Source organism: Schistocerca piceifrons, chromosome 11 (genome assembly GCF_021461385.2).
Source record: "Schistocerca piceifrons isolate TAMUIC-IGC-003096 chromosome 11, iqSchPice1.1, whole genome shotgun sequence".
In the NCBI taxonomy this organism is placed as follows: Eukaryota; Metazoa; Arthropoda; class Insecta; order Orthoptera; family Acrididae; genus Schistocerca; species Schistocerca piceifrons.
In genome coordinates, this window is record NC_060148.1 from 16,687,611 (window position 1) to 16,975,968 (window position 288,358).

Consider the following 288,358-nt stretch of genomic DNA (forward strand, 5'->3'; position numbering starts at 1 on the left):
ATTATTATATAATAAGTATGAGGCAGTCTTGAATCAAAACAGAGTAGTTTAGGTTCGACTGCCAGCATAGTTCTAAAAGCTAATTTTAATGTTATTGTATATTTTTTGTTTTGTTTCTTAGTTAAATAGTTCACTCTATAATTGCAATAGAATTTTTAGTTTGGTATAAGAGCAGCAGGCAAAAGCCAGCTGTTTCAAGTATTCTCAAATATAGGTGCTACAAGTTTTATCATTGTACTGGAACTTGTACATAACTGTGAATAGAGAAACATATGAGAGATAAATATGTATATTTTTGTTTCATGATTTCGAACTATATGTGAAATGTATTTTATTAATTAAATATTTTGGCTACAAAAGTGATTTTTCATATTCCCTTGGAAAGGTAACGAATCATATGTGTGCTATAATAAGTGTACTGAATTCTTATCCATATCCCATAAGTGAAAATGTGTTACTTGGACACCACAAGAAGGAGAACTTAAGGAATTCAAAACTTCTTTGACAGTCATCTTAGCTCTCCTAGGTCCTGCTGGGATGTATTGCATTATCAGTATTTGAAAAGCATGTTTCAAGTGCCAGTAGTCACACTGTTCAGCTGATAGCCCAGCATTTTTTTCCTTACAATTGTAATCATGCACTGTAACATGTCTTATAGTAGAGATTTACAGCTTCAGTAGCAAGCAGATAGAAAGGACATGCCATTCTGTATTGGAAATTTTCGCATTTAAGTACAAGTTGCAGTTTTGGCAGCTGCACAGGGATTAAACTACACACGTTAGCCACTGTTCCTGGTCTAAATGCCCTAATGTCATTGTCGAGATAGTCGCCAATGTGACTGGTTGCTGAGATGACTAATAACCAGTTCTGGTCCATGAAACCAAAGCAGAAGAGTGAATTATCTCCTTTAGGTCATAGACGGAGTGAAGTTCTCTTGACACACCTATAGAACACATGGTTTTCTTCTTCAACGTGAAAATCCAGCAGTTTGTTATTAGCACATGTACCATATGAGAGATTTATTGGATTAGCCTGTTGATCATATTATGCAGTACAGAGTATGAGGTGGTTAATAGCATATCTAATGTTTTAAGTGAAAAATTAACTTGCTTGTATGTAGGCCCAAATATTACAAATTACATAGACTGAAGGTCATGTTTTCACTTGCTAAACAGAAACAGTGGATCTTCTGGATGCAAGTATATTTAATATACTTTGTGTTTTACAGCATACAGTGATTTGTTAAACAGTTTGTTTTGAAATAATAAAGACATTTCTGGCACGAACTTATATTACCTGCAATTCAGTGGAAGTTCCTTTTTATGTAATGTTGTGATTATGCATTTCGCATTTTTTCTTACATTACTACAATTTCAGATTACATTTTGAAGTACATATTACTATGTCCACAACATACTGTACATGGATTGTAATGGTAACACCTTCAGTATATTAAACAAAACGCTTACATGACTATCTCAGTCCACTCCCTGTGATAGGTCTTGCTCTCTTTTGGATTCTGAAAGTCTGTAAAGTTGTTGGGAAATTTCCCCAGAATACGAGGCGATATTTAAGATGCGGATTAAAATATGTGCAGCAAGTACTCATTAGTGACTGCTCATTAATGCATCACATTAGGACACTTAAGAGATAACCAGATACCTAGCAATTTTGTTGTCTCTTTACTTACAAATGGTTACTGTTGATGGTGACATTAGGATAAAGGAAAATGTTATTTCAAGAGTTATGAAAATTTATTGACACTTGTTCCCCCTGTTGTTAACTATGAGGCAAGTTATGGCTGACCATTTACTGAGGTGACTTGAAACAGAGTTTATTGCACGTTGGATATCTTACTTATCTGTTGCTTCTACTAATAATGTGCTCTTAGGACACAGCTGTTTTACGTGAGACAGGGTGTGATTGCAGGTTGTTGACACAAACTGGAAAAAGATGACATCCCACTGCTTTCAAAAGAGTTCTTATACTCTAGACCAGGGGTTCCCAACAAAATATTCTCAAGGACCCCTTCATCGAGCACGATTGGTACCTTGTCATATCACAGTATCAAGTACCTAAAAAACCCATATTAAGTCTTTTTATAAGTCTTCTATTTTTGGTACTTAGAAAAAACATTGACATATTCATTATTGAAAAAATATTGAACTTAAAACTTTTTCAAGTTGGCCATCATTGTTATTGTTAAATTTTTAATTATTGCTCAAAATCTTTGGCTTCAAATCTGGGTGTTTAGTATAACAAACTCCTTTAAAAAATAAAAATTGAGTGTGAACTGAAAGTGACAGGAAAAAATAAAAACTGAGTGTATTCGTCTATTAAGTGTACTAGAGATTGCTTTGAGTAGACATGTGTGAAAAATAAGAAAACACTAATTTCATGCAAGGTATTATTTATTTGAAAAAAAAAAAAATACAGTTACAACCAGAGTACTCTATCAGTATACAGTTAGTTTTAATTTTCAGTTCTTAATGAGATGAGTTCAATCTGACCTTTGAGTCCATTATTTCTGAAATATTAGTTTCCAAACTTGAAACTTTCACTCTGAAATCCGAACACATGTCGAGCCGATTCCTATATTTGTTTTTCATGAAACACATGGAAGAATATGCTTGCTCACATCGATATGTGTTTGCCAATGGAAGGATCTTTTTCATTGCCTTATATCCAAGCTTCTTGTAGTCCTTGCATGCTGATGCCCAGAAGTCTGTAATGTTTATCATTGTACCACAGCTGGACAGATCCACAAGTTGATCTTGCCCCTCTTCAGTGAGGCCTTGGATTTTGTCTATTTCTTCACAGCTGAAGGGATTTCGAATCCATCTGTCGTCAGGGTCAGGTTCAGGGAAATACTCTCTAAAAGTGGTGGCCAGGCTGCATAGATGCTCGGCTACATTGATCTTAGGCTGGCTGGTGTGGCCGAGCGGTTCTAGGCGCTTCAGTCTGGAACTGCGTGACCGCTACGGTCGCAGGTTTGAATGCTGCCTCGGGAATGGATGTGTGTGATGTCCTTAGGTTAATTAGGTTTAAGTAGTTCTAAGTTCTAGGGGACTGATGACCTCAGAAGTCAAGTCCCATAGTGTTCGGAGCCATTTGAACATTGATCTTGATCTGGTCAGGCAAACTCTCCTCTGATGACTCCAAGAATTGTTTTAAAGTAGGAAAGTTAGTCAGTGATTCGTTTTCTATCCCTGATGCCCATATGTGGCACTTTTTGACCATTAAATTAATCTTATCCTCAACTTTGAACATGTCCACATTTTTTCCTTGTAAACTCGAGTTTAACACATTCAAGTGTTCAAACACATCAGCTAAGTACGCAACTGAGCAAAGTCAAGAGAAGTTAGTGGAGAAAATCCGCGTTCTTTGTGTCAAGAAGAAAGACGCGAACATCGTCTCTAAGTTCAAAAAATCTTGACAAGATCCTACCTTGAGAAAGCCATATTACTTCCGTGTGAATAAGAAGTTACTCATGCTCACTGCCAATCTCTTTACACAACAGAGAAAATAATCTGGATTGTAGATGTCGAGTTTTAATGTAGTTGATGATTTGAACTACTTCGTTGAGTATCTTTTGCAAAAGTTCAGGCAATCTTTTGGCTACTAAGGCTTCACGATGGACACAATTGACTTTGTTCCATCCGTCGACAAGCCTACACACTTTTTCCACGTGACATCGTGTTCATTGAGATAATTATTTAATGCAGTAGAAATATCGTCTGCTGTTGTATGCAGTAGTTCGCATGAAAAAAGAGAATCTTCGAACACTTGGTCCACCCATAAGAATCGTGCGAAAACCAACATTATAGCTTTTTTTGATATGTCTGTGCTTTCATCCAATTGTAGAGCATACATGTCACTCATGCAAAGTCTAGCCAGCAATGTTTCTTCGATGTGGACTGCCATATCACTAATTCGTCTTTGAACAGTATTATCTGAGAGCGGGACAGTTATTATTACCTTAGCAGCTGCATCACCTAACATTCTCTTGCAAAGTATTATTGCTGATGGCAGTACAGGCCTATTACAAATGATTGAAGCGATTTCATAAATTCACTGTAGCTCCATTCATTGACACATGGTGACGACACACTACAGATACGTAGAAAAACTCATAAAGTTTTATTCGGCTGAAGCCGCACTTCAGGTTTCTGCCGCAAGAGCACTCGAGAGCGCAGTGAGACAAAATGGCGACAGGAGCCGAGAAAGCGTATGTCGTGCTTGAAATGCACTCACATCAGTCAGTCATAATAGTGCAACGACACTTCAGGACGAAGTTTAACAAAGATCCACCAACCGCCAACTCCATTCGGCGATGGTATGCGCAGTTTAAAGCTTCTGGATGCCTCTGTAAGGGGAAATCAACGGGTCGGCCTCCAGTGAGCGAAGAAACGGTTGAACGCGTGCGGGCAAGTTTCACGCGTAGCCCGCGGAAGTCGACGAATAAAGCAAGCAGGGAGCTAAACGTACCACAGCCGACGGTTTGGAAAATCTTACGGAAAAGGCTAAAGCAGAAACCTTACCGTTTACAATTGCTACAAGCCCTGACACCCGATGACAAAGTCAAACGCTTTGAATTTTCGGCGCGGTTGCAACAGCTCACGGAAGAGGATGCGTTCAGTGCGAAACTTGTTTTCAGTGATGAAGCAACATTTTTTCTTAATGGTGAAGTGAACAGACACAATGTGCGAATCTGGGCGGTAGAGAATCCTCACGCATTCGTGCAGCAAATTCGCAATTCACCAAAAGTTAACGTGTTTTGTGCAATCTCACGGTTTAAAGTTTACGGCCCTTTTTTCTTCTGCGAAAAAAACGTTACAGGACACGTGTATCTGGACATGCTGGAAAATTGGCTCATGCCACAACTGGAGACCGACAGCGCCGACTTCATCTTTCAACAGGATGCTGCTCCAGCGCACTTCCATCATGATGTTCGGCATTTCTTAAACAGGAGATTGGAAAACCGATGGATCGGTCGTGGTGGAGATTACGATCAGCAATTCATGTCATGGCCTCCACGCTCTCCCGACGTAACCCCATGCGATTTATTTCTGTGTGGTTATGTGAAAGATTCAGTGTTTAAACCTCCTCTACCAAGAAACGTGCCACAACTGCGAGCTCGCATCAACGATGCTTTCGAACTCATTGATGGGGACATGCTGCGCCGAGTGTGGGAGGAACTTGATTATCGGCTTGATGTCTGCCGAATCACTAAAGGGGCACATATCGAACATTTGTGAATGCCTAAAAAAACTTTTTGAGTTTTTGTATGTGTGTGCAAAGCATTGTGAAAATATCTCAAATAATAAAGTTATTGTAGAGCTGTGAAATCGCTTCAATCATTTGTAATAACCCTGTACATTGCTGGCCTGGTCACGTGTTCTCGGGACGTCGTGTGTTTGTCCGTATAGCGCCCTGTATATTTCGAATATCACTACATCCATAGTACAGACGGATTCTTTTCGTACGTGTCGTGGATTATTCATATATGTTGCGCAGACATTTTAACAGTATCCATTTGATACCGGGAATTTACACACACGTCGCTGTTAGTAGTAGTTTATCCTGTAGTGAAGTAGAAGTGGATAGTTCCTGTGAATTATTATGGGAGGAGGTTACACTCAACAACCGAGCTAGGTTAATAATTGGCTCCTTTTACCGACCCCCCGACTCAGCAGCATTAGTGGCAGAACAACTGAGAGAAAATTTGGAATACATTTCACATAAATTTTCTCAGCATGTTGTAGTCTTAGGTGGAGATTTCAATTTACCAGATATAGACTGGGACACTCAGATGTTTAGGACGGGTGGTAGGGACAGAGCATCGAGTGACATTATACTGAGTGCACTGTCCGAAAATTACCTCGAGCAATTAAACAGAGAACCGACTCGTGGAGATAACATCTCGCACCTACTGATAACAAACAGACCCGAACTTTTCGACTCTGTCAGTGCAGAACAGGGAATCAGTGATCATAAGGCCGTTGCAGCATCCCTGAATATGGAAGTTAATAGGAATATAAAAAAAGGGAGGAAGGTTTATCTGTTTAGCAAGAGTAATAGAAGGCAGATTTCAGACTACCTAACAGATCAAAACGAAAATTTCTGTTCCGACACTGACAATGTTTAGTGTTTATGGAAAAAGTTAGAGGCAATCGTAAAATGCGTTTTAGACAGGTACGTGCCTAGTAAAACTGTGAGGGACGGGAAAAACCCACCGTGGTACAACAACAAAGTTAGGAAACTACTGCGAAAGCAAAGAGAGCTTCACTCCAAGTTTGAACGCAGCCAAAACCTCTCAGACACACAGAAGCTAAACGATGTCAAAGTTAGCGTAAGGAGGGCTATGAGTGAAGCGTTCAGTGAATTCGAAAGTAAAATTCTACGTACCAACTTGACAGAAAATCCTAGGAAGTTCTGGTCTTACGTTAAATCAGTAAGTGGCTCGAAACAGCATATCCAGACACTCCGGGATGATGATGGCATTGAAACAGAGGATGACACGCGTAAAGCTGAAATACTAAACACCTTTTTCCAAAGCTGTTTCACAGAGGAAGACCGCACTGCAGTTCCTTCTCTAAATCCTCGCACAAACGAAAGAATGGCTGACATCGAAGTAAGTGTCCAAGGAATAGAAAAGCAACTGGAATCACTCAACAGACGAAAGTCCACTGGACCTGACGGGATACCAATTCGATTCTACACAGAGTACGCGAAAGAACTTGCCCCCCTTCTAACAGCCGTGTACCGCAAGTCTCTAGAGGAACGGAGGGTTCCAAATGATTGGAAAAGAACACAGGTAGTCCCAGTCTTCAAGAAGGGTCGTCGAGCAGATGCGCAAAACTATAGACCTATATCTCTGACGTCGATCTGTTGTAGAATTTTAGAACATGTTTTTTGCTCGAGTATAATGTCGTTTTTGGAAACTCAGAATCTACTATGTAGGAATCAACATGGATTCCGGAAACAGCGATCGTGTGAGACCCAACTCGTTTTATTTGTTCATGAGACCCAGAAAATATTAGATACAGGCTCCCAGGTAGATGCTATTTTTCTTGACTTCCGGAAGGCGTTCGATACAGTTCCGCACTGTCGCCTGATAAACAAAGTAAGAGCCTACGGAATATCAGACCAGCTGTGTGGCTGGATTGAAGAGTTTTTAGCAAACAGAACACAGCATGTTGTTATCAACGGAGAGACGTCTACAGACGTTAAAGTAACCTCTGGCGGGCCACAGGGGAGTGTTATGGGACCATTGCTTTTCACAATGTATATAAATGACCTAGTAGATAGTGTCGGAAGTTCAACGCGGCTTTTCGCGGATGAAGCTGTTGCATACAGAGAAGTTGCAGCATTAGAAAATTGTAGCGAAATGTAGGAAAATCTGCAGCGGATAGACACTTGGTGCAGGGAGTGGCAACTGACCCTTAATTTAGACAAATGTAATGTATTGCGAATACATAGAAAGAAGGATCCTTTATTGTATGATTATATGATGGCGGAACAAACACAAAGGAGGTGGCTTACAAAACACTCGTTCGACCTATACTTGAGTATTGCTCATCAGTGTGGGATCCGTACCAGATCGGGTTGACGGAGGAGATAGAGAAGATCCAAAGAAGAGCGGCGCGTTTCGTCACAGGGTTATTTGGTAACCGTGATAGCGTTACGGAGATGTTTAACAAACTCAAGTGGCAGACTCTGCAAGAGAGGCGCTCTGCATCGCGGTGTAGCTTGCTCGCCAGGTTTCGAGAGGGTGCGTTTCTGGATAATGTATCGAATATAATGTTTCCCCCTACTTATACCTTCCGAGGAGATCACGAATGTAAAATTAGAGAGATTAGAGCCCGCTCGGAGGCTTTCAGACAGCCGTTCTTCCCGCGAACCATACGCGACTGGAACAGGAAAGGGAGGTAATGACAGTGGCACGTAAAGTGCCCTCCGCCACACACCGTAGGGTGGCTTGCGGAGTATAAATGTAGATGTAGATGTAGAAGGGCCAAAGAAACTGGTATAGGCATGTGTATTCAAATACAGGGATATGTAACCAGGCAGAATACGGCGCTGTGATCAGCAAGTGACAAGTGTCTGGCGCAGTTGTTAGATCGGTCACTGCTGCTACAATGGCAGATTATCGAGATTTAAGTGAGTCATCCGAAGACCAGTATCAGTTGCAAAGCGATTTAGAAAAGATTGCTGTATGGTGTGGCAGGTGGAAGTTGACTCCAAATAACGAAAAGTGTGAGGCGATCCACACGAGTTCCAAAAGAAATCCGTTGGAATTCTATTACTCGATAAATAGTACAATTCTCAAGGCTGTCAATTCAACTAAGTAGCTGGGTGTTAAAATTACGAACAACTTCAGTTGGAAAGACCACATAGATAATATTGCGGGGAAGGCGAGCCAAAGGTTGCGTTTCATTGGCAGGACACTTGGAAGATGCAACTAGTCCACTAAAGAGACAGCTTACACTACACTCGTTCGTCCTCTGTTAGAATATTGCTGCGCGGTGTGGGATCCTTAGCAGGTGGGATTGACGGAGGACATCGAAAGGGTGCAAAAAAGGGCAGCTCGTTTTGTATTATCACGTAATAGGGGAGAGAGTGTGGCAGATATGATACCCGAGTCGGGATGGAAGTCATTAAAGCAAAGACGTTTTTCGTCGCGGCGAGATCTATTTACGAAATTTCAGTCACCAATTTTCTCTTTGGAATGCGAAAATATTTTGTTGAGCCCAACCTACATAGGTAGGAATCATCATCAAAATAAAATAAGAGAAATCAGAGCTCGAACAGAAAGGTCTAGGTGTTCGTTTTTCCCGCTCGCTGTTCGGGCGTGGAATGGTAGAGAGATAGTATGATTGTGGTTTGACGAACCCTCTGCCAAGCACTTAAATGTCAATTGCAGAGTAGTCATGTAGATGTAGATGTAGATGTAGATGGTGTTACAGTCGGCGCACGAGCGATGGAACGCAGCATCTCTGAAGCAGCAATGAAGTGGGCATCTTCCGGTAGTATCATTTCACTAGTGTACCATGAATATCAGGAATCCGGTAAAAGGTCAGATATCCGACATCGCTGCGACAGAAAAAAGATCCTGCAAGAACGGGACCAACGACGACTAGGAGAATCGTTCAGCCTGAGAGGTGTGCAACCCTTCCGCAAACTGCTGCAGATCTGAATGCTGGGCCCTCACCAAGTGTCAGCGTGCGAACCATTCAACGAAACATCATCGATACGGGCTTTCGGAGGCGAACGCCCACTCGTGTACCCTTCAAGAGTGCACGAGACAAAGCTTTATGCCTCGCCTGGGTCCGTCAACACCGACTTTGCACTGTTGACGACTGGAAACTTGTTGCCTGGTCGGACGAGTCTCTGTTCTAATTGTATCCAGCAGATGGACGTGTACGGGTATGGAGACAGCCTCATCAATGCATGGGCCTGACATGTCAGCAGGGGACTGCTCAAGCTGATGGAGGCTCTGTAGTGGTGTGGGACGTGTGCAGTTGGAGTGGTATGGGGCCCCTGATACGTTTAGATACGATTTGGGACAGGTGACAAGTACGTAAGCATCCTGCCTGATCACCCGCATCCATTCGCGTCCATTGTCCATTCCAATGGAGTTGGGCAACTCCAGCATGACAATGCGACGCCGCAGCATTGCTGCAGAGTGGCTCAAAGAACACTCTTCCGAGTTAAAACACTTACGCTGGCCACCGCAATAAACATTATTGAGAGTATCTGGGATGGCTTGCAACATGCTATTCAGAAGGGATCTCCACCCTATTGTACTCTTACGGATTTTTGGACAACCGTGCAGAATTCGTGGTGTCAGTTCCCTCCAGCATTGCTTCAGACATTAGTCGAGTCCACGCCACGTCGCGTTGCGGCACTTCTGCCTGCTTGCGGGGGCCCTACACGATATTAGGCAGGTATAACAGTCTCTTTGGCTCTTCAGTGTAATACGCTAGTCAGAACGGGCAGCCTTGAGTAGTGAAGATCATCCTTTTTCACTAAGAGAAAGGATGATCTTCACTACTCAAGGTTAAATCTAACTTTCGCTCAGAAGGGGGTAAGTTATGCTGCCACAAAAGTCTTTGGTCAGTTACCTAATACGAGGTGCATTCAAGTTCTAAGGCCTCCGAGTTTTTTTTTCTAATGAAGTACTCACCCAGAATCGATAAAACTGGCTTTACTTCTCAACGTAATCGCCCTGCAGACGTACACATTTTTCACAATGCTGACGCCATGATCCCATGGCAGCGGCGAAGGCTTCTTTAGGAGTCTGTTTTGACCACTGGAAAATCGCTGAGGCAATAGCAGCACGGCTGGTGAATGTGCGGCCACGGAGAGTGTCTTTCATTGTTGGAAAAAGCCAAAAGTCACTAGGAGCCAGGTGAGGTGAGTAGGGAGCACGAGGAATCACTTCAAAGTTGTTATCACGAACAAACTGTTGCGTAACGTTAGCTCGATGTGCGGGTGCGTTGTCTCGGTGAAACAGCACACACGCAGCCCTTCCCGGACGTTTTTGTTGCAGTGCAGGAAGGAATTTGTTCTTCAAAACATTTTCGTAGGATGCACCTGTTACCGTAGTGCCCTTGGGAACGCAATGGGTAAGGATTACGCCCTCGCTGTCGCAGAATATGGACACCATCATTTTTTCAGCACTGGCGGTCACCCAAAATTTTTTTGGTGGCGGTGAATCTGTGTGCTTCCATCGAGCTGACTGGCAGTTTGTTTCTGGATTGAAAAATGGCATCCACGTCTCATCCATTGTCACAACCGACGAAAAGAAAGTCCCATTCGTGCTGTCGTTGCGCGTCAACATTGCTCGGCAACGTGCCACACGGGCAGCCGTGTGGTCGTCTGTCAGCATTCGTGGCACCCGCCTGGATGACACTTTTCGCATTTTCAGGTCGTCGTGCAGGATTGTGTGCACAGAACCCACAGAAATGCCAACTCTGGAGGCGATCTGTTCAACAGTCATTCGGCGATCCCCCAAAACAATTCTCTTCACTTTCTCGATCGTGACGTCAGACCGGCTTGTGCGAGCCCGAGGTTGTTTCGGTTTGTTGTCACACGATGTTCTACCTTCGTTAAAGTGTCGCACCCACGAACGCACTTTCGACACATCCGTAACTCCATCACCACGTGTCTCCTTCAACTGTCGATGAATTTCAATTGGTTTCACACCACACAAATTCAGAAAACGAATGATTGCACGCCTTTCAAATAAGGAAAACGTCGCCATTTTAAGTATTTAAAACAGTTCTCATTCTCGCCGCTGGCGGTAAAATTCCATCTGCCGTACGGTGCTGCCATCTCTGGGACGCATTGACAATGAACGCGGCCTCATTTTAAAACAGTGCGCATGTTTCTATCTCTTTCCAGTCCGGAGAAAAAAAATCGGAGACCTTAGAACTTGAATGCACCTCGTAGCATCAAAAGTCTCACAGACAGACATATAGCATTTAAAAGGAAATGAAAAGAATTACTTAATGGCAACTCCTTCTACTCATTAGATGAATTTTTGGATATAGTAAGTGGGTAATTTCCCCAACCCCCACAAAAAAAAATTAAAAATTAATAATATTAAGTGTCATGTAATATTTTGTGTAATGTAATGTGTTGTACAGACAGCTTTTATTAACCTGGCACGTTCCACATCATTACGAAGTGTCGTATTCATGATCTATGGAACAAGTACTAATCTAATCTAACCCACAGAGTGTTTATTCAGGCTAGCCGCTTGTCAGCGCTGCACTAACAAAGTTGCAGGAAACGAGTGGAAGTTTCGCGACCCTTTTCTGTCTCGGACGCTGGTCGACTGTCTCGTGGGCAGTCGGCGGTGTAGCATGGCGGTGTAGGATTTCGTCCATTAGCTGGCGACCACTTCCACGGACGCAGATTCCGAGAACCGCGGCACGGTGGTTAATTGACCAGCTGCAGCGAGTACTTGCAAGCACTTGTGTCACTAGATTTCCCTTCTCCTGTTGCTCTCGACAACTACTTGTTGGCAGCTGGGACTGCTACACGACTTGCACAGCTGTTGTGATGCGTAGCGTCTGAGACCTTTCCGTGCTGTACGTGTCTCCTACAGCGTGTCCCAGCTATCTTTTCCACCCAAAATATCTCTGGAACAGTAACAGCTATTGGAAAACGACTTTCACCGGTATCAATGTAGGGCTGGGGCCCATGAATGTACATATTTAGAAACATTCTAAAACGAAAGCATATGTCTTTTTTAACACAAACTTATGTTTTTTTAAATGGCCCTCCTATATTTTTTCTTCAACAATCCATAGCATGACAAAGCACATACACAATGGCGTTGATTGCATCCCAATATTCCCATTACATCCCGAGATATTGAGACGCGAAGTTGACGCTTGAAACACCCGACATGTGCTGCTAGCGCACGTCCTGAGGCTCAGGCGTGAACCCCATGCTGCCCGTAATCGCAGCAGACCGTATTATTCGTCTCGGACCTCTTGATAAGTATGGAAGTGTGATTACGCATGTCAATCACATCGCGATTACGGGCAGCATGGGGTTCACGCCTAAGCCTCAGGACGTGCGCTAGCAGCGCATGTCGGGTGTTTCAAGCGTCAACTTCGCGTCTCAACATCTCGGGATGTAACGGGAATATTGCGATGCAATCAACACCATTGTGTATGTGCTTTGTCATGCTATGGATTGCTGTAGAAAAAATATAGGAGGGCCATTTAAAAAAACATAAGTTTGTGTTAAAAAAACACATATGCTTTCGTTTTAGAATGTTTCCAAATATGTACATTCATGGGCCCCAGCCCTACATCGATACCGGTGAAAGTCGTTTTCCAATAGCTGTTATTGTTCCAGAGATATTTTGGGTGGACAAGATAGCTGGGATACCCTGTATAATGCTATAGTCTGCGCACGATTGCTGCAGCATTTAGGGATGATCAGGAAATTATGCAGCTATTACAAGTCACAAGTGACTGGGAAGTCATAGTTTCCGCAATAGCGCGTTATCAGTATCTGGCTGTGATCCAGTCACATCAAGACTGGCATCTTTTTCAGGGCGTCGATACTACCATGAAAGTCACGCGTTAGGTCGCAACTAAAGTAGCATTTAGCGTTCAAAGTCGCGCACCTTCTGTTGACCCAAGTTCATAACTATTTCTAATAAAAATGAATAGCGCGTGAGGCGTATCGCCGTATAACGATCCTGCCTTGGACGCGGTGGACGCGGTCCCAAGTTCATAACTATTTCTAATAAAAATGAATAGCGCGTGAGGCGTATCGCCGTATAACGATCCTGCCTTGGACGCGGTTAAGTGGGAGATGTTTCTCAGAGCTGGAGAGTGACAGATGGTGACGCGAGACTTGACCTGCACGTAGTTTATGTATCAGCCGATAGAGGGCAATATTGGATAGGGGGACTGTGATTTTAGTTTCGATTCTGCCCACTAGAGTGCACTAAAGTAATAGAATGTTTTTCATAAAGTGTTCTAGCATTTTCATAGAGTGTTATTATGTCTTTTTGTGCAGGTAATATGTTATAAATGTGTTTTAGCAGTATGAATGATGCGTGAGTCTGGTTTGAGGTTAATATGAAGATAATTGTTTAACGAGTTATGTAGTAGGATTTAGTGTGGGAACATTTCGAAGAAGTATGGATATGGACAAAGGGGATTTTTGTAGAATACATTTGCAAAGTAAGTTTATGGCAAACGGAAAGTTAATTCAGGTATAAATAACAACAGTAAATAACTTTATGCATAAGCAAAACTTCAGCATATTAGATAATTACGTCGGTAAAAAGTGCAGTCGTTAGGTTTACTATTTTGCGACTGGTTGTTGATGAAAAGCACGGACTGACGCGGGAGAATGTTGTTTTGCTATTGGCTGTTGAGTAAACTGACCAATGGTAAAGCCACATTCTTCGCGCGCCTTTCTCTGCTGGTAGAGAAGACTGAGAGTATTCTAGGTTAGAGATGGGTCGAACTCGTTCATTCCCGTGAACTACTTCATTCATTTCACTCTTTGCCGTGAAGCGTTCAAATGAAGTAGTTCATTCATTTAGTACGGAAGCCTGGCGAAGTTGCCCAGTTCGCCGCTCAGCCGCGGCTGCGCTCGCTTCGCCTCGCTCGTACAATAAAGCTTCGTAATACTTCATAAGTTTACCAACAGATGGCCGAACTATGCAGTAACGTGCACACAAAGTTTTACACACTTACAGCGTCTGAGTTAACTTAAACAGAGCATGGTCGAAGCCCGAAGGGGACAAAGAAAAGATAAACAGAGAAGCCTGTCACATATAAAGAAGTTATTACGTTTAATGAAGCTCGACATTTTCTCACGAAGCGCCCAAAGAAGTCTTTATCTGCCAAGTGAAACCTTATTTGTTGTATTCATGGACTGAAAACTACAAAATGGAATGAGTATGTTTACCACTGTCACAAAGTCTATATACCTACGTCAAGTAATTATTCAGAAGTTTTCCTGTATATTTTATTTTTGTTGAAAGTAATAATCCTCAAAATTCAAAATGTAAACTGTCACCTGTAGTCATTGGTACTATTTCAGGTAAAATCCCTCTTTATTTTATTCGGAAAGCAGTTTTTGTGTTTATTCACGCTTATACAATGGCTATCAACTCGCGATCGCGTAAAAGTAGTGACATTTGGGGTTTCTTCGCCGATTTAGGTGATGGGAAAGCAAAGTGCAACTGTTGTTCTAAGAGAAATGCCGCGCGATTCGTCGACAGGCAGTAGAGGGAGGACTGAAGTGAAAGGAGAATGAGTGACGTAGCACCGATGTAGTGGGAGAGGGAGAGGGGAAGAGAATTGAGTGAACTAGAAAAAAGTGTGGAGTGTGCCATCTGTGAAGAGTTTGAAGTACCAGTTCATTGAAATTGAGTGGTTCGTTCACACTTCACTGGAGTGAAGCGTTCATTTGAACGACTCATTCACGAGCTCCCCATCACTATTCTAGATAAGCGTCGAAGCCTAGCCAGGAAACAGTTCGGACGTGTGTAGTAGTAGTTACGTTGGAAATGATAAGTTGCCCGATCTAGCAGTGTTTCATACATCAAAAGTGTGGTAAAGTGACGGCATAATTATTCCGGTGGGCGTGTAGAAATTTCGGAATTTTTAAGTGAATTTTGTGACGAGAAAAGAGATATATTCCCCGTGGCGTATTGAGCAGGTCGGTGGCTAAAAACTGTGATTGCATTTCATACCGACAGACTTAATATTTGGCGAGCATTCACAATAAAAAACAAGCAGTATTTTTGTAGCTATTACGTTTACGCGAAATGCAACACCATAAACTTGCTATCGTGAGTGAAAGGGATTGTGAGTGACTGTGTTAAGACTGGCACGGGCTTGGCTGTGATACTTGTTCAGCTAAGTGTCAGAATATATTAACTGAGGACAAAATTTTCAACCTTTCATTTCGTGTGAAAACTTGCTCCCGAAACGTAGATTAGTGACTTTCATTGCAGCCTGGTTCACGTCGAAGTACAGTAGGTTTCGCTCGGCTTCCCTACTGATGATATGCTGAGACAATGTTCACAGGTAGGTGCTGGTCCGTCGTAAGAAGGGACGGAAGGAACCGCGCCGCCGCAAGCGTGGGGCATTGATGGCTGGGAGACTCCATCCGTCGAGGTTCGGCAGCCAAGTGCAAGTTTCATTTCAGTCGACGCCACATTGGGCGACATTCGAGGCGGTCATGAGGATGAAATGATGATGAGGACATCACAACAACCAGCCAGCGAGCGGAGAAACTGCCGAAGCTGGCCGGGAATCGAACCCTGGTCCACTTTATGGGAGACAAGCACGTTACTACACAGCTAAGCAGGCCGACTAATCCATAGAACCTTGAATCTAACTTTATCGGTGTACTAGGTTGGCCCACAAAGTTCTGTACTTGTGTGTGTGTGTGTGTGTGTGTGTGTGTGTGTGTGTGTGTGTGTGTGTGTGCGTGCGTGTGTAAAGGTACAGGTTTACACAAAGATACGATGGTCGTTCAGTTACTAATGTAACACTTTGTCACGTTTCCTACTCTTAAGGGGAGCCGGACGTGCCTATGCTGCCCATGTTGAAAACACTAAGTTTCAGGAACATTTATGAATAAACTACCAAATAGAAAAATTTGATTTTTTTTTTTTTTTGCATATAGAGTGGTTTACTATTGCAGTTATGACAGAGGAATTTTGGAGTATCTTTTCTAGTTTCCTTTCAATTATTTTTTTTATTAATGACCCAAATTTTTTTACAAATAATTGCTTTATAATTAAACTGAAATGAAACTACTGAACATATTGCCAAATGGCTGTGTTACAATGTAAGTTTGACCACTAGGACTGCTGTATAAAAATTTCATCTCTCTAGCTTGAATGGATTTTGAGAAAATGTTCCTTACATTCGAAAAATTCTAATTTACAGGAAATGGCTATCAAAGTTTCTCAATACATTCCTGCACTATAGGGTGGATTATCAGGGTCTTCTTCTTCATCCTCCAAAAGCTTCCTCTTCTGTCTTCTTTTCTGGCCTGTTGTTCCATCATACTTCATATGCCTTTCTCTTCTTTCTGCTCCTCTTATCCTTTCTCTGTCAATATTTCTTAGTGCTTGTACAGTGTTCACCCCAGCTGTAAATCCTAATGCCTTCACAACTTCACACTTCGCACTGTTCCCTTGGTTGTAGGTTGCTATTTCATCATAAATGCCAAAGTGCAGTGTTTTTATGCCTAGAAGCACCCTTTTAGGAATCACTTTCCAAATCAAATTGTTTACGCTCTCATTAGGATTCTGCGTCTTCCCATGTAGACATTTGTGTAACAATTCTGGCTGTGCTAAGTCATGAAAAATTGATTTTATTGTTCCCTCCTGATTCTTGTACATACTGCATATTACCCGCTTTACACAAGAAGTATAATACTACCAACAACAGGCGCAACACTGAACTAATTCGAAACGGTAAACAGCAAAGAGACGATGTTCCGCGCGCTTATTCATTGTAGTATCGCAACTTGGTATTAGTGTTAATTTTCTTTTCCCTACGTTCTTCCTCATCTTACATACACGGTTATTAAGACGTGGCATCATAACCAGAACAAAAGTGTACGACAATATTAAATGGAGAAAGATGTTCGAAATTCTGAGGAAAATAGGAGCAAGCTGTAAGGAAACACGGGTAATATTTGTCACAGAAAACAAGGTAGCCAACCCTTGCACACTCGCTGTATGCGTATAACATAAGGCGCTGTATGCGTAACAGGCCGAGAAAATCCCAAGCAGTTCGCCAGGAAGTCACGAGAGGGTGTTAGATGCATTCAGCGGCCGCCCATTTCCTCTGCAGGCGTGGGGGAAAATGGTAATAACGCCACTTCTAGGGCGAGTAGAACAATAATTCAAAGTTTACATCAAAGAGGAATGTTACAATTAATTTTCGGTAGCCAAAAAAAAAATTCGTAATTTTTTGGATTTGACCACGTCCGGCACCCCTTAAAGGGGAATCAAAAATGTAAATTAGCTTTCCAAATTAATAAAAAAAGGAGGAAAGTGCCATAAAATGGCGGTCGCGCGCGTACTGTCGCCCACAATACAGACGGCGCCTCGGGATGAAACTGCAACACTCCGTGCCGAGTTCGGCTTCAAGCGGCTAGTATAATTTAAAAAATAAAACATGGGCCACCATCAATAATTAGAACGAAGCGGAGACTGTGTCCGACTGTTGTAGGTCGCACAACGACGTCACTGTTAGTGGACGGCTGGCCGAATCATTCTTTCCGTCACTCGCGTGAAAACTGCGGCAGGATGCAAATGAAATGATCGGCGCACCGATCTCAGGGACGTGCAGCGATATACGCGGATTGAAATTAATGACTGAACACGAGAAGCGTTCGGCTATATACGTCTACTAACAATGGATCGTCGGCGCCTCTTTTCCAGCCGTGATCGTCTCAAGAACATAAATCATAAAATGTTGTTGTTGTGGTCTTCACTCCTGAGACTGGTTTGATGCACCTCTCCATGCTACTCTATCCTGTGCAAGCTTCTTCATCTCCCAGTACCTACTGCAACCTACATCCTTCTGAATCTGCTTAGTGTATTCATCTCTTGGTCTCCCTCTGCGATTTTTACCCTCCACGCTGCCCTCCAATGCTAAATTTGTGATCCCTCGATGCCTCAGAACATGTCCTACCAATCATTCCCTTCTTCTAGTCAAGTTGGGCCACAAACTCCTCTTCTCCCCAATTCCATTCAATACCTCCTCACTAGTTATGTCATCTAACCATCTAATCTTCAGCATTCTTCTGTTCTCTTCTGGTCCAAACTATTTATCATCCATGTTTCACTTCCATACATTGCTACACTCCATACAAATACTTTCAGAACGACTTCCTGACACTTAAATCAATACTGGATGTTAACAAATTTCTCTTCTACAGAAACACTTTCCTTGCCGTTGCCAGTCTACATTTTACATCCTCTCCACTTCGACCATCATCAGTCATTTTGCTCGCCAAATAGCAAAACTCCTTTACTACTTTAAGTGTCTCATTTCCTAATCTAATTCCCTCAGCATCACCCGACTTAATTAGACTACATTCCATTATCCTCGTTTTGCTTTTGTTGATGTTCATCTTATATCCTCCTTTCAAGACACTGTCCATTCCGTTCAACTGCTCTTCCAGGTCCTTTGCTGTCTCTGACAGAATTACAATGTCATCGGCGAACCTCAAAGTTTTTATTTCTTCTCCATGGATTTTAATACCTACTCCGAGCTTTTCTTTTGTTTCCTTTACTGCTTGTTCAATATACAGATCGAATAGCATCGGGGAGAGGCTACAACCCTGTCTCACTCCCTTCCCAACCACTGCTTCCCTTTCATGTCCCTCGACTCTTATAACTGCCATCTGCTTTCTGTACAAATTGTAAATAGCCTTTCTCTCCCTGTATTTTACCCCTGCCACCTTTAGAATTTGAAAGATAGTATTCTAGTCAACATTGTCAAAAGCTTTCTCTAAGTCTAAAATGCTTGAAATGTAGGTTTGCCTTTCCTTAATCTTTCTTCTAAGATAAGTCGTAGGGTCAGTATTGCCTCACGTGTTCCAACATTTCTACGGAATCCAAACCAATCTTCCCCGAGGTCGGATTCTATCAGTTTTTCCATTCGTCTGTAAAGAATTCGCGTTAGTATTTTGCAGCTGTGACTTATTAAACTGATAGTTCGGTAATTTTCACATCTGTCAACACCTGCTTACTTTGGGATTGGAATTATTATATTCTTCATGAAGTCTGAGGGTATTTCCCCTGTCTCATACATCTTGCTCACCAGATGGGAGAGTTTTGTCAGGACTGGCTCTCCCCAGGCTGTCAGCAGTTCTAATGGAATGTTGTCTACTCCCGGGGGCTTGTTTCGACTTAGGTCTTTCAGTGCTCTGCCAAACTCTTCACGCAGTATCGTATCTCCCATTTCAGGTTCATCTACCTCCTCTTCCATTTCCATAATGTTGTCCTCAAGAACGTCGCCCCTGTATAGAACCTCTATATACTCCTTCCACCTTTCTGCTTTCCCTTCTTTGCTTAGAACTGGGTTTCCATCTGAGCTCTTGATATTCATACAAGTGGTTCTCTTTTCTCCAAAGGCCTCTTTAATTTTCCTGTAGGCAGTATCTGTCTTACTCCTCGTGAGATAAGCCTCTACATTCTTACATTATAATTAACAACAATAATAAATACAAAGTGAAATGGAGGGTGGAAATTTAGAAATGAAAATCGTTGTAAAGTTAACTTTGACTATATTATAAGCACTTAAGGTTGAACCATGGACCTTGGTGGGGAGGCTTGCGTGCCTCAGCGACACAGATGGCCGTACCGTAGGTGCAACCACAACGGAGGGGTATCTGTTGAGAGGCCAGACAAACGTGTGGTTCCTGAAGAGGGGCAGCAGCCTTTTCAGTATTTGCAGGGGCAACAGTCTGGATGATTGACTGATCTGGCCTTGTAACATTAACCAAAACGGCCTTGCTGTGCTGGTACTGCGAACGGCTGAAAGCAAGGGGAAACTACAGCCGTAATTTCTCCCGAGGACATGCAGCTTTACAGAAGAATGCTGAAGATAAGGTGGGTAGATCACGTAACTAATGAGGAGGTATTGAATAGGATTGGGGAGAAGAGAAGTTTGTGGCACAACTTGACTAGAAAAAGGGATCGGTTGGTAGGACATGTTTTGAGGCATCAAGGGATCACCAATTTAGCATTGGAGGGCAGCATGGAGGGTAAAAATCGTAGATGGAGACCACGAGATGAATACACTAAGCAGATTCAGAAGGATGTAGGTTGCAGTAGGTACTGGGAGATGAAGAAGCTTGCACAGGATAGAGTAGCATGGAGAGCTGCATCAAACCAGTCTCAGGACTGAACACCACAACAACAACAAGGTACATTTTAACATAGATTGATACAGGGAGTCACGCCAATGCGTCCGTACCTAATCAGAGCGGAAACAGAACAGAACAAAAACCAGCGGACGCAAGATAAAAGAATTAGACACAAAAATGGCTAACGAAATTAAACAGAGGTTGTACGCCAACAGAAACAACGATAAGTACACACAGATGAAACTATAAGACAGAATGTAATACGGAATCTCTGACTCCGTAAATGTCGGAAATAATTTTAAAAGCAAAATAAATACTGCTCATTAAAAAGTTGTACTACAACTTCTTTTCTCGGTCAATTTTTGTCGAAAAAAAAAGAAATGCAGAATTTGTCGTGGGATATAGCGGAATATCCAAGCTTCAGCCGCTACAGTTTCTCGGAGTTCTGGTAGGTGGCAGCACTGCACATAGCTTCAAAATGGCGTCTGTAGTGTAGGTGCGTTCCAAGCAGACTGCTGTCATTGAGTTTATTTAGGCGGAAAATGGGAGCATCATAAACATTCACAGGCCCTTGCAGAATGTCTAGGGAGACCCGGAAGTGAACAAAAGCAGGGTGAGTCGTTGGGCGAAGCGCCTCTCAGATCGCGCAAACCTCTCCGATCTCCCTCGTGCTGGTCGGACGCACACGGCGATGGCTCGTAGAATGCTGGTACATGCGGACAGTCTCATTGTAGGTGCTCGGCGAACCACGCCCAAACACCTCGCTACACAACTGGACGTCTCGGTTGGTCGTACTGACGCACTCGCCCACCAGCTAGGGCACTCAAAGGTGTGTCCCCGCTCAGTTCCTCGCAGTGTACTAGAAGTCCGTAAAGAACGATGAAGAATCACCTGCACGGAATTGCTCATGCCTTACGAGGCTGACCGTCCCAATTTTTTGTCGGAGATCGTCACAGGCCATCGCCTATCTGTCCATCACTCGCTTGTAAAAGTTTATGGTGTACACATTCCTATACTTTTAATCTTTAAGTGTAAATTAACATGCCATTTATATGTTCAGAGCTCCTCAGAGAATTGCGTAATGCTTGTGTTCTTGTATCGATATACAACCGTGAGATGTCGCTCATCTTTCGCTGATGTTGAGTGGGCTATCTGTTTACTATCTGACGACGGCCTAGGGAACGGAAAGCCCGTTCATACCCAACTAAATTACTGGCCATTAAAATTGCTACACCAAGAAGAAATGCAGACGGTAAACGGGTATTCATTGGACGAATGTATTATACTAGAACTGACATGTGATTACATTTTCACGCAATTTGGGTGCATAGATCCTGAGGAATCAGTACCCAGAACATCCACCTCTGCCCGTAATAATGGCCTCGATACGCCTGGGCATTGAGTCAGAGTTCGGATGGCGTGTACACGTACAGCTGCCCGTGCATCTTCAACACGATACCACAGTTCATCAAGAGTAGTGACTGGCGTGTTGTGACGAGACAGTTGCTTGGCCACCATTGACCAGACGTTTTCAATTGGCGAGAGATACGGAGAATGTGCTGGCCAGGGCAGCAGTCGAACATTTTCTGTATCCAGAAAGGCCCGTACAGGACCTGCAACATGCGGTCGTGCATTATCCTCTTGAAATTCGCCGGGATCGAATGAAGGGTAGAGCCACGGGTCGTAACAATTCTGAAATGTTAATTCCTCTGTTCAAATTGCCGTCAGTGCGAACAAGAGGTGACCGAGACGCGTAACCAATGGCACCACATACCATCACGCCGGGTGATACGCCAGTATGGTAATGACGAATACACGCTTCCAACGTGCGTTCACCGCGATGTCGCCAAACACGGATGCCACCATTGTGGTGCTGTAAACAGAACCTCAATTCATCCGAAAAAATGACGTTTTGCCATTTGTGCACCCAGGTTCGTCGTCGAATACACCATCGCAGGCGCTCCTGTCTGTGATGCAGCGTCGAGGGCAACCGCAGCCACGGTCTCCAAGCTGATAGTCCGTGCTGCTGCAAACGTCGTCGAACTGTTCGTGCAGATGGCTGTTGTCTTGCAAACGTCCCCATCTGTCGACTCAGGGATCGAGACGTGGCTGCACGATCCGTTACAGCCATGCGGATAAGATGCCTGTCATCTCGACTGCTAGTGACACGAGGCCGTTGGGATCCAGCACGGCATTCCGTATTACCCTCCTGAACCCACCGATTCCATATTCTGCCAACACTCGTTGGATCTCGACCAACGCTAGTTAGCAATGTCGCGATACGATAAACCGCAATCGCGATAGGCTACAACCCGACCTTTATCAAACTCGGAAACGTGATGGTCCGTATTTCTCCTCGTTACACGAGGCATTACAACAACGTTTCACCAGGCAACGCCGGTCAACTGCTGTTTGTGTATGAGAAATCGGTTGGAAACTTTGCTCATGTCAGCACGTTGTAGTTGTCGCCACCGGCGCCAACCTTGTGTGAATGCTCTGAAAAGCTAATCATTTGCAAATCACAGCATCTTCTTCCTGTCGGTTAAATTTCGCGTCTGGTGCACGTCATCTTCGTGTGTAGCCATTTTAATGGCCAGTAGTGTATTAAATAAATACGGTCCAAGACAAAAGAAAAGACAGACCATGAAGGAATTATCTGAATGAGACGAAAACCGCTGGATGTAATACAAGAGGGTAAGTCAATAATTATCCGCAATGTAGTTATATTTTTGTTTATTTTGACAGTACTGTCGTTTTACATTGATGATGCATGCTTTGTTTATTCGTTGTTGTATCTTTGCAATTTTCAAGCTGCTAGGTTAGTTTCGTTATCGCTTCCGTGCTGTTAATCATGGCTGCTCCGCTGTCTATTTGCACCAAAGATCAGCAACGTCCAGTGATCCGTTTTTTTGTGGTCGGAGGGCGTATCAGGGGCCGAAATTCATCGAAGACTTGCGGTACAGTACGGGAACAGTGTTTTGCCACAATGGAGTGTCTACGAATGGATTGAAAAATTCCGAAATGGTCGCACAAGCGTTACGCACGATGAAGGAGCCGGAAGGCCGTTTACCGCCACAAATGAAAAAACCATTGAGCGTTCACGTGAAATTATTCTCCTAGATAGACGATTAACTATGGCGAAGTGGCACATCATCTGCCAATTAGTCACGGTTCTGCCTAGTTTAAAGTAATCTGGTGTGTTGCAGATTCCCACCAGTGTAGTATTCAGAGGTCCTTGTGAGCGGTCGTGACTACGGCCGTTGTTGAAAGGGGGCGGAAAACAAAATTGTTATTCTGCCTCTGAATTATTGTAACCTGATATTTCGAAGGTGCTTTCTGACTGTAATTTTAAACCTGTTTTTGAAAAGGCTATTAGGAATAAAATTCACATTTGTTAACGGAAATTTTTATTTTCCATCAGTTACTTCCTGGCAACTACTTCCACGCTCAGCTAGTGTGATTAAATGTGTTAATGTTCTTGGTGAATCGCTAGTAAATAAAGTAAATTCTTTAAGAAAAGATTTTGAAAGTACTAAAATTCACGGTTCAGCGCCAAATTTGAATTTTGCTTACGTTTTATCTTTGTGTGTGTGTGTGTGTGTGTGTGTGTGTGTGTGTGTGTGTCTGCATGGACTCATCATTTTACACACTGAAGAAACACCAAGTAAAAGACAGCACAAACAGCTAAGAAGCGTACACCTCCCTTCGCAGTGTTCGTCCAGAAGCTTTTAGGGACGGACCTCCATTCACGGACAGCAGCAGTTCCTCTCTCGCTGGAGACCGATCCTCACTGACTCTCTGTATTTACTTTTGTCTGTGGTCGACTTGTTAGTCAGTCACTTGTGCAGCCCTCAGGCATTCTTATTCGAAGCACATTTGCTAGCAGTTCAGTTTTTCAAAGAATAAAAAATACTAAACTCCGCCCAAACAGGCCTAGGGCGCCCCGACGGGACCGACCGACCGCCGTGTCATCCTCCAACCACAGGCGTTACTGGATGCGGATTTGGAGGGGCATGTGGTCAGCACACCGCTCTCTCGGCCGTATGTCAGTTTCCGAGACCGGAGCCGCTACTTGTCAGTCAAGTAGCTCCTCAGTTTGTCTCACAAAGGCTGAGAACACCCCGCTTGCCAACAGCGCTCGGCAGACTGGGCGGTCACCCATCCAAGTGTTAACCCAGCTCGACAGCGCTTAACTTCGGTGATCTGGCGGGAACCAGTGTTAACGCTGCGGCAAGGCTGTAGGCTTTTCAGAGATGTCTGTTAGCTGTGAATCTGGGAGAAGTACTTCATTATGGAGATCAGAACTCGTTTACAACACTTTCTGTCTATTTACATACATTACTGGCCATTAGAATTACTACAGCAAGAAGAAATGCAGATGATACACGGGTGTCCCCCCATGAACCATGGACCTCCTCCCCCCCCCCCCCCCCCCCCCCCATGAACCATGGACCTTGCCGTTGGTGGGGAGGCTTGCGTGCCTCAGCGATACAGATAGCCGTACTGTAGGTGCAACCACAACGGAGGGGTATCTGTTGAGAGGCCAGACAAACGCATGGTTCCTGAAGAGGGGCAGCAGCCTTTTCAGTAGTTGCAGTGGCAACAGTCTGGATGATTGACTGATCTGGCCTTGTAACAATAACCAAAACGGCCTTGCTGTTCTGGTACTGCGAACGGCTGACAGCAGGGGGAAACTACAGCCGTCATTTTTCCCGAGGGCATGCAGCTTTACTGTATGATTAAATGATGATGGCGTCCTCTTGGGTAAAATATTCTGGAGGTAAAATAGTCCCCCATTCGGATCTCCGGGCGGGGACTACTCAAGAGGACGTCATTATCAGGAGAAAGAAAACTGGCGTTCTAAGGGTCGGTGCGTGGAATGTCAGATCCCTTAATTGGGCAGGTAGGTTAGAAAATTTAAAAAGGGAAATGGATAGGTTAAAGTTAGATATAGTGGGAATTAGTGAAGTTCGGTGACAGGAGGAACAAGACATTTCGTCAGGTGAATACAGGGTTATAAATACAAAATCAAATAGGGGTAACGCAGGAGTAGGTTTAATAATGAATAAAAAAATAGGAGTACGGGTAAGCTACTACAAACAGCATAGTGAACGCATTATTGACGCCAAGATAGGCACGAAGCCCACGCCTACTACAGTAGTACAAGTATATATGCCAACTAGCTCCGCAGATGACGAAGGAACTGATGAAATGTATGACGAGCTAAAAGAAATTATTCAGGTAATGAAGGGAGACGAAAATTTAATAGTCATTGGTGACCGGAATTCGGGAGTAGGAAAAGGGAGAGAAGGAAACATAGTAGGTGAATATGGACTGGGGCTAAGAAATGAAAGAGGAAGCCGCCTGGTAGAATTTTGCGCAGAGCATAACTTCAAATCATAGCTAACACTTGGTTCAAGAATCATGAAAGAAGGTTGTATACATGGAAGAACCCTGGAGATACTAAAAGGTGTCAGATAGATTATATAATGGTAAGACAGAGATTTAGGAACCAGGTTTTCAATTCTAAGACATTTCCAGGGGCAGATGTGGATTCTGACCACAATCTATTGATTATGAGCTGTAGATTAAAACTGAAGAAACTGCAAAAAGGTGGGAAAGTAAGGTGATGGGACCTGGATAAACTGACTAAACCAGAGATTGTACCGAGTTTCAGGGAGAGCATAAGGGAACAATTGACAGGAATGGGGGAAAGAAATACAGTAGAAGACGAATGGGTAGCTTTGAGGGACGCAATAGTGAAGGCAGCAGAGGATCAAGTAGGTAAAAAGATGAGGGCTAGTAGAAACCCTTGGGTAACAGAAGAAAATTAAATGTAATTGATGAAAAGAGAATATACAAAAATGCAGTAAATGAAGCAGGCAAAAAGGAATACAAACGTCTCAAAAATGAGATCGACAGGAAGTGCAAAATGGTTAAGCAGGGATGGCTAGAGGACAAATGTAAGGATGTATAGGCTTATCTCACTAGGGGTAAGGTACATACTGCCTACAGGAAAATTAAAGAGACCTTTGGAGAAAGAGGAACCACTTGCATGAATATCAAGAGCTTTGATGAAAACCCAGTTCTAAGCACAAAGGGAAAGCTGATAGGTGGAAGGAGTATATAGAGGATCTATACAAGGGCGATGTACTTGAGGACAATATTATGGAAAAGGAAGAGGATATAGATGAAGATGAAATGGGAGATATGATACTGCGTGAAGAGTTTGACAAAGCACTGAAAGACCTGAGCCGAAACAAGGCCCCCGGAGTAGACAACATTCCATTAGAACTACTGACAGCCTTGGGAGAGCCAGTCCTGACAAAACTCTACCATCTGGTGAGCAAGATGTATGAGACAGGCGAAATACCCTCAGACTTCAAGAAGAATATAATAATTCCAATCCCAAAGAAAGCAGGTGTTGACAGATGTGAAAATTACCGAGGTCACAGCTGCGAAATACTAACGCGAATTCTTTACAGACGAATGGAAAAACTGTTAGAAGCCGACCTCGGGGAAGATCAGTTTGGAGTCCGTAGAAATGTTGGAACACGTGAGGCAATACTGACCCTACGACTTATCTTAGAAGAAAGAGTAAGGAAAGGCAAACCTACGTTTCTAGCATTTGTAGACTTAGAGAAAGCTTTTGACAATGTTGATTGGAATACTCTCTTTCAAATTCTAAAGGTGGCAGGGGTAAAATACAGGGAGCGAAAGACTTTTTACAATTTGTACAGAAAGCAGATGGCAGTCGTATGAGTCGAGGGGTATGAAAGGGAAGCAGTGGTTGGGAAGGGAGTGAGACAGGGTTGTAGCCTCTCCCCGTTGTTATTCAATCTGTATATTGAGCAAGCAATAAAGAAGACAAAGGAAAAGTTCGGAGTAGGTGTTAAAATCCATGGAGAAGAAATAAAAACTTTGAGGTTCGCCGATGACATTGTAATTCTGTCAGAGACAGCAAAGGACTTGGAAGAGCAGCTGAACGGAATGGACAGTGTCTTGAAAGGAGGGTATAAGATGAACATCAACAAAAGCAAAACGAGGATAATGGAATGTAGTCGAATTAAGTCGGGTGATTCAGAGGGAATTAGATTAGGAAATGAGACAAGTAAAGTAGTAAAGGAGTTTTGCTATTTGGGGAGCAAAATAACTGATGATGGTCGAAGTAGAGAGGATATAAAATGTAGACTGGCAGTGGCAAGGAAAGCGTTTCTGAAGAAGAAAAATTTGTTAACATCGAGTATAGATTTAAATGTCAGGAAGTCGTTTCTGAAAGTATTTGTATGGAGTGTAGCCATGTATGGAAGAAAACGTGGACGATAAGTAGTTTAGACAAAAAGAGAATAGAAGCTTTCGAAATGTGTTGTTACAGAAGATTGCTGAAGATTAGATGGGTAGATCACATAACTAATGAGGAGGTATTGAATAGAATTGGGGAGAAGAGGAGTTTGTGGCACAACTGGACTAGAAGAAGGGATCGGTTGGTAGGACATGTTCTGAGACATCGAGGGATCACCAATTTAGTATTGGAGGGCAGCGTGGTGGGTAAAAATTGTAGAGGGAGACCAAGAGATGAATAGACTAAGCAGATTCAGAAGGATGTAGGCTGCAGTAGGTACTGGGAGATGAAGATGTTTCATTTCATGTAGTTTATGTTCGCTGCTGCCCTGGCCAGCACATTCTCCAGATCTCTCACCAATTGAAAAGGTCTGGTCTATGGTGGCCGAGCAACTGGCTCGTCACAATACGCCAGTCACTGCCCTTGATGAACTGTGGTATCGTGTTGAAGCTGCATGGGCAGCTGTACCTGTTCAGGCCATCCAAGTTTTGCTTGACTCAATGCCCAGGCGTATCGAGGCCGTTATTACGGCCAGAGGTGGTTGTTCTGGCTACTGATTTCGCAGGATCTATGCACCCAAATTGCGTGAAAATGCGGTCGCAAATCAGTTCTAGTATAATATATTTGTCCAATGAATACCCGTTTGTCATCTGCATTTCTTCTTGGTGTAGCAATTTTAATGGCCAGTAGTGTAACTAAAACTCAGCGGCGAAGTACGTTATAATCGTTGCATGATATGAAGTTTGACTTAGAACAGCCACAAAAATAAATTACTCCTCCACTCGGAAGAAAATAAGTGTGTGAAATAACGAAAACTGTTCACTGAAAATTAATCTGCTTGCTAGCACGACACCGGACAATCCCGACAACACACACTGTTTGCTGAAGTACGCAAGATGGGGTCTGCCCTGGAATAAAAGCGAGTCACCTCTAACTGGGCATCCTGTTCTTCTGTGTCTGAAGTAATTACGCTCTCGAAAGGAAATACGAATGAGTTGATGCAGCAGCTAAAGGTAAACGATCTACTATAAATTTGTCTGTCAAAGAGAACCTGCGAACTTTAGTGTGCCATAAGGTTCAATGCATACGCGACAAAAATATTCTACATTTTAGTATAGATTGTGGAGGTGGGTTTTTAGTGGAAAGAAAATCGTTCTTGTGAAATGGAACTCTGACTATTGACAAAAAGAGTGCACAAACACAAGAATTATAAAATTCCCTGGTCACAAAATTTACAGTCATTTCAAGCAGCATCCTTATTAGCGACGTAATGAAAAATAAAGAAATGAAATTAACAGTTATCATGAAACTTATACACTGAACCGCCAACGAAACCGGAATAGGCATGCGTATGCAAACACAGAGTTATGTAAACAGGCAGAAGACGGCGCTGCGGTCGGCAACGCCTGTATAAGAGAAGTAAGTGTCTGGCGCAGTTGTTAGATGAGTTACTTCTCCTTCAATGGCTCGTTGTCAAGATTTAAGTGAGTTTGAACGTGGTGTTACCAGTAGGCGCACGCACGATGGGACAAAGTATCTCCGAGGTAGCGATGAACTGGGGATTTATCCCGTACCATCGTTTCACGAGGGTACCGTGAACATCAGGAATGCGGTAAAAAATCAAATCTCCGACATCGCTGGGGCCGGAAAAGGATAAAGCTAGAACGGAGCCAATGACAACTGAAGAGAATCATTCAACGCGACTGAAGTGCAACACTTGCACGAATTGTTGCAGATTTGAATGCTGGGCCATCAACAAGTGTCAGCATGCGAACCACTCAACGAAACATCACCGATATGGGATTTCCGAGCCGAAGGGCCACTCGTGTACCCTTGATGACTGCACGACACAAAACTTTACACCTGACCTGGGCCCGTCAACACCGACATTGGACTGTTGATGACTGGAAACGTGTTGCCTGGTCGGAGGAGTCTCGTTTCAAATTGTGTCGAGCGGATGGACGTGTATGGGTATGGAGACAACGTCATGGATGCACGGACCCTGTATGGGAGCAGGTTGAAGATGGTGGAGGCTGTGTAATGGTGTGGGGTGTGTGCTGTTGGAGTGATATGGGACCCCTGATACATCTAGATACCACTCTGACAGGTGACACGTACGTGAGCACTCATAAGGACCGGCGCATGTGCCAAAGCTAGCATCGGCAACTACGGCTGGAATGGGCGAGTGACAATGGGCACTGGAGGTTGGCGCAGTGGCAGAGTGCTGCAGGGTCTGACGAACCCCGATACCTTCTTCATCGTCCCGATGGGACGGCGCGATTCCGTTGTCTTCCAGGGGAACAACTCCCCGACACCTGTACTGCGACACGGAGACAAGATATCGGGGGCTCCATTATGCTCTGCGGACCATTCATGTGGGCAACCATGGGTCCAGTGCAGCTCGTGAAAGGGACCAGGACAGCCAAGGAGTATCCTACTCTAGTTGCAGACCACATATGCCCCTTCATGACGATCATGTTTTCCAACAGCAGTGACATTTTTCAACAAGATAATGCACTTTGTCACAAGGCCAGGAGTGAGATAGGGTGGCCAGTTACAAGTGATACGTTGCCCCCCCCCCCCAACTCCTACAGATCTAAAACAGATCGAACGCATCTTAGATGTGATTGGATGTGACGTCAGAGCTCATCGCCATCCCCCCCTCCTCCCCCCCTTCCTGGTACTTTTTGCGAATTAAGTAATTTTGTGTGTGCAGATGTGGTATGAACTCCCTCCAGCGACCTAGCGAGATCTAATTGCTCCCGTGTCACCCTGCTTCGTCGCTGTCCCAAGGAGGACATACTGGCTGTTAGGTAGGTGGTCTTAATGTTCTGGCTAGTCAGTGTGTAATACCTTGCGACATGTTATGTAAATGCGAGTGGTGCATCGTTCCTTCCTAGACGCGTTGGTTAGGCCACATTGGTTAACCACACCAACAAATCGATCGTGGTGTGGTCATGACAATGTCCAAACGCGACAGTTCTGCCGTTTGCTGTTCTGTCTCGTCTTCAGACGATTCACTTCCCCTGCACTGACTCTGTGCAACAGTCTGTCACACACACACACACACACACACACACACACACACGCCGCTTCACTGCTTTGATGCATGTGAATTGAGGAGCTTCACGTGAAGTCCTGGTAGCAGCCCCACACCGTCTACACTTGGTATTTTGTCCGTGGCCAATACTACACGGCCATGGTCAATACGATGGTGAATTTTGGTGAATCTTTTTCAAGGAAAACGAAAACGTTGTAACTTGGAATGTGAATGAAAAGCAAAGGAAAGTGTCTGGGAAAAAAAAATCCGAGTACATCTGTGGTGTCTTTATTGCCCGTCTGCAATGTACAAAGGGAGACAAGTGTGCGGCAAAGGCGACAACAGCGCAGCACCGCCAGGTGACGTCACAGTAGGGCCGGCAGCGCTCTACGAAAGTCGCAGGCGGCGCAGGAGTCGGCGGCGTTTCTGCGCAGCGCGACGCGGCGTCTTCAGGAGCGGCTAGCGCGAGAAGTCGCCGCACTTGAAGCACTTGCACTCGGCGGGCTCGCGAAGCCGGATGTCCATGGTGGCCATGCCCTCGGCGGTGAGGCGTGCGCCGTCCGGGTCGTAGCAGTGCGACAGCGTCACGGTGCGCTCGCGCAGGAAGGACTCGCGGCAGCAGTAGCACTCCTGCCGAAACACACACGCTGTGCTCAGTAACTGGGTTCGGAGGACAGATACTTTTTGAACGTACTGTACTCAAAGCACAATTTCAGCAGATGTACAATGTCAGATCATCACTTTGGGAAAGCACTGTACTTAGAGAGGAAATTTTTTGAACATACTTTACTCAAAGCACAATTTCAGCACATGTACAAGAAAAGAAATTTTTTGAACATACTGTATTCAAAGCACAATTTCAGCACATGTACAATGTCAGATCATCACTTTGGGAACGCACTGTACTTAGAAAAGAAATTTTTTGAACATACTGTACTCAAAGCACAATTTCAGCAGATGTACAATGTCAGATCATCACTTTGGGAACGCACTGTACTTAGAAAAGAAATTTTTTGAACATACTGTACCAAAAGCACAATTTCAGCACATGTACAATGTCAGATCATCACTATGGGAACGCACTGTACTTAGAAAAGAAATTTTTTGAGCATACTGTACTCAAAGCACAATTTCAGCACATGTACAATGTCAGATCATCACTTTGGGAACGCACTGTACTTATAAAAGAAATTTTTTGGACATACTGTACTGTACTGTAGGTTGTAGTAGGTACTGGAAGATGAAGAAGCTTGCACAGGATAGAGTAGCATGGAGAGCTGCATCAAACCAGTCTCTGGACTGAAGACCACAACAACAACAACTGTACTCAAAACAGTGTACTCAGAAAAGAAATTTTTTGAATGTACTATACTCATTTCAACTGATACACAATGTCAGATCATACCCTTTGGAATGCACTGTACTCAAACAAGAAATTTTTTGAACCTACTGTACTCAATACATGTTTTTAACTGATATGCAATGTCAGTGGGAATGCACTGTAGTCAGAAAAAAGTTTGAGCTTACTGTACTCAAAATACACCTCCAACTCACATACAACGTCTGATCCTACCTTTGGGAACTCACTCTACTCAAAGAAAATTTTTTGAAACTACTGTAGTCAAAACACAATTTCAACTGATAAACAACGTCAGATCACAGCTTTGCGAACGTACTGTACTCAGAAAAGAATTTTTTTTGAACATACTTTACTGAGAAAGTACTTTCAGATGATATTCGATATCAGACCATTCCTGGGAACTTAAGTTCAGTTAATTCAAATTGTCAGATCACAATTTTTTCAACATGCTGTACTCAGATACCAATTACTCATTATATCAAGTGTCAGATCACACCTTTGGGAACACACTGTTCTCGAAGCCTAAGTTCTCTTAATGCAACCACTCAGAAAAGAAAGTTTTTGAATATGCTATAATCAGTACCAATTTCAGATGATTTTCGGTGTCATATCGTACCTTTGGGAACACACTATGCTCAGAACTAAAGTTCTCTTAATGCACACTCTCAGAAGAGAAATGTTATGAACATATTGTACTCATATAAGTATTTCAGATGACACCTCTAAGAACACATTGAACTGACGGTATTATGAAAGAAACAGTCTCCTAAGGGGACCTTTGTTGCTCTCCTATCATCTCCAAAGTTGCAGGACTTGAACATCAGCACCCAGGCATCGATCTCCTACGTCAGTACGATGAGATTCTCAAAACAACACGAAAAAATCGGCTTCGCGCATAAAAAAAAACCAAGTGCAATATTTGTAGTTTGTTAACAAGATCGTCGGCAACTCTGCGTGTAGCAGATTCTGTCTGCAATAATAAAATTGCTGTCAATCATAAATTCTATATTTATTAACAAATTCGAATGGTAATTAACATACACTGAATCACAATTAAATTAAAATTCTGTGCAGGCATTCCAAAAGCCTTTCTGTCGAATAAAGAAATGTATGTGCGTCAATAGCACAGTTCAGACATAATCCATTTTGAGTAATATCATGCTGGAAAAGATAATGAAAACACGTAACGAAGACGCGGAAGAAGAAGGAGTGCAAGGAACTGTCTAGGTTGAAAGAAGCAAGATTAGAATGTTGACCTCCAAACTTTCGGTGATGATTCGGCATTGTCAGCAAACGATAAACAAGAATCTCCAATAATGCTCGAAAAAACTACTCTAGATAGCAGAGGAAAGAGGACTAAAGAGGGCTCATGATCTGTGAAGAAACAGAAAACACGAAATACAAACCGGATGAAGAAACTCAACTGAATGCAAGGTTTGGAGAAATCAAGAAAACAGATATGTAAATCTAAGTATCTTGGTGAATGGATCCAACTGAATGGACTTGATGGAGAAACAAACAAAGGACGAAATGGTTCAAATGGCTCTGAGCACTATGGGATTTAACATCTTAGGTCATCAGTCCCCTAGACTTAGAACTACTTAAACCTAACTAACCTAGGGACATCACACACTTCCATGCCCGAGGAAGGGTTCGAACCTGCGATCATTGCAGCAGCGTGGTTCCGGACTGAAGCGCCTAGAACCGCTCGGCCTCAGCGGCCGGTCGAAGGACGAGCATAGATCTTAGTACAGAATAGGTAATGTCCTACAATGCAAAGTTTAGGCACTATACGACAGGTGTTAGCACTTTGAGTGCGTTAGAAAGAAAGCCATGCTCATAATACCGCTGACACAGAGGAGTGTTACGCCAGCACTTCCAGTTTCTGACAATGATAATATACAGAACAATAGAAAAGAAAATTGAGGATGTGTTAGATTACGATCAGTTTCGCTTTAGGAACGGTAATGACACCAGAGAGGCAATTCTGAATTTGCCGTTGGTAATGAAAGCAAGACTAAAGAAAAATCAAGACAAGGCCTGGAAAAAAAATGGCTCTGAGCACTATGGGACTTAACTTCTGAGGTCATCAGTCCCCTAGAACTTAGAACTACTTAAACCTAACAAACCTAAGGACATCATACACATCCATGCCCAAGGCAGGATTCGAACCTGCGACCGTAGCGGTCTCGCAGCACCAGACTGTAGCGTCTAGAACCGCTCGGCCACCCTGGCCGGCAAGACCTGGAAAAAGCGTTACATTGTCAGATGGCGCAAGATAATCGAAATCCTTAGAAAAATACGTGTAAGATATAGGAAAAGACGAGTAATACAGAGGGGTCCAAAAAATGCATCCACTGTTTAAAAGTCCATAACTTGCATACTAATTAACGAAGTTGTCTCACTTTTGCTGAAAGTGTAGCTTAAAGTCCAACTTAAAGATATCACTGTAGGTGTTCTAAATGGTCCCCATTAACATCCACACACAAACGATGCTGCCGAACTGCAACACGAACTACCGACTGCAACGTGTTCAGTTGGATATTTGCACACGAGTGTACGATGGATTCTCGAAGTTCATCCAATGTGCGTGGCTTTTGTCGTCGATAAACGACGTACTTTAGTGTTCCCCACGGGTAAAAGTCCAGAGGAGTTAGGTCTGGGGAACGTGGTGGATGCTCCACAGCACCTCTACGGCCTATCCATCTTCCTCATAGATTTTCATCGAGATACGCCCCAACACGATTTTGGTAGTGGGCTGGGGCACCATCTTGTTGAAAGTAAACTCTTCCGTCTCCATACAGGTCTCGGATGGCAGGTAAAATGGATGTCTGAAGCTTCTGAAGGTACACCTCACCGTTAACTGTGCCGTCAAAGAAGGATGGCCCAATCGAGCCCCGGTAAGACAACCCACACCACACATTTACTCCTGGCAAATTCACGGCTTTGTCTACACGGACGTTCGGATTTTCGGCAGCCCAGTAGATGCAATTGTGGCGATTTACTGTACCACTGAGTTTGAGCTGTGCCTCATCGCTGTGCCTCATCAGACCACACAATCATCTCTGCAAACTCTTCATCGTTGCGCACCATGTTAGCAAACCACTCGCAGTGCTACTTCGCTGTCTTCAAAATTCGCCGAACACTTGAGCGACTCACTCCAGTTTCACGGGCACACTGTCTCACAGACTTCTGTAGTGAGCGAGTGAATTGTTGTAACACACGACGGGAGTTAGCTGGACTTGTTACTGTTACAGGTCGTCCAGATCGTTGTTTGTGTACATCTTTGACACAGCCTTCGGCTTCAAATTTGTCTCGAATGCGACGAATCGTTAAACGCGTCGGTGGCTCTGTTTGATACTCATTTCGCCATTGCCGCTGAACCTCATTAATGTTTTCGTACTTAAAATATCACTTCAAAACTGATTTCCTTTAATCGAATGTAAGCCTTGCGCCAGCCATCTTTACTCGAGTAACTAGGTGTAACTAAGAACAAAACACTGACTATCTGGCGACTGTCATCTGACAAAACAAAACAACGCAATACAACGCTTGTGTGGCGATTGCCGGAACTACAAACTATTACACAACCAAAGATGAGACAACTCCGTCAATTAGTTTGCCAGTTGTGGACTTTTAAACAGTTGATACATTTTTTTGGACCCCTCTGTATACATGTACAACAACCAAGAGGGAACAAATAAGAGTGGGACACCAAGAATAAAGTGTTCGCATTAAACAGGGTGTAACACAGGGATGTAGTCTTTCGCTCCTACTGTTGAATCTGTACGTCGGAGAAGCAATGACGGAAATAAAAGAAAGGTTCAAGAGTGAGATTAAAATTGAAGGTGGAAGGATGTGAGTTTTAAGATTCCATGACGAAATTGCGATCGTCGGGGAAGGTGAAGAGGAATTCTAGGATCTGCTGAATAGAATGAACAGTCTAATGAGTACGGACTATGGATTGAGAATAAATCGAAGAAAGACGAAAGGAATCAGAAGCAGCAGAAATGAGAATAGCGAAAAAACGTAACACCAGAATTGGTAAAAATGTCGTGTGACTAGGGCCTCCCGTCGGGTAGACCATTCGCCAGGTGCAAGTCTTTACATTTGACGCCACTTCGGCGACTTGCGCGTCGATGGGGATGAAATGACGATGATTAGGACAACACAACACTCAGTCCCGGAGCGGAAAAAAACCTCCGACCCAGGCAGGAATCGAACCTGTGCCCTTAGCATTGACATTCTGTCGCGCCGACCACTCACCTACCGGGGGCGGACATCAGAATTGGTGATATGAAGTAGATGAAGTTAGGGAATTATCCTGCCTAGGCCGCAAAACAACCCATGATGGACGTAGCAAGCAGGACATAAAAAGCAGACTAGCACTGGGAAAAAGGGCATTCCTGGTCAAGAGAAATCTGGCAGCATCAAAAATGAGTCTTAATTTGAGGAAGAAATTTTTGAGAATGTAAAGCAAAACGAGGATAATGGAATGTGGTCGAATTAAGTCGGGTGATGCTGAGGGAATTAGATTAGGAAATGAGACACTTAAAGTAGTAAAGGAGTTTTGCTATTTGGGGAGCAAAATTACTGATGATGGTCGAAGTAGAGAAGATATAAAATGTAGACTGGCAATGGCAAGGAAAGCGTTTCTGAAGAAGAGGAATTTGTTAACATCGAATATATATTTAAATGTCAGGAAGTCGTTTCTGAAAGTATTTGTATGGAGTGTAGCCATGTATGGAAGTGAAACATGGACGATACATAGCTTGGACAAGAAGAGAATAGAAGCTTTCGAAATGTGGTGCTACAGAAGAATGCTGAAGATTAGATGGGTAGATCACGTAACTAATGAGGAGGTATTGAATAGAATTGGGAGGAGAGGAGTTTGTGGCATAACTTGACTAGAAGAAGGGATCGGTTCGTAGGACATGTTCTGAGGCATCAAAGGATCACAAATTTACCATTGGAGGGCAGCGTGGAGGGTAAAAATCGTAGAGGGAGACCAAGAGATGAATACACTAAGCAGATTCAGAAGGATGCAGGTTGCAGTAGGTACTGGGAGATGAAGAAGCTTGCACAGGATAGAGTAGGATGGAGAGCTGCATCAAACCAGTTTCAGGACTGAAGACCACAACAACAACAACAACAACGTTGAAAGCACAACATTGTATGGTAGCGATACATGGACTGTGGGGAAACAGGAATAGAAGAGAACGGAACCATTTGAGATGTGGTGCTACAGACGAATGTTGAAAATTAGGTGGGCTGATAAGGTAAATAATGAGGAAGTTTTCCGTAGAATCGCTGAGGAAAGAAAAATATTGAAAACACTGACAAGAAGAAGGGACAGGATGATACATGTGTTAAGACATTGCGGAATGAGTTCCATGATGTTAGAGGAAGCTGCAGAGGGTAAAAACTGTAGAGGGATGCAGAGACTGGAATACATCCAACAAATAATTGAGGACGTAGGTTGCAAGTGGTGCTCTGAGATGAAGAGGTCGGCACTGGAGAGGAATTCGTGGTGGTCCACATCAAACCAGTCAGAAGACTGATGACGCAAAACAAATAAACAAATAAAAATATTAAAATGTAAATGACTTGACAGCGAAGGATCAGTCACTGTGTTGATAACCCTTTCGTTGTAAGCAGCGGAACGTGAAAATCATGTGAAGGTTGGTAGGACGCCCTTAGCCTTGTAAGTAGGCTGTTTAGGTTTTTATGTTGGTAACGCCGTGTAGCGCTCTATATGAAAATCAATGGCTGTGCTGTGTGAACTCTGTGGTTGGTTTGCATTGTTGTAATTTGCTATTGTAATGTTGGGCAGTTGGATGTGAACAGCGCGTAGCGTTGCGCAGTTGGAGGTGAGCCGCCAGCAGTGGTGGATGCGGGGAGAGAGATGGCGGAGTTTTGAGAGCGGATGATCTGGACGTGTGTCCGGCAGAGACAGTAAATTTGTAAGACTGGATGTCATAAACTGTTATATATAGCCGGCCAGTGTGGCCACGTGGTTCTAGGCGCTTCAGTCTGGAACCGCGCGACCGCTACGGTCGCAGGTTCGAATCCTGCCTCGAGCATGGATGTGTGTGATGTCCTTAGGTTAGTTCGGTTTAAGTAGTTCTAAGTTCTAGGGGACTGATGACCAGAGCAGGTAAGTCCCATAGTGCTCAGAGCCATTTGAACCATTTTTTGTTATATATGCCATGACTTTTGGACACAATTAAGGTAAATGCATTGTTTGTTCTCTATCAAAATCTTTCATTTGCTAACTATGCCCATCAGTAGTTAGTGACTTCAGTAGTTTGAATCTTTTATTTAGCTGGCAGTACTGGCGCTCACTGTATTGCAGTAGTTTGAGTAACGAAGATTTTTGAGAGGTGAGTGATTCGTGAAAGGTATAGGTTATTGTTAGTCAGGGCCATTCTTTTGTAGGGATTATCGAAAGTCAGATTGCGTTGCGCTAAAAATATTGTGTGTCAGTTTAGTGATGTTCAGAATAAGTAAAGAGAGTAATGTCTGAGTACGTTCAGTTTTGCTCAGCTGTTTGAAAAGCAAATAATGTAAGAGGTTTATCAGCACAGTCATTCATAAATTTTTCTAAGGGGACGTTTCAGGCTGTATGAAACGTGCCTTAGTATTACTCTGCGGAAGCCACGCCCCCAAACATGTGATATACGAAGCTAATCGGCAATTCTAGGTAGAAACTTACGACTACCTGCTACCTGCTGGAAACACATTATTTGATATTAACGGTTCGTAAAACTTTGACTGTTATTATTGAAATCCTTGTGGGAAATATTCGAAATGTATACTAATCGCTTAAATCCTATAAATCGTTTTGGGTGTTTTCACCTTCGAGCCTTTAACAAGCTGCACCTGGTGCCGGCCGGTGAGGCCGAGCGGTTCTAGGCGCCTCAGTCTCAAACCGCACGACCTCTACGGTCGCAGGTTCGAATCCTGCCTCGGGCGTGGATGTTTGTGATGTCCTTAGGTTAGTTAGGTTTAAGTAGTTCTAAGTTCTAGGGGACTGATGACCTCAGATGTTAAGTCCCATAGTGCTCGGAGCCATTTTTGAGCACCTGGTTACTGGTATCTTTGGGTATGATCATGGAGAATAAATATATACCGGGTGATCAAAAAGTCAGTATAAATTTGAAAACTGAAAAAATCACGGAATAATGTAGATAGAGAGGTACAAATTCACACACATGCGTCGAATGACATGGGGCTTTATTACAACCAAAAAAATACAAAAGCTCAAAAAATGTACTACAGATGGCGCTTCATCTGATCAGAATAGCAATAATTGGCATAACGAAGTAAGACAAGGCAAAGATGATGTTCTTTACAGGAAATGCTCAATATGTCCACCATCATCCCTCAACAATAGCTGTAGTCTAGGAATAATGTTGTGAACAGCACTGTAAAGCACGTCCGGAGTTATGGTGAGGCATTGGCGTCGGATGTTGTCTTTCAGCATCCCTAGAGATGTCGGTCGATCACGATACACTTGCGACTTCAGGTAACCCCAGAGCCAGTAATCGCACAGACTGAGGTCTGGGGACCTGGGAGGCCAAGCATGACGAAAGTGGCGGCTGAGCACACGATCATCACCAAACGACGCGCGCAAGAGATCTGTCGGACATTTTGTGAACTTTGTTTTTTTTTGGTTCTAATAAAAACGCATGTCATTCCAAGCACGTGTGTCAATTTTTACCTCTCTATCTACATTATTCCGTGGTTATTCGGTTTTCAAATTTATACTGACTTTTTGATCACCCGGTACATAGAGTAAGCTACAGAGTGGAAATATCTCTGGAGTGAGCACTGCATTCTGCGCATGTTGTCAACATTTATCTGGAATTGTCACGTGATATCGGGACGACGCTCTTTGTTTGAGGCCTATCCACATTGGATGTCACATCACGTCACGTCAAAATATCCTACAATGCCTTTCGTATGGCGGCATTGTTACAGTTCGTCAACCGACTGTCGCGTCACGTTACGTCACGTTAAAGTTTCTCTGGAAGAAAGTTTTGACGTTATCATCGTCTGCCAACGCCGTAAGTTAACCTATTTTCACCAAGGTCGCTCGCTTTACAGTGGTTGATTTTGTGCTTTCCTGTCTTCATAATCTTTATTTTATTGTTATTCTCTGTTTTAGTGGCTAATTGCAAATGTTCCGTCGCGACTTGAATATTGTTTCCATTGAGTGTTCTTAAGCAAGCGGGGTCAGACATCTGAAAGCGAAAAATTATTTAGATTTTACAATAACAGTGACGCCCACAATGTATATAAACAACATAAGTTGAGGAAGCAATCTACATTATATAACATCTTAAGTGAAAATGGCAGCTTTTATGACGTAGAAAACATACAGTTGGTTGTTGTTGTTGTGGTCTTCAGTCCTGAGACTGGTTTGATGCAGATCTCCATGCTACTCTATCCTGTGCAAGCTTCTTCATCTCCCAGTACCTACTGCAGCCTACGTCCTTCTGAATCTGCTTAGTGTATTCATCTCTTGGTCTCCCTCTACGATTTTTACCCTCCACGCTGCCCTCCAATACTAAACTGGTGATCCCTCGATGTCTCAGAACATGTCCTACCAACCGATCCCTTCTTCTAGTCAAGTTGTGCCACAACCTCATCTCGGTTATGTAAGGAAAAAATAGATGAGGTAAACTGCCTCAATTTATTTCTTTATAGCTATTTTTGACGTGTTTGTATCTAGTATTTCGCGCAGCAAATAAGTGTCGTTGTTCTGAAATGTCGTTTAATTTCTCAGTACTTTGCCAAACAAAACTGATCAACAACTTACGTTAGTAAGTTTGCTTTGGCGATTAATAACATTTACGACTCTAAGTTGCTCAGTTCCGACCCCATGCTATGACATTTTGAATCACAGATGGTAGCTCATAATCTCACTTTCATCTTTCAGTACTGGACTAAGAGAACTGAAGTGACATGACGTGACAGACAGTGCGAAACACACACTGACATGGTGATGTTCGTCAACGCTACGAGCCCATTCTATACCAGATATCAAATGAAAATTGTTATGGTGTACACGAAACACATATACGAAAGGCATAGCACCTACGAAGGAAATCTGCCTATACTAGCGATAGAACGATGTTCAGAATGTATAGGGTGCATTTCGGGCCAACCTACGTCATCACAATATCGCGTGAGCACAGTGGCAATATATGTTGAAACATAAAATCAGTTCTGCTCAAATGAATGCTCTGTGCAGTGAACATTCTGACGTGCAGAACGAGAAATCTGTTAGCAGCTAAAATTACGTGATTTTGGGATTAGCCTGTATATCACTTTGCGTACTTTGAGTGTTATTACTTCGCTGCTACAGATAGATCACCTTCAGATGTACTTTGAAACTTTAAATAAGCGTTTTACAGACATTTTTAGCAGTTAGATATCAGGAAATGAAGCAGAAGTAAAGATATGAATAACAATAGTACTCTGCTTTGTCGTTACGGTGTCATAGCTCGGATTCCATTTTATTTACGTTTTTTTCCGTAATGTGATAAGAAGCGACGGCCAACAATATTTCTTTACGTTTTCTGTTGAACTTTTGACATAGTCTAATCTCTGTCCTAATTAATTACATTATAACAACACTGAAAACGGCACCGAAGCGTCACGAAAAAAGAACGCATTTTGTACTCTGAAATTGTTGCAGTAAATGAGGTAAACGATTTGCACCACCCGCTTCTCCATTATCATTTTCAATATTTCTCTACTTATCCTTCTGCTTCTATAGACAAATGAAACATCTGTATCATTTTTGCGCCATCTCATCAAAAAATTAAACGATACACTATGCACAAAAATAAACAATTATAAGATGAATGTTTGAATTTAGGAGTAATAAAATAAGTCAGAGCGAACAATAGTTTTCTAGTCTTTGTATTGTATTGATTCATGTTGTCGAATCTGTTCTAGTTGGCTAAGTTACAATGACAGTGTACAGAAATCTGTCTCATGCACAAATACTTAAATATATGGAAAGGTTTGAGAACCTGCATAAACTGGAGGAAATCAATCAGACTGTCACGAATAAATTTTATCTGCATATGAACATAGTTCCAATATGTGTATACACTGACTGGCAGTTTAGTCACACGCACTTGCAGATTTATCTAGTACTTGTAAAAACATCGCAGAAATTATGTACACAGTACAAGACTTTGTAATACCGTATTTCGATGTTTTTTAACATATAAAGTGCCTCAAAACAATATGATGTTCGTAATTATACATTTGTTGTACGTACCTATCAAAAGTAAGTGGTCCCCCTTTCACATACTTCTCTCTACATTACAGTGACGACAATACTATACCACAGCTGTTACTAAAACTGAGACGCACAGAAACGTATATAAAACAAGGTGAATACGAGCAATATTCAAGCTTTGCTACTATCGCAAATTGTAGAGAAGCAGGACTGTCCCAGAATAACGTGAGTAGCCTGGTTTGATGTTGAGAACATGCGCGGTATGCTATGCTCAACCCACAGATATGCATGCTCTATGGATATACTACCTGGTGTAAAACACCGATAAGAATGAAAACGTCAACAGAAAACGATATTTAGAAAGAATTTCAGTATTGAGATGAAAGAACTAGATATCGAGAAGTATCGATATATTTTCCGCGTCCCCCCACGTCCTAGAGATCGCTCTCCAGAGCGTTCACTGTGAGACCCGTGTGCTGCAGTGATGAAGGATACATACCTTGAGGAAGCCGGTGGGCGTGGTGACGGAGGGCTGGACTTGCGAGTTGCACGCCCCCTCACACTTGTTGACGCCCACCTCGCTGGTGCAGGTCCTCTGCAGCCGGCCCAGCTCGTCGAACTCCTCTGCGGACAGAAAAGAATGCGCTGGTTCCTCAAGGCTCCATTCTGGGTCCTCTTCAGTTCCTGACATATTCACTATGTGATCAAAAATATCCGGACACCCCCAAAAATCTTATGGTTTTTTTTTATATTAGGTGCGATGTACTGCCACCTACTCTCATGTACTTCATATCAGCGACCTCAGTAGTCATTAGACGTCGTGAGAGAGAACTCTGCAGAACTGACGGACTTCGAATGTGGTCAGGCGATGGAGTGTGACTTGTGTCACGCGTCTGTACGCGAGATTTCCACACTCCTAAACATCCCTGTTTCTGATGTGATAGTGAATTGGAAACGTGAAGGGACACATACAGCACAAAAGCGTACACGCTGACCTCGTCTGTTGACTGACAAAGACCGGTGACAGTTGAAGATGGTCGTAATGTGTAAGAGGCAGACAACTATCCACAACTTCACAGAGGAATTCCAAAAGTGCATCAGCATCCACTGCAAGTACTGTGACAGTTAGGCAGAAGATGAGAAAACTTGGATTCTAAGGTCCAGCGGCTGCTCATAAGCCACACATCACGCCAGTAAATTCCAAACGACGCCTCGCTTGGTGTAAGGACGGTAAACACTGAACAGTGGTAAAACGTTGTGTGGGGTGACGAATCACGGTACGCAATGTGGCGATGCGGCGGCACGGTGTGGGTATGGCGAATGCCCGGTGAACGTCATCTGCCAGCGTGTGTAGTACCAACAGTAAAATTCGGAGGCGGTGGTGTTATTGTGTGGTCATGTTTTTCGTGGAGTGCACCCATTGTTGTTTTACGTGTCACTATCTCAACACAGGTCAACAATGATGCTTTAACCACATTCTTGCTTCCCACTGTTGAAGAGCAGTTCGGGGATGGCGACTGCATCTTTCAACACGATCGAGCACCTGTTCATAATGCACGGCCTGTGGCGCAGTGGTTACACGACAATAACATCCCTGTAATGGACTGGCCTGCACAGAGTCCTGGCCTGAATCCTACAGAACGCCTTTGGGATGTTTTGGAACGCCGACTTCGTGCCAGGCCTCACCGACCGACATCGATACCTCTCCTCAGTGCAGCACTCCGTGAAGAATGGGCTGCCATTCCCACCCGACTGAACATATGCCTGCGCGAGTTGAAGCTGTCATCAAGGCTAAGGGTGGGTCAACACCATATTGAATTCCAGCATTACCGGCGGAGTCATTTTCAGCCAGCTGTCTGGATACTTATGATCACATAGTGTAAATATTGTTCTCGCTATTATATGGTTCTGAGATCCTTGCATGTTTAATAAACTCAGAGGAAAAAATTAGTCACCTCTAGATTATTGGAACTAAACTAATGTCTGCCCGAACAAGAGATGAAGGGCCAACGATACCAACCAGCCGATGTGTCAATCTCGCCCCACAGGCGTCCCTAGTTTGCGAATATAGAGTGGTATGTGGTCAGCACACCGCACACCCGACGATATGTCAGTTTACGAGACCGGAGCCGCTACTTCTCAGTCGAGTAGCTCCTCAGTTTGCCTCACAAGGGCTGAGTGCACCCCGCTTGCCGACAGCGCTCAGCAGACAGGATGGTCACCCATCCTAGTGCTAGCCCAGGCCGACAGTGCTTAACTTCGGTGATATGACGGGAACCGGTGTTACCGCTGTGGTGAGGCCGATGGCAGGTCTAGATTAGTAGCATCATTCAATTCAGTGTAATTCCCGTCCTGGATTGGACAACTGCCTGAATTCGGTTAGGAGGTGAGCCCACAATGTTGTTCAGATACGTCGCATCCAGGTTAACCCATACGCTGAGGATTTGATAGTTGAGTTCCACGAAATTGCGGGGATGCCGAAGTCTGTGTTTTATCCGCCGTTCCAACACGTCCCAGAGATTTTTTATGAGGTTTAAGTCAGGTGATGCTGAAGGCCGGTCCAGATGTAGTACGGTGGGGTTGTGTTGAGAAAACCAGTCGCTTGTTCTACCAGCCCGATGAACTTTTCTGTTTCCAGGTTCAAATGGTTCAAATGGCTCTGAGCACTGTGGGACTCAACTGCTGAGGTTATCAGTCCCCTAGAACTTAGAACTAGTTAAACCTAACTAACCTAACGACATCACAAACATCCATGCCCGAGGCAGGATTCGAACCTGCGACCGCAGCGGTCTTGCGGTTCCCGACTGCAGCGCCTTTAACCGCACGGCCGCTTCGGCCGGCTATGTTTCCAGAATGAGATTTTCACTCTGCAGCGGAGTGTGCGCTGATATGAAACTTCCTGGCAGATTAAAACTGCGTGCCGTACCGAGACTCGAACTCTGGACCTTTGCCTTTCGCGGGCAAGAGCACTTGTCCGCGAAGGGCAAAGGTCCCGCGTTCGAGTCTCGGTCCGGCACACAGTTTTAATGTGCCAGGAAGTTACAACTTTTCTGTTGTCGTTATGTGACTGTGTGAGCAATGGCCGCCAATGAGATGACAGACTCCAAATGTTGATTCTACGCGGTTCCCATCACAATCTTCCCTCGCTAACAGACTATGATGGATCTCCATTCACTATCTGCAGAAATTCCAGTCGGATTTCGCAGTCATTTCGATTCACAAGCCGTGACCCAGGTCTCTGGTCTCCCTCAGTTGGAACCTTTTGCCGACAAGAATTCTAAAGTTGTGTCTCGTGGCCAGCTGCCTGTCACCACATCTCTTTGCCACATTGAACAAATTCAGCAACTTCACACACGCATGCTCATGGACGCAGCCAAACACGTTCGACTCTTTTTGCCACCCTGTCACTTTCTTACATTTACCCATGGTTACATTCAATGTCCGCCTAGAATACAACTTAGAGATTCGTTGCTTAAGCCAACTGCAGAGAGGTCACCTTCTCATGTGCTTCCCCCGAAACACAGACGAAAAAATAATTTCTGCGCGTACGTGTGTGCCATCAACGAAGTGAGTAAAACTAACTTTGTGTTCTGCCTTATGGCAGGTCTTGTCATGGGGGAAGCATCGTCAGAGAGGTCCACCGCATGAGCGTCTAGGGAAGTGATTCCAGTGGTGGTTTCCTGTTGCCTTCCACTGATGATGATGAAATGATAATGAGGACAACACAACACCCAGTCCCTCAGCAGAGAAAGTCTCCGACCCAGCCGGGAATCGAACCCGGGCCCCTTGGCGTGACAGACCGCCGCGCTGACCACACAGCTATTGGGGCGGACGACATACGAAAGGATCTACTACAGTTAAGGAACAACGGTGTTGTCGTTTTGGTCTTCAGTCCTGAGACTGGTTTGATGCAGCTCTCCATGCTACTCTATCCTGTGCAAGCTTCTTCATCTCCCAGTACCTACTGCAACCTGCATCCTTCTGAATCTGCTTTGTGTATTCATCTCTTGGTCTCCCTCTGCGATTTTTACCCTCCACGCTTCCCTCAAATACTAAATTGGTGATCCCTTGATCCCTCAGAACATCTCCTACCAACCGATCCCTTCTTCTTGTCAAGTTGTGCCACAAACTTCTCCCCAATCCTATTCAATACCCCCTCATTAGTTATGTGATCTACGCATCTAATCTTCAGCATTCTTCTGCAGCACCACATTTCAGAATCTTCCATTCTCTTCTTGTCCAAACTATTTATCGTCCATGTTTTCAGCTCAATATATAGCTACACTCCATACAAATACTTTCAGAAAGGACTTCCTGACATTTAAATCTATACTGGATGTTGACAAATTTTTCCTCTTCCGAGACGCTTTCGTTGTCATTATCCACTCCACATTTATATCCTCGCTACTTCGACCATCATCATTTATTTTGATTACCGGATAACAAAACTAACCTACTACTTTACGTGTCTCATTTCCTAATCTAACTCGCTCAGCATCACCTGATTTAATTCGACTACAATCCATTATCCTCTCTTTGCTTTTGTTGATGTTCACCTTATATCCTCCTTTCAAGACACTGCCCATTCCGTTCAACTGCTCTTCCAGGTCCTTTGCGGTGTCTGATAGAATCACAATGCTATTGACAAACGTCGACGTTTTTATTTCTTCTCCGTTGATTTTAATTCCTATTGCAAAATTTTCTTTTGTTTCCTTTACTGCTTGCTCAATATACATATTGAATAACATCGGGGATAGTCTACAACCCTCTCTCACTCCCTTTTCAGACACTGCATCCGTTTCGTATCCCTAGACTCTCATAACTACCATTCGCTTTCTGTACAAATTTTAAATAACCTTTCGCTCCCTGTATTTTGCCCCTGCCGCCTTTAGAATTTTAGCGGTGTACAATTTGGATTCTTCTTGGGTGTTAGAATACTTTGAAGCGTATGAGGGGTATCGACGAATTGACTCAGCTTCTTGTCGAATGGTTTTAGTTTATTCATTTACATTTTCCAGAAGCGTTTCTTTAGAAATCACAATGCTGCATGGTTCTGCTACAACCAAGTAAGTCATTTCTTTGTGATCTGGCAAAATCGTTTATCTCTGCTAAATACAGGTCAAAAACATGGAGACACCGCGACAAATGCATGCTTGAATGTAAATGGAGGCGACAACCAAACTTATGGGTTGCGAAGTTGTACACTGAAGAGCCAAAGAAACTGGTACACCTGCCTAATATCGTTTACGGCCCGCGCCACCACGAAGTGGTATGGACTCGACTAATGTCTGAAGTAACTATGGAGGGAATTGACACTATGAATCCTGCAGCGGTGTCCATAAATCCGTAAGAGTACGAGGCGGTGGAGATCTCTTCTGAACAGCACATTCATTCGACATATGATCAATAATGTCCATATGCGGGGAACTTTTGGGCCAGCGGAAGTGTTTAAACTCAGAAGAGTGTTCCTGGAGCCACATTGTAGGAATTCTGGAGTGGTGGGGTGTCGCATTGTCCTGCTGGAATTGCCCAAGTCCGTCAGAACGTAGAATGGACATGAACGGAAGCAGGTGATCAGACAGGATGCTTACGTATGTGTCACCTGTCACGAGTCGTATCTAGACGTATCAGGGGTCCCCTACCACATCACTCCAACTGCACACGCCCCACACAATTACAGAGCCTCCACCAGCTTGAACAGTCCGCTGCTGACATGCAAGTTCCACAGATTCGTGAGGTTGTCTCCATACCCGTACACGTCCATCCGCTCGCTACAATTTGAAACGAGACTCGTTCGACCAGGCAACACGTTTCCAGTCATCAACAGTCCGATGTCGATGCGCCCAAGCGAGGCGTAAAGCATTGTGTCGTGCAGTCATCAACGGTGCAAGAGAGGGACTTCGGATCCGAAAGTTCATATCGATCATGTTTCGTTGAATGGTTCGTGCGGAGACACTTGTTAATGGCCCAGCATTCAAATCTGCTCCAATTTGCGGAAGGGTTGCAATTCCGTCACGTTCAACGATTCTCTTCAATCGTCGTTGGTCCCGTTCTTGCAGGATCTTTTGCCGGTCGCAGCGATGTAAGAAGAGATTTTATCTTTTACCGCATTCCTGATATTCACGGTTGTTGTTGTGGTCTTCAGTCCAGAGACGGGTTTGATGCAGCTCTCCATGCTAATCTATCCTGTGCAAGCTTCTTCATCTCCCAGTACCTACTGCAACCTACATCCTTCTCAATCTGTTTAGTGTATTCATCTCTTGGTCTCCCTCTGCGATTTTTACCCTCCACGCTGCCCTCCAATACTAAATTGGTGATCCCTTGATGCCTCAGAATATGCCCTACAAACCGATCCCTTCTTCTAGTCAAGTTGTGCTACAAATTTCTCTCCAATTCTATTAAATCTTTTTTATTTACCAGATTACCGGTTTCGGTCTTTAATTACACATCATCAGATCTGTTTCATACAAACAGATCTGATGATGGTCATTAAAGACCGAAACCGGTAATCTGGTAAATAAAAAAGATTGTGACCATAGACGTAAATTAAAGGAAGCTTATTACATATATGGGTCACTGTGTTTTTTCGCGACGGTGTCGCAGCTTGTGGAACCTTTATGGTCTAGTTTGGAGAGACAGGGGAGTAATAGCTATCCATCATCATTACCCAAACTTGCCACTATATTGCAGGGAGAATGGATAAGAATCCTCATGGGAACTGTACTTATTCGTTGCGAGGCTACTGGAAGCTGTTTTTAAGGTCACATTGTATTAGGGGTGATAACTCCCCCCCCCCCCCCCCCCCCCCAGTTCTGTACCTTGCGACTGTGACACAGCGCACCCCTCAGTCCAGAAGACTCCAGTCAGCTCACCTTTGATGATGTGGATCTCCGAGGGGAGCGTCTCGCAGGCCTCTTCGCCGCCCCCGGCGGGTTGGGGGCGGGCCACGGGGGCGAAGGCGGCCGCCAGGATCACCAGCGACAGCGGCACCACCGACGACCACGTAGACGGGGCCTGCATCCTCCTGTAACCGCACCCACCATTACTCGTTACGGCTTCCGCCTGCCGCACCAGCTGCAAAAGCCCAGCATTCGCAAGCATATGCATCATGAAGATACTCAAATATTTTAATATGTTGAAACTTCCTGGCAGATTAAAACTGTGTGCCGGACCGAGACTCGAACTCGGGACCTTCGCCTTCTGAGGGGAAGTGCTCTTACCAACTGAGCTACCCAAGCACGACTCACGCCCCGTCCTCACAGCTTTACTTCTGCCAGTACCTCGTCTCCTACCTTCCAATCTTAACAGAAGCTCTCCTGCGAACCTTTCAGAACCAGCACTCCTGAAAGAAAGCATATTGCGGAGACATGAATAAGCCACAGCCTGGGGGATGTTTCCAGAATGAGATTTTCACTCTGCAGTGGAGAGTGCGCTGATATGAAACTTCCTCGCAGATTAAAACTGTGTACCGGACCGAGACTCGAACTCGGAACCTTTGCCTTTTGAGGGGAAGTGCTCTACCAACTGAGCTACCCAAGCACGACTCACGCCCCCTCCCCACAGCTTTACTTCTGCCAGTACCTCGTCTCCTACCTTCGAAACTTAACAGAAGCTCTCCTGCGAACCTTTCAGAACCAGCACTCCTGAAAGAAGGCATATTGCGGAGACATGAATAAGCCACAGCCTGGGGGATGTTTCCAGAATGAGATTTTCACTCTGCAGCGGAGTGTGCGCCGATATGAAACTTCCTGGGAGATTAAAAATGTGTCCCGGACCGAGACTCGAACTCGGGACCTTTGCCTTTTGAGGGGAAGTGCTCTACCAACTGAGCTACCCAAGCACGACTCACGCCCCGTCCTCACAGCTTTACTTCCGCCAGTACCTCGTCTCCTGCGTTCCAAACTTTGCAGAAGCTCTCCTGCGAACCTTGCAGAACTAGCTAGCACTCCTGAAAGAAAAAATATTGCGGAGACAAGGTTTAGCCACAGCCTGGGGGACCTTATTCTACAAGTAAAACTGAAGGAAAAAGTGCATATAAACATAGGTCCGCAAATGTTTAGTTACGGAGTTACGGCTTATAAAAGATTTTGCCTGAAATTTAGCACTTTCTCTAGTATGAAGCCACGCAAAACTCTGCCAGGTTAAGGTAAAGCACGATTTTCATTTATTTTGTTGCTATTGATCTGGTGAATCTAATGACGTATATCTGCAGTAGTTTTCCAGAACTTCCAGAGAACCAAAGGTTATTATACAAGTAAATTTGTTTACTTTCCATTTAAAATGTACAGACGTTTATGTCATTGTTGGGAACCGTTAGTGACTTGTTCAGCCGTTTCCTAACCTTGAAACGAGTTAGTTTTCTGCATTGTTCAGTGAAAGAACACAATAACAACACTCTATTTAAGTGAAACCACGTAGTAACGATTGTAGTTTGTAAATTATTGATGAAATAGGGATGCCTTTCAAATTTACGACAGAGGAATACGCCAATATGGTGTTTGTTTATGGCAAATGTGATGGTGATGCTACGGCTGCAGTTAACGAATATCGCGTGCGTTATCCAACTCGGAGGATTCCGAATGCACGAACCGTTAGTGGAGTATTTCGAATTTTACGGGAGACAGTTTCTCTACCTAGCGTTCATGCATCAGTACGAGCGCTCGATAGGTAAAGACGATAATGAGGATATTATGGATGCTTTTCAACGTATCTCTCAACGGTTAGGCATTTCACAATCTAAGGTATAGCGTACACTGCATTCTTACCATAAACAAAAGGTGTATCATTTACATCCGGGACATCTTGCCCTTCGCTTTGAGTTGTGCAACTGGTTAAATACTGATCGGCAGTTACACAAATACATTTTATTTACTGGTGAGGCACAGTTTACTCGAGATGGTTTAAACAATTTACATGACGAGCACGTACGGTCTGAAGCAAACCCACATGCGGCAGTGAAACGCAATTTCCAGCACCGACTTAGCATAAATGTGTGGTGTGCTGTAATCAACACACACTTTATTGGACCATTCATTTTCCCAGGACGTCTAACTGGCGAGGCGTACTTACAGTTTCTTCGGGAAGAAATGCCCCGTTTGCTCGAAAATATTCCACTTGCTAGCCGATTGCAATTGTATTTGCAACATTATGGTTCGCCTCCACATTTCAGAACGCCGTTACTACACATTTAAATGAACATTTTCCGCAGAAATGGATTGGTCGTGGTGCTACTCGTCTTGGTCAACTAGGTCGCACGATTTAACACCAATGGGTTTTTGCGTATGGGGATGGACGAAAGACATAGTTTGTGAGGACAACGTAAATACAGGTGAGGCATTACTTGCTCGCATTTTGAGTGCAATAGACGAAATTAAGAACAACCCTCTGAAACTGAAACGTGCAACAAAATCCCTTCATACACGTGGAGCTAAATGCATTGAACTTGGTGGAGACGTTTCTGAACTTTTTTGTGAGTGTATTGTGAAACTGTATGTACGCTGCTGTGGTATTAATAAAAGCAGATTACCTGACACATTCATACAGTTTCACTAATAGTAATTACCATCATTTTTCCAAAATTAAGTTCTCTACAACTTCCGTCGAAAACTTTGTGCCATTGTCTGGAATTTAAAAAAACAAATTGGGCCAAGTTGTTAATAAATTAAAAATTTTACGAAATTACGTCTTTGCTTCTCTGGATGCTCCGGAAAACTACTGCAGATACACGTTTGGGACATGTTTCATTAGATTCACCAGATCAATAACAACAAAATAAATGAAAATCGTGCTTTACTTTAACCTCATACAGTTTTGCGATGGCTTCATATTAGCGAAGTTGCTGAATTTCAGGCAAAATCTTTTATTAGCCGTAACTACGAAACTAAACATTTGCGTAGCTATGTTTATATGAACTTTCTTCTTTAGTTTAGTTGTAGAATAACTTATTAAAATATTTGCATATCTTCGTGAATCACCCTGTGCATGCGGAATATTTGGAGAAACAGGAGTATGTACAAGGCATTTTGTAAGGGATGTCGATTTAACAAATAAACAGAAAAAGGCAGCGTGTTTGAAGAATAATAATCCCATACTGTTGATGTTTTGTCACTGAAGTCCTCTTCAACGCTCTTGTCAATGCAATCGGAAAAATTTGTATACATAGGGGAGAGTTGCTTATATTGTTCTGGAACCTAATTTGAACCACTGCTATAAAATTCTCACCTCATGTTCTATCCGACATTGCTGGAGCCATATTGTAAACTTTGAGCTGCGTGTTGAGAAATGATATCGTTGGTTTTGTTGCATTTTTCAAGCGACCTTTTGTCTTTTGTGTATGTGGTGAAGGGATTTGCTGTTATAACGCCAAGTGCCAGCACAATTTTTTATTTATACATGAAATAAGCTTATTTTTGAGACAGTCAAGTATGGTTGGGATTCGTTTGTAGAAAACTGACAAAGAAGAAGTGGCGACGTTGCCTATAATGTAGGGCTTTAAGTTATCGATATTGTACCGGAATTCAAGAAATTTGCTCGTATAGCGAGATGTGTTTAGCGTTATGAGTTGGACATAATGTTTATAAACGTTCTGGAGAATTTCCTAATGCGTTCTTCATCCAAAGTTATTAATTAAATAATTATTTTGTATTACAGTGTGGCAATATAAAGGTTTTACGGAAAGTGGATCACAGAGTAATTTCATTTAGCTGTAGAAACAAAAGTACAAACTGCGATACGAAAATATTCGCCGCAGTAAAGTGTTTGAAAAATAATGGGATGAAGATATTCTCCCATTTGAAGGTACGATGTTTGGTTTAAACGTGTCGCACGCACGAAAGCCTGCGTTCGACACTGCAGAACGAAACGAATAGTTCCATAATTTCAACGCAACAGAAGCCATGACAGGCAAAAAGTCGGCTGAAGGAGTTCATCCAAGAAATATCGCCGAATCCGAGGGAAATGATGAAAGTTCCAACAAGACTTCAAGGCCTAGACAAGGAGCTTGTGGGCTTAGAAGTAGCACACGCAAAATAAATAAATAAAAATAAAATACAATAAAATAAAATAAAAGAATAAACTAACTAACCGAAGCAACCAAATCAGGCGAAACGTTGAACAACAGCTCCGCCTGTGAGAAAGAAGTGTTTTACAGGCCCTTTGGGGAAACCACCATAGAAAATCATTCGTAAGTCAGAGGAATGGTACTGCGAGTTGCGTGAGGAAGATTGAATGAAGAGACGATCATGTGCATGAAATGAAAAATGTGTATTCAAGCAAAGGGTGCCAGCCGGGGAAAGAAGTGGAAGAGTTGTATCTGAGTGCCGCTTTCTACATCTGCATCTACATTTATACTCCGCAAGCCACCCAACGGTGTGTCGCGGAAGGCACTTTACGTGCCACTGTCATTACCTCCCTTTCCTGTTCCAGTCGCGTATGGTTCGCGGAAAGAACGACTGTCTGAAAGCCTCCGTGCGCTCTCTAATCTCTCTAATTTTACATTCGTGATCTCCTCGGGAGGTATAAGTAGGAGGAAGCAATATATTCGATACCTCATCCAGAAACGTACCCTCTCGAAACCTGGCGAGCAAGCTACACCGCGATGCAGAGCGCCTCTCTTGCAGAGTCTGCCACTTGAGTTTGTTAAACATCTCCGTAACGCTATCACGGTTACCAAATAACCCTGTGACGAAACGCACCGCTCTTCTTTGGATCTCCTCTATCTCCTCCGTCAACCCGATCTGGTACGGATCCCACACTGATGAGCAATACTCAAGTGTAGGTCGAACGAGTGTTTTGTAAGCCACCTCCTTTGTTGATGGACTACATTTTCTAAGGACTCTCCCAATGAATCTCAACCTGGTACCCGCCTTACCAACAATTAATTTTATATGATCATTCCACTTCAAATCGTTCCGCACGCATACTCCCAGATATTTTACAGAAGTAACTGCTACCCGTGTTTGTTCCGCTATCATATAATCAAACAATTAAGGATACTTCTTTCTATGTATTCGCAACACATTACATTTGTCTATGTTAAGGGTCAGTTGCCACTCCCTGCACCAAGTGCCTATCCGCTGCACATCTTCCCGCATTTCGCTACAATTTTCTAATGCTGCAACTTCTCTGTATACTACAGCATCATCCGCGAAAAGCCGCATGGAACTTCCGACACTATCTAGTAGGTCATTTATATATATTGTGAAAAGCAATGGTCCCATAACACTCCCCTGTGGCACGCCAGAGGTTACTTTAACGTCTGTAGACGTCTCTCCATTGATAACAAAATGCTGTGTTCTGTTTGCTAAAAACTCTTCAATTCAGCCACACAGCTGGTCTGATATTCCGTAGGCTCTTACTTTGTTTATCAGGCGACAGTGCGGAACTGTATCGAACGCCTTCCGGAAGTGGAGGAAAATGGCATCTACCTGGGAGCCTGTATCTAATATTTTCTGGGTCTCATGAACAAATAAAGCGAGTTGGGTCTCACACGATCGCTGTTTCCGGAATCCATGTTGATTCCTACATAGTAGATTCTGGGTTTCCAAAAACGACATGATACTCGAGCAAAAAACATGTTCTAAAATTCTACAACGGATCGACGTCAGAGATATAGCCCTATAGTTTTACGCATCTGCTCGACGACCCTTCTTGAAGACTGGGACTACCTGTGCTCTTTTCCAATCATTTGGAACCCTCCGTTCCTCTAGAGACTTGCGGTACACGGCTGTTAGAAGGGGGCAAGTTCTTTCGCGTTCTCTGTGTAGAATCGAATTGGTATCCCGTCAGGTCCAGTGGACTTTCCTCTGTTGAGTGATTCCACTTGCTTTTCTATTCCTTGGACACTTATTTCAATGTCAGCCATTTTTTCGTTCGTGCGAGGATTTAGAGAAGGAACTGCAGTGCGGTCTTCCTCTGTGAAACAGCTTTGGAAAAAGGTGTTTAGTATTTCAGCTTTACGCGTGTCATCCTCTGTTTCAATGCCATCATCATCCCGGAGTGTCTGGATATGCTGTTTCGAGCCACTTACTGATTTAACGTAAGACCAGAACTTCCTAGGATTTTCTGTCTAGTCGATACATAGAATATTACTTTCGAATTCACTGAACGCTTCCCGCATAGCCCTCCTTACGCAAACTTTGACATCGTTTAGCTTCTGTTTGTCTGAGAGGTTTTGGCTGCGTTTAAACTTGGAGTGAAGCTCTCTTTGCTTTCGCAGTAGTTTCCTAACTTTGTTGTTGTACCACGGTGGGTTTTTCCCGTCCCTCACAGTTTTACTCGGCACGTACCTATCTAAAACGCATTTTACGATTGCCTTGAACTTTTGCAACTATGGAACATTTTCTGAAACTTAGACCGGTACATTCCTCTGAGATCAGGGCTATAATTTGTAAAAGTAGCACTATTGATGCATGGACTAATTTGTTCCAGATGGGGATGTTTAGTAAATTAACTGAAGCGTGTTTATTTTTCTCAAATTGCCACTCTTTAAATGAAATGGCAACAACAGCATCGTACAGTTGAGGGTGGCACTGTTTAAATACGTTCGTGACTTACTGTTTACGGTATAAAAAAAATGAAATCTCAGATTGGTACAATTTGGGCAACTTTTCCCCAGTTCTATAAGAGAAAGTCAGTGGCATGATTAGGCAGCAAAATCGTTTAAAAATACTTGCTGGTGTCACCTTTCGCAATAAGAGAAAATCGCAACTTGATGTACAATGTTCACTCGTTCTCACTATACGATGATCAGCCAAACAAAAGCCGCGCGAATTAATGCCATATGGGTAGCCATTCTAGCGACAGTACGGGCCAAAAAAAAGGTATAAACACTGGCATAAAGGTCTTTGATAAAGGCCATTCTGTTATGGCCCAGCGAATTCAGAAAATATCGTTCTTGCGGAACACACAACTAACTCTTCATTCGCACGAAGTAATGAGTGGTATCGATAGGCGATCCCAGATTGATTCCTGGTTTTTAGTTTTCCAGACGGCTTTTTATACTAGTCCTCAGAAGCGACTTTAAATCAGATTGGGTTCCCATGGAGTATCGTTTCTGTTATGCGACTGGATTCGTGTTTTCGCGTCAGAGCGGTCACAGTTCGTAGTAACTGACGCAAAGTGGTCGAGTAAAACAGAAGTAATATCTGGTGTTCCTGATCTACATAAATGATTAAGGAGACACTGGTAGCAGTTACTTCCGTAAAATTTCTGGGAGTATGCGTGCGGAACGATTTGAAGTGGAATGATCATATAAAATTAATTGTTGGTAAGGCGGGTGCCAGGTTGAGATTCATTGGGAGAGTCCTTAGAAAATGTAGTCCATCAACAAAGGAGGTGGCTTACAAAACACTCGTTCGACCTATACTTGAGTATTGCTCATCAGTGTGGGATCAAAATGGCTCTGAGCACTATGGGACTTAACATCTGAGGTCATCAGTCCCCTAGAACTTAGAACTACTTAAACCTAACTAACCTAAGGACATCACACACATCCAAGCCCGAGGCAGGATTCGAACCTGCGACCGTAGCGGTCGTTCGGCTCCAGACTGTAGCGCCTAGAACCGCACGGCCACTCCGGCCGGCTCAGTGTGGGATCGGTACCAGATCGGGTTGACGGAGGAGATAGAGAAGATCCAAAGAAGAGCGGCGCGTTTCGTCACAGGGTTATTTGGTAAGCGTGACAGCGTTACGGAGATGTTTAGCAAACTCGAGTGGCAGACTCTGCAAGAGAGGCGCTCTGCATCGCGGTGTAGCTTGCTGTCCAGGGTTCGAGAGGGTGCGTTTCTGGATGAGGTATCGAATATATCGCTTCCCCCTACTTATACCTCCCGAGGAGATCACGAATGTAAAATTAGAGAGAGATTCGAGAGCATACGGAGGCTTTCCGGCAGTCGTTGTTCCCGCGAACCATACGCGACCTGAACAGGAAAGGGAGGTAACGGCAGTGGCACTTAAAGTGCCCTCCGCCACACACCATTGGGTGGCTTGCAGGGTGTGAATGTAGACGTAGACGTAAAAGGTAGAGAATCAGTGTGAAGGTGGTAGATGAACCCTCTGCCAGGCACTTGGTTGTGAATTGCGCACGTAGATTTAAATGTCTGCCCCGACGGCAATGACGTCTTCCCGCGTGACGTCTTCTTTCCAAGAAATGCGCTTTAATCCAACAATTCTCTGGCCCGTACGAGGTGAAAGTTCGGAAACTTAACATCCCTAAAATATCTGTAGTGGGATTTGCTAGTGATGTGCTGTTTCCCATGGAAATGAAATGTAGCACAGGTCCCGTAATGGCGCCCAGACGATGACTTTAACACTCACTGACATGTTCATTTATTTTATGAAGTCATCAATTTTGACTGCAACAATGACCTTTAAGCCAGACAAAAGGAAACTGAATTACAATATCAATGGTCTCTTTTTTTTCAGGATTGTAGTAAAAGTAATCCACGGCCGATCGCAGTTTGAAAACTGTAAATACTGGCAGTTGTCTGTTCCATCTGTGAGCACTAGCTACAGGAATAATTGAGAAAAAAAACGAACGTTTTGGATTCGGAAACGCTGCATTTACGTACAATATTACCCTGTCAGGAAATGTATTACAGATTTTTTTACGTAGTGCGTACTTGTAGAAGAAATTTTCATTCTTACTTTAATGTAAAATCGTGATGATCAACACAAGCAAAGTGTAGTTGTTACCCGCTTGTATTTAGTACCCCCTGCATCCCAATTTTTCCTTATCACTTGAGCCTGCACCTTTAAACATTTGGCCTTTGTCTCTGGCATGGTGAATACTTACGTTATGCAAATATTTTCTTTTTTTGGACTCCTGTTATAACCTGATGTAGCCAAGAGCCTTTACCAGTGCGTGAATACATTTGTGCATTTATTCTGACGTACGCTGAAAGTAATCTGGCTACTACCTAAACCCATTACATGTGGTGTTTCTGGTTTTTATAACGATTTTCTAACACACGAGAGCGGCACGGTTTCAGCTAATGTAGTGATGTAACAAGTCAGTACGCTTACCTTACAAATATTTTTCTATTATTAATATTTTGTTGTTGTTCTTGTTGTGGTCTTCAGTCCAGAGACTGGTTTGATGCAGCTCTCCATGCTACTCTATCCTGTGCAAGCTTCTTCATCTCCCAGTACCTGCTGCAGCCTACATCCTTCTGAATCTGCTTAGTGTATTCATCTCTTGGTCTCCCTCTACCATTTTTGCCCTCCACGCTGCCCTCCAATGGTAAATTTGTGATCCCTTGATGCCTCAGAACATGTCCTACCAACCCATCCCTTCTTCTAGTCAAGTTGTGCCACAAACTCCTCTTCTCCCCAATTCTGTTCAGTACCTGCTCATTAGTTATGTGATGTACCCATCTAATCTTCAGCATTCTTCTGTAGCACCACATTTCGAAAGCTTCTATTCCCTTCTTGTCCAAACTATTTATCGTCCATGTTTCACTTCCATACTCAGTTGTCTGATTTTTGCAACCTCTTCAATATTTAGAAACGACTTCCTGACGCTTAAATCTATACTCGATGTTAACAAATTTCTCTTCTTCAGAAACGCTTTCCTTGCCATCGCCAGTCTACATTTTGTATCCTCTCTACTTCGACCATTATCAGTTATTTTGCTCTCCAAATAGCAAAACTCCTTTACTACTTTAAGTGTCTCATTTCCTAATCTAATTCCCTCAGCATCACCCGACTTGACTACAATCCATTATCCTCGTTTTGCTTTTGTTGATGTTCATCTTATAACCTCCTTTCAAGACACTGTCCATTCTGTTCAACTGCTTTTCCAAGTCCTTTGCTGTCTCTGACAGAATTACAATGTCATCGGCGAACCTTGAAGTTTTTATTTCTTCTCCATGGATTTTTATACCTACTCCGAATTTTTCTTTTGTTTTCTTTATTGCTTGCTCAGTATACAGATTGAGTAACATCGGGGAGAGGCTACAATCCTGTCTCACTCCCTTCCCAACCACTACTTCCCTTTCATGTCCCTCGACTCTTATAACTGCCATCTGGTTTCTGTACAAATCGTTAATAGCCTTTCGATCCCTGTATTTTACCCCTGCCACCTTCAGAATTTGAAAGAGAGTATTCCACTCAACATTGTCCAAAGCTTTCTCTAAGTCTACAAATGCTAGAAACGTACGTTTGCCTTTTCTTAATCTTTCTTCTAAGATAAGTCGTAAGGTCAGTATTGCCTGACGTGTTCCCACATTTCTACGGAATCCAAACCGATCTTCCCCGAGGTCGGCTTCTACCACTTTTTCCCTTCGTCTGTAAAGAATTCGCGTTAGTATTTTGCAGCCGTGACTTATTAAACAGACAGTTCGGTAATTTTCACGTCTGTCTACATCTGCTTTCTTTGGGATTGAAATTCTTGAAGTCTGAGGGTATTTCACATGTCTCATATATCTTGCTCACCAGATGGTAGAGTTGTCTCTTCCCGGGCCTTGTTTCGACTCAGTTCTTTCGATTCAGGTTACGTATGTAAAAATAATTTGTAACAGTTTATATACATTTTTGGGGCCCACTCCTTCTGAAGAAGATATTTTTATACATACCGAAAACTAGGTCAAGGGTTAAATAAACGTTTGATTTGCAACTGGTTGTCTGATTTTTGCAACCTCTTCAATTTTATGTAGCTGCTGAATCGCACGCATGTTTAAGAGTTTTGGTTCTGAAAAGATACATAATTCGTCTTCCAGTGCGGTATTCAAAACGGTCAGCACCAGCTTCAATATGAGCCCATCACTACTTTCGTCTTTCTTCGATTTACCCTCAATCCTTATTGTGTTCGCATTCATTCCATTCAACACGTCCCGTAATTCTTCTTCGTTTTCACTGAGAGTGGCAATGTCGTCTGCGAATTTGGCCACAGATACCATTTCACCCTGACTTTTAAACACACTGTTGCGCTTTCCTTCTATTTTCGTAGTTGCTTCTTAGATGCATAGACTGAACAGTGGAGGGGGTGAATGATTACATCCCTGTGTTCATCATTTTTAATGTGAGCGCTTTCTTCCTGATCTTTCCTTCCTACTGCTACCTGTTGATTTTTGCACATACTGTATGTCATCCATCATTCCCCGTAGCGCACTCCTGTTTCTCTCGAAATTTCGAAAATCCTACACCATTTTACAACGCTGCACGCCTCTTCCACCTCGACGAATCCTATTAACGTGTCTTCATTTTTGGTAACGCTTGTTTCATTATTATTTTAAAAAAACGCCGATTTGTTCAATATCTCGTTTGACACTAGAGTTAAGAACATCAAACGTGCAAAAAGATTATTGGCGCCCTTCGTACTATCATTTGTCGAAAACCTCGTTCTGATATTTTGAACCGATCTCAGGCTGTATATGTTCGGAGAACGAACTCGGTACAAAATGTTCCTGGCGTTAAAACGACTGTTCCGATTTCTGCCTTGCCTGTATTATGATAAAAGTCATTTATCTGACACGATGTGCTCATTTCGGTGACGTACCATTTTCGAGAGCTAAGAAATGAATACACTAAGCAGATTCTGAAGGATGTAGGTTGCAGTAGGAACTGGGAGATGAAGAAGCTTGCACATGATGGAGTAGCATGGAGAGCTGTGTCAAACCTCTCTCTGGACTGAAGACCACAACAACAACACAGCAGCTCCTCCGTTCGTAATTTTACACGGCCGTTTAGATATACAACAGTTAGTGTAGTAGACTCGAACATGAACAGTATTTCATTCGTCAGTGGTCTAAATAACACTAGCATGCAACACTCTTCTTGTTATAGTCTGCTGTATCAGCGCTTGTATACTTAAGTGGCCGGACATATGAATAAGCTCTTGATAATGGCACACCACCTAAATCAGATGTTTGTTTGAAATAAATGACTGTGATCCGTGATGCAGACGAGGTTGAAAGTGGACGTGTTTTTTTTAAGAAACTTGTGATTGTGGCACATGATACGTAAAACATTTGTAGTCACCACCATTGTAAGTACCCTCCACCAAAAACCTGCAAGTGGAATTCGTACCCAGCCACACTATATGGCCAAGAATGGACCTGAAATACTGTAGCACAACTAGCCAGAACCACCCACCTTGGTTACTTTAAGAAAAACAGCAACTGGCCACTTTTTACATATTTTTATTCGTCCCACTAAGAGTTTCGTGTTTTCGCCCAACTTCAGTTGACGTAATACATATTTCAATCTTCATTTTCCTATCATTAACACATCAACTTCATGCAGTCGATGTATTAATGAGGATATAAATATGTAGTATGCCAAATTAATGATGTGCTAATGAAGACATATGCACGTACTATGCCAAGTGAAAATGTGCGAAAGCCCAAAACATGTATTGGGGTATACAAAAGTAAATAAAAACTGACTGGTTGCTGTATTTCTTAAACTAATTTAATCCACATCAAACTAAAAAGAGGAGATTGGGTTGGTGGTGGGAGAATAGAAAGCATTCAATGTGTAGATGGTACGGTGTTATTGGCAGAGAGCGAAAAAACTACAACTGGAATGCTACAAGAATTGAGTAAGACCTATGAGGAATTCAGGATGAGAATTGGTAAGGAAAAAAAAATTGTGGTGATAAGTGCAAGAAAAGTAAGAACAACTATAAAGTTAGGACAAAAAGATACAGAACAAGTTACTGCTTTCAGAAGTCTGGGAAACATAATTACAGTACACATGAGAATCAATAAGGACATGAAAGCACGGCAATTGGCAAGGAGGCATTCAATAAGAAAAGGGATGAAACTTCCTGGCAGATTAAAACTGTGTGTTGGACCGAGACTCGAACTCGGGACCCTAGCCTTTCACGGCAAAGTGCTCTACCAACTGAGCTACCCAAGCACGACTCACGCCCTGTCCTCAATGCTTTACTTCCGCCAGTACCTCGTCTCCTACCTTCCAAACTTTACAGAAGCTCTTCTGTGAACATTGCAGAACTAGCACTCCTGAAAGAAATGATATTGCGGAGACATGACTTAGCCACATCCTAGGGGATGTTTCCAGAATGGGATTTTCACTCTAAAGCGGAGTGTGCGCTGATATGAAACTTGCTGGCAGATTAAAACTGTGTGCCGGACCGAGACTCGAACTCGGGACCTTAGCCTTTCACGGCAAAGTGCTCTACCAACTGAGCTACCCAAGCACGACTCACGCCCCGTCCTCACAGCTTTAATTCCGCCAGTACCTGGTCTCCTACCTTCCAAACTTTACAGAAGCTCTCCTGCGAACATTGGAGAACTAGCACTCCTGAAAGAAAGGATATTGCGGAGACATGGCTTAGCCACAGTGTAGGGGACGTTTCCAGAATGAGACTTTCACTCTAAAGTGGAGCGTGCGCTGATATGAAACTTCCTGGCACATTGAAACTGTGTGCCGGACTGAGACTCGAACTCGGGGCCTTTGCCTTTCACGGCAAAGTGCTCCACCAACTGAGCTACCCAAACACAACTCACGCCCCGTCATGCCAGGAAGTTTCATATCAGCGCATGCTCTGCTGCAGAGTGAAAATGTCATTCAAGAAGAGGGATCTTCTATGTGGATGCATGGACAGGGAGCTGAAAAAGGGACAGGCAAAGTGCTTCATATTGGGTGTGACACTATAGAGAGCTGAGATGTGGACATTCAGGAAAGAGGAAGAAATAAGAAGATGTGGGTATGCAGAAGGATGGAAAAGATCAAATGGATGAACAAAGTGAAAAGTCTGGAGGAGTTGAGAAAAGTGGGGCAAGACACTGAAATTATAGAGATAATCAGGAAGGGGAAACACAATTGGCTCGGACACTGGATGAGAGGAAATTGTTTATTGATGGATGCTATGGAAGGGATGATGAATGGAAAAAAAGAAGAAGAAGAAGTAGAGGGCGGGAAGATACCAGATAGTGGATAGTATAAGGACAGAAAACAATTACGAGAAAACGATAGGAGAGAACAGGACTGCATGGAGAGCGACATGTGAAGACCTGCCCCAGGGTCAGAACACTTGTGATGATGATGAATGGAGCTCAATAAACTCTGAAATGCATAATCAGTGTTACCTCACCTCAGTTGTTGGGGTTGCTCCGCAGACGAGAGAAGCACAGACCTCGGATCGTTCGCCGAAGCAAGTGATCGAAGAACGCCTCCGCGCAAGTATTTATATTAGGCGCGCCACAGTCCCCCGCTACTCCCCACCACGCGCCTTCGAGGACAGTCACGTGTCCGCGCATGCGCAGCGCAGCAGTGGACAGCGGACACCTGTGGCGTCCTGACCCACTGGAGTGGGGGATGGGAGCCAGGCAGCTGCTCGGGCGCCAAGGGGTGCCGAGAGGCAATCGCTGTTAGCAGAGCGGCACCCCGCGGCGAAGATGTTGCGATCCAGAAACACCCACCCCCGCCGCCTCTTCCTGTACTCTCACACCCCTCTCCGACTCCCCCGCTTCCCAGGCACCAGAGCTCGCTTGTAGCACAAACGGTCTTTAACCTCCCCAGCGGTCTAAAGCTGATACACCCGTTCACGTGATGTTTTATATTTCTTTTTATTTACACGTCAAGTGCAGTAGGACCAGATTCAAGAGCAAACCTCCATGGTCATGGAACGTCTCAGTACGTACAATTACAACATAAAAGTACACAACCTACCGCGGCATTACAGCCCGGATAATTATAATGAACATGACAGTGTCAAAAGCCTTCCAGAAATCCAGAAATATGGGATCGATCTGAGATCCCTTGTCAATAGCACTCAACACTTCATGTGAATAAAGAGCTATTTGTGTTTCACAAGAACAATGTTTCAATGTTATCTAAACCCATGTTGATCGTGTGTCAATAGACGTTTTCTTTCAGGTAATTCATAATGTTCGAACACAATATGTGTTCCAGAATCTTGCTGCATATCGACGTTAACGATATGGGCCTGTAATAAAGTGGGTTACTCCTACTACCTTCCTCGAATATTGATGTGACCTGTGCAACTTTCCAGTCTTTGAGTACGGATCTTTCGTCGAGCGAACGGTTGTACACGATTGTTAAGTATGGAGGTAATGCATTAGCATACTGCGAAAGGAACCTAACTGGTATACAGTCTGGACCAGAAGACTTGCTTTTATTAAGTGATTTAAGTTGTTTCACTACTCCGAGGATATTTACTTCTACGTTACTCATGTTGGCAGCTGTTCTCGATTGGAATTCTGGAATATTTACTTCGTCTTCTTTTGTGAAGGCATTTCGGAAGGCTGTGTTGTAACTCTGCTTTGGCAGCACTGTCTTCGATAGTATCTCCATTGTTATCGCGCAGAGAAGGCACTGATTGTTTCTTGCCGCTAACGTACTTCACATACGACCAGAATCTGGATTTTCTGCCAGGTTTCGAGACAAAGCTTCGTTGTGGAAACTCTTATAGGCATCTCGCATTGAAGTCCGCGCTAAGTTTCGAGCTTTTGTGAAAGATCGCCAGTCTTGGGATTTTGTGTCTGTTTAAATATGCAATGTTTGTTTCGTCTTTTCTGTAACAGTGTTCTGACCCGTTTTGTGTGCCAAGGAGGATCAGCTCCGTCGTTTGTTAATTTATTTGGTATAAATCTCTCAATTGCTGCCAATACTATTTCCTTGAATTTGTGCCACATCTGGTCTACACTTGTATTATTAATTTGGAATGAGTGGAGATTGTCTCTCATGAAGGCGTCAAGTGAATTTTTATCTGCTTTTTTGAATAGGTGTATTTTTCGCTTATTTTTACATTTCAGTTACGCGTTTAGGCTGTGTACTTAACATAACTTTATGCTGACTAGTGGCTGTATGTGAACATTATTGGTACTGCATATGAAATTTCTGTGTCTGATCTATCAGCGTGCATTATTACGTAGACTGTATGCAATCCTCATGAACAAAACGCATCTGAACTATCACATGTGAATTACCTCAACACGTTGATCTCTAATTCAAAACAATTTTACAGCCACTGAACTATGAAACATCAGAAGATGAATGTATGTTAGCTTCAATGTCTAGAGTGTTCTCCTTGTGGTCATTTCTCGAGATGCATGTTAGAGAAAGTAATCTGTTGGACGACTCTTCCCGAAAAGTGCTCTCTCGAAATTTTGGTAGTAAAGTTCCCTGTGACTTATAACGCCCATCTTGAAACGTCTGCCAATGGACATTGTTGAGCATCTCTGTAACGCTCTTGCGTTTCCGTGAGGAAACATGCAGCTCTTCTTTGGAGCTTCTCTACGTCTTCTGTCGGTCCCGCATGATGACGACCCCAGGTATATGACCAATACTCAAGAATCAGTGGAACAAGCGCCTCGGTAGCTACACTTCTTAACATTCTCCCAATAAATCTCAGTCCGGCATCTGATTTTCCTACTAAACACATCAAAAAAAGTTTCTCATCACTCCGGTTCCCAGAACTCCTGAAGATTCAAACGGTTCAAATGGTTCTGAGCACTATGGGACTTAACATCTTAGGTCATGAGTCCCCTAGAACTTAGAACTACTTAAACCTAACTAACCTATGGACATCACACACATCCATGCCCGAGGTAGGATTCGAACCTGCAACCGTAGCAGTCGCACGGTTCCGGACTGAGTGCCTAGAACTGCGAGACCACCGCGGCCGGCACTCCTGAAGACAGACGTTGATTGTGGATATTGTATCACAGACAAAGTCCCTTTGAATGTTCAGAGATGTCACTAAACCCGCCAAAAGATGTAAACAACCAAGCATGAGCAGTGCCTATTAGACAGAGGGGGTCCGACAGCCGATCAATTCCAGTCATTCCACCAGGAAGCAGGTACACGGCTATAGTTGTCCGTAGTTCAGCCGTGCCTAGACGGTCATTGCTGCGGTTCGATCTCGTCCGCATTGTTACTTTGTGCCAGGAAGGGCTCTCAACAATGGAAGGCGTCTCGGAGTGAACCAAAGGGATGTTGTTCGGACATGGAGGAGATACAGACAGACAGGAACTGCCATCGTGGACGAGTATCTTGAAACAAAAGACATCAGGCGGATGGAGTGGCCTGCCTCTTCTCCAGACCTAAACCCCATCTGGGATGCTCTCGGTCGACGCATCGCTGCATGTCTGCGAACCGCTACGACACTTCGGGAGCTCCGACAGGCACTGGTGCAAGAATGGGAGGCTGTACCCCAGCAGCTGCTCGACCACCTGATCCAGAGTATGCCAACCCGTTGTGCGACCTGTGAACGTGTGCATGGCGATCATATCCCATATTGGTGTCGGGGTACATGCGCAGGAAACAGTGGCGTTTTGTAGCACATGTGTTTCGGGATGGTTTTCTCAACTTATCACCAATACCGTGGACTTACAGATCTGTGTCGTGTGTGTTCCCTACGTGCCTATGCTATTAGCGCCAGTTTCGTGTAGTGCCACGTTGTGTGGCACCACATTCTGCAATTATCCTTAATTTATGAGCATGAGTGTAGTTAGAACCAGTTTAAAATTGCAGTCAGGACACAGTTAATTCCTAGCTAGGGGTTGCATTTGAGAATTAACATCAGATTCATTTTATGTAAAGTTGAGTTTTACATTACATTTCCTGCCAGTCTCACTCTTACAGAGCATTGTTACATTGGCGTGTGTGTCACTTGGTGTCCGCAATTTTATTTAGTTAGCTGCTTACGTAGAATGACAGGGCTTTTTGTGAGAAAAAATTCTGATTATTTATTCTGTTAAAATTCCTTTCGTAATTTTGCGTAGTTTCAGGTGCACTTGTTTACATTAACATGTTGGCTTGTGTGGTGTTGCGCCTCTCTAGCGTATTTTCGAAGTTACAAGGTAATGTGCAAATCTTCACTTACACTGTTTGTTTACAAAACATGCTACAAAGACATATAATATCTTTGTAAGATAGATAATATCTTTGTAGCACGTTTTCTATACAAACAGTATAAGTGAAAATTTGTGTGTGTGTGTGTGATGATATTCTGTGTAATGGAGGAGGCACAATACCTTCTATATTGTAATTAGATTAGATTAATACTAGTTCCATGGATCATGAATACGATATTTCGTAATGATGTGGAACGAGTCAAATTTTCCAATACATGACATAATTAAGTTAATTTAACAACATACTTAAGTTAATATAACAACTTTTTATTTTGTTTGTTTTTTTATTTTTATTTATTTATTTTTTTAAATAATTTTTTTCCCCTTAATTTATATCTAAAAATTCCTCTATGGAGTAGAAGGAGTTGTCATTCAGAAATTCTTTTAATTTCTTCTTAAATACTTGTTGGTTATCTGCCAGACCTTTGATACTATTTGGTAAGTGATCAAAGACTTTAGTGGCAGCACAGTTCACCCCTTTCTGTGCCAAAGCTAGATTTAATCTTGAATAGTGAAGATCATCCTTTCTCCTAGTATTGTAGTTATTCACACTGCTATTACTTTTGAATTGGGTTTGGTTGTTAATAACAAGTTTCATAAGAGAGTATATATAATGAGAAGCTACTGTATTATAAATTGTTGACATGTCTCATGTACGTAAACCAAATGGATTGCAAATGTACATCATGAGATGAATAAAACACAATTCACAATACTTATTGAACACCCCTCCTAACAGAATTCACAAAATATGTCCACGAAAAATATGTGAAAGTCATTTGTGGAGAGCCAAGTCACAAAGCCTCATCAGTTTAGGAGCAAGAAAGTTGTTCACAATCATTTCCGCTTTAATGCGCCCACACAAAAGTTTGGAATCAGTTGCAAAATCTCTAGAAACATGGGACGCACGTTTCTTTCTGCGGTTCAGACATGAATAACATAAATGATGCCTGACTGCATGATACACTGAACCAAGATCAGACAAGGTGTTTTCACCATACTCTTCTTTACTGCTGAAGTAAACAAAACAGTTCGACAATTAATTCGAGCGTACAGAATTATTTTCCCTATTCTGATGTTGCTTGTACTGTGCACGTTGTGTAAGGTCAATTTGTCCACTGTGCGAAATACTAAAATGCTTCATACACGAACTACAAAACTCTCGGCTGTCGTCTAGTCCAGGCTTAACCCACGAAAACGTATCCCCGCATCTTACTGACGAAAACAAAATTGCAGCGCCGAAAAATAATTAATCTAGAGTAATGAAATTTCTGGAATACTTTTGTCGAGGTAACGTGTTTCAGTGGTTAATATTGCAAGATCGCAGGTTAACGTAACCACGATATAAGCCACTGCAAATGTGATTGATAACCAATGTTAAAAAATATATCGGCTCAACCACTTGTTTATAGTGTAAAACACTAAGACTGACGCGTTTCGGAAGACAAGCTTCCATCATCAGAATAATAAAAGTAGAAGTGTTGTCTTGCCAGAAGAGCCAACACCGTGTTACTAGAGGAGGCCGAAATGCACGCGGCTTAGCTCACGCAGGCTGGCGTGAGGAGGGGAGAACTATACTGACGTGAGGTCTCAAACATGACAAGGAATTAGAATTCAGAAAGCGGACGTAATTAGTTTGATACTTAACTTTAATCCGTTAATGTTGAACGTCGCTCTTGACGGTACATGATTCACAATATATTGTGTTCATGATAGCCCGCATCTCGTGGTCGTGCGGTAGCGTTCTCGCTTCCCACGCCCGGGTTCCCGGGTTCGATTCCCGGCGGGGTCATGGATTTTCTCTGCCTCGTGATGGCTGGGTGTTGTGTGCTGTCCTTAGGTTAGTTAGGTTTAAGTAGTTCTAAGTTCTAGGGGACTGATGACCATAGATGTTAAGTCCCATAGTGCTCAGACCCATTTGAACCATTTTTGAATGTTCAGAATACATTCGTAGTTACTGAATATGGCGCCTTGCTAGGTCGTAGCAAATGACGTAGCTGAAGGCTATGCTAAACTGTCGTCTCTGCAACTGAGGGCGTGTGTAGGCAGTGAACCAGTGCTAGGGAGTCTCTCTAGACCAGACCTGCCGTGTGGTGGCGCTCGGTCTGAAATCACTGATAGTGGCGACACGCGGGTCCGACGTATACTAACGGACCGGCTACCACCTAGCAAGTGTGGTGTCTGGCGGTGACACCACAAGAAGAACCTCTTAAAACTCGCTAAAATGGAATATACACCAGGCACAATAAAATTGATAATAAAATTAAAACATCGAGGCTACTTTCCTTGTTGCAGCCGTGTCTTCCAAGGTGCATCTCCACGTAGTCGTCAAAATATAAAAAACCCTAAAATGGTGTCGCCTATGGTGTTCAACATCTAACCACGTGGCTCTCTCCCCTCTATCGTCGTAAACCGGCCGTGCGTCTTCGTTGATACCACACAGCACGTAGCCAAACACGACACTGAAACGCGAGTGAGCTCACGCGCAAGTAAACAAGGAAGTCACAGAGTTGTCTATACAAACAGATAACGTATACACGTTCCAAGGACCTCATCAAATGATGGTATCCTGCCAATTGCTAAAAATGTAGTTACAAAAAGAAACCAGTGAAATGTTTGAAAAAGTTATTTGTATCACCAGTTAGCTGTTCATTCAGTGTGTTCTGATTATCCACGCCATACATCGTAATTTCCAGCTGTTCTAGTAGATCCAGCTTTTTGCCTTTGTCCTGTCTATGTAAAATACCGAGATCCTGATATATCTCCAACATGGGGTGTCCCGTTTCCGAAATATGCGTGGCTACAGCTGACTTTTCGAAACTATTAAGCCGGAAAGCATCGCCATGTTCTTTGTAACGTACTTTAAAGGACCTACCAGTTTAGCCTGCATAACTTGCCTTGCACGTGTTACACTGAATTTTATAGACCCCAGCTCTCTCATATTTATCGCTTTTCTGCTGTAAATTATTTCTTAGTTTAAACCGCAGCGTATTATTGGTCTGAAAAGCGGTATCAACTTTAAAAGGTTTGAAAATGTTAACCACTTTTTGCGAAATATCACCGAAGTGTGGTACTGTGACTCTCGTAATATTATTTTCGGTATTCTTCCTTGCATTCGCGCATTGTTTCTGTCGTATTAATTTATTGACAACGTTTTGGTGATATCCGTTAGCTCTGGCTAGTTGTTTCACGATGTTCAGCTCACTCATAGGGCCTCTAAAGGTCTTTTACTTTTTATTATTCTGATGATGGAAGCTTGACTTCCGAAACGCGCCAATCCTAGTGTTTTACACTATAAACAAGTGGTTGAGCCGATATACTTTTTAATATTAAACATTCACAACCACGACCTCTCACCCAGTATGGATAAAATCAAATGACTGATAACCAACGTAACCGCCAGAATGTTGAATGTGTGCATGCAAAGAAGTGCGTACATTGTGTCGTACACTTGCCGGATGTCAGTTTGTGGGGTGGAGTTCCGTGTCTGTTACTCTTGGTGGGTCAATACAGGGACAGTGAATGCTGTTTGTGGATGGCGCTGGAGTTTTTTTTCCCTTTATTGTATTTCGATTACCCCCGGTCAGAGGGAGGGGGGTGGGCTGGCAGCAGCGCAATACGCCGCTCTGCAGCCTACAGATGAAGTTAAAAAACATAATGAGGAGATATGAAAATAAAAAGAGGTGATAAAACGGTGGCTGTTTAAAACTGGTACATGGCGAAAAAGTTGTGAAGAAAACATAAAAAAACAAAGGGGTCAGTGGTGCTGATTAAAACCACTTAGTAAATAAAACTTTGAACATAGTAACACAGTAACAGTCTGGTTTCTCTTCACAACACTTTAAAAAGGGGATGCACAACACTGAACACTCACTGAAAACACTGCACTATAGAGTACGAAGGCACATGAGTACGGGGGGAGGGGAGGGGAGGAACCCGACAGATGAGGGGAAAATAGGGGGAAGGAGAGGAAAAGCAAAAAAAAAAGGGGGGAGCCGATGGAGGGAGAGGGCATGGAAAGAGGGGGGAGCAGGGTGGACGCGAGAAAGGAATGGGGAAGACAGTGAAGGGGAAAGAAAAAGGACGCGAGGGGGAGAGAATGGAGTCAAGGAGTGGGTAGGTGGAGAAGAAAAACAGTAAACAGTATGGAAGGGGGGCGGGGCGCTGGAGTTGTCATTCGATGATGTCCCATATGTGCTCGACTGGAGACAGTTCTTCGTACATCCATAGTTGAAATGGGGGACAGTGGGACGTCAGCTGGTACAAATTTATATTAAAAATGAAGAAATTCCTCCAGCTGTATTTAGTGTGTCGATTTTATTTTGGCAGCTAGTTTCAACGTTGTAACAACGTCATCTTCAGGCCAGTATACTTGTTGACGTCAACAGCATGCAGTATGATACTAGAAGTCAGTGGTCAGGTATGGACGTGCTCCGTGTGGGAGATTGGTAGACAGATCTGGTGATGAAGCGGGCTGAGGCAACACGTCGGCACTCTGTACAACATGCTGGTTTGCAATAGCGGTATGTGGGCGAGCGTTATCCTGTTGGAAAACACCCCTTGAAGTGAAACTTTCTGGCTGATTAAAACTGTGTGCCGGACCGAGACTCGAACTCGAGACCTTTGCCTTTCGCGGGCAAGTGCTCTACCAACTGAGCTACCCAAGCACGACTCACGCCCCGTCCTCACAGCTTTACTTCTGCCAGTACCTCGTCTCCTACCATCCAAACTAAACAGAAGCTCTCCTGCGAACCTTGCAGAACTAGCAGTCCTGAAAGAAAGGATATTGCGGAGACATGGCTTAGCCACAGCCTGGGGGATGTTTCTAGAATGAAATTTCCACTCTACAGCGGAGTGTGCGCTGATATGAAACTTTAATCTGCCAGAAAGTTTGATATCAGCGCACACTCTGCTGTAGAGTGAAAATTTCATTCTACCCCTTGAAGTGCTGTTCATGAATGGCAGCACAACAGGTCCAATCATCAGATTGATGTGAATGATGTGTGACAACGCCACCTGGTCACCTGGCCTGTAAGCAGCTCTGTTGACGTAAGTGACGTCAGCCACCTGTTGACCAAAGCATTCACATTCAGAACCGCCCTCAGCTATAATTTTGGGACGTCAAGACGATACACGATGCTGAACGGAGCCTCCTCTATGGGAATTAAATGTAGGAACCTTGTTCAAAAGTAAATAATCTCGATTATGGCGATAGACTACTCCGTAGCACGATCAGCGTTATAGATTATAGTTTTACGTGCTTGACTGAGCCTAATGAAGTGACTATGAATTATTAGTTGAATTGCAGAATGACTTATAACACGTACGAGGGTCATGCAAAAGTCATGGCAACTATTTTTTGTCTCGAAAGTGGTAACGAATTAAGAAATTCTAAAATGCGCAAATGGAAGGTTAGTTCATATGTAAGCAATATATGTAGGGGGATGAATGACCACACACACTCTGGAATAAAGACATACACACATCAAAAAAGTTTTACGTCATCTCAGTTCCGAGGGTTCCAGAACCTTTACAGAAAATTGCAACAGAGATCAACATAAACACCATTTCAGCCCTTTTTATTGCTCACGAAAACCACACATTGCATGTTGTCCCACCATACAGCGAGACCTTCAGACGTGGTGGTCCAGATTGCTGTACACACCGGTACCTCTAATACCCAGTAGCACGTCCTCTTGCATTGATGCATGCCTGTGTTCATCGTAGCATACTATCCACACGTTCATAACGGCACTGTCGGGCCAGATTGTACCACTCCTCAATGGTGATTTGGCATAGATCCCTCAGAGTAGTTGGTGGGTCACGTCATCCATAAACAGCCCTTTTCAATCTATACCAGGCATGTTTGATAGGGTTTATGTCTGAAGAATGTGCTGGCCACTCGAGTCGAGCGATGTCGTTATCCTGAAGGAAGTCGTTCACAAGATGTGGACAGTGGAGGCGCGAATTGGCGTCCACGAAGACGAGTGCCTCGCCAATATGCTGCCGATGATATGGTTGCACTATCGGTCAGAGGATGGCATTCACATAGTGTACAGCCATTACGGCGCCTTTCGTGACCACCAGCGGCGTACGTCGGCCCCACATAATGCCACCCCAAAACAGCAGGGAACCTCCTCCTTGCTGCACTCGCTGGACAGTGTGTCTAAGGCGTTCAGCCTGACCGGGTTGCCTCCAAACACATCTCTGACGATTGTCTGGTTGAAGGCATATGCGACACACATCGGTGAAGAGAACGTTATGTCAATCCTGAGTGGTCCATTCGGAATGTTGTTGGGTCCATATCTACCGCGCAGGAGTCGTTGTTGCAAAGATGGACCTCGCCGTGAACGTCGGTAGTGAAGTTGCGCATCGTGCAGCTTATTGCGCACAGTTTAAGTCGCAACACGACGCCCTGTGCCTGCACGAGAGCTATTATTCAACATGGTGGCGTTGCTGTCAGGGTTCCTCCGAGCCATAATCCATAGGTAGCGGTCATCCACTGCAGTAGTAGCCCTCGGGCGGCCTGAGCGAGGCATGTCATCGACAGTTCCTGTTTCTCTGTATCTCCTACACGTCCGAACAACATCGCTTTGGTTCACTCCGAGACGCCTGGACACTTCCCATCTTCAGAGTTCTTCCTGGTACAAAGTAACAATGCGGACGCGATCTAGGCGTCGTTGAACTACAGACAACACGAGCCGTGTACCTCCTTCCTGGTGGAATGACTGGAACTGATCGGCTGTCGGACCCCCTCCATCTAGTAGGCATTGCTCAAGCATGTTTGTTTACATCTCTGGACAGTCAAAGGGACTTTGTCTGTGATACAATATCCACAGTCAATCTCTGTGTTCAGGAGTTCTAGGAACTGGGGTGATACAAAACATTGATTGATGTGTGTCGTAGGAGAAAAATGGTGAAGCAAATTTTTTCATTTCAAAGATATTTTACTGTCAGTTACAACAGTACACAACAATATAGACCAGAAACATGGGCCTTTGACATCTTAGAGTACTTTGAAGTAGTCTCTCAATGCATCTATTACACGCTGCCAACTCTGCAGAAGATGCCAATTACCTGTGGCCTCACCATGAGTGAAACATCGGATTTCACATGTCACTGCTGTGCCAATGTGTCGATTTGTTTGAAAGCGTGTTCTACGTAATGGCTGTTTTCAGTTTTGGTATGAGGTCACAATTGCAAGGTGGTAGGTCTGGCTCCAGTACTTCCCATCCACAACAAGCGAGCAGATTTCGTATGCATGGTGCTGTATGGGCTCTCGCATTATCCCGAAGAATTAATGTATCGTGTGGACTTTCAGGACCCCGACTAGCACATGTAAGTGTCATTACAGGAAAGTGTGACAGTATTACAGTGCATTAACTGTTTGTCCATGTGGAATGAACTGACACAAAATCACTCCTCTAATGTCATAGGCTATGATGACCACAACGTTAACAGTAGAGGGATTGCTATGAAATTTCTGCCTACATGGTGAACGTGGATGAAGCCATCCCACAGACTGGCGTTCCAGTTCTGGCTCATAGGCCCTGGCCCAAAATTCATCGCCGGCCGGGGTGGCCGAGTGGTTCTACGGGCTACAGTCTGGAACCGCGCGACCGCTACAGTCGCAGGTCCGAATCCTGCCTTGGGCATGGATGTGTGTGGTGTCCTTAGGTTAGTTAGGTTTAAGTAGTTCTAAGTTCTAGGGGACTGATGACCTTAGACGTTAAGTCCCATAGTGCTCAGATCCATTTGAACCAACCCAAAATTCATCAGTGGCGATGATTCTCACAGAGCATATTGTCTTCCTCCTCCTCGTAACATGCTAGATGCACACGACATGTTTCGTAATGTGCCCATTTCTCCACTACATTTTGTGTATGAGGCGTCCACTTTGCACCAACTTTGCACACATGTAGCTCATCGCGTAAAATCCTGTAGATTGTCGTCTTCTCGACACCAGTATGGCGCTTTAATTTCTGCACCACCGATGTCCTGTCATTCTCCAGGCATCAGCCTATCTGGGTACAAGACGCACAATGAAAGGCGGCCAGATTGGTGCGTGGCTGCCATTGCAACTCTGCCACGCCTCAATCCATCTGCCCACCGAGCAACAGTTCGCTACGGTAGAGCAGCATTTCCTATCGTTTCCGCGGGTTTCTTGTGACACTGTCGCACGTGCATTCCTTCCACAGTGAGCTGCATTGTATACGCAAGAGCGCTGTACAATCTGTATAACATCCGTCCCAAATGGCTGCTCCGCCCGCTTTGTGCTCTCTCTTCACACTTTGTTCTCCTGGAAAGGACTGCCATCTAGTGGCACATCACACTACTGCGGATTCTTGGGAAGCCTCTTGATGCCACGGAAAATGTGTAGTTTCTGATGTTCTAGTGTACTGTTGCAATTGAGAGTAGAATACGTCTCTGAAATCTGGTTTCGCAGGACAGAGCACATCAGATTGTGGAAAGGGGCCAAGGTCAACTACTGTTAGTTATACAAGAACAGCCGGCCGGAGTGGCCGTGCGGTTCTAGGCGCTTCAGTCTGGAACCGCGTGACCGCTACGGTCGCAGGTTCGAATCCTGCCTCGGGCGTGGATGTGTGTGATGTCCTTAGGTTGGTTAGGTTTAAGTAGTTCTAAGTTCTAGGGGACTGATGACCACAGATGTTAAGTCCCATAGTGCTCAGAGCCATTTCAACCATTATATACAAGAACACACACAACTTTGTAACTCAAACCAATGCACAATTTCTCTTTAAAACAACAAATTAATGGTTGAGGGCCCAAGTAACTTCTCCACAATAAGTTTGAATGATTGCTTTTATAACACCAGGATTTAAAATAACGGCTGAAGGCCTCACTTAAGCAAAATTACAATACCTTCTCGGCTAACGGCCAAAATAATATTTCAGATCATTTAAGGAATCCTTTAAAAGCCAAGCATTTAAAAATTCTGGCTAAAGGCCATATTAAGGTAAATTCAAGTTAATTCTTCGGCTGAAGGCCCAATAAAAAATTTTTCTTTACATAATAAAAGAGAGGCTTTAAAGATAAGCTTTTACACGGTACAACAAAAAAATACGAGGGGTGTTCAGAAAGTAAGCTCCGATCGCTTGCGAAATGGAAACGACTATGAAAATCCGATAAAGCTTTGCACAGATGTGTTGGGTAGTGTCTCTAGTGTAACCCCAGTTAGCATCACGTCGCTCTCCTCATTTCTGAGCTCGCAGTGAGTGCGTAAAGATGTCTAGAAAATAGTGTCTGCCGCCAAGTACGAGGGTCTGGTGAGAAATTTCGCCTGAAGCTATGCAGCCAACATTACATAACTGTCGTGCTGTTTCGTCTTCACGACAATTCTCAGCCGCATTCTGCAGGGGCAATGAAGATGCTCCTGCATCGTTTTCAAATGGAAATGTTAGATTACCCACAATACATTCCGCAATTGTCTCCCCCTGAGTTTCATCTCTGGTCACATGAACCGCTGTCTTTGAAGACAACATTTTGACACAGACAACGAGGTGTAGGCCAGCGTGGAGAATTGGCGGAAAGCACTGGCGGCAGCCTTCTATGATGAGGCTATTGAAAAGTTGGTACAACGCTATGACAAAAGTCTAAGTCAGAACGGCGACGACGTAGAGAAGTAGCTGAAAGGTGTAGCTAATTGTTACAAGTAAAACATTTCTGATGTTCACTGTGGTTTCAATTTGGCAATCAATCGGAGCTTACTTTCTGAACAGGCCTCGTATCTTAAGAAAACTTGAAGTATCTTGTCGGCTGAAGGCCCAAACAATTTACTCAAGAATAATTAAAGACAGCCTTAAGATAAACATTCACAGAACACGGTTTTGAAGGCCATTTCAAGAATTCAAAATAATTAAAGGGAAACCTTACAGACAAGGATTTGCATATTAAAGCCACAGATTCTGGAACAAATGCGACTGAAGGCCTAAATACAGAGCAACAAGAATTTTAAATTAAACAAAGCTGAAGGTTTAATCTTAAAGTTGTTATGAATTTCAGCTGAAGGCCATATACGAAATATAAAACAGACAATATTAATACATGGCTGAAGGCCTGGCACAGTACCTGCGATTAAATAAAACGACAATCACAAACAACGAACAATGGTGCTCACAAGGGAACCTCCCCATCGCACCCCCTCAGATTTAGTTATAAGTTGGGACAGTGGATAGGCCTTGAAAAACTGAACACAGATCAATCGAGAAAACAGGAAGAAGTTGTGTGGAACTATGAAAAAAATAAGCAAAATGTACAAACTGAGTAGTCCATGTGCAAGATAGGTAACATCAAGGATAGTGTGAGCTCAGGAGCGCCGTGGTCTCGTGGTTAGCGTGAGCAGCTGCGGAACTAGAGGTCCTTAGTTCAAGTATTGTATCGAGTGAAAAGTTTAATTATTTATTTTCGCAAAGTTGTGATCCGTCCGTTCGTTCATTGACGTCTCTGTTCACTGTAATAAGTTAAGTGTCCGTGTTTTGCGACCGCACCGCAAAACCGTGCGATTAGTAGACGAAAGGACGTGCCTCTCCAATGGGAACCGAAAACATTTGATCGCAAGGCCATAGGTCAACCGATTCCTCCACAGGAAAACACGTCTGATATGTTCTATACGACACTGGTGACGGCATGTGCGTCATATGACAGGAATATGTTGTCGACCCACCTAACTTGTACACTTGGCGAATGGGTAAAAAGATTCTTCTACCTTGCCCGATTTAGGTTTCCTTGTGGATGTGATAATCACTCCCAAAAAAGTGATGAAAACATAAGAGTTTGTCACATAAAATGCAACAAATGAATGCAACAGTTTCACAGTCGCACAGTTTTTCCTGTGCTCTGTGAAAACATATGTTTTTAACGTTTTCAAATTTTTTCGTTTGTAAACCGTCAAAGCCTGCATATGTCCAAGCAAATCTGAACATGTGCTGGAATTTTGGAGAGCGAAGTTGATTATGTGTGAGTGCCTGAACTTTGATAATTGTCTGAAAATAAAAAAATTGAACTTTTCACTCTAGGGAACACTGGAACCAAGGACCTCTCGTTCCGCAGCTGCTCACGCTAACCACGGGACCACAGCGCTCCTGAGCTCACACTATCCTTGATGTTGCCTATCTTGCTCATGGATTACTTAATTTGTATATTTTGCTTATTTTTTCATAGTTCCACACAACTTCTTCCTGTTTCCTCGAGTGATCTGTGTTCAGTTTCTCAAGGCCTGTCCACTGTGCCAGCTAATAACTAAATCTGAGGGGGGGGGGGGGGTGCGATGGGGAGGTTCCCTTGTCAGAAGTGTTCCAAGGGTCAGCCTGGGGAGTTTAGGTGAGACAGACAGCCAAGCTTAACACTAAACAATCGGGTTGCAGCACGACCCACAGATAGCTGATGAACCAACCAACTGCCTGATGAGTTCCCTCCCACCCGACCAGCAGCACGACAACCAAAAGTATCAGCGAAGACGAAGATCCCAGCAGGATTATGTCTTAACAATTGGCATATAAGCACAGTCAAGGCACAATAAACACTCAAAGAGAAAAGGAGAACAACACCAAGCTGTCGAACTACACGCCGTGCCAGACAGCATCAACACGGTGAGGCAAACACACTGCCGCAAAACTGTGCTAACGACCAGGGCAGGTAGCCGGGACGTTTAGCGGCCACAAGGCAGAAGATACCGCTGCTGCACTTCACTAATAAATTATAATCACTTCAAAGGTTAAACACCATACAAGGTGAAGGGTGCAAAATTTTGCCAACTCCAACACACCATCATCTTATTGCTTTCGGGGACAGCCCAGGATGCAACAACCAGCAATTAATGAAGAGATGTTACACAACAGTTGAGCCTTCATGACAGGTTTACTGATTACTCGACTCCAGTACGCAGGCACGGTGGGCGACGAACTCGGCAGTTCTCGCAGCTGATGCACACGACTCCGACCGCGCGTGCACGCCGCCAGCGGCCCTGCTCTGATCAAACGCCACAGAGACTTCCTCGCTGCTCCGCTGCAACCGACCAACTGCCGCACATTTTTTTTTCTTTATTGATTTTCAATTCCCCCCCAAGGGGCCGGCTGGCAGCAGCTTAGTACGCTGCTCTACAGCCTACGGACTTTGTTTCTAAAAACGGAAGAAGAAAAGAAATAAGAAAAACAGGCGATAAAACGGTGACTTAAAGTGTAAAACGGCGGAAAAATGCGGAAAGTTAAAATAGAAAAGAAAAGGGATTGGAAATGTTTATAAAAGACACAGGAATCAGACAAGTAACACAGTACACACACAATTAAAAAAACACGGCGACAGTCTGGTTTCTGTTCGCAAGAGATAAAAACTAACCCAGCGTCAGTATGAGGGCCGTTCACAACACTTCCCAAAAAACACAACACAGAGCACTCACTGTAAAACACTCACTGTAGAACACTCACTGTAGAACACTGCACGAAAGTGGCGGCACAAAGATGACACTCCCGGGCTAAGGCAGATGGGGGGGGGAGCACCTGGAGTAGGGGGAAGAAGAAGGAGGGAGGAAGGAAACAACGAAAAGGGGGGGACCAAGGAGGGAGAGGACTCATAAAGGGGGAGAGGGGCACGGCAGACGCGAGAGGGAATGAGAGGAGGCAGAGGAGGGAAATGCAAATGGACTCGGGGGAGAGAAGGGGGGCAGAGAGAGGGGAGGGGGGAAAAAGGAGGATGGAAGGGGGGCAGAGAGAACCCGGGAAAAGGAAAGAGGAAAGGAGGGGGAGTGAGGATCAGAGTTGATAGGAGGGATAAATGGAGTGAGAGAGGGCATTATCCGGGAGGGGGAGTTGATGGAAGCCACCTTCGGAAAGGAGATGAAGGGTGTAGAGATGGAGGGTAGGGGGGACACTACGGTGAAGATGTGGTAGGGGGCGGGGATGGGAGAGGAGAGGAGCAACCAGGGGGTGAGGGGGTTCAAGACGGCGGGAGGTGTAGAGGATGCGGATATGTTCGCGGAATAGGAGCAGATGGGGGAAAGGAATGAGATCATAGAGGATCTGTGTGGGGGACAGGAGGCGTATACGGAAGGCGAGGCGGAGTGCATGACGCTCAAGGATCTGGAGGGACTTATAGAATTTGGGGGGGGGGGGGGCAGATATCCAGGTAGGACTGGCATAACAGAGGATGGGACAGATTTGTAGGTGTGGAGGATGGTAGAGGGGTGTAACCCCCATGTCCTGCCAGAGAGGGGTTTGAGGAGTCAGAGGCAGTTGTGGGATTTGGGTTGGATGGAGCGGAGATGAGGGATCCAGATGAGGTGACGGTCAATGGTGAGGCCAAGGTAGGTGAGGGTGGGGGTAAGGCAGACAGGATGGGCGCAGACAGTAAGGGAGAAATCCAGGAGCTGGAAGGAGTGAGGGGTACGACCTACGATGATGGCCTGGGAAGAGTTGAGTTTCGGGAACCACTGGCTACACCATGCAGAAAACAGATCAAGGTGATGCTGGAGAAGGCGTTGGGACTGGTGGAGGGTAGGAGTGAGGGCAAGGAATGCGGTGTCATCAGCATATTGCAAGAGATGTACTAGAGGGAGGGGGGGTTGGGGCATATCTGCCGTGTACAGGAGGTAGAGGAGAGGGGAGAGGACAGAGCCCTGGGGCACACCTGCAGAGGGGTAGAAGGTGTGGGAATTGGCATTATGGATGGTAACATAGGAGGGGCAGTGGGAGAGGAAGGAGGCCACCAGACGGATGTAGTTGATAGGAAGGGCGTAGGTTTGGAGTTTAAACAGGAGACCGGGATGCCAGACACGGTCGGATGCCTTTTTGCGGTCAAGGGAGACAAAAATGGCGGAGATACGGGAGTTAAGCTGGAGGGAGAGGAGATGAGTGAGGCAGAGGAGTTGGTCATCAGCAGAGAAGGAAGGTCGAAAGCCACATTGGGTGTTTGGGAGGAGGTGGTTGTGGTGGAGGTGGTGATGGGTGCGCCAGGAAAGGATGGATTCCAAGAGCTTGCTGAACACCGATGTGAGACAGATAGGACGATAGGAAGAGGCATCAGATGGAGGCTTGTTGGGTTTGGAGAACATCAGGATATGGGAGGTTTTCCACAGGTCGGGATAGAAGCCAGTGGCAAGGATGACATTGTAGAGGGTGGCAAGGATTGAAAGGAAGGAGGGAGGGCAGTGTTTGAGGTGGCAGTAGGTAATGCAGTCGTGGCCCAGAGCAGTGTTGCGTTTAGTGTGGAGTGTGAGGCTGATGTCCTGTGTAGTGATGGGAGTGTTAAGTTTTCAGATGGTGGGGTGTGGCCCAAGTACTGGAAGCTAGGAGCGAGGGGAGGAACAGAGGTTTTGTACAGTCCATGACATCAGGGAAGAGGGAATAATCAAAGTGGGGATCATCTGGGATAGAAAAAACATCAGAGAGGTGGGAGGCAAAGTGGTTGGCCTTACTGAGGTTGTCAGGAAAGGAACGGTCATTAAGGAGGAGAGGGTACTGGGGAGTGGGGCGGTTCCCAGTAAGGCGGTGGAAAGCAGACCAATACTTGGAAGAGTTTATGGGGAGCGTGGTATTGAGTTGTGTACATGTCTGGTGCCAGGCACGGCGTTTCTTCGCAGTAAGCAGGTTGCAGATGTGTCTCTGTAATTGCCGGTGGCAGGTAAGTGTATCCTGGTCACAAGTGCGGAGAAAAGAGCGGTAGAGGCGGCGGGACTCTCGAAGGAGGAGGATGGCCTGTGGAGGCAGGGTGGGGCGGTGAGGGTGGATGGCTTTGGTGGGGATATGGGTGGCGACAGCGTCAGACAAGGTCTGGTGCAGGAAGGCAGCAGTGCGAGAGATGTCATCAGGAGATTGGAGGGTAAGGTCGTGGCCGTCAACCTGGGTGTGAATGGAGTCCCGGTAGGCATCCCAGTTGGCACGGGAGTAATCGTGGACAAGTTTAGGAGGGACGTCAGGGCGAGGAGCATTGCGGGGATGGCGACCATTAGAGATAGTGAGGAGAACAGGAGCATGGTCACTGCCAATGAGGTCAAGGACATCTGTGGTGATGCACCCAAGGAGGTTGGGAGAGGCAAGGACCACATCGGGAGTGGTGTTGGATTCGGGTCGGGTGTGCTGAGGCAGGGGAACCAGGTCGCCCTGGAGAGTGGTGAGAAACTGATGCCACCGCTGGAGGTCGGCATGATCACGGCTGTGGATATTGAGGTCGGCGGCAATCATGTAGGTGGAGAAGGTGCGGTCAATGTGGGCCAGGAAATCGTACGGGATGGGGGTGCGAGGGCGGACATAAATGGTGGCACAGGTGATGGTAAGGGTGGGGAAGAAGAGGCTGAGGGTGAGATGCTTGGCAGGATTGTCAAGGAGAGGTTGGAGCCGGACAGGGAGATGCTTGAGATGGCCTATAGCAACTCCACCACGCGTCAGAGGGTATGGGTTATCGGTGCGGTGTAGGGTGTAAGGAGCCGTGGAGACGGAGATACGGGGTTGAAGGAAGGTTTCATTTAGGACGAAGGCATCCACGCGGTGCTGACGGAGGGTGTGGAGGAAAAGGAGTTTGTGGGTGGGCAGGGAGCGAATGTTGTGGTACAGGAGATGGTAGGGTTCGTGTACCATGGTAGGGCAGAGTTAGACAAGGGTGGTGAGGGGGGTGAAGGTGAAGTGGGCCTGGTTGTGGGAGTATGTGGCATAGGTGGTAAGATGGAAGATGGAACGGGCAGCGAGGGCTATTTGGGAAAGAGTGTGCGAGTGCTGGAAGGGGTGGATGTTTTGGAGCACAATGGTGGTGAAACGGATGATGTCCTCAGCAGTAGGGGGAGGGCGGAGCGAGTTGGGATGGATGGGGTCATCAACAGGACGGACAGGGACAGTGAGCTCAGGGGTGACTGGTGGAGGTTTTGCTTTACACTTCGAGGAGTAGGTAGGATGTGGTTCGTAGCAAGTGTTGCAGGAGGGTGGAGAGGTGAGGTTGGGGCAATTCTTGAGGAAGTGTGAAACTTTGCAGTGGGGACAAGTAGGGGGGTTCTTGCAGGCAGAGGTAACGTGGTCATTGTAGGTGAGACAGTGTTGGCAGTGGTAGGATTGGACTGGGGAATGGGAGGGGTCCACCTTATTACGGCGATTGTAGATGAGGGCTCCCTCGGTGAGGAGGCGGTCAATGGAGGAGGAGGATTCGGTGAATATCCGCATGAGAAAAGCCGGCCCGGCATCATTGAAGATGCGACGGGCCGAGAGAATTTCAATGTCGGGCCGGGAGTTGAGTTCCGCCAACACCTCAGCTTCCGTGATCACGGGGCTAAACTTCGTGATCACAGTGGTGAAGGTTGGCGGACGTCGGGGAGGTTGAGGCTGATGGGGAGAGGATGGGGTGTGGTAGGGGGTGAGGGTTGCTTGTTGGCCAAATTGGATACGAGGGATGCGGGAGAGGAGATTGGTGTGGAAGGAAGCATTGGGGGATTTAATGAGGACCGAGTCCTTGCGAGGAATCAGAAGGGAGATGGGGGCATTGGGGTAGTATTTCCGGATGGCGAGGGTGAGGGAGCGGGCATTAAGGAATTGAGGGTCAGGATTGGAGAGGACAAAGGTATGGGTGGCAGGTGTGGTGGGGGCGGGGGTCAGGGCTGCGTCCATGGGGGTGGGTGGGTCATGGGGAGTGGGGGTTTTTTTGGAGGAGACTTCGGGGGAAGGGTCAACATTCGGGCGCTTTGAAGGTTTCGTGGTCACAACCGGGTGTAGAGGGGGCAGGGGGACAGGTTGCAGGGGGAGATGGCGGGGGGCAGGACCACCCTGAGCAGCGGATGATGCAGACGGAGGGGGCATGGGTGTCACAGAGACTGTGGAACGTCGAACCGAAATCCGTGCTGGCTTGGAGCCCGTCGGAGGCGGTGCAGGGAGCGGCGGAAAGTCAGTAGTTGTCGATGGGGCGACAGTGATAGGGGAGGAGGAGTTGGTGGTGGTTACAGCCGAAAGTGGCGCAGGGGTGGGGTGGAGGATGAGCTCCATGTGATGGTGGTTGGAGCAGCGGAGGGAGAGGTGAAAATGATAGTGGTGGTGGGTTGGGACATGGTGGCGGCGCGCGAGATGGGCGGTGGCGGCGGCGGCGGCGGAGGCGAGCACCGGCAGGCAGCGGCGGCGGCGGCGGCTGCGGCGTGGCGGCTGGTGGCGGCGGCGGCGACCAGGCAGCTGCAGGCAGCGAAACGGCGGCGGCGGCGGCGGCGAGGAGGACCGGACGGCGAGCAGTAGTGATGGCGAGCAGACGGCACGGCAAGGAAATGGTGGGGATCTTCCACATCGAAGATGCACCCTGAGAGTAGCCCAGGCAGTGAAAGTCTTCGATGAAGAAGTGAGGGAATCCAACCCTCGAATGCGACTGCCCCACACACACCACGGCACAGAAATATAGCTGCTACACCAAAGAAGTTATGGCAATACTAGTATCGTATATATGGTTCTCGGGCGAGACGTCGGATGTCATAGTGAAAACTCCACAATATTTCATCAGCGCAACTGGCCGACATCTTAAGGTGCGACGAACACACTGCTAAGGCAGCTTTTTTTTTCTTTATTGTGATTTGATTCCCCTGCCCCATATGGACAGGGGAGGGCTGCTAAGGCAGGACCAGAGCCCCCTATTTATGCCAGTCTTAGGCAGGAAGTGCGCATGCGTGGAGGCGCCAAATTCGATGGCCAATAGTGACGATATCGACCGATAGGCGCCTTGACTACCCTCCCGTTGTCAACAGAATATTTATGTTGCTGGCGAATCGTCATCTGTCGTATGACCAATAGCACTCCTCTCTGCTCGAAGCGACTTCAATATGGCCAGTGCTGGATCCCAAGCTGTACTGAGCTCAAAGCCCATGTCTCTGTTTACAAGATTCGTCGAGCTACGTATCTCCACTGCTTCCTTAATAACACTGTCCCAGTACGAACTCGTCGATGCGAGAATTTTGGTATGTTGATAATTCATAGAATGGCCTGTACTGAGACAATGCTCGGCCACTGCAGACTTCTCTGGGTGCCCCAGACGTGTGTAGCATCGGTGTTCAGTACATCTCTCTTCTACAGTGTGACAAGTTTGTCCGATATGCGACATGCTGCAGCTACAAGGAATCTCGTAAACACTGGGTCTTCTTGCGCCAAGGCTGTCCTTAGATGAGCACAAGAGAGCTCCGAGTTTTGCCGGCGGACGAAAGACACATTTGACTTTATGCCTCTTCAATAATCTTCCTATTTTTGAAGAGACACCGCCAATGTACGGCAAGATGACCATTCCCCTTTGGTTTTCGCCTTCTTCCACTTCCTCACGTTGGGTAACCTGGCCATTCTATGAATTATCAACATACCAAGATTCTCGCATCGACGAGTTCGTACAGTGACAGTGTTATTAAGGAAGCAGTGGAGATACATAGCTCGACGAATCTTGTAAACAGAGGCACGGGCTTTGAGCTCAGTACAGCTTGGGATCCAGCACTGGCCATATTGAAGTCGCTTCGAGCAGAGAGGGGTACTATTGGTCATACGACGGATGACGATTCGCCAGCAACATAAATATTCTGTTGACAACGGGAGGATAGTCAAGGCGCCTATTGGTCGATATCGTCGCTGTTGGCCATCGAATTTGGCGTCTCCACACATGCGCACTTCCTGCTTAAGACTGGCATAAATAGGGGGCTCTGGTCCTGTCTTACCACCCCTCCCCTGTCCATATGGGGCAGGGGAATCAAATCACAATAAAGAAAAAAAAACCTGCCTTAGCAGTGTGTTCGTCGCACCTGAAGATGTCGTCCAGTTTCGCTGATGAAATATTGTGGACTTTTCACTATGACATCCGACGTCTCGCCCGAGGACCATATATACAACATGTCTGTCGGGAAAGCCTCAAGCAACACAATACTAGTATCGATAAAAGCTGCTGCTGCTGCCACTGACGGAGGCAAGTGAGCAGCTCGTTCAGACAGTAACTGAGGGAGGAATAAGACGCCACTCGATGGTGACAAAATGCCCAAAAGGAAAAATGGCATTAGCACGAGTCGACCGCAGCTCAGTCTCAAACGACAAAATTTGTTTCGTCTTTTTTCTCGTGCTATATTTTTATTGTGGTGGTAGTGGTGGTGGTAGAGAGAGAGAGAGAGTGTGTGTGTGTGTGTTTTCATCTATCTCCATACCTGAGATGTTTACATATGAGCAAACTCCCACTTGCATATTTCAGTTTCCTTGACTTTTGCAATAACTCACATAATACACCACCTTCATTGCGATGTGGTTCAAGTTTTTTCAACACAAAGTGCTGCTTACCAATGTAATTACCACTCAGACGTTTGGAGTACTTGAATATGAATTTGTCTTTGCATTCGGGTAAAAGTTACAAAGTGGGAAACCTCTTACAATTTTTTGCGGTTTATGTACAATATACAGGGTGTCCCAGCTATCTTGTCCACCCAAAATATCTCTGGAACAATAACAGCTATTGGAAAACGACTTTCACCGGTATCAATGTAGGGCTGTGGTCCATGAATGTACATATTTGGAAACATTCTAAAACGAAAGCATATGTGATTTTTAACACAAACTTATGTTTTTTTTTAAATGGACCTCCTATATTTTTTCTTCAGCAATCCGTAGCATGACAAAGCACATACACAATGGCGTTGATTGCGTCGCAATATTCCCATTACATCCCGAGATATTGAGACGCGAAGTTGACGCTTGAAACACCCGACATGCGCTGCTAGCGCACGTCCTGAGGCTCAGGCGTGAACCCCATGCTGCCCGTAATCGCAGCAGACCGTATTACTCGTTTCGGACCTCTTGATAAGTATGGAGGTGTGATTACACATGTCAATCACATCGCGATTACGGGAAGCATGGGGTTCACGCCTGAGCCTCAGGACGTGCGCTAGCAGCGCATGTCGGGTGTTTCAAGCGTCAACTTCGCGTCTCAATATCTCGGGATGTAATGGGGATATTGCGATGCAATCAACGCCACTGTGTATGTGCGCTTTGTCATGCTACGGACTGCTGAAGAAAAAATATAGGAGGTCCATTTTAAAAAAACATAAGTTTGTGTTAAAAAAACACATATGCTTTCGTTTTAGAATGTTTCCAAATATGTACATTCATGGGCCCCAGCCCTACATTGATACCGGTGAAAGTCGTTTTCCAATAGCTGTTATTGTTCCAGAGATATTTTGGGTGGACAAGATAGCTGGGACACCCTGTGTATACATACTATAGATCAAAATATTCATCGGATTCTTGTTCATTGTCTAATATATTATTTTTCGGACTTTACTTTGACGCATAATTATATGCCATCTTGGCGGGCACTGGAGCAGATGAGACTTTCTTCCAGTGCCAGATTTCTCGTCTGTTCAGATTCTTCGAGCGCCCTTTGCTCTCTCCAGCGTTTGTACCCAGCAGATGAAGGAACGCAGACTACCCACGACGCCCTCCTCCAACTACAACGACTGGTGAAGCGGGTGTCTTTCTGCTGGGTGCCAGGACACGCGGGAATTCTGAGGAATGAAAGGGCTGATCGAGCAGCTAAGGAGGCGTGTTGTGCTATCCCACTGGATGCCCTCACTAAAGACGGGTAGTTCGCGAACGAACGGGTGCAAAGGAACGGTTCACCAAGATGAACGAAAGGACTGAGGAACGAATTCCGAGGAACGATCGGTTAATAGTTCACTTCGGTCGTGGCGGTCTACTTTTAGTTCCCGGGAACGAGGAACGATCGGTTAATAGTTCACTTCGGTCGCGGCGGTCTACTTTTAGTTCCCGGGAACGAGGAACGATCGGTTCATAGTTCACTTCTGTCGCGGCGGTCACTTCGGCGGTTCTCGTTCCAGCCTCGGTCGCGTGCTCGTCTCAGTCTCGGCCTCCCTCGGCCGCACTCGTCGTTCTTCGCATGACCGCCTGTCTCAGTTCCACTGCCGACTGCTCCTAGTTAGTTCAGTGTCCAGTTGTTCATGAACTGCGCTCGCCCATTTTACATGTGTTCCAAACTGTTCTTGCACTTCGTTCTGGCTATTCAGCGTCCACGACCGGTAATCAAAAAGTATTTTATAGTTACATGAATTACATAAAAATTACGTTGTATCTAATAGGTACGTCTTTACAGGTAACAAAAGGGCATATCAGCTCACTTCATTATATCGATGAACAGCAGAAGACATACTTATAACAAAGAAAGTTTTTTTTGTTATTCATGTATTTTCTGGTTTCATCGACTTGATTTAGCAAGTAACTTTCAATAATTTGCTTAATTTTTAGTGTAAGAAAAGTCAAATAAAACGATTTTCGTGTATCTTTCATATACAAAACATTACATTTAGAAAGGCTCTATTTTTAAGTTTGGTTCTTTCCAATTTGAATTACCTGCGAGTTGGAACCTTCGAAAAAAAAAAAAAAAAAGTGGGTTGTGGGTCATTTTGGCTCAGTAGGAAAGGCGGTGCCTCTCCATTTGAAAAGACATAGATTGCCATAAAATCGTATTTGCTTATTATCTCAAAAACATTTGTTCAGGCCGGCCGTGGTGACCAAGCAGTTAAAGGCGCTACAGTCTGGAACTGCGCGGTCGCTACGGTCGCAGGTTCGAATCCTGCCTCGGGCGAGGATGTGTGTGATGTCCTTAGGTTAGTTAGGTTTAAGTACTTCTAAGTTCTAGGGGACTGATGACCTCAGAAGTCCCATAGTGCTCAGAGCCATTTCAACCATTTGTTCAGAAGGAGCTTTCAGACCGAAAACTTTATTACTGCGAACTTAATTATTATTATTATTATTGCTGCATTAACTTTAATAATGCAGCATAAAAACCTAATATTTACTAAGCGTGTGACGCAAGTATGATGAGGAAACCAAATTTTATTTTATGCTTCCTTAAAGTCTACTTCGCCTACGAACTCGGAGACAACGTGAAGTATATATAGGGTGTAAACGATTATTGTTTACAACGTAGCATAGCTATGTAGTGGAAGTCGAAACGAAGAATTTTATACAAGACACTTGTGGTCTACTAAGTTGGGAAACAGCCACCGACAGGTTTACAAGACTACATGTGCTATAGCCCATGCGCGTCGCGTGAGATTTTCATGTTCTCTTCTCCAGCTCTCTACACATCGTCATCGATTGTTTCGCCATTGCTGCTTGCATTAGCTTGTTATTTCTTCACTGCCTAATTATTACGTGTTTGTCTGTTTGTTGTACCTGCTTGTAACGGGCAAAAAATCGTCCGTAATTGGCGAGCAGTCTGTACTCGGGGCCGGTTTTCCGCGCGCCACCCTGTATTATTTCCCTGCGATCAGCCTCAACAACGCTACAGTTGGCTAAACGAGAGGTTCTGCAGAATCACAGAAATTACTTCTAAGTAAGTGTGTGTAAGAATTCTGTAATGAATTAAAACTCTTTACTCCAGGCGGGAGTCAAGTGCCCCCTCTTGGTGCCCTCCATCCTTCAGTCACCTACACTACTGGTTTTCAGTTTTTCATAAGAACCATATACCAAGCACAAATGAACGGCGAACGAGTAAAAATGAACGGTTCCCAAAAAAAGAACGATCAGCAGTGAACTAGTTCCCAAGGATGAACGCGTTTGCCCATCTCTAGCCCTCACCTCGCTGTTGAGGTATGAAGTCCTGTGTCGCTGGGAACATGAGTGGCTAGAAGTGACCGACAACAAGCTCCGTGTGATCAAGCCCACAACTCGGCCGTGGCGTACTTCCTTCCAGCCACACCGACGGGACGAGGTCATCCTTACTCGTCCTCGCATCGGCCACAGCCCTATGACGCATGGGTTTTTACTCCGGCGAGAGGACCCTACCATGTGTGCCGCTTGTGGCGCGCAGATCACGGTGCACCACATTTTATTGGACTGCATTTTATTTGCTGACCAGCGGACTGCAGCGCATTTGCCGGCGGATCTGCGGTCTCTTGTATGCAATGCTCAAACGAATGTGGTTCAGGTTTTGAAGTTCTGAGAATTGTCCCACATTTTTGACAAGATTTTGGGGAGATACAGGGTTACTACAAATGATTGAAGCGATTTCACAGCTCTACAATAACTTTATTACTTGAGATATTTTCACAATGCTTTGCACACACATACAAAAACTCAAAAAGTTTTCTTAGGCATTCACAAATGTTCGATATGTGCCCCTTTAGTGATTCGGCAGACATCAAGCCGATAATCAAGTTCCTCCCACACTCGGCGCAGCATGTCCCCATCAATGAGTTCGAAAGCATCGTTGATGCGAGCTCGCAGTTCTGGCACGTTTCTTGGTAGAGGAGGTTTAAACACTGAATCTTTCACATAACCCCACAGAAAGAAATCGCATGGGGTTAAGTCGGCAGAGCGTGGAGGCCATGACACGAATTGCTGATCACGATCTCCACCACGACCTATCCGTCGGTTTTCCAATCTCCTGTTTAAGAAATGCCGAACATCACGATGGAAGTGCGGTGGAGCACCATCCTGTTGAAAGATGAAGTCGGCGCTGTCGGTCTCCAGTTGTGGCACGAGCCAATTTTCCAGCATGTCCAGATACACGTGTCCTGTAACATTTTTTTCGCAGAAGAAAAAGGGACCGTAAACTTTAAACCGTGAGATTGCACAAAACACGCTAACTTTTGGTGAATTGCGAATTTGCTGCACGAATGCGTGAGGATTCTCTACCGCCCAGATTCGCACATTGTGTCTGTTCACTTCACCATTAAGAAAAAATGTTGCTTCATCACTGAAAACAAGTTTCACACTGAACGCATCCTCTTCCATGAGCTGTTGCAACCGCGCCGAAAATTCAAAGCGTTTGACTTTGTCATCGGGTGTCAGGGCTTGTAGCAATTGTAAACGGTAAGGCTTCTGCTTTAGCCTTTTCCGTAAGATTTTCCAAACCGTCGGCTGTGGTACGTTTAGCTCCCTGCTTGCTTTATTCGTCGACTTCCGCGGGCTACGCGTGAAACTTCCCAGCACGCGTTCAACCGTTTCTTCGCTCACTGCAGGCCGACCCGTTGATTTCCCCTTACAGGAGCATCCAGAAGCTTTAAACTGCGCATACCATCGCCGAATGGAGTTAGCACATGGTGGATCTTTGTTGAACTTCGTCCTGATGTGTCTTTGCACTGTTATGACTGACTGATGTGAGTGCATTTCAAGCACGACATACGCTTTCTCGGCTCCTGTCGCCATTTTGTCTCACTGCGCTCTCGAGAGCTCTGGCGGCAGAAACCTGAAGTGCAGCTTCAGCCGAACAAAACTTTGTGACCATATGTCAATGAATGGAGCTACAGTGAATTTATGAAATCGCTTCAATCATTTGTAATAGCCCTGTATTTTTAATGTGTCAATGGCGTGGCTGCCTCACCCACTTCGTAAGTGGTCAGCCAGGTGGATGAGTGGAATACAAATGGACTGGGGGGGGGGGAGGAAACAGGATGAAAGGGGGGAAGAGGGAGCCCAGGGAAAGGACAGAGGAAAGGAAGGGGGGTGAGGATCAGAGTTGATAGGAGGGATAAATGGAGGGAGAGAGGCCATCATCCGGGAGGGGGAGTTGATGGAAGCCACCTCGGGAAAGGAGATGAAGGGTTTAGAGGTGGAGGGTAGGGGGGATACGACAGTGAAGGTGCGGCAGGGGGCGGGGAGGGGAGAGGAGCAACCAGGGGGTGAGGGGGGTCAAGGCGGCGGAAGGTGTAGAGGATGCGGAGATGTTCGAGGAACAGGAGCAGATGGGTGAAAGGAATGAGTTCATAGAGGATCCGTGTGGGGGATGGGAGGCTAGGCCACTTCCTGGGGCGCTCTGTATAACAGAGGGGAACGTTTTGCATTACACGTTGATTGGGTGAAAGACGTGACGTCAGAAGCCCCCCCCCCCCACTCACTTGTAATTGATGACGTCACACAAACAATAGAAGACTTTACTCGGTATAGTCGTTCCCGTATTTACTCAAAATGTGATGGGATAAACTGTGATTTTCCGATGTCAGTGATTTCTGTGAACGCTACTTTCCAGTATCTGTTATTCTTAACTGTGATTTGTCGCAGTTAAGGAATCCAGCACTCTACCACTACTATTTCTGCAATTTCTGCTACTCCAGCGATTTCTGACTCTCGCGATTTCTGCGACTTACCACCATATGAAAAAGTTACGTATGTCCACACAGAAAATTGCACCTCAACAAACCTGTCATTAGCAAGTATGTTTTACATTTGTTCTTCCGTTTTCTTTAATTTTGTATTACGAGGTGCATTCAAGTTCTAAGGCCTCCGATTTTTTTTCTAATTAAATACTCACCCGAAGTCGATGAAACTGGCGTTACTTCTCGACGTAATCGCCCTGCAGACGTACACATTTTTCACAACGCTGACACCATGATTCCATGGCAGCAGCGAAGGCTTCTTTAGGAGTCTATTTTGACCACTGGAAAATCGCTAAGGCAATACAAGCACGGCTGGTGAATGTGCGGCCATCGAGAGTGTCTTTCATTGTTGGAAAAAGCCAAAAGTCACTAGGAGCCAGGTCAGGTGAGTAGGGAGCACGAGGAATCACTTCAAAGTTGTTATCACGAAGAAACTGTTGCGTAACGTTAGCTCGATGTGCAGGTGCGTTGTCTCGGTGAAACAGCACACGCGCAGCCCTTCCTGGTCGTTTTTGTTGCAGTGCAGGACGGAATTTGTTCTTCAAAACATTTTTGTAGGATGCACCTGTTACCGTAGTGCCCTTTGGAAAGCAATGGGTAAGAATTATGCCCTCGCTGTCCCAGAACATGGACACCATCATTTTTTCAGCACTGGCGGTTACCCGAAATTTTTTTGGTGGCGGTGAATCTGTGTGCTTCCATTGAGCTGACTGGTGCTTTGTTTCTGGATTGAAAAATGCCATCCACGTCTCATCCATTGTGACAACCGACGAAAAGAAAGTCGCATTCGTGCTGTCGTTGGGCGTCAACATTGCTCGGCAACGTGCCACACAGACAGCCGTGTGGTCATCCGTCAGCATTCGTGGCACCCACCTGGATGACACTTTTTGCATTCTCAGATCGTCATGCAGGACTGTGTGCACAAAACCCACAGAAATGCCAACTCTGGAGGCAATCTGTTCGACAGTCATTCGGCGATCCCACAAAACAATTCTCTCCACTTTCTCGATCGTGTCGTCAGACCAGCTTATGCGAGCCCGAGGTTGTTTCGGTTTGTTGTCACACGATGTTCTGCCTTCAATAAACTGTCGCACCCACGAACGCACTTTCGACACATCCATAACTCCGTCACCACATGTCTCCTTCAACTGTCGATGAATTTCAATTGGTTTCACACCACACAAATTCAGAAAACGAATGATTGCATGCTGTTCAAGTAAGGAAAACGTCGCCATTTTAAGTATTTAAAACAGTTCTCATTCTCGCCGCTGGCGGTAAAATTCCATCTGCCGTACGGTGCTGCCATCTGTGGGACATATTGACAATGAACGCGGCCTCATTTTAAAACAATGCGCATGTTTCCATCTCTATCCAGTCTGGAGAAAAAAAATCGGAGGCCTTAGAACTTGAATGCACCTCGTAAAGAAACACTGAGAAAATATTAATAGTGTAATTAATATGTAAGTAGCCAAACAGTACCATAATAGTTCGTGTTTAGAAAATGAATTCTAACATATTATTATCTTCACATGTACCCTTACCACATTTCAGTCACTCAGTAAAGAGATAATTCAAAATATCATTGTGAACAGATCTGGAGAAATTGCCACTGTGTCTTTAGACTCAGGCAAGAGGTTAGTTTCTAAGTGTTTCGATGAACTTAATTACTTAAGTGAGATCGTTGTTGCAGATGTGAAATATACCCCATTGAGTGCCTTTCATTACAGCAAATATTAGCAATGTTCTCTGTCAATTACATTGCTTGTAATTAGTGGCAGCAAAAATGTTTAATAATCCTTGTGATTTTGCAGACACAGTTCCGACTCTGATTACTGGTTGCTGTACATATCTACCCACGTCAAGGCTGTTGAGAGAGGATCGTGAAGAGTCAAGACACCTCTTAGAGGATTTGCAGTTTAAAAGTGCCATAGTTCTGAAATAAGTATGCAGAAAGAGTGATTAAACTGTGTTTTATTGAAGTTGTTATGCGATTTTAAAGGAATGATAAATGTTAAATACAGTGAGTGACTAATGCAAACCTCATTTTCCACGTGTTAAGCCGTCCTATACCCATAAATTTTCCGCCACTTATTTATTGGTAAACACTTATTGGAGAGTGACATGCCGCCTCCACCCCCCCCCCCCCCTTTGCCAACAATCTTGGTGTGACACTGACCTGTAACATAGCCCGAGGTCTAGAATATATACGCATTTTGATGCTGTTGATATGAAAGTGGGAAGTACAGATCTTACAGTTAAATTACGAATAGTTTAAGTGCATTACTTGAAAGTAACACAGGAAAAACTTACTTATGTAGGTGGATGTAGGTGGTTGTAGTGTCGGCAAAAAGTTTTTAATTTCACTTATACGGATGTCTGAGTTCTGCTGTGTTGACATTGCAAAGTCCTGTAGCCATGTGGAGTGTTAACCAAAACTGTCATATTGAAAACAAAATCAAACACATTTTAGGTTACTTGTATCTAAATGATATTTTCAGGAGAAAAAGGTAATGTTGCTTCTTATTAATATAATACTTTTAGTCACAGCTGTGTTTGACCAACCATAACTGGTGCAGAATGTGCATGTCGTCATATAATAAGCACACACAGCACATCGATCTCGTGAGGCACAAGGCCCTCATAACGAAGTACGAACGTCGCTCAACAGATGGTACTAGGAAAAGAATGTTAACTGCGCTCTTTAGTTGCTATTTGTTACTTCTGATTGCGATTTGTCGCAGAAGTCACAGTTGGACTCGATAGCGAATCGCAGAGAAAGCGTAGTACGAACTTTGGCCAACAGATGGCACTGTTAACTGCGCTTTTTTTAGATGTTACTTGCGACATGTCACGGAAATCGCAGTTGAATTCGATAGCGTATCGCAGCGGTGAGCGTAGTACAGACTTTGGCCAACAGATGGCACTGTTAACTTCGCGTTTTAGTTGCTACTTGCTGCTTCTAGGTGGCGTTGCTTGTAGCCACTACTTGTCACTGAAATCGCAGAAAGCAGTATGGAATTCAGCCAACAGATGGCTCAAGGCGTTGAACGTGAACTGCTACTTACGACTGCTGTGACTGAAATCGCAGTTAAATTCTGTAAAGTTGTTATTGTGATATCTGTGACTTCTCAGTCACTGTGATTTCTAACAGATACATGGTTTCCTGCCCACTATTAACTCAAATTAGAAGTTCGCTGCCAGGCCACTCCGGGCGCTACTGTAGTACTGCCGGTTTTTGTTACAGTGTCGTAACGTAAGTCATATACTTTCCGTGTTTTGTGTTTGCCTTCTTGTGCTCTTGCGAAAATCCAAACATTACGTTTTTCAGGTAATACATAAGAGTCTAGAGTTGATAAACATTAAATGAAAGTGTTGGAACTAAGTTAATCCCTCGTTTTATTATTACAGTCGATTTGGTTGTGTGAATCAGTTTGCCGATACTAGACTGTGGCCGATACCTTGTCATCAAGCTGTAGTTACTGTTTTGCAACACTATTGTGCTGGTTTATCTTGTTTACTGCGCACATTTGAACGTGATTTTATTTCGTATGTAATGGACTGTGGTTAAATCAGATTTGCCGCCTTCGGTTGTCGCTCGGTAAGGCTTGCGAATTCCGTATATAATCCTGTCGGGCTACGATTATCACAACAAAATACCTGTGTTATTTTGTAAGGGGAAGTAGATAATTTTTCAACAAGGATGTTAGCGTGTATTTTTTGTAGACAATAACCTGGTTATGATGGCAGAACGATCAATACCTGTGCCCGATTGAAGATAATCAATAACACGTTATAGTCGCCATATTATTTATGGCGTTTGTCGCATATTTCGTATGTCACTGGTCGAAGCCGACGAGTCATATCGAACATTCCTGCCTCTCCCAGTGTTCGTCAATTATGACGATGTCAGGTCGACATGTTATATAGCTTCTTGTGAAATGGTCGCGATTTTTTGCCTGTTCGATTAACTAACTACATGTATCTTCCGTTGCTTCGCGACACAACCGGCACAGACTGTCATTTGTTGTGGAAGTTACCGGAGAATTTGCTCTACGCCGCGAATTGCAGCTAAAGTGGTAAGCAAATGTTACGTACTTTGTGATCGGCGAGAAAATGGGAAAACTGACATTCACTATCGTTATAAAGTTGACTGCCATACACCATATGACAGATTGTTTATAAAGATACGATCCGAATCGAGGCGAGATTGAATTGTATTGCTCCAGATTGCGTGAGCTTTTGCATTGTCTTAGTGAGTAGGCTATTTCAGATTCAAGCACCAGCAGTTATTTCGTCATGTCAGAGACTGATTATATTGGATAAAAGGAAATTCTATAGCATGTACTTATTCTGATGCATTTTCTACGAATTTCAGTGTACTCGAGTGTGTAATGTGTTACTGCAGATTGCAGTGACATGTGCGTTTTATTATAGTTTTAAATAAGACTAGTGGAACAGCTGTCTCGAAAGATGTGATGGGGTGTACTTGGAACAGAAAAAGCAGTTAAGTGCAATTTTCATCGGCACAGAGCATTAAACAACACCAGAACTCAACAGAACATTCATCATAGGTATGGACAGGTGGAAGTAACTTTCCTAAATCAGTTTTCTTAGCGGTAATTAACCAGTATTAACATCTCGATGATAATAAGGAATCCTTTATTTTTCCGTGCAATGTGTATGTGTTTTTCCTAATTTTTCGGTTTTAAGCCTGTCGTACTCCCAGTATTTTAAAGACATCTGAGTGGCTGCAGATGCTTTAAATTGAGTATATAACTATGAATGTGGGCGAGAAAAGAATAAAGCAACAGATCTGTCAAAAATGCATATTTAAGTGGACTGCAAAGAGTCTGTGGGTTTAAAGGATTTAAAGTGCAGCCTGTGTGACGCAGAAATACAAGTTCTGTTGTTACTTATACTGATGAGAATATGATGATAAACCTATGGTATTACATAATGGTATACATTAAGGTATTCTAAAAATAAATAAAAAAGCATTGGTGTAGCATAGAACTGCAAACTCAAGTCTATTTTAACATTTTATTCTTCATGTAGAACATTATTATCAACTCAGTACATGGTTTAATTTGGTAAATTAGCTTTAATAGTTTAAGAAGTTTCTTTGATTGATCGTAATTCTGAATTTATGTGGGAAACACAAGATACGTCACGTGTGATGTTGACAATAGGAAAGTATACCACAAGCCACTGCTATGAAGAAACAACAGCAACCGATACTCTTGTTTCCATTGCATATTATTTTTATTTTCTGTCATTTTGTGATTGTGTGTTCCAATTCTTCATAACATGAAATTTTTAAATTGTCACTGCACTCTTCATTCATCAGCCTGTCTTAGATTTATTTCCTTTGGCATGTTTAATTTGCTGCAATTGGCAGGGGATTCAAAATATTGCCTTTGAGCTGTATCTTGTAATAATAGTGGAAATTGAATATGACTATTTTTAACTGTTAGCCTGCTTTTCAGGGACTTAGGACTGCAATTGTGGAGGAAAAAATAAGTGGATAAAAAAAGAGGAAAAAAGTACTGAAGCACACTCCATGGTAAGTGGCTTCCTTGCATCTCTTACCACTGTTTCATTAGTTTTTGTATGTGTTATGGTGTGCAAATAAACCCAATGTGGATCAATCAAAATGTACAGTATCAGCCGACTGCTTGGACTTGTTACATAATAACGTTGTGTTCAGTGATGTCAAGCTGTGCGACATATTTAAAGTAGATTGTGTTTCAACTTTTTTTTTCCGTATGTATGACTGAGTGAGTGACTGGGTCTTGGAATATCAGCAGTCAGTGTCATCAGGTTTGTTGTACTCTTTTAAGTTGTCAGTTTATAGTGGTATTTGTGAATTATTGGAGGGTCGACAGAAGCGTTCGATCAAACGCGTCGGCTTTGACCCGTGACGTAAGCGTGTTGTCGTGTGTGACGTCATGACGGCACGGAGTTCTGTTTTATCTTATTTTATTTACTTTTCTGACCTGTTCGTTCTATCTCGTGAGATTTTTTTTTAAATTTAAAAACACTTATTACTTATTTTAATTATCTGTTTCCTCGAATTTCTGTTTTAGTTTATTATATTTATCTTTCTGATCTGTTCGTTCTATCCCGTGAGAATTTTTTAAAAAAGACAAAAAACACTAATCAGCTGCTGAAGCATCTTTATCTTCTATGGGTTGCAGGGGTTACGACCCCTGGGGAGGTGGGTGGGTATTCATGCATGACTGTCTTCACTTACACGCTGTAGCTACGCAAGGCACCTAAATTTGTTTATATTTAGTTTGCCCCCACCCAAAACACCCCATTTCCTGCGCTTGTCCCGTTAGTGTCCTTAGGCTTCTTGTGGAAAGTGTGTGTGTGTGTTTTTGTTTCCGCCATATTTGTGACGTCATGGGTCAAAGCAGACGGGTGGGATCGGACGCTTCTGTATTTCCTTATTGGAACATTTCTCTTTAAAATTGGCATGATTGTGGCTACACATTTGTTTTATTTTTAGAAATGGTTACTACTATAAATTTTTTGCTGTTATATGGCAACAGGATGCTCAGCTACAGGATGAGCCACTTGTTTCTTGGCCACAGTTTGTTGGTGGCCTTTTATGCAGACAGACAGCTTGTTGGTTGTCATGCCCATGTAGAAAGCAGCACAGTGGTTGCAGCTTAGCTTGTAGAGCACATGACTGATATCACAGGTAGCCCTGCCGTTGATGGGATAGGTGATGTTTGTGACTGGATTGGAGTAGGTGGTGGTGGTGGTGGTGGTGGTGGTGGTGGTGGTGGTGGTGGTGGTGGTGGTGTATGGGACAGGTCTTGCATCTAGGTCTATTACAGGGTATGAGTCATGAGCTAAGGGGTTGTGAGTATGGGTTGTGTAGGAATGGCCAAGTATATTGTGTAGGTTCGGTGGACAGCAGGATACCACTGTGTGGGAAGGATAATGGGCAGGACTTTTCTCATTTCAGGGCACAATGAGATAGTTGGAACCCTGGTGGAGAATCTAATTCAGTTACTCCAGTCATGGGGGTACTGAGTTACGAGGGGAATGCTCCCCGGTGGCTGGGCAGTGGGACTTTCAGAGGTGGCGGAGACTGGAGAGATAAGGGAAGTGAGATTTGTTTTTGTACAAGGATGGGAGGTTAATTACGGTGTGTGAAGGCTTCAGTGAGACTCGTGGTATGTTTCGAGAGGGACTGCTTGTCACTGCAGATGTGACGAGCACACATGGCTACACTATATGGAAGGGACTTCTTTGTATGGAACAGGAAGCAGCTGTCGAAGATGAGGTATTGCTGGTGGTTAGGAGATTTGATATGGATGGAGATACTGATGTAGCGATCTTTGAGGTGGTCATCCAGGAAGATGGCTTGGTGTTGAGTGGGGCCCACCACTGCCTACTCCAGACATTTCACAAACATCACCAATCCCATAAAGGCAGAGCTACCTGTGAAACAAATCGTGTGATGGCTGCCGACAAACTGTGACCAAAAAACAAGTGGACCACCCTATTGCTGAGCGTGCTGCCACTCAGTCACCACTCCCGTCTTGCCCTGATGCTGCTGCTCATAGTGTGGTTTCAGTTGCCTGAGACTGCAGGTGTGTGTGTGTGTGTGTGTGTGTGTGTGTGTGTGTGTGTGTGTGTGTTTGGCAAATGCCGTACTGTCCAAAAGCTTTATTTGTGACAATTCTTTTGTTATGCCTATCTGCAACTCAGCATCTCCACTATATGATGAGTAGCAACTTTCCTTTTTGTAATATTGTCACTTCTCTCTATTTTTTATGAACTATGTGCGAGAATTGACCAGGCCATATTCAGGGCGTTCATACATAGGCCATAGGTCTCAAAAAATGAGGTATTAGAAAGTGCAAGTAGTATTTTTCATCACACCTACCTTTTATATTTGAGTCTTCTCTTATAACTCACATATATGGGGATCCAATTGCACCTTCATCTTGCGACACGAAATCGCTTGTGTTGCAGTTTTTGTGCTTAATTAACTCAAAGCTATGTAATTTCTGGTATGTTATGTTAAGTGTATATGAAGTAAATTTGTTTAACAATAGGGATTCATACTGATGCTGAACTTGTTGGGAAACACATACCAACCAAGATCACAAATAAAAAAATTCATTCTCAAGAGCGTCCTACCTTATGCGAAAACTTAGAGGTGTGGTTAATGGTAATCATCTCTGTGCAACGTACTTGGGGCTCTTTCAGTGATGTATCATTTAAAAATTACAAAAATTTCCGTGAGACTGGCTGACGGAAAACTCAAATTAAATTTTAATAGTTTGATAATGTGTACAATGTTAATATGTAAGTTTCTATCTGTACCCTTTGATCTGACCACATTACTGGTATTTACATGTGACAAATCCTATTCCATGTAAAATAACTGGTGAATAAATAAAAATCATGAAACTCGAAAATATGATAAAAAATAGTAGCATATGGAGAAGGCTGAAGTGCAGTATCCTAATTAATTTTCCAAATATGTTGTCATTAATCATTCATATAACATTTTGTGCATTGTCATTAAAATACTTTGTCAACCAGAAATTCTCTCTCAGAAAAGAACAGAAACACAGAACTAGTTATTTACCTTTAGAACAAGTTATTTATTTTTGAAGAGTACCATAGTTCATATTATGTACGTGATACATGTAATATGTGGAGACTGTGCCTGCTTAAATGCCCTCCTTACAGCTTGCTCCACATTTACCCATCTGTGAAATTAAAAGAAAAATCCGATGATGGTGTGAATAAATAGGTAATTCTTGAATTTACATGACTCTGTGGAGTTAAGCAGTGTTTTGGTTTGGAACAGTTGAAGTGGACATAATGGAATGGATGATCAATATATGTTTACTCACATTAGCATCCTGGCTTATACTGTAGCAGGAATAAAGGTGGACTCACAGTAACATTGTACTCCCCAATGAGAAATGAGGAAAAGCAGACAAAATATTGATTTTTAAAAAGCTTTATGCTGTATAGATTAAAGTATTATCTTTGAGCAAGTGAAATAGTTTAAGCAAGTGCCTTTGTAGATTAGCTTCCTCCTATATATGAATTCAGGAAGACCGTAATGATACACACACAAAACAACACATGAAAATTTTTGTCACATTCGGAATTCACACCAGAAATTCCTACTTTTGCCTACATTGCCGTAACAACTATGCTATCCAGGCATCCCTCCTGATCAAACAAGTGAATATTACCGTCATGATCTCTTTGATTTTTCTGAATTCTTACAGGGCTTGAAGGTAAGTGGTAAGAAAAAAGTTCCTGAAAGCAGTATGACAGAGTTCTGGGGAAAAGAATCAAAAAAATCACATTTGCAGAGTGGGAGATTTGAATGCTGTAAGTACAAAAGTAGTCATTATATCGTCACTGGTAGCCCAGATCTTGGAGTAATACTGTAGTGATATAAAGATGATGATTCAGACTGCACTAATAGCAACCACGTTTTACTGTTATTCGAATGCCATATTTTTAACAAGCATAAAAGTTAATTAACAAACACTGAATCATAATTTTTTAATAAAAACAAAATTTTAAATTTCTAATCATATGTAAATATGAATATTCCTAGGAAATTAAAATTTGGCATAAACATGTGATGCATCAAATAGAAGATAAAATCATCTCACATGTGTTTATCAAATTTTAATTCTTTATTCTAAGACTAGTGATTAAAAAATATGTAATATTTATTAAAAATTACCATTAAGTATTTATTAATAAACTTTTCCATTTGTTTAATAGATATGGGATTCAAAGAGACATAAAGGTGCTGCTAGTGAGATACAACCAGTGACTTTATAGAAACTGTTGGCAAGGCATTGACATTCAATTCATAAGTCTGTGAAGGAATTCAAAGGGGGGCAGTGTGTAAGGTTCCCTTATCAATTAGTTACCAAGTTTTGCATTAAATGGATTATTTGCACAGTAAATTGTAATCTGCATCTACACAGATACTCGGCAAACCACTGTACGGTGTGTGGCGCACTACTAGTCATTTCCTTTCCTGTTTCACTCGTAAATAGAGCGAGGGAAAACTGACTGTAGATATGCCTCCGTATGGGCCTAATTTCGTGTACCGTATTTACATGGTTCCAGAAAAACACGGGAGAGCTGCCGGATAGCAGTAACGTCTTGCCACGATATTTTGGCGCAGAGTCTTCTGGCAATCTTCAGGTGAATGCCACTGTAGTAGTACTCGCCAGTACTACTACAGTGGCACTCACCTCAAGATGGCCAGAAGACTCTGCGCCGAAATATTGTGGCAGGACGTTACTGATATCTGGCAGTTCTCCTGTGTTTGTATGGAACAATCAGTACACCGGGAAAGCTTTAAACATCCTATTTTCATGGACCTTATGCACAACATATTTGGGTGGCAGTAAAATCATTTGGCAGTCAGCTGCAGCATCACTCCCAGGTATTTAAATGGCTTGACTGTGTCAAGCAGGACACAAGTAATACTGTATCCAAACATTAGAGGTTTGTTCTTCCTACTCATCAGCATTAACTTACATTTTTCCACATTTAGGGCTAGCTGCTGTTCATCACACCAACTAAAAATTTTGTCAGAGTCATGTTGTATCTTTGTGCACTCGCTCAACTTGTGATACCTTACCATACAACACAGCATTATCAGCAAACAACCACAGATTGCTCCCCACCAAATCATTTATGTATATAGAGCAGTCTGACCACACTCTCCTGGGGAACTCTTGACAATAGTCTTGTCTCTGAACACTCGCTGTCAAAGATAACATGCTCGATTCTATTACTTAAGAAGTCTGTGAGCAACTCACATATCTGTGAACTCATTCCAAATGCTTTTACCTTAATTAACAGCCCGCAATGGGGCACCGTGTCAAATGCTTTCTGGAAATCTAGAAATATGGAATCTGCCTATTGCCTTTCATCTGTAGTATGCAGTGTATCATGTGAAAAAAGGGCAAGCAGAGTTTTGCACGAATGATGCTGTCAGAAATCATGCTGATTCATGGACATAAACTTCAGTCTCAAGAAAGTTTATTATATTTGATCTGAGAATATGTTCAAGGATTCTGCAGCAAACCGATGTTCGAGATATTGGCCTCTAATTTTGCGGGTCCATTCTTTTGCCTTTCTTATACATAGGAGTCACCTGCACTTTTTTCCAGTCTCTTGGGACTTTGTGCTGGGGAGAGAGTACTCTCTGTAAAACTTAACTGGGATTCCAGTGTTGTGGAATGAGTCATTTTATGTTCACATCACAAATTTATTTGTAAATATGACTACTTGCTGATCATTTTTACTTTACTGTTTCTTCCATCATTATTATTGCTATTAAATATACAGATGTGTGGTAGCATTTGCTATCTACAATCTTTTACACATCACAATAACAGAAATTCATCTTTGGAATAGGAGTAGTTTTCAAGGAGAAACTAGTGCAGCTTGTTTTCAGATTTTACTTTGCAGTCTGTCAGGCGTTTTATATCACCAGGTGAGTTTCAAACATTTTAGTTGCGGCATTGTGCAGCCCTTCCTGTTTTCCCAGTGTAAATTCTCATCAATTTGGACACCAAAAAAGTTTGAAGTTTCCACTCTATTTTATTTCCTCACTATATGTTACATTTATCATCGGTGTAGTACCCATAGATGTGCAGAACTGAATATGTTGTGCATTTCCAAAACTGAAGTTGATACAATTCCCAGGAAACCAGTTAATGATACATTTAAGAACTTTATTTATCACTTCTTCTGTTGATGTATGTATGTATGGATGGATGGATTGATTCATTACAATGCAGTGTCATCTGCAAAAAGAACTAATTCTGCTTATTGTACAGGGATGATTTGATAAGTGTGGCAAATTTCCATGAAATAATGGAACATTTTTGTTGCATCTTCATGGCTGATAATCTTGATAATTCCTAGAATCTTATAAAGAATTTCAACAAAATACAATGCACAGTTTGTTGTTGACAGTTGTCTTAGTCAGTCTGTTGAGTGTGATTGAAAGTGGAGAAAAGGGAGGTTTGTGCTGTTATTTCACATTTCCATTTGAAGGGGTGAACTGGACAGTTCAAAACAAAATTGAATGATTTTACCATGGATTCTGCATCCTCATTGAAGACCATTTACTGTTGGATTAATGAATTTAAACATGATCAGACGAGCACCATAGAAGAACTGTGCTTTGGTGGTAAGATGATGGCCACTGTTTCTTATGATTCCAAAGGAATAATCTTCACAGTTTCTTTGAAAAATGCAGAACCATAATGGGATGCTACTATTCTTCATTGTTGGATCATCTGTAACTTGCATTGGCTGTAGAAAGACCAAGGTTGGCAAACAAAACAGTGCACTTTCACCAGGATACGCCACCATCTCACACATCAGTGATAACAATGGCATGAATTGGGCTTTACATTAATTCCTCATCCACCCTATTCACCAGATCTTGCTGTGAGTGAGTTCTTCCTGTTCCCTAACCTGAAACTTTGACTTGCTGGTAAGAACTTTTCATCAAAAGAGGAGGTGATGGTTGCAGATTTTGACAGAACGTGTTTTTTCCACTGGGGTGAAAAAGTTGAAGGATCACTGGACCAAATGTATATTCCTCAATGAAGGTGATGTCGACAAGATGGGTAAGTTGGTTATGAAACAAACGTTTGTTTCTTGCCTTTTTACCAGTTGTATCAAACCACCCTCATATATCATGATCATTTACATATATGAAGAACAATAGGAGACCTAAGATTGAGTCTTGGGGAACCCAATATGTGATTTCTCCCCACTCAGAACAATGTTCCTGGACTGCTTATGTTGAATGGTGAAGCACAACTTTCTGCATTATTTTAGTTAGATATAAACCCAAACTGTGATTAGCTGAGGATGTTATTGTTGCTTAGATGAGATATTTTCTATAATACATCACCTCAAAAATTGTGGAAAATGAGGTCTGCAGTGAAACAGGTCAGTAGTTATTGACATCTCTATCACCTTTAATCTGGGTATTGACAATATCATATTTCAGTCGCTTTGGAAAGGGTTTTGAGGTAGTGATGCATTATATATTTCAGACAATGTATGGGAACAAATTTCTCATACTGTGTTGGAAACATCATCAAAGCCAGATGGACTTTTATTTTTGAGAGACTATATTATTTTGTTAACATCAAAAGGAGAATTTGATGATGCATTCATATTCATTCATATATCTTGTACCACATGGCACCCTGCTAGTCATTATTGATGCCACCTCTCTTTACAGTAACAACCCTAATGCCCCTGGTCTTACAGCTATTGAACAAAACCTTTCCCAATGCCCGACAGATTCCAAACTGACAACCTCCTTCCCAGTCACCATGTCAAACTATATCCTCACCCACAATTATTTCTCCTTTGAAAGTATTACCTACAAACAAATCTGCTCTGGGATACTGCTATGGGCACCCACATGGCACCATCTTATGCCAACCTATTCATGGTCTGTCTAGAGGAATCCTTTCTAGACACACAGAACCCTGAACCCATCATCTAGTTCAGATTCATTGATGACATATTTGCTGTCTGGATCGAGGGTAAGGACAACCTATCTGCATTCCTGCAGAACCTTAACAGATTCCCCCCCATTCGCTCCACCTGGTACTACTGAGCCCAACAAGCCACCTTCCTAGATGTTGACCTCCACCTCAAAGATGGCTACATCTGTCCATATCAAACCTACTAACAACAAGCAATACCTCCACTTCGACAGCTGCCATCCATCCCATACCAAGAAGACCCTTCCATACATACCCCTGCGGGTACGGGGGTTAGAATAGACCAGCAGTATTCCTGCCTGTTGTAAGAGGCGACTAAAAGGAGTCTCAAACATTTCAGCCTATATGTGATAGTCCCATCTCGGGTTTAACCTCCATCTTTCCAAGTTCTTCCGCAGAGCGAGCCAATTGGGGAAGGGCACCTTACATGGTGCATTTTGTCCATCGTGCATTGAGACCTCTAGCCAGCTTTATCGTCATCGCATTGCTGTCCCTCTCATTCTCCATTTCTTGGGCGAGGATACGTTCCTGGGAGCAATTTCCACTATGCACTGTGCAGTGTTTCTTTTTGGGGAGGAGATGACCATGGACTTTATTGCACCTAATATCCAGCATGGTAGCCAGTCCTTTGTAGTGGGGCCGCCATGTACCCTGTTGGTTGTAGCCTCCTGACAACACAGGGATCGCTCTACTGATGCCAGCACCGTTAACTCCCCACATATACCAAGGAGTAGATGCCCATCTCCCTGGAGCATCAGGACTCCCAGCAATGGCCATCCTGCCAGGTGGCCCGTGCTCTGCCTGGGTGGTGCCCATGGGGAGAGCCCTTGGTCAGAGTAGGTGGCATCAGGGTGGATGACACGCAATGAAACGTGGCACATCATCTCTTGCTGGTGGCCAGCCACCAGCAGTCTCTAAGCATTCGAGGACTCATTTTAAAGCTAATGTGTATGACCCCAAATCATTCCCCTCCCTGGTCACACTATGGGAGGAACAAAAGGCTATGAATGACTGCAAAATGTATTCGCCCCGGTATCTCATCTGTACCAGAGCTGATGGGGAATCCTTTGTGTCCATGAAGCCTCAGTTCTTTGTAGAGCATTTAGAGGACAAGTTTGGGGAGGTGGGGGGTTTATCCAAAATGTGGTCTGGGTCAGTCTTGATAAAAACACCATCCTCTGCTCAGTCACGAGCCTTGCTCGCTTGTGAGAAGCTGGGGGATGTTTCAGTTACTATCATGCCCCGTAAAAGCTTAAATATGGTCCAGCGCATTATTTTCCACAGGGATCTTCTTTTACAATCCGATGACGAGCTGCGCACCAACTTAGAGCGACGAAGTGTCCATTTCGTCTGGCCTTCTAGCTGGGTCCGAGGGATCATCAAGTTGCCACCAGTGCCTTCATCTTGGCCTTCAAGGGTGACACATTACCTGAGAGGGTCAAGGTGATGGTATACTGCTGTGATGTCAAGCCATATATCCCTCCCCCAATGCGGTGCTTCAAGTGTTGGAACTTCGGCCATGTGTCTTCCCACTGTGCTTCCAGCCTCATATGTCACGATTGTGGTCTTCTATCCCATCCTGATACTCCATGTGCCCCGCCTCCCATCTGTTTCAACTGAGGAGAGCACCATCCCCAATGCTAGGTGGACTGTAAGATTCTACAGAAGGAAAGGAAAATAATGGAATAAAAGACCCTGGACCGAATGACCTACACTGAGGCTAAGTGGAAATTTGAATGGCTTCATCCCATACACATGACATCATCTTATGCTGCCACTGTCACTCCTGCTACAGTCCCATCAGCTGCACCACATACAGTCAGCTCTCAGAGTCGAAGGACCACACCTGCCCCCTTGATGGTGGGGGGCACTTCCCTCCCTGTTGCTCCCCCACCACCTACCTCGGGAGCAGTACCCCCTCAACCACCGGTCCCCATTTCTAAGCTGGAGAATTGGAAGTCTTCTTCAGCTTCTCTCGCTAGGAAGGGATCCCTTGGGTCACTCCCTTCCCAGGTTCCTACCAGCAGCACAGCAGACACCCACCAGTGGCTCAAGAAGTCACAGGTCACTGGTCATCGAGCTTTGCGATCATCTTCAGTCCCAGAGACTGACTCCAAGAAGCCCTCCCAGCAAGGGCAACCAAGGGAACAGCGCGTGAAAGTGAAATTGAAGACCCATAAGACCAAGGAACCTGCGGTGGCACCTACTCCACCGCTACCTACAAGCTCTGCGTCTGAGGATGATGTAGAGATTCTGGCATCCGCTGAGGACCTAGTTATCGCTGGACCCTCAGATGCAATGGATGTCACTTGTGCGGGTACTCAGTGGCAGCAGGTGACCCAGTGGCGTAATCTGCCTCCCGAGTCCCTTCACGCCTTTCTCAGCCGTGGACATTGTCATCCTCCAGTGGAACTGCATCTACCTGAGCTCCAACAACTTCTCAGCCTTCACCCTTTCCTCTGCATTGCTGTTCAGGAAACTTGGTTTCCGGCAATGTGCACCCCCGCCCTCTGTGAAAGGGTATCTGGTGGCGTCTGCATCAACGTCCTTCACTCCCTTCACAGCGAGTCTGTCCCTCTACAAACACCTTTAGAGGCCGTCACTGTTTGGGTGTGGACGCCTCAGGCTGTTACTGTCTGCAGTCTGTATCTTCCACCGGATGGTGATGTCCCACAGCACGTCCTGGCTGCGCTGATAGCCCAATTGCTGCCCCTTTTTCTGTTACTGGGCGACTTCAGCGCCCATAATCCTCTGTGGGGTGGATCAGTGGCAACAGGCTGAGGTGCCACCGTTGAACAAGTATTGGCACAGCTCGGCCTTTACCTTTTAAATGATGGTGCCTTCACACATTTCAGTGTGGCGCATGGCACGTACTCAGCCATCGATCTTCCGATCTGCAGCCCTAGCCTCTTACCGTCTGTCCAATGCAGTGTGCATGACGACTTGTGTGGTGGTGACCACTTTCTGATCTTTCTGTCACTGCCACAGCGTCACTCTTCTGGGCGCCCTTGCAGATGGAATATGAATAAGGCTGACTGGGACTTGTTCTCCTCCATTGCCACTATTGAGCCTCTTTCCAATGAAGCGATTGATGCGGTGGTTCACTCGGTCACCACTGGCATCGTTACTGCCACACAATCTGCCGTTCTCGTTCTTCTGGGTCTCCTTGGCAGAGTACTGTGCCTTGGTGGTCGCCTGAGATCACTGAGGTGATTAAAGATTGCAGGCAGGTGCTCCAGTGTCACAAGTGGCATCCCTCATTAGAAAACCTCATCGCCTTTAAACGCCTCCGTGTGCAAGCCCACCCCATCATTTGCCAATACAAGCAGGAGTGTTGGGAAAGGTATGTCTCCACCATTGGCCTTCATATCTCTCCATCGCAGCTCTGGGCCAAGATTTGGCAACTATGGCTATCGGACCCCTGTCAGAGCCCCTGCGCTCTCACTGAATGTAGCAGTTTGTACTGACTCCGACATAATTGCAGATCATTTTGCTCTCAGTTCCACCTCTGCGAATTACCCACTGGCCATCCGCTCTGTGAAAGAGTGGTTGCAACGTTGGAGCCTTTCAGTTCACATGCGCCATCCTGAATCCTACAATGTTCTGTTCAGTGAGTGGGAATTCCGCAGTGCCCTAGCCACGTGCCCTGATATAGCTCCTGGGCCAGATCACATCCACTGTGAGATGCTCAAACACCTCTCGGTGGACTGCCAGTGAGGCCTCCTAGACCTTTTCAACCGTATCTGGGTCGAGGGTGAGTTCCCATCACAGTGGAGCGAAAGCGTAGTCATCGCCGTTTTGAAACCTGGCAAGAACCCTTTGCAGGTGGACAGCTACCGCCCCATTAACCTCACCAACATTCTTTGCAAGTTGCTCGAACAAATGGTGAGCCGGAGGTTGAGTTGGGTACTCAAGTCGCCACCCTGATGCAGATGATCTGGTCAGCCTGGAGTCAGCCATCCGTACGGCCTTTGCCCGCCGTCAGCACTGTCTTTTTTGACATGTGGAAGGCATATGATACGACATGGTGACATCACATCCTCTCTACGCTCATAGTTGGGGGGTCTTCGGGGTCCGCTGCCGATTTTCATATGAATTTTTCTGTCGCATCATACCTTCTGCATGCAAGTTGTGGCCTCCCATAGTTCCTCCCGAGCTCAGGGGAATGGGATACCGCAGTGATCTGTCTTAAGTGTCTGCCTGTTTTTAATTGCAATTAATGGGCTCGCTACAGCAGTGGGAATGTCTGTCTCAGCTTCCTTGTATGCTGACAGCTTCTGTCTCTACTATATCTCCATTGACATTGCAGCTGATGAATGTCAGCTGCAGGACGCTATCCACAAGGCGCAGTCTTGGGCTGTAGCGCATGGCTTCCAGTTTTCGGCTGCCAAGACCTGTGTTATGCTTTTCTGCTGGCGACGCACTGTCCACCCTGAGCCACAGCTTTATCTTGATGGCGAACCTCTTGCTGTGGTGGAGACACATCGGTTTTTGGGTGTGGTTTTTGATGCGAGATTGACTTGGCTCCCTCATATTCGGCAGCTTAAACAGATGTGTTGGCAGCATCTTAATGCTCTGCGTTGCTTGAGACACACCAGCTGTGGAGCCGACGGGTCTACCCTCTTACGGCTCTACCAGTTGTTAATTCAGTCTCGTCTGGATTATGGGAACCTGGCTTAGGATTCAGCATCCCCTTCTGCGTTGCGAGTGCTGGACCCCATTGTTCACAGCATGATCCGCCTCCCACTGGAACTTTCCGGACCAGCCTTGTGAACAGCATACTTGTGGAGGCAGGTGTCATGCCACTACAGTTATGGTGACGACGTTTACTGGCCGCTTATGCCACACACGTCTCCTGTTCCCTCAGTCAGTTGTTCATCTCCCAGAACATCGGCCCCAGTTGGGTTGTACGATCGCAGTTCGCTGTCAGAGAGCTTATTTCCAGGCTTGGGGTTTTCCCTCTTCCACCTCTTTTCTGGGCTCCTCTGCGTACACCCATGTGGTGTGTGTCCCGCCCATGCCTTCGGCTCAGGCTGTGGCCTTCCGCCGCTGCTTTCTTTCCGTCCTTGCCATGTATCAGGGCTCTGGCGTTGTCTACACTGATGGTTCGGTGGTTGCTGGTCATGTTGGTTATGCTCTCACTCTAGGGGACCATTATGAACAACACTCATTGCCGGCTGGCTGCAGCAGTTTTCACTGCTGAGTTGGTCGCCATCTCTCGTGGCCTAGAGTATATCCGCTCCTGCTCAGGTGAGCCCTTAGTTATCTGTAGCGACTCCCTGAGCAGCTTACGAGATCTCGACCAGTGTTTCCCTCGCTCTCGTCTGGTGATGGCTATCCAGGAGTCCCTCCATACTCTTGCCTGTTGCAGCCGCTCTGTGGTCTTTGTGTGGACCCCTGGTCATGTCGGCATCACGGGCAATGAACGTATTGACATGCTGGCAAAACAGGTTGTCGGTGCACCAGCCTTATCGATTGGACTTTCGGAGAGTGGCCTCACGGCAGTTTTGTGGCAGAATGTACTTCACACCTGGGGTGAAGAATGGTGCACCCTGCCTTCATCAACCAAACTTCGGGACATCAAGGTGGCTACCAGTGCGTGGTGCTCCTCCTTGTGGGTCTCTCGCAAGGAGTCTGTTGTTGTTCTCTGCCGGCTGCGCATTGGGCACACCCGGACGACACACAGCCACTTATTGCACTGTGAGGTCCCACCTCTATGTCGCTGCGGATCTGCTTTGACGGGGGTCCACATTTTGTTGGCCAGTCACCTTTTAGCTGTGTGCAGGCAGACGTTTGCATTGCGTGATACACTCCCTGCCCTTTTAACAGAGTTCACTGCCATGGCAGGCTTAGTTTTGCGTTTTATTCAGGCAGGGGGCTTTTTTCACTTAATCTGAGTGTTTGTCATTTTTTGTGTTGAGCCTGGCTTTTGGCCTACGATTTTAGACTGAATTTTTAGTGTGATTCTCGGTGGTTGGCTTTTCCTTTTTTGTCTCTATGCTCGGCCAACCACTGTCACACACTGTGTGATTTTAATTCATTTTGTCTGATCTCTGTCTGAGTCTTTCTTGTCTTGTGTCATCTCTTGTCTCCATTGTTCGTTTTTATTCTGTGTGGGTGTTGGAAGTTGTGGAAAAAGGGATCGATGACTGTCGCAGTCTGGTCCCTTCAATCCCACAATCCAACCAACCTTCCATACAACCTAGCCGCTCTTGGCCATCACATATGCAGTGACGAAAAGTCCCTCTCAAAATATACTGAGGGTCTTACTGAGGCCATTATAGACCTTAATTAGCCTCCCAGCATTGTACCAAAGCAAATCTCCAGTGCCTTATCTTTCCAGTCACCACACCACCTCCGAAAGTCTCGCCCTCCGGCAACAGAGGAGCATTCCCCTTGTAAATCAGTATGACTCTGGTCTGCAGCAGCTGAACTACATCCTCCACCAAGGTTTCAACTACTCTCGTTGTGCCCTGCAATGAGAAACGTCCTGCCCACTATCCTTTCCACCCCTCCCACAGCGGTACTCTACCATCCACCAAACCTACAAATTACACCCATCAATCCCTACACAACCCCTGCTCACAACCCCGTCCCTCATGACTCATATATCTGTAATAGACCTAGATGCAAGACCTGTCCCATACATCCGCCCACCACCACGTACTCCAGTGTAGTCACAAACATTACCTATCCTATCAAAGGCAGGGCTACATGTGAAACCAGTCACGTGATCTACATGCTAAGCTGCAAACACTGTGCTACATTCTGTGTGGGCATGACAATCAACAAGCTGTCCGTCCGCATAAATGGCCACTGACAAACTGTGGCCAAGAAACAAGTGGACCATCCAGTTGCTGAGCACGCTGCCAATCATGACGTCCTTCATTTCAATGATGGCTTCACAGCCTATGCCATATGGTTTCTTCCCATCAACACTAGCTTTTCTGAATTGCGCAGGTGGGAACTTTCCTACAACACATTCTACGTTCCCATAACCCTACTGCCCTCAACCTTCGTTAGTCATTGTCTTCACCCATCTAGCCCCTTCCCTGTTCCCATTCCGGCATGCCTGGCCCTCTGTTCCACCAATGCACCCAGTCTTTTTACTTCTCTCCTTAACTGTTACCCCCTCTCTCCCCTGGCCACTGTCTAACCTCCAGACTGCATCTAACTGCCCTGCCCTCTGTCCATCCCTGCACACTCCCCAGCAGCACTTCGCCATCCTGCACCCCTACCCCCCCCCCCCCCCCCCCCTGCAGGTTTGGGGGTAAGAATAGGCCCGTGGTATTCCTGCCTGTCATAAGAGATGACTAAAAGGAGTCTCAGACATTTCAGCCCTTATGTGATGGTCCCATCTCGGGATTGACCACAATATTTAAAAATTATTCTGAAGAGCAAGCCAATTAGGGAAGGGCACCTTTTTTGGTGCATTTTGTCCATCATGCATTGAGACCTCTAGCCAGCTTTATCGTCGTCGCATTGCTGTCCCGCTCATTCTCCATCTCTTGAGCGAGGATAAATTCCTGGGTGCAATTTCCACTATCCCCCCAGGGGGTCCACAACTCTTTCGTGGATACGTGCGTGGCGAGCACGGGGCCCCGAGCCATTGCAGCCTTCTTTCTCTCCCGGGCTGCATTTCCTTTCCCTTCCCCTCCTTTCCCCTCCATACCCCTTTCCCCTCGCCCTCTCCTCTCCCTCTATTGGTGTCCTTGCTTATGTTGGCCCCCGCTATCCTCCTGGTTCTGTTGGTTTTACACTCTGGCTTTGTTGCGTAATCATCTCCTCCTTTTGGCATTCCTTGGTCCCCCTCTGGGGTTTGACCTCCATTCCAAAATTTCTCTTCCGTAGTGTGAGCCATTTGGGGAAGAGCACCTTACCTAGTGTCTCCGACGTGTACCCTCCTAGTATATTCCACCTTTTCTTCTACGTCGTTGTCTGATGCTAGGGTGCATAGCCAGCACGGTAGCCAGCCCGTGTGGTGGGGTCGCTATGTACCCTTTTGGTTGAGCCCCCTGAACACACAGGGATCACACTTCTGATACCTGAGCTGTGACCTCCTCATGCATGCCTTGGAGTGGTTGCTCGTCATCATGGAGCATCGGAACTCCCGGCAATGGCCGCCGTGCCAGACGGCCCTTGCTGTGGCTGGGTGGCGCCCGTGAGGAGAGCCCCTGATCGGAGTGGGTGGTATCAGGGCGGACGCTATGCAGATGAAACGCATAAGGGTCCAAACCTCTGGCCGCTCTTCTGCGGCCGTCTCTCTGCGTGGTACTGATTCCTCAAGTGCTGCTTCTCTTGCCCCTTCGGCCTTCCCTTCCGTGGCTACCCCCTGGGAGGAGGGTCAGGCCCGTCGTCTAGGGGCAAAACCTTTCCCCCGTTATCTAGTTTGCACCAGGACTGATGGAGATACTTTCACCGGTGTCAAACCTTTATTCTTTGTGGAACACATTGAAGACAAGTTCGGCGAAGTGGACTCCCTGAGCAAGATGCGGTCGGGTTCATTACTGATAAAAACTGCTTCGGCTGCCCAATCTGCGGCCCTTCGTGCCTGTACCCATCTTGGCACAATTCCCGTGTCCATTACCCCTCACCAGTCTCTAAATATGGTACAAGGTGTGATTTTTCACAGAGACCTCATCCTTCAAACTGATGAGGAACTTCGGGACAATCTCGGACGGCGGGGTGTTCACTTTGTTCGGCGTGTTCAGAAGGGTCCTAAAGATAATCGTATTGATACTGGTGCCTTTATCCTGGCCTTTGAAGGGAATACCCTTCCTGAGAAAGTTAAGATTATGGTCTATCGCTGTGATGTGAAGCCGTACATCCCACCTCCTATGCGGTGTTTTAAGTGCTTGCGTTTTGGCCACATGTCTTCTCGCTGTACCCAGGACCCTCTCTGTGGTGACTGTGGACGTCCACTCCATGAGGGGAGTCCCTGTGTTCCCCCTCCTGTATGTGTAAATTGTCATGGTAGTCATTCTCCACGTTCAGCAGATTGCCCAGTCTATAAGAAAGAAAAAAAAGATACAGGAGTATAAGTCTCTTGATCGTTTAAGCTACACAGAGGCCCGTAAGAAATATGCACGATTGCACCCTGTGTCCATGACATCTAGTTACGCCTTGGTTACATCTTCATCCCTTCCTCCCCCTTCCTTACCCCCGTCCCGGACCCCTCTCCTTCCCCCCTCCCCTGCGGCTCCCACACCTTCTCCTCTGGGCGCCGCTCCCCCTCCCCAGCCGGAGAAGTGTCCCACTCCTTCGGCGTCTGCCGGTCAAGGGCGCCTCTCCCGGGATGCCCCTTCCCGGCACCTTCCAGGTCAAAGGTCTGCTGCAGCGCGGCGACCGCGAGAGCCGCGGTCTATCGGCCCCCAGGTCGCCCGGTCTCTTTCTGTTCCTGATCTTGCTGCAGCTGGCTCCATTATGCCACACAGCCCTCCTCGATCTCAGCCTGAAAAGAAGAAGAAACATAAGTCCCGGGACAAAGAGCCTCTGGTGTCACCGGAGGTCCCTTCCCCGGCTTCACAACCGGATTCTGACCTGTCGTTTATGGATGTCGCCCCCTCCTTGTCGGTGACGGGTGGGGACCCGGCGGTATGACTGGATTTAGCGTGTTCAGCCCTCATTTAAACCATCGTTCTGTGGTTCTCCAATGGAATTGTAATGGCTACTATCGTCACCTTCCGGAATTGAAATCCCTTCTTTCGTCCTACTCAGCAGCTTGTGTGGTTCTCCAGGAATCTCATTTTACTGATGCTCACTCACCGACCCTCCGTGGGTTCCGTGTTTTCTGTCGAAATCGGGTCGGACCCTTGCGGGCTTCTGGTGGCGTTTGTACGTTGGTCCGTACAGACATTGCTAGCACGTGGATTCCTCTCCAAACTACATTGGAAGCAGTTGCTGTTAGGGTCCACTTAGACTCTGCAGTCACAGTATGCAATCTTTATCTCCCTCCTGACAGGACTCTTACACCTGCTGCCTTAACCACCCTTCTTCAGCAACTTCCTCCTCCCTTCCTCCTCCTTGGGGATTTTAATGCTCATCATCCTTTGTGGGGCAGTGCCTTTCCATCTAGACGAGGTCTTCTTATCGACCAATTTATTGCGGACCACGACCTGTGCCTTCTTAATGATGGCTCCCCTACTCATTTCAGTGCTGGTCATGGTACTTTTTCTGCCATTGATCTTTCTCTTTCTTCTCCCTCTCTCCTCCCTTCATTACACTGGTCGCCACACGACGACCTTTGTGATAGTGACCATTTCCCGTTGATTATCACGCTCCCTTCCCGCTCCCCGATGGAGAGGTTACCTCGTTGGTCTTTCCACCGCGCCGATTGGCCTCTATATACTGCACAGGTCGAGTTTTCTCCCTCTTTGTCGGGTTGTATTGATGACGTCCTACGTGACGTGTCTGACGCGATTGTTCGCGCTGCTAACCTTGCTGTCCCGCGCTCATCTGGACAATTTCGTCGTCGGCAAGTCCCGTGGTGGAGTACGGCCATTGCCATTGCCATCCGTGATCGCCGTCGAGCTTTGCAACAGTTTAAGAGGCACCCATCTGTAGCCAGCCTTTCTACCTTTAAGCGCCTTCGCGCTAAAGCCCGTTATTTAATCAAACAGAGCAAGCGGATATGTTGGGAACGATTCGTTTCTTCCCTTGGTTCCACTGTCCCTCTGTCACGGGTATGGGCTACACTTCGCTCTCTCCAAGGTTGCCATCGGCAGTCCACCCTCCCAGGCCTTCACCTCCCAGATGGCATTTGTACGGACCCATTAGTTCTCGCAGAACATCTTGCGACCCATTTTGCAGTGGCATCAGCGTCGGCCTCCTATCCAGCTGCTTTCCTTCATCAAAAACAGCAGGCTGAAGCTGTCACCTTGTGTTTCACCACTTGTGAGTCAGAATCTTACAACGAACCTTTCACTGAATGGGAATTTCTTTCTGCTCTATCTGCTTCTCATGATACAGCTCCTGGCCCAGATTCCATTCATAACCAGCTGCTTCAACATCTCAGTGCTCCACAACGGCACCATCTTCTTCGGGTGTTTAACCGTATCTGGCTCCAGGGTGATTTCCCTTCTCAGTGGAGGGATAGCATTGTGGTTCCTGTCCTTAAGCCTGGTCAGAACCCCCTATCTGTTGACAGCTATCGGCCAATTAGTTTGACCAATGTTGGTTGTAAGTTACTTGAACGGCTGGTAGCCCGTCGGCTCACTTGGGTCCTCGAATCTCGGGATCTATTGTCCCCTTACCAGTGTGGCTTTCGAGAGGGACGATCTCCAATCGATCATTTGCTTCGCTTGGAATCCGCAGTTCGGCAGGCTTTTTCCCAGCGCCGCCATTTGGTTGCAGTGTTTTTTGACCTTCGCAAGGCCTATGACACGGCCTGGCGCCATCACATCTTACTAACCCTTCATCAGTGGGGTCTTCGGGGCCCACTCCCGATTTTTATCCGCCAGTTCCTGATCCATCGGTCATTCAGAGTTCGAGTTGGTACTGCTTTTAGTTCTCCACGGACCCAGGAGACGGGCATCCCACAGGGTTCTGTCTTGAGTGTCCTTCTTTTCCTCATTGCTATCGATGGACTTGTGGCCTCTGTCGGTCCCTTGGTCGCCCCTGCCCTGTATGTGGATGATTTCTGCATTTGGGTTAGTTCCTCCTCGATGCCATCTGCAGAACGGCAGCTCCAGGTGGCTATACGGCGTGCCTCTGCATGGACCCTCTCCCACGGGTTTCAATTCTCTCCTTTAAAATCGCGGGTGGTCCACTTCTGTCGCCGTACTACGGTCCACCCTGATCCAGAGCTCTATCTCGCTGCACAAAGATTGCCTGTGGTTCCACAGTTTCGTTTCCTAGGTCTTCTTTTCTACAACAAGCTCACTTGGCTGCCCCATATCAGACTCCTGAAGGTAGGATGTTTCCGTAAACTCTATGTCCTTCGCTTCCTTGCCCACTCCTCCTGGGGTGCGGACCGTTCCCTCCTCCTCCGTCTTTATCGTGCTCTAGTTCTGTCATGTTTGGACTATGGTTGTCAAGTTTATGGTTCAGCTGCTCCTTCCACGCTGCACGTGCTGGATCCAGTCCACCATCGTGGTATCCGTTTGGCCACCGGTGCCTTCCCTACTAGCCCTGTTGATAGTCTCCTGGTTGAAGCTGGGATCCCCCCCCTTTCTGTTCGGCGGTCCCAGCTTCTGGTGTCTTATGCCCTTACTATCCGTTCTTCTCCCGCTCATCCTTCCTATTCTATCCTATTCCCAGACCATGGACGTCGCCCGCCTGACTCCCGCCCTCGGGCGGGTTTACCGGTTGGGCTGCGCCTTGCGTCTCTTACCCGTGATTTTCGGCTTCCTTCTTTGTCCTGTCTTCCTCGCTCCCTCCCCTCCACCCCTCCTTGGTTAGTTCCTCGGCCTCGAATTCGGATGGATCTCCGCCGCGGTCCGAAAGATTCCATCCCCCCGGTGGTGTTCCGTTCCTTTTTCCGCCAAATTTTATGGGAGTTTCGGGATGCTGTTGTTTTTTACACTGATGGCTCTAAATCTGCTGATCATGTTGGGTATGCCTTCACGTCCTTTGTTGGAACGGAAAATCATCTACTGCCACCCTCATGTGGGGTGTTTACTGCGGAATTGATGGCAATTTCCCGGGCCCTTACCTTTATTAAACAATCCCAACACAACCGCGTTTTGTTATGTACGGACTCGATGAGTGGCCTTCTTGCTATTGACCGGTGTTTTTCGCGCCATCCCTTGGTCTCTGCCATCCATGACCTTCTCGCTGATCTTCACCGTGCTGCTTGTTCCATTGACTTCCTATGGGTCCCGGGCCATGTGGGTATCCCGGGTAATGAGCTCGCTGATCGTTTGGCTGGGGGAGCAGTTACTTACCCCCCGTTTTCTGTAACCCCTCCTGCAGCGGATTTACGGCTTCACATCAAATCCCACTTTGCACAGTCATGGGCCAATTCTTGGGAGGCTACTCCACTGTCTAATAAACTTCGTGCCATTAAGGTGAATACAGGCCCATGGCGTTCTTCCTTTAGCCTCTCCCGCAAGGACTCGACCACACTGTGTCGTCTCCGCATTGGCCATACCAGGCTGACCCATGGTTTCCTTTTGCGTGATGAGCCACCCCCGCTATGTGGTTGTGGAGCCTTCCAGTCAGTGGCCCACATTTTGGTTGAATGCCCCCTTCTTTTGGCTCTGCGTGCTAAGTACAGACTCCCCCACACTTTACCTTTGATGTTGGCTGACGATTCCCGGATGGTCTCTCTGGTTCTAGGTTTCCTCCGGGAGAGTGGTTTTTATTCTCAGTTTTAAAGTTTTTAATCTCCCTCTGGTGTTGGGGCAGGGCGGTGAGTGTTTGGGTGTCTCCCACTGTAGGCAGTGTTCAGAGATTCCCGATTCACCTCCCTGACCGGAATCCTCTTTTCTTTCCCTTTTACTCTGTTTTTACCCCTTCTTTTTAAGGCTTGGTTAGTTTTTCTATTCCCATACGTACTTTCTGCATTATAGCAGTTGTACCTTTTAAGTCACAGGTGGTCTTGCCTATGCTGTTTCAGCATAGTGTTGGGTTCGTTCTCTTGCCAACTTCCCTCATTTGTTTTTACTAATGACAACGTGACTGCCCCTTTTACGTTTCCCCTTTATCCGTTTTATTTTTCTGACTATACTGAGATGTCCCGTTAGCAGAATGGAGTCTATTTGAAACAAGGGACTGATGACCTTGCTGTTTGGTCCCTTTAACCTCAAACAACCAACCAACCAACCAATTTCCACTATGCACTGTGCAGTGTTGCTTTTTGCGGAGGCAACGACCATGGACTTTACCCCCCTGCGGGTTCGGGGGTAAGAATAGGCCCGCGGTATTCCTGCCTGTCGTAAGAGGCGACTAAAAGGAGTCTCAAACGTTTAGGCCTTCTGTGATGGTCCCCTCTTGGGTTTGACCTCCTTTTTTCTTCCAAATTTCCGTCGTCAGTGCGTGCCATTTGGGGAAGGACACCTTACGTGGTGTTTTTGTATTGGTCCATCATGCTCCACCATCTTGCATGTTACCTATTGTCGTGTGGGGGGGACTACGCCCAACATCTTCTGGGTGGTCTCCTTCTCGCCTTGTGCGCACTCTTCTTCTTAGCGCCTACGACAACTGTGGACCCTTTAAACACCTAAAATCCAGCACGGTAGCCAGTCCGTTGTGGTGGGGTCGTCATGTACCCTCTTGGTGGTAGCCCCCTGACCACGCAGGGATCGCACTACAGATGCTTGAGCTGTTTCCTCCCCATGCATGCCAAGGAGTATGTGCCCATCTTGTCTGGGGCACGGGGACTCCGGGCAACGGGATATCGGCCAGGTACCCGTTGCTTTGGCTGGGTGGCGCCCTTGGGGAGAGCCCTCGTTCGGAGTAGGTGGCATCTGGGCGGATGTGGCGCAATGAAGCGCAATAAATCACATCAAGCTGGTGGTCGCACGGCCACCAGCGTCTCTAAGCGAGGTAGAGTCGACTTCGATGCTGCGCAGTATGACCCTCAGACGTTCCCCTCGTTGGCTGCGCCATGGGAGGGACGCCGATCTAGTGCCAAGCGGGAGCCTTACGTACCGCAATACCTTGTCTGCAGCAGGACTGATGGTGACTCCTTTCTTCCGACGAAGCCTATGTTTTTTGTGGAACACCTGGAGGATAAGTTTGGGGAAGTGGCGGGGTTGTCAAAAATGAGGAATGGGTCCATCCTCCTCAAGACGTCCTCCCCAGCCCAGTCACGAGCGTTGCTCTTGTGTGATAAGCTGGGTGACGTCCCTGTTACCGTCACTCCCCACAGTAGCTTAAATATGGTCCAGGGGATTATTTACCATCGTGACCTCTTGTTGCAATCCGATGACGAGCTGAGAGCCGACTTGGAACGACGTGGTGTGCATTTTGTCCGTCGTGTCCATCGAGGACCCAAGACAAACAGGGTGGCCACCGGTGCCTTTATCTTGGCCTTCGAGGGTGATGTCTTGCCCGAGAAGGTCAAGGTAATGGTTTACCGTTGCGACGTGAAGCCATACGTCCCTCCCCCGATGCGGTGCTTCCAGTGCTGGAAGTTTGGGCATATGTCCTCCCGTTGCCCATCCAGCGCTACATGTCGAGATTGCGGACGCCCGTCTCATCCCGATTCTCCATGTGCGCCCCCGCCTGTATGTGTCAACTGTGGGGAGCACCACTCTCCATGCTCGCCGGATTGCCCCGTTCTTCATAAGGAGCGGAAGATCATGGAATTTAAGACCCTGGACCGGCTTACTTATCGAGAGGCTAAACAGAAATATGAAAGGTTGTATCCTGCTTCCCTTCGAACATCTTATGCTGCAGCCACGTTATCGTCGCCCGCACGAGCGACGGTTGTCGCTTCATCTGTGCCGCCTTCAGTGGGCCCTCGGGGCCATGTATCTCTGTCTGCCCCCCTCGTGCCTGGGGGCAAGCCTTCCTCTCTTGCCCCCTTAGCAGTTGGGGGCAAACCCTCTTCTGTCGCTCCCCCCAAGCTTACTTCGGGAGTGACATCTGCTCCACAACCGGGAGGCTCGATTCCTCCCCCTCCTTCTCCGGCGGCGTTGCCTCCGCCGGTTCCTCTCTCACGGAAGGGGTCCCTCGGGGCTCTCCCTTCCTCCGTTTCTTCTCCTTCCCAGCCAGATGTCAGCCAGTGGCTGAAGGTTCCGCCACCTGCTGGTCGTAGGGCTTCTGCGTCGTCGTCAGCCTCTGACGCTCCTTCAGAGAAGCTCTCCCAGCCCTCTCACCCTAAGGGCAGACGCGAGAAGAAGGAACGGAATGTGTCCAAGAAGAAGGACGTTCCGGCGGTTTCAGCACCGCCTGCTGTACATAGTCTTGGCTCCGGGGATGAGGTGGAGATCCTCGCCTCTGCCGCGGATCTCGCCCTCACGGAACCCTTGGGGGCCTCTCCTATGGACTCCGCTGACTCTCCCCCAGTGGCGGCGGTTGGCTCTGAAGCGCTGTCTGCCTCTTAGTCGCATTCACGCCCTCCCAGTCCCTTCCTGCTTCCATTCTCCAATGGAACTGCGGCGGTTATTTCCGCCACCTGCCAGAGCTCCGGATGCTTCTGAGTGATTCCCCTGTTCTCTGCATTGCTCTGCAGGAAACTTGGTTTCCTGCACTGCGGACCCCCGCCCTTCACGGTTATCGGGGATACTATAAGAACCGTGCTGCCTGTCAACGAGCGTCAGGTGGGGTTTGCCTCTTTGTTCACCACTCTGTCTGTAGCTCGCCAGTACCCCTTCAGACGCCTTTAGAGGCAGTTGCTGCCAGGGTTGAGCTCTCGCCGGCTATTACTGTTTGCTCTGTTTACATTCCTCCGGATGGGGAGCTCCCCCGCCATGTCTTGGCTGCGCTGCTGGCTCAACTCCCACCACCATTGCTGCTTCTGGGCGATTTCAACGCCCACAATCCTCTATGGGGTGGGACTGTCTCCGATGATTGCGGTCGGGCCGTGGAGCATGTGTTGGCTCAGCTCGACCTTAGCCTCTTGAACACTGGTGCTTCCACGCATTTCAGTGTGGCCCATGGCTCGTTCTCGGCCATCGATCTCTCTATTTGCAGCCCTGGACTTGTCCCATCCCTCCACTGGAGGGTGCATCCTGACCTGTGTGGCAGTGACCATTTTCCCATCTATTTGTCACTGCCACAGTGTCATTCTTCTGGGCGCTTGCCCCGCTGGGCTCTCCACAGGGCTGACTGGCCAGCTTTTACTTCCGCTGTAACCATTGCGTCTCCCCCACAGGGTGACATTGACGAGGTGGTCCGTGTTTTCACCACGTCCATCATTTCGGCGGCCGAGGCTGCTATCCCCCGTTCCTCTGGCCTACCTCGGCGGAAGGCTGTCCCCTGGTGGTCGCCGGAGATTGCTGAGGCTATTCGCGACCGTAGGCGGGCTCTCCAGCGTCATAGGCGGCACCCGTCTCTGGAGACCCTCATCGCCTTTAAGAGGCTCCGTGCCTTCGCCCGTCGTCTTATTGCACGGCGTAAGCAGGCGTGCTGGGAGAGGTACGTCTCCTCCCTGGGCTCCCGTGTCTCGTTCTCGCACGTGTGGTCCCGGATCCGGCGGATTTATGGCTCCCAGACCCCTATGGGTGTCCCTGGGCTCTCCTTGGACGGCGCTGTCTGCACGGACGCTGCCGCCATTGCTGAACGGCTAGCCGCGCACTTTGCTCAGAGCTCTGCGACTGCATCCTATCCCCCCGCCTTTCGCTCTCTAAAGGAGCGAGCCGAGCGGACGCAGTTCTCATTCCACACGCGTCGTTCTGAAACATACAATGCTCCTTTCAGCGAGAGGGAATTCCTCGCCGCCCTCGCCGATTGCCCTGATACAGCACCAGGCCCAGACTGCATCCACGCGCAGATGCTGCAGCATCTCTCCAGGGACTGCCAGAGACACATTCTCGCGATATTTAATCGCATTTGGAGCGAAGGCGTGTTCCCGTCGCAATGGCGGGAGGGCGTTATTGTCCCCATCTTGAAACCCGGTGCGGACCCATTGGCGGTGGACAGCTATCGTCCCATTACCCTCACCAACGTTTTGTGCAAATTGCTCGAACGTATGGTGGGGCGGCGTTTGTGTTGGGTCCTTGAGTCGCGCGGTCTCCTCGCTCCATCCCAGGGTGGCTTCCGTCGGGGCCGGTCTGCAGTGGACAATTTGGTGCGGCTGGAATCTGCTGTCCGTACGGCTTTTGCCCGACGTCAGCATCTTGTTGCTGTATTTTTCGATCTGCGGAAGGCGTATGACACCACATGGAGGCATCACATCCTCGCCACGTTGCATGGGTGGGGTCTTCGTGGTCGGCTCCCGGCTTTTCTTCAAAGCTTTTTATTGCGCCGCTCTTTCCGGGTGCAAGTCGGTGCCACCTCTAGTTCCTCTTATATACAGGAAAATGGGGTCCCGCAGGGCTCGGTGTTGAGCGTCTCCTTATTTTTAGTGGCCATTAATGGTCTGGCAGCAGCAGTGGGGTCGTCGGTGTCTCCTTCTTTGTATGCCGACGACTTCTGCATCTCATTTAGCTCCACGACAACGGGAGTCGCCGAACGCAGGCTGCAAGTCGCCGTTCGCAAGGCAGCATCATGGGCACTGACTCATGGCTTTCAGTTCTCTGCTGCCAAGACTCGAGTAATGCACTTCTGCAGGCGTCGGACGGTCCACCCTCATCCTGCACTTTACCTCGACGGCCACCTGCTTGATGTGGTGGACACTTGCCGCTTCTTGGGACTCGTGTTTGATGCCCGGCTCACATGGGTTCCTCATGTTACTCAGCTGAAGCAAAAATGCTGGCGGCACCTCAACGCCTTCCGCTGCCTTAGCCACACGTCTTGGGGTGCAGATCGCCGCACGCTGCTGCGGTTGTACAGAGCCCTTGTGCAGTCCCGGCTTGATTATGGGAGCCTGGCCTATGGGTCTGCGTCCCCCTCAGTGTTGAAGTTGTTAGACCCCATACACCACTGTGGGGTTAGGCTTGCCACTGGCGCTTTTCGCACCAGCCCCGTGGATAGTCTACTGGTGGAGGCCGGGGTTCCCCCACTGCGGATTCGCCGCCATCGTCTGCTTGTCGACTATGCTGTCCACGTTCATTGCTCGCCAGATCATCCCAATCGTCGCCTGCTTTTCCCTGCTATGGTCCTCCATCTGCCCGAACGGCGCCCTAGGTCTGGGCTTTCCATAGCTGTCCGTGTCCAGTCCCTGCTGTCAGAACTGGGGTCATTCCCTCTTCTGCCTCCCTTCCGGGTCCATACACCTACGCCTCCCTGGTGTTTGTCCCGGCCGTCCGTCCGTCTGGCCTTGGCACAGGGACCCAAGGACTCGGTTCCGCCTGTGGCCCTCCGTCGCCGTTTTCTTGCTCTCCTCGCCTCATTTTCGGACTGTGAGACTGTCTACACTGATGGTTCCCTGGTTGATGGTCGCACTGCCTACGCCTTTGCTCACTCTGACCATGTTGAGCAACGCTCCTTGCCGGCTGGCTGCAGTATTTTTACTGCAGAGCTGGTGGCCATCTTGCGCGCTCTTGAGCACATGCGTTTCTGCTCAGGTAGGTCCGTTGTCATCTGCAGTGACTCCCTGAGCAGCCTTCAGGCCATCGACCGCTGCTATCCCTCCTCTCCTCTGGTGTCCTCCATTCAGGAGGCTGTTTCCGCCATTGCCCGTTCTGGTGGTTCAGTGGTCCTGGTTTGGACGCCCGGTCATGTTGGCATCCCAGGGAACGAACGTGTAGACAGGCTGGCCAAAGGGGCGATAGACGCCCCAGCTTTGGAGATCGGCCTTACGGCTCGCGACCAGCAGCTGGTGTTGCGCCGTAAGGTACTTGGGATGTGGGCTGCTGAGTGGCGTGGCATGACAGCCCCGAATAAACTGCGGGCTGTCAAGGAGACGACCGATGTGTGGCGTTCCTCCCTGCGGGCTTCTCGCAGGGACTCGGTAGTCCTGTGTCGGCTGCGCATCGGCCATACGTACCTGACGCACGGCCATCTCTTGCGTCAGGAGGATCCCCCCTTGTGTCAGTGTGGGTCCCGGCTGACGGTCGGCCACATTTTGCTGGAGTGTCCTCGACTGCGCACACTCCGGCAATCTTTTAATCTCCCGGGCACTTTGGCTTTGGTTTTATCTGACGATGCCTCCATGGCTGATGACGTTTTCAATTTTATCCGTGGTAGTCCTTTTTATGGTTCGATTTAGGGAGGTCCTGCGCCTTTCCCTTTCTGTGTCTTTTGTCCTCGTGTCTGTTGCTGTTCTGGTAGGCCGTGAGATGGTTGACTCTTTCCCTTTTTTGATCTCGTGGTCAGTCAACCAGTCTCCGGCCCTCTTCCTTTCTTCTGTTTCCTTCTGTCTTGTGTTCCTCTGTCCTGTTCTTGTCTGTAGTGTTCGTTGCTGCATTTGTGTTCTTTTAGCGCCTGGGGGGACGTCTCCTCCCCTTTGGTTTTTATCTGCTCCATAGATTTCCGGCTCGCCTGATTTTGGAATGGGGGACTGATGACCTTCGCTGTTTAGTCCCCCTTAAACATCCAACAACCACCACCACCATGGACTATATTGCACCTAATATTGAGCACGGTAGCCAGTCTGTTGTGGTGGGGCCGCCATGTACCCTGTTGGTTTTAGCCCCCTGACAACACAGGAATTGCTCTGCTGATGCCTGAGCTATTAACTCCCCACGTATGCCAAGGAGTAGATGCCTATCTCCCTGGGGCATCAGGACTCCCAGCAATGGCCATCCTGCCAGGTGGCCCTTGCTGAGGCTGGGTGGCACCCGTGGGGAGGGCCCTTGGTCAGAGTAAGTGGCATCAGGGCGGATGACCCACAGTGAAGTGTGGTACATCATCTCTTGCTGGTGGCCAGCTGCCAGCAGTTTCTAAGCATTCTCGGGCTCAATTCAATGCTCAGAAATACGATCCCAAATCGTTCCTCACCCTGGCCACACCATCGGAGGAGCATAAGGCTCAGGATGACAGTGACACTTATTCGGCCCAGTTCCTAGTTTGTATGAGAGCTGATGGGGAGTCTTTCATGTCAACAAAGCCTCAGTTCTTTGTAGAGCATTTAGAGAACAAGTTTGGGGAGGTGGGGGGCTTCTCAAAAATGCAGTCCAGGTCAGTCTTGATAAAAACAGCATCCTCTGCCCAGTCACAGGCATTACTCACTTGTAAGAAGCTGGGGGATGTTTCTGTTACTATCACACCCCATAAAAGCTTAAATGTGGTCCAGGGCCTTATCTTCCACAGGGACCTTCTTTTACAGTCCAATGACGAGTTGCACGCCAACATAGAGCGACGAGGTGTCCATTTCATCCGGCACTCCCACCGGTGTCCAAGGGGTAATCGGGTTGCCACCAGTGCCTTCATCTTGGCCTTCAAGGGTGACATATCCCAAGGAGGTCAAGGTGATGGTCTACCGCTGTGATGTCAAGCCATATATCCCTCCCCCGATGCAGTGCTTCAAGTGTTGTAAGTTCGGCCATATGTCTTCCAGCTGTGCTTCCAGCCTCATATGTCGCGATTGTGGTCATCCATCCCGTCTCAATACTCCATGTGCCCACTGGAGGTGGACAGCTACCACCCGATCAGTCTCACCAACATTCTTTGCAAGTTGCTCGAATGCATGGTGAGCTGGAGGTTGAGTTGGCTACTTGAGTCTCGGGGCCTTCTGGCTTTGTCTGAGGGCGGGATCTGTAAGGTCCACTCTGCCACCGATAATCTGGTGTGCCTGGAGTCTGCCATCCATACAGCCTTTGCCTGCCATCAGCATCTGGTCGCTGTCTTTTTTGACATGCTGAAGGCATACTATACAACATGGAGACATCACATCCTCTCTACGCTTCATGGTTAGGGTCCACTCCCAATTTTCATACAAAATTTTCTGTTGCTTCATTCCTTCTACGTGCAAGTTGCACCCTCCCATAGTTCCTCCTGAATTCGGGAGAATGGGGTTCCACAAGGATCTGTCTTAAATGTCTGTCTCTTTTTAATTGCAATTAATGGGCTTGCTGCAGCAGTGGGAATGTCTGCCTCAGCTTCCTTGTATGCCGACGACTTCTGCCTACACTATAGCTCCATTGGCATTGCAGCTGCTGAATGTCAGCTGCAGGGCGCTATCCGCAAGGCGCAGTCTTGGGCTGTAGCGCATGGCTTCGTTTTCGGCTGCCAAGACCTGCGTTATGCATTTCTGCCTGCGACGTACTGTTCACTCTGAGCCATGGCTTTATCTTGATGGCGAACCTCTTGCCGTGGCGGAGACACGTTAGTTTTTGATACCCGGTTGACTTGGCTCCCTCATATTCGGCAGCTTAAACAGACATGCTGGTGGCATCTTAATGCTCTTCGTTGCTTGAGTCACACCAGCTGGGGTGCCGATGGTCTACCCTTCTCTACGGCTGTACCAGGCATTAATTCAGTCCCATCTAGATTATGGGAGCCTGGCTTACGTTTCGGCATCCCCTTGCGCATTTTGCTTGCTTAACCCCATCTTTTATAGTGGGTTTGGACTTGCCACTGGAGCTTTCATGACAAGCCCTGTCAACAGCATACTTGTGGAGGCAGGTGTCCCTCCATTGCAGTTCCACCGCCAATGATTACTGGCCGTTTATGCTACACACAGTTGTAACTTGCCCGGGCATCCCAATTATCGTCTCCTGTTCCCTCAGTTGGTCGTCTGTCTTCCAGAACAATTACCTCGGTCAGGGTGTACGATTGCTGTTTGCATCAGAGCTCTTCTCTATGGGCTTGAGGTTTTCCCTCTTCCACCTCTTTTCCAGGCTCCTCTGTGTATACCCCCGTGGTGTGTGCCCCACCCATGCCTTCGGCTCGATTTGGCACGGGGCCCAAAGGTCTCAGTCCCTCCTGGGGCCCTTTGCTGCCGCTTTCTTTCAATCCTTGCTGCACTTCAAGGCTCTGACATTGTCTATCCTGACGGTTCGATGGTTGCCTGTTGTGTTGGTTATGCTCTTACTCTAGGGGATCATTATGAACAACACTCATTGCCAGCTTGCTCACTGCCAAGCTGGTAGCCATCTCTTGCACCCTAGAGTATATCCGCTCCTTCTCAGGTGAGTCCTTCGTTATCTGTAGTATCTCCCTGAGCAGTTTACAAGCTATCGACCAGTATTTCCCTTGCTCTCGTCTGTTGATGGCTATCCAGGAGTCCCTCCATACTCTTGCCCGTTGCGGCTGCTCTGTGGTCTTTGTGTGAAGCTCGGATCATGTCGGCATCCCGGGAAATTAACATGCTGACACGCTGGCCAAACAGGCTGTCGGTGCACCAACCTTGGAGATTGACCTTTCATAGAGTGACCTCAGGTTGGTTTTGCGGCAGTTGGTACTTTGCAGCTGGGGTGAAGAATGGCACACCCTTCCTTCACCCAACAAACTTAGGACCATCAAGGAGGCTACCGGTGCGTGGCGCTCCTCCTTGCGGGTCCCTCGCAAGGACTCTGTTGTCCTGGGTCGGCTGCACATTGGCCACACCTGGATAACACACAGCTATTTATAGTGCTGCGAGGACCCACCTTTGTCGCTGTGGGTCAGCTTTGACCGTGGTCCACATCTTGTTGGACCGCCAGCTTTTAACTCCACTCAGGCAGATGTTTGCGCTGCCTGATATGCTTCCTGCACTTTTATCAGATGACGTTGCGATGACAGATTTAGTTTTGAGTTTTATTCGTGCAGGGGGTTTTTATCACTTGATCTAAGTGTTTGTCCTTATTTTGTGTCGAGTCTGGCTTTTGGCTTACGATTTTAGAGTGGGGTTTTTAGTGCGTTTCTTGGTGGTCGGCTTTTCCTTTTTTTCTTCTATGGTCAGCCAACCACTATCACACTCGATGTGATTTTAATTCCTTTTTTCTGGTCTCTGTCTGTCTTTCTTGTCCTGTGTTGTCTCTTGTCATCTCCATTGTTTGTTTTTATTCTTTGTGTGTGTTTCAAGTTCATGGAAAAAGGGACCAATGGCCCTAGTTGTCTGGTCCCTTTAATCCCACAAACCAACCAACCAACCCTAGTATCCCTCTCCCTCCCTGCCCCCGGCCTCCTCCTTAACCCCACCCAGTCACCACTCCCGTCATACACTGGTGCTGCTGCTCGCAGTGTGGTTTCATTTGCCTGAGGCCGCAGTCATGTGTGTGTGCACGTATGTACATTTTTGACTAATGCCTTGTTGGCTGGAAGATAACTTTGTGACAGTCTTTTTGTTGTGCCTATCTGCATCTCAGCATCTCCACTGTATGGTGAGTAGCAACTATCCTTTTCATAATATTGTTACATTCCATCCTGGGTTTTCCATGATTTGATTCATATGCCTGAATTCTATGAGAGCTACTTTCTCAATGTACTGCTGTGATTTTTCTCTTGAGGTATTTGTACCTATACTTTCTATTGTATTTAATAAATGGTTGGAAAATGTAATTGCTATATTTGACTCATCATTTATAGCCCTTCCATTCAGTTCAATAGTGGTGTTATCCTATTCTTTATCTGCTTGCCCTGCCTCTTGTTCCACAACACTGTATATAGCGTGTCTTTTGTCAGAATTATTGATGTTTGACATTATGTGCATGTCCTTTGGCTTTTAATAATTTTCCTTAGTAACTTTGAGCAGTTTTTGTAACGTGCAACTACTGCACGATCTCTACTTCTTGCCAACAGATAAATTTCTCCTTTTCTTTCATGAGGTACTGTAATCCCCCTAGTGATTCATTGTTTTTTACATGGCTGCTTCATATCTTCTCTGCTTAGCTAAGTTTCAAATAATGATATGAATTTATCATGAAATAGATTAGATTTGGTCTTGGAATTTGGCTCATTATAAAATTCAGTCCAGATTGTCTCTTGTAAACTATTCTTAAAAACATTAGTTCTGGAGTAACTGATTATTATAACTGGTTTCCACTGGACAGTATCCATATTGTAAGGCACTATGTTATTCATCCTAACTATAGCTTACGTCACATAAGGAGACGCTTCTGAGCATAGAGGCAGAGCAGTGGAAGGATGAGAACTGTGCATGCACAGCAGCAGAGAGTGGGAAAACAAAGTCCATGTTGCTGAACTGCATTGCTGCGGACAAGTCAGGCTCATTTGCCTATGGTACATCATAAATTCAAATCTATGAGGGGAATAGTAAATATTAAAACCAGTTTCGATCAGTCATCTTGAGAGAAATATTAATTCATGTCTTGCATCCGTTACTCCACAGATTTACTCTGCGTGACATCGGGAGGCGAGAACAGCTTACACAGCTTTGTGAAGATGTGAAGTACAATTTTTCTCAAAATGACAATTGTCTAACGACAAGATCGTTGAAACTGCTTGCAATAGTTATCATTTATTGCAATTTAAATTTTATTATAAGTAAAAATTTAATACACAACAAAATTAACTTCTAGCACAAACCAAGATCATTATATTTGCTTGACAGTTGCTTCTACTCAATAGAATTTTTAGGGATGTGCATGAAGTGTGTGTGTGTGTGTGTGTGTGTGTTTGACTGTAGTTAAGCATAATCACTGCATGTAAAAAAGAATTAGTGGTAGAAAAGACTAATGAAAAGACTATCGTAAAAATGCTCAGTAAGTTGTCATATTTTTCGCTGTTAACGGACATTATGAGTGTAAATTAACTCATTTGACACCCTCTTCTTAAATTGCTGGAAAGAGAGAGAGAGAGAGAGAGAGAGAGAGAGAGAACACAGAACAAATAAACCATATTCTCTGTTTACTCTGCCAAAAGTACACAAGAATACGACTACAACCCAACTTTATGATCTTTTCACATTTTCTGGGCTAATACATAAAACACCATGAGACTTTTAATAGTAAGCTTCAACAATCAAACTAATATACATTTAATGAGTAGTCTGTACTAAACTTAATTGTTACTATAATCTAAATGACTTATCTTTCCCTAATGGTTAAGGACACGCGTGGTAATCAAAAAATAAAACACTAGTGACAGTTTACCCCCCACCCCACACACACACACACACACACACACACACACACACACACACACACACACACACACACACAGTCAGTCATTTTTGCGATCATGTCTGTCATAAAAGTAATAATTGCAGTGTCATGTTCCTTAGTGAAGTAATTTTGATGGGTGAGATATCATATTAATGCCTTTAGTTTTTCATCTGTTTTACTTCTGTCATGCATTATTGTCAATGAGCATCTGCACATAAGTTCTTTATTCATTGACTGATACTACACGGTGCAAGGAAGTCCTGGGGGTTTTCTTTTTCTTTTTTTTTAAATTTCTCACAAGGTAAAATCATGTATGTAAATTAAATGAACATTTTTTGCTCATGTTGTTCAGCTGTCTGGTAGCATGGATTCATCTTCATTTGAATCTGTATGGCAGAAATATCTTCCCACTTTTCAGAAATTTTGTTTAACAAGGTTCGCAGGAGAACTTGTGTGAAGTTTGGAAGGTCAGAGACCAGGTACTGAAAGAAGTGAAGCTGTGAGGACAGGGCATGGGTCATGTTTGGGTAACTCAGTTGATGGAGCACTTGCCTGCAAAAGGCAAAGGTCCCAAGTTCGAGTCTGCATCTGGCGTACAGTTTTAATCTGTCAGGAAGTCTTATATCAGTGCTCACTCCAATGCAGAGTGAAAATCTTCATTCTGGAAAACGTGATCAATGATCCTACAGTAAATTAGTGTTCAGTGATTCCAGTTTCAATACTTAGTGAACTGATTATGTCGGACATGTCTGTCGCTAGCAGAAGAAATATTCACCTCATCTGTGGTTTCTATGAAGAACTGCACAAGGTAATTTTGGAAAAGTGTGTTAAGTATGGAATGTGATGAGAATTGTTGTCTCTGCTGCAGTATTAAAGGCACAGGTTACAATTTGGGATGAATGAGGTTCAGATCACCCTTTGTTCATTCAGATTTAGGTTTTCAATACTTTTCTGCAAACCTCTTCAGGGGACTGTAGGGATGTTTCCTGATACAAGAGCATGCCCCATTTTCTTCTCAACATGATCTCATCTTCCTTCTTTATTGACCTCATCATCCTTCACATCTTTCTACCTGCCTCCCATTCTAAATACGTGCATAGCCAACTCGGTAACTGTAAGTTTATATCTTCTGTCACTATGGCGTGATTGAGAAATTTGTATGAAATTTTTCCCAGGTTATTTCTAAAGCATTACTGTACTTTAATATATCTGTGTTTGACCGTTGAACTACCATTCCCCCCTGCCCCCCCCCCCCCCCCCATATTTGATGCATAACTTTTTGCAGATTATTTAAAATTCTGATCTTGTGTTTATCTATTTATCCACTAGTTAATTACTTCCTGTTTCATGATGACAAATTAATACCGTCCTTTTGTGTGGACTGTCTTTCTGGTGTGTGTCAGATGTGGAATTTAATTCCATACATATTTATTTGTAGTTTCTTCAACTTGTAACACGAGGTTGTCTGAAGAGTTAAACGCAGGGTTGGGACCAAGAGGAAGGCGGGAAACTGCATCCCCGTTGGTGTGCTGGGAGGTGGACTTGAAATGCAAGGCATAACGGAATTGCGAGAGGAACAGGGCCCATCGTTGAAGCCTCTGAGACGTCTTCGTAGGAAGCCGGGCCTCCGGGGAAAACAGGGAGAGGAGGGGCTTGTGGTCAGTGACGATATGAAAGGCTCGTCCATATAAAAAAGGCATGAGTTTGGAACAGGCGAATACGATAGCCAGAGTACTTCAGCTGGGTGGCAGATAGGGCCTTGGATAGAAAAGCCACCTGATGTTCTGTCCCATCCGGAAGCTTGTGGGAGAGGACAACCCCGACCCCGTAATCAGAGGCGTCCGTGACCAGGAGCAACGTCAGAGATGGATCATACGGCATCAGGCAGCAGAGACGGATCATACGGCATCAGGCAGCAGAGACGGATCATACGGCATCAGGCAGCAGAGACGGATCATACGGCATCAGGCAGCAGAGACGGATCATACGGCATCAGGCAGCAGAGACGGATCATACGGCATCAGGCAGCAGAGACGGATCATATGGCATCAGGCAGGAGGCCGATTGCAACTGGCGTTTGAGGGTGGAAAAGGCCGTCTCACAGGCCGGGGACCAAATGAATGGGACATTTTTGCGGCATAAGTGATATAAGGGGTCGCCATCTGAGCGGCCGATGGAAGAAACTTCTGGTAATACGATATTTTTCCAAGGAAGGACTTCAGCTGATGGATATCCCGTGGGGGAGGAAGGTGGCTTATGGCGTCCACATAGGAAAATGACGGAGAGATGCCTTTATGTGAAATAACATGTCCTAAATAGGAAATAGGAGGTTGAAAGAAGGAACACTTCTCCTTATTGCGTTTTAGCCCAGCCTAGCGGAGGCGAAGAAACAGCTGACACAAGTTGGTAAGATGGTCTGCAGCAGTAGGGCCCATAACGACAATGTCGAGGTAATTAATGCAACCGGGAATGTCCTGCAGAAGTTGTTCCAAGAAGTGTTGGAAAATGGCCGGGGTGCTAGCCAGGCCAAACTTGAGGTGTGTGACTTGGAACAGGCCGGTGAGCGTGTTCAGAATGGTGAGGGCTTGAGAAGCTTCATCCAAAGGAACCTGGAGGTATGCCTCAGTGAGATCAATTTTGGTAAAGTAATGACCACCAGCCAATTTACGCAAGAGATGATCAGGCCGAGGGAGCAGAAAGTCGTCCACCTGGAGTTGGGGGTTGAGGGTCGCCGAAAAGTCCCCACAGAGACAGAGATGCCTGCCTGGCTTCTGGACGATGACGAGAGGTGTGGCCCAGGGGCTGAACTGAACAGGCCGGAGCACCCCTTCCTGTTGCAGACGGTCCAATTCGTTGCGCAGTGTGGCTGCTGGAGAGTGACGGGGACCTGCCTCGCCCGGAAGTATCGAGGGCGGGCTGACGGCCGGAGGTGGAGCGTCGCTGCAAAGCCCTTGGTGCACCCAATGCTGGGGGAGAAGAGATCCTGGAATTCAGTGCAGAGAGAGTTTGGGAAACGGCACCTGTGGAGAAACCAGATGTACATGATCGTCGATTGTGAACCCGAACATTTGGAAAGCATCCAACCCAAACAGGTCGTAACTGTTGACTGCCAGAAAAGAAATCGTATGACTGACAAATTTGTAAGAAACCACTGTCGTGAACTGCCCCAACAAAGCGATTTCCTGTCTGTTGTACATAAGGAAGCGTCGAGGAGCCAGTTGAAGGCTTGGCGCTCCTAAAATGGTGTAGGTAGTGTAATTGAGCAGGGATACCGCAGCCCTTGTATTGACCTGCATTCGAACTGGCTTACCCAATATGGTGACATCAATATACAGTTTTGGGGACACCGAAGTCACAACTTGGTTGATGTCCCTGGACGCCTTGGTGTCGGAGCGACTGGAGATTGGTGCCGTGGCAGAGCGACGACAGATGCAAGGTGCCCGTCCCGACCGCAACGGCGACAGGTCGCCCAGCGGTCAGGACAATCCTCGCGTTCATGCTGGGAGTAGCATCCCGGACAAGATGGAAGGCGCAGGGGTTCCTTGCAGTGGCATTGCTGGCCCGGCGGCGGCTGCTGGTTGTCTTCCTGGAACGACTGTCTTTTTTTTCTTTTCTGTATGCCGAGAAGATGCCGGGGTGTTGCGCTGGGGAGTGCGGCATGAAGGTGCGTATATGGCCGCGACGTCCTCCTGGATGTTGGAAGTCTCTTCTCAGATGGCTGCGACGTCGGCCCACATTTCCAATCTGCGGCCAGCTGCAGTGGAAACTTCAAACTTGAATGCAAGTTCTATGATTTGATCTAGCGACGGGTCCTCCAACTTTAAGGTGTTGTGGCGGTAAGCCGCGTCTGGGGCTGCTTGGATCTGGTGATCCCAGACCATGTCATCTGCGTAAGATTCGCGGGATATGCGGGTGACAAAGTTGCTCTTCCGAGCGAGACCTTGGAGTTCAGCAGCCCATTGTTGGTACGTCTGATTGGGTTTCTTTTGACTCTGGTGAAATTCCACTCTTTCTGCCATGACGTGATATCTGCGGCGATAGTAGGAGGTGAGACACTCACATATGGCGGTGAAGGTAAGACTGTCAGGATCACGTGGCTGGAGTTTTGGCAGGAGCACGTACATACGGGAGACATTCCAAGAAAGAAAATAGGCTCTCTGATCGTTTTCCTGGGATACCTGATGAATCTGGAAATGTTGATGAATCCTCTTTTTGTATGTTTCCCAATCTTCAGCATCTTCATTGAATGCCAGGAATGCTGGCGATGTTCGTGGACGGTGAAGACTTTGAATTTCGGCAATCAGTTGCTGCTGCAGTATTGCGAACTGTTGGAAAAGTTGATTCAATACCTGCTGCACTGATAGATTCTGCTGTTGCAGTTGTGATTGTGCTTATTGTTGTTGTGGTTCCATCTTCTTTGGGTTGTCGAATCCTTACTCGTCACCACTGTTGTATTCTCCAACAGTTTATTGAACGTAACTTCTTCTACAATACAATGGCTGACTGTACATTAGATGTAGACATCCATCGATCTAGCCGGAGATGTGGTTCCTCTCGGTCAGCTGGTACTACGATCGGCGGTGCAGTACAGCGGCTTCAGTTATCTTCTCGGAGACTCTGCTATAGCGGTTGCCATTAGCAGTGGATGAAGACTGGTCTGCCTTCGACCGAACCGGCCTATATAGTGAGCCGGAGCCAATAGAAACCCGGCGTATGAATCCGTGGCCAGATATGTCGTGGCGACCTCTGCAAGGAAAGGTTCCTATTAATCGACTGGAATCTTCGGTGTGTTTACCTGATGTCTTCGCCTGTTTGGTTGTTGGTTTGTTTCCCTCATAGTGTGGCTGTTATGCGGTGCTGCCTGCCATTTAGGGGAACCCGATGGCAGACAGTACAAGGTTCTTGGCTCTTCTGAGATTGTGGCCCCCCAGTGATGAGCAATTCTTTCCTGTTTGCAAGACTGGGCCCTGAAGCTAAAGTTTCCCCAGTCCTAACAGGTGAGAGAGATGTGCCATTTTGAGCATCCTATAAATAACACTCAACACCTCACACCTGTGGCTAAGGCATGTAGGAATAGCCTTGCAGCCAATACCCACACTAGACTTCCACTCAGAGATCCCCTGCTCTACCATCATTAGCTACTTCACTATGGGTGGCTACAAACTAGAAAGATCAAGTCAGGCCAGCACTGACATCAGAGGTAACTGCAGTGGCATATTCGTTGCCACAGAGACCTGATAACTGCAGTAGTTTGAGATCTACATATGTTTCTCTGATTCAGCTTTAATGCGCACCCCCGCTAATGTAGAATCTCAAATCCACAAATCCTGTCGATAAACTTATCAGCTAAACTTTACAAAGAACTATCCACAGGCCATCCACAGAGTAGTATCTAGACTCCTGCAGTATATATATTTTTAGATTACGCATTATGTGTTTGTCTATATTCAACCCTGAAAATAGCGTGTTTATCTCCCAGAATTCCGTTTGATAACACTCTCACACCTAGACTGTTAAAAATTGTTGTTACAGTAAATACTTAATATTTCCTGCCATGGTCAGAATGAAAACATTTTTTCATCATTGGCTTTAGAAATCTTCACTTTCAGTGATCATTTATGACAGGCTTTACCAACACACACTTCGAGGTTAGAATGTGGATGGTCCCTTGTGAAGTTTTACCTGCTTATATTGACTGGTTGTATATTCCTCCTGGTTTGCAGGTGCATGGCTTCATTTTTTGCTTCAAGTTTTTTTAAAAATTTTTAAGTAACTAATGAAAACAATGCAGAAAGTTCGTTTGATACTAAAATGTAAACTTTCACGGCCGGAAATATCATGTCCATTATAATTATCCGGGCTGTTATGCCGTGGTCGGTTGATGAATTCTGTGGTGATTCCCAACGTTTCGTCTCCGACTGCGGGAGACATCTTCAAGGGGGTCCGTAGCTTGATGGAAGGTCCAACACACACACTGGCTCGCTACTGACTGCCGCTAAATTCCATGTCCGCGCGCCCCCGCACGTCAGTGCAATTGGCCACTGTCCATCGCCGTCGATCGACGTTGCCATCACCCAGTAGTGGACGAGTGGTACACATCTTCTTTAACACCGGCATCCATATACCATTTAATTTGACGCCCTCCTCCTTTCGGTTGAAATTATTTGGGTGTTTAGCGATTTCGATTGCCTCCCTGTATAGCCTTTCGTAGTATCCGCTCGTGGCCGATAGTACTTGCGTCTCCTCGAAACGAATATTGTGGTTCCCTAGCTGGAAAGCATGCTCCGCAACAGCTGATCGTTCCGTTTCTCCTCTTCTACAATTTCCCTTGTGCTCTTCCAAACGTTTAGAAACAGTTCTTTTGGTGGTATCCACATAAACATCACCACAGCTGCATGGGATCCTATACACTCCAGATTTTTCCAGTGGTTTGCGAGTGTCCTTGGCAGGCCTAAGGTATTCCTGTATCTTCCTGGTGGGCTTGTAAATTACGGTAATATTCCGCTTCGTCAAGATTCTCCCTATTCTTTTATGAGCAAACGGATGACGTGGCTATGGGAAGCCCCCTAAGTCCCGCAATTGCAAACTTCTTTATGGAGAAATTCGAAGAACAGGCCTTAGGTACTGCCAGCCAGAAACCAAATGTATGGTTCCGATACGTGGATGACACGTTTGTGTTGTGGAGACATGGTAGGGTCGAACTAAGCCGGTTCCACGAACATCTGAACAGTATAAACTCAAGAATTCAGTTTACAATGGAGGAGGAGGTAGACGGCGAACTACATTTCCTCGATGTGCTTGTGTTTAGAAACGAAAATGGTAGTTTGGGCCATTCAGTGTACTGCAAACCCACGCACACGGACCGTTACTTGCACCGGGATTCGAACCACCACCCACACAGAAGTGGGGTGTTATCAAGACGTTAGCGGACAGAGCTAGAAATATTTGTGAACCTGAGTTGCTCTGCGCTGAGATGGAACATCTCCACAATGCACTAACGAAGAACGGATATTTGTCCGCCGAAATAAAACATGCGTTGAGGCAGCCACGGAGAAATCATACTGACGTGCAGGCTACTGCAAAATCTAAGGTTTTCCTGCCGTTTGTTAGAAATGTAACGGAAAGAATAGGGAGGATCTTGACGAAGCGGATTATTACCGTAATTTACAAGCCCACCAGGAAGATACAGGAATACCTTAGGCCTGCCAAGGACACTCGCAAACCACTGGAAAAATCTGGAGTGTATAGGATCCCATGCAGCTGTGGTGATGTTTATGTGGATACCACCAAAAGAACTGTTTCTAAACGTTTGGAAGAGCACAAGGGAAATTGTAGAAGAGGAGAAACGGAACGATCAGCTGTTGTGGAGCATGCTTTCCAGCCAGGGAACCACAATATTCGTTTCGAGGAGACGCAAGTACTAGCGGCAATGAGCGGATACTACGAAAGGCTATACAGGGAGGCAATCGAAATCGCTAAACACCCAAATAAATTCAACCGAAAGGAGGAGGGCGTCAAATTAAACGGTATATGGATGCCGGTGTTAAAGAAGATGTGTACCACTCGTCCACTACTGGGTGATGGCAATGGTGATCGACGGCGACGGACAGCGGCCAATTACACTGACGTTTTCAAAACACGTGACGTCACACGGCGGCGCGGGGGCGCGCGGGCACGGAATTTAGCGGCAGTCAGTAGCGAGCCAGTGTGTGTGTGTGTGTGTGTGTGTGTGTGTTGGACCTTCCATCAAGCTACGGACTCCCTTGAATGTGCTCCCGCAGTCGGAGACGAAATGTTGGGAATGACCACAGAATTCATCAACCGACCACGGCATAACAGCCTGGATAATTATAATGGACAGAAAGTTCGTTTGTTTGAATTCTTCAGAAAAACAGCAAAAGTGTTATATGCATTTTACCTATCCTTCTGCATCAGTGTCATCATCTTTGCACTAGGTAAAAATGATACAACACCACTTGAAAATTTGCACATCTGTGTCTGTCAAAGTATCTGTTGCTACCCCCATGAACACAGTGCCTAGAGTGTCTCTGCAACTGCTGACATAGCTTCTTTAATTCTGGTTGTTTGCAACATAATGTCCATGCTGTATAACTAGCACTTTATTTGTGCCTTATGGCTCAAATTAAATTTCACAGGATTTCAAGTTCCACTGATAGAAAGTTGTGTGAATAATCCAGTGCATCTAAATGAAATTAGGAATTCCTGTTAATTTGCCAGTTCTGTGTGCATGCAACTGAATGAAAATGAAAACAGGCTAGAAGCAATTCTGTTTGAAAGGTGATGAGACTTCCAATAAAGTTCTTTTGTGTTTAGCCATACTTTCTCAAAAAGAAACCAAAAGCAAATACTTGAATTACAGAATGAAAGCTTATATTTTAAATATAAGTAAAATGGCTGCTATGAATACAGACATAGAACTTCAAACAGTCGTATGTTATAACCAAAAATTTTTACGTGACCAATAGTTATTTCATGAAATTTTAGGTAACACAAGTAATATACAAAGGAGTTTTCATGGGAAGCAATCTGTTATATGTAGGTGCAACGTGCAGTCTGTGATTTAGGAAAAGAGTTGAGAGTTGAATAGAATTGTGTTATAAGCTTGAGGCTTGTTGGCCACTCCAAAATCATCATCAGTTTGCTGATGTTGGTCAGGTTGCCGTGCTTCTACATAGTAGCAATATGAAAGTTTCTGAAAGACTGACAAAACACTGTGGATAGATAAAGTACTGGTGGCTGTTGTGATACACTCTGTTGATATTTTTTACTGAGCTGGATTTTCAGCAGTTGCTGGTCTATTTAAGTTGGAGAGGGGCAGGGATGGTAGGGTGAATATGAACCATAAATTTCTTACACTTAGGCCTAGCTCACGTAAACACATAAGGAAGCAATAAAATTTACAATGAAGCCTAAGTGCGTAGTGTGTTGACAAGCTAAAAATTTTTGCTTTCACTCACAGTAGTGCACACACCATGGGTCACCAATACCTTTCGTTTGCTGGAGGCTCTGGAAGTGTATTTCAGGTGAAGAGTACAGAAAATGAATTTGTTACACACACATCAACAAAAGTTTTGCATCACCCCTTTATGTGGCCTGCCTGCAGGTTCGGGGGTAAGAATAGGCGCGCGGGATTCCTGCCTGTCGTAAGAGGTGACTAAAAGGAGTCTCAAACATTTCGGCTTTATGTGATGGTCCCCTCTCGGGTTTGACCTTCATCTTTATAAATTCTTCCGAAGAGCGAGCTAATTGGGGAAGGGTACCTTACATGGTGCACTCTGTCCGTCATGCGTTGAGACCTTTCACCGGCTTTCTCGTCATCGCAATGCTGTCCCGCTCGTTTTCCATCTCTTGGGCGAGGATACGTTCCTGGGTGCGATTACCACGCTGCACTCTGCAGTGTTGCTTTTTGCTGCAATGCCAACCCTGGACTTTCTTTGCACCTAAGACCCAGCACGGTAGCCAGTCGGTTGTGGTGGGGCCACCATGTACCCTGTTGGTTGTAGCCCCCTGACAACACAGGGATCGCTCTACTGATGACTGTGCCGTTTACTCCCCATGTATGCCAAGGAGTAGATGCCTGTCTCACTGGGGCATTAGGACTCCCGGCAATAGCCATCCTGCCAGGTGGCTCTTGCTGTGGCTCGGTGGTGCCGATGGGGAGGGCCCTTGGTCGGAGTAGGTGGCATCAGGGTGGATGACACGCAATGAAGTGTGGCACATCATCTCTTGCTGGTGGCCAGCCACCAGCAGTCTCTAAGCGTTGAGGGCTCATTTTAAAGCTAACGTGTATGACCCCTAATCGTTCCCCTCCGTGGCCACATCATGGGGGGAACGAAAGGCTATGAGTGACAGTGGAAATGTATTCGCCCCGATATCTCGTCTGTACCAGAGCTGATGGGGAATCCTTTATATCTGTGAAGCCTCAGTTCTTTTTTGTAGAGCATTTAGAGGACAAGTTTGGGGAGGTGGAGGGCTTGTCCAAAATGCACTGTGGGTCAGTTTTGATAAAAACGGCATCCTCTGCCCAGTCACGCAGGTTACTTGCTTGTGACAAGTTGGGGGATGTTGACGTTACCATCACACCCCATAAGAGTTTAAATATGGTCTAGGGTATTATTTTTCATAGGGACCTATTTTTGCAGTCTGATGACGAGCTGCATGCCAACTTAGTGTGTCGAGGTGTTCATTTCGTCTGGCGCGTTCATCGGGGTCCGAGGGACAATCAGGTTGCTACCGGTGCCTTCATCTTGGCCTTAGAGGGTGATGCATTACCGGAGAAGGTCAAGGTGCTGGTCTACTGTTGTCACGTCAAGCCCTATATCCCTCCCCCAATGCAGTGCTTTAAATGCTGGAAGTTTGGCCATATGTCTTCCCGCTGTACTTCCAGCCACACATGTCGAGATTGCGGACCCCATCACATCCCAATACTCCTCGTGCCCCACCTCCCATCTGTGTCAACTGTGCCATAAACCTTGCTCGCCAGACTGCAGGATCTTACAGAAAGAGTGCAAAATCATGGAATATAAGACCCTGGACCGATGGACCTATACTGAGGCTAAGAGGAAATATGAATGCTTCCATCCTGTGCGAATGACTTCCGCCTATGCCACTGCAACGACAACTGTGTAGCCCCATCAGTTGCGCGACTTTGTCGGCTCGCCGATCCTTACAACACATGCCCCCTTGCCCGTAGGGGGCACTATACCCCCTGTTGCTCCTACGCCACCTACATCTGGAGCAACCCCCCCCCCCCCCCCCACCACCACCACCACCACATCGGGGACATCTGTCCCCGCTTCTAAGCCGGAGAAGCATCCAACTTCTTTGGATGCTAGCAAGGGGTCCCTTGGGCCCCTCTCTTCCCAGGTTTACACAAGCGGGAAGGCTGACGCCCGACAGTGGCATAAGTGCCCACAAACAGCTGGTCGTAGGGCTTCGCGATCCTCCTCCGTTCCAGAGACTGAATCGGTGAAGCCCTCCCAGCCAGTGAAACCCAAGTAGCAGCATGAAAAATCCAAGAAGAAGAGCTCTAAGCCCAAGGAACTCGCTGTGGCACCCACCCCACCGCAACTTTCCAGCTCTGCGTCTGAGGATGAGGTGGAGATTCTGGTGTACGCTGTGGACCTCGATGTTACCGGTTCCTCAGACGTAATGGATAGCACTTGCACAGGTGCTCAATCGGAGGCAGCAAGTGACCCAGCGGCGTAATCTGCCTCCTCAGTCCCTTCACGCTCTTCTCAGCCATGGACAGTATCATCCTCCAGTGGAACTGCAGCAGTTTCTTCCACCAACTTGCTGAGCTCTGCCAACTTCTCAGCCTTCACCCTTTCTCCTGCATTGTTCTACAAGAGACTTGGTTTCCAGCGATGCGAACGCCCACCCTCCGTGGCTATCGGGGTTATTGTGAGAACTGGGCAGCTTATGAAAGGGTATCTGGTGGCGTCTTCATCTATGTCCTTCACTCTCTTTACAGCGAGTCTGTCCCTCTAAAAACACCTTTAGAGGCTGTTGCTGTTCGGGTGTCGACGTCACAGGCTGTTACTGTCTGCAGTCTGTATCTTCCACCGGATGGTGATGTCCTGGCTGCGCTGATAGCCCAATTGCCGCCACCTTTCCTGTTACTTGGCGACTTCAATGCCCATAACCCTCTGTGGGGTGGATTGGTGGAAACGGGCAGAGTCAGCACCATTGAGCATGTCTTGGCACAGCTCGACCTTTACATTTTAAATGATGGTGCCTTCACACATTTGAGTGTGGTGCATGGCACATACTCAGCCATAGACCTTTCGATCTGCAGCCCTAGCCTCTTACCGTCTGTCCAATGGAGTGTTCATGACCACCTGTGTGGTAGTGGCCACTTTCCAATCTTTCTGTCACTGCCTTGGTGTCACTCTTCTGGGTGCCCTTGCAGGTGGGCTATGAATAAGGCTGACTGGGGCTTGTTCTTCTCCATTGCCGCTATTGAACCTGTTTCTCATGAAGGCACTGATGCGGTTCACTCACTCACCACTGGCATCGTTACTGCCACAGAATCTGCCATTCCCTGTTCTTCTGGTTCCCCTCGGCGGAAGACTGTGCCTTGGTGGTTGCCTGCGATTGGCGAGGCGATTAAAGATTGCCAGTGGGCGCTCCAGTGTCACAAGCAGCATCCATCTTCAGAAAACCTCATAGCCTTTAAACGCCTCCGTGCACAGGCTTGCAAAATCATTCGCCAACACAAGCAGGAGTGCTGGGGATGGTATGTCTTGACCATTGGCCTCCATGTGTCTCCATCGCAGGTCTGGACCAAGATTAGACTCCTCTATGGCTATCGGGCCCCTGTCAGCGTCCCTGCGCTGTCACTGAATGGGGCAATTTGTACTGACTGTGACATAATTGCAAACTACTTAGCAGATATAATTGCCAACCGCTTGGCAGAGGATTTTGCTCTGAGTTCCGCTTCTGCGAATTACCCACTGGCCTTCCGCTCCATTAAATAGTGGATGGAACGTCGGAGCCTTTCTTTTCGCACCCACCATCCTGAAACCTACATTGTTCCATTCAGTGAGTGGGAATTTCACAGTGCCCTAGCCACTTGCCCTGATACAGCTCCTGGGCCAGATCGCATCCACTGTCAGATGCTGAAACACCTTTCAGTGGACTGCCAGCGACACTTCCTTGACCATTACAACTGTATTTGGGTCGAGGGTGAGTTTCCATCGCAATGGCGGGAAAGCATTGTTATCCCCATTTTGAAACCTGGCAATAACGCTTTGGAGGTGGACAGCTACCGCCCCATTAGCCTCACCAACGTTCGTTGCAAGTTGCTTGTGAACGGATGATGAGCCGGCGGTTGAGTTGGGTACTTGAGTCTCGGGGCCTTCTGGCTCCGTCTCAGGGTGGATTCCGTAAAGGCCGCTCTGCCGCCAACAATCTGGTTAGCCTGGAGTCAGCCATCCGTACAGCCTTTGCCCACTGTCAGCACCTGGTCGCTGTCTTTTTTGATATGCGGAAGGCGTACGATACTACATGGCACCATCACATCCTCTCTACACTTTATGATTGGGTCTGCGGGGTCCGCTGCCAATTTTCATATGAAATTTTCTGGCGTATCATACCTTTCGCGTGCAAGTCGCGGCCTCTCATAGTTCCTCCCGAGTTCAGGAGAACGGGGTGCCACAGGGATCTGTTTTAAGTGTCTGCCTGTTTTTAATAGCAATTAACAGGCTCGCTGCGTCATTGAATGCTGACGACTTCTGCCTCTACTATAGCTCCATTGGCATTGCAGCTGCTGAATGAATATCAGCTGCAGGGCGCTATCCGCAAGGCGCAATCTTGGGCTGTAGTGCATGACTTCCAGTTTTCGGCAGCCAAGACCTGCGTTATGCATTTCTGCCGGTGATGCACTGTTCACCCCGAGCCGCGGCTTTATCTTGATGGTGAACTTCTCGCTGTGGTGGAGTCACATAGGTTTTTGGGAGTGGTTTTTGATGCCCGGTTGAGTTGGCTGCCTCATATTCGACAGCTTCAACATATGTGTTGGCAGCATCTAAATGCTCTGCAATGATTGAGCCACACCAGCTGGGGCGCCGACCAATCTACCCTCTTACGTCAGGCGTTAATCCGGTCTCGTCTGTATTATGGGAGCCTGGCTTAAGGTTCAGCATCTCCATGTGCATTGCAGGTGCTGGACCCAATCCTTCACAGCGGGATACGCCTGGTCACTGGTGCTTTCTGGACCAGCCCTGTGAACAGCTTACTTGTGGTGGCCAGTGTCCCTCCACTGCAGTTACAGCGCCACTGTTTACTGGCCGCTTATGCTGCCCATGTTTTTAGCTTGCCCGCGCATCCAAATTATCGTCTTCTGTTCCAGCAATCAGTCGTCCATTTGCCAGAACATCGGCCCCGGTCAGGTTGTACGATCGCGGTCCACGTCAAAGAGCTTCTCTCCGGGCTTGGGGTTTTCCCTGTTCCTCCTCCTTTCTGGGCACCTTTGCGTACACATCCGTGGTGTGTTTCTCGCCCTTGCCTTCGACTGGACTTGGCACAGGGCCCGAAGGACTCAGTCCCTCCGGAGGCCTTCCGCCGCCACTTGTATTCCATCCTAGCCACGTATCAGGCCTCTGGCGTTGTATACACTGACGGTTCAATGGTTGCTGGTCGGGTCAGTTATGCTCTAACTCTAAAGGACTATTACGAACAACGATCCTCGCCGGCTGGCTGCAGATTTTGACTGCTGAGCTGGTCGCCATCTTTCGTGCCCTAGAGTATATCCGCTCCTGCTCAGGTGAGTCTTTCATTATCTGTAGCGACTCCCTGAGCAGTTTACAAGCTATCGGCCAGTGCTTCCCTAGCTCTCGTCTGGTGATGGCTGTCCAGAAGTCCCTGCATGCTCTTACCCATTGCGGCTGATCTGTTGTGTTTATATGGACCCCAGGCCATGTTGGGATACCTGCCAATGAAAATGTTGACTGCCTGGTGAAAGAGGCCACCAGTAAACCATCTCTGGAAATTGGCCTCCCGGCGACTGATTTGCGGGCAATCTTACGCCGCAAAATTTTCGACCTATGGGACACTGAATGGCGCAACCTGCCTATGCCAACAAACTCCGCCCTATCAAGGAGACGACTACTGTGTGGTGGTCATCCATGTGGGTCTCTTGCAAGGAGTCTGTTGTCATCTGCTGGCTGCGCATTGGGCACACTCGGCTGACACACGGCTACTTATTGTACTGTGAGGACCCACCTCTATGTTGCTGCGGCTCCGATTTGTCTGTGGTCCACATTTTGTTGGAGTGTCCCCTTTTAGCTGTGCTCAGGCAGACGTTAGCGCTGCCTGATACGCTCCCTGCCTTTTTAACAGATGACTCTTCCATGGCGGACTTAGTTTTGCGTTTTATTCGGGCAGGGGTTTTTTATCATCTAATCTGAGCGGTTATGTTCTTTTACGTTGATTCTGGCCTTTGGCCTATGGTTTTAGACTGAGTTTTTAATATTTTTCTCAGTGGTTGGCTTTTCCTTTTTTTTTTCTTTATGGTCGGCCATCCACCGTCACACTCTGTGTGATTTTAATTTGTTTTGTCTGTTCTTTGTCTGAGTTTTTCTTGTCCTGTGTCGCCTGTTGTCTCCATTATCCGTTTTTTTTAATCTGTGTGGGTGTTTTTAAGTTTTGGAACAAGGGACCGATGACCGTTGCAGTCTGGTCGCTTTAATCCCACAAACCATCCACCACACAGTTTCACTCTGATGCGGACATTGAGTGACTTCCCTGGTTGATGTGGACTCACATTGGTCGTGATTGCCCATTTTAACACGATTGGTGCTCACTCTACTGTTCCACAGATGTCTCTAAAGTGTACTTACAGTGGCTTTGCTGTCATATCAAGTGATGCAATTAATTTCAGTGTGCTGTTCTAGCTCTAGATAGCACTCATAGTAACAATGTGTGTGTTTATAAACATCATCAGGGATCACGTAATGCTCAGTACAGGAGTAGTCACAATAGCAACACACATGCACAACATACTGGGGTAATGCAAAACTTTTGTTGATGTGTGAACCACATGTGTTGCAAAGATAAAATTGTGAATCTAGATTAAGTAGATGCAACAGAAATCCTCCAATGAGGTATAAGATTAAATAATAATAATAATAATAATAATAATAATAATAATAATAATAATAATAATAATAATGTGATCAGTAGAAGATGGTTGTAATGAGTGGGTAGTTGCTCAAAACGTCTATAGTACATCATATCATTCACTAAGAGCTGAAGTTGTACCAGAAGTGTGATTGCAGCATTAGATCACTTGACACTAAGGAGTGTTGGACAGTAAACCAGTTATATCGTCATACACTGGTGCATATAAAGCAAGCAGTATCTGCTCTTTGCCTTAGAATCAATTTCCTGTGGCCATTCAGTCTGGTGGAAAATTTTTCTTTTGTTTTGGGTTAGTTTAAGTGCCTCTCATACTGTTTTGTTGTATCAGTGCCATTTTTACTATAATATTAGACAATATTGCCTGTATCTGGAAATGGTGCATTACAAAATATAATGTGTTTTGTGCATTTGAATGTTAACTAATGACTCACAAGAGCACTACACAGCTTGTGTCAGTCACCTTTTGGTGGTGCAAAGGCTGCAACCATTTACCATTAACACTTCAGCAGATGACACCCGGAAGTGTTAATTATGTTGGTAGTGATGAAAATACCCAGTTACACTTTACATTTGATAAGTTTATCACAAGTGTGACCAGATCTAATTCTTGGTTTATTATTGTAGAAGTCAGTACAGAATATTGTGTGCCCTCTTACTGTCTGTAAACACATTTATACACAAGAAGCATGGTTCAGTTTAGTAATGTTACTGAAGTTTCTCAGTGATACTCTCAAATATCATGGTTATAATTAACATTCACATGTATGTAACCACTGTTACCAAACAACACTTTACATTTGCAAATTGGAATGATCACACAGATAATGTTGTGGGTAGAGCCAACCATAGATTGTGATTCATTGGCAGAACACTTAAAAGGTGCAACAAGTCTACTAAAGAGACTGCTTACACCACACTTGACCACCCTATTCTGGAGTATTGCTGTGCAGTATAGGATTCACATCAGATGGGACTGACGGATGAAATCAAAAAAGTACAAAGAAGGGAGCTTGTTTTGTATTATCGCGAAGTAGGGGAGATAGTGCCACAGACATACGTGAATTGAAGTGGTTTTCATTAAAACAAAGGCATTTTTCGTTGTGATGGGATCTTCTTATGGAATTTCAATCACCAATTACCTCCTCTGATTGTGTAAACATTCTGTTGGCACCCACCTACATAGGGAGAAATGATCTTCACAATAAAATAAGAGAAATCAGGGCTCTCACAGAAAAATTTAAGTGCTCGTTTTTCCCGTGCGCTGTTAGAGAGTGGAACGGTAGAGAGACAGCTTGAAGGTGGTTCATTGAACCCTCCAGGCACTTAATTGTGAATACCAGAGTAACCATGTAGATGTATTTGGGATGACTATGGTATTCATGGGAAGGAAAACTGTCATAGCATTTTGAGCTGTTTGTGTGTGACTTTTATGTCTTAGAAATGAAATGACATTTAATTATTGCATATATGTTTCTGCACAACTGCCCAGAATAACATGTATCTAGTACCTTTAACTCAGTTTCTGTTTGGTTTCCTTTTGAGCTTTGTCTTTATTTGTGGCATGATTATCAAATTGTATGTGTCACAATCCATTCCCTTAAAGGTTTTAATGTGTTTAATACTGTAATCTTATTTAGATACTCACATTATCTCTCTTGATTTACTATTCATCCATCAGGTGGTGTCCATGGTCCTATGTAAATGATTTTGTGTTGGAATTTTTTGCTGCTTAATGTAAGAACACTAGGCATTGGAAAGTTTGAAAGTGAAATCCGGTTACAAGTACTTCACTCGTGTAGCTGAAATTGCCAATGATTGATGGTAAATTTCGTATCATCCTACTTTGGCATTAAGGTGCCATACTACTTTTACATTACGCTTACATAATGTACAACACATACATTTATTCCAGTTACTGGTAGAACTATTCCTTCATGTTGATATTCATGTCTTCTATGGGTGCAAGTGCATTTAAAAATGTGATGCCCAACCACAGAGTCTGAATATTGAGTTATAGTATTTGGTTATCAGCATGTTTGAATTCAGTTATTGACTGACATTGATTTATGAACATAGAATCCTGTTTCAAACTTATGATACTCCCAAGCAACATTATTGTTCTGTCACCTGTTTAACTGGTGCCCATACCATGCCATCATTTTTCTTGGGGAGCTACCAGTAGTATGTTGTATTTCCGTGATTCATTTCCTTTGAAGAAAAATGCTTCACCATTAGAAATGAAACACCATTATTAACAATTACTTAACATTACATATCAGATAATACACAATAATTTCAAGCATTATTTCATTTTCTACGATTCCCTTTCTTTTATTCATGTTGAACTGCTATACTGTATTCGTGACACACTAGTAGGCAAGTGAACATATTTAATCTCATTAGAGCAAAAAAAATTTTACCAGTATATGTGTTTACCGAAGTGGAACTACAAAAGAGGGAACATTTTCTTTGTTACTGTTGTGCCATATTTTAGCAGTTGTAACACCTATGGTTCTCCTTATTTCTCTGATTGTTTTATGGTATCTTTCACAACCAGCTTACCTTAATTTTTATTAATTTTGTGTGAAAGACAAATTATTCTGTCCAAAATTCATGGATAACAGGTATACAGAGACAAAAATAAAACATTTTAGCTATTAACTTAACTGAAATATCACCAGCTTCCATCTTTCGAACTTTCTTGAACTTTAAAGTATTAACATGCTGAAATTTGGTCACAGTTTAATTTTCAGTATTCTTCTTGATTGAGGATAATAGAAAAAAATACTGTGAGTTAAATTCAGAAACAAGATAACAGGAGTTTGAGGGAGCCAAGAAGTGAAGAATATTTACCCAGCTGGGGAAATACTATCTGCCAAAGAGAGTATTCACTAAAGAGCAGTGAACACCCCATTTACTTTTTGTCATTATTTCTCTGACCTCTGCTTCTAGCCTAATCTGAAGTATAATATGGCATACTGCAATTACTAATGCAGTCAACTGAAAGGATAATACCATCGATCTCAAAATTATTGAAACTCTTACAAGCACCAGAAGCAGATTCTTTTAATTCATTATGGATAATTTCCTTGTGAACTTTGTTTACCTGACTTTCACCTTCAGTCATTGTGACTCAATTTTCTATCGATCATTTTATTACAGCTTTATTCATTTCATCACACTTATCATTTCCTATGTACATACAGTTTGTCTCAACTTTATTTATGCCAATCTTAGTTAGCTTAGTTAGTGGTTCATGGTGTGGGTTCCTGTAGTCATGTCCTAGTTCATGAACCACGGGTAACGTATGAGTGGCCAAGTAAGTGGTCCTGACAGTCGGGATACCAGTTACTTTGGAATAAGGCTGGGCATCTCGGACATATTCTGAGTCATGGTCACCTTTTTGCTCATACGGCAAAGACTACCAAATCCACCGGTTAGTCCCTCAACCATTAGGGATAAAACCCAACGGGACTCGGGGCAAGTAAGGCTAGCAACCTGCTTCCCTGGTACTTTAAATATGATGCTGGCAACAATCAGAGCAAAATGCCTCAGACCTTTGGAGGTGACGAAGTCCCACCTCTAACTGACAAACCAGGTACTCCTAAGATACGACTTGGCAAGCAAATGGTAATGAGATGGGGAGCTATTAATATCAATGGGGGCTACTCTGGGAAGAAGGTAGAGCTGGCAGAGGCTGCAAGTAAGATGGGGCTGGATGTTTTAGCTGTTAGTGACATTTGGGTAAGGGGTGAGAAAGAAGAGGAAGTGGGAGAGTACAAGGTGTACCTGTCAGGAGTCAAAGCAGGAATAGCACAATGGGGTGTAGGGCTTTACATCAGGAAAGAAATGGAACCCAGCGTAGTTGCAATAAGGTATGTAAACGAACGACTGATGTGGATAGATTTGACAGTGACTAGCAAGAAAATTAGGATTGTGTTAGTATATTCGCATTGTGAAGGGACAGATCAAGATAAGATGGATGGCTTTTATGAGGCACTCAGTGATGTAGTTGTTAGAGTAAAGGACAAGGACAGTGTTCTGTTCATGGGCGATTTTAATGCCAGGATTGGAAATCGAACAGAAGGGTATGAAAAGGTTATGGGTAAATTTGGAGAGGATATGGAGACCAACAGGAACAGGAAACAACTCTTGAATTTCTGTGCCAGTATGGGCTTAGTAATCACGAACTCCTTTTTTAAACATAAGAACATTCACCGGTATACTTGGGAGGGCAGGGGAACCAGATCTGTCATTGACTATATAATAACAGATCAGGAATTCAGGAAGGCTGTGAGGGACACACGTGTATTCAGGGGATTCTTTGATGACACTGATCATTATTTAATCTGCAGTGAAATTGGGATTGTGAGGCCGCAAGTGCAGGAGGTCAGGTCCATATGTAGGAGGATAAAAGAGTGGAGAAACTTCAGGATAAGGAAATCAGGCACAAGTACATAACAGCTATCTCAGAAAAGTACCAGTTAGTTGAATGTAGTCAATTACAGTCATTGGAAAAGGAACAGACATGGTACAGGGACACGGTACTAGAAGTGGCTAAAGAATGTCTTGGAACAGTAGTGTGTAAATGTAGGATGAAGCAAACAGCTTGGTGGAATGACACAGTCAAGGCAGCCTGTAAAAGAAAAAAGAAGGCGTATCAAAAATGGCTACATACTAGAACTCAGGTAGACAGAGAAAGTTATGTTGAAGAAAGAAACAAAGCCAAACAGATAATTGCAGCATCCAAGAAGAAATCTTGGGAAGACTTTGGAAACAGGTTGGAGACTATGGGTCAAGCTGCTGGAAAACCATTATGGAGTGTAATTAGCAGTATTCGAAAGGGAGGTAAGAAGGAAATGACAAGTATTTTGGACAGGTCAGGAAAACTGCTGGTGAATCCTGTGGATGCCTTGGGCAGATGGAGGGAATATTTTGAAGAGTTGCTCGATGTAGGTGAAAATACGATCAGTAATGTTTCAGATTTCGAGGTAGAATGGGATAGGAATGATGATGGAAGTAGGATCACATTTGAGGAAATGGAGAAAATGGTCAATAGATTGCAGTGCAATAAAGCAGCTGGGGTGGATGAAATTAAGTCGGAACTCATCAAATACAGTGGAATGTCAGGTCTTAAATGGCTACACAGGATAATTGAAATGGCGTGGGAGTCAGGACAGGTGCCATCAGACTGGACAAAAGCTGTAATCACACCAATCTTTAAACAAGGAAACAGAAAAGATTGTAACAACTACAGAGGTATCTCTTTAATCAGTGTTGTGGGTAAAATCTTCTCAGGTATTGTTGAAAGGAAAGTGCGAATATTAGTTGAGGACCAATTGGATGAAAATCAGTGTGGGTTTAGGCCTCTTAGAGGTTGTCAGGACCAGATCTTTAGCTTACGACAAATAATGGTGAAGTGTTACGAGTGGAACAGGGAATTGTATCTATGCTTTGTAGATCTAGAAAAGGCATATGACCGGGTTCCTAGGAGGAAGTTATTGTCTGTTCTTCGAGATTATGGAATAGGAGGCAAACTTTTGCAAGCAATTAAAAGTCTTTACATGGATCGTCAGGCAGCAGTTAGAGTTGACGGTAAATTGAGTTCATGGTTCAGAGTAGTTTCAGGAGTAAGACAAGGCTGCAACCTGTCTCCACTGTTGTTCATATTATTTATGGATCATATGTTGAAAACAATAGACTGGCTGGGTGAGATTAAGATATGTGAACACAAAATAAGCAGTCTTGCATATGCGGATGACTTAGTTGTGATGGCAGATTCGATTGAAAGTTTGTAAACTAATATTTCAGAGCTAGATCAGAAATGTAAGGACTATGGTATGAAGATTAGCATCTCCAAAACAAAAGTAATGTCAGTGGGAAAGAAATGTAAACGGATTGAGTGCCAAATAGGAGGAAGAAAGTTAGAACAGGTGGACGGTTTCAAGTACTTAGGATGCATATTCTCATGGGATGGTGAAAGAACTGGAAGCGAGGTGTAGTAAAGCTAATGCAGTGAGCGCTCAGCTACGATCTACTCTCTTCTGCAAGAAGGAAGTCAGTCTCAAGACTAAGTTATATGTGCACCGTTCAATCTTTTGACCAACTTTGTTGTATGGAAGCGAAAGTTGGATGGATTCAGGTTACCTTATCAATAAGGTTGAGGTTACGGATATGAAAGTAGCTAGGATGATTGCATGTACTAGTAGATGGGAACAATGGCAGGACGGTGTCCACAATGAGGAAATCAAAGAAAAACTGGGAATGAACTCTATAGATGTAGCAGTCAGGGCGAACAGGCTTAGATGTGGGGTCATGTTACACGCATGGGAGAAGCAAGGTTACCCAAGGGACTCATGGGTTCAGCAGTAGAGGGTAGGAGGAGTCGGGGCAGACCAAGGAGAAGGTACCTGGATTCGATTAAGAACGATTCTGAAGTAATAGGTTTAGCATCAGAAGAGGCACCAATGTTAGCACTGAATAGGGGATCATGGAGAGATTTTATAAGGGGGCTATGCTCCAGACTGAACGCTGAAAGGCATAATCAGTCTTAAATGATGATGATGATGATGATGATGATGATGATGATGATGATGATTAGTTAGCTACACTTACTTTATTGTAATTGTTGAAAGTTTCAAATTCCTCCTCCATTTGGCATTTTGTTACAATTTAACTTTATCAGCCTTCTCATTTACAATCTGTATACAATTTGTATCTACAGGTACCTACTTTATGTCAACATCTTTTTATGCAGATTTCAGATCATCACCATCATCATCAACAACAACTGAACAACTTTGTAGTACTCCCATGGTCTTGGCCTGACAATAATTAGTAATAACTTCCATCTGCTTATTTAAACTATTTAAAATGTCTGTTTCTGTTTTCTTGGATACATTTTTGGTATTGCAAGTCACTATTTTCTATGCTGAATTTCCATAAATGTTTTCTAATTTATTTTTGGCACAATTTTGCTCTGAATGTACTTTGTTGCTAGTTTCACTATGAATTGCATCCCTTTTGCGATCTTTGGCCTGTGAACAAGTTAGACTGTTATTACATTTCTCAAAATTCTGGTTCGTCATCGAACTGGTCATTGACACTGCTAGTTTCAGCCCCAAATCGATTCATTTGGTTTCCTTCAGTCATAACTTCAAATCTTTTCTGTTTCCTCCAGTTGTTTTCTGGAGTATGTTATGATAGTCCCTACTCTGGCGCACCAAGCAAGGTGGCGCAGTGGTTAGTACACTGGACTCACATTCAGGACGATGATGGTTCAAACCCATGTCCTGCCATCCTGATTTAGGTTTTCCATGATTTTCCTAAATCACTTCAGGCAAATGCCAGGATGGTTCCTTTGAAAGGGCTTGGCCGACTTCCTTCCTCGTCTTTCCCTAATGCAATGGGACTGATGACCTCGCAGTTGGGTCCCCTCCCCTGAATCAACCAAACGACCTACTCTGCCAATCTGATTCTTTGTTAATGCCTCTGACATATTCCTTCATCATATTACATACTTTAATGACAAATCATAGTCATAACTAAAAAATTATTCCTGCCTCTACTGCAAAACATTTTGCTCTTATCTCTGTTGTTACTCACTTTGCAAACTTGTTAATTTTGAACGAAAATGAACCCTTTTTACTTACCTTAATTCCAGGTGCTCTTACATATAGCTCAGTCTGTACTGCTAGTGCACACTGGTTTGCGTACATCAGACATGTTTCTCATTGGTTCATCATAATAACCTGGCAAGGTGAGCTGATTTCTGAGTAGTATTTTATTTTTCTGTGAAGTACCTGTTCCACATTGAATGCATTGCCACCACAGTTTTTTACATTCTGGCCTTTCCTTCATTTATATTTTTCATATAGTCTCTCCTTATAAAGTTTGCTACTCAAATTGTTCAGTAGTCATCCTAATGTCCTTACAGTGTTTCTGGATAGCACAGGCATTCCAGTCAAAGATCTGTCCTCAACCTTATCAGGAACACATAAGGTGGTAGTAGAACAGCCTACAAGTAGTTCCCAACAAACAGTTTGTCACCGTCTTGTAAAAACTCAGATTATTATATTTCAAACTAGCACAAATTATATACAGCCATCAGAAGCAAACATTGTGGCACACTAATGAAACACACTCTGTCAGTTTATTTTGGATTCAGTTGGATTAGTTAAAAAGAGGCTGAACATGTATATAGACTAACCGAAAAGATACATTCACTGTGACTCGATCATATAAGTATCTGTCATTGTGTTGACATAAATACAAGGATGTTGGTTTATTTTGCATATTTTAACACCCTGTTGTCTTATTGGTATATAATCTGGGACAGTGCACTTAAAATAAATAATTTTTTTGTTAAGCTTAATCTAGCAGTAGAACATTATGTATGTAACATCACATCGTGCAGAGGCAGTTATAAGGGTCTTGGAATTCTTACAGTCAATGCTCAGTACTTTTTGTTGCTGATAATAAAATTCATTTTCAGCGAACACACTCTCTTTTAGTTGAGTCTTTCTACAAATTATTTGTTCATCTTTCTTTGATAAATGGAAAGCTATGTTAGCTATATAGCATACAGCAGTGTTTGTTGTAAAGTTGTGTACAAATAGTAATATAAGGTAAAATAGACTAAGTATTTAATTATTTTCTTTCAAAAATATCAGAAGAGGGGGTGGGGGGGTGGGGGGGATAGCAAGCAGTGGTTAGCATGCTGGACTTGCATTCGGGATGATGACAGTTCAAACCCACGTCCAGCCATCTTGATTTAGGTTTTCTGTGATTTCCCTAAATTGCTTAAGGCAGATGCCAGGAGGGTTCCTGTGAAAGAGCATGGCTGCTTTCCTTGTCTGTCCTTCCCTAATTTGAGCTTGTGCTCCATCTCTGTTGACTGTATTGTTGTGAGATGTTAAACAGTAATCTCTTCCTCTTCCTCAAAAATACCAGTGTAACCAAGTGAATATCAAGCTACTGATAGGAGTAAACATCAGAACTTGAATACAACTTAGGAGAGAGAACTTTAATCATACACCATTTTAATGTTTCCCCAGTCTGAGTTTAACCATGTTTGTGTTGTATCATTTGCCAGTGTAACCCTACATTTTCTCTGGATCTGCTGCAAGCTGTCTTTGTAATTACATAAAAATATTTCTAAAATGACCATCACTTGAGATAGCAAGGAAGGACAAATGAACAATGAAATTTGCCATCACGTATTCTCGTGTCCCAATGGAAGTGGATTAGTTTGCTTCATGGACTGATGGTTAAAGCTCATCCAATGTGTTCGAGTAGTTCCAGTTGACATTGTTCTTCAATGTGCCTCAAAAACGGTAGCCTCAAGGAGTTGGATTACGTGAATATGGAGACCAATCCATGCCTGTGTGAGTAAATTTGAGATGATGCAGTGCAATGACTCTATTTCTGAAGTGTTCATCAAGAAAGTGAAACAGCTCTTTGGTCCAATGTGCCAGGGCCCATCTTATGTAAACACATGGTGGATGGTCAGTCATCCAATGCTTGTTGTGTGGTGACTAATTTTGCCAGAAGTACGATGTTCCAAAAACAAAATGAACCATTTGCTGCTTACTGATTCTCTGCTAAAAAAATTCCAGTAATGCCTCTGTTGCATACCACAACCCAAACAGTAACTTGGAGAGAATGCCATAGTTTCACTTTCCATAAGTGGTGCCATTTAGAACTCCAAACTCTCCAGTTTTCTATAATTGCAAATCTATTCAGTTGGAAGTGTGATTCCTCTGCGAATCACATGCAGTCAAATGCATGCAGTGGGTAACTTTATATTCTGTATGGAAGTGTGTAGACTGTTTTCCAGGGTTTTAAGAATGCTGGATTCTTTGGATGAATTTCGTCAGATGTTGCTGAATATGCCCAGAAAATATGGCAAAATTTTCAGGAGTAACTACAGTTGACCTTCAGTCAACATTCCTCAATAGTTCACCAGCCATGCTATCTTGTCCATTCGAATTTGGCAAAGAGTTTGTGAATAGGCACTTAACATTAAATCGTGTTTGAAAACGGCACTTCATTACTATAATACAATGTTCTAACCTGTGGTACTTCAGTACCAGAAACATACATTGCTCAACTGAATCCATTATTATTTCTACCCCTTCCTTTGGTATGCTGATATACTCCACATTTCAGTGGTGGAACTGGTTGCCCCAGGCTTTGGAGTACTGTGAAGACAGGATGTATTGAATTACGGTACCATATGTTAGCAGCTTTTATAACAACTGCTTCGAAACTTGTGTAAAAATTCTTACAGCTTTCACAATGAACATGTATTTTGTTGCATTCTTCTATCAGTCTTTGTGTCCATGCTATTTATTTTCTAAATCTGGGAAGCCTTTGTTGGACATAATCTACCTGACTGTACATTAGGAAAACTGGTCATACTATTTGGAATGGCTGGAACAATTTCAACCAAATCTGGAGCACACGTGACTCGTTATTGGGTGCTGGTATGAAGGGCCAAATGCTAAAATATAATGGAAAAGAAATAATGCTGCTGTTTCTTCCATAGATTTCTGGGTTTGTGTTTATTGGTGACAACCCTGAATGCATTTAAACCCTAGAGGTGAGTGTGGTGCTGGGAAGGGGTGGCCATTCATCCATTAAATCATTCATTGTGTTCCATAGATTCCACCAAGAAGGAGAAACAGGGCGTATACGCCCCAGGACAACTGGGAAACCCAGGAATTTTTTAATCCAAGAGAAAATCGAGGAAAAAACCTGGGAATTTTTTAGAATTCCAGGAATTTGTCATTCTTTTAGTTTCCAGTTAAATTTTTGTAATTTTTACTGGTAAGAACTGATACTCAAACCAAGAATTTTACTTCAGCCCACTACTGCAGAATAATGCTGCAGCAATACAACATAAACAAAGGAAATAAAACCAAAATAAACTTAAGTTGCAAATGAAATGGGCCCTTTCCAACGACAAAACAGAGTGCACACACAAGCTTCTGCCAATACCAAAATGTGTCAGAGGCTTTAGGACAAAGACTATGCAATATTCCATTACAAAAAACTGCTGCTGATGACCATGACATCACATTGATTTATGTTATGTTTGTTTGAGCAGTTGACAGTGAGCTTTTGCGCATATACAATTAAATCGCTTATGGGTAGTACCTGCTCCTGCTTACAGCTACTTGAAATACAGCTGTATCAGCAGTCTTAACAATACAACCAGACACTAGCTGGAAAATTTCTTATGGTGGGCCGAAGCTGCCAGATTCACACATCTACAGAGCAGTCTAAGTAGCAGTGGAGAGGGCAGTAGTCTCCACGTGACCTGTCTCTAGGTTTCGTGATTTTGCTGTCTCTTCTCCATTTAAACTCTCACATCAGGTGAAAACAAAATGAATTTTTGTGGCTGAGAGCTAGCAAGTAAAATAAAATACCTCTACATGCATATGAAAAGCTAAAATATGTTATTAGTTTTAGTTTCCTGATTTTATTTTTTGCCAGGTTTTTGGCAGTCAAGCATTAGTTGCCTTGCAGGACACTGAAGATATTTTTCTTGATTTTTTTTTTTTAAAGAAATTTAACTTTTATTAATGTTTTCCACAGAGGCAGTCAATTTATTTCAAACAAAGTGGTTCATTCCACAGTATTGGCTAGTGTGAACTGTTTGCTGAATTACAGGTGCTTGTTTTCATCTTCTGGCATGTATGGTGTTATTCCATAATAAAGAACCAAACATGAGGTAATACAGTACTGGTACTCCAAAAAAATTTGCAGCCTGAAAACCACACTGAAAAGCTTAATATCAGATTGGGATCTACACCTTTGTGAATCTGCACATATGCAGGTGGACTTTCATCCCAATTATGCATATTAGTCTGGTTTACGAAATTCTGATTCTCTTGGAATATCCTCTGATGTTCTGTTTTGTTTACAACGTAATGTTAGATCTCTTAATGCCATATAGGTATGAACATGTGGGCTTCCTACACATTGTAGATGTGCACGTGCAGTTACACCATTTCGTGGTGCTCTCTGACAACTGCGGAAATGAATTCGAACAGGTTGCAGGAAAGTATTGTGAATGTGGTTGAAAAGCGTCACTTTCAAAGTAAAAGTAAGAGTAATTATGTTATGTGTGCGAATGTTTTTTGAATTTCTTAAATCACAGAGCACTTGGTTCTCATTTGATGCTTAACACTCTGAGGGCCAACCACTTAGAAGAATTTTGAGCCCAGACGTTTATTTATTATTTAAAATTTTACTGGCACATTTGTGCAATGTATATTAAAGTGTAACGTGCAGAAAAAGACCAATATTATACGTGAAACCATAGCTTTTCTTGCAGCTACACTTGGAATATTATTTTAAACCATTGCCTTTCATATTTATGTGTTCGCACTACTGAACAATGATGTTAGTTGCTATTGGCGGACTACGTCACATGTCCTATGCTTTGAATACCTGCTATCGTCGGCTGTGAGGTCACATGACATCAGATATGATTGGCTTACTAAAGCACATCGCAATCTTGATTTCAATGCTTTGGAGACTAACATGCTGTGTTTGGGGAGATTCAAATATATACTTTCATAACACGAAAATATGAAGCATACATGCTGCTGCACATAAAAGATATTTCCAAAATGCATGGTTTTTTTTTTTTTTTTTTTTTTTTTTTTTTTTTTTTTTTTTTTTTTTTTTTTTAGAGGAGGGGGTGGATTCATTTTCTGAAGTACCAGGAAGTTCTACGCCAGTGTGTAAAACCATAACCATTCAAAGGGTTGGGGTTGATAAGTTATATGGTTCCAAGAGAAAGTATTATGTCATCTAAAACAGAAAAAGTGTATATTCACCCAGGGAAAAGGATGTTTTTAACCGGGCCATCTGGGAAAGATATGGGATTTTTTTTTTCCTTGTACACATATACACCCTGAGAACATACAGGGATATTGAAGATGTCAAGCTATACATTAACAATGGAGAAGCAACTCATAGATGCTCAGTCAGTACACCATCTCAACAAAAAACTATCACTATATTGCTTATTGCTATTCATTCTTGTTGTGCTATGCTCTTCAGTCCATAGACTGATTTTATGCTGTTGTTCTTGCTAATCTATCCTGTGCAAGCCTCTTAAGCTTTGCATAACCACTGCAACCTAGATCCATCTGAAGCTGCTTACTGTATTTATCACTTGGTCTCCCTCTGCAATTTTTACTCTGTACATTTCCCTCCATTACCAAACTTATAACATCTTGATCAGTTATTCAATCTACTTGTATCATTTTCAAAGTTCTTCTGTAGAACCACACTTCAAAAGCTTCTATTCTGTTCTCTTTTTGTCTGAACTACTCATAATTCATGTTTCACTTTCATACAAGGCTACACTCCCTACAAGCAGTTTGAGTAATAACTTGCTAACACTTAAAAATTTATATTTGATGTTAATATTTCCCCTTTTCAAAAATAAGTTTCTTGCTATAGCCAGTCTATTATGTTGTCTCATTTCCTTCTCGATTACAACTTCTTTTTCATGTCTTTGGACTCATAACTGCATTCTGGTTTCTGTGCATGTTTTAGATTACTTATCGTTCTCCATATCCTATCTCTAATTTTAGAATTTTTAAAGTGCAGATTCCAGTCGATGTTGTCAAATTCTGTCTATAAATTTAAAAAATTCTATAAATTTAGGTTCACTTTGACCTGTCTTTTAAGATAGAGCGTAGGTTCAACGTTGCCACATCTGAGCCCAGACTGAGCTTAACAATGGGTCTGCTTCTATTGGCTTCTACAACCTTCTAGCAGTTTCTTCAGTCTTCTGTAAATAATTCCAGTCTGTACATTGCAACCATGAATTATGAAACTGATAGTTTAGTAATGTTCACACATGTCAGCACCTGTCGTCTATGGAACAGCAAATATTACATTGTTCTTGAGTGCCCTGGATGTTTCACATGTTTCATATATCTTGCAGACTAGAATGGTTCTCTGATGACTGGCTCTCCCAATGATCTCAATAATTTTGAGGGACTACCATCTACTCTAGGGGCCTTGTTGTGACTAGGTTTTCCAGTACTCATCAAATTATTCTTGCAGCATGTTATACATCCCATCTCATCATCTACTTCTTCTTCCCTTCCTATAAATTGCCTTCCATTTCATAATGAATTCACACCTTTGCCATGTGAATTTGAGTACATTAGAAAGAAACCTGCCACTTAAAAAAAATACTGCTGTCTCCTCAGTTTCAATGTGTAGATGCTGTTTATCTGCTATTAATAACTCAATATTTACTTTATTACATTGGTATTAAAAAAAAATAATTACCTACATCTGTGTAAATACTAAGCCCTGTTACAGTACATTAATACTTGCCTTTATAAATAACACACTTGCCATGTTGCTAGCATTTCAACCCCTGAATCCAGTTATATAATTTGAGGAAAGAGTACCTTATGTGGTACATTTGTAATTTCATTTTAACCGGATGGGATTTCCAGTCTATTACTTCATTACTCAGGACCTTGTTGTGTGCTATTGCACCAGACTCCGCTGTGAACTGTAGAAAAATTACATGAAAACTATTTTTGTCTTGTGTTGTGATTGTGTAGATAGCAATTCAGCCAACACAGATTTTTGCAGCAAAAACCATTAGGGAGTAAATGTATGGGAAATGATTATAAGAAACTAAAGATCCTCGAAAATGTTTCTCAAGATGTGCAGTAATTTCCTTTATACAGTATTCTTACTGCTCACTTCTGGCAAAAAAGACTTAATTTACTGTAGGTGGAAGATAATTCCATAGCACAAGAGACAGGCAAAAAATGCAAAATAAGTAAATACAGTATTCCACTAGAGAAGCTTGAATATTGTGGTAGCAGAGATCTTGATGGTAACATGTTTTAGATATGTCTGACTAAAAGGATACAGAAAGTATAATTTAAAAAAATCTACTCACCAAGCAGTGGTAGGTGCGTGCGCGCGCGCGCGCACACACACACACACACACACACACACACACACACACACACACAAGGATTTAACTTTCACAAGCTTTCAGAGCCAGTGGCTCCTTCTTCTGGTGGAAGAACTGGACGGTATGAAAAGGAAAGACTGATTGTATTATATTGATTATATTATTAATAATTGATTATATTATTGTTATGAAAGGATACAGAGTTTCACATTAAGAAATCCATGAATTGTGCACAAGGAAACAGCTTCTTCAGAATAGGGTATAATCACTACAGATGTACCACAAGAATCAATAGTTGCTCCATTTTTGTTCTTGTTATATGTCAATAACATTATTTATTAAAGAAGCAGTAATAATTCTTTTTGGTGTCAGTGCAAGTATAATAAACAAAGCTCCTTCATTGTTTTATATTGATAAGAATGTGAGCTTGAAGTTACATGTTACAGGTCTTTTAAATGTCTTACATTTGCAACTTTTGTAGTAGGGATAATAGCAGGTTTTGGAGATGAAAATTTCAGAAATTTGACCTTTTCCTACTTTCATTTGCTTATCTCATAATGCATAATATTCTGGGGCTACTTGTCACTGATAAAAAAAGTTTTCTTTGCACAGAAGCTTGCTATCCACTCTAGAACATCTTATAGACAGTTCTTTCAACAGTTGGACATGCCAGGAACAGTCTGACAGTAGATTTTGCTCCGTTAAGAATTTTGCTGTGAACACAGTTTGAAAATAACAGTAACTTTTATCAGGATGGTATTGGAATAAGAAATTATTTATAGTACCTCAAAATATTTGCCTGGTTCTGGTAGGAAACAAGCCAAGTAGAATTGAATTACTGATGAAGGTGAGACTCATACACACAAAATAATGATGCAACATTCAACTGTTAATAAATGAGTGTGGAACACACACATATTCTGTCTTGAAAAGAATTTCACTTGTGTTTGGTACAGTGTCAATTCTGTGTAATACCTTTATTATATGAAGGGATTAGGATGAAAGTGGAGCATAAGCCCTTAAAGTCAGTTTTTACAGATAGGACTTTACAGACTTGAATGAATCAACCATGAAATTTTACGTGCTTTCCAGATTTACGTATGTACAGCAGGAGTTTAAATGAGTTACTCTGCCATATTTTATCACTAAATCTTTACAGTTTTTACATTGAAAGATAAGGTTAACAGTGCAGCAGATTTGGTTCAGTTTCTGTCTGAAACCTTCTATGGAAGTATTTGACATAAAATTTATGATTGATTCATGTTGGTTTCATGTTAAAAAGAATGCAGATGTTTTTCTTATTAATGATGCATTTCGCGCTGTTCAGCCAAGTTGGTCAATGCCAGTTTTTTTGCTCGATATTTCAATGACTGACCATCTCTTCTTCACCAGGGGATGCAAGTTGTGCTATTGTGTGTACTAGCTGCCTGGGTCCAACCAGATTGTGAGCTATTGTTGGCTTCACATAGTTATTTACAGCTGGTTGTGAGTTTGACTCATAGCACTCATTATGCCCTTTGGTCATCTTTTGTTTTTTGAGTCTACACTGCTATTCCACAAAACACACACATTCTCTCGGTGTTTTCCATCACATGGCTGTGATGTCTGGCAAGATATTAATAAACTAATGCCAGACCCACACCTTGTTTAAATTGAAACCTCCATCTTTATTTATTAAGTTTTCTTACATCTTTATTTTGTTAGATTCCTTAATTATAGTGTCCAACACACTAGACATTTTTGCCACAGTATTGGATAGAAATAGAAGTAGCCATTCAATGTGTAGTTGAGATCTGTAAATGACATCGCTGTTGTCACTAAATTTGTAGAGTTCCTCAGGGATAACAAGTTGTGTACACATCTGTATTGTCTTGGTTACAACTCATCTGGCGTGAGCAGCTGTGTAGCTCCCCCAAATATTTGTACTGCACATGCCAGTTTGATAGAGCCTGAAAGAGTCGGTGTAAGCTTTACCAGAGGAAACAAAGTTTTTGCATGCCTCATGTGTTGGCAGATAAATGGTAAATGGCAATGATTTCAGGTAATTTCTTGTAGTGCAATCAGTGGCATATAGTATGACAAGGCAAGGCATTTGATAGATTTTAAATATCTATCAGTATGAGTATCTTCCGTTTAATTTTTCACAATTTTATGCAGTAATTAAAAATGTTGTGTTATTTTCATAACAAGTTTTGGTTCAACATTTTTAATTAACATTGATAATAATTGAATAATTTATAAATAAAAATATTTATGCTTTTGAGAATCAAACCAAATTGATATCTGGGCACTCACCTTGAAATCTTGAGAGCAGAGTATTTATGAGGACCATCCACGAGGTCCTCTTGTGAATTACAATTACGAGGGCTATCCACAAAGTACATTATGTTTTGGAATTAAAAATAAATAAAGTATTGGAAATTTTTTAATTATATACAGATTGAAGCCACACTTCAATACTACTTTTCTACATAGTTGCCATTTAAATTAAGGCACTTATCGTAGCGATGGACGAGCTTGGAAATTCCTTCGTCGTAAAATTTGGCCGCCTGCGCCTTCAACCACGTGGTTACCTCTTCTTGAAGCTGTGCATCGTCATCAAAACACTGCATAGCCAACCACTTCTTCATTGTTAGGAATAAGTGGAAGTCGCTCGGTGCCAGGTCGGGACTGTACGCTTAAAAGATTCGAGAACTTCATGAGTGGCATTTGCCGTGTGGGCCCGGGTGTTGTCGTGAATCAGCAAGATCTTTGAGCCCAACTTTCCCCTGTACTTGTTTCGTATTGCTCTTCTGAGGTTGTGCAGAGTTTGGCAATACCTTTGAGAGTTTATTGTAGTGCCTCTTTCCAGGAAATCAAAAAAAAATCGTATTTCTACCAGGTTACTGATTAACCACATGGTTGAAGGCGCAGGCGGCCGAATTTTACGTTGAATGAATTTCCAAGCTCATCCATTGCTATGATAAGTGCCTTAATTTAAATGGCAACAATGTAGAAAAGTAGTATTTAAGTGTGGCTTTCATCTGTATATAATAAAAAAAAATTCCAATGCTTTATTTATTTTTAATTCCAAAACGTAATGTACTTTGTGGATAGCCATCGTATTTCTCATAAGATAAAACTGTATTAATGTAATATGACCAGTGGGGCCCAAAGAGACAAAATTATGTTACGGATTTGAAGATGGACTCTCAAAGCTCTAAACAATCTTGCTTTTCAATTTAAAAACACGATTTTTGGATGAAGACAGATGTATTTTTCCCTGTATGTTTTACAAAAATTGATTGCCAGAGTTTGCCAGTTTTTTGTTGGGTGGCGCCTCTGCATCCACAACTTTTGAACGCATCGAGGTATATCTGCTTTGTACTTTGTCTCAGCCAAACATGCTACAGTCATCTAATTTTTGTGTCTTTTGTCAGGATTCCACAAAGGCAGTGCTGGATGCCATACTGGAAGCAGAAAGTGATTGCTGCCCACCACCTTCGCTGGTGCCGAGGGAAGATGTGGTGAGTGAACTGGTGATATGGTCACACACCGTCCTCCCAAGTTTGTTTATTTTTTTGTGCCTAGCTGTAGTGTGTGTTTGAACATATGTAGCACTTATTAGCATTATGGAAACACCAACAAATTAAGACAAAAATAAGTTTAAGATAATGAGGAGATTCAGCTTACTTGGTATCATTGTTACAATTGATATTGGGCCTCAGGGGTTGCCTCTAGTTCTTTTTGGGCTGTTCATTTACAGCTCTCTTACACACAGACTGTTCTCTGTTATGCAAGGTCAGGAATAGCAATGACAACTACGGTACTATCTAGTTTACACAGTTATGTTAATTTTCACTGACTATGAGGCTAGTTGTAAAGTTTCAACCATCTCCTCAAGCCAGTGTAAATTTCCTGATCATCAAAATATTATTTTCAATGAGTAGGAGGGAGCAGTGACAGTGCAAATGGAAAAGGCACCAGGATGTGTAAAGCTTGTGTTAAATGAGCAATGTCTGTGGTGTGGAAATTAGGGCAGGAGGGGTGAAGTGCTGAGATGAGTGCAATTGATAAATACCTACCTCGAACAAAAAGAAGCAAAGTATGCACAATATATATGCCTTCACTGTTGTGGCTGTGCCCTCTTGTAATGTTTTGTGGTTCCTAGCTTGATGAGGAAAGGATGGTATGATAGGTGGGTGGCCAGTGTCCTCTTACAACAACACAGAAAGCACACATCGTTAAAATACACTTTATTACAGGAATCAATCGAGTACTTAACTTCGATGATGTCCAGTCTGAAGTTCTGTGGTTAACAGCAACCAAATAACATGTACTAATTCTTGAATCTTGTCCGTGTCCTTATCACAACTATATACAATGACTAGCGTTCCCTCACATCTAAGATGCGAGGTGATTAGTATCACTGTGGAAGAAGACTAGACACAGTGTGATGTATTGAGGTGCAATATGAACCAAGTCCCAATGCGACATACTGAGATACAGAGATTGAGACAGCTCAATCGGAGGCTGCAACCTATATGCACACTGCCCAGGGGGCATTATTGGCTTATAGCCTGGGTGCAAGTCTTGATTTCTCTTGTAATAGGTGTGCCTTGTTTAGCACCTGCTCAACAATGTTTCCTAGTACTGACCGGTGTGCTGGCAGATGCGCACGTCAACACATTCCTCCCCACGAAATGCTGCATCATCTTCACGTGTTGGAGATGCGAGTGACAACAGGGGATGGGGAAGGGAGGCAAGAAGCTGGAAGTAGAGGTGTGCAATCCGTGGCTATGGTGCCTCAGACCGCACAGCTACCTCATGTGGCACCAAACAAGTCAAACGAATGCAAGTCAAAAATATTTTCACTGCCTCCTGATTGCAGTACAGTAAATTTCACTATCCTATTGTGAGATTTGTAAATGACAGGCAAACTACACTGTCCAACTACTGGGATTTCGTGTCCATTGTATGCAGCGGGGTGCATGCTAGATTTTGTCAGGTGTGGTGAGCCTAACCATTCGTATGTGGCATGATTAAGAGAAAGTTACAGAAGCACTTGTAGTGTTTCAAATGGTTGAAATGGCATGGCCCACACTAGGGTGAGATGAGGGCACAACCTTACTTGAATTATTTTTAGAACCTGTAGTCATTTTTCAAAAGACTGCAGTCACAGAATGTGCACAAGACATGTTGTTCCTAGTATTGACTAGTGTGCTGGCGAAGGTGTACACCAGCACATTGACAATGTGGTTAAATGTATTATCTTGCACCAATTCTACAACATTATGAAGGGTACAAGGAAATACTAATTTTGCTGGAACTCCACAACTTGTCGTATAGAACTGCACTTAAAAGCTAGCAAACTAACTCTGAAAAAGTCATAGGAAAACAAACTAAATGCTGATGTGGTTTAAAGTGCCTAAAAATGTTTATTCTAATGGCTTTCATTCAAGACGTGTCAACAAGATGAAATATTTTAGAATTATCACAGATTGCAAAGTAGCATGAGGGCACAGTGTGTAAATTTACAAGTATTATGAAGTTTTTGGGCTTGAGTCTACGAAAGGCTTCTTTTTTTCTCTTTTTCTTTTGATGACTGCTGCCAACTGCTGTCAATGCATTGGTTACGAGGTAGGTGACAGAGAGAAAGTACAGTTGATTTTGTAATCGGTGTGTAGTAGATGCACATACATTTTTTATGTTATGATTTACAATTTTTAGAGTGAGTCGTGAAACAAACATCAATGAAGTAAACTATTCTCACACAATGAATGTTGTATGAAGGAGAACTAGCCACAATATCATTTCATATTCAATAAATATGGGAGGAAACATTGCATGCGCATTCTGCAGCTTTGGTTTCTCACATATTAATTTTGCAGCCATTAACCATTGCCTGAATTTACCCATCAACCTTATTTTGGATAATACACACCATTGCACTTAGTTGCCAACAAAAATGAAAAAATATTTATGAGTGGCATGGAATGTCTGACCTGTGGAAGCCCAGTCTGATGCTATACATATCTGACTATCATGCCATTTTTAATGTGGTTACTGTTCTGATGCCATGTAGGTAAATTGAACTTTTCCATTTAATGAGGATGGAACTCCTGCATGAACACCATGAATGGCATTTCTGAGAGATAGCTGGCAGCTTATGAATTGTTACCCAATCAGTCTTCTATTACCCTAGTCTTGGCACATGTTGTGCAAATGTGAGAAAAATTGTTCTCTATATGAAATTTGTTTTTAAACTGTACCTCAGTTAACATATCATTTGCAAATGAGATATTTAAAAAAAGACAAACTGTTTTAGATTTTTATGGACATATGAGGATTAAGTAATGTGGTAACTAGGTGAAATAAATTGATGGCACCCAGAAACATCCCCCCCCCCCCTCCCCCCCATGGGCTCGGGGGTTAGAATAGGCCCGTGGTATTCTGGTATTCCTGCCTGTCATAAGAGGCGACTAAAAGGAGTCTCAAATGTTTTGACTTATACGTGATGGTCCCATCTCGGGTTTGACCTCCATAATTCCAAATTCTTCCGAAGAGAGAGCCAATTGGGGAAGGGTGCCTTAAATGGTGCATTGTGTCTATTGTGCATTGAGACTTTTAGGCAGCTTTCTCGTTGTCACATTTCCATCCTGCTCGTTCTCCATCTCTTCGGCAGGTATACATTCCTGGGTGCGTTTTCCACCACGCACTGTGCAGTGTTGCTTTTTGCGGAGATGACGGCCATGGACTTCCTTGCACCTAATATCAAGCACGGTAACCAGTTGGTTATGGTGTGGCCACCATGTACCCTATTGGTTGTAGCCTCCTGACAACACAGGGATTGCTCTGCTGATGCCTGCGCCGTTAACTCCCCACGTATGTCAAGGAGTAGATGCCCATCTCCCTGGGGCATCGGGACTCCCGGCAATGGCCATCCTGCCAGGTGGCTATTGCTGAGGCTGGGTGGCGCCCGTGGGGAGGGCCCTAGGTCGAAGTGGGTGGCATCAGGGCGGATGACCCGCAGTGAAGTGTGGTACATCATCTCTTGCTGGTGGCTAGCTGCCAGCAGTCTCTAAGCATTCTCGGGCTCAATTCAATGCTCAGAGATACGATCCCAAATCGTTCCCCTCCCTGGCCACACCATGGGAGGAGTGTAAGGCTCAGGATGGCACTGACACTTATTCGCCCCAGTTCCTAGTTTGTACGAGAGCTGATGGGGAGTCTTTCATGTCAACAAAGCCACAGTTCTTCGTAGAGCATTTAGAGGACAAGTTTGGGGAGGTGGAGGGCTTGTCCAAAATGCGCTCTGGGTCAGTATTGATAAAAACGGCATCCTCTGCCCAGTCATGAAGGTTACTTGCTTGTAACAATTTGGGGGATGTTTCAGTTACCATCACACCCCATAAGAGTTTAAGTATGGTCCAGGGTATTATTTTACATAGGGACCTTCTTTTGCAGTCTGATGATGAGCTGCGTGCAAATTTAAAGCGGCAAGGTGTTCATTTCGTCCGGCATGTTCATCGGGGTCTGAAGGATAATCAGATTTCTACTGGTGCCTTCATTTTGGCCTTTGAGGGTGATACATTACCGGAGAAGGTCAAGGTGGTGGTCTACTGCTGTGATGTCAAGCCCTATATCCCTCCGCCATTGCGGTGCTTTTAAGTGCTGGCAGTTCGGCTGTATTTCGAACCTCACATGTCGAGATTGCGGACGCCCATCACATCCCAATACTCCATGTGCCCAGCCTCCCATCTGTGTCAACTGCGGAGAGGCTGCATGATCTTACAGAAAGAGCAGAAAATCATGGAATACAAGACTCTGGACTGACTGACCTATACTTAGGCTAAGAGGAAATATGAATGACTCCATCTAGTGCAAATGAGTTCCTCATATGCCGCCGCTACGACAACCATGATAACCCCATCAGTTCAGCAAATTTCAGTCTGTTCACCGAGCCATACAACTCCACATGGTCCCCTTGCCCATGGGGGGCACTACCCACCCTGTTGCTCCTGCGCCACCTACCTTGGGAGCAACACCTCCCCCCCCACCCGTAGTGGATGTCCGTCCCTGATTCTAAGCAGGAGGAGTGTCCAACTTCTTCGGCTCCTCTCACTAGCAAGGGGTCCCTTGGGTCCCTCCCTTCACAGATTTTTATAAGTGGGAAGGATGACACCTGACAGTGGTATAAGTGCCCACAAGCAGCTGGTCGTAGGGCTTTGCAATCCTCCTCTGTCCCGGAGTCTGAATCGGTGAAGTGCTCCCAGCCAGTGAAACCCAAGGAGCAGGGAGAAAAGTCCAAGAAGAAGACTTCTAAGACGAATTAACTTGCAGTGGCATCCTCCGCACCACAACCTGTCTGTGTCTGAGGGCAAGGTAGAGATTGTAGTGTCTGCTGAGGACCTAGATCTTGCCGGACTCTCAGACACAGTGGATGTCACTTGCACAGGTACTCAATCAGTGGCAGCAGGTGACCCAGCGGCATAATCTGCCTCCCCGGTCCCTTCACGCCTTTCTCTGCCATGGACAGTGTCATCCTCCAGTGGAACTGCAGCGGTTTTTTCCACAGTCTTGCTGAGCTCCGACAGCTTCTCAGCCTTCACCCTTTCCTTTACACTGCTCTTCAAGAAACTTGGTTTCTAGCGATGTGAACCCCCACCCTCTGTGGCTATCAGGGTTATTATAGGAACCAGGCAGCTTATGAGTGGGTATCTGGTGGCTTCTGCATCCACGTACTTCACTCTCTTTACAGTGAGTCTGTCCCTCTACAAACACTGTCACTGTTTAGGTGTGGACGCCTCAGGCTGTTACTGTCTGCAGTCTCTATCTTCCACCGGATGGTGATGTCCTGCAGGTGCTGATAGCCCAGTTGCCGCCACTTTTTCTATTACCGGGCGACTTCAACACCCATTACCCTCTGTGGGGTGGATCAGTGACAACAGACAGAGGCAGCATTGTTGAGCAAGTATTGGCACAGCTCGACCTTTCCCTTTTAAGTAATGGTGCATTCACACATTTCAGTTTGGTGCATGGCACGTACTCAGCCATCCTTTCGATCTGCAGCCCCAGCCTATTACCATCTGTCCCATGGAGTGTGCATGACGACTTGTGTGGTAGTGACCACTTTCCAATCTTTCTGTCACTGCCACACTGTCACTCTTCTTGGCACCCCTGCAGATGGGCTATGAATATGGCTGACTGGGACTTTTCACCTCCATTGCCACTATTGAGCCACTTTCCAATGACGCCATTCATGCAGTGGTTCACTCAGTCACCACCAGCATCATTACTGCTGCAGAATCTGCCATTCCCTGTTCTTCTGGGTCCCCTCGGCTGAGGACTGTGCCTTGGTGGTTGCCTGAGATCGCAGAGGCGATTAAAGATTGCAGGCAGGCATTCCAGCATCACAAGCAGCATCCCTCATTGGAACACCTCATCGCCTTTAAACGGCTCCGTGCACGAGCCCGCCACCTCATTCACCAACACAAGCAGGAGTACTGGCAAAGGTATGTCTCCATCATTGGCCTCCGTACCTTTCCATCACAGGATGGGCAAACATCAGGTGACTCTATGGCTATCGGACCGCCGTCGGTGTCCCTGGGCTTTCCCTGAATGGAGCAGTCTGTACCGACTCTGACACAATTGCAAACCGCATAGCCGAGCATTTTGCTCAGAGTTCTGCTTCTGCGAATTACCCACTGGCCTTCCGCTCCCTGAAAGAGCAGTAGGAATGTCGGAGCCTAGATCACATCCACTGTCAGATGCTCAAACACCTTTTGGTGGACTGCCAGTGATGCCTCCTAGACCTTTGCAACCGTATGTGGGTTGAGGGTGAGCTCCTGTTGCAATGGTGGGAAAGCATTGTAATCCCTGTATTGAAACCTGGTATGAACCCACTGGAGGTGGACAGCTACCGCCCCATTGGCCTCACCAACGTTCTTTGCAAGTTGCTCGAACGCATGGTGAGCCGGAGGTTGAGTTGGCTACTTGAGTCTCGGGGCCTTCTGGCACCGTATGAGGGTGGGTTCCGTAAGGACCAGTCTGCCACCAATAATCTAGTGTACCTGGTGTCTGCCATCCGTACGGCCTTTGCCCACCATCAGCATCTGGTCGCCGTCTTTTTTGACATGCGGAAGACATAAGATACGACATGGTGACATCATATCTTTTCTACGCTCCATGGTTGGGGTCTGCTCCCGAATTTCATACAAAATTTTCTGTCGCTTCATTCCTTCCTTGTGCAACTTGTGGCCTCCCATAGTTCCTCCTGAGTTCAGGAGAATGGGATCTGTATTAAATGTCTGCCTCTTTTTAATGAGATTCATGGGCTCCCTGTGGTGGTGGGAACGCCTGTCTCAGCTTCTTTGTATGAGGACTTCTGCCTATACTTCAGCTCCACTGGCATTGCAGCTGCCAAACGGCACCTGCAGGGTACTATTGCAAGGCGCAGTCTTGGGCTGTAGTGCATGGCTTCCAGTTTTCGGCTGCCAAGACCTGCGGTATGCATTTATGCTGGCAATGCACTGTTCTCCCTGAGCCACAGCGCTTGACGGCGAACCTCTTGCTGTGGTGGAGGCGCATCAGTTTTTGGGAGGTTTTCGATACCCAGTTGACTTGGCTGCCTCATATTTGGTAGCGTAAACAAATGTGCTGGCGGCATCTTAACGCTCTTCGTTGCTTGAGTCACACCAGCTGGGGTACCGATTGGTCTACCTTTCTAAGGCTGTACCAGGTGTTAATTCAGCCCCATCTTCATTATGGGAGCCTGGCTTATGGTGTGGCATCGCCTTCTGCATTGCAGTTGCTGGACCCCATCCTTCACAGCGGGATCTGCCTCACCACTGGAGCTTTCCAGACCAGCCCTGTCAACAGCATACTTGTGGAGGCAGGTGTCCCTCCATTGTGGTTCTGGCACCAATAATTACTGACTGCTTATGACACACATGTTTGTAGCTTGCCCGGGCATCCCAATTATCGTCTCCTGTTCCCTCAGCCAGTCGTCCATCTTCCAGAATGGCGGCCCTGGCCGGGGTGTAAGATCGAAGTTTGCGTCAGAGCTCTTCTCTCTGGGCTTGCGGTTTTCCCTCTTTCATATCTTTTTCAGGGTCCCTCTGTGTATACCCCAGTGGTGTGAGCCCCGCCCATGCCTTTGGCTCGATTTGGCATAGGGCCCGAAGGATTCAGTTCCTCCTGAGGCCCTCCGCTGCTGCTTTCTTTCAATCCTTGCCACGTTTCATGGCTCTGACGTCATCTATACTGACGGTTCAATCATTGCTGGTTGTGTCGGTTATGCTCTTACCCTTGGGCATCATTATGAAGAACACTCATTTCCGGCTGGCTGCAGTGTTTTCACTGCCGAGCTGGTCGCCATCTCTCGCACCCTAGAGTATATTCGCTCCTGCTCAGGTGAGTCCTTCATTATCTGTAGTGACTCCCTGAGCGGTTTACGAGCTATCGACCAGTGTTTCCCTCGCTCTCGTCTGGTTATGGCTATCCAGGAGACCCTCCATATTCTTGCCCATTGCGGCTGCTCGGCGGTCATCGTGTGGACCCTAGGTCATGTCGGCATCCTAGGAAATGAATGTATTGGTGCACTGGCCAAACAGGCTGTCGGTGCACCAGCCTTGGAGATTGGCCTTTCAGAGAGTGACCTCAGGTCAGTTTTGTGGCTGAAGGTACTTCGCACCTGGGTTGAGGAATGGCACACCCTTCCTTCATCCAACAAAGTTCGGGCCATCAAGGAGGCTATCGGTGCATGGTGCTCCTCCTTGCTGGTCCCTTGCAAGGACTCTGTTGTCCTGTGCCAGCTGCACATTGGCCACACCTGAGTAACACACAACTATTTATTGCACTGCGAGGACCCACCTTTATGTCGCTACAGGTCAGCTTTGACAGTGGTCCGCATCTTGTTGGACTGCCTGCTTTTAACTCCACTCAGGCAGATGTTTGCGCTGCCTGATATGCTTCCTGCACTTTTATCAGACGACGTTGCGATGGCAGTTTTAGTTTTGTGTTTTATTCGTGCAGGGGGTTTTTATCGCTTGATCTAAGTGTTTGTCCTTTTTTTGTGTTGAGGCTGGGGATTTTAGTGCATTTCTTGGTTGTTAGCTTTTCCTTTTTTGTTTCTATGGTCGGCCAACCACTGTCACACTCGGTGTAATTTTAATGCGTCTTTCTTGCTCTGTGTCGTCTCTTGTCATCACCATAGTTTGTTCTTATTCTTTGTGGTGTTTAAAATTTGTGGAAAAAGGGATCGATGGCCATATTAGCCTGGTGCCTTCAATCCAACAAACAAACAAACAAACAAACCAACCAGCCAACCAACCCACCCACTCACATATAGCTGACTGATGCTTTATACATAGAAACATGCAACAGAAAACTTTATACTAACTTCTAAGTTCCTGCTCTTCCTCTTGAAGAACGCACATTTGTACACCAACCACACAGCCACCCAAACATGTAATGCCCATGACCATGATGAGACTTGCCCATGGCCAAGGATGTGTGCATTTTGTATCTCTGTGGTTGTGTGTGGATGTGTGTAATTATACTAGAGAATCAGCAAGAGCTCAAAAGCTAGTATAAATAGGTTTCTGTTGTTTTTGTGTGAGCGCCACACATCAGTCAACTGTAAATAAGGGGTTACCTTTATTTTGTGTATTATTCCATCCAGGAGTTTCTATAATTGTGAGTAGCTTATTTAGATGAAATGCATAATTATATTATCTGTCAGTGAATAAATACTGGGAAAGTGATATTGTCAAAGAATATTACCAAACAAAAGTGCCTGACCAAATTTATTGGTTGTGCTATGCAGAGCATTTGTGTGTGGACATGGAGATTGTGAGGGTGCTCTGCTTTTAAGGATATCAGATTGTGCACTGTTACTATCCCTCTCTCCCAACCTCCTGTTCTTGCTATCCTGGACAAGCAACCTGTCTGCTTTGCTGGTCAACAGGTCAGCGCAAACTGGGCAGTTGCACTTTTCCATCTACTTGTACTCTCAATTCACCCCTCTCATTTACATGGCTAAGTATTCTGGACTAACACCTGAAAAATTGATGAAATGTAAGATGCAAGTGTAGATGTTGTGGGCTTTCAAAATAAATGGTGTGGTGATGGTGGCCTTCAACTATGTACCCTCAAACTCAAGAGTTGAAATATTAAAAATTTTGGCTGTTTTCGTTGTCTAGGGGCTGTGATACATAGTTGCTGCATTACAGGCCAAATACTGCTGAGTGTACAGTATGCAATATGAATATACACATGAATTGAATGGTCGAAAATTCCTATCACTCAGCAACTGTGAATGTAATGTAGAAATTTAAAAATGAAAGATTGCAGTTAAATAAAATCTGCCGGTACTATCTTAATGACTTTAAATGGTGAGTACAATAGCAGAAGTACTTTTGAGAATGCAGTCTATTTCTGCAGAACACTTATTGGTGTCGATGGTCCAGCAATTAAATAAAATATAAATTTAATAACAGGGAAACAATAGATTCCTACTGCAAGTAATTAGTTATGAGCGACAACATAGCTCATGAGATATTTACTTCTAAATGCATACTACGTCTTCACTGTAGAAACCTCGGATATCTCACAAGTCCGCACTCTGAAGTATTTCTCTCTCAACCATGCGCAAACCGCTCCACACTCAAAGTCTCTCTCGCAACCATGCATCCCTTGTGCCGGATTGTCCAGCCCTCCCCGTGTCCTCTGCCATACTGTCCAGAACTCTCCTCTCCTCTCTCGTACTATTCTCCCACTTCCATCCAGTCTCCCCATTCACGAGCACTGTGATTGGGTAGAGCGCTCCCACCCTGTCTTCAAGCCAACACACACTGTCATAATGAAACATATTCGAAATACTGGACTTAAATTTAACTAACTTGGAATTAAATAAATATTCCTATGGCTGGACCATAAACAAGCTCTAACACACATTATTAAATACATCAACAAATCAAATAAACATATATCAATGGAATAGAAACAGAAGGTAGGCCAGTAGCCTAATGTCTCTGTGGTTTTTAAAACACAGTAAATATTAACAATTTCTTCATAAATAGTATATCGTGATATAAACAAAGACATAGATGAATAAATATGTTTGTAAGCATGCTGCTACCAGTTTTTCGTGTAACTGTGGAGTACTTATGGCCTGATGCGATCGGTAGTAATCGGCCACTTTGACATCCAATAACTCACGTACTATTCAAGTTACATGACTTAATTCATAACGATTTAGGTTTACACTAATGGCTTTCTAAAGAGACATCGATCGCCAAAATCGGATGAACCATTTAGATTTTGAAAATTCGTTGCTGGGTGTTACTTGTATAATTTACCGTCAGATACTAAACTTTAAACTAATAATGATAGTGAAAGTCTGATTACATCATCGGAATCATCATGCAATTAATGGTAATGTACATGTTTCTTTTTTAGATATCGTGCTTCATCTGGCTACTATTAATTTCTATACAATCTGTGAAATGTCTGCCATTAAGGTTTCACAAAGTCCAAAATCTTTGGCACTTCTGGCATGTCCCCTTTAGTGACACAGTGTTGCCATGGAATTTCCAGCAATGCGATGGCCCTAACTACCCTCATGGTCAGCTAACATTTGGCACCACGTTGTTGCTGCCGTGCCGTGGCCCCCGAGGGGCCCCCGCGTGTCCATGCCGACTCTGAACTTGGAATATTTCCAGGGCGCCACAACTCGCCCATTATGTCACATTGTAATACTTTAGCAGTCTGTTACAAAGTGATTTTTTAACCCTTTGACTGCTGAAAGTGCGTCACCTGCTTGGTATGCTGAAGCGCAGTGGCCTGCGGCGTAATCCGTCTGCCTGCGCTGCCTGCCTGCCTCTCAGAGCCGCCGCCAGGACCGGATCAACCTGTGCTGCACAACCCGCTCTGTGCTGAATATTTCTCGGCTGAATACGACTCGTGCAGAGCCAGCATAGTTGTTGGCGAATTTGAGCTGTAATATCTCTGGCAATAGTTTTTTAAAGAAATAAAATTTGGCCGTCTTGTACAACTTTATGTGTTTTACAAGCCACATTGGGCCAGAAAATTGTAGATAAATTTGCCAAACAAATAGGTGCCTGAAAAAATTTCGGAGTATGGCTTCTTGCATCTCCTGAACTAATGATATGATGAACGTGAAACTTGGCATGTAGTAACCTAATAACACAAAGTTCTTAAATATAAAGTTTCATTTCCATAGCACTTTTCAGCACTTTTCACTTCCCCCCATGAACCATGGACCTTGCCGTTGATGGGGAGGCTTGCGTGCCTCAGCGATACAGATGGCCGTACCGTAGGTGCAACCACAACGGAGGGGTATCTGTTGAGAGGCCAGACAAACATGTGGTTCCTGAAGAGGGGCAGCAGCCTTTTCAGTAGTTGCAGGGGCAACAGTCTGGATGATTGACTGATCTGGCCTTGTAACATTAACCAAAACGGCCTTGCTGTGCTGGTACTGCGAACGGCTGAAAGCAAGGGGAAACTACAGCCGTAATTTTTCCCGAGGACATGCAGCTTTACTGTATGATTAAATGATGATGGCGTCCTCATGGGTAAAATATTCTGGAGGTAAAATAGTCCCCCATTCGGATCTCCGGGCGGGGACTACTCAAGAGGACGTTGTTATCAGGAGAAAGAAAACTGGCATTCTACGGATCGGAGCATGGAATGTCAGATCCCTTAATTGGGCAGGTAGGTTAGAAAATTTAAAAAGGGAAATGGATAGGTTAAAGTTGGATATAGTGGGAATTAGTGAAGTTCGGTGGCAGGAGGAACAAGACTTTTGGTTAGGTGATTACAGGGTTATAAATACAAAATCAAATAGGGGTAATGCAGGAGTAGGTTTAATAACGAATAAAAAATAGGAGTTCGGGTTAGCTACTACAAACAGCATAGTGAACGCGTTACTGTGGCCAAGATAGACAGAAAGCCCATGCCTACTACAGTAGTACAAGTTTATATGCCAACTAGCTCTGCAGATGATGAAGAAATTGATGAAATGTATGATGAGATAAAAGAAATTATTCAGGTAGTGAAGGGAGACGAAAATTTAATAGTTATGGGTGACTGGAATTCGTCAGTAGGAAAAGGGAGAGAAGGAAACATAGGTGAATATGGATTGAGGGGACTACATGAAAGAGGAAGCCGCCTTGTAGAATTTTGCACAGAGCATAACTTAATCATAGCTAACACTTGGTTCAAGAATCATAAAAGAAGGTTGTATACCTGGAAGAATCCTGGAGATACTAAAAGGTATCAGATAGATTATATAATGGTAAGACAGAGATTCAGGAAGCAGGTTTTAAATTGTAAGACATTTCCAGGGGCAGATGTGGATTCTGACCACAATCTATTGGTTATGAACTGCAGATTGAACCTGAAGAAACTGCAAAAAGATAGGAATTTAAGGAGATGAGACCTGGATAAACTGAAAGAACCAGGGGTTGTACAGAGTTTCAGGGAGAGCATAAGGGAACAAGTGACAGGAATGGGGGAAAGAAATACAGTAGAAGAAGAATGGGTAGCTCTGAGGAATGAAGTAGTTAAGGCAGCAGAGGATCAAGTAGGTAAAAAGACGAGGGCTAATAGAAATCCTTGGGTAACAGAAGAAATATTGAATTTAATTGATGAAAGGAGAAAATATAAAAATGCAGTAAATGAAGCAGGCAAAAAGGAATACAAACGTCTCAAAAATGAGATCGACAGGAAGTGCAAAATGGCTAAGCAGGGATGGCTAGAGGACAAATGTAAGGATGTAGAGGCTTATCTCACTAGGGGTAAGATAGATACTGCCTACAGGAAAATTAAAGAGACCTTTGGAGAAAAGAGAACCACTTGTATGAATATCAAGAGCTCAGATGGCAACCCAGTTCTAAGCAAAGAAGGGAAGGCAGAAAGGTGGAAGGAGTATATAGAGGGTTTATACAAGGGCGATGTACTTGAGGACAATATTATGGAAATGGAAGAGGATGTTGATGAAGATGAAATGGGAGATAAGATACTGCGCGAAGAGTTTGACAGAGCACTGAAAGACCTGAGTCGAAACAAGGCCCCGGGAGTAGACAACATTCCATTAGAACTACTGATGGCCTTGGGAGAGCCAGTCCTGACAAAACTCTACCATCTGGTGAGCAAGATGTATGAAACAGGCGAAATACCCTCAGACTTCAAGAAGAATATAATAATTCCAATCCCAAAGAAAGCAGGTGTTGACAGATGTGAGAATTACCGAACTATCAGTTTAATAAGTGACAGCTGCAAAATACTAACGTGAATTCTTTACAGACGAATGGAAAAATTGGTAGAAGCTGACCTCGGGGAAGATCAGTTTGGATTCCGTAGAAATGTTGGAACACGTGAGGCAATACTAACCTTACGACTTATCTTAGAAGCTAGATTAAGAAAAGGCAAACCTACGTTTCTGGCATTTGTAGACTTAGAGAAAGCTTTTGACAATGTTAACTGGAATACTCTCTTTCAAATTCTGAAGGTGGCAGGGGTAAAATACAAGGAGCGATAGGCTATTTACAATTTGTACAGAAACCAGATGGCAGTTATAAGAGTCGAGGGGCATGAAAGGGAAGCAGTGGTTGGGAAAGGAGTGAGACAGGGTTGTAGCCTCTCCCTGATGTTATTCAATCTGTATATTGAGCAAGCAGTAAAGGAGACAAAAGAAAAATTTGGTGTAGGTATTAAAATTCATGGAGAAGAAGTAAAAACTTTGAGGTTCGCCGATGACATTGTAATTCTGTCAGAGACAGCAAAGGACTTGGAAGAGCAGTTGAACGGAATGGACAGTGTCTTGAAAGGAGGATATAAGATGAACATCAACAAAAGCAAAACGAGGATAATGGAATGTAGTCAAATTAAATTGGGTGATGCTGAGGGGATTAGATTAGGAAATGAGACACTTAAAGTAGTAAAGGAGTTTTGCTCTTTAGGGAGTAAAATAACTGATGATGGTCGAAGTAGAGAGGATATAAAATGTAGACTGGCAATGGCAAGGAAATCGTTTCTGAAGAAGAGAAATTTGTTAACATCGAGTATAGATTTAAGTGTCAGGAAGTCGTTTCTGAAAGAACAATGAGTTTAATTTTCAGTATTGGCTAACAACAGTGACAAAGTAGCAAGAAAAATCACACTGAGAAAAGAGAGTTAAGTTTGGCATGTTATTCCTCGTTGAGCAAAGGTGTTGAAATCAGTTGTGGAAAACGTGTGTTGTACAAGTAGATGGAGTGTGATCTACATTTGTACTACCTAGGATAAAAGAATATAAGTTTCCATGTTACGTGTTAATAATGTGTCATACACAGATTAATGTATTTTGGTATACTGGCGCAATGTACTCGGCGTAATTACATTTGCTACAGTACAGATATTGTGCCATCTCAATCACCAAATCCGTTCATTTGCCAGCAGACTGCTACATATGCAGTAGTCAGGCTTTGTTTGAACAATTTTACAGCTGTTGCATCTATTTCTCATCCTTCTTCTCGATCCAGCCTTTGGACTGGTACTTGCGAAGTTAAAAATAGATTTATATTTCTTTTTTCCATTCCTGCCTCTTTTAATAATTCATTCAGAAGCGTCGGTAAATTTCCTTAGATTTAGTTCCCAATGATTAGTAATGCTGCTTTGTATGATAAGTCTCACAGCAGGGTGCAACACATAATGGAACGTTGCAAGTTTTGCATCAGTATCTAGTTTCCCGGCACACTTTCTGTTTCGTGCAAACAACACATCTGCACACTTTTCTGCGAATGTTCACTCACGATAACAGCCGGAAAATGTCTCCCTGTGAATCACAGAGAATTCTCGTCATTGTAGTGCCTTCCTGTACCAGCTTTTCTCCATTCTGTAGCATATTTTTCTACAGTCTCCCTTACGACAGAAAGGTGAAACTCTGCGCGTGCCATTTTTCACCCTGTTACTGACCAGTGGAGAGCATAAGCATTTAGAATGCACAAAATCCAGAATGTGAAAAAAATATTTCTTATACCATTTCACAGTCTTACGCAGTGATCCCACTGAGCTCAGTAATGTGTCACAACGGTCAACTGCACTCATACTCGAATTGTAATGTACAATACATTGTGGTTTCTTTATTTTTCGCCAGTATTTCTTCCAGTCTTGTCTGTTTCGACTATTTGTGTTGTGTTACTTGTGGCCAACATGTACACCTCTTTCTTATCGGACCATGTCAGTGGACCTAAACTCAGTTTCTCCTCATTTTAATTTCTTCTGCAATTTTGGCATGTTGCACCTGTTCTTTTGAACAGTGTCGCATGCGGCTGTTCCATGGTTGTGAAGCCAGAGGAACAGGTCCGGGCCGGAGTTCCAGTTACCAACATATAGAGTATGTCCCTATTCCAAATATTGTCCCATAAGAGTTGCCACTACATCGCCACTTTTTCCCAAAGTGTGGAACCTGATTTCTGTTGTTGTGTCCGTATGAACAATAAAATCTAAAATATACCTACTCTGACAGTCACACAGTACGAATGTATTTATTCCGAATCTACTTCGCTTGGTTGGAATAAATAGCTGAAAAGATAATCATCCTTTGAACAGCAAGAGATTTTCATCTATACAAAGCTTGTGATGTGGGTCGCCTCCAGTACTCGCAGAGTTATCACTGAAGTGTAACATTCTCAGAAGTAGACAAAAACATTCTTGGGACATAATTTTGCTGAAAACTGGTGTGTTCAGAAGTGATCTCTGGACCAATAATCACTTAATTTTAACTTCTTAACTTGCGCCATTAGAAGGCAAACAGCAACAAAACAATACATTTCCTCAAATCCAGTGTCTTTCCGCTGCGACAGTCAAGAATTCACAGATTCTGTAATATTTTCTCTGGTGTTAACATAAAAACGATTTGTTTCATCTGCAATAAATTGCAACAGTTCTTGAAACATAAATATCACAAAAAATGAAAGAATGCTTGGGTCAATATCTAATTGACATTTGTGTCCTGAACTCAAGTCATCGAAGTAATAGTTTAAAGGCTGGAAATCGGTTTCTTTCCAGTCGAATGTGTCACTTAAGCGCTCTCTCTTTCTGAACCGTTTCACTGTCACTTTCTGGTTCCTGGGGTTCAGAGGTACTGCTGACTATAATTCGTGCTCTCTACATCTACATCTACGTTTATACTCCGCAAGCCACCCAACGGTGTGTGGCGGAGGACACTTTACGTGCCACTGTCATTACCTCTTTTTCCTGTTCCAGTTGCGTATGGTTCGCAGGAAGAACGACTGTCTGAAAGCCTCCGAAACCTGGCGAGCAAGCTACACCGTGATTCAGAGTGCCTCTCTTGCAGAGTCTGTCACTTGAGTTTGCTAAACATCTCCATAACGTTATCACAGTTACCAAATAACCCTGTGATGAAACGCGCCGGTCTTCTTTGGATCTTCTCTATCTCCTCCGTCAAGCCGATCTGGTACGGATCCCACACTGTTGAGCAATACTCAAGTATAGGTCGAACGAGTGTTTTGTGAGCCACCTCCTTTGTTGATGGACTAAATTTTCTAAGGACTCTCCCAATGAAACTCAACCTGGTACCCGCCTTACCAACAATTAATTTTATATGATCATTCCACTTCAAATCATTCCGCACGCATACTCCCAGCTATTTTACAGAAGTAACTGCTACCAGTGTTTGTTCCGCTATCATATAATCATACAATAAAGGATCCTTCTTTCTATGTATTCGCAATACATTACATTTGTCTATGTTAAGGGACAGTTGCCACTCCCTGCACCAAGTGCCTATCCGCTGCAGATCTTCCTGCATTTCGCTACAATTTTCTAATGCTGCAACTTCCCTTTATACTACAGCATCATCCGCGAAAAGCCGCGTGGAACTTCCGACACTATCTACTAGGTCATTTATATATGTTGTGAAAAGCAATGGTCCCATAACACTCCCCTGTGGCACGCCAGAGGTTACTTTAACGTCTGTAGACGTCTCTCCATTGATAACAAAATGCTGTGTTCTGTTTGCTAAAAACTCTTCAATTCAGCCACACAGCTGGTCTGATATTCCTTAGGCTCTTACTTTATCAGGCGACAGTGTGGAACTGTATCGAACGCCTTCCTGAAGTCAAGGAAAATAGCATCTACCTGGGAGCCTGTATCTAATATTTTCTGGATCTCATGAACAAATAAAGCGAGTTGGGTCTCACACGATCGCTGTTTCCGGAATCCATGTTGATTCCTACAGAGTAGATTCTGGGTTTCCAAAAACAACATGATACTCGAGCAAAAAACATGTTCTAAAATTCTACAACAGATCGACATCAGAGATATAGGTCTATAGTTTTGCGCATCTGCTCGATGACCCTTCTTGATGTCTGGGACTACCTGTGCTCTTTTCCAATCATTTAGAACCTTCCGTTCCCCTCTGCTGTAAAGGGCCGAAGACTACAGCTTCGAGATTCTGTTGAAGACTTGTCTCTATTAGCAACGTCAAATAATTCATACTCGCTGTCGCTCTTAGTGAGCATATCCAGGATTTCTTTATCTGTTCAACCATGGCGACGTGACATTTCTCACGCAGAAAACAAGAAAACTGACGAAAATACAGGAATCTAAGTCGAATTCTGCAAAGAGCGAACACAACAAGAAAAATATGTACTCTCGAACTACACAGTCAGACCACTGAACAGCTACTAGAAGAGCAGGGCAGGAAGACAGCTCTGCGTGTATACACGTCCGTAGCGTTCAGGTAGCTGTGACTCAGCGCGTCTAAACTCGTCCCTAGCGGTGGCAAGGCCGGTGGCGCGGGACGTGTAAACATGTCCTTAGTGCTGTAGGGAAGACCCAAGGCTGGCTGCATGTATACGCATCAGACGTGCCAGGAGAATGGTGAAGCATGACGAGTTAACACATCCACAGCAGTCAAAGGGTTAATACGGCAGCATGTCACTAGTTGATAAAAACTGAACATGGGGTGATGGTAGTTCTAAGACACGCAGAGATTAAACAATAATTTGTGATTTGATGGTTGACAACCTTTTGAGTGGATACTCATTAGCAGAGGGGCTGTTTTTCCACAGGAATAAATTATGATACAGAATAACCACTAATCTTTAATAAATGGATGTCACATTACCTCCGCAGGACTGCATGGGGCTATAAACAGTACCGTGGGTAAGATTGCTACCAGCTTGAATGTGGGGCATCAGAAACACATTGCTATTAGGACTATATGGAGATCAATGAACTGTGTAGTATTCTGCATACAATGACCGAAATGTCATCCAGTTACTACCCATTGCTTTTGGACCACTCAGTGTGTAATAAGACAGTTAGTAAAAGTTGTTGTCCTCATAAAATAGTGTACTCTTTTTTCTGAGATTTCAGTGCAAAGTAATTTGAGAGCAAAGTAATTGTCTTCCTAATGTCATATTTGTGTTTGAGTTATTGCCATCCGCTGCATGTAAACACCCATGATTAACCTTCATTTAACATCTGCATCTGCATCTACATGCTATGCTAAGTACAAGAAGCATTCTTAAAGATTCAATTATTATCTTGAAAAATGAAGTAATTAATTGTTGGTTTGTTTCTGAGTACATGTCCACAGTCCTGGTACACTCTGAAATCCCTATACCGCAATAAGCAACTACAGGAGCCAAGGAGAACTGAGCAGCTGTATAATGCAATAATTTATTTTTGGCAGCAGCAAAAATGTCAGAGTAATGTCAGGCTGATGTAGACAAATTCCTTATCTGTCTGGATTGGCTGCTCTAGTAGTGTGCTATGGTACTGTAGTGTAGGGATGTACCTTCAAACAAACAAAAAATTCGCTGTATAAGTTTATTTCTTTGAGGTAATGATTAAATGTTTGAGTGCCACATGTATATCTTAATTCCCTTTTTGTATGTGTAGTTGGAGTCGTCTCCACTTTTTGGGTAGTTGTGCATAACCACAAAATCGTACCAGTACTGCAGCCCATTCTCTCTTACCTTATGCAGCACATATGACCCATCTCCTTGAACAAGTATTGTGTTCTGATGTTATGAAATACCTTGAAGAAAATGGTCTATTTACTTATAACCAACGTGGATTTTGACTGTATCATCTCTGTGAGGCACAACTGGTTCTTTATTCACATGAAGTGAAGTGATGATGACCATCGACAGGGCAGCTTAAGTTGATTCCATATTTCTAGATTTCCAGAAGGGTTTTGATACTCTTCCTCCCAAGTGGCTTCTGATCAAATTGGATGCATATGAAGTATTGTGTCAGTTCTGTGATGAATTCTTTATTCTATCAGAAAGGCCAATTCATGATGATTGATAGGAAGCCAACTAGTGAAACGAAAGTGAAATCTAGTGTTCTTCTAGAAAGTGTTATACATCCTCTGTTGCTCCTATAGTACATACAGTTGTTTGCAGGTGGTGGTGGTGGTGGTGGTGGTGGTGGTGGTGGTGGTGGTGGTAGTGGGTAGTGGGAGTAGTGGGTAATGGGTGGTGGCGGTGGCAGTGGCGGTGATTATGTTTGTCCGTTGATCATCAGAAGATCAAATTGAATTGCAAAATTATTTAGACAAGGTATCTGTATGTTGTGAAAATTGGCAGTTGATCTTAAACAATAAAAAAAAAATGATGCTCTTCACATAAGTACTGTAACAATTTAGTTTAATTTCAGTTACATCATAAATCACAAATTTAAAGCTTGTAGGTATACAGGGACAATTACAAGAACCTTAGATAAAAACTGCCACATAGAAAATATTGTGGGCAAGACAAACCAAAGACTGTGCTTTATTGGCAAAGCTTTGAAAAGGTTCAACAGATCTACTAAAGAGATTACATACACTAAGTTTTTCCATCTCCTTTTGGTTAATTATTGTGTGATATGGGATCCTTATCAGATAGGATTGACAGAGAAGGATGGCTGCATAAATGATTTAACTTGCATGCCTACAAATTTCAAATTGTGCAAGCATTGAAGCAAAAAGCTTGCACCTTTGCCACAAATTTGCTGTTTAGATGTTGGGCCAGATCAGGCAAGAACTCAACTATCTAGGGAATGCTGTTTTCACTAATGAAGTGACCTTCCTTACATGTGAGAAGATTAATTGCCGCAGCATTAGCATCAGAGGCCTGGAAACCCCCCAAAGATTTTGGGACATGTCAGAGGCACAGAATAGATGAATGTGTGGTGTGCTCTAGTGGAAGAGAGTGTAGTTCAATCATTTTTCTTAATTGAGCAAACAGTAACAGGAACCATTTATTAGGAAATGCTTGAGAAATTAGCTACTTCTCAGCTTCTTCCCCTACAGCCAGATGTGATGATCTGTTGGGCTAGTGGAGCACTGCACTGAAGTTTGTATGTCCATGTCTTCCAAGACCAAGCATTTCCAGCAAGTGGCCACCACAATCTCTTGACATAACGCCTCTGGTTTTCTTCCTATGCAATTATGAGAAAGGCACTGTGTATGCCTTCATCTGTACATGCCTTTAATTATCTCTACAAAAAAATTGTTATTGCAATAGCCTCCATCACCCCACTCATGCTTTACTGTTTATGGAAGGGGCCCATATGGAAGTGTATTAATTTTTTTTTTACAAAACATTTTGATTTAGTTTATGTGATGTCACAAACTCCAAGTATCTATGTCTCATAATTTTTTTAGAAATTTGCATTGGGAAATATGGGTGGTTTCATGTGAACCCTTGGTTTATATTGGATCTTACATTCTGTTATTACTTCTGCATATACACTACACCTATACTCCACAAGGGATAGTAATTTGTGTACCACTGTCACTTTCCCCTTCTATACATGTGTCTTTTTAATGCCTCAGAAAGCCATAAGTAAATAAATAAATAAATCCTTCTGGTTGCAGGAGTCCATGGAGAGTGAAGTGCAGAATGACATGAAGCCAGTGTTTGCATTGTTGGTTCCTCTTACACCCAGTGAAGAACCAGTAAGTACCAGTATATATGAGAATTCTTACCTGCCCTGCACTTCATATTTTATGTATATATCATACAAAATACACACACACCAAAAATTTGGTGTATCTTTTTAAATGCTGTCGGGCACATCTTCTCTCATGTTAGACCAGATATGGGGTCACTCAGTAACCAAACAGACAAATAACTGTACAACAAAACAAGCTGATTAGATCAATACAGTATTATCTCTACTTTTCTATGTAATGTCCACCAACTTCTACATATTTGTCCCATCTTCCTCTAATGGTTCTTCTTATCCCCTCAGTTAAGAATTCTTTACTGTGATCTCAACGGTAGTTTTGGACTTATTTCTTTACCTCTTCATTGCTTTTGAATTCAATGTCATAGTGGCTTCTCTCATCGCAACAAACAAAAATGTAAAGGAAAAGGTCAGGGATGTAAGGAGGAAAGTTATGAACTCCCAATCCACCCTGCCAGCAGTTTCCAGCCTGTACTGTATGAGGTAGTGCATTGTTAAAATACTGCAGAAATTGCTGCCATATATTCACTGAAATGTCAGAATAATCTGCTGCTGATGCTTTGGAAACACTCAGTACCTACAAGTGATTCTAATTAAACTTTACTACTTGAGTCATTGTAGATAGAAGACTGTTTACCATGTGGATTCCCAACTTTGTAAGAATTATGTTGAGACTGTGCACTGCAAGATTTGCATTCTTTTTGGTGTTAGTGTGGTGGCTTGTTGTTAGACACCGGTACTGGTACGGTGATGTAGGGTTGAAACACAGATGCTGTGTGCACTGCAGTTGCTGACAGTTGACATAGGTCTGGAGAAGCTGAGCAGGGCATTACTCGTAAAGTTGTTTTACCGAAACAACTGTAATACTGTTGCCACTCTTTGCGAGTATTGATGTATAAAGGAATATGAAGATGTCCTCATTCTGTACCAGTACTGAAGATAGGTATAAAATAAATTTATTTTTGGAGGGAGTCTGCCTTCAGAAAAACACAATTATTTCCTTTTTTTCTGTTACCAAGATGTATTTTTCTGAAGTTTCAGTGTCACAAGTGGGGTCTTATTTTCTTTCTGCTAAATAGAAAAAAATGCTGTTTATTACTTGTACACACATAATTTTACTTCTTAAGAAAGTATTTACAAATGTAAAAAACAGACAAATATTCCTTGCAATCACATTCCATAGGTTTCTTGGTTTTGTATGTTTTGCAGTACTCTTGTTTTCCTTTCACAGTTTGTCATCAACAGTGTATAACTTACTGTAGAAAAGTCATTTACTTTGAAATTTTATAACTAGCAATATTGTGGTTAGGCCTAACATTAAGTCTCTGTGGAAGGCTGTGTATTTGTGTTTGCATTTGCAGTGTGTTTCACTTACTTTTTCTGGTTTTCCTTTTTTCACTGTGAAAAACCACTATGTAACTTTGTGTCACTGTTTACAAACTACAAAATTGAGATAGAAAGTGGAACAGCCAAATGTGTATCTTTCGTGTGTGTGTGTGTGTGTGTGTGTGTGTGTGTGTGTGTGTGTGTGTGTGTGTGTGTGTGTGTTTGGCAGTTTTCTTCAATTATTAGTTTTTGTGGAGACCTGTTGCTGTATTTGATAATACTCAAGCCAGTATTGATGTTTTCTGGGCTGTGATTCTTGAACATACCGTGTTCATCAAAATTAGAATGACAGCTGCTACTTTTTAATGCTCTTTTGTGTTCTGTGTATCTGGTATTAAAGTTTCTGCTTGTCTGTCCTGTAAATCGATTTGCAGTCCTGAGGTGTCAGTTGGTAAATATCATGTGTGTTGTGTTTGTGTTAATTGCCATTAGTTTTCTTTGTATTGAGTTATGTCTGTAGGCAATTTTTAGCCTTTCATTTTTGTATGTGTCACCTATTCAGTGGGCTGCTTTGTTGATATGAGACTATGATTTGAATGTTGTTTTGGGCATTAGTTTTTTACGTGTGCTTGTGTGTGTTCTGTGCATTTGTGTTGTTGTGTGTTTATGGTCTGTATGTGTCTGTATGTTGGGGATGAGTTGTTAGTTTTTGTTTGCTATGTGCTCCCTCTTTTTTCGTTTTAATTTTGTGATTCTGTTTGTCTGTAACTGGGCTCACCACTCAGTGGACTCCTAGCCAACATCTTCCTCAATCACACTGAGAAGAAGACACTTGAAACAGTTGTAAGATCCAAACAATGCACAGTAGTGTATTGGTAATGCTATGTAGATGATATCATGTGTCTTCAATATGGGCCGGCCGAAGTGGCCGTGCGGTTAAAGGCGCTGCAGTCTGGAACCGCAAGACCGCTACGGTCGCAGGTTCGAATCCTGCCTCGGGCATGGATGTTTGTGATGTCCTTAGGTTAGTTAGGTTTAACTAGTTCTAAGTTCTAGGGGACTAATGACCTCAGCAGTTGAGTCCCATAGTGCTCAGAGCCATTCGAATCTTCAATATGAAACACTGTCAGATGCAGCAACTCTGCAGTGACGTAAACACAGTTCGCCCAAAAGCAAAATTCACCATAAAAACAGAAAATGACATAAATGTTACATTTGCTTGACCTCGCAGTACACAGTCACAACCAACATAAATTCTCCATATTCAGGAAAGTCATTACCACCAATAGAGCCACACACAGAGACTCAGATCATCCGATGGCAAACAAACTATCTACTTTCCAATACCTGCTTTGCAGACTGAACAAAATTTTTCTCCATGAAGACAACTACAAAAATGAGTCACAGATAATCAAACACATAGCTGTAGAGACTTGATATGACACAAACATTATAGAGAAAGTGAATCACATAATTGAAACAAAAATAAAGAGAGCATCTAGCACACAAAAACAAACAGCTCGTCACCAACGTGCAAACATAGACACACAGAATATGCTCATAAAACGCAAATGCACAGCACACACACACACACACACACACACACACACACACACACACACACACTCTCTCTCTCTCTCTCTCTCTCTCTCTCTCTCTCTGCCCATAACAACACACATATACGAGATACGAGCTGCGACGATAAAGTAATGAGAGTGATGTGAAAAAAAAAGTTTCTTACCATTTTAGCCAAGTTTAGTGTTGTCTCCTTTAAAGTAGTTCCCTTCTGATTGCACACACTTTTTCCAGCACTTCTGCCATTGATTGTAACATTTCTGGAACTCATCTTCTGTAATATCCTCAAGACCCTCATCACAGCTTTTTGGATATCTTGTGTTGTTTGAAAATTGTATCCCGTGACCACCGTTTTGACTCTTGGAAATAGAAAAAGTCGCACAGAGCAATATCTGGCAAATAAGGTGGCTGTGGTAGTACTGAAATTTGTTTTGAGGTTAAAAATTGCTGCACTGACAGAGCAGTATGGGATCGTGCATTATCGTGATGCAGAATCCAATTATCAGCAATGTTGGCATAGATATGAAGAACTCTCTTACGGAGTCTTTCTAAAATTTCTTTGTGGTAATATTGGTTAACTGTTTGTCCAGGAGGCGCCCACTCTTTACGAACAATTCCCTTGGAATCAAAGAAGCACACAAGCATGCATTTCACTTTTGACATTGAGATGCAGGCTTTTTTTTGGTCTGGGTGGTCCCTTTGAGCACCATTGTGAACTTTGGCGTTTTGTCTCTGGATCATACTGAAAAAATGAACTTTCATCAGCAGTGATAACACGGCTCAACAATTCTGGATTGATTTCCATGTGCTCTAACAGATCGGCTGCCACATTTTTCCGTGTTCTCGCTGTTGTGGTGTGTGATTTTTGGGGACAATTTTTGCACAAATCTTTCTCATACCAAGATCTTCAGTTATTACTAGACGAACCATTTCTCAATTGATGTTCAGTTCTTCTGCAATCATTTTCATGGATAATCTTCGATCAGATTCTATGAGTTCACGCACCCTGGCCAAGTTGACCTCTGTTCGTGAGGTTTATGGTCGTCCACTGTGGTCTTCATCTTCAACATTTTTTTCTGCCTTCACTAAACATTTTGTGGCAACGAAAAACTTGAGCTCTTGACATAACCTCCTCTCTAAAAGTCTTCAGGAGCTTACCGTAAGTTGTCGTTGTGTTTTCACCCAATTTAACGAAAAAAGAAATGGCATACTGTTGTGCAATATTATGCGGTTCCTTTTCCATGACAAGAGACACAAACATGTGTTAACTTATTACAGCACAACTCATGACTGATTAGTTCCATCGACGTGCCGCTTGGACTAGAAGCAGCTTATAGACCAAAGTCAAAGATATTGTGCATACACAAGCCTGCAGGATTGCCACATCTTGCAAAGAAAGTCAGTGTCATTACTTGATTGTCACACCTCATAGAACATTCTCACTTACAACAACAAAGCATCCCAAAGAATAGGCAAATTACTCAAAAATCAACAGCTAAAAATTGTCAGGACAGATAACTAGATACAAAGAAAACTAAGGGCAACCAATACAAGCACAGACAAACACAACACATATGGTATTTACCAACCAACATTCTAAGACTGCAAATCAGTTTAAGTAGGACAGACAAGTAGAAACTTTAATACCAGATACACAGAACACAGAAGAGCGTAAAGAGTAACAGCTGTCATTCGAAATTTGGCGAACACTTTATGGACATGAATCACAGCCAAACAAACATCAATACCAACTTGAAAATTGTCAAAAACAGCAACGGCCTTTCACGAACACTAATAATTGAAGAAAACTGCCAAACACAAAAAGTCATAACAAATTATCTCTGCAACAGAACCCTGTTCTCTGCCCTTAAAGAAATATCAGAAAACAATAACCCCTACTCTCCCTCACACAAAACTAGACACACACACACACACACACACACACACACACACACACACACACACACACAAATAAAAAATGACAGATACACCTTCCAGAGAGTAGAAATGTCTGCCCAGATCACATTCGGCTGTTCCACTGCCTATCTTGTTTTTGTAGTTTGTAAACAGTGACAGTGAAAGTTACAGCGGGCAGTTTTTCACACTGAAGATAAAAGGGAAACCGAAAAAGTGAAACATATTGCAAACACCGACACAAAGACATAGTGGTCTACATAGAGTTAGTTAATGTTAGACATAACCATAAGAATCTTGAGTCGTAAAATTTTGAAATCAATAACTTTTCTACATTAAGTTCTATATGGTTGTAGATGAAAAACTGTGAAATTAAAAAAAAATGTAATGCAAAACTAAAAGAGTGAGGAAAACAACAGCATATGCTAACAAATGGTGTATATATGTACAAAACCTTGTTTGACTTTCAAGTTTGTAAATACTTATTTAAAAACTCAAGTTTGTATGCATTCAACAGTAAATAAAAGCTGAAACTCCAGCAAAATGGGTCTGGGTAGTATAAGAAAAGAAGTAATTGTATTCTGCTTAATGTGGACCCCCTCCAGAAACAATTTATTTGTAAGAAAACATGGATGGAAGAACTTCAACCTCAATATAATGATTCAGAAGTTTAAATTAACCGGCAATTCGTGAATTGCGCCAGGGACGGGCTATCGGCCAGTTGCACCATGGTGCATTGTTGAAGTTACCATTGCCATGGCTGAGAAAGCAGTATACAGTGTGTGAGCTTCAGGCAGTGCACAAGCTGTGTCACAACAGCTGACCATTCCATGGTCTATCATTCAAAAAGTTCAAAAAGGTGCTGCGAACAATTGTGAAATAGCAGTCTTATAAATTTCAAAGTGCGTACCAGCTCAGATGGTAGTCACATTGAGCAAAGTTTGTAACTTAGAATCTAAACATGGTATTTAATTAACAGGTATTACCATCTTGTGTGGAAATTGATATTTGCATCTTTCAACGGTTTGTCTGTTATTTCTCTTCTGCATCTTCTGGCAAATGTTGCCACAAAATTAACTCGTTTTTCACGGGGGTCCTCTCCAGTTGCAAAAGTTTTATATAGCCAGTATGTTTACCTTACATAATTTCCTGGTCGTATCAGTTCAAGGTCCTTGTTGGAAAATATCATGCTTTCCAGTTTTCATTCACTTTGTGCGCACTGCCACCTAAAACTTAGGTTCAGCAAACACCTGTGTGTTTACATTCTTGTGTTTAAGACCATGAGCCACCTACACCTTATCTGCACAACTCATCAAAAGACAAGATTTTACTAATTATAATGATATTACAGTTCATATTGTGTTGTGCTTTTTAGTTAACTGTTAAAGTAGTGGTGTGAGACAAATGTGGATGTTTTCATAGGTTAATTAGTAAGAGAGAAACATGTCAGGACTGTGGGCTCATGGTCAAATCGGGTGAATGTAGAGGGGAAGCCAGTCAAGTACCAGTGAGACTCTTCCATGGAATTGTAGATTATGTATTCGAGACAAGAAACTCGTGGAATGTGTGAGGGAAGATTTGTGCCATTCTGTCAGAATTAGAAATGGCATATTTTGAATTAGGTGTGTTCAAGGGAAAAGAGACAGTAGGAGCTAGGAGAAGGTGGAAAAATAATAGGGAAAGGAAGAAAACCTCATATATCACATCTCGTATTTAGGTTAGCAATTAGTTTGACTTGTTACCTGAAGTAGAAGAGTGTCAACCAGTTTTGAGCACAGTAGAGTGCAGTAGACTCACAGGAATAACTTTAAGGCTGTGTTGGTAGAAAAGTCATGTAGAAGGAAAAGAGTCTTTCAGCAAGGTAGTAATCATATGGCAAGTGTAGACAGAATACTACAGGTAAAACTAAGTGTAGAATGCCAGGACACAACCACAAGGAAACCTAGTGCCAAGCTTAGCCAGGTGATAGGCCTTGGACAGAGATTTTGATGTGGAGATTCAGGTACATACAGTAGGAGTAATGGGAAACAGCCTGTTTAACAGCTTGGAACATGGCATTAAAGGTGACTTAGAGGAAATAGGTGAAACAACAACGCACTCTTGTGGCTGTTAATAAGGAGCTCAACTGATTCCTTTTGATTAAAATTAAGTCATATTTGCATTGTGCTTGGTGCTGCAATTGGGAGAAGATGATACAAAAATCCTGGCCTGCATGTGAGTGGAAGGGAAAAGTAAAGTTATATGACAAAATCCCTTACATTACTGGAGTTTTTGGGTTTGGTATGATAGAACTGAAATAAATTAGAACAGAACAGACTGCAGGCTCATAAAAACAGATATTCTGTGCCTCTCTGAATACCGCATAATTGCAAGGGTGGAGAAATTAAATATCAGAGATCAAAGACTGTCTTCATTTTCATGTAGAGTTAGCAGGGGAAAAGGAGGAATTGCAACATATGTAGAAATTGCGCGCAAAGTCAAAAATATTGAAACAAATAGTTTTTGTGTTAATGAGAAACTAGAAGAGTGAGCTTGTGAGTTGTTACTGCAGAATATTTCACTGATAACAGTAATGGTTTACATATCTCCACTTGGAAACTTTCAGCTATTTTTGAGAACTCTAAATGCATTACTGAGCCTGTCAGACAAAAAGAAACAGTAGTTTGTGGAGACATCCATGTAGATTTCTTAAAAAGATATGAACAGAAAAACGAATTAGAATCATTATCTGGCATTTCAACCTAATTTCAGTACTCAGTTTTCTAATTTCTGTAGAGCAAGATAGTAGGCACTGATTGATAACATTGTGTTTGCACCCCGAGACAACCAGGAAATCGGGTAAAAATTTGGAAATCTTTTAGAATTGTGGGAATTTTTCATTGTTTGTTTTCAGTTAAATTTTTGTAACTTTGCACCAGAATAATATTGCAGCAATAAAACATAAACAATAGACTAACACCAAAATAAAACTTTAGTTGCAAAGAAAAAATACCATTTGCAACATCAAAACACAATGCACACACAAGCATCTGCCGACAGTAAAACGTATCAAAGACTATGCAGTACTGCTTTTAATGTCTTTCTTGTGGGCCTTGGTTCAGTGAGTGTGATGTCACACCTGTTTACATTTGTCACAGGTTGTGGGAAAATATTGCGAATGGTGGTTTGAGAAGTGTTACTTTCAAAGTAAATTTTCTTTTATGTAAGATGAATTATGTTATGTTTGAGAATGTGTGATGAATTCCTTAACTTGCAGAGTGCTAGACTCTCATGCAAAAACTTAACACTGATGATGAGCCACTTAGAAAAATTTTGAAGCCAGAAGACCAGCCATTTATGCCATTATTTAAAATTTTACTGCCACATTTGAGCTTTATGTCCTACAGGGTAATACACACTAAAAAGTTCAAGGTTAGTTTTGTATATTTATTTTAGTTCTTTCATCCTATACCACCTCTTTCACTGAAATTAATAGAATTATAAATATTATAAAAAGCAAAAGCTCATGTGGTGCTGAGGGAATTTCAAAAATAATTCTGAAAAGTTGCTTCAACTTGATAAACAGTGTCTTGAGTAATATATGTAAGGCATTACTGACATGGAGAACTCTTCTAGACTAGTTAAAATTTGTAACTGTTAAGATGACAAGAAAGATTTAAAAAATTATCAAAATGATTAATGGAAAATCTCATATAAGATGTGATTTGTTTGTAGGTCTGGCCTTCAAAAGGGAAGTAATTACTTCACTTTTGAAGGCCAGACCTACAAACAAATCAGGGGAACGGCCATGGGAACCAGGATGGCCCCCTCCTATGCCAACCTCTTCATGGGCCACATGGAGGAGGCTTTCCTGAAGACCCAACAGCTGCCTCCCCTGGCCTGGTATAGGTTTATAGATGACATCTTTGTGGTCTGGACTCATGGTGAAGAAACACTCCTTAATTTCCTCCATAACCTCAACTCCTTTTCGAATCTGAATTTCACTTGGTCCTTCTCCAAAACCCAAGCCACCTTCCTGGATGTTGACCTTCATCTTGTTGAAGCTCACATCCACACCTCTGTCCATATCAAACCCACAAACAAACAACAGTACCTTCACTTTGATAGCTGCCATCCTTTCCACATCAAACGCTCCCTTCCCTACAGCCTAGGTATTCGTGGCAAACGTATCTGCTCCAGTGACGAATCCCTCAACAATTACACCAATAACCTGACCAGTGCTCTCCTCTCCCGCAACTATCCTGCAGATCTTGTCCACAAACAGATTTCCCGAGCAATACATTCCTCCCCGTCCAACAACAATGTTCCTACCCCCAGACCACACAGAAGCATCCCCCTTGTCACCCAATATTATCCTGGCCTCGAAAACATCAACAAATTACTCCGCCAGGGATATGACTTTCTCAAGTCAACCCCTGAAATGAGATCATTCCTTGACAAAATTCTCCCCACACCACCCAGAGTTGCCTTTCGTCGCCCCCCCCTAACCTCCGTAACATCCTTGTTAAACCCTACAATATTCCCAGACTACCTTCTCTACCCAGCGGTTCCTACCCCTGTAACTGACCCCGCTGCAAAACCTGCCCCATGCATCCCCCCACTTCCTACTTCTGTATGCATCCTCTTTTGTTTGAAGCTGGCACAGTACCTACAGTAGAATATCTTTGGCTTCCCTCTGACAACCATGCCTCCATCCTTGCTACCCTCCCTGTTTACCTTTCCCTGTTGCTTCATAACCTGGGTTGTGAGTAACTGAATCCACTTTCCCTTCTTCCCTTTTTTCCCCTCTCTCCTCCCTGATGAAGGAACAAAGTTCCGAAAGCTAGGAATGTAAATTTTCAGTTCTGTTTTATGTGTATCTATCGGCTGTACTGAGCTGAGGTAAGTACTGGCCAGCCCCTCTATCTCTTTGTTAGTATTTGTTTTAAAAAATTATCATCCTATTTTCTTACAGCCATCTTTTTTCTTTAGTCTCTCGCATAGAAAAAATTTACGTAGCAAACCCATTTTGGATTCCAGAAGGGTTACTCGACTGAAAATGCTATTTATGCATTCACTCATAGAATTGTACAGCCCTAACTAATAAAACATCAGCAGTTTGTATTTTTGTGATGTTTCCAAGGTGTTTGATTGTGTAGAACATGTCATTCCCGACTGATGACCACAGATGTTAAGTCCCATAGTGCTCAGAGCCATGTCATTCCCTTAGAAAAACTCAACTTTTTTGGATTTGATGGCTTTACATGCAGGCAGTAGGAATCATACTTGAAAAAACAGAATGCAAAATGTTGGGCTGATGGATTGAAATAATGTTGAAAGGATAGAAAATTTTAGTTACTGGAGAGAAATCATAAAGTGGGGCCCACAAGGTTTAGTTTTTGGCCCACTCCTATACCTCGTATAGTGACAGAAAAAAATTGCAACACCAAAAAACAATTGGTGTAGAGTAATGAAATTTCAGCAATACATTTGTCTAGGTAACAAATTGAGTTGTCATGCAAGATCACAATAAGTGCAAGATAGCTGTTGCAAATGTTATATGCTGGTACGTTAATAATCGGTATAACTGCCAGAATGATGAATGAAAGCATGCAAACTTGCATGCATTTTGTTGTACAGGTGCCAAATATCAGTTTGTGGGATGGAGTTCCATTTATTTCTGTTGCAGTTAGTCAATCAATACAGGGACATTTAATGCTGTTTGTGGATGGTGCTGGAGTTGTCGTCCGATGATGTCCACTATGTAATCAACTGGAGAGATGCAAATGTAGGCTTCTGTGGCCATTGTCACAGTCAATAAAATTCTTCTGGGTTTGATGCCGCATTGTCAGCTATAAAATTCCGACATTTTGGCGACTGTTGCAAGGCACCTTCTTCAGCAATTAGCAACACACCCTGAGGAAGGCGCCTTGCAACAGTCACCAAAACATCGGAATTTTATATTTGACAATGCTGCCTCAAACCCAGAAGAATTTTATTGACAATTGGAGAGAGATCTGGTGATCAAGCAGGCCAAGGCAACATGTGGATACTCTGTAGAGCATGGTGGGTTACAACGGTGCTATGTGAGCTAGCACTGTGCTGTTGGAAAACACATCCTGGAATGCTGTTCATGAACGCTGCACAGCAGGTTGAATCACCTGATTGACATACAAATTTGGGGTCAGGGTGCATGGGTAGAGGCACTAGTTTTTCACAAAGTGCGAAATTGCGAAATTTTCATGACATTTTACTCATTTTGCTGAAAATGCGAAACTATGCACTTTTAAGCCAAATTGCGAAATAATTGACGAAACTTTGCAAAATCTCGTCATTTGAACTTAACTGCGGAAATTCGATTGGAGTTATGGTAATACATTCTGGATATCGATTGTACACCATTTCGATATATATAATATATCAAGTATTCCAAAGGCATTCTGCAGTGTTCTGGTGGTGTATTCAGTATTGCGTGTTGGAAATCTTTGTGGATCGCCGGTGCATTGAGTGTGGTATTTTGTGTTTTGTTTTCGTGCTACAGATAATTAATATGGTAGTGACAGTTTTTGACCGAGAAAAGGAATTTTCGACAGAAGGATTTTATGTTTATGACAAAAGTAGGACGATACTAGTGTGCAAATACTGCAATGTGCATATTGAGTGGCAGAGGAAGGACACGTGCCTGAAACACATTAATAACAGTTCTTACCATAAGAAGAACAAGGAGAAGGCGCTAACAACTACTGGTATAAAAAGAGAAGCTACGCTCACGGAAGTCACCGCAGCGACAAAACAAGCGAAAAATGATAAAAAATTATTCATTTTATCGACTACTCGAGCTTTCATTGAGGCTAACATTCCGATGGAAAAAGTTGATCCTCCGAAGCTGAGAGAATGGATGAACAAATCCGTACCAGGTTTGTGTAATAATTAATTTACCGTCTGCTAATCTCAGCAAAGATTAGGTAATCTTGATAGCCAGTAATTTTTGTTGGTCAGAATAGGCCTACATTAAAAATAATTTTTCCTTGAGCACTCTCTTAAGAAAGTCTTATAATTGGGTAATGTGGTAATTTAATTCAATACATGGTAATCTAATAGCAGTTCTATTGACATTTTTAAGGTGCTGGAGACTTACCCTCAGCTGGAAGACTACGGGAAGGTTACATACCTCGAATCATCAAAGAAGAGGAGGAAAGATTAAAAGGAGCCGTGAAAGACGAAAGAGTTTAAATTCTTTGTGATGAACCGACAGACAGAAAAGGGCAGTGTGTGTTCGTGGTTCTGATAAAAGTACTTAGTTGTGGCGATGGTGTAGTTCAGAAATTATTTGTCGGGGGAGTGAAAGTTATTGAAAATGCAAATACTACAGAATGTGCACAAGCAATTACGAGTGTAATACAGAAACTTGAAATTCAGTACATAAATGTAGTTTCTATAACTTCAGATTCAGCACGTTATATGGGCAAGTGTATAAAAGCAGTTAGGGTTTTAGTTTCAGAAGGGTTAGTACACACACAATGCTGGGCTCATAAATTAAATTTGGTTGGCAATGTGTGGGCTGTGGAACTTTGTGATTTGAACCATTGTGTTTTGCAGACAAAACACATCTTCCTTAATACCCAAAAGAGAAAGTATGCATACATTCAGTTCTTAGCTCAGAAATATGTAGGTGTACACACAAAAGCTAAACTTTTCCCTATTCCTGTCATCACCAGCTGGAACTCTTGGTTTGAAAGTGTCGAGTACTTTGGAGAATATCCCTGTGATATAGTAGAATTTGTTGAAACTGTTGAAGATGAGAGTGTAGCTGTCAATTATTTTAAAGCTTTGACTTCTGCTGAAGCAAAAAAAAAAATCAATGCCTAGCAATTCTTCTTGTTGAGCACTGCTCAAAATGTTGCAATTTGCTGCTGATATTAGAGGGCTCCAAGATGCCGTTCATTCATCTTCTGCAGTCTAAGCTTGATGACCTTGCAAAGAGCTTTAAGTTACTAGAGGATGCTTTTTTTTCCGAGACAACCTCGGAAAAACTTCTTAAACTGCCAGAGCATATGCAATTACAGTTAACATCACTCTTCCAGTCTGTATGTAGAGCAAGTCTTACAAAACTGAACCACTTGATGAAGTGTGATACAGGAAAAATTATCATTTCTTCTACAGGTAAATTGTTTGATCTGAGAAACATAATAAAAGGCAATTTCGACAGTGCTGAAATCTCTCAGCTGATAAAGAAAATTCCCATTCTACAAGAACTTCCAACGTCAGAATTTCTTGTACCATACACATTGTTTAGGGGTTTAGTAGCCAGTTCTTGTAGAGAAGGTAAAGATGTTGATGTGATTGGTATTCTTCTTTCCCTGAAAGCAGAGTACGGACTTTTTGTGGAAGCTGCAGTGAAGGCTTTGTAGATCCCAGTCAGTAATGTTGATAGTGAGAGATCATTTTCTAGATATTGCAATATAATGTCTGACAGGAGAACAGCTCTGACTCCCGGTAATATGGAAGTCATGGTATCCTTGTCTTTCTCAGACTGACTTGAGTGTTGTGTACGTACACTAGGACAGGATAAATGTTTTCCAAACTTTCATGATTTGGTATTTGTGTTTTAATAAGATTTATAATTTTTATGCTTTTTCAATTTATGTAAAATAAAAGATTTTTCACTGCAAATGTGCCATAAATGTATTTCCTGTACCTTTTACTGCTGAAAAGTGGAAATAAAATTTGCGAAATTTTTGACAAAATGGAAAAAAACTAGCGAAAAAATACCGAAATAACTTTTTAAAAATGATGAAATCGGGCAAAAATTTTCACCACAAACAGATGCCTCTATGCATGGGTTAACCACGAGAGTGCTCCTGCTGTCATACAAAACTGCATCCCGGATCAAAAGTCCAAATGTAGCCCCAGTAAGGTTGGTTTTGGGCTCGCAACTGGCCTCCCCCTAACAAAAACGTAGACATTACTGGCACCAAGGCTTTCATTAGAAAATATGACAGACCTCCAACCTGCCCTGCAGGGAGCTGTTGCTTGTCACCACTGATGTCATAAATGGCGGTGGTTGGGGTCAGTGGAATGGACACTATGGGACTCTGGCTCGGAGCTTTCCTTGAAGTAGCCAATTTGTAACAGTTCACTTTTTCACTGTGGTGCCAACTGCTGCTCAAATTACTGCTGCAGATGCAGTACGATGTACCAGAGCCATGTACCAAACGCTGTGGCCTTCCCTCTCGGTACTGCCATGTGTGTGTCTGGAGCCCGGTTTTCTTGAGACCATACATTCTTGTGACAACCATCGCAGGAGTCATGTACAGTGGCTACATTTCTCTCAAGACTTTCTGCAGTATCACAGAAGGAACATCCAGCTTCTCATAGCCCTAGTAAACATTTTGTTCAAACTCAATGAGTTGTTGATAATAACATCTTTGTCACCTTAGTGCATTTTTGACTAACATCAGCTCACCATGCCCAGTCTCAGAGATAACTAACACGCAAGCATGCTGTTATAGCATGTATTTGAAGCAGAATTGATTTGCATCCTGCCATTGACACTCTTATGCGATTGGCGCACAGTTTGAATAGACATCATCTTTCAGATGTTGCAATATGCCGACCTACTTTTGTTTCTTGCACAATTCCTTTGTGATGCTGAGACTTTTTTTTTCTGTCAGTGTGTAGGTGAATGACCTTCCACCTAACATTCAACAAGCAGAATTTATACTTTTTGTAGATGATACTAGTGTTAAAACTCCCACAAATGTTGTTTTCCAAAGAATTATTAGAATTATTAAATGGTTCTCAGAAAATGGACACTTTAAAATTTGAAAAAAATCTCTGTATTTAATTCCGTAAAACTAATTATGTTATACCAACAATTGATGTCACTCATGAGTAGTAATCAGTTAATAGGGTCAAATGTTCCAAATTTTTGAGTGTACATATTTATGAAACTTCGAACTGGAAAAAGCATGTTACTGAGCTTCATGAACAATTAAATTCAGCTGCTTTTGCTCTCTAGCTACTTGGAAACAAACGAATTAACATCCTAACATATTTTGCCTATTTTCACACAGTAATGTTTTATGAAATAATCTTCTATGGTGACTCACCCGTTAGAAAGTATTGATTGCACAAAAACAAGCAGTAAGAATAATATGTGGTCACCCACTTCAAGGAACTATGCATTTTAACTGCTCAGTCACAGTACATATAGTTGCCCTGAATGAAATTTGTCATAAAAAATCGATAAGAATTTGAGAGGAACTGAGAGGTCCATACCTACAACACTGGAGGAAAAAAGACTTATTATTCATTATTAAAGGTACCAGTAACTCAGAGGGAGTTTAAAATCCACCGACAAAAATATTTGATCATTCGCACTGTAACATAAAATGCCTGAGAAGATAACAAAGCAAATTTTAATTTTAACTTAAAATCATCTCTCCCTTGCAACTTTTTCTGTATCTAAATCTATTTAAAACTAGTAGCCTGTAAAAAAATTAATGAACTTGTTTTAAGTGTAACTGCATGAGTAGGACAAAAATAATGTGTTAATTAATGTTTACACAAATTGGGTATACATATCCTGTAAACTGAATTGCTCCACATATCAATAAAAGAATTGTTCTAATGATCTTTGCAATATGTAACTAATGAACTTAAATTTAAGTGTTCCTACATTGAATACATTGTTGATACTGAATGTAAAATGAAATAATTCTTCTCCTTCTAGCTAATGTGTATATAACCAACAACTTTTGTTGTAAGAACATTCTTAGTCACATAAAAGCACACTGATAAGCATTGTCTGTTTTTTACTTTTTTTAGATAGACATTAGATGACATTAAAATGTGTGCAATGTGATGTTTTCCCAGCATATTTCTTATTTGTAGACTTCTTGAGTGTCCACCTGGACCAAATTGGAAGTTCTCCATGATGTTTCTGCAGACATTCTATGTTAAAGTGTTTCCAGATGATAGTGCTCTGCTCAGGTTGACGTCTTATATATGTTTACTGTTACCCTGGCACCAGTCATGCATTGCCGTCTGCACAGCCACTTGTGCTGGGGATGGCGACTGCAGGCTGCAAACTGTTGCCCCCAATCTCCATGCCATTTGGTTTATTAGAGCATCTTGGGCCTTAATTACAATGGTACCTTCAGTTATGCAGTCCGAGAAAGAGAAAGATCATCTAAATATGTCCATTATGTTTATAATCTCTTGTAAGGCCAGTTTTTATACTTATACTATGGTCAGCCATGGCTAATTTGGTGCTCTGGAAATTTGGTAGAAGCTAGTTTGTGGAAGCCTTTAGGAACCTTAGCTGAACCTAGTCATGCCAAGGTCTTTAGGAGATGGGTAGGCAGGGAAATTCACACTTGACATTTCATTGGTCCAAGATTCTAACTTTTCTAAAGATATTGCCAATATATGAGACGCATACTTGTTCAACATTTCAAAGGCAGACAGAGTGGCCATCTGCGAGTTACCTGATGACCCAGATTCATTTGTCCTGCCCTCTAACAAAGGGGTACTCCTGCTCTTAAAATGTAGCCAGAAAATATACTAACTTCTTGATGATGCTGCTTACAGGAAAATAGGAGGAGATCTGGCAAGTCACCTCGAGAGAAAAACCGCCGAACTTCTTCATAATACCTTTGATGTGAAAACTGTCAAGAAGTTTGACCATGAGCTTTTTCTCTGCCATGACTGTATGGGTGGCCAAAGGTCCAGAATGAGGGTATCCTGCTGCGGCCTGTAGTCAGCAATATAGAAGCAACAACATACAACTTGGCCAAACAGCTGGCTATTCTATTGAGTCCGCCTTCATTGCATCCATGTTTCCATTCATTTTGCACTTCTACAGAAATTTTGTGTCAAAGATAGTGATGTACTGATGAGGTTTGACACAGTGCCCCTCTTCACGAGGGAACCACTAAAGAAATCTGAAACTGATAAGCAGGAAATTTGACACCAACCTGATGCACCTTTCTGAGTTTGTGCTCGCCTCAACTTACTGTCTGTCTGATGGAAATTATAATGAACATGATGACCCTATGGCCATAGTATGTCCTCTATCACTGGTTGTAGCAAATGTATTCAAGAAAGATCTTGAGGAAAAGGTCCTGGATCAAGTGCAGCTAAAGCCAACCTGTTTCTGCCATTATGTGGATGACATGATCACTGTCTGCCCAACATGGAGAAGACAGCTTAGGTCAATTTCTCCATCATTTCAACTCACACAACACTGTGTGCAGAACAGGATGATGTCCTCCCATTTCTTGATATCATGGTGAAAGAAACTATGTGGAAAATGCCTGATCTGTGCCTTTAGTAGCTCCCACTGCTACCGCCGTGAACCTGTTATAGTATGTTCGAGTGTGATCCATCTGTGACCAACAAAGCTCTCCAAGTGAGCTGAAGTACCTGGCAAAAATTTTCGAAGGGAGTGGTTACAGAAACGAGCAGTTAAGGCATGCATTTAGAAAGGTTGTATGTGGAAAACAGTAGGAAGGAAAAGAAAGTAGTTTACAAATCAATAGAACCCCCTGCCCAGACCTGCAGCTCTTTTATGGGTGCATGTATTGCGAGCACAGGGCCCAAGCTATTGATGTCTATCTTTTCTCCCAGGCTGCATTCCCTTCCCCATACCCACTCTTTCACAGCCTGGCTCCTCCCCCTCATGCCCGCTCCCTCTTTCTCTTTCAATTTTTCCCTTTCTGATGACTTGGTTATACCATTCATTCTGCTATTCCCTTTCACTCTTGTGTCTTGTGTTTCCACTTTCCCTTATTCGACTTTCCTGTTCCTCCTCGAGGTTTGATCTCACTTTCTGAATTGTTTCTGTAATGTGAGCCATTTGGGGAAGAACCTGGTCCTTAGTGTTTCCAGTGGGAGTTCCCCTCCCCCCCCCCCCCCATCCTTCCACCCTTCCTTCCCTGCCATAGCCCTCCTCCATTTCCTAGGTCACAAGCATGTGTAGCCAGCCTGTGGGTGGGGTTTCTATGTACCCATCTGGTTGAGACCCCTGACAACACAAGGATCACACTTCTGGTATCTGAGCTGTCACCACCTCGTGTATGCCTAGAAGTGGCTGCTTATCTTTTTTGTGGCATCGGAGATCCTGGCAATGACTGCTGTGCCAAGTGGCCCTTGCTGTGGCTGGATGGGTCCCATGGGGTGAGCCTCTCATTGGAGTGAGTGGTACAAGGGCAGACACTCTGTACTTGCAATATGCTAAGCTCCATACATCTGGCCACTCTTACATGAGTATCTCTTCAGACAGGAATGGTTCTCTCTCTGCTCCTACTTTTGCTTTCTCAACCATCCTTGGCTACCTCCTCGGGGGAAGACCATGCCCACCTGATAGTAGGAAACCTTTCCCTGTTACTTGGTTTGTTCCAGGACAGATTGAGAGACTAGATAGATAATGGAGAATTTTGCCACTGCCAGATTGCTCTTTACTCTTTTAGAACGTATTGAAAATAAGTTTGTAGAAGTTGACTCGGTAAGATGTGATTTGGTTGTTGATACAAGCAGTTTCATCCTGGCTTGTGAGGGGAATGCCCTGCCGGAAAAAGTCAGAGTTATGGTGCACCATTGCAATGTGCAGCCCTATATCCCGCATTCCATGCACTGTTTATGGTATCTGTTTTGGTCACATGTCTTTGTAGTGTGAGGCAAACTGTATTCATAGAAACTGTGGCCAGACGCCCTCTCCATGTGGCGAGTCCTTGCACCCCACTGCTCAAGTGCGTGAACTGTTCTGGCCCACATTCTCTTGGCTTGCCAGATTGTCTGATCTATAAACAGGGAAGGCAGATTCAGGAATTAAAAACTCTCGACCATATATCCTTCTCGGAAGCACAACAAAAATTTGATCATCTCCAACCAGTATCTTAAATGTCTGCCTTTGCTTCTGTGCATCCTTTCCTGCTTACTTCCATCCTGTACCCCTACCATTTCCTCTTCCCTGGCATTTCCATTCCCTCCTTTCACAGAACTGAGTCTTCTCCTTGGCCAGAATAGAAACCATCATCCCTGACACCCACTGGGGATGGGGCACCCCAGAAGCCCCCAATCCCGGTGTCTCCAGGACAAGATGCTTGCTGCTTTGAATCAGGCAAAGGACTGATGCTCTGTGAACCTCAAAGCCACTTGTTATCTTTCAGATCCTACTATTGCTGTGACTTGATCTCTTCCTGACCATACCTTCTCTCACATTCCAAAGGAGGAGGAGAAATCTCAGGATGAGGCCCCACTGCTCGACATCCTAGGGTCTCTCAATTGGGGTCTGATCTTACATTCATGGGTGTAACTCCATCCGTACTGTGATGGACACTAACATGGCACAATGGCTGATTCTGGGCAGTTTGATATCTGTCCAGCCTCTTGTACTACTCTCCTTCAATGGAATTGTAATGGTTGTTACTGTCATCTTCCTCAAGTGCAGTCTCTCCTTTGTCTCTACTCTGTACCTTGTGTTGTATTACAGGGATCTCACTCACTGAATCTTTGTGGTTTCCCAACTTATGCCAGAACTGGGTTGGTCATTTGTTAACCTCCAATGATATCTGTACAGTGGTCTACATGGACATCTTTAGTTCCTGGGTTAGTTCATCTTCATACTGTGCTAGGATTGGTAGTTCTTCAGATACATTTAGACTCTGCAGTAACAATATTTGATCGTCATAACCCTCTGTGGATCATACTGTAACCATTGACCAGGGGAGGATTGTTGAAGACCTGTTGGCAGGTTTAGATCTCTGGCTCCTCAACAGTGGAGTCCCCACACACTTTAATGTCAACTATGGAGAGCACCAATCCTAATGCTCGCCAGACTCCACGGTCCTAGAAAAGCAGAGGAAAATTTTGGAGTGAAAGATCCTGGACAGGCTGACTTACCAAGAGACTAAAGAGAAATATGACCAGTTGAACCCCATTTGGTTGACATCCTCATATGCTGCAGCTACAATGGCATCACTGGTGACAGCAACCCTCTCATCTGTGCCTCATAAAGTGAGTCCTCAGGGCCGCGTGACTACAGCCCCCCCCCCCCCCCTTGGGTTGTTGGGAGCACAACTTCTTCCATTACTCCCAAAGCACTTACTTCAGGAGCAGTACCCCACAAATGCCAGGTACATCAGTCCCCTGCCCCCCAACTGGAGAAGCAGCAGCCGCCTCTGACTCCTCTTGCATGTAAGGGTTGCCTAGGGTCTCTACTTTCCAAGCTCTGCCCCCATGCAGTAGTGGACACCAACCAGTGACTGAAGGAGCCCAAGCTGTTGGTTGAAAGACTTCATGGTCTTCATCCGTACCTGAAGCTGCTTCAGAGAAGCCCTCCCAGCAGGCCCCTCAGGAGAAGTGAGGGGGCAAACAGATGAAGTAGTAGCCTGACAAGAAACAAGAAACTCCGGTGGCCCCCACTCCTGCACTCCCTACCAGTTTCACATCTGAGGACGAGATGGAGATTTTAGTGTCCCTCGAGGACCTAGATCTTGCTGATGCCTTAACAGTGAAGGTCACAGGTACAAGCACCCAACGGGTGACTGCAGATAACTCTGAGTTGTAAACTGCCTCCTTGGTCCCTTCATGTTTTTCCAGACTACAGAAAATGTCATCTTCCAGTGGAACTGCGGCAGTTTTTCCCCCACTTGGGCAAGGTACAACAACTCTTTAAGTATTACACCAACTTTCTGCGTTGCCTTTCAGGAAACCTCATTTCCAGCAGTGCAGACCATCGCCTTTCATGGCTATCAGAGGTATTACAAAAATCATGACAACTGTAACAGTATGTCAGGTGGAAAATATATGTTTTTACCTCCATCTACAGCGAACCTGTGCCCCTTCAAACCTCTTTGGAAGCCGTGGCTGTCTGCATGAGGACAATGCAGGAAATTACTCTCTGCAACATCAACCTCCCTCCAGATGGTGTACCACAAAATTATTGGCTCCATCCACCTACCCTATTTTTAGATGATTTCAGCTCCAATAACCCTTTTGTGGGGTGGAACCAAGATTACTGACCATGGTAAAGATGTTGAGAATGTACTAACGCAGCTCGACGTTTGCCTCCTAAATTAGGTGCCCCCACTCATTTTAGTGTGGCACATTCTCGGCCATTTATCTTTGTTCCCAGTCCTGGCCTCCTACCATCCATCCACTGGAGAACTTACGATGACTTGTATGATAGTGGCCACTTTTTTTTCTTCCTGTACCTCCCCTGGTGTTGCTGATCTGGATGCTTGCCCATATGGGCTCTCAACAAGGCTGACTGGGACGCTTTTACCTCTGCTACCAGTGCTGGATCTCCATTGCATGGTAACATCAATGTGGTGATCCAGAATGTTACTACGACCATTGTTTCTTCAGCTGAATCGGCACTCCTGTGCTCCTCAGGTTGCCCCAGGAAGAACACAGTGCCTTGGCAGTCATTGGAAATCGCTGCTGCCGTTAGAGATCATAGGCAGGCCCTCCAATGTCATAACCAGCACCCATCAATGGAGCACCTCATTGCCTTCAAATGGCTCCATGCCCAGGTCCATCATTAATTAAAAGATGGAAGGAGGAGTGCTGGGACTGGTACATCTCCACCATTGGAGCATGAACCTCTCCTTGCCAGGTTTGGACTAAGTTCAGATACCTTTACAGATATCAGACCATTGCAGATATACCTGGGATTTCTACACATGGAACTGTATATACCAAACCAGGTGCAATAGCAGAGTTCTACGAAGCATTGTGCTTGAAGCTCTGCATCTGAGAATTACTGTCCCCCCTTTCATACCGAAAACAGCAGATGGAATGACAACACATATCTTTAACTACACGTCACCCTGAGCCATATAATGCTCCATTCAGTGGGAGGGAATTTCTCAGTACCCTTGCACATTGTCCCAACACAATCCTTGGGCCAGACCTCATCCATTACCAAATGAATAAACATCTATCAGCAGATTATCAGCGCCATCTTCTTGCCGTCATCAACTGCACCAATGATGTGTGTTGCCATGGATCGGAGGAAATCCTCTCTGGCTTCTGGCGGCTATCTGATTTGGTGAAGACTGCCAGTCTCGCTAGTGGGATGAAAGCAGAGCTCACCATCTCCAGCATCGTCGACAGCACTGACTGCGGACCTTTGGTACAGAGCCGAGTGGAGGGTCTGAATCAGAGGCTGAGACGGTTCTGCGACCATGTGGGCTGCAGATTCCTCGACTTGCACCATAGGGTGGTGGGGTTTCAGGTTCCGCTGGATAGGTCAGAAGTCCACTACACGCAACAAGCGGCTACACGGGTAGCAGGGGTTGTGTGGCGTGGGCTGGGCGGTTTTTTAGGTTAGATGGCCTTGGGCAAGTGCAGAAAGGGCAACAGCCTCAACGGGTGCGGGGCAAAGTCAGGACATGCGGGGACCAAGCAGCAATCGGTATTGTAATTGTCAACTGTCGAAGCTGCGTTGGTAAAGTACCGGAACTTCAAGCACTGATAGAAAGCACCAAAGCTGAAATCGTTATAGGTACAGAAAGCTAGCTGAAGCCAGAGATAAATTCTGCCGAAATTTTTACAAAGGTACAGAGGGTGTTTAGAAAGGATAGATTGCATGCAACCGGTGGTGGAGTGTTCGTCGCTGTTAGTAGTAGTTTATCTTGTAGTGAAGTAGAAGTGGATAGTTCCTGTGAATTATTATGGTTGGAGGTTACACTCAACAACCGAGCTAGGTTAATAATTGGCTCCTTTTACCGACCTCCCGACTCAGCAGCATTAGTGGCAGAACAACGGAGAGAAAATTTGGAATACATTTCACATAAATTTTCTCAGCATGTTATAGTCTTAGGTGGAGATTTCAATTTACCAGATATAGACTGGGACACACTGATGTTTAGGACGGGTGGTAGGGACAGAGCATCGAGTGACGTTATACTGAGTGCACTATCCGAAAATTACCTCGAGCAATTAAACAGAGAACCGACTCGTGGAGATAACATCTTGGACCTACTGATAACAAACAGATCGAAACTTTTCGACTCTTTGAGTGCAGAACAGGGAATCAGTGACCATAAGGCCGTTGCAGCATCCCTGAATATGGAAGTTAATAGGAACATAAAAAAAGGGTGGAAGGTTTATCTGTTTAGCAAGAGTAATAGAAGGCAGATTTCAGACTACCTAACAGATCAAAACGAAAATTTCTGTTCCGACACTGACAATGTTGAGTGTTTATGGAAAAAGTTCAAGGCAATCGTAAAATGCGTTTTAGACAGGTACGTGCCGAGTAAAACTGTGAGGGACGGGAAAAACCCACCGTGGTACAACAACAAAGTTAGGAAACTACTGCGAAAGCAAAGAGAGCTTCACTTCAAGCTTAAACGCAGCCAAAACCTCTCAGACAAGCTAAACGATGTCAAAGTTTGCGTAAGGAGGGCTATGCGGGAAGCGTTCAGTGAATTCGAAAGTAATATTCTATGTATCGACTTGACAGAAAATCCTAGGAAGTTCTGGTCTTACGTTAAATCAGTAAGTGGCTCGAAACAGCATATCCAGACACTCCGGGATGATGATGGCATTGAAACAGAGGATGACACGTGTAAAGCTGAAATACGAAACACCTTTTTCCAAAGCTGTTTCACAGAGGAAGACCGCACTGCAGTTCCTTCTCTAAATCCTCGCACGAACGAAAAAATGGTTGACATCGAAATAAGTGTCCAAGGAATAGAAAAGCAACTGGAATCACTCAACAGAGGAAAGTCCACTGGACCTGACGGGATACCAATTCGATTCTACACAGAGTACGCGAAAGAACTTGCCCCCCTTCTAACAGCCGTCTGCCGCAAGTCTCTAGAGGAACGGAAGGTTCCAATTGATTGGAAAAGAGCACAGGTAGTCCCAGTCTTCAAGAAGGGTCGTCGAGCAGATGCGCAAAACTATAGACCTATATCTCTGACGTTGATCTGTTGTAGAATTTTAGAACATGTTTTTTGCTCGCGTATCATGTCGTTTTTGGAAACCCAGAATCTACTATGTACGAATCAACATGGATTCCGGGAACAGCGATCGTGTGAGACCCAACTCGCTTTATTTGTTCATGAGACCCAGAAAATATTAGATACAAGCTCCCAGGTAGATGCTATTTTTCTTGACTTCCGGAAGGCGTTCGATACAGTTCCGCACTGTCGCCTGATCAACAAAGTAAGAGCCTACGGAATATCAGACCAGCTGTGTGGCTGGATTGAAGAGTTTTTGGCAAACAGAACACAGCATGTTGTTATCAATGGAGAGGCGTCTACAGACGTTAAAGTAACCTCTGGCGTGCCACAGGGGAGTGTTATGGGACCATTGCTTTTCACAACATATATAAATGACCTAGTAGATAGTGTCGGAAGTTCCATGCGGCTTTTCGCAGATGATGCTGTAGTATAAAGGGAAGTTGCAGCATTAGAAAATTGTAGCGAAATGCAGGAAGATCTGCAGCGGATAGGCACTTGGTGCAGTGAGTGGCAACTGTCCCTTAACATAGACAAATGTAATGTATTGCGAATACATAGAAAGAAGGATCCTTTATTGTATGATTATATGATAGCGGAACAAACACTGGTAGCAGTTACTTCTGTAAAATATCTGGGAGTATGTGTGTGTGGAACGATTTGAAGTGGAATGATCATATAAAATTAATTGTTGGTAAGGCGGGTACCAGGTTGAGATTCATTGGGAGAGTGCTTAGAAAATGTAGTCCATCAACAAAGGAGGTGGATTACAAAACTCTCGTTCGACCTATACTTGAGTATTGCTCATCAGCGTGGGATCTGTACCAGATCGGGTTGACGGAGGAGATAGAGAAGATACAAAGAAAAGCGGCGCGTTTCGTCACAGGGTTATTTGGTAACCGTGATAGCGTTACGGAGATGTTTAATAAACTCAAGTGACAGACTCTGCATGAGAGGCGCTCTGCATCGCGGTGTAGCTTGCTCGCCAGGTTTCGAGAGGGTGCGTTTCTGGATGAGGTATTGAATGTATTGCTTCCCCCTACTTATACCTCCCGAGGAGATCACGAATGTAAAATTAGAGAGATTAGAGCGCGCACGGAGGCTTTCAGACAGTCGTTCTTCCCGCGAACCATACACGACTGGAACAGGAAAGGGAGGTAATGACAGTGGCACATAAAGTGCCCTCCGCCACACACCGTTGGGTGGCTTGCGGAGTATAAATGTAGATGTAGATGTAGATGCATCTGGAGTGATGGCGAATTCCCGTTGCAGTGGTGAGAAAGTATCATCATTCCAGTGCTAAAACTTGGTAAGAACCTGCTAGATATGGACAGCTATCATCCTATTAGCCTCAACAACATTTTGTGCAAGCTGCTCAGATGTATTGTGAGCTGGCGGCTGTGTTGACTCCTTGAGTGTTGGGGCCCTCTTGCTCCATCCCGGGTGGTTTTCACCGAGGTCTGTCCACCATTGACAACTTGGTATACCTGAAATCTGTCATCTGAATGGATTTTCCCGCTGTCATCACCTTATTGCTATCTTTTCTGACTCATCGAAAGCCTCTGACACCACTTGGTGACACCACAGACTCACTACATTATATGAGTGACGTCTCCAGAGCCAGCTCTCGAATTTTACACAGAACTTTTAGGCGCTTTGCACCTTCATATTTTGAGTCAGTGTCTCACACAGTCCCCCCCCCCCCCTCCCCTCCCCCCCATATCCAAGAGAATGGGGTCCAGCAGGGCTGCATACTGAGCGTCCCATTCTTTTTAGTGGCCATTAATGGTCTTGCAGCAGCTGTAGGAACCTTAGTACCACCTTTCTTATATGCTGACAACTTCTGCATTTCCTTTTGCTTGTGTGCTATTGGTGTGGGTGAACGTTGACTGCAGGGAGCCATACAAAACATGCAGTCATGGGCCCTCACCTGTGGCTTTCAGATTTCAGCTGCCAAAACTTGTGTCGTGCACTTCTGTCACTGTTGTACAGTTCAGCTGCACCCACAAATTTATCTTGATGACCATCTCTGTAATGCAGTGGACTCGAATTGCTTTTTCGGACTGTTTTTTGATGCTCGCTTAATTTGGTTTGTCTATCTTTGTCAGCTTAAGCAACAGTGCTGGCAGCACCTTAACATTCTTCAATGTTGCAGCTGTACAAAGCCCTTGTGCAGTCCCATCTTGACTATGGGAGCCTGGTGCATGGTTCAGCATTGCAGATGCTGGACCCTGTACATCATTGGAGTTTGACTTGTGATGGGAGCTTTCCGAACGAGCCCTGTGAACAGCCTACTCAATGGAAACTGGGGTTCCTGCATCGCAGATTAGGCAACAACTGATTACCAGTTATGCTGCACACATTTGCAGCTCGCCTAACATCCAAGTTACCATCTCCTTTTTCCTAATGCAGTGAGTCATCTCCCACAACAGCAGTTCAGATCGGGGATTGCAATTGCAGTCTTTGTCCGTCCGGTCCCTTCTCACTGAACTAGAATCTTTCCCCCTCTCACCTCTCCTCCAGGTCCACCCATGTACATCTCCATGGTGTATACCTCAACCACAGCTTTGTCTGGACTTATGGCAAGTCCCTCTGCTACCTGTTTCTCTCTATTCTTGATGCATCTGAGGATTCAGAGATAGTTTACATGGGTGGCTCGATAGTTGATGATCATGCTAGGTTCACTTATGCTCGTGCAGGATGTACTGAACAGTGCTCTTTGCTGGATGGCTGCAGTGTTTTCACTGCAAAGCTGGTAGCCATCTCTTGCAATTTCGGGCATATCCTTTCCTGCACCAGGTAGTCCTTCCTCATTTTTAGCGCCTCTTTGAGTGCCTTACAAGCTCTCGACCAGTGCTATCTTTGCTGTCATTTGGTAATGGCTATCAGACGGTCTGTCTGTGTCATCAAACGATGTGGACGGCCTGCGGTCCTCATATGGACCCTGAGGCACGTCAGAAACCTGGGAACTGAACTTGCTGACAGGCTACCCAAAGAGGCAACTCGTAAACAGATATGCATTCTGAAATCTGATCTACCATTGGTTTTGGACTTTGGAATGCAGAATGTCTCTCCCTGACTTTACCAAATAAGTTGTGTGGTAAAGGAGATGAAGAATATGCGGAGGTCCTCTGTGAGAGCCTGTCGCAAGTACTCCATTGTCATTTGCTGACTCTGCATCGGCCATACTTGGCTGGCTCACGGTCACCTCCTACATTGTGAGGAGCCACCTCAGTGTCGCTGTGGTTCACACTTGACAGAGGTCCATATCTTGTTAGACTATCGAGATTTAGCTGCCCTGTAGTGGACTTTTAATCTCCCTGACAGGCTCCCTTTGCTTTTAGGGGACAATGCCTCAACGGCTAATATAGTTTCAAGTTTCATCTGTGAAGAGGTTTTTTGTGATTCTATTTAAGGGTGAGCACCTTACCTTCATGTTTCACACCCACACCCTACCTGCATTTTAACCCTTCCTCACTTGCTCTTGTAATGTCTGTTTGATTTAGTGTTCGTCTTTTCACTATCTGTGTTTCTCTTGCAATGTGATTTTAGGCTTGGGATTTTAGTGCGTTGCAGAGTGGCTGGCTCATCCTTTTTGTTGTTGCAATCAGCCAACTAAGGCCATCTGCTATATACGTGTAACACCTTTTACTGCTTTTTTTCTTTTCATTAATGTTTTCAATTTTGGCTGGACACTTTCGTTTTGTACTTCAGTGTGGCTATGCACATAGTTTCACATATTTTGTTCCTTTCCCAGATTTCAAGCAATATGATTCCTTTGGAGTATTATTTTAGTCTGAGACCTATGACTAAGAAAAAAGGGGCTGATAACCAACCAACCAACACACTTTAGTGTGGTGCACAGCTTTTTTTTTAGCCATAGATCTTTCCATCTGTAGTCCTGGATACCTTCCCTCTGTTCAGTGGAGAGTTCGTGACTGTGCAAGAGCGATCATTTTCCGACTGTCCTATCTTTTCACTAACATCACGTGCCTGGATGCCCTGCCAGGTAGGCCTTTACTAATGTGGATTGCAATGCCTTTTCCTTGGATACCACCCAAACCAGTCCACAACATGGCAGCATGGATGAGTCCATATGGAGTTTGACTGACGACATCCTATCAGGAACTTCTTCGGCAATTCCTTCTTCCTCAGGTTCTCTCCAGTGGAAGCCTGTCCCTTGGTGGAACCCCAAAATTGCTGCAGCTACTAAAGATCACTGTTGTGCCCACTAACATTATAAATAGCATCCATCTCTCAGCCTTTAAACGGCTTAATGCCTTGGTCCGTTACCTTATTAAATGACAGAAACGGATTTATGGGATCAATATGTCAGTGCCATAGGGCCATATACTTCCTCTTCACAAATATCAGCAAAGATCAGGTGCATTTCTGGCTACCGTCCAGAAGGTGTCCCAGGAATTTCCATGAATGATGTTACCCTCATCGGCCCAGATTGTATTGCTGAGCGTTTTGCTCGACATTGTGCTGGTCTTAGTGTCAGTCTATTATCCACCCTTCTTCTGAAACACCATCTGGAGATCTGGAATGACTCCTTTTATCTGCCATTCCTTGCCACCTGGAACTTGATAACACACCATTCGGCAAGTGGGAATTGGCCAGTGCCCTTGCTCTCTGCCCTGAGATGACTGCTGGCCTGGATCGGGTGCACAATCAAATGCTTCAGCACTTATTGGTGGCTATCCAATGTTATATACTTGCCCCTTTTAACAGTCACTGGAGTGAGGAGAACTCCCTTCCCATTGGTGAGAATGCATTATTATTCCAGTTTTGAAATAGGATAAATCACCTGTTCAGATGGGCAGCTACCATCCAATCAATTAACCAATGACCCCTGCAAATTACATAAACAGATGGTGTGTCAAAGGCTGTACTGAATCCTTGAATCTTTTTATTTTGACTCAGGAAGTTTTTTGCCTAGGCCACTGTACATCAGGTAATGTAGTCCACTTGAAGTCTGCTATCCAAATGGCTTTTGCCTAGCGTCACCACCTTGTTGTGGTTATGTTTGATCTGCATGAAGCTTATGATACACCATGGCGCCACCACATCCTTGTCACCTTACAGGAGTGGGGCCTTGGTGGCCTGCTCCCTGTTTTTATCCAGAACTTTCACTTCACACTTTTCAGGTACAGCTTCACTCCTCCTGTAGTGTCTCTGAGGAGAATGGTGTTCTGCAGTGTTCAGTGTGTCCCTATCTTTTTAGTGGATATCAGTGGTCTGATGGCAGCTGCAGGAACTATAGTGTTCCCCTGATCGTATGCTGATGATTTCTTGCATTTATTTTTGTTTGTCTACATTGGACATTGCCGAACACACGCTGGATGGAGCAGTACACTGAGCACAATCGTGGCCTTTCACACGTGGTTCCATTTTTCGGCTGATAAGTTCCACATTGTGCATTTATATCAGCACTGTATGGTCCATCCCCATCTGTATCTGTACGTTGATGGCCAGTCCTTCAATGTGGTGGACACTCATCGTTTTTTGGGAGTGGTCTTCTATGCCTAGTTGACATGGTCTTACCCATCTTGAACTAAAGCAGACATGTTGGTTACAATTCAATGCTCTTTGGTGCCTCAGTAACAACAGCTGGTGCACAGACTGCTCAGTTTTGATATGGCTCTACACAGCACTGGTCCAGCCCCACCTAGATTACAGGAGCCTTGCAGATGTACCAGCACTATCTTCCATGTTACAGATGCTGGGACCAATGCAGCAGTGTGGGGTGCAACTGACAACTGGTGCCTTTAGGCTTAGTCCCATGATCAACCCTCTAGTGGAGGCAGGGGTTTCACCATTGCGGGTTCTGCAGCAACAATAGTTGGTTGCTTATTGTTCCCATCTACTGCTTCCCGGAGCACGCATACTACCATCTCTTCTTTCCAGATATGGAGAGCCACCTCCTGAAATGTCAGCCCAGATCTAGGGTTACCACTGCATCTGCTCCCTTTTGTATAAACTCCAGCTTTCCCCTCTACCATCTCTTTTCTGGGCCACTCATGTACACTTATACTGATTTCTCAATGGTTGCTGGTCATGCAGGCTGTGCTAATGTTCATGTGTGATGTAATGAACTCCATTTCTTGCCTGATGACTGAAGTGTTTTCACTGCAGAATTGGTAGCCATCTCATTCTCTTGACAATATGCATTCCTGTACTAGTAAGTACTTCCTCAGCATGTAGTGACTCTTTCGTCAGTTTACAAGCTCTTGATCAGTGTTATCTTGTGATCCCTTGGTTCTCACTATCTGGTATTCCCTTGTTGGCATAGAACAATGTGGACACTTGGTGGTCTTTGTCTGAACTTCAGGTCATGTTAGCATCACGGGGAATGAAATCTCTGACAGGCTGACCAAATTGGCTACTGGCAAGCCTCGTCTTGAGATTGGTATTTCAGAATTGAATTTCACCATAAAGTTCTGAGGATTTGGAGTGTCAAATGGCATTCTCTGACTTTGCTGAACAAACTCTGGACGATAAAGAAGACCACAAATTTGTGGAGGTCCTTCATGTTGGTGTCTCATGTGGACTTTTTCATCCTTTGCCAGATTTGCATTGGCCATACTTGGCCAACTCATGCTCAACTCCTCCATCACAAGGACCCATCCTATTGCCACTGTGGTGCCTGTTTCATGGTTGTCAACATTTTGCAGGACTGTCCTAACGTAGCTGCCCTGTGCTGGACTCTTTTAATCTTCCTGACTCACTACCCCTGGTGTTAATGGACAATGCCTTAATGAGGGACCTGCTTTTATGGTTTATTCACAAAGGGTTTTCCACCATTCCCTCTAAGGGTGAGCACCTCAGGCTTATCTGTCCACTTTGGGGTTGCCAGGAGCTGTGTTTTCTCCTCCAGCTCGAAGATGCAGCAGCTGTTTAGACTTAATAGTCCTCCCCATGCCTCGCTGTACCTCTTCTGTTGCTCTTCTACCCCTTTCTCACGTGTACTGTTTGATTTGGTCTTCTTCCTGTTTTCCTGTGCTTCTCTCACCCTGTCCATTTCACTAGTCTTTTCTGGGTATTGTTGAATGAATGGGGTGTTTGTGTAAGTGGCAGGGGGCATGTCCCTCATCACACTTTCTACCTTTGTGGGCAAGTGCTACTCACTGAATGATGCACCTAACCTGCATTTTTACCTTTCTGCCCTTTTCTTCTTCCTTGTCCTTGCTGTAGGCTTTGTTGATCTTCAATAAACCTTGTGATTTTCTATCCTTAGCTTTTTTGTTCACTTGCTTGTTCCAAGTATGAGGGACTGATGACCTCATAGTTTGGTCCCTTTAATCATTAAACCAACCAACCAACAAATCACTAGCATGCATCTTGTTTGTCAACAATACCTTAGAAAATTCAGCAGAATGGTGGAGCAATACATTGTCATCCACCCTCTAAGACCATGACACTACTAGGTTCAGTAAAGGATTATACAGGCTATTGCAAACCAGAGGTCTGTCATATCTGCTGCCAGTCTGGCAAGGCACACATTGGGTAAACTATAAACATGTAGAAGAGATGTGCTGTGAACATGGGTGCCACACTGAATTGTGCCAGGTCACCAAACCAACCATGACCAACCATGACTGACCACAGTATGAAAATTGGCCATAATATAGATTACGTCAAAACCATGACACTTACGCAATTTCCCTTTTTGTTGGATTGCATTATAGAGGCCATTAAAATTAGGGTCAAGAAGGTATAATTAACAAATATAGCATCCACAATTGAGTCATGCATAGAACCCTGCACTGAGCCGAGAAAACAATGAGCTCCCATACAGTAAGGTCCACACCCAGCAGTGGTTACAGGAAGACAGAGATCGCAATTTGCAGCACATCACCATTGCCCACCACTCTGCTGTGTGGAAAGAGTGAGGTCATGAGGGGGGATAGACAGTTCCTGTTAATGAAACTTCCTGGCAGATTAAAACTGTGTGCCGGACTGAGACTTGAACTTGGGACCTTTGCCTTTCGCGGGCGAGTGCTCTACCATCTGAGCCACCTGTGCACAACTCACAACCCATCCTCACAGCGTCAATTCTGCCAGTACCTCGTCTCCTACCTTCCAAACTTCACAGAATCTCTTGTGCGAACCTGCCATGTCTCTGCGTATCCTTTCTTCCAGGAGTGTTAGTTCTGCAAGGTTCGCAGAAGAGCTTCTGCAAAGTTTGGAAGGTAGGAGACAAGGTACTGGCAGAATTGAAGCTGTGAGGACAGGTCGTGAGTCGTGCACGGGTAGCTCAGATGCCAGAGCACTTGCCCATGGAAGGCAAAGGTCCCGAGTTAGAGTATCAGTCCGGGACACAGTTTTAATCTTCCAGGAAGTTTCATATCAGTGCACACTCCGCTGCTGAGTGAAAATCTCATTCTAGTTCCTGTTAATGTATGGATGATGCTGACCCAGCTAAAGCACTACTGATCAGGAGTCATCTAAAGAGCAATACATCAATTTGCCAGGATATCATGGAGAACTGGGTCATTAAACCCATGCAGACATGTGAGAGTTCTACAACATTGAAATGATGCTGTGTCAGGCACTTAAGCAAACCTTACTACATACAGCAAAACTCATTACACTCTTCTTGTCTATGCAAAATTACTTTAATATATTGTGGACATTATCAGTTTATCATTTTAAGTCTATTGTAAAATTTGTTTTGTGTCCAGTTCATCAACAGTTGTCAAGAAAGTATAGCGTCCTCATTAGGTACCCACAAAACAAAGCTGACATTGAATCACCCTCAATATCATCCTCATAACATAAAAAAACTAATGGCAATGACCGAACAAAAATATCGATAACTTAAGGAATGAAGCAAACATCATGTATTTGTGACATGCTGTCAATTACACCAGATCCTATAATTGATAAAGCAATGTACCAACACACTTTATGAGAGAATGTGACAATACATGTCATGGTTGTACAAACAGATCCACATTAGAGTACCTGTCAGTAAACACATACAGATCTACTACATTCAGGAGTGTAAAAGGAGTGTCTAAAAGATCCATAAGCTAAACAGTCACATGGATTGAATAGTGAAAACCAGCTGGAACAATCTGCCATGGCATATGTTACCTGCACATCAGTGACAACATCTGCTTTAATTTTTAACGTTCATTACTATTTATATTCTACATTATGAGAACTGTGATGGGACCGATTTTACACTGATGAGACAAAATATTACGACCACCGTATTAATTCAACAAGTCCTTGCTCGGTTTCCAGAGGTATGTAGCAGCAGACTACTATACACTCTCATGCAGTTCCTGTAAATTATGGGCTGGTGGTTTGTGGACACAGAGCTGTTGCCACACAGTGTCCCAGGTGTGTTCCATCAAGTTATAATCAGGCAAATGTGGTGGCCAAGATATCAGCATGAGTTCACTGTCACACTCCTCAAATCACTCTTATCACATTTGTGGCCATGCAACATGGACAGTCATCCTGTTGGAAGAGACCATCCTCAGCATATGAAGGGATTCGTCTGGTCCTCAATAATGTACATGTATCTATACAGGTGTCATTCTGTCTTTGGTTATTGCTACAAGCCCCATAGAAGACCAGGTGGATGTCCCCCAAGTATAATTATTCTTCCACTGGCCTGCATCCGTGGCATGGTGCATGTTTCAAGTGGCTGCATGCATGGTGGTATGTCTGGACATGACTGTGAACATGGTGTAACAATAAATGTGAATCATATGATGAGGTATCATTTTGCCATGGTACAGCCCTGATGATTCCTTGCTCACTGCAATCAAAATTCATTATATCATTGGTTCAACATGAGAATCTGAAGAGGTTGTCTGCTGAGGAGCTATTTGTGCTGTATGAACGGTTCTGAAACACTTGTGCTTACTTTGCTTACAGCATATAACACACACACACACACACACACACACACACACACTCTCAGATGTGCCCCTACATGGTGCTGGCTAGACTAACAGTGCCAATGCTATTTTCTGGCAGGTGGATTGGTTGTGACAGGGGAGTGTTGGTACAGGTGGGTAGAGGTAGATGAGAGACAAGGCAGAGTCTGGTGCTAGTGGCTAGTGGCTCATAGGGAGGTGGCTGGTTTGCCAGCTAGGAATGCAGAAGTAGAGTGTGGCAGCTATGGATTAGCGTGATTCATAATGGCTGGTGGGAAGTGACACACACCAAAAGTGACATGGGGACACAATTAAGAGTGAGTGACAAGACAGAGGAAGGGTAAACTATTGAGTGGAGGGTGTGGGGAAAGTGGGTTACCTGAGACTGAGACCAGGGTGATCACAGGCATAGAAGATGCGTTGTAAGGATAACTCCAGTGTGTGTAGTTTAGAGAAACCGGTGGTGGAGGAAGGGATTCAGATTGTTTGGGTTGCGAAGTAGCCATTGAAGTTGAGCACGTTGTGCTCAGCTGCATGTTGTGGCTCAGTGTTACTCGCTTCACACTTGGCCACACTTTGGCAGTGCCCGTTCATGCTAGGAGAAGCTGGTTGGTAGTCATACCAACATAAGAACCTGTGCAATGATATGATCCCTGTGGCAAGGGTTTGGAGGGTGGGGGGATGCATAGGGATGGGTTAGGGCATTGTGTAGGTTGGGTGGGTAACAAAACACCACTTTAGTAGGGGTGGGAAGGGTGTTGTGGAAGATGTCCCTCATTTCAGGTAAGGATGAAAGATAATCAAAGCCCTGAGAAAGGCTATGGTTCAACTGTTCCAGTCAAGAGTGATATTATATGACAAAGCAAGCATCCTTTGTAGCTGATTCTTGAGGGTAGTGGGAGGATTGAGTGATGTGATGATACAGCAGAGAAATCTGTGTTGGGACCAGGATTGTGAGGTATTGCCTGTGTGTGAAGACCTTGGTGTGGCCTTCAACGTGCTGGGCAAGGGAGTTCTTGTCACAGTAGATAAATTATCCCTACAGTACTTACTTCCAGATAGCGAGAGGTACATGTAACAACTTTGATTGAAATTGATCTGGTGGTTTAGATGGTGATGTGGATCATACAAACACATACATATTTTTATGTGTGTGGATGATGAAGACTACTTGATACAGAAAAAAAAGAATGATGGATGAATAAAGAACATGAAATAAGAAAATAAGAATGACAATAGCAGCATAGGAGGGAGAAGGCTGTGAAGTTGAAGATCATAATAAATTTTCAAGTCAGCTGTTCATTTAACTTTTGTTCACTGTCATTGAAATATACCATTGCAGTTTTATGTCATCTATAACTTATTTCTCAGAAAAGAACACTTATCTAGAACTAGTCATTTATTCTTAAGAAGTACCACATTTCAGTGAAATATATGTGATACTTTCATGTAATACATGGAAATCATGACTGCTTAAATGCACTGGGAGTATACTGCATTTACTGATGCAGTCATTGGAAGTACAGTACCATAGATCTGAAAATCATTGAACATCTTTCCATATACTAGATGCTGCTTCCTTTTATGAAGTATACTTGGTAATTGCGTTTTGCAATTTGTTTACCTTCTTAACTTTAGTAATTTTGACTCGATTTTCTACTGAGAGGATTGTTAGTTTTATCACCAATATCATTTCCTACTAGTATACACTTGTCTTCCTTTATTTACAGTACTTTCAGTTAGTGCACTTAGTTCACTTAAGCATCATTTTTTGAAATTTCAGATTGTTCCTACATCTGACATTATGTCACAATTTCATTAACATTATAATTTTTTCATTTTAAACTTCTGTACAATGTATGCCCACATCCTTTGTTAGCATCTTCTTACTGAGATTGAGTTTTCAGTTCATTACAGCTGTCACCACCACCACCACCACCACCACCATCACCACCATCACAATCGTCACTGTCACCACCACCACCACCACCACCACCACCACCACCACCACCACCACTGTCACCACCACCAAGCTTGTACTACCACAACTGATTTTTCCTGGCAAAAATTAATGATATCCATTTGATTTTTTCAATTATCCTCAATTTCTGTTGCCTTGTAGTCACTTTTGGCACTGGCAGATGCTATTTTTTACTCCAAAATTTCATTTACATTTTCTAATAAATTTTCAGTCAAAGTTTACTCCTTTGTTGTTTGTTTCACTATTAATTACATCCGTTATGTGAAGTCTCCCCTCTGAACAAATGAAATCATTACAATTTTTTTCAAAATTCTCCGTCATCATCATCCCGAATTTGCTAATCCTACTGCTAACGTCAGTCATAGTCTTTCTATTAGTTTTCTTCATTTTATGAATCAGATCTTCTTGTCACCTCTAATTATGTCTACTTCTTCTATTATGTTATGTCATTCTCTGCACTGCTGATTCAATTCTGCATTAATCTTACTTAAATATCGCTTCATGAAATTATATGTATAAATTTAATAACAAATCGTCATCATAACAAACAGATCGTTTATGTTCCCTATTGCACATCATGTTACCTTCATCCCAGTCGTTGAAAACAGTTCTAAAATTTGAGCAAACATGAACCCTTTTACCAGTGTTAATCTAAGGTGTATTCATTGGTAGCTTGATCTGTACTGCTAGTGGACACTTGTTTGTGTACATCAGACGGGTTTCTCATTGATTGAACATTTTATAACATGGCAGCTGATATTCTGGACTATTGATTTTTCTGCTTGGTGCCAAATCCCAGAATCATTCTACTATTTCTGTGGTAGTCCACTTCCTAGCTTTATCTTCACTATCATTTTTGATGCACTCACTCTTTATATAATTTGACAATTGAATGTTTTAAGACATTTCAATTTCCTCATAACGTTGCTGCTGGTCCAGACATACCAGTCGAGGTAACATCCTGCCTTACCAGAAACTGTGTAGATAAAGCTGAACAGTGCTAGACCCATTTCATGGCAAATAGTTTGTCTTAATCTCACAGAGACTCATATTATTGTACATCAAGCAAATGAAAATGACGTGATAACACCAGAAGCAGTTGATTGTCATACACTAAATGAAACATACTGTATCAAAGTTTCTTAAGGCCCACTTGGATAAGAAGTGAAAATGGATTCAACTCAAGGTTGTTGACTTGTTTTTCATATTTTCACTCCTTTTCTTGTGTCAGGTCATTCAAAAATAAGTGAGCCAGAAGCTGAAAAATGAAAACCGCTGAAGGTATCATAATGCCATTGCTCATGGAAGAAGATGAGGTCCCTAGAATAGGCGCACACCCGCGTGACGATAGTGGTCACTTGCGTGCGTCAGTTATTCACTGCACTCAGTTATGTTGAAACCAGAGAAATGGAGACTTCAGAAGAAGAGAAAAGGGCCGTAGTGCATTTCCTGACACCCAAAGGAGTGTGAGGAATAGAAATTCACAAAAGATTCACACAAGTGTACAAAGAATGGTTTGTGTCCATGGCAGGGGTCAAGGTATGGGCCAAGATATTTAGAGGAGAACAGATGTTGTTGGTTGGTAAGGAGCAATCTGGAATGCCACACTGCATTACTATTTCCATTACCCAGCAGGTAGATGCTGCCATTATTGAAGACTGGTGAGTTACACTGGCTGCCATTGCCCCTGTGCTCAGACTAGTGTTGAAATTGCAGCGTAGGTGCTAACTTCTAAACAGACTAGCTTGTTTTCGATAGTCACTGCGTGATCACACTCCAGCCCATGTTGTGGTTGATATGATGTGCCACACACCTTCCTAGGGCAGATCATTAGTTTTTAATTTTTCAAAATGTGGTCCTGTTTTTCTTTCATGATTATTATCACTCATTCTTTGGATGTGTCCATAGATCATAACTGTTATTTTCCTAATTTAACATGTATTTTTTCTGTGCTATTGTATATGACTGTGATACTCCTTAATTCAAATCATGGTTTTACTGTTGTTCTGTTTCCTAGTATCTTCTTCACAATATTTCTTTTTTCCTTGATTCCTCAATTTTCTTTTATTACTCCTAAGATTAGCGTATTGAATGCATAGGTGCATTCTGGCAGTATTACTGGCTTGTAATGTTGCATTTTTGCATCTCTGGAGAATGATTTTTGTTATAAATATCTTTTGTTAAGTTAATGCTAAAAAAATACATCTTTTGTAATGTTTCTTCAATAGATTCATTCTTCCCACCATTAGCCTGGATGACTTCTACTGGGCACTTCAATTTCTCTTCTAATATTTCCAAATGTTGTGCATAATTTTTGATTGTATGGGTGTACCCCTGTTTTTTAATATATGTAGTCATGTTTTCTGTGATGTTGGCTTTCCATGATGTTGGCTTTCCATGATGTTGGCTTTCCATGATGTTGGCTTTCCGTGATGTTGGCTTTCCGTGATGTTGGCTTTCCGTGATGTTGGCTTTCCGTGATGTTGGCTTTCCGTGATGTTGGCTTTCCGTGATGTCGGCTTTCCGTGATGTCGGCTTTCCGTGATGTCGGCTTTCCGTGATGTCGGCTTTCCGTGATGTCGGCTTTCCGTGATGTCGGCTTTCCGTGATGTCGGCTTTCCGTGATGTCGGCTTTCCGTGATGTCGGCTTTCCGTGATGTCGGCTTTCCGTGATGTCGGCTTTCCGTGATGTCGGCTTTCCGTGATGTCGGCTTTCCGTGATGTCGGCTTTCCGTGATGTCGGCTTTCCGTGATGTCGGCTTTCCGTGATGTCGGCTTTCCGTGATGTCGGCTTTCCGTGATGTCGGCTTTCCGTGATGTCGGCTTTCCGTGATGTCGGCTTTCCGTGATGTCGGCTTTCCGTGATGTCGGCTTTCCGTGATGTCGGCTTTCCGTGATGTCGGCTTTCCGTGATGTCGGCTTTCCGTGATGTCGGCTTTCCGTGATGTCGGCTTTCCGTGATGTCGGCTTTCCGTGATGTCGGCTTTCCGTGATGTCGGCTTTCCGTGATGTCGGCTTTCCGTGATGTCGGCTTTCCGTGATGTCGGCTTTCCGTGATGTCGGCTTTCCGTGATGTCGGCTTTCCGTGATGTCGGCTTTCCGTGATGTCGGCTTTCCGTGATGTCGGCTTTCCGTGATGTCGGCTTTCCGTGATGTCGGCTTTCCGTGATGTCGGCTTTCCGTGATGTCGGCTTTCCGTGATGTCGGCTTTCCGTGATGTCGGCTTTCCGTGATGTCGGCTTTCCGTGATGTCGGCTTTCCGTGATGTCGGCTTTCCGTGATGTCGGCTTTCCGTGATGTCGGCTTTCCGTGATGTCGGCTTTCCGTGATGTCGGCTTTCCGTGATGTCGGCTTTCCGTGATGTCGGCTTTCCGTGATGTCGGCTTTCCGTGATGTCGGCTTTCCGTGATGTCGGCTTTCCGTGATGTCGGCTTTCCGTGATGTCGGCTTTCCGTGATGTCGGCTTTCCGTGATGTCGGCTTTCCGTGATGTCGGCTTTCCGTGATGTCGGCTTTCCGTGATGTCGGCTTTCCATGATGTTAATTTTGTATTTTTATCTGTTTTTGTACTGCCTCTACACTGTTTGCAAGAATTGTTAAATCATCTGCAAATGCTACACAATCGTTTTTAGACTGTTCCTTTTCCAGTCAATTTGTATTCCACTGCCTGTGGTAGATTTTGGAATTAACTTCGTCTATTCTCTGGTCACTTTCTCAGTTACACAACTAAACAGGGTTAGAGGTTTGTGTCTTAATTTCAAATGGATCCTAAATTTATCATCTGAAGCTTACTGTAGATTTTCTATTTGTTATTTTTTTTCTTTTAAGAGCTCGTGTATTTTGTATTTATTCCAAAAATTAATATTGATAATTGCATGATAGCCTCGCAATATGAGTCTCACAATCTAACACCTCCTTGAAGTAAAGGAAAAGACTATATATATATATATATATATATATATATATATATATATATATATATAAAACAAAGAAACTTACCAAACGAAAGCATTGGCATGTTGATAGACACACAAACACACACACAAAATTCAAGCTTTCGCAACCAACGGTTGCTCCATCAGGAAAGAGGGAAGGAGAGGGAAAGACGAAAGGATGTGGGTTTTAAGGGAGAGGGTAAGGAGTCATTCCAATCCCGGGAGCGGAAAGACTTACCTTAGGGGGAAAAAAGGACAGGTATACACTTGCTAGCACGCACGCGCGTGCGCGCGCACGCACACACACATGCACACACACATATGCACACGCGCACACGCACACGCACACACGCACACAAATGTCTGCTTGTGTCTGTATATGTGCGGATGGATATATGTGTGTGTGGGAGTGTATACCTGTCCTTTTTTCCCCCTAAGGTAAGTCTTTCTGCTCCTGGGATTGGAATTACTCTTTACCCTCTCCCTTAAAACCCACATCCTTTCGTCTTTCCCTCTCCTTCCCTCTTTCCTGATGAAGCAACCGTTGGTTGCAAAAGCTGGAATTTTGTGTGTGTGTTTGCGATTGTTTGTGTATCTATCAACATACCAACGCTTTCGTTTGGTAAGTTAAATCATCTTTGTTTTATATATAATCAAAGTAATATACTTACCCTATTTCAGTTTTGATTTCTACAGATTGTGTCCACAGAACACGATATTTTTCAATTTATGAATGAGATTATACAAAATTCAAGTCAAAGAATAATAGTGTTTGGTATTCCCTTTGAATTGTGAAAAAGAGTTTCATTGTATGGTTCTAAATATTCTCACTGAGAAGCTCAAATAGTAAGAAATCAGAGCACTTGCTACTTGCTGGTTTTCATCCCGTCTTATGAATAAGATGCTGAGTGTCACACACAATGAAACAGCATCTTCAGAACAGGGAATAATCACCACAGGTGTACTACATGAATGGATATTGAGTCTGCTCTTGTTCTTGTGTTGTGTAAATAATTTGCCACCACACATCAAAGAAGTTGCAATAGTTATTTCCTGATGATTAAAATCAAGCCTAATGGAGAAACGTTAACACTTGAAAATGTGATTTTCTTGAAAATGGCTAGTTACATGTCAAATTTTGATACAACACAATACATTGAATACTCTACTAAACAAGGCTTGACAACAGCCTTAAAAATGTTGTGTAAGAATGAATTATTAAATGAAACAAAAATTCTGATTTTTTTATGTTTTTCTATTGATAAGAACCTGCAGTGGAATTCGCATATTACAGATCATGAGGTCAGCAGCTTTAAGATGAAAGGTCAGAAAGTCGACTTACTTATCCTGTTGTCATTCACTAATGTGTAATGGCATGCTATTCCAGGGCAACCTGTCGCATAAACCCTTTGACTGAAATTCGGTCAGTCTCTTGCTCAATAAATGAAAAAATTACTAATGTTTATGTTCTCAAAGTTTGTCTTAGCTTTCTCAGTAATTTTGTTTGTTTCTTTTTATTATGTTGCTTGTTGTTGTGGTCTTTAGTCAAAAGACTGGTCTATTCTGTGCAAGCCTCTGCATATCTGCTGCACCCTAATCTATTAGAGGCAGCTTTCTTTATTCATGCCTTGGTCTCCCTCCAGTGCCAAATTCGTGATGATTTCTTGATGCCGCGGGTGTGTCTTATTAACCAATCCCTTCTTTCAGTCAAGCTGTGCCATAAATTTCTTTTTTCCCCACTTTCATTTAGTACTTCTCGATTACTTATTCAACCTACCCATCTGATTTCGATCATTCTTCTGTAGCATGGCATTTCAAAAGCTTCTCTTTTCTTCTTGTCCGAAATACTTTATTGTCCATGTTTTACTTGTTTACAAGACTCTGGCAGACAGATAGTTTCAGAAATTTTTTCCTAGCACTTTATATTAGATGTGACAAATTCCTCTTTTTCTGAAATGCTTGTTGTGATGTTTCTATATTCTTAAAATTTATTTATTTTATTTTATTTTTTAGTGTATCATTTCTTCTAGCACTTCATTCTTCCTTCTACTGCTGTGACACACTGCGTTTCCCTCCTCTGGTAGTTTCTTATTCTTTTCACTGGGATTGCTTCTTTTTCTCTCCTCAGAAAGTCAAAGTAGTCCCATGCTTGGAGAATGAGCTTGGGTGACCAGAGGCAAAAATCTCGGATCACTGTTCATGGTGAGGTCTCAGTGATGGTGGTTTGCCATTGTCTTCCTGTGATCTAGTACAAAGTGTAAAGTGTGTATATGTGTCATGAGGATGACTGTGATGAGTGTTAGTGATATGGATGGAAGGAAGTATGAGGGTGAAACTCAGTGCTGGCACACAGCCTATGCCTTTCGCTGCAGCCAGGATTCCATTGAGCTTAACGTCCCCCACCCTATGTGTGGAAACTATCAATAATATCACATGCCATAACATTAGTGACACTGCAGAGAGGTTTGTAATTGAATACAGGACATTGGCATCCCCAACTTTCTTAACTTATATGATCTGAAGTGAACCTATGCATTCAATGCAGCAAGGCTGTTAGTTGAATCCCCTCTTATTTCTTCCCAATTTCCTGAATTTGTTTTTACAAAGTCCTTGATGAATTCTGTTTTATCATCTTTAAATCTTAGTGTATAATTTTTTCATCTTTTGGGAATCTAATTTTCACCTATTCTGGGCAAGAATTCTTTATTTTGTATCTGAAAGATTATGTTCAGTTTCTATATTATGGATCCCTTTTTAATCTCTTTCTTCCATTGTGTCTGAAATTTCACTCTGTCATTGCCACATGGCCTATCTGAAACACTCCAGTCATGCTATAAATTGGTCTGAATTTATTTTTGTTGTAGATAGCTTCTTGAATGCTATTGGCACTCTTCTCATATGATACACTACTGGCCATTAAAATTGCTACACCATGAAGATGACGTGCTATGGATGAGAAATTTAACCGACAGGAAGAAGCTGCTGTGATATGCAAATGATTAGCTTTTCAAAGCATTCACACAAGGTTGGCACCAGTGGCGACACCTACAACGTGCTGACATGAGGAAAGTTTCCAACCGATTTTTCATGCACAAACAGCGTTGCCTGGTGAAACATTGTTGTGATGGCTCGTGTAAAGAGGAGAAATGCGTACCATCATGTTTCCGACTTTGATAAAGGTCGGATTGTTGCCTATCGCGACATTGCTGCTCGTGTTGGTCGAGATCCAATGACTTTTAGCAGAATATGGAATCGGTTGGTTCAGGAGAGTGATACGGAATGCCGTGCTGGATCCTAACGGCCTCATATCACTAGCAGTCTAGATGACAGGCATCTTATCCACATGGCTGTAATGGGTCGTGCAGCCACGTCTCAATGCCTGAGTCAACAGATGGTGATGTTTGCAAGACAACAACCATCTGCACGAACAGTTCGACGATGTTTGCAGAAGCATGGACTATCAGCTCGGAGACCATGGCTGTGGTTACCCTTGACGCTGCATCACAGGCAGGATTGCTTGCGATGGTGTACTCAACGACGAACCTGGGGGACACGAATGGCAAAACGTCATTTTTTTCGGATGAATCCAGGTTCTGTTTACAGCATCATGATGGTCACTTCCATGTTTGGGAACATTGTGGTGGATGTACATTGGAAGCATGTATTCGTCATCGCCATACTGGCATATCACCCGGCGTGATGGTTATGACCTGTGGCTCCACCCTTCATTTGATCCCTGTGAAACATTTCAGCAGCATAATGCACGACTGCATGTTGCAGGTCCTGTACGGGCCTTTCTGGATACAGAAAATGTTCAACTGCTGCCCTGGCCAGCAAATTCTACAGCTCTCTTACCAATTGAAAATGTCTGGTCAATGGTGGCCGAGCAACTGGCTCGTCACAATATGCCAGTCACTACTCTTGATGAACTGTGGTATCGTGTTGAAGCTGCATGGGCAGCTGTACCTGTACACGCCATCCAAGCTCTGTTTGACACAATGCCCAGGCATACAAAGGCCATTATTACAGCCAGAGGTTGTTGTTTTGGGTACTGATTTCACAGGATCAATGCACCCAAATTGTGTGAAAATGTAATCGCGTGTCAGTTCTACTATAATATATTTGTGTAATGAATACCCGTTCATCATCTTCATTTCTTCTTGGTGTAGCAATTTTAATGGCCAGTAGTGTAATTTTTGCATAGATTCATGAGGAGTGTCTTCCCGTTTGTTTGTTTGTGTGTGTGTGTGTGTGTGGAGGAGGGGGGGGGGAGATGTAGGGGGCAGGGGGCAGGATAGCCACCACAACAAGGTTACTGAATGTGTGTTCTTCACCAGTGTGAGCATTAAGATACCCTAATCAAATTTGTACACTTTTCTCTTGCTCCTTGAATAAGCCTTCTTCCAGCTGTTGCCAAAACTATGTTAGTTTCTCTGGGTTCCTCATTAACTTGTTTGTTTGTGTGTGTGTGTGTGTGTGTGTGTGTGGAGGAGGGGGGGGGGATGTAGGGGGCAGGGGGCAGGATAGCCACCACAACAAGGTTACTGAATGTGTGTTCTTCACCAGTGTGAGCATTAAGATACCCTAATCAAATTTGTACACTTTTCTCTTGCTCCTTGAATAAGCCTTCTTCCAGCTGTTGCCAAAACTATGTTAGTTTCTCTGGGTTCCTCATTAATACTTCTTTATTGGTGCATGTGCATTAATGAATGTGTTCCATTTATTTACATATTGAATTGTGAGCTGGAATAGTCTTTCTGAAGCTGATGAAAAATTTAATACTGAATCTAATGTTCTACATCATCCACATACATACACTGCAAGCCACCATACAGTGTGTGGCAGAGGGTACCTTTTACTGCTAGTAGTGATTTCCTATCCTGCAACACTCACAAATAGAGGGAAAAACAACAGTCAGTATGAGCCATAATTTCTCTTATCTTCATGGTCCTTAGGCAAAATGAATGTTGGTGGCAGTAGGATCATTTTGCATTCAGCTTCAAATGCTGGTTGTCTGAATTTTCTCAGTGGTGTACTATGAAAAGATCATCATCATACATTTAGAGATCCCCACTTTAGTTCACAAAGCGCCTCTATAGTATTTATGTGTTGATCAAACCTACTGGTGACAGATGTAGCAACCTGGCTCTCAATTGCTTCAATGTCTTCCTTTAACCCAACTTGGTGGTGATCCCAGACACTTGAGCAGTACTCAGGAATGGGTTGCACTACTGTTCTATACATGGTCTCCCTCACAGATGAACCTCACTTTTCTAAAATTCTTCCAATAAACCAAAGAGAACCATTCACCTTCCATGCTACTATCCTTATGTACTTATTCCATTTGATAGTAATTACATTGCACCTAGATATTTAATTAACATAACTGTGTGAAGCAGCACACTACTAATGCTGTACTCAATCATTGCCAGCTTATTTTTCCTACTCAGCAACATTAACTTACATTTTTCTGTATCTATGGCAAGCTGCCATTCATCACACCAATTAGAAATTCTGTGTAAGTCATCTTGTATCCTCCTCCAATCACTCAATGGTGACAACCACAGCATCATCAGTCAACAGCTGAAAATTAGATATGTCATTGCTCTCAGTTAATTCAGAGTTATTTGGCCAAATGCGACACAGCTGTTGTATGTCAGCCTTTGTAATCTCCTGACCAAGCACAAAGTGACTTTTGGCCCTGAAAGAGACCAGATTTCAGGACAGGGAAGACATTATTCAGAGTTCAACAGAGCAGTTGTGTGCCATATCAAAAGAGGCTTTCTAGTGATAGTTCCAGTGGTGGCAACAGCATAGGGAGAGCTGTATAGAAGCTGAAGGGAACTACTTTGAAGGTAACTTGTATCAAACAATTGTCTCTCAATAAAGATTGATTTTATAAAGTTAGGTACTTTTTTAACATATCTTGTAGTATCAAGCTTTTTTATGTCCATCCTTTTAGCAGGAAGTATCTGGGATGATGGCCGTTCACTATCGTGACAAAAAATAGAAACACCCACAGCCGTCCTTATGATTTTAATTTATTTAGACACTACCAGTTTCAACGCTTCATTGTGTCATTTTCAGGCTGTCTTTGATGTGGTACAGGTTGATAAAATCCCCATGCATAACCCATCAGTTGCCAGCATTACTGGATATGCAGATAATGTGTCAGCACAGTAACCATCAGCTGCCAATAGCAGTATGCCCCTTCACACAGTTATGTTGATTAAATATCTAGGTGCAATGTAATTACTATCAAATGGAAGAAGCACATAAGGATAGTAGCAGGGAAGGTGAATGCTTCTCTTTGGTTTATTGGCAGTTGATGGTTGTAGTGCTGACACATTATCTGCATATCCAGTAATGCTGGCAACTGATGGGTTATGCATGGGGATCTTATCAACCTGTACCGCATCAAAGACAGCCTGAAGATGACTCAATGAAGCGTTGAATTTGGTAGCAACTAAATAAATTAAAATCATAAGGATGGCCATAGGTTATTTCATTTTTTGTCATGCTCGTAGCAGGTGGAAAGATCCAAATGTCCTGAGTGATGTAGTGGAGAACTGACAGTCATGCTGTAGGTCAAGTGTAGTGACAGGTACTTGGTGGTCCCAATGTGCACAGATTTTCTATAGCCATTTTAATATTTGTCTGTTAATTATGAATGCAGTGAGTAGGTGTGGCATACTTTTCGTAATTTTTATCATAGTTTCTGTTTGAAAATACTGTTAATTTCTTTTTTATTCATTCATTCATTTATTCAAGTTTCTTATATCCTGTCATGGAGAAGAATGTTCAGACATGTGGAAAGAGTCAAGGTATACATTTATATGAGCCACAGACAACATAGAAACTTAATGTCTGTACCATATTAACAACGAACTGTCACTATACTGCTTAATGTTTTTTCACACTTCTGCCCTCTAAATGTAATGAAGAGCTGCCGTTTGAAAAAGCTGCTGCTTATGTGATCTAGTACTCATATGTTTATTTCGTTACAATGGTGTTCTTCAAAGGAGATATTTTTATAAATAAAAATAAAATAATTTTTTGTGAATATTGAGTCCTGTTTGTAATACTGTATTACTTGTTATGCAGCTTTATAACAAACACTGCTATTTGCCATGTATCTATCAAATATTTAAATCATTTGTAGGAAGAATGGCTAATTAGGTACTTCTTAAATTTTCTTTTGATCTGGTAAGAGTTCCGAATGTCTTGCCTTATGTTGAACAAGAGCTTGTTGTGAATATTTTACTGCTAGAGTATATAACTCCATTTTGAACCCTGGACAAGAGTGCAAAGACAAATAAAAATTGTTTTTGTGATTTCTGTTGTCACTGAGTGACTCACAGTTCAGCTGAGAGTGGTTATTTTATTATCAGCAACAATAAACCATTATGGAGTAAAAATTTTGGGAAGGGAGTGCAAGAATTGCAAGATCTGTAAGAAAGGCTTCTATATGTTGTTATGCTCACATCTACTGATCAAACACTTCAGCTACTTAAGTTGAAGTGCCCCAGAAGATAATTCTGTAAGGCAACACAAAGTGAAAATTAGACTGTTTTCTTTAAGTCAATAAGATGGGAGATGTTTCTTAGGGTATAATGTGCTGAATGGAGCATCTTGATTAGCTTTTGTGTGTGTTGACTTCATTTTAAAATGTTATACAGATGGACCACAAAGAATTTTACACACTGTTTCATTTAGAGTATGACCAGTAACACCAATTGTGATGCTAAAATGTCACTGTTGCTTGTCTGAAACTGTGTAATCTGAGTCTTTGTGAAATGAAGAGTTAAACTGTTAGCTGTGAAGCTCTTGTAGGCATGTTCAGCTGCCATCTGTGGTGTGCATGCCACAGTCAAGTTTTGACCCTTAATTAGAATGCTTGTGTCATCCGCAAACATTACAGGTTTGGAATTGTTTCTTAATATAATTGGAGCATCATTTATGTATGTTAGAATTACAGAGTTGGCCCATTGATGATCTCTGTAGTGCTCCACATGTTACATTGCCCCATTTTGAGGCTGTTTTCATGACCAAGAGCCAGTCAGTTGCTGAGATCCTGTGCCTCATGTAATAGAGATAAAATTCTATATCTGCAATGGGAAGCCATTATGCAATAAGTAGAATTTTGTGATGCACACAATCAAAGCCTTTGGCAAGGTCACAGATTATCCCAATAAAATAATTTTTCTTGTTTAGCTATGCTTCCACTTCATTTGTGAGCCCTTGTATTGATTTATTTACAAAAGCCAGTTAACAAGTTTTGCACAGTCAAATAAGTCAGTATTATATCAAAGGCCATTTCCTCAAATATGTTTGAAAGGATTGCAATGAGTGATATTTGTCTGTAATGAGAGGTTGTTTGCTTAGCTCCAGTTTTGCAGATGTGTTTTACTGCAATATATGTAAGTCTGTCAGGGTATATGCCATGAGTCATTGATTGATTTCAAATATGAAGTTAGTACAAGATTTAAATATTCTTCCAGAAACACTAGGTGAGACTGTGGAATTACTGTTTTCAGTGGCATGTTATTACCTGAATTAGTATTTCTTCAACTTCGAATCTAGTTTTTTGTAACGTCAGTATTATAATTCGTAGTGAATTGAGCGTGTCTGCTAGTTTTTTGAGTTTGGCAACTTTTATCAATGTTTGTATCATTCCAAGCCAATGTTTCATTTAGATCTTAATTTTGTGATTGGCGTTACAAAACACTCCAACTTAACGTTGCAGATTGGTTTGGGCTCACTAAAATCCATGACTTGTGAAGAGTGACAAACCTTGCAGTGACCTACAGTTCTATAATGAGAGAAAAGAACGTTTTCACACAAGGCATAGCAGGTGAAATATGTTCCTCGCTGTTGAAATGAAGTTTGAATTTGTACTTATATTGTAATCTATTTCAGTAGCTGCCACGGTATTTACAGAAAGTTTAATGTTATTTGTGAGCATTACAGATATTAAATTATGTAACAATTAAGTGTTATTGGTATTTGTAGAAATTTATTTATCTAGTTTTCCAATACTTGTATCAGTAATAGTTTCTTGATATATTTCAGATGGTATCCTCAATGGGATGTGCCTACGATAATATAAGGTAAGTTCCTATGGTTCATTGCAGAATTATTAGGAGCAGTATAAATTTTTGTTTATTCCAAGTGAACGTGCTTGAAATATATAATATGCTTTTATAATTATTTAGTATTATCAATAGATAAATATTACAATGCAGTAAGTAAAATAAGGGAAAGGCAACCAATCTCCTCTCTCTCTCTCTCTCTCTCTCTCTCTCCTGTAGCCATTGCAACACTAATTATTGATAGTTCATTATTTAAAGCAGTTGCTTGAGCTCTTGGTGGTGCAGGGGGTGGGGGTGGTAGTTGTGGAAGGGTGCAAAGAGGGGGTAGCAGGAAAGAGGCAGGTTTTTGGCCAAATGACTTCAGAGAGAGAGAGAGAGAGAGAGAGAGAGAGAGAGAGAGAGAGAGAGAGAGAGAGAGAGAGAGAGAGGGGGGGGGGGAAAGAGTGGTGGGAGAATGTAGTTAGCAGTGGGGGTGGACGGGGAAGAGTGGTAGGGAAAAAGCAGTGGTGTGGACAGGTGGAGAAGTGGGACTGGAAGAATACATAAAATATGGAGTAAAGTCGCAGTTACTTCAGTTTGATGAATGTAGTGTTGAACAGCTCTTTGAATGTCGTGCCAGAGTAGTGTATGAGAAAACACAAGCCAAGCATGTGGTACTTACAGTTTATAGGCCAGCAGCAAGAACTATCTTAACTTTGATAAAGAAGCTGGACACCATTTTAATAAGTTTGTACAGAGTGTAGTGGGGAATCAGTATTCTTGTAAACTTCAGTGTTGAATTTCTGTTGTATTGTCTGGACTGAGGACTCTTGGAGTTTTTGATGTCCCACTTTGGATGATCTGTCTCAGTAAAATTCCCAACAAGGGGTGAAGAACATAATGCAACAGCCATTGACCATTTATTTGTAGACCAAAGAACTGTTAGTTATTTGGATGTGAAAGCCATAGTCAGCTTATCTCAGCATGATTGTCAAATATTGATATAAAATATACTGATCAGATATGTATAGCTCACAGTAGTAGTATTGTATTACAGAATTGTAAACAATGACTCATTCACAGTGTGTAGAGAGAAATGATGGGAAGAACACTTGGAATAGATCAACCTTATACATTATGGATATTTAAGAATCTGGGACTGTTCATTCAACATAAATGAGGTAAACTGGAATCAGTCACTTTTTTGAAACACTTATTGATTCCATAAACTGGTTTTCGAAGCTTTACAGACTTGTCTTCAGATGTTGCATATGTAAGTTACATGACGATTTCATAGTTTGATGATGGATACTGTTTTGGTAATTACAATGGGAGCTGCTATGGGGATGTTATTTACAAAGGTGCCTATATTGTCACAGGTATTGTAAGAGGTCCATGATCCCTTACTCAGAAATACACAGATTTTATGTCAAACAGGTTGATGATGGTAGCAAGAATAGATAGTCAAGCACCATGAACACTGAGTGAAGTGTTCATATCAACTATGCTGGCCACACATTGGATTACAGTGAGGATTTGTGAGTTAACCATTGTTACAGCTTGTGATCGTCCAGAGAGTACTGACCTGTGATGAGAGCAACTCTAATCAGAAGTGTAAGATGAAAGTAGTGTCTGTCTCAAATTGCCTAACCACAACATACCAGTCAAAGACTGTGAAATGTATTGACACTGATTACTGAAAAAAAAAAATCTTCATTGCATTTAACATAGCTGCACCTGGATTAGAAATGACTCTTGAAGCCTCTAAATCTGATAAGCACTTATCTATTAGGTCACAATCACATGAAAATAAATCACGGACTATTGTGCTTCTTATCTATTTCATGATGGATGTAGAAATAAATTCACGTACTGTTACTTTGTGTCCTTATATTTTTGTTTGTAATATTACTGTGTAGATCAAACAAAGCTGGATATTTAAAACCCTTAAGTTCCCTAAATCAGTACTATAAGAGAAAAAAATATTAAATCTGGATGTACAGTGACTTAGTTATTGCTGATGAGTCATACCAATACCACCTCTAATTGCCTAAGAAAGTTAAAAAACATTTCCAGTTGTGGGCCATTACAGTGTCAGAATGACTGTCTTGTAAGTGTCACAAGTATGTTAGTGAATTGTATCTTTCATAGAGCTGTTCAGTGTAGATTTTAGCTTGTATGCTAGCTATGTCACTTCTTGAGATTATGCTTGAGATCGGTAATTAGTGTTCTGTTTATAAATTTCCCCTTAATGGTAATAAATGTTGATTCAGCTTTATCTGTATTGTCAATACTTCCAATACTGAAAGAAGCATCTGATAACTTATAAATGATGTTACTTGAGTGGCTAATTTGAGAGAATAGTAACTGTGTAGTGTAGTGTAAAGCAGTGTCAGAGAAACTATAAACGAATGCTAACCTGAAATATCCTTTGCATATTATGAACAGGCTGTGTCGTGTGTCCTGTTTACAATTGCACCGCTGACCTTGTGTGTGTGTGTGTGTGTGTGTGTGTGTGTGTGTGTGTGTGCCCCATTACGCATGCACAGTAGCTGCAGCACCATGGGATATTGATTTCTACTGTTGCCTGGTGCGCTACAAATTTGGCAATTTTCAGTTATTTTTTAATATTTGCAGTGCCTCGTAGTGGCTAAAATTTTGACTGTGCATTTCTTTTGTTGTCTTCTTCACGCGTAAAAAATTTGAGGGTAGGTTTTGACATGTTTTGTTGGACCGTTCCTATGTCAGAAATATCTTAAGCTTTCATGTTTGGCATAACTTGATACAAATTTAAACATTCTGTTCCTAACAAATTGGCATAGAGAACTAACTTGCAGCACCATACTTTAAAGAAACTGAAGGAGTCCGGAGTTAAAGTAGCTGCTGAAAAATAAGCAAAGTGAGTCAGAAATGAATTTTTGAGATTTCTCTGGTCATTTTCTTTTTAAAAGGGTTTAACCTAACTGAGAATATATTTTCTTAGACGTTTACTTGGATGACTTGCAGCTTACAGCCCTGGATTTGGTGGATGCCTTAGTGATATTATTGTGTGTCCTATTATCAATATTTAATGCATTTCTCCTCTTTCTTCAGGTTGACTGAAAATACTGGTGGGAGCTGTGGCATTTCATTTGAAGAATCTGTTAATCAAGGAGAAGTCATTGATGAGCTGGGGATAGGTGCAGAGGGGTCGCCACATGTCTCCATGTGTGGTAGTCTAACGCAAGGATTACTGTCTCAAGAGGATGACTCATTCAGCACCAGATACAATTGTAGTTTGGAGGTAAAAGAAGTTCATGAATTTAGCTGTAGTTTCTGTCTACAGCGATTTCCGTCAAAATACTCCCTCGTAATGCATGTATTTATCCACATAGATGGTGTGCAGCCACCTAAACATGTTTGTAAGTCATGTGGTGAGGTATTTCCCTGTAATGACAGCTTGAACAAACATTTGAAAATGAGCGAAGGTGATAAAGTTTTACCTGCTGATAATGATAAGACATTTGACAGCTGTGATGACCATGAAAACATTATCTTCTTGGAAGGTGACAGAAAACTTTCTATCATGGTGCAGACAGAGAAGCAATCTTCATCCAAGGAATGTTGGAAAAGTTCAAAGAAATCCTTCAATGACACACTTCACACTCAGACTGTGACATGTGTTGCAGAGAAACCGGACTGACATGATCATTCCGCAACTTCATCTACAACAGGTAATGTCAATGCCAACAGTGTGTTAATTACTCCAGAGAAAACACACAAATGTGATGGTTGTGAAAAGTCTTATACTCAGTTGGGCAAGCTAAGGAACCACACATTAATAAACACTGGGTTGAAACCCGAAAAATGTGGTCTCAAGAGGCAATCTCTGATACACACTAGAGAGAGACCACATAAATGTGATGCTTGTAGCAAATCTTTTACGCGGTTAGAACATCTTAAGAGGCACTTACTAATACACATTGGTGAGAGACCCCACAAATGTGACATTTGTGGTATGTCTTTTACTCAGTTGGATTACCTCAAGAGCCACACATTGAAACATACTGGAAAGAGACCTTACAAATGTGATACTTGCGGAAAATCTTTTACTCGCTTGGAACATCTCAAGGGCCATGCATTAATACATAGTGGGAAAAAAGATCACAAATGTGATACTTGTGGCAAATACTTTAAGCAGTATAGTAGTCTCAAGAGGCACATACTAATACACACTGGAAAGAGACCCCATAAATGTGATACTTGTGGTACAGCCTTTACTCGGTTGAGTCATCTCAAGAGGCATTTGTTGATACACAATGGATAGAGATGCCACAGATGTGAAACTTGGGGCATATGTTTTCCCCAGTTGGATAATTTCAAGAGCCACAGATCAAACACACTGGGATGAGACCCCACAAATGTGAAATCCGTTGCAAATATTATATTCTTTCGGGACATTTTGAAAGGCATGCATTAATAAAGGCAGCTATGATGTAATATTTGTGGCACATCCTTCCCTCAGGCTAGTAACTTCAAGACTGGAGTAAGAGCAAAGAAATGTGAAGGTAATGGCATTTGTTGTGCTGCTTACGTAATTATTAGTGTGTGGAATTGTGCAGTGTTTATTTAATAATATATTACAAAATATCTGAGGATGGCAAATATGTCCCAACAGAATGAAATATGTTTTTAACACGTGTAACGCTAAAAATTTATATTATGCTTGGTGCTTATACCAGTACTTTGGTGAAACACTTTTTGTGTATATGATTCAGAGCTCATGGACATAAGCGAGCTTTTATTGTAATGATTTCCTAATATTTAAATATGATTTTTACTGTGCTAACTTTCTGTGAATAAACATGTTTTTGCATAAGTGGTGTGTTGTATTTTGTTTGAAAGTAGTTTTTGTCATTATGTTGTGTTATTAAATGTCTGGTTTGACGTTTCATCATTCTGACAAAAGCTTAAGCCTATGAGCTTTATCTGATCGCATGTTTCAATTTTGAAATACTCTTAAAATCATGGCTTTATGGTGATAAGACAACATTTTATTCTTCTGGGTCTTAAAACATGACATTGTGCTGCCATCTGTAGTACCACATTGGTTTTTAAATATTTAAGCAATGTTGAAATATTTGGTAAAAAATCACTGAATAGAAAAGTGTTTTGGACTCGTATACATGTATAATAAAGTCATTGTGAAATATCTATCATACATTGAAAAGTGTCACACAATAAAACAAAATTGTTTTTAGTACTTTTTAGGTCCACCTCTGGGCTTGCTACAAGCCCTAATCTTGTCTGGAATAGACTGAATCAGCTCCCTGCACGCTTAGAATCATTCCACAGCATTCGGACTGCCAGTCTCAAATCATTATAAGTTCTTGGGTTGTTTTGGAAGATGGTGGCCCATGGCATTCCACATGTTTTCAACTGAATTGATGCCAAGGCTATGTGGTGCCCATGGAAGCAGCTTAGTGTGTTTATTCTGAAACCATTCTTTTGTCATTGCAGGTATGTGACATGACACATTGCCTTACTGAAAAAATGAAGCTTTCATCTAGCCAGAATGAAGAAGGTGGCATTGTAACCTCCAAACCTTCACAATATCTAAGAGTGAGAGTGTTAATTGCAGCATTTACCACCATGAAGTGAAGTGTCCTGGCTCTGTAATGTTACACACCTCCAGGTCATGGCAGCTTCACCATTCTGTTGTACATCATGAGCAACACAAGGCCAAAGCAATATCTCTGTCATTGTTCTCAAACCAGACACCAATGTAAACAGAACTCTTTCCTACAATTCTACAGTCCATCCTAACCTTTCTAAAACTCTAAACCATATATTCTTGTGAACACCATTGAGTAAAATGTTGTGAGATGCATAGAAGTATTTTATAAGAGCATTATTTAACCCATTACTAACAGTGCAACCTGTGATTTATTGCCATTGCAAGATGATTTTGTTTCTGCAAGTGCTTCAGTAGCACTTCCAGTTTTATCATATATATTAATTTGAAATAACTTATGGTCCTTTCCAAGTGTTGCTTTTCTCAGGCAGATTTTCCGTTACAGTTGTGAACTTATTGTACAGTTGTTTGATGACTATGGGTTTTTGATACCCCCCAATCTTGTAGTGATTACTGTGTTTCCTTTGCCTTCATTAACCTGATAATTTGCCATTTTTACCTCTTTTGAAATAATGTATTGAAATGGGTGAGTGAAAAACAAACATAAAGCAGACAACTTATCAATAATGGAAGGCAAGTGGACCATCTGAGTGTGTTTTCAACTTAGGATAGAATATTAAAGATTTTGGGGAAAACCAAAAGCCAACAAATAAATGGATCATTTTAAGATCATCATCAGTTATCTGCTATATTAGCAGGTCCTTTGCCTCTCCATTTTCTGCGATCCATTGCTTCCTTCTTAAGGCTGCTGTATGTTGTACCATCCATCATGTCATCCAGTATCTGGAATCTCTTCCTTCCTCGCTTCCATTTCCCTTCTACATAACCTTCTAAAACTGTTTTTATAAGTCTGTCATTCTTTCTTAATATATGCCCAATCCAATTTCTTTTTCTTCTCTTTATTACATCTAGTAACTGTCTTTTCTCTCCCACTCTTCTCAGTACCTCTTCATTTTTTACTCTGTCCATCCAATTTATTCTTTCCATCCTCTGCCATGCCCAGATCTCAAAAGCCTCCAGCCTTTCTCTGTCTTTTTTCCTCATAGTCCATGTTTCAGCACCATATAGAACAACACTCCATACAAAACATTTTATAAGTCTCTTTCTGAGTTCTCTGTCCCAACTGCTGCAGAAAATTCTCCTTTTCTTATAAAACGCCTCTTTTGCCATTGCTATCCTTGTTTTAATTTCTGTGGTGCACTTCCAGTCGATGTCTATCCTGCTTCCAAGATACTTAAAATTTTGCACCTGTTCTAGTATTTCTCCATTCAGCATAATTTTTATTTCCTTATTTCCTCCTAGTGCCAATACTTTTGTTTTATTTGTGTTAATTTTCATTCCTTACTTTTTTACGTTAGTTGCAATGGTGTCCACCAAATCCTGTAATTCTTCTTCCCCTGTGGCTAAAAGGACCATGTCATCAGCAAACCTCAAACAACCTACTCTTCTTCCTCCAATTTCTACTCCTTTGTCATCTAATGAGCATTTGTCAATCATATTTTCCAAGTAGAGGTTGAAAAGAGTAGGTGATAGACGGCATCCTTGTCTTACTCCTTTTCCTAGTCTGATCCAGTTTGTACTTTCTCCTCTCACTTTAACTGAAGCTGTTTGATTAAGATATGAGTTTTATAAGTCTTCTGGTTTTCCAGTCCACTCTCTTTTCCCTCATTATAGTCACCAGCTTGTCCCAAACCGCATTGTCAAATGCCTTTTCTAGGTCTCTTCCTTTTTCAATAAACCTTTCTCCCAAGATTCGTAGGAGCCCTATTGCATCTCTGGTGCCCGTATTCCGTCTAAAGCCAAACTGCTCCTCGCCAAGATTCTCCTCCATTACTTTTTCAAGTCTTTTATTAATTATTCTTAACATCACTCTGGCTGCATGTGAAATGAGGCTGATTGTCCTGTGCTTGCTGCTTCTTGGTTCCTTGTTTTTTTGGTAATGGAATCATTGCTGTTGTCAGAAAGTCCTCAGGCCACTCACTACTGTCATATATTTTATTACATAACCTCAATATTTCTCATTTGCTATTTGTGTCATATAGCTCTTTTAGATATTCTTCCCATGTCTGGAGGACATCATCACAATCTTTGTACACTACCTCTTTGTCTTTACTCAAAATTTCCATAGGAGCACTTGCTGCTCTGTTTTGTTCCCATGCCATAGTCTTTGCTCTGTTGTATAGTAAGTCGTATCTTCCCTTCCTGTCCAGTTCTTCAATTTCATCACATTCCTCTTTTAGCCATTTTTTCCTAACCTGCTCTGTTTCTCTTCACAGTTCATTATTTAACCTTCAGTATATCTTTCTTGCATCTTCAATGTTCTTATTTTTCAATTTTCATCTCTCCTCCATCTTGGAAATCATTTCTTGTGTGGCCCATGGTTTTTTTTTATCTTTTCCATTTTATGTATCCTATATTTTGCTGCCCTGCTTTAATGATTCCTTCTTTCAGCATATTCCAGTACTTGGTGGCATTATCAGGTGGTTCTTTGTCTCATAATGTGTTAAGAAACTCCCGAGACACCATTTCTGTAATTTGTTGTTTGTTGCATCTTATCTTCTCTAAATCCCACTTCTTCACCATGGTCACCTCCTTCAGTTTTTTCATTCTTATTTCTATTTCTGCCATAAGTTAGTTGTGGTCACTATTAATATCTGCATCTGGTAATGTGTGCAACTTCTTGATTTCATTCCTGTATCTTTCTTCTACCAGTATAAAATCGTCTTGGTTTCTGTATTTATCCCCTGGTGATTTCCAAGTGTACAGCCTCCTCTTGTGGTTCTTGAACCAGGAGTTTGCCGCTATCAGCTGCATTTCCCTGCAGAAGTCAATTAACCATGCACCTCTGTCATTTCTCTTTCCAAGACTGTGACTGCCTACTATGTTTCCCTCTTTCCCTTCTCCCACAATGGCGTTCCAGTCTCCCATTACTATTATGCAGCATTTTTTATTTTCGTCCATTATTCTCTCTATTACACTGTATGTTTCCTCTACAATTTGGTCATCATGTTCTGAAGTTGGCATATACACCTGCACAATCAGTAAATCTTTTTGTGCTCCTTGCAGCCAATAACCCAGTCATTTGCATAGTCTACATATTCCACACATTTAGCCAATTCCTTTGTCATAATCATTCTTACTCCATTCATTCCTTTTACTTCTCCTCCTGAGTAGTATGATACATATTCATCTGACTGCAACTCTCCATGTCCATTCCATCTTACCTCAGCAACTCCTAGAAGGTCCATATGATTCTTTCCCATCTCTTTTTTAAGGTTTTCTAGTTTTACTGCTTGTAGCAGAGTTCTAACATTCCAGGTACCAATTCTCATTTTGATTTTTTGCCTCCTTTCAAGTTGTCCCCCACCGGAGATCTGAATGGGGGACTATTTTACCTCTAGACTTTGATTTAACATGAGAGGAAGCCATTTTTGTGCATAAAATGGAGACTGCATTATGCAGGGAAGATAACCTGCAGTAGTATTCCGTTGCCTTCCGCAGTTCTGGAGGCTGCCCCTAACATGGGATACAGACGCCTTTTGCATCCGCCCACTTCGGGTCAGACACTGCATCAGAGGTATGGGTTGGAAAATGAAAGACCCCTAGCCCTCAAAACCTAATAGCATCAGGGTCAGAAAAGAACAAGAGCCAGTCGAGGGTGGCCAGATAAGAAAGATAAAAGTGAGGAGCCTGGCATAAGTAAGTGGAAGTAATGCCAAGACTCAGCTCGGGGCCCCGTGGTCGCCAGCCACGTATCACTAGGTGTGACTCCCTTATTTTAAAAACAAAAAACCCCAAAACATTGAATGAAACTAATTGTAATTTTTTTGTACTGTACACTAATAAATATCTGATAGTGTTCTTTTTTTGTACCAAAACTGAGTTCTATGGTGTCCTTTCTGAGATAAATCATGCTTCCCCTTAAAAATCAGGTGATAACATCATTCATGAAGAACTATGAGAGTTAAATGGTTTAGAAGTTATAAATGTTTAAGCTAAAGATTGTTCTGCAGAATGTTTTGCTAACACTGAATACACTAAATATTATACAAAAGTAAATTAGTCATAAGTTTAAAGGCAATTTTTAGTCAAGTGATATTAGGTGGTGGTCTTAATTTTTTTCTAACACTGTACATAGAAGATATTCATGGAATTTTTCTTATTGTAATTTTATTACATTATTTGCACAATTATTTATTGACATTTTTTCTTGAGTTCCTGCTGGGACTATACTGTTGGTGGATGGGCTACTTTTATAATAAAGAATGAATAGGTTATTTTCTTAGTGGTGACTTAGTTAAACAATAAACATAACTGTTATTTCTCAAGTAACAGAAAATCTTCCACAGCAGTGATATGTTAAGAAGTTATCTATTGCAAAATATGATTCATTGTTGAAGTACTTTCCCCTATGAATCTTCAATTTTGAGTCATAAGTCTTCCATTCTAAAATGAACACATTTTTCAAAAACTGTCTTGAGCAGCTATTTCGACAGCCCACACACATTGGGAATACTTAAGATCTTGTAGCTGCAAACAAGCCTTAAGTTTACAACATTTAGTTCCAGTACAACGGAAATAGAAGAATTATGGGAAATGTTTAAATGTATTGTAAATCATACTCTAGTGAAGTATGTGCCAAATAAATGGCTTAAGGACTGAAAAGTCCTACCATGTTTTAATAACAAAATTCGAAAAGTGGTGAGGAAGCAAAGGCTGTTGCAACTCTCAGTTCAAAATAGAATTGAAATGACAAGAGGCAAAGGTTAATAGAATTTCGTGACTCTGTAAAAAGACTGATGTGGAAAGCTTATGATGACTACCACCATCATAAATTACCAGTAGATCTTGCAATAACATGACAATATTCTGGATGGAGGGAGGGGAGCGCATGTGATGGTTGCATGTCTCAGTCGAGCTGTGGCCCAGGTACATACATAAATCATTAATGTTGAGAAAGAATTATTTAAAAATAGCACAAAGAAGTGTTTTGAGCAGATGAGATAGTTGGGAATACTTGGAAGCTATTTTGTTAATATAATTGTGAAGAATTGTATAATTATTTTTTTCAGCACGAACTTCATGAAAGAAGCTGATCTATATGGCTAAGAGGTGTGTTTACAGTAATCAAAATTAATTTTGGGCACAAAAACAGAATTTCAATGAAAATATTAATGCATTTAGCTTGAACAGGATGTTTGGAGATGTACAAAAATTACAGTATTGTTAAAAATTGGAATGAAACGTGTGCGTGTGTCAAAATTTCTGAGCATTACAGCATGCAATATATAAACATTAAATAATTGAATCCCATTAAAACTGAAGTAATTCTTCCTTCAGTTCATAACAAACAGTAGCAGAACTGCAAAAAATGGAGTCTTGTTTTAGCCAATATTTCAAAGGCCATTACAATGAAACAAATACTCAAAATGAAATTAGACCCAAACCAAAATATAGTTTTTAAGTAGAAGATAAACTTCATTATACATGTAAATAAACATGAAACACATGTAAATGTATTTATCATATATTGTGAGTATTGTATCTGCCTTATCACATTCATGTAAATACGATTATTCGACCAATAACAGTGTAAAGCAATCAGTATGAACTACTACTGTAATAATGCCAGAAATGATGATTAGTTGTTTGCCAAGCAAATAAACCATCACTTTTTCCCTATTACAGTATCAGCAGAAAGCAAGTTAATCACTTTTGTTTTACTAAAGTTGCATGAAGAATGCAAATAGTTCAGACACAAAGGATTTGACTGAACATTGGATGTAAATTTTAAGCTCTAAGAACACTTTAAATGAAGTGGCACCTTAAAGTGCCAAATCAATGTACACACGTCTAAATTACACTTCTCAAGGCATGTAACCTCAGATGAGGTAAACTTATGTACCAACTTGAAACATTAATGATAAGTAGATCATTTAGAAATATTTGTTATTTAAAATTATAAATAACTTAGCTACAACAACAGATGTGGACTGTTAGATGATATTTAAAGGAATACATCAGAAATAGCCACAGATGGATGGATGGAAAGGATTTTAAGGGCGCACAACGGTAAGGTCTTCAGCGCCCACTTAGTAACAGATTGAGACAGGTTTCAAGAAAAGACTCGGAACAATAAGATTAAACAGAATGTAAGACAGGAAACAAGCTTGGAAAACTATGTGCCTACCCCCACTGAAGCGTCGGACGAAGCATGCCGCCAGCAGTAAAACATGGACAATTCAGGAAGAAAGTGGTAAAGGGTGCTAAAGCAATATAGCAGACGGTAGTGGCTGGCTGACTGCAAGAAGGAGAGGAGCCAGCCACTGTGCAATACACTAAAACCTCCAGCCTAAAAGTTTAGGCCAGAGTCCAGACACCTCACAAAACTTTAAAACCCTAGACACACACATCTCATCATTAGCTAAAACACAGGGCAGATCCCCATCAACTTGTGCTTCTACCCTTGCATCACGGTATAAGATGGAGTCTGTTAAAATGTGCCGGATAGAGATGTGCACACCACAAGCATCACAAATTGGGGGATCCTCCCGCCATAATAGAAAGCTATGTGTGAGAGGACAGTGCCCAATCCAAAGACGGGTGAGGGTCACTTCTTTCCGCCTGAGCACCCAGCAGGAGGTACGCCATGGCCGAGTTGTTGACTTCACCAATTGCAGTTTACTGGCCGTCACTGCCAGCCATTCTTCCTCCCACAACTCCATGCACTTCTTGTGGAGTGCAGAAATGACAGACTGCAAGGGAATAGGACACTGGACCATATCCTGCTCTCTGCAGGCCTCCTTGGCAGCCCGATCGGCCTGCTCATTGCCCCATATTCCTACATGACCAGGCACCCAGCAGGACACCACCTTACCCCGCTGTTGGAGCAAGTACAGCTGGTCATATATCAGTTGGACCATCTCCTCAGTTGGGTACAGATTCTGCAATGATTGTAAGACACTAAGAGAATTGGAGCAGAGGAGAAATCAATTGCCCCAAACACGATTCATCCGCCATGCCAGAGGAAGCTGAGCAACGGTATGGTATGCAGGTGTGTATGGTGTGGACAAAGTTTTATACACCTGGTGCACCGTAAGTAGCCACCACCGCATATGAAGTGGCGGTTCACCAGCCTCTGCATGGAGACTTGGTATGGGTCTAGTTATTCTCAAAAATTTTAGAAAAAGTAATGTACAGGCAGCTGCTCAACCATCTGACCACAAATAATATATTATCAAGAACACAGTTTGGATTTCTGAAGGGTTCTGATATCGAGAAGGCTATTTACACCTATAGTGAAAATGTACTCAATTCATTAAATAACAAATTACGAGAAGCAGGTATTTTCTGTTATTTGTCAAAGGCATTTGATTGTGTGAACCACAACATCCTTTTAAGTAAATTAGAATTCTATGGTGTCACGGGCAGTGCTGCAAAATGGTTCAAGTCATACCTCGCTAACAGGAAACAAAGGGTGTCAGTGCAAGGGACTAGTGAATTAAGTCATCAGTCATCATCAGAATGGGAAGAAATTACATGTGGTGTCCCACAAGGATCCATCTTAGGGCCATTGCTTTTTCTTGTGTACATTTATGATCTCTCATCAGTTACACTGCCAGAAGCAGAGTTCGTTTTGTTTGCAGATGACACAAGTATTGCAATAAATAGTATGTCAAGTGTAGTTCTAGAAAGATCTGCTAATGACATTTTCATGGATATTAATAAATTGTTTAAAGCCAACTCACTGACATTAAACTTCGATAAGACTCACTATATGCAATTCAGAACCTGTAAGAGGTTTCCACCCAGCATATGCATAAAATACGAAGAAGAGCATATAGAAGAGGTTGACAGTCTTAATTTCCTGGAATTACAACTTGATAATAAATTCAGTTGGGAAGAGCACACCACAGAACTGCAGAAACGCCTTAACAAATCTGTATTTGCAATTCGAGTGTTAGCAGACATAGGCGACATAAAAATGAAAAAGCTTGCATACTTTGCCTACTTTCATTCCATAATGTAATATGGTATAATATTTTGGGGTAACTCTTCAAGTCAAACAAAAGTTTTCAGAGTCCAAAAGAGTGTAATACGTATTATTTGTGGAGTAAATTCACGGACGTCCTGTAGAAACCTCTTCAAAGAACTGGGTATACTAACTACTGCCTCTCAGTATATTTACTCATTAATGAAATTTGTCCTAAATAATAAATCTCTTTTTCCAACAAACAGCTCATTTCATACATACAATACCAGGAACAAAAATGATCTGCACAAGGACTTAAAAGCACTTACTTTAGTTCAAAAAGGGGTCCACTACTCAGGAACACTCATCTTCAATAATTTGCCAGCAAACATAAAAAATTTAGTTACAAATAAAGATCAGTTTCAAAGGAGCCTGAAAGACTTACTAGTGGCCAACTCTTTCTACTCCATTGACGAATTTTTTAATAGGGACAAATGATTTATTGTATATATTCATACTACTAGTATTGTTATTTCAGCTTAAAAAAAGATAAAATAAAATAAATTGACATGTTCCACATCCACGAGGATCTCCTCAGCACGATCTATGGAACGAAAAACTAATCTAATCTAGTTCTGAATGCCCCAGTGGCCAACCGAAGCCCTTCATGGTGCACAACGTCCAACATCTTTAAGTAATAAGGCCTCGCAGACCCATACACCGTGCACCCATAATCGAGCCAAGATCTCACAAACGCCCTGTAAAACTGGAGCTGACCAAGTCCTGTCGGCTCCCCTTGTACTGTGGCTAAGGCACTTTAAAATACTTAAAGCCTTAAGTGAGCGTCATTTCAGGTCTTTAAGATGTAACCATGTAAGGTTCAAATAAAAAATGAGTCCCAGAAATCTCACCGTGTCTTTAAACGTGAGGACAGTGTCTCTTATCCTCAACTCAGGAAAGGTTAAAATCAAACGAGAACGGTGAAAAAGAACACACATGGACTTCTCAATGGAAAACTTAAAACCACTCTTCTGCATCTAGTCATCCAACCATCTAAGAGTAAGTTGCAACTGATGCGTTGTCATTGCAAGGCGTGAAGAAGAGCAAAACAAAGAGAAAGCATCCACAAACAAGGAACACTGGACAGAACTTTTCACTATGGAGGTGATGCTATTGATAGCGATGGCAAAGACAGTCACACTTAAAACGCTACCCTGAGGGATCCGGTTCTCTTGCTCAAAGCAGTCAGACAGGACGTCACCAATTCGGTATCTAAAATATCGTGGCGAGAGAAAAGACTGAGTAAAAAGAGGAAGACAACCACAAAAACCCCATTCGTGAAGCTGCTCCAGAATGAGACGCCTCCAAGTGGTATTGTAGGCCTTCTCGATGTCAAAAAATACATCTAGAAGGTGATGACGGCGTAGAAAAGCTTGTTGTATAGCCGCCTTCAGGGGGCAAGGTTATTGAAGGTGGAGCGAAACCACCTGAACCCACACTGAAAGCCACTAAGGAGTTGCCAGGATTCTAACATCCAGACAAGGCAGCGGTTGACCATCCGCTCCAAGGTCTTTCCCATGCAACTAGTGAGGGCAACACTACGGTAGCTACTCGGACTCATGCTGTCTTTCCCAGGTTTTAAAAAAGGAATTAAAACTGCCTCACGCCACGAGTCAGGAAAGTGACCTGATGTCCAAATGGCGTTAAAAAGTGCGAGGGGGATTTCTTTGTTGGGCCTTATGAGGTGCCATAGCATACTGTAATGGATCCTGTCATGACCAGGGGATGTGTCACGAGCTGTAGACTATGCAGAATCCAGCTCCCACATAGAAAGTGGGCAGTTGTAAGAATGGTTCAAATGGCTCTGAGCACTATGGGACTTAATATCTATGGTCATCAGTCCCCGAGAACTTAGAACTATTTAAACCTAGCTTACCTAAGGACATCACACAACACCCAGTCATCACGAGGCAAGGAAAATCCCTGACCCCGCCGGGAATCAAACCCGGGAACCTGGGCGTGGGAAGCGAGAGCGCTACTGCATGACCACGAGCTGCGGACATGGGCAGTTGTAATCTTCATGAGAGGTGGACTGCAAGTCGAGACTACACCTCTCAACAACTGCTCTATGGCACTCGAAGCCCGGATTCTGACTGGTTGTTGCAGTAACCATGGCAAAATATGCTGCCATAGTCTGGGCAATGTCTCGCAGATCCGTTTGGAGAGTGCCGTTAGCCATTACAGAAGCCATGGGGCACCTCCCTCCTCTCCCAGAAATTCTCCTGATGGTCTCCCACACAATGGAACTTTTGGTGGAATGATTAATGGTGTTCAGGAACTGTTTCCATGACCTCTTCTTGCTCTCTCAAATAACGCGGCGACATTTCGCCCTCGCCACCCTAAAGGCTGCAAGATTCTCAGCAGTTGGCCGACACTGGAACCGACACAGAGATGCGGGCCTGGTCCTGATTGCAGAACAGCATTTGGCACTCCACCGAGGGACAGGCTGCCTCTTCTGGTGGACTGTGGAATGGATGCTTCAGTGGTGTGGTGGACCATTTTGGTAATATGATCCACCCATGCCTAAACATTCACACAGTGTTCAAACTGGGCCAACTGGCTATAAAGTATCCAGTCGGCCCCACTGAGCACCCATCTTGGTGGTCTCCTGTTGGGGCCCACGCCATCTGGCAGGTGAATCCAGATTGGGAAGTGATCAATGCCATGCAAGTCAGCGACCACTTCCCATTGAGCACAGGCGGCAAGGGCTGGAGAGCAAAGTGAGAGATCAATGGCAGAGAATGACCCAGTCGCTGTGCAGAAGTGAGTGCTCCATTGAGCAAGTAGGCACAGGATGACAGGGGTAGCCTCTCAATTGCTCTACCCCTGGGACAGGTAATTGCAGAGCCCCAAAGCACATTGTGGGCATTAAAGTCACCGTAAATAATGAACAGCTGGGGGAGCTGTGTAAGATGATTTGTGTGGGCCGCTTCATCAAGTGCATCATGTGGGGGCAATTAAAGTGAACATACAGTCATTGGATGACACGTGTGCTCAGAAGACACAGTGATGGCCTGTAAAGTCGTCGTAAGCGAGAGACGCTAGGAGTGGTAGCCCGTCCTGACGAAAATACCTACGCCGCCTCTCCACACAGGTCGTCCTTTTTGTGGAGTGTATAGCCTCGTAGCTCAGGGGAGTATGGTGGATGGAAATAAGTCTCCTGGAGACACACACACACACACGCACACACACACACACACACACACACACACACACACACACACACACACACACACAATGGTCTACCCTGAGAGAGTAGACGAAGTTCCTCCACATGCGTCCTGAACCCCTGCAAGTTCCGCTGAAGTATGGGAGCCATCTATGATGGGGTAGCACTTTCATCCTGTATCTCCGACTGAGTGGGGAGGCTGCAGCAGGTGGAGGGGCAGGCATGGGGTGAGATGATTGCCCCACACATATATCGTATTCCATCAGCTCTCGGGAAGTCAGATGGAGCCTCACATAAAACGACATCTGCATGATCAGACGGTTTACCACGGGATTTGATCTGCTGTTGCCGCTGTATAGAAGCTTTCTGCGGTTTGGTGGGCTTTGGGGGAGCCGACGTGGGAGGGGTAATGGCCGTAGTGGGCTTTGGAACAGCCTCAGCTGTTGGAGGCGCCAGGGGCTGGCCCAAGTTCACCACTGTACCTTTGTCTGCCGTTCGAGTGGGGGCTACAGGCTCTGAAACACTGGCTGCATTGCAAGTGCACTGACATCTGCAGGTGTTAGTGCCAACACTCACCAACTCTGTCTGCATAGAGGCATTGGCTTTGGAGTAGGCTTCTGAACCATGGATGCAAAAGACGCAGCAAATATGGGAGGGAGCACCGACTTGTAGATCTTTTTGGCCGCACCATAGGGGATACACTTGGTTGTTTTTATTTCCTGGACTTTGCATTCCTTCAAAAATATTTGGCAATCCCTTCTCCATACAGGGTGGTTCCCAGAGCAATTCATACATTTGGCTGGAGACGAGCAAAACAACTCCTTCATGAGCAGCCTTACCGCAGTTGCCACAAGTCGCTTCACCTTTACACCCTAAGGTGGTATGCCCAAAACGGTGGCACTTAAAACAGCGCATTGGGGTCAGGAAATAAGGGTCAGGAAATAAGGCCTCACACTAAGGCGAAGGAAGCCAGCTTTAACATGTTCAGGAAGTTTCGTGCTACTGAAGGTCAGAATAAAGGAGTTGGATTTGACAAGATTGCCATCAACCCTCTTCATGATATGTCGTACATCAACGATACCTTCCTCAGCCCACTCACATTGTAGTTCTTCCCTGGGAATGTCGACTAGATACCGGCAGGTCACAACACCTTTGCTATAATTCAAGGTGCTGTGCAGTTCAGTGTCTATGGCATATTCCCCAAGGCATTTAGCAGACTGGAGGTTAGTTGCTCGCTGGGAAGTAGAACTTCCCAGTAGCAGGGTCCCATTACACAAGCGCTTCACTGATTTTAAGGAGCCACAGATTCCCTCCAAACCCTTTTGTATACAGAAGGACGAAACCTTCTCGAAACTACCCTCCTTCTGTTTCACAATGAGAAACACGTTCTGATTACCAGAATGCATTCTGTTACTAAAGACTTTACGTGTCAGAGAAGTACTGGAGTGAGTGGGACTGACTGCACGAGCCATCTTGAGAGACTGGGTGTTAGAACTTTCAAGCAGCCCACCCTTTCCGCTGGGAGGAGGACAACCGGGATCGCCAAGCCCGTACCTGGCACCTGAATGCCGAGCCGCTGGGGGTAAATAGCCACATACAGATAAGAGACAGCATATGGGCACAAGCTCATGGTAAGTCATTAATCCATAATGATTCTAGAACAATGTTCATGGGTGAAGTGAGGATAAGAGTTGAATGCTACATTCTATTCCTCCAACAGGATACACCTGCTCACCTAAAAAATGACTTTGCAGGACTGAGGGTGTGCTGAAAAGGTATGGCTCCTATTTTTTGTGAACACTCAGATTTTTAAATAAAACAAACTATATTAACATTATACATCTTTATTCTCCATACCTACATATTTACACTACTGGCCATTAAAATTGCTACACCATGAAGATGACGTGCTACAGACTTGAGATTTAACTGACAGGAAGATGATGCTGTGATATGCAAATGATTAGCTTTTCAGAGCATTCACACAAGGCTGGCACCGGTGGCGACACCTACAATGTGCTGACATGAGGAAAGTTTCCAACCGATTTCTCATACACAAACTGCAGTTGATCGGCGTTTCCTGGTGAAATGTTGTTGTGATGACTCGTGTAAGGAGGAGAAATGTGTACCACCACGTTTCCAACTTTGATAAAGGTCGGATTGTAGCCTATAGCGATTGCAGTTCATCGTATCACGACATTGCTGCTCGCGTTGGTCAAGATCCAATGACTGTTAGCAGAATACGGAATCGGTGGGTTCAGGAGGGTAATACGGAACACCGTGCTGGATCCCAACGGCCTCGTATCACTAGCGGTTGAGATACAGGCAAGGCTGTAACGGATCGTGCAGCCACGTTTCGATCCCTGAGTCAACAGATGGAGACGTTTGCAAGACAACAACCATCTGCACGAACAGTTCGACGATGTTTGCAGCAGCATGGACTATCAGCTCTGAGAGGATGGCTGCTGTTACCCTTGACGCTGCATCACAGACAGGAGTGCCTGCGATAGTGTACTCAACAATGAACCTCAGTGTACTAATGGCAAAACGTCAATTTTTCGGATGAATCCAGGTTCTGTTTACAGCATCATGATTGTCTCATCCGTGTTTGGCGACATCACAGTGAATGCATAGTGGAAGCGTGTATTCACCATCGCCATACTGGCATATCACCCGGCGTGATGGTATGAGACGCCATTGGTTACACGTCTCGGTCACCTCTTGTTCGCATTGACGCCACTTTGAACAGTGGACGTTACATTTCAGATGTGCTGGCCAGCACATTCTCCAGTTCTCTCACCAATTGAAAATGTCTGGTCAATGGTGGCCGAGCAACTGGCTTGTCACAATACGCCAGTCACTACTCTTGATGAACTGTGGTATCGTGTTAAAGCTGCATGGGCAGCTGTACCTGTACACGCCATCCAAGCTCTGTTTGACTCAATGCCCAGGTGTATCAAGGTCGTTATTACGGCCAGAGGTGGTTGTTCTGGGTACTGATCTCTCAGGATCTATGAACACAAATTGCGTGAAAATGTATTCACATGTCAGTTCTAGTATAACATATTTGTCCAATGAATACCTGTTTATCATCTGCATTTCTTCTTGATCTAGTAATTTTAATGGCCAGTAGTGTAGTTCCCAACACAGTCACACTGACGAACACAGCTCTCCCAATGAGGGACTAGTTTGTTGATACCATAACTGTAGAATATTTGACTTCGTTGAAGACCTCTGTTCTGCTTACACTGCTTCATCATTATAGAAGTGAGGTCCTCAAACGTATTATTTAAGTTCGGGAAACAAAAGGAAATCTGATGGGACCAAGTTGGGGCTAAGTAGAAAATGATCCATGACAGTGAACTCAAGGTGCCAGATTGCTGCAGTTGTCACTGCAAGAGAGTGTGGTCTGACATTGTCACTCTGAAAGAGAGGGTGCTCTGTGTGTGGGAGAACTCTTTCGTATTCCCACTTGTTTTTTTCTGATGGTCTTACAATACACAGGCATGTTATCTTACACTCCTCCTTGCTATAGTTTGGAGCCCTCTAGAGGCACAGGGAAGCAACTTGCATCAGCAAAGCAGGAAAGTCAACCAAGTTATATGCATGATATGTAATACCCCAACAGATTTTGAGAACAGGATAAAGAATTTGGAGGCATTACTTTTCATCACATCCCCACATTTCCTGTTTACAAGTCTGTCAAGAGTGAGAAGCTGAGGATTTTGATCATGAATTGTTACCAATTTTGTACATGAATTGGAAGGTCTTTATTTTAACTGTGAAAGAAAAATGAATGCAAGGCACATTAGAACATGAGAAGCCTGTCTTTAAAATAGAAAGTGATATAGTACATGACACCAAACACAAAAAGTATTGTACCAAACACAATACACATCTCTACCCACTACATTACACCAGACAGCCGGGGCAGGGCAGGGCAGGGCAGGGCAGGTCAGGGCAGGGCAGCCGTGTGGTCTGAGATGCCTTGCCATGGTTTGCGTGGCTCCCCGTGTGTGTGTGTGTGTGTGTGTGTGTGTGTGTGTGTGTGTGTTTGTCCCATAGGAACCACCACCACACCAGACACTTTAATGCACTCCACATGCGATTTGCCTTGCAGCAGCCCTGATGGTAATTAACAACTATTATCAAAATCAGTATCCTCACACACACTATATTGAAACTCGGACAGCTCAAGTATAGTTTTCTGTTGTAAATGCACATTGATTCTGTATACAACGTACCCATACATCTTGCTGAGTCAATGTAGTTCGAGGTACCACCCCCGTTCTATGAAATTCAACTTCATGTTAGAAGCTTCCACTCTCAACTAATTTCTGAAAATATTTTGCACCTAACTTTTCTTCTTATCCAATCAATATCATACCAACAATCCCAAGTTCAGAATTATGAATACACTGAAATGAACTAATAGATAAAACACACGAACTATTATAGGAGATGCTGTAGTGATAACTGCTGTCAGTTAACTGCAAGATACAAAAATATATGAATGGGCAAGATTTAAAAAACATTTTTCAGAGTGATTATGTGGAGAGTTTGTGAACAGAATATTGTTGCTGATGTGCTATCCGATCAGTGTAGCAAAAGTTCTGATTGACTGTAGTGATCAAATGTCAATTACTGCGTGGATTGATAGCATATGACCAGCAAGTAAACCTACCCAAGGGATAAACTTAGATTTTCATCGGCTTTGAATGCTGTAGAACAAAAATGACACTTTTTATGTGCGCTCATAAAGCCATTAAGCGGTGAAACACTCAACTAAAAAAACTGAGTTCTATATTTCTGAATGAACAAAATTGGATCAGAACCAGATATGAAAATATACACTTCAAATAAAAGTTAAATTGTTTTTAATGTTTGTTACTACAAGACACCCAGATATGTCAAAGAAATTTTTTTTTCCTAATTCTCTATCCAACTACTTTTTCGTTTTGATGTTTGACTAATAGCAAAACTATTAGCAACGTTAATACCAAATGCAATCATATATAATGAAATCATATTCCAGAGATGCATTTGTCAGAAATATCACTACACACATACCTGATTCTCACGTGTGTCCATTTCAATGCCAGTTGTCATGCTGGTTTGTTCAATAAGTATTTTTCCTGGATAAATGCATTCTAAATGTGTAGTCTATATCTATTATTGGATATATAATTTATGATACATACAATAACTTGCGTTCTTTTTGCGCTTTCTTTTTACATTTGCTACATTTCTTTTTAAGTTGTAACATTTTCACACTTTATTATGTCCAAATAAAGTATTTGTACATTACTGCTGTAACATTATTGTAAATCTGTACAATAATGAGGAGCTGCAGAATTGTTCAGGTAAAAAAAAAAAAAATAGTGAATGCACTTTGATTTTGCACGCCAAGCACATTGGGCAAATGCAATTTCATGACAGGAGTGGGAAGGGAGACACAGTTGCCCCTCTCTTTTCCTCAGCTAACAACCTTATCCAAGCACGTGGGCAGTAGAGTGTGGCAAAGTGGTGTAAGGGAAATTTTGCATTCTGGGACGCCTAGTTCGCTTCAGTGACTCTGATGCCAACATACCAAGTGTTACACATGTAGTTTGTTGTTTCTCTCAGCTTGTCTTCGACATTCATTTTGGCATTCTGGTAAGAATAAATTTGAAACCATGAAACATAGATACAGAAAGGTCACAAAGAGAGATCTGTCTCCATTGGAAGCACAAACTGCTGCCGGTGCGACAAGAAATGAGAAGTTCTTGTGTATATCAAAGTATATATTAGTTAAATTTCAAATTGCAGTAGATAAATCAGTACCCATTTGTGGTCAGGATATAAAGAGGGATGAATATAATTCATCATAGTATTGGTTCAAGGCTTCTTCAAAATGATTCATAATTTTAAAGTAAGACACCGGATTACTTCAAGGAAAGTCAATAAATTCATCAGTTAAGCAAAAATAACAAAGAAGAATCGAGAGAGAAAGCTTAACAATTTGTGGAGACTGTGAAATCGGTAGTTGTATTGCCAGGTTGGAAATGCCAATGTGTATAATTCTGAGCCAGCCGGAGTGGCCGAGCAATTCTAGGCGCTTCAGTCTGGAACCGCGCGACCGCTACGTTCGCAGGTTCAAATCCTGCCTCGGGCATGGATGTGTGTGATGTCCTTAGGTTAGTTAGGTTTAAGTAATTCTAAGTTCTAGGGGACTCCGATGTTAAGTCCCGTAGCGCTCAGAGCCATTTGAACCATTTTTTTTTTTTTTTTTTTTTTTTTGTAATTCTGACCTGTCATGTTTCAATTTGGAAATGCATCCAGAATGAACATTATCTTTCAAAATCACATAAAAAGTTGAAATTCTAGCAAGATTCCGGAATGCCTTAAAACACAGTTATTTGGTGGAGCCCATTATATCTGCAAGAGGAAATTTGTCCCCCTTGCTCACTGTTTTGAAAGGAAAAATTCGCACTTTCAGACCAAAAGTTGAAAAATATTTCTACAAAACATTTATTGTTTTTCTATTCGCTTCTATATCTGGTAACCTGACATCGGAGAGACATAATTATCTTATATGATTATGATGTTAACTTCCATTTAAGAAATAATATCCTAAAAATTCAATCAGTTTTCTTGTACAAGATTCATCAACTTTTTTACATGTGGATCGTACAAGTCTGCTTACATTGAATGGAAACCACCTAAATGTGAGACACCTGTTCACTTTTGCGTTCAAAATTGTAATCCTGTTTGTGACTCTTGACATGAAATTGCAGTCATCTGATGTGCTTCGTATGCAAAATCGAAGCGCATTCAACTTGAACAATTCTGTGCTTCCTCATTACTGTACAGCTTTATGGTAGTGTTACAGTAATAGCGTACAAAAATTTGAAATACAGGGTGTCTCTAAAGTCACTATCCATTACCATGAATACGGTAATTTGTTTTTCTTTTCTCTGCAGATACTGGTACCTTTGTGCAAGATGTTTTGCACACAAGACCGGTTTGTCATTGTTTGTGCACAGGCACATGGATTGTCATATGAAGATGCCAGTGCAAAATTTACCAGTAAATTCCACCAATGAGCCCCACCAAGGGCACACATTCATGTGCCTGTGAACAAATTTTAGCATACTAGCAGTGTATGTGTGATGAGGCACATCATCGATGACCACATGTATTGGCAGAAATTGGGCAGCAGTCAGTGATAGGAGTCTGAAGGCACAAACTCGACACTTCAAGGGGAAATGAGCGTTTCTTGCAGCACAGTGTGGAAAATCCTATGTTTCACTCTATGAAAACATCCTTTTCACATTCAGGTTCTGCACCACCTTGAGGCCAAGAATTCTGCCTGTGATTGGGCAATGTGTTATGGCCTCCCGGAATCTGTAGAGAACGAGAATTTAAAGGACGACATTTTATTCTCTGATGAAGCTACTTTCCATGTTTGTTGCAAAGTGCCAAAACAACAGTCAAATATTGGCATGAGGTAACAGAGTGGGAATGTGATACACCAAAGGTCAATTTTTGCTTGTGTATGAGAAAAGCAAAACTGTATGGCCCATTTTTCTTTGCCAAAAGGTCAATAAACGGTAACAGCTACTTCAAGATGTTAGAACTGTTCCTTGAACTGCAGCTTCAAGATGATGGCATACGGGATACAGTAGCATTTCAGCAAGATGGTGTGCCTTCACATGTTGCACGCATTGTCCATTATTACCTGAACAGAACCTTTCCAGAGAGGTGGGCAGGCAGAGGGTCACCTCAGCTATGCGCTTCCCATTCACTGGACCTTACTCCTTTAGACTTTCTTGCATGAGGGTACATCAAGTCCAAAGTGTAAACTAGCAGAGTGAATGGTCTGCCTGATCTACAGAATAATATTAGGGAAGCAGCAGACCACATTACAGCTGAAAAGGTCTACATTTTGTTCCACTACAGAAAGATGGAGTATGTGCTTTGACCTAGATGGCAGTCATGTAAAAGGGCAGCAGATATATGTAAAACTTCTCAATAAAATTGATTTTTCAATCACTGTGTGCCTCCATTGAAAGGGATAGTGACTTTAGAGACACTCTGTATAATATATCAGAAAAGGTTATAATTTGAAAACAAAAACATACACCAAATGTAAAAGAAAAATATACTATATATTGTCACAGAAGAAGCTGAGTAGCACCGTGGTGAAGTGGATATGATACTAGACTGTTGTGTCAAAGGTTGTGTGTTCAAAACTCACCTGGACTGTACAATTTTAATTTCTGTATTTGATTCGAGTACATTATATAAATAACACCGAGCGAGGTGGCGCAGTGGTAGCACACTGGACTCGCATTCGGGAGGACGACGGTTCAATCCCGTCTCCAGCCATCCTGATTTAGGTTTTCCGTGATTTCCCTAAATCGTTTAAGGCAAATGCCGGGATGGTTCCTTTGAAAGGGCATGGCCGATTTCCTTCCCAATCCTCTCCGTCTCTAATGACCTCGTTGTCGACGGGACGCTAAACACTAACCTAACCTAACCTACATTATATAAATACCCACAAATGGCAGGAATCATTGTACTGTAATGTTCTGCAGCTGTATATATACTGTAAGTGTTCTGGCTGGAGGCACTTCACTCCGCAATCTTGTACGTGCAGGTGCTGAACAAACCTTCGTTAAGTGAAGTTAGTGTTCATCATTCATTTACTTACACCTTCCTCTACGTGACATTATCCTGGTGGAGGCGCCGGGTAGTGGAACTTGTGATACCGCACATTATCGACGACACAGTGGCTCCCATCATGCCACGACAGAGCCGCTGTTTAAATGGCAAGAAACCTGAGTTTGATCTACATTCAATAGATCGCAGTCTATCGGAGACAGAAGAAGAAGACTTCACGATTAAAGAAACCGTGTGCCACCACATGAGATATCCTTCTGGGTTGCCTGGTGACGATGGCCAAGATCAAAACAAGTGGCTGAAGGTGTAGGAGCGTATAGCAAAATGTAACAAATGGGATGACACCGTGTGTTTGGCTAACGTATTTTTCTACTTGGAGGACACTGCCAAGCAATGGTTGAGAACAACGAGGAGAAGTTCACAAGCTGGCAAGTATTCCAGGCGGAACTGCACTTGTATTTCGGCAACACACGACGACAGAAGAGCAAGGCTGAAGATAAATTTAAGTGCAGGGCACAGCGCCCAGTAGAAACGACAGCATCCTACATTCAAGACGTCTTGGAGCTGTGCAAAATAGTAATGAAGGAGGAAGGTAAGGTTGCACATCTCATGAAGGGTGTTGCTGTGGACATGTATCAAGCCCAACTCCTGAAGGAGGTTTCGACACAGATGACTTCATAAAATGGTGCCAGTATATTGAGACAATGCATCAGAAAAGAATTACATGCAAGAAGTTTGAACGGCTTCCAAACGCCGTATTAATGACTGTGATGGAGGAAGAAACTGATTTCACAAGTGTTCATCAGATAGTGAGAGAGGAAGTTCAGAAGGCTCTTAAATTGCAAACAGCGATAAAAAAACCGAGATGCTTCAAGAGGTCATAAGGCAGGAAGTAGAACAGACATTGAACCCAATCTCTCGTCCTTCATTTCCTTTTAAAACAATAAAAAAGTCGAGACCCAGGCGAAGTTAACGTTCCTACAGTGCCACATGAGGAACCTGTTTGGACACCAAGGAAGACTGATGTCTGGAGGACCCAGGATAAACAACCAGTATGTTTCCACTGAGGACAACTGGGATGGCATGTGGTGCGCTATTGTCGAGAAAGGCGGCGGATATTTGATGACGCCAGAAGACAGCAGACTGATCTTAGCCAATGCCAACTCCGGAACGACAAAGATAAACAAGAAGATGTGGGTGCAGGACGACATAGGTCACCATTGCCGCAAATTAGCCACTGCCGAGGACGCTCCCCAACACGCCGATCAAAGTCTCAATCGCCGTTTAGAAGCTCCAGCCAATCACCTAGCCATGGCAACCTGGAAAACTGAAGGGTGCGACCTTCCTTAGAGGTGAGCCCGCTGAAGAGAAAAATACCCTGCCGTCGATCACTACAAAACTGATAGGAAACTACGTCGATATCCTCATGGATGGCCAACCAGCCCAAGCTCTTTTTGGAATCTGGAGCATCATATTCTGCCGGCCGCAGTGGCCGAGCAGTTCTAGGCGCTTCAGTACAGAACCGCGTGACTGCTATAGTCGCATGTTCGAATCTTGCCTCGGGCATGGACGTGTGTGATGTCCTTAGGTTAGTTAGGTTTAAGTAGTTCTAAGTTCTAGGGGACTGATGACCTCAGGTGTTAAGTCCCATAGTGTTCAGAGCCATTTGAACCATTTTTGATCTTCATATTCAGTCATTTCTGAGAAGTACCGTTGCCAGTTGCAGAAAACTGTATTCATCGACAACAAAACATATCTAATGGGAAATATGTAAAAAAAAATGGTTCAAATGGCTCTGAGCACTGTCGGACTAACATCTGAGGTCATCAGTCCCCTAGAACTTAGAACTACTTAAACCTAACTAACCAAGGACAACACACACATCCATGCCCGAGGCAGGATTCAAACCTGCGACCGTAGTGGTCGCGCGGTTTCAGACTGAAGCGCCTAGAACTGCTCGGCCACACGGGCCGGCGGAATATGTAAAACCTACAGGGAGATGTGTCATTCGTGTGGATATAAGTGGCCATACACAGCCCTTAGAATTCGTCGTCTTACAAGATTGTACTCATTATGTCATTCTGGGATGGGACCTGTTGAAAGCTTCTCAAGCAATTATAGACTGTGGTCGCTCGAAGATTACGCTAGACAAGATGAGATACTGTGGACAGGAATATGCACATCCGAGTGTGTGGAGACTGTGTGCTGGATGAAGTGATCAGTCCTGCAGTCAGCGCTAGAAAGGCAGCTGTCATATGTTATGCCATGCATCAACCCATGGATCTTGTAGTGGAATGTAAGAGAAGCATACCTCTGAAGAATAATTTGGTCATCCCAGCCTCTGATTCAGTGAATTGTGGATAGTTAACTGTCACCGAGAACCGCAGATCCTTCCAAGAAGCATGTGCATAGCAAATGCTGAGCGTCATAGAAACCACCTACGCCGACACTGTGGGCGAAATTAGCGCTACCACTACAAGACAAGATCTTCTAGCTCAAATATCACCAGATCTCATTAAAGAGCAACAGAAGAAGCTACTTGCCATTCTTCAAGAGTTCTGTGAACGCTTCAATCCACAGGTGAAGAGCAAATTAGGCAAATCGACGGATTAGCACTGGAGACCATCAACCAATAAGCCAGAGAGCATACCATGTGTCAGCAATGGAACGTCAAATAATTCGCGACGAGGTAGAGAAAATGATGAAGAATGACATCATTCAGCTTATATGTTGATTACAGGAATCTTAAAAAGATAACTAAAAAAGACGTTTACCCTCTTCCATGAATTGACGATACACTAGATTGTCTGAAGGGGGCTACGTTTTTCTCACCCATGGACATGTACTTGGGATACTGACAAATCTAAGTAGATGAGGCTGATCGTGAGAAAACTGCATTCATCTTCACTGAGGGCCTGTATGAGTTTAACACTCTCTGTACCAGGCCTATTTTATGCACCCGTCCCTAGAAACCGGGCAATTTTACCAATATTAAAAAAATTACTGCATCAAATCTACTGTTTGGATTGTGGCAAATTTGGTACCATCTTGAAGCTGCACATTTCTACTTTAATTCTGAGTGAAAGAAACTACTTTACAATGCACAGCTTTAAGGTACAGTTATAGAAATCACTTAGATGTTTTAAGAATTTAGAAAAAGTCATACGAATAAGGGAATACAATTGTGATTTATTTTTAACCAAAATTGTGGCACTACATTACATGTTTCTGATAGTATACAGTATTACATATAAATTTCACACAGAATCATATTGTTTTTTAGTGTGGAAAATTTTAAAGCAAGGTTCCAGGCAGAGTGCAACGCCACACTGTTCACATTCGTATCGTGTCTCTTTGCGAGAAGCCTTGCCACTCTGTTTCTTGCTCCTGGAACTGCACACGTGACACACACGAGCAGCATACTTCTTAGTAGTTGCAGGTATGTGCTGCAAAAAATGTCTCTTTGTTAGCCGACCTACAGTTCCTTCATTTCTTGGAATGAATTCAAGTGTGTCGTCTTCAACAAGCTGAACTGCAAGCACTGTTATAAAGTCTGTTATTGTAATTTTCTTCCTGTGCACTGCATTGTACAGCCAAAATGCATTTGATACTCCCATAAGCAGCAAATGGAAATATAATTTTCGCCACCATTTCACAGTTCTGTGCTGGAACGGATTGTACTGCAGGCGTTGGTCTCCAATATCCACTCCAATTTTATTGAGGTTGTAATCAAGTACCTGAAGTGGTTTCAATACTACAGACCCATTTCTCTTAGTATGCGTACCAAATGTTGCTTGATGCCTTGTAGACAATGTATACACATCTCTCTTATCTTTCCACTTCATTGCCAATACATTATCTTTACGCCGAAAAGACATTTCGCCCTTTTTCAGCGTAGCAGATACTAAATCTTTAGGCAATCCTTTCCTGGATTTGTTCACAGTACCAACAGCTCCAGTGCCTTTCTCTGCCAGTTGCTGAAATAGCTCTGGACTGGAATAAAATCGATCTAAATACACAGTGTGGCCTTTGTTCAGCAAGCTGCTGTCAGACAACAATCGCAAAATAACCGCAGACGAAGAATTGTCAACAATATGCTTACCAGCATAAACTTCAAAATTTACAACATAGCCACTACTGGCTTCAGCAACAGCATATACTTTCAGTCCATACTTATGAGGCTTATTTTGCATGTAAACACGGAAACTCACACGACCTCAAAATGGGCAAATTCCTTCATCAATTGTCACTTTTTCTGAGGGACGATATGCCTGGATACATCGCTCCTTCAAATTATTATAATATGGCAAAACTTTGTAAAGTGGATGAAATCCATCTTCGCCTGGTTTTTTCTGATTTGAATTGTCAACAAGATGCAAGCATGACAGTATCTGAGTGAAACGCAAACGGCTCATGACATGGGGACAAAAGTTACAACTAAGAACAGGATTAGTGCTCCAATGGTCCGCAATTTTGGGCTTTTTCGAAACACACATGTGGAAAATAATACCCAAGAAACGCCTCATCTCACTTATAGTCACTGGCTTCCACGAACTCAAAACTGAATGGGGCTTCAGATTATTTCCTCTTCTTTTCTTCTGTATTGTCTGTGATGCATACAAATTTGTCTGTCTCTTGAGTTCATTTACGTCACTGTCAGTAAGGAACACTTTACTGCAATCCAGTACAGAACTCGACTCATCAATATCCACTAGTATCTGCCTGGGTGTCGTGTTGACAGGCAGAGGTCGGTAGGTGTCAACTGCAGTCCACTCACTGTCTTTCGGATACGGCACAGCTGCTGGATTTGAAGCAACACCTTCAACATCATTCTCGTCTTCATCTGAAGACAAACTGTCATCAATCTCGTCTTCTAAAAAGAATATCACATTATGTGTAACTACATACATCGTTTACACATGTTCAACAGATATGTGCGTACTGCACAATTACGTGGAAAATTCGGAAATACGTACCTTCAAACACACCATTGCATTCAGAATCGTCTGAATCACTCTCTACATTATCCAGAGTGTCGCTATGATTGATCAAATCCGCAATTTCTGCGTCTGATAAACCGCGCCGAAACATGATGACAAACAACTGAATGATATACAGACTGAGAACGCAAAGATAAGTTTTAACATGAATTACAGCGCTGCCGTGACATCTATGGACGCATTTTGTTAATAAACATCTGAAAAACGTATAGCGCTGGCCAAACCCGTAGAAATAACGTTGCAGTGTTTTGAATGAAATTAAATGTAGCGGCCCGTAAATTTTACGGGCTTGGTGATTTTCGCGCGATCCCAGGCCCGTAAATTTTACGGGCTTGGCGCTTAGAGTGTTAAGGTAATGCCGTTTGGTTTGTGTAATGCACCAGGAACTTTTGAACTGATGATGGAAGACAGATTGAAGAAAAGCAGACCTAAGTTTATAGCATTCTTTTAGAAAAATCTTTTATCATTGTTAGCTGAACAGTACTCTTTAGAGATCTGAAGGTAACAGGAATGCAATACAGGGAGTGAAGGTTTATTTACAATTTGTATAGAAACCATCATCATCACAAAATATGGGAAGTCAGAGCTCACGTAGAAAGATACAGATGTTCTTTTTTCCATGCACTGTACAAGAGTGGTATAACACAAAATTAGTGTGAAGGTGGTTCGCAGGACCATCCGCCAGGCACTTAAGTGTGGTTTGCAGAGCAGCCATGTAGATACAGGTGTAGATGTAGACCATGGAAAACGTGTCTTCGAAATTGGGTGTAGCAACAGTTCTCTACCGTATCTCAATAATATTCTGTTTATGAGAATTTATCAAATTTAAAAAATTACATATTCGATTCAACACCTTAAAATTAGTTTAATCCTGTGGTGCAACTGTCTACTGAAGTGGACAGCTGTTAATGGCGCTTCTGTGGCGTCTTTAATCAGTTCTGAGGCTCCAAATGCATGCAGGGCACAGCGCTGGAGTGAACTGTGTCCATTTGCAGCCTCAGGATGGATAAAGAACGCTAAAGAAGCGCCATTAAGAGCTGTCCACTGCAGGGGACAACTTCACCACAAGTTTAACACAAGTGTTTACATGATGGCCTATCCAAGTGCTAACAAACATCGACAGTTCTTAACTTCCACTATTGGACAAGAAAATGTCTTGAATAACATTTTTCTCTTGCTGTTAGCTCTAAAAAATAAGTATGTTAGTTTCTATTTGATGTCTTACATACTTTTAACCAACTTTTCATTCATTATGAATAATTTTTGATTTGATTAAAAGTCACGAATCATGTCTATATTTGTTAATCATTTCAATTTAATAATATTTCAGTTCATATAAATGTTGGAGAAAACTCTGTCCCATCACAGGTCAAAGTAACACAGTCACGATTACAAAATAAGAATGCTACTTTCAGCAACAAGCTATTCTGTTCACTGGGATGAAATGTTTTGTACTTTTGCGCTCGAGGAAAACTGCAAAATCGATTTCTCTGGAGTGTTCTTGAGAATTGATGTCATGCATTAAAATCTTCTCACTACAATATCACATTTAATAATCAGAAAGTTCCACCTGTCTTTGAAGAAACGAAGTTACAGAATTTCAATGGCCTCCTTATTGTAGCTTCAAAACACTTCCAAGAAACCTGTGCGGTGGCTATTTGTCTGATCATCTACAATTCAGTGGGTTACAAGTGCCAAGCACACAAATTTTGATTGCTTTATTTGTACCTTAGTAAGCAGCCTCCTTTGTCTGTATTGTAGACACATTCTCATTTTTGCACTTTTCTTCATAAAATTGTGCAGTAGTCTCTTACACATTCCAGACACATATAAAACAGTCCCATAATCATCTTGTTAACATTAAGAAAAGAACTATCATTTTATGTTTATTATCATGTAGCTGTAATGATTTTATATATTAAATATAAATGGGTACATAAGTGAATGTATCTTTGATGCATTAGGAAAGTCTGAGTGTTTGGCTGCAATCCTATGTCATGCATAACTGGCTAATTTCTAAACCACGAAAAGTGGCAAGCCCTTCATCTAAACTCTCTGAATTTATTTACCATTAATAATGTTAATTGAGGAATCTTTGTCTAGTTTAACAGGATGAATGAGATTACACCTCGCCATGGACTACCACCTTAACGATGGTGGAAAGGTTTGTATATCTCAGTGATCCACAGAGCTACGCTCCTGCTAGGGTCACCCATGCCATACTGGACATTAGGTGAGAGATCAAAGAGTAGCTCCTTAGGAGGCTCCCTTCTTGGGGAATATGTAGCTGGCAACCACCTGGACCCTTCGATAAGTCTAATATTACGTTAACTTACTTGTGTCAGGCTCCTTTTGTTTTCTTTTCTATTGGCCTTCTTTCATCAACTCTTGTTTCTTTGACCCCAAAGGTATTAAGTTACAAGGCCTGAGAGTGTCTTTCATTTTCCATTTCAGTAGAGCATTGAGAACAAAAGAAAGAAACTGTAGCATCTGTTTGCAAGTGAGGCAGTTACAAATAGCTTCTGACTCATACTGAACAGCTAAACTGGCTGGGTTACCACCAGCCTATGTGGAAAGGAACAGGATGCCACCACAATTTTTTTTCAAAGAGGAAGCTCATGGTATGGCTCTTTTCGTACAAGAATCCAGAGGCAAAACATCCTCTCAATTGGATCTTTGGAGGGATTACATCGAGGTCAAATACAGAAGTGCTGGAGGTGGATAAAGAAGGAAAAAGGAAACGGAGTAGGAAGAGAAAAGGGAAGTTAAGGACTGGAACATAGAATGTGCTCAGACTATTGCAGGTTAGCAAGCTGGAAAATGCCAAACAGGAAATGATGTAGAATGGACTGGCTATATTCGATATGTGTGAAGCGAGGTGGGGGAGTAAAGGAGAGTTGGACAGTGAAGTGTACAAATTGTTTATCAGGCAGGGAGAAGAATTGCAACTATGGTGTGACAATTAAGATAGAAAAGCAGCTAATGAAAAAGTATTGAAAGTGGAGTACATATATGAAAGACATGATGATGATGATGATGATGGTGATGGTGATGGTGATGGTGATGGTGATGGTGATGGTGATGGTGATGGTGATGGTGATGGTGATGGTGATGGTGATGGTGATGGTGATGGTGATGGTGGTGAGGAGGAGGAGGAGGAGGAGGAGGAGGAGGAGGAGGAGGAGGAGATTGAGATGTGAGAAGAAAGGTGTCATTTTAATAAAAAAAAGATACATGCCAACAAGTCAATACGCTGATGGGGAAGTATAGGAATGTTACAAAAAGCTGGAAGAAATTATGGATAAAGAAAAAAGAAACACCTCCATCATTGTAATGGCGGATTTGATTGCAGTGGTAGGAGAGGCAAAAGATGAGGGGGTGATTGGAAGATTTTGATTGGGAAATGGAAATGCCAGGGGTGAAATGTGGTTAATGTCTGCTGAGAAAATTCTCTTGTGATAGGGAACACATTGTTTGAAAAGCACAGATTGTGTGTGTCTAGGTGGAATGATGACAGACACCAAATTTATTAAATCATAATTTACAATAGACACACAAAAACTGCCTAAAGAATGCCAGTGCACACCCTGGAGCAGACGTAGATTTTTGACCACAACTTTGTGGTGGCAGACTTGCAAATGAGTTTGAAGAGAATGAGAGGAAGAAAACAAAGAGAAACTTGACTTAGAGAGATTAAAGGAAGAAGGTAAGGATACAAAGTTGGAAAACCCATTTACTTCAATATGGGATAGAGGGCCCAATGAAGAAAATGAGAAATAGAAGAGGATGAGACTTAAGGCATCTGCAGAAAAAGTTGTAGGGATCAGGAAGTTAAAAATAATAAATAAAGAATGGCTAACAAAGATAATGCTGGGTAAGGTGGAAGAACGAAGGAAATGGAAGACAGTAGAAACTGAGGAAGGAAAAAGAACATACAGAAAGATGAATAATGAATTAAGGAAAGAAACAGAATAGGCAAGAACTACATAAATGAAAAAGAGGTGTAAAGAAATAAAGAAACTGTAAAAGGAAGGAAAATATAAAATGGTGTATATATTAGCTGCTGACCTAGTCTTTGAAGCAAAGAAAGGCAGTACTAGTATATGACTAGAAAGAAGTGATGGCACTATGGACCATAAACCAGAGGAAGTATTGGAAGGGTGGGAAAAGTATATAGAGTGCCTATATGAGTGTGATTAAAAAACCAAACAATACTGAATTAGAAGAGGAAATGGGCATTGTAGATGATGACAAAGAATGCTGCATCTTGGAAGGAGAAGTAGAAGGACTTTAAGAGAGATGAAGAATCATGAAACATGTGGAATTTATTGATTACCAGCACAGCCATTTAACAGCTTGCAGAGTAGTAACATGGAAGAGTTACCATATCTATGTAACAGGATATATGAAAAAGGTGAATGGTCAGATGACTTTCTCTCAACAGTAATGATACTGAATGATAAGAAAATTAGTGCCAAGAAAAGTGATTTTAGATCTACAAGTTTGATTTCTCATGCAGCAAGAGTTTTGTGAAGAGTGATAAATAGAAGACTCCACAGAAGACTGGAAGAAGTAGCACAGAGGAAAAATATGGATTTAGAAGCGGGAAAGGTACAAGAGATGCAACTGTACTTATGAGAATTGGAGGTGAGATACATTGAAAGGAGAAGACAAGATTAAATAGTTTTCATTGACTTGTAGAAAGCCCTTATGGAGTATAATGGATTAAATTAATAGACATTTTGAGGAAGAACGGTGTTGACTGGAGGGATATAAAGATAATTATAAACCTATATCTACAACAGAAAATTCGAGTATTGACTGCGAATCAGATGAAAGAGGAAATCACAGTCAAAAGGGGAGTGTGGCAAGGCTGCTGTCTGTTTGCAACACTGTTTAACATATATTTGGAGCATATTGTTCAGAAATGTTTGAAACAAAATAAAGGAGTGCAAGTTGGTGGTAGCAGTATAGAATGTATTACATTTGTGGGTGATAAAGTACAGGGTGATTCAAAAAGAATACCACAACTTTAGGAATTTAAAACTCTGCAACGACAAAAGGCAGAGCTAAGCACTATCTGTCGGCGAATTAAGGGAGCTATAAAGTTTCATTTAGTTGTACATTTATCCGCTTGAGGCGCTGTTGACTAGGCGTCAGCGTCAGTTGATGCTAAGATGGCGACCGCTCAACAGAAAGCTTTTTGTGTTATTGAGTACGGCAGAAGGGAATCGACGACAGTTGTTCAGGGTGCATTTTGAACGAAGTATGGTGTTAAACCTCCTGATAGGTGGTGTATTAAACGTTGGTATAAACAGTTTACAGAGATTGGGTGTTTGTGCAAAGGGAAAAGTTCTGGACGGCCGAGAAAGAGTGATGCAAATGTAGCACGCATCCAGCAAGCATTTGTTCGCAGCCCAGGAAAATCGACTCGCAGAGCTAGCAGAGAGCTGCAAATTCCACAATTTCAGCAGGATGGAGCGCCACCACATTGGCACTTATCTGTCCATAACTACCTGAACGTCAACTACCCGAGGCGATGGATCGGCCGCCAGGCAGCCCGTGACAGAGCACTTCATCACTGGCCTCCAAGAAGCCCTGATCTTACCCCCTGCGTTTTTTTCTTATGGGGGTATGTTAAGGATATGGTGTTTCGGCCACCTCTCCCAGCCACCATTGATGATTTGAAACCAGAAATAACAGCAGCTATCCAAACTGCTACGCCTGATATGCTACAGAGAGTGTGGAACGAGTTGGAGTATCGGGTTGATATTGCTCGTGTGTCTGGAGGGGGCCATATTGAACATCTCTGAACTTGTTTTTGAGTGAAAAAAAACCTTTTTAAATACTCTTTGTAATGATGTATAACAGAAGGTTATATTATGTTTCTTTCATTAAATACACATTTTTAAAGTTGTGGTATTCTTTTTGAATCACCCTGTATTATTGGCAGATAGCAAAATAACTATGGCTGGAATGTTAAAAGACTTAAATAAGACCTGTGATGAATTCGGAATGAGGATTAATAAATAAGAAAAAGACAAAATGTATGGTGGTTAGTGCAAGAAAAGGAAGAACAATTACAAAGTTAGGACAGGAAGATGCAAAACAAGGTAGTGCTTTCAAATCTCTAGGAAGTATTACTGTGGATGACACGAGGTGTAAAAAGGAGGCATTTAATAAGAAGAGGTGGCTTTGATGTGGGTACATTGACAGGAAGCTTAGGAAGAGATGGGCAAAGTGCTTCATATGAAGTGTGGAATTATAGAGATGAGACATGGACACTGAGGGAAGAGGAAGAAAGAATACAAGAAACTGAGGTGTGGATTTGGAGGAAGGAGACAAAGATAAAATAGGTAGACAAAGTGAGTAATGAGGTGGTGCCCAAGAGTGGATGAAGAGATAAATTTTAAAGATAATGAGGAAGAGCGCTGCAAAGATGGGAAAGGTGATTTGTAGCAAGGCTTGGCAAAATGATCCCAGGGGAGCTGAGAGTATGTGGCTCTTCACAGAATACTGGGAAGTAGATTGGCAGGTACAGCTGCCTCTGCTTTCTTGGGGAGAAGGTCTCTTCAGTGAGCAGCATAGTGGTTCCAAGGCTATTATACATTTTATTACACAGATCCTCTATGGATGGCCAAGCTGAAAGCGTTTGTCCTATATGATAGAACTCTGCCAGTGGGAGGCAGGCACAAATCAGGTTAAGAAAAATCCTTTAGCAGATGAAAATTCACAGTCTTTGAAAAAACATGCCAAAAGAGCTCTGACATACCCCTGGATGAAAAGACGCTGTGTAATTGGCGACTAGCCTGAGGGACAGCTTTATAGCGTTTTCCAAGAGCTATAATGTGAGGCTAGTTGGTGGTTCAGAGTGCACTGATTGGTGGGATGTAAGTGACATCAGGAGGATGTAACACTTAAAAGGAGAACATTCAGGTCATTGGTTTAGTGAAGTTTCAGCTTTTCTTGGCGATATATTTTGTTAAAGAAACAATTGGTAGGCTGTTTGCGCATTTCAAGCTTAATTTGTAAATTCTTGACACTTAGAACTCTCTCCTGGGTGAGAGCATTTTTGTATGTACGTAACATCAAATATTACAGAGCATACATTCCTTAAATTAACAGGGCCCCAGAATCTTAAAAAAAAAGTGAAGGGGAAAAAGAATTAGACATAGCAGGCTGCAAACCAATGCACAAGCTAGAGTCCCTTTCACAATGTAACGCACTAACCATTACACCACTGTACAGCCCTGCAACTTGCAACTCGTTTTTAAATTTAAACACCATGAAGGCTTCAAATGACATTACCTTATAATTTAGTTATAACAAATGGTAGCAACAGTTATGCATTTTGAGGCAGCTCCATCGTTTGAAACAGCCTATATTCATAGGGCATACTTAGTGGTTCAAAACCAATCGAATATGGCTTCTCGCACTTCTCAATTCTGGATATGACCATGAAATTCGATAGATGTTCCTGCTGGTCAAAACTGAGCATCTACATGTCATAGTGATGTTACGGAGAAGTTGTACCAAGGTGGACCTAGCATCTTCCTGGCAATGGATTTTATCAGACAGGGATAAATAGCAAGCACTTGACAAGATGCTACACTTACAAATTGTATGTACATAATTTGCACAAAAATACTTGATCAATTATTTATCTTCCATTCAAAATTTGAAAACCTTAAGTTCATCGAGAACAACGCAGATGTTTGACAAACATACCATGAAATAATTACATACCAAATTCAGTGTCTCCAAAACAATCAGCAAAGATGCCAGAGCTAAAGCAATCACAGCCAACTAAATGTGAATAAAATAGCACTCAAATGTGCACAGTAAATAACTTTAAACTAACACAATACTAGTACTACAATAGTAATATTACGAACAGTTACAACAGCATCACCACAATATACTCACAAGCTGCTTCATTCATTCAAATAAACTATAACAACACTAAAATTTAGTTACTCAGTTCCATACAAAATGAATGTTCACTTATGCTTCACACATGCTTCTAATCTTTAGTCGCACATTTCTTATCTAACTAAGCTCACACAGCATGGTGCCTGATGTCGCTCCCAGCAACCACAGTAGTGACTGTCAACTTAGTTTGCATGTGTAGCAAGCTATAAAATTCTGTAAAAGCGCAAGACAGCAACTACACAACAGGCAATGTGGTGGACATTAATTTAACTCTGTCAAGATTTTGTGTGACATCATTATGTTGTGTACACATTGTATTGAAGAAGAATGAAGACGTACTAATTTTTTGACTTTTGCTTCTTCAGGGTGTATACGTGGACAAGAAAAAAAAAATTCCCGGATTTTTCCAGGATTTCCCGATTATTTTAACACAATTTCTCCCGGATGAAATTACGTGTAAAGTGGGTGAAAATACATCCGTATTAAGCAACAGTATACTTTCCCTCGGGCTATAAAACCTATCAGTCCTTTGAATAGTGAAGGTCTTATACCGGCTGAGGACGTCCCAGCACTTAAGGAAACAGGAAAAGCAATGCGTTGGAAAGATGTTTGATGCGAGACAATATAGACAGATTTTATTTTCGTATTGCGAAAGTTTATACACAAATTCCACAAGTTACAGCACGGTAGCTTGCGAACCCTTAAAATAGAGATTGCGTTGAGCGATGCACTTTTGTCAACTAATCATAGCTCATGTCACGTGACACGTGATCTTGCTAGCGAATGACGGCAGTTATTCAGAGCACGAGGCCTACGAGAAAGGCAGGCTGCGGCGCGTACGTTACGAACGTGGGCCGAGCTCGCTCAACTCAGAAAAGTGCGTTTCTACACCGGTTACCGTAACTAAATGTGTATGTACCAACGAGAATTGCATCGACTATTGGAATCCACTATTATTAGTCCTACAATGATAGGAAGTCCGTAGGCCTACTAACAGGCTCTAATTTGGCAATTAAAATCATACCAAAATGATTATCAGTTGCGTAAGGCACCACATCTTCTATGAAAGGAGAACTGTTACGAAGAAGAGACTAAATGCTGTAAACGAGAGGTTATACCATTCTTTTGAGAATTGATTTTAAATTACGTTGTAAGAACAGTAATCAGTAAGACTTCATAATAACAGATTCCAGTACAAGATGAAATTCTCGTTAGTATGCACGCACCCGGTTGCGAGTTAACAGATTTAAATGTGCATTTTGCCCGCTGAGTTAAGGGAACGAGCGAGCTCAGGCCGTTCTTCGTGACGTACGCGCCGCGGCCTGTCTTTCTCGTGGGCCTCGATCAGTGCATAATACATGTTATGTACTCAACCACTAGCAGCACCATTGTTAAGTAGCACGACCATATGGTTCAAATGGCTCTGAGCACTATGGGACTTAACTACTGAGGTCATCACTCCCCTAGAGCTTAGAACTACTTAAACCTAACTAAACTAAGGACATCACACACATCCATGCCCGAGGCAGGATTCGAACCTGCGACCGTAGCGGTCACGCGGTTCGAAACTGAAGCGCTTAGAACCGGACGGCCACACCGGCCGGCAGCACGACCATACAAAGACGAAAGGTTAATGGGTTAAAGTAATGTAAGTACACTATATCTTCAAGAAAGCTGAACTTTCACATATAATATAGGGCATTAACAATGTTTTGCTGCTTTTTCTCGAAGGGCGTGGTTCGGCAGGAACCTAAGAATGCTTCGGAAACTAAACTGCTGTATTTCATACATATAATTTCGTATTATGCAAACATGCAGTCCAAATGCCGATGCGAATCAAAGATCTTTTCAAAACGCATTGTTTTTTGCTGGATTTCGTTTCCTAAAGTGCTCGGAAGTATAAAACCCCTAAACTTTCCATAAGCCGTTTTCCAATAACACTATTTAGTTTTTATTTCGTGATCATGGCTATAGCGATTTAGGAGAACCATTACAAAGTGAAGTTTATACTTAGCTGTAGTCGGTGTTATGTTTTCTCGGCGAGTGATGCTTCAACTTTTACATTGTTTTTATTCGAAACTCTAAATATACTGTACAACATTTAAATACCCACTGACGTAAGGCTGCGAGCACTCACAACAATGTCTAGGGATTTTTGAAAGCATTCTGCGTTCTGCCTGACTGGGACTGGAGTGGCAATGAAGGATGGGACAGAACAGCAGCAGTCACCACGGCGTCAGCTGGTCAATGCAAAGCAATCCAGTGACTGGATGAAGTGGGAAGAGACATCGCTGCGAGCTGAGGAGGCGAGGTGAGGTGACCAAGCCAGCAATCTATCACACGAAAGACGAGCCATCGGTTTCAGCAGCTAACACCGTTACATGCATGTTCAAAATCCCAATACCGTGAAACGCCGTAATAATACAGCCGCTGTTACCGTGATTAAATACAAATAAAACAATTGCCGTTTATACATTCATTGCCAAAAACTATAACTTGGTAAATGTAAAGAGAAAAAAAAAAAAAAAAAAGTCGAGACAGTATTACAGGAAAATACTAGCTGGCAAATAAGTGGTAAAGAAAACATTACGTAAGTTGGTCAATAATTAAAGAAGAAAAGTCTGGAGCAAGAGTCTTGAAATACGGGTTTATTGAGCCGAGTAGCATGTTCTTCAGATGATCATAGACTATCGTGTAGCTAGCACGTTTCGGGTTTTTTGTGCTCTATCTTTGGAACTAACATTGGCAAATAAAGAAGCAGTTACTAGAGCGCACTCCGCAACATCAAAGTTCTCCAGCCATTGGATCACGCATATCTTCAAGGGAAAACGTTCCGATTCAATGGTCCAAATATACAGAGCTAGTCTGGAATGGAAATCCTTAAATAGGTTTTACAGGGTATGTACAAACTGAATTATCATCCAGAGTGTTTCCTTTACTGTGGACTTGATTGGCAGAAAAATATGGAGAGGGGGCTTGCAAGTACGTCAAAGAACAGCAAGAAAACATAACGTGAAGACAACAACAACAGCTGAACAGGGTTTATTACGCTACTAGGTACGGAGGGATACATAAAAAGCGACATTATCAATGTACTGGATGTCAAGTAAAACCATATTTTAAAATTAAGCGGGTAAATCATTCCTCTACAAGTAAATCAACATGTACGCTGCTACAGAGTCTAGACTTTAAATTAAAATCGGTATATGTACAACAGAAGGTCTACCAAGTCCTAAAGCACTTCGGAAATTTTACACACAGTAGAGCGCCTCTGCTGTAGAGTAACTGGGAGGCCAAGTCGTTCGTAACCGGCAGACTTCATAACTTAGTAATCGTGGATGAGAGACGAGAGGAAACAACCAATAGCAGCCCATAGAAAGAAAGAGAGAGAGAGAGAGAGAGAGAGAGAGAGAGAGAGAGAGAGAGGAGGAGGAGGAGCCTCATGGTAAGGAATAAGCTAGAACGAAAAGGTGGCGAAGCCTTCAGAACTTTGGTCGATGAGCGCGGTGGCCTTAATATCTTTCGTCTTTATAACTGAGGTGCTGTACTGTACATGTAAAATTAGCTAGAAACTTGCAACAGGCTACTGGAGTAAGACTGGTTGATACGTCTTGTCATTCATAGTTTCTAAAAGGGTCAACAAACGCAGCGCTACCAATAATATCGTAATTAACGCCGATTGTTGCTTGGCAGAGACAGTGTTGTCAAACGTGCCTCGTTCGATTTTCAAATCACAGTCTGTCAGTAGTCAGTGTGCTCAGCTCACCTGTTGAATTCAGTTCTGCGCACGTGCGGGGCAAAATTTTATAAACTGACAAGGTAGGTAACACTCTTTGTGTCATATTTCATTATGCATAATAATGAGGCGCAGCCTTATTTACATCCATTGTTCTTCTTTCTCCAATAAAAGTTGCCCACCAACAACCACTGCGACTGTGCCATGTCGATTGGTTTTCAAGATAGCTGGCCTTCAGATCCAGCATTCAAGGACTGGTTGGTGAAAGCACCTACAGACCTTTATAGTGCTAAATGTGGATTATGTCCAGGGACCCTCATTAACATCCATACTATTGCAAGATCGGCTCTTATAAGTCACATGACAAAATCCAAGAAGCACGTTGCGAAAGCAGCTGCCATGACAAGCACAGCAAGTTTGTATGTCTACACCCGACCGGCGGCGACAACTTCAACCCAGCAGACAGACTCTACTTCCACTACCACATCTGCGAATTCAGCTGGGTCAACAGCAGTGGCGTTGGCCACTGGAATTGCTGCGCCTCCGCAGAAGGATGTCACTGCAATGTCAAAACCCGTGGATAAACTGAGAGGGATTGATCGGATGGCAATAAAGGACGAAGTAACAAAGGCGGAAATACTGTGGTGTTTGGAGTGCATCGTTTCACACAAGTCACTGCCTAGTTCTGCGAACGACGTGTTGCTTTTCCCCGCAATGTTCCCCGACAGTGAAGTGGCCAAGAGCTGGCGTTTACAAAAGGACAAAATCGGTTATATTGTGCAATATGGACTAGCTCCCTTCTTTGAGTCTGAAATTTAATCTGACCTCGTAAGCGCATCAAGGATTGTTGTTTGTTTTGACGAATCCTTGAACAAGGTGTGCAAAAGAATCCAGATGGACATTTTAGTGCGTTATTGGGACGTTAAAAAAAAATCTAGTGTGCACCCATTACTATGCATCGGCTTTTCTAGGCAGTTGGACGGCAGCTAAGCTACTCGAGTCCTTCAAGAAAAAAATTCCCGGCGAAGCAATGAAAAAACTTTTACAAGTATCGATGGACGGCCCTAACGTCAACTTCGCGTTCTTAAGGGAACTTAAAATTTTTTTGAAAGAAATTGAAGGAGTAGACACCGTTTTACTGGAAATTGGGACGTGTGGGCTTCACATTGTTCACGGCGCCTTCAAGTCCGCAATTCAAGAAACACAGTGGATGATAGTTCAGTTTTTACATGCCTTGTACAATCTTTTCGAGGATGTCCCTGCCAAAAGAGCTCTGTATATTTCGACAACTGAATCTGAACTGTTTCCCTTAAAGTTTTGCGCGATCCGATGGCTGGAGAATGTGGAAGTTGCTGAGCGAGCTCTAGTAATGCTTCCGTTTCTGCAAATATGTGTTGGAAGACTGGAAGAAAACAAAAAAAACCAAAATGTGCTAGCTACAGAGTAGTGGAGGATCACCTCAAGGACAAGCTACTTGGTCCGAAAATTGCCCTTTTCAAGACTCTTGCTGGAAACTTGACACCTTTCCTAAAGGATTTTCAATCCAATTGGCCGCTAGCACCGTTCCTCCACTCTGCTTTGACAGAGATAATGGAGACAACGATGACACGATTTGTCCAGCCAACGAAGATCTCGCCGTCAGTTAATTTGGACAAAGAATCCAATCTTTTGGGTGTGAACCAAGTCAAGATTGGATTCACTGTCAAGAATGAATTCAGAAAGTGCAAGTCTCTCACAGCCCTTGAAATCGCTAAGTTCCGGAGCGAATACAGAAGAGGAATGATCAAACTTGTGTCAAAGTTGATGGAGAAATCTCCCTTACACTTTAGGTTGGCAAAAGCTGTAAGCTGCTTTGATCCCACAATAGCGTGCAGGGAGGCTGGTCCCAAACGATTTCATTCCTTTCCGCAGATTTTGGTGGAGAGCAATTGGATAAGCGGTGTATGTGCCGATAAAGCAGAAGCGCAATACACTTCTGTTGTAAAGAAGAACTGCAAAACAAAATTCGAAACATTCAACAAAAAGGAGCAACGGCTGCATGAGTTCTGGATGAAATGTGTCAAGAACCAGAATGCAACATGCCACGAGCTGCAGAAGGCAGTGGAAATCGCGCTCACTTTGTCGCACAGTCAAGCAGCTGCGGAGCGAGGATTCTCGGTGAACAAGAGTGCCTCTTCCAGAATATGAGGGAACAATCTGTAGTGAGCATATGACTGGTTTACGACGCCGTCAAGACACACGGCGGAGTCCAAGGAGTGCCTATAACAAAGTCCCTTATACACTCTGTAAGAAACTCACGAGATTGATATGCTGAAGACCTCAAAGATCGAAACGACGAGTCATCCAGGAAAAAGGATCATCTGACTAACAGGAAGATTGTTGACGCATAAACAAGACAGCTTAAAGAGAAGAAGGCAAAACTTGAGGGGACTAGTCAAAACGCTCAGATAGAGCGAGAATCTATTACAGAACGAATCAATGCTCTCACACACAGCTCCAAGTGAGTTATTCTCCAAGGTCAATTCCTAAATTACAGTATTTGTTGTTAAACATGGTACTTCCTTCTAAATTATTTGTTTTATTTGTCGTATTGTCTAATAATAATTAAAATGTTTCTTTAATAAAATGTTTTTAAAACAAATGAATATGATAGCGTTATTTATTTTAAACTGCTAACTCCCACAGATGTTTGAATATACATTTCAAACAATAACTTCCGTGATTAAAAAATATTTGAAAAATAAACCTAATTTAAGAAATTAAGTATTAAAATAAAGACCGGAGCTAAAATTTAGCAACACGAAAATCCGAAAAGAAAGGACTGTAAAAATGCACAAAATATTTTACGGAAAAAATCTATTATTCTAAAACGAAAGACAGTAATTAAAGGTCTTTAACAACGATTAAACCGCAAACTTTTGTATTTAAATAAAAAATAATAAAATCAGAAAAAATGAGGAATTGAAGAGGTAAAAGACATATTTGTCCTTACTGAAAGCAAGGGGAATACAGTAGCTGCGCATGACACAGGTTTTCGCTCTAAAACTGGACTAATTTCGTACGAGATCAAGGTACGGCTGTCTCGCTACCTGTCGCGTGACTGGTGCTGTCTTCTGTTGTCCATTTATGGGATTGATTAGAAAGAAGTAGTAGCGAACGTTAGAGCTGTTCGGAGACGAAGATCCAATTCAGCGGCAAAAAAGCAGAAAAGAAGCGAACTGGTATTGCTCTGCATGCCAGAACACTTCGTCTTTTCTATACTACAGAAAAGTCGAAGTGCTCTGGCATGAAGAGACTTGTGACATTGCTCAGTAACATATTATTCACTTTTTTTTTGAAGGTCAATTATACTTTTTGCCATCGATTGCATAATTTTTTATCTATGAAAGAACAACATTAAATATGAAAACTAACTTGAAGCTCGGTCTTTTTTTAACGTGTGTTACACGTTATGTCATATCAAATACAAATGTGCGGTAAAATTTTAAATAGTGGCATAAATGACTTACCTTCTGGGCTCGCAATTTTTCAAATGGCTGATCCTCAAGTGTTACCGGTACGTTTTGAATGAGAGTTATAACGCCCTGTGATTTAAGAAATTCACTGCACATTCTCACACGTAGCATACATCATCTTGGGTGGAAATTTACTTTGAAAGTAACGCTTCTCAAGTCACTATTCGTAATATTTTCCAGTGATCTGTTAGAAATGTAAACAATTGCGACGCAAGCACATCGAATGCACGTTAGTTGTTACGGACGTACTGCATAATCTTCGACCTAAAGCCTTTGACACTTCTCGGCGTCGCAAACTGATCTGTGCATTGTGTAAATTACTCATTTTCTACGCAACTAAACTTTTATTTTGGTGTTATTCTCTGATTTATGTTTCATTGCTGCAGTATTATTCAGCAGTAGTGGGCTAAAGTTCTTTGTCAGTTTATCGGATCTTACACGTCAAATTTACAAAAATTTAACTGAAATCTAAAAGAATGAAAAATCCCGGAATTCTAAAAAATTCCCGGGTTATTCCCGGATCTCCCGAGCCGTATACACCCTGTTCTTTGACTTCAAACATTGTGGCTGGAGCCGTTCTGTTTTATTCACTTACTGCTCTCTCAATATGCCTACAGCATTAAATACGATAATGAGAGATAAGCTGAAAGATTTCAGGATTGATAGCATGCACAATTTCGTTGCTATTGTGTTTCACACGAAGAAATTGATGGACATCCGGTGAAGCATTATGTTATTTTTACCTGGTGAGAGGTAATACATCACAAAATACACAGTCGTGACCACTGTAAGTGAATATAGGTCTCATTTTCTTTTGTTCTTGCTGGACTGTGTTGCTCTCCCCAAACAAATATGGTTACAGTTGCCTGTTTATGGCAAAACTTTATTGTTCGCCTACCATATGGTCATGAAAATGATTGTTTTAAATACACTGGCTGTACACAGAAAAGTGATCAGAACTGTATGTGGCTAATCAAATATGACATGTTCTGTTGTTTAAGAAGACAATCTGTTTCATTATCTATAGGTCTAATAGTTTTCTGTTGCTGTCAAGACAATTACAAACAAATTACACATAGTGATGGTGCAAATTGACTTTGTGTGTAATTACCATTTACTTTATTTACCAATACTTCCAACCTGTTGTTATCTGACAATTTTCGCAGATAAAAGTGTAAAATTAATAATAGGCCTATTCGTTATGTTTTGTTTGTGGGAATTTCAATGTAGATTTTCTTAAAGAGTCTGACAGAAAGAATGACCTCAAAGTATTGCTAGGTTCTTTCAATTTGACATCAAGTATTAATTTTCCTATTTGGGTAGTTCAAGAAAGCAGCACACTGATAGATAATGTTTTTATAGACCAAGATAAATTTAATCAAATACAAATTTTTCATGTTAAGAACAGCCTTCCTGATCATGATGCACAGCTCGTTGCAGTATATGACATCTCCACACAGCATTGCAAAACAGTTCTCCAAAATAGTGCGTTCAATTAATGATTTAACAATTGCAAATTTTAGGGAAAGCTTGCAACAGACTGGGATGAGGTGTACAGGGAACCTGATGCTAATTTAAAATTTAATCTATTTCCTGGTACTTTTATGAGTAAATTTGAAAACAGTTTTCCTAAGAAAACAGTGAGACATAATTGTAAGATACCATCTAAAAAGCCATGGCTTCCTAAAGGCATAAAAATATCTTGTTAACAGAAAAGGGAAATGTATCTTATAGCTAGAAGGAGTAATTATCCAGAAATAAGCCAACATTATACAAACTAATGCACTGTATTGAGAAAATTTATTAGAGTCCAGAAGTATGTGGATTACATCTGAGATTAGTAACTCTAATAATAAAATTAAAACAATTTGAAATATTGTTTAAAAGGGAAACAGGGCAACCAAGAGGACAGGAAGACTGTATTTCCATCAAACACAATGAAAATTTTGTTGAAAAAAGTAGAAAATATTTTTAATAATCATTTTTGTATGTTTTAGACAAAACAGGATACAACCATTAAATAGGAAATGCAAGGCTTTTGTATGGAGTAACACACTTTGATAGGATATTCAAAATTTCTGGGTGTGTGCATTTTTTCTTTTCACTGCCTTCTTTCTTCTTCCAATTGATGTTGACTGAATCGGAATGCGTTTTCTCATATTATGTCTCGCTTTGCCTGAAACAATTACAAAAGGTAACTTGACGAAATAAGCAATTACACTCTTTTTGTAAATGTGAAGTACATTTGTGTGGCACGTACCTTCACGTAGGCAGATGGAGTTTTCTTCTTTTCAACTTCGTCATCTCTTCCAGTGACCTACTGGATAGCTCTGTGAGATGAGCTACCGCTCTGTTTAATAGATTTATATTTGTTTTGTGGGAAATGTTTTTGAGATGTGTTGCGCCTGGTATTTCTTCTTCAACATCACGTTTTTCTTCTTGTGCATCCATTTGCCCCACATCAGCATCATGTCTATCTTCTGTATTATCTATACTGATCTGGAGTACATTATTTCTCTCTTCCTCTGTGTCAATGTGCTCCACATCAGCATCATTTAATGTTGCAGTACTTTGGGGGTCCATGAAGAGGCTTCAGCCAATTTTGGGGGGACTGCTTACCCGTCGCTATAAAATAATACTTTCGACGAATTTCTTCACTGTTTATAGCTTTTTCATACTTTTCTGATGGGTAAACAATATTAGCCCAATCAATGTGTTTACATCTCTTGCCCGTATTGCCCTCAAGACAATTACAAACAAGCACAGCCATGTTGACAACATAGAAGCGATTCTCTGTACTCTCACTTGGAACCAACAGAAAGCCTTCCTGAATCATAATTATCTTACTCAGAATTTCCGGTGTAGGTACTCTAATGGTCTCGTGGAAAGATTTCAGGCTTGCTCTGTTAGCAGCATCAAGCAGCTTCATCTCAAAATAAGAATTCACCCTTGTGAGTATGATGTCGACCATGTGCACTACATTGACCGCTTTTCTTCTCTAAAAAATTTAGTCTTTCAAAATCCTCATGAACGCTTCACTGAAGTTATTAGTGTGGTGCCCCTGTATCAACATACGGGTTTGATAAGGAAGTGCCCATAGGTGTCGTCTTTCCCAATACCCATCTAAGTATGTTTGATAACTGTTGTGTTCGTCACATATATTTGCTTTAGCTGCGTTATAATTAACTGTAGCTTCATCTTTGGTTTTTGAATACATGATTTTTTTAAAGTCTTTAAAGTATTGCATTTTCTTGTCCTGCGGTATTCCATGTTTGGTTTTTATAAGCCACCGCCACACTGCCTGCATCACATGGAAAATGCACAATATGATTGTTGAACGGGGAAAAGATCTTATAATGGCATTTTGTTCCGATTTGCAGTCGTCAGTCAAAAAGACATGTGGTCCATCAATGTTCCCCCCAAAAATATCTTTTCCTACTATCTCTTTCAATAGCTGGAAGCCTATTTGCAAAACTTCACAGCTTTCTGATGAAGTTACTATAATTCCCAACGGTAAACCTCCACATGCACTGGGTGTGAGTAACACAAAAACTCTACTGCCATTGTGGTCTAAAGATCCTGTTGAATCAATGAAGACCATTTCTGGTGCCATTTCTTCACACATATGTACTTTCTTCATCAATTGTGAGCAAATGCTGAAAATAAAATACATTAACATTAATATTGACAGATTGTAAAACTCTGCAGAGAGCATAATCTTATATCCAAATCAACATATTTAAAGGGGAAGGTAAATGAGCCTAAAATAAGGATATGTGCAGATTGGAGGAATGGATAATGGCAGCTATGCCATGTGTGTACAGACAAAAATTTCTAAAAGGGTGTGGAAGTATTAAGGAACAACTACAACTGGAGTTAGGGGATTACCGGGGAGGTTTCAGACCATGGATAAGCCATGCAGAGCAGATCACTGGTTTCAAAACTTTAATGGGATACTATAGGAAACTGAAAAAACCTCAGTCAATAACATTGGAAGACTTTAAGAAAGCATGTGTGTCTCCATAGATGTTCAGTATTAACAATTAAAGGAATCTCAGACTACATACAAAACTAATTAAACTAACATCATTTACTCCAAGAAACATCAAAAGTAAAGTTTACAGAAGAGATTAATGAACCATTTATCATACAGATTGTCTTATGGCAAAGTGACTGCCTATCACCATTAATATTCAACTGTGCACTGGAATATAAAGTGTGAGAATGGTACGAGCATAACCCAAACAATATTAATTATTGCAGGTGGATCATTCATTCCACAACAAATGGACCAGTGGTCCCCACTGTACCATTTCAAAATGTAATGCAATTTCTTGGGAGGTTTCCACAATGTCTTGGGTGGAATTTACAACATGTAAGGAATAAAGTATCTTCAACACAAACTAAAAGATAAACTACCAGAACAGTAAAACAATCTTTGTCTGCTTTGATGGAGCACTGCTTCCCAATTTATAAAGAAATTCAACTGGAGCCCATTAAAATATTAAAAAGATGACACATGGGATTACTGAAGACTGGGATACACCCCCCCCCCCCCAGGGGCCTGCTTTGACCAACATCATCAACAACATGATGAAACCACCTTTATCGATCACAACAACATTCCCACGAATCGCGTACACACAAACAGCATGCAAATTACTATGAAATACACAAAAATGAAACTAGTGGAACAACTGTGGGAATCAGGGGGGTTTTGGGTGGGGACAATCTTAAAAAACACCCAGCAAACACAAAACCTCAACTTGAAACACCACAATCGAACCAGAAACTACAAATGTTAGCACAATGAGATGCAAATCCTCAACAAAACCCACCGGTATCCCAAACTACAATAGAACTATATAGATCAACTGAAATCCAGGGTACCAGAAACCTAGCTCCCTCTCTAAAACCTCCACCCCCCACCACCCAACCCAACTGCAATAACCAATACTCTAACAGTTATATCAACCCAACACCAAAAAAATAATGTTACTGGCATCTTAAAACTCCAGTGCACCTACACAGGTAAACTGAATACCAGAAACATCCTCCCTCCCTCCCTCAATACAACTGAAATAGCAATGAGAGTCTAGTTATGGTGTCGACAGCTTTTACACAACTTGCAGAAATTCATAACAGCATGGTTAATCACGGAATGCAATGATGACAAACTATAATCCTTAGGCACACAACCAATTGGAAACATTTCAAATATGATTAGGAATCAGCATTAGTTGTTACATTTGAAGAATATATTAATGGTTCAGACAAAGAATATTGGTTAAAAGCAATAGAAGAAGAAATCTCGTTATGTTTTTTGGCACTAAAAAGCGATTGTTACTTCATTTAGTAACACATCATGCAGGATAGCCGCAATCTTAAAAGCGATATGGATCTTTAAAGGGAAAGAGAAAAATTTCTATATGTGAGTGTTGATTTCATGTAAAAATCATTTCTCTATGGGAAGCTATATGAAGAGATTAACACTTTAAATTTCAATATCATGAAGCCATAAAAAGTCTTTTGTATTTGTCATGTAAAACGAGACCAGATCTTGGATTTACAGTCAATTATGAGGGCCTCTTCACAGAAGACCCTTAGAAAAGGGTTAACCACATTGTAAAAAGACCTCAGATACCTACTAAATTCCAAAAATTATGGCCTTTTATATAATAATAAAGCAGGTGATACTATTCATCTACATATCTATTGTGAGGCTGACAATGCACAAGATTTAATAGACAGGAAGAGTACAAGTGCGTACGTTGTTCTTTATAATAGTGCTCCGATCATTTGAAGTTCCAAGAAGCAAAGTGTGGCAACAGTAACTTGATCAATTAAGGAGAATACGTTTCGGCAGTAGAATGTGTCAAAGAAATCAAACAGAAGACTCTATTACAAAAGTTAACCAGAAGCAGAGTGAAGATCATTCTTCATGTAGATAATCAAAGTATTATCCAAATGATCAAATATGGACAGTTAGTTAGACAAACGAAACATGTGAAATTTCACAATGTTTGTGAATAGTAGAGAGAAAGTTTGAGATAAAGTATTGTTGTACAGAGGTATGATTCTCAGAAATACCGACCAAAGCTCTCCTGAGATCAAAGTTTGAGAAATTTGAAAATGCTAATATGAAACAATTACCATAACTCATTGGTCCCAAAAAAATATTCAGTGGCAACAGTATATCATGTGATTGAACAAAATTGGGAAAGGGGGGGATATTGAAAGCGTTAAAAGGTGAAATACAATGTTTACTGTGTGCATTTTTAAGGGATGGCATCCATAAAAAAAGAAGTGCTAAAAATACCTACGAGTTTAAATAAGAAAAATATATATGTGTATAGTAGGTTGTTATAGTATGTATAAATTTTGGTAGTGTAAAATGTGTATGTCTCTTATTACATTCACAATGAAGTGAAAATAATATAACACTGCAGAACTGCCATAGCTTTCAATCAACTAGTCTCAAGATGAACAACATCCTACGTCTTAATTATGTGGATGCAGTTAACACTTCCACACAGTGAGTACTCCACTAGCAATTCTAAGAGATTTGCCTTTCCAGGCTTCTATGAAATACCAAAAGCGGTTCATTGGGTTACGTGAGGTGGAATGCATTTGCAGCTCAATTCATCTTCAAACCAACTAACACAGCAGATATTTAGAGAAACCAGTAACTTAGGCCTACTTATGTTACAAAGTAGAATAAATTGGAGATGCATAAGTAAATAATACCAAGTAAAGGGGGCTTTAAATGCTGAAGTATAGAAGAAAATACAACCAGCAAGAAGAACAACTGGGTAGAAATATCTTTCTCTGGATATCTGATGAAAAGGAAACATAATTAGTAGGACAATAATAGAGAAACTGTGGAATAGTAAGAACAACATTAAATAGATTACAGAATTCAGGAAGATTTAAGGCGCACACACACACACACACACAGTCTGATAGATTGAGGGAATATTGGAC

General features: G+C 43.2%; 6 protein-coding genes and 1 non-coding gene across 11 annotated transcripts in view; 2 read left to right on the plus strand and 5 right to left on the minus strand.

Annotated features, from left to right (window-relative positions):
- The window catches only part of LOC124719992 (sodium/potassium/calcium exchanger 3), a 684,419-nt gene extending 683,973 nt beyond the window's left edge, over positions 1–446 (plus strand). For both annotated transcript variants that reach the window (XM_047245220.1, XM_047245219.1), the window contains exon 10: positions 1–446. This exon is cut by the window's left edge and continues 2,256 nt beyond it. The gene's annotated coding sequence lies outside the window, so the exon portion shown is untranslated.
- Positions 447–31,068: 30,622 nt separating this feature from the next.
- On the minus strand, positions 31,069–63,507 carry LOC124720411 (partner of bursicon). Its single transcript, XM_047245760.1, has 4 exons — positions 63,456–63,507; positions 49,270–49,421; positions 42,897–43,021; positions 31,069–31,406 (listed from the first exon to the last, which is right to left on the minus strand). The coding sequence occupies exons 2-4, from the start codon at positions 49,415–49,417 to the stop codon at positions 31,236–31,238; spliced, it is 444 nt and encodes a 147-aa protein (XP_047101716.1). The 5' UTR covers positions 49,418–49,421; positions 63,456–63,507; the 3' UTR covers positions 31,069–31,235.
- Positions 50,163–50,237, minus strand: Trnal-caa. The gene has a single exon. It is a non-coding gene; the product is annotated as a tRNA-Leu (tRNA).
- Positions 63,508–95,566: 32,059 nt separating the features above from the next.
- On the plus strand, positions 95,567–241,452 carry LOC124720134 (zinc finger protein 555-like). Of its 3 annotated transcripts, XM_047245435.1 has the most exons (7): positions 96,007–96,420; positions 97,831–97,907; positions 165,441–165,527; positions 186,905–186,985; positions 235,654–235,691; positions 238,746–238,935; positions 241,152–241,452. In XM_047245435.1, the coding sequence occupies exons 2-7, from the start codon at positions 97,905–97,907 to the stop codon at positions 241,290–241,292; spliced, it is 540 nt and encodes a 179-aa protein (XP_047101391.1). In that variant the 5' UTR covers positions 96,007–96,420; positions 97,831–97,904; the 3' UTR covers positions 241,293–241,452. The 3 variants fall into 3 exon arrangements, with proteins under 3 accessions (XP_047101390.1, XP_047101391.1, XP_047101389.1); XM_047245434.1 differs by lacking the exons at positions 96,007–96,420; positions 241,152–241,452 and adding an exon at positions 95,567–95,672 and having other exon boundaries at positions 238,746–239,607; XM_047245433.1 differs by lacking the exon at positions 241,152–241,452 and having other exon boundaries at positions 238,746–239,607.
- Positions 241,453–264,448: 22,996 nt separating this feature from the next.
- LOC124720223 (piggyBac transposable element-derived protein 4-like) lies at positions 264,449–265,384 on the minus strand. The gene has a single exon (XM_047245545.1). It carries the CDS (start codon positions 265,382–265,384, stop codon positions 264,449–264,451), a length of 936 nt encoding a protein of 311 aa, XP_047101501.1.
- A 24-nt stretch (positions 265,385–265,408) lies between these two features.
- On the minus strand, positions 265,409–266,282 carry LOC124720224 (piggyBac transposable element-derived protein 4-like). The gene is made up of 2 exons (XM_047245546.1): positions 266,168–266,282; positions 265,409–266,064 (listed from the first exon to the last, which is right to left on the minus strand). The coding sequence occupies exons 1-2, from the start codon at positions 266,280–266,282 to the stop codon at positions 265,409–265,411; spliced, it is 771 nt and encodes a 256-aa protein (XP_047101502.1).
- A 17,190-nt stretch (positions 266,283–283,472) lies between these two features.
- LOC124720131 overlaps positions 283,473–288,358 on the minus strand; it is a 6,425-nt gene continuing 1,539 nt past the window's right edge. For both annotated transcript variants that reach the window (XR_007006074.1, XM_047245429.1), the window contains exons 2-3: positions 283,635–285,030; positions 283,473–283,550 (exon numbers count right to left, since the gene is read on the minus strand). Coding sequence is in view for 1 of the 2 variants with exons in the window: in XM_047245429.1 (XP_047101385.1) it covers positions 284,382–285,030 (649 nt within the window). In the remaining variant the exon portion in view is untranslated. The remainder of the gene's footprint in view (positions 283,551–283,634; positions 285,031–288,358) is intronic.

Excerpts from the sequence above, each read along its gene's own strand:
- LOC124720411 (XM_047245760.1), bottom strand. The coding sequence starts at position 49,417 with ATGCAGGCCCCGTCTACGTGGTCGTCGGTGGTGCCGCTGTCGCTGGTG. Across the intron at positions 43,022-49,269 it reads GGAGATCCACATCATCAAAG|AGGAGTTCGACGAGCTGGGC; the intron begins GTGAGCTGACTG and ends TTCTGTCCGCAG. Across the intron at positions 31,407-42,896 it reads CGCCCACCGGCTTCCTCAAG|GAGTGCTACTGCTGCCGCGA; the intron begins GTATGTATCCTT and ends GTGTTTCGGCAG.
- LOC124720134 (XM_047245434.1), top strand. Across the intron at positions 165,528-186,904 it reads TGGTGCCGAGGGAAGATGTG|GAGTCCATGGAGAGTGAAGT; the intron begins GTGAGTGAACTG and ends TTCTGGTTGCAG. Across the intron at positions 186,986-235,653 it reads TTACACCCAGTGAAGAACCA|ATGGTATCCTCAATGGGATG; the intron begins GTAAGTACCAGT and ends GATATATTTCAG.
- LOC124720223 (XM_047245545.1), bottom strand. The coding sequence starts at position 265,384 with ATGCAAAATAAGCCTCATAAGTATGGACTGAAAGTATATGCTGTTGCT.
- LOC124720224 (XM_047245546.1), bottom strand. The coding sequence starts at position 266,282 with ATGTTTCGGCGCGGTTTATCAGACGCAGAAATTGCGGATTTGATCAAT. Across the intron at positions 266,065-266,167 it reads ATGCAATGGTGTGTTTGAAG|AAGACGAGATTGATGACAGT; the intron begins GTACGTATTTCC and ends TATTCTTTTTAG.